Source organism: Xiphias gladius, chromosome 4 (genome assembly GCF_016859285.1).
Source record: "Xiphias gladius isolate SHS-SW01 ecotype Sanya breed wild chromosome 4, ASM1685928v1, whole genome shotgun sequence".
NCBI classification, from domain to species: Eukaryota; Metazoa; Chordata; class Actinopteri; order Istiophoriformes; family Xiphiidae; genus Xiphias; species Xiphias gladius.
Window position 1 is genome coordinate 4443423 of NC_053403.1, and position 244829 is coordinate 4688251.

General features: G+C 41.5%; 4 protein-coding genes across 6 annotated transcripts; 1 reads left to right on the forward strand and 3 right to left on the reverse strand.

Annotated features, from left to right (window-relative positions):
- The first annotated feature begins 5454 nt into the window (after positions 1 to 5454).
- unc93a (unc-93 homolog A) lies at positions 5455 to 23394 on the forward strand. The gene is made up of 9 exons (XM_040124677.1): positions 5455 to 5912; positions 12089 to 12220; positions 13716 to 13897; positions 14595 to 14824; positions 16558 to 16683; positions 17926 to 18137; positions 18505 to 18640; positions 18818 to 18949; positions 20416 to 23394. Exons 2-9 carry the CDS (start codon positions 12131 to 12133, stop codon positions 20703 to 20705), a joined length of 1398 nt encoding a protein of 465 aa, XP_039980611.1. The 5' UTR covers positions 5455 to 5912; positions 12089 to 12130; the 3' UTR covers positions 20706 to 23394.
- Positions 23395 to 31619: 8225 nt separating this feature from the next.
- ncoa1 (nuclear receptor coactivator 1) lies at positions 31620 to 86937 on the reverse strand. The gene is made up of 22 exons (XM_040124435.1): positions 86764 to 86937; positions 69348 to 69574; positions 55167 to 55273; positions 51285 to 51451; positions 50799 to 50905; positions 50475 to 50652; positions 47643 to 47822; positions 45833 to 45925; positions 44898 to 45038; positions 43428 to 43575; positions 41065 to 42049; positions 40589 to 40816; positions 39022 to 39376; positions 38315 to 38503; positions 37611 to 37725; positions 37317 to 37485; positions 36355 to 36669; positions 35755 to 35856; positions 34768 to 35200; positions 33750 to 33918; positions 33428 to 33617; positions 31620 to 32652 (listed from the first exon to the last, which is right to left on the reverse strand). The coding sequence occupies exons 3-22, from the start codon at positions 55253 to 55255 to the stop codon at positions 32473 to 32475; spliced, it is 4533 nt and encodes a 1510-aa protein (XP_039980369.1). The 5' UTR covers positions 55256 to 55273; positions 69348 to 69574; positions 86764 to 86937; the 3' UTR covers positions 31620 to 32472.
- Positions 86938 to 92169: 5232 nt separating this feature from the next.
- On the reverse strand, positions 92170 to 93405 carry ptrhd1 (peptidyl-tRNA hydrolase domain containing 1). The gene is made up of 2 exons (XM_040124611.1): positions 93146 to 93405; positions 92170 to 92482 (listed from the first exon to the last, which is right to left on the reverse strand). The coding sequence occupies exons 1-2, from the start codon at positions 93353 to 93355 to the stop codon at positions 92312 to 92314; spliced, it is 381 nt and encodes a 126-aa protein (XP_039980545.1). The 5' UTR covers positions 93356 to 93405; the 3' UTR covers positions 92170 to 92311.
- A 1637-nt stretch (positions 93406 to 95042) lies between these two features.
- Positions 95043 to 221385, reverse strand: fam184ab (family with sequence similarity 184 member Ab). Of its 3 annotated transcripts, XM_040126120.1 has the most exons (22): positions 220698 to 221385; positions 174336 to 174455; positions 172898 to 173056; positions 170210 to 170449; positions 169786 to 169869; positions 168912 to 169163; positions 162745 to 162880; positions 161408 to 161589; positions 156982 to 157167; positions 147319 to 147441; positions 145535 to 145696; positions 144824 to 144945; positions 136981 to 137131; positions 134283 to 134495; positions 126693 to 126846; positions 124774 to 124901; positions 118253 to 118437; positions 114282 to 114428; positions 106436 to 106553; positions 105215 to 105319; positions 102936 to 103192; positions 95043 to 96081 (listed from the first exon to the last, which is right to left on the reverse strand). In XM_040126120.1, exons 1-22 carry the CDS (start codon positions 220857 to 220859, stop codon positions 96000 to 96002), a joined length of 3468 nt encoding a protein of 1155 aa, XP_039982054.1. In that variant the 5' UTR covers positions 220860 to 221385; the 3' UTR covers positions 95043 to 95999. The 3 variants fall into 3 exon arrangements, with proteins under 3 accessions (XP_039982054.1, XP_039982056.1, XP_039982055.1); XM_040126122.1 differs by lacking the exon at positions 102936 to 103192 and having other exon boundaries at positions 96008 to 96081; XM_040126121.1 differs by lacking the exons at positions 95043 to 96081; positions 102936 to 103192 and adding an exon at positions 103857 to 103909.
- Between the last annotated feature and the right edge of the window lie 23444 nt (positions 221386 to 244829).

A 244829-nucleotide genomic window follows, 5' to 3' on the forward strand; every position in this document is an offset into this window, starting at 1 on the left:
AAACAGTCTACGGGCTGGTTACAACTCCCGGCGTCCAGTGATCCAGAACACGCACCGAGAGGGCCGGTGATTACCAGCACGACTAAGCAGGAGAGGGGGGGGGGGAAGAGCTCCACCCACTGAAGCAACACATTTCGTCAGAAAAATTCCTTGGGAAACATCAAAACACACGCACTGCGTGACTGGCAGGTGGAGCAGGGCACTGCAGAAAAACACCGCAGCGACGAGAGATCAGAAACTCAGAGGGAGGCATGTTTAAGGAAGCCCGGTATTTTTATAAAAAACAAATGGCCGATTGGTGGTTGGATTTGATTTTTGGAGCGTTTTAAGTAGCTTAACTACTTGGCCTGCCCTAGGGCTGCAAATAACAATTATTTTCACTATCAGTTAATGTGCTGTCTATTGCCTTGATTAATTATTTTGTTTATTGAGGGTAAAAAAAAAAAATTAAAAAATGCCTGTTTGAATTTCCCAAGGCGGCATTTTCAGATGTCTTGTTTTGTCTCCCCAACTCTCCCACATCCACAGATATTCCGTTTACTGTCATCTGCAACAAATAAAAGCATCAAACTGTCACATTTGAGAAGCTGGAATCAGCAAATCTTTGCTATTTTTGCTTTTTTTTAAAAAATGACTCAAAACAATGAATCAATTATCAGAATAGTTTTCTGATAGTCGATCAATCGTTGCAGCTCTGGCCCGTACAAAACCTTAAAGCAACTATAATCAGCATTTTAACGTTAATATGAATCACACGACGATGTGAAAAGGGGTCGCTTGTCGTGACGAACCCACGAATGATTTTCCTCCGACTCCGCAGTTCGTCTCGGCTCTTCCGAGACATTTTTGCGTCTTTCAGCTCATTGTTTTGGCTCGACGGCTGCGACTTAACTGTTTTATTCTCAAAACAGCTCTTCGTGGCCCGGATTCCACAAGACGTTGGAAAACTTTCCTTTTGAGATATTCTGGTCCATGTTGACATGACTGCATCACATCATTCACGCTGTCAATCTCCCACTCTGCCACATCCCAAAGTTGTTCTATTGGATTCAGACCTGGTGACTGGGGAGGCCACTGGAGTTCATGGAACTCCTCGTCATGTTCACGGAACCAGATTGAGACGACTTTTGCTTTGTGACCTGGTGCATTATCCTGCTGGAAGTGGCCATTAGAAGATGGTAAACTGAGGCCATAGAAGGAAGCACATGGTCAGCAGCAACATTGGACAGGCTGTGGCAATCAAACGATGACTTATTGGTATTAAGGGGCTCAAAGTGAAGAAAACTTTCCCCAAATTCACGCTGTTGTTGCCAAATTCTGTCCCTACCATCTGCCGATCCATCAGACCAGGCTACGTTTTTCCAGTTTTCAGTGGTCCAGTTTTTGGTGAGCCTGTGTCCACTGCAGCCTCAGACTTCTGTTCTTGGCCGCCAGAACTGGAACCCGACGCGGTCTCCCGCCGTCGCAGCCCATCCGCCCCAAGGTTGGACACGCCGTTCATTCCGAGATGCTTTTCTGCTCACGACAGCTCCAAAGAGAGGTCATCTGAGTTACTGCAGCTTGTTCTGTCAGCTCCAACCAGTCTGGCCATTCTCCTCTGACCTCCCTCGTCAACAAGTCGTTTCCATCCGCAGACCTGCTGCTCACTGGAGGTTTTTTGGTTCTTGGCACCAGTCTGAGTAAAAACTCTGGAGACTGTTGTGTGTGTGTTTGTGTGTGTGTGTGTGTGTGTGTGTGTGTGTGTGTGTGTGTGTGTGTGTGTGTGAGAATCCCAGGAGATCAGCAGTTTCAGAAACACTCAAACCGGCCCGTCTGGCACCAACAATCGTCCCACGGTCAGAGTCACTGAGATCACGTTATTCCTCTTCTTAATGTTTGATCCTGACCTGCTTCTGTATAATTTTATACACTGCACAGCTGCTAGCATGATTGGATAATTGCATGAGTAAGCAGGTGTACGGGTTATTATTATTATTATTATTACTATCATTATTGGTGGTGGTAGCAGAGGTCATAGTGGTCGTAGGAGTGTTTGTAGTGGCAATAAAGTCCTATCAGCATCACTACCGTATCTATTTATTTATTTTTCTCTCTCTCCCCGATACTTACCCATGGCCCCACCCCTGCCCCACGTACACACGTAAACCAACACCAAGTTATCACTCACAACACGAGACAAACCTGTATCCCAGGAAAAAAAAAAAAAAAAAAAGAGTCCCTCTGTTCTTCTGTAAGTGTCCTGTATTCATGGTTTTTGTTTCCCCCTGTCTCTCCCCGTCGGTGTCCAGTCTTTGGTGCTGGAATAAATAAATAATTGTGGAATCCACCTTTGAGTGGTAACGAACACAGCAATTTTTTACGCGGTGACGTTTCTGAATTTGAACATGTCAAAAGTCGCAGTATGATTTACATCTGAGTGCACCTGTTCCGTGTAATTTCCTTTTATTACAAAACAATTGGGCGCGTTAATTTCTGGTTCACAGACTGTTTGAAAAGCTGCCAACATTAGAACAACACGTTTCACTATTAACCGAGACACAGTCAATGATTAATGCCAACACACCTTTCTTTCTACTGTGTGTGTGTGTGATAGAGTCGTCCAGTGGCTTACACACATGCCTGTGCTTCTATCTTTGCGAGGACACTCATTGAAACAACGCTATTTCCCCAGCCCCCCCCAACCGTAACCTAAACCCGATTCAGACCCGAACCCCTAAAACCATGTCGTGACCCTTCAAACGGCCCTTTGACACTGAGAGGACCGGCCAAACTGTCCTCGCTCCCAAAGTCTAAAACTCAGACTGTTTTTTTTTTTTTCTCTCTCTCTCACACTCTCTCTCTCACAAACACACACAAACACACACACACACACACACACTCGCAAAGAGGTGTATTATTAAAGCGCCTTAAGCCGGTCTGCTCGTAGAGCTTTCATGCTCATATCTGAAACAGAGTAGACATACCTGTCTGTCTGCCACTCTAATACCTGTAATTCTTTCCCTCAGGGCCCGGCAGTGTGTGTGTGAGTGTGTCGGTCTGTCTGTATGTGTGTGTTTGTGTGTGTCTGTCTGTCTGTGTGTGTGTGTGTGTGTGTGTGTGTGTGTGTGTGTATGTCTGTCTGTGTGTGTGTGTGTGTGTGTCTGTCTATGTGTGTGTGTGTGTGTGTGTGTGTGTGTGTGTCTGTCTGTCTGTCTGTCTGTCTGTGTGTGTGTGTGTGTCTGTCTGTGTGTGTGTGTGTGTGTGTGTGTCTATGTGTCTGTCTGTCTGTCTATGTGTGTGTGTGTGTGTGTGTGTCTGTCTATGTGTCTGTCTGTCTGTCTATGTGTGTGTGCGTGTGTGTGTGTCTGTCTATGTGTCTGTCTGTCTGTCTATGTGTGTGTGTGTGTGTGTGTGTGTGTGTGTGTGTGTGTGTGTGTCTGTCTGTCCGAGAATAAACCAGCCGCAGGGGTTCAAGTCAGACCGACCAATCACGGTGTCACGGTGTTTACCTGCCGTCCGTCACCGGTTGTCGTTTTGGCGTAACGTCGCGTTAGTCATTTTGTTTTCTCAGTGACAAGTGTAAACATCACGACGAGACGCCTCCCAGTTCGGGTGTTTGCGGTACAGGGGGGGTCCAATGGAAGACACAAGTATCAAGTTGCATCGTGGGAAATGTAGGATCCAGTGACAAACAGCCGAGGATGCACGAGCAGCACCGGGGTAGAGAACGGGTCCCCACAAACGTCACGGCCCGCGCACACGTGGACGTTTTCAGCAGCTGCGGGAAACCGGTCGAGTTACCGTTCAGACGTGAACTTTCGGCTTCACACCCCAGCGAGAAAGAGGCAGATCGAGGCGAAGCCGATGAACGCAGAGATCGACGTTAAGCCGACGTCAGGCTGCGGGCAGGGAGAGGCGAAAACATCAGCCCACGGCACGGGTTGGAAAGAAAGAAAGAAAGAAAGAAAGAAAGAAAGAGAAGGAAAGAAAGAAAGAAAAAGAAAGAAAGAAAGAAAGAAAGAAAGAGAGAAGGAAAGAAAGAAAGAAAAAGAAAGAAAGAGAGAAGGAAAGAAAGAAAGAAAAAGAAAGAAAGAAAGAAAGAAAGAAGGAAAGAAAGGAAGAAAGAAAGAAAGAAAGAAAGAGAGAAGGAAAGAAAGAAAAAGAAAGAAAGAGAAAGAAAGAGAGAAGGAAAGAAAGAAAGAAAGAAAGAAAGAAAGAAGGAAAGAAAGAAAGAAAGAGAAAGAAAGAAAGAAAGAAGGAAAGAAAGAAAGAAAGAAAGAAAAAGAAAGAAAGAGAGAAGGAAAGAAAGAAAAAGAAAGAAAGAGAGAAGGAAAGAAAGAAAGAAAAGAAAGAGAGAAGGAAAGAAAGAAAGAAAAAGAAAGAAAGAAAGAAGGAAAGAAAGAAAGGAAGAAAGAAAGAGAGAAGGAAAGAAAGAAAAAGAAAGAAAGAGAGAAGGAAAGAAAGAAAGAAAAAGAAAGAAAGAAAGAAAGAAAAAAAGAAAGAAGGAAAGAAAGAAAGAGAGAAGGAAAGAAAGAAAGAAAGAAAGAAAGAGAAAGAAAGAAAGAAAGAAAGAAAGAAAGAAAGAAAAAGAAAGAAAGAGAGATTTGATTTTTAAAAAACATTTATTAAACCCACATCATCACCCAATGACCAGAAAGAAAAATATCAAAACAAAGAGAAGCAAAAAACAAACTGTCGCCAAAAAAACATTTTTTCTCAGAAATTAACAATCAGCAAGAAAGAGAGAAGGAAAGAAAGAAAGAAAGAAAGAAAGAAAGAAAGAAAGAGAAAGAAAGAAAGAAAGGAAGAGAAAGAAAGAAAGAAAGAAAGAAAGAAAGAAAGAAAGAAAGAAAGAAAGAAAGAAAGAGAAAGAAAGAAAGAAAGGAAAGAAAGAAAGAGAGAAAGAAAGAAAGAAAGGAAGAAAGAGAGAAAGAAAAGAAAGGAAGAAAGCTGCCCGCCCACTGTGCAAGTTAAGAGCACCGGAACTTTCATTCTGGTTGTTAACATCTGTAACATCAGCACGGGTGGAAGCCTCGCGTCCCGTGTTTACAAATTGCGGGCGTCCAACCCGCCAGATAACCGAGAGCAGGTGTGTGACCGCGGCTCAGGTTGGGTTCCGTGCACTGACCGTACACTGTAGCTCTGTGCCCATCAAGTCTGGGTTTCAGTCGTGTCGGACGGAGGACCTCGGCTGAGCCGCGTCGTCCTTGCCCGTTTGGTTTTTCAGGCACTTCGCTATTCCGGTGGGAAACGTCTGAGCTTTTGAAAAAGAAAAAAAAAGAAACAAAACCCCAGTTTCCCCGGTCGTTATAAACTTGGACGTTGACGGTGTTTGCACGTTGGACTCCCAAAAGTCCCACACGACGTGAATTCAGCATAATTCAGTTATTTGCACAAGATATCACATGTTAATCATTGCACTTGGTCATTGGGGGGGTGCTAAGTGGATTTTGTTACCTTTGGACAGAGTCAAAGTTTTGTTTTTTGTTTTTTTTCTTACAAAAAAACAACTTACTTCTGTTTGAGACCTATCCTTCCCGAACAAGGTAACGTGGGATAAACAAAAGAAGCAGCATCATCGACACCAGAGGAGACGTACGGTTTAACACTGACCACGTTCGTGCAGCAATACTCCAAATCTTTGACGCCTTCCACTTTCCCCTGTAGATGTTTAGTAGTGACAGGAGTCGTGGGCGGCCTCCGTTGGAACAATATTTACTCCCAAGCCTTCAAAGACCAAAAGAGAGACGCCGAATTTATTGTAAGCATGAAGCAGCTTAACCTCACCCGGTGACACCGGGGAAGTGGGGATTCCAGCAGTACCGGCGTGCGTTGTGCGGGGAGCTGATTTTACATAGAGGTCAACGCACCAGGGCTCTCAGAGTGTCGTGTACCAAGGACAATGTCTCCGGCCCAACGTTGGAGGAAACTTGGTAAAAAGATTTATGGAGAATATTTTCACTTGGTGTTACAGTGGAGCCCCCCCCGCCCCCCTCATTTAAAAAAGCATCTTTTATCTCAGGTGCTACAAATTACGCCAACTTTAAATCACAGTGAAACCATTTAAAAAAAAAAACAAAAAAAAAAACATGCTGCAGTGTTTTATAAATTCAAATAATTTTTTTTCTACCATTTCGGACATCCATTGAAAAAAGGCAAAAAAAAAAAGAAAAAAAAAAGAAATTTTGATGAAATGAGCAGTGAGGAGCTGCAGAGCACTGTGATGAAAAGCACATGTTATATATATATATATATATATATATATATATATATATATATATATATATATATATATATATATATATATGAAAAAATGTAGCTTGGCTGCTTGGCAGGCAGTTTTACAAGCTTTTGCTGGAGGAGGCTGGAAACCTGGAACCCACTCCCAGTAAGGAGGGGGGGCTGCTTCTTTTGGCAGGTAGGAGCAGCTTTGGGGGAGGCTGCTGAAACCAAACCAACCTCCCAGTAAGGCGAGGGGTGTGTGTGTGTGTGTGTTCTGTACACACACACACACACACACACACACAATTTGACTCTTGGTGGGGCATAGATATTACTCTTCGTGTAAGACAGGCATATCTAAATCCCCCGGTGTGTGTGTGTGTGTGTGTGTGGGGGTGGCAGAATATTTCTTGACGAGTATCGATGGGGAATTCTTGCAGGATGATGTCGGGAAAGCTGCGCAGTTTCAACACTTCAAGTAATTTAAAAAGAGCAACTGCAACGTTCAACTGTTCTGTCATCCAAAGATTTTCGGGGCTTTATGTGTTTTAGAGTCGTCAACTCAGCACATGTTATTCGCGTTAGTTTACTTTTGGCAGTGGTGGAGGAAGTTGTCACATCCTTTGCTTGGGTTAAAGTAGCAATAAAACACTGTAAAAAAAAAAAGAAAAATGCTCCATCACAAGCAGGAGTCCTGCAAACAAAGTTTACCTTTTTTATCTTTGAGTCAAAGTACGGAAGTATTAACTGCAAAATGTATATAGAGTATCAAAAGTAAAAGTGCTCGTGCTGATAACGTTGTAGTATTGGATTGTTATTACTCATGCATCTATGTTGGTAGAGGTGGACCTGATTTGAGGTGCTTTAAATGCTCCAGAGTAGTTTAATCTGTAACAATGCATCGTATTTTATAGACTCCTCCTGTACATGTATTATAAAATATAGTGACTACATGTTAAATACGTGTAGTGGAGTTAAAAAGTAGAGTATTTACCCCTAGAAAGTGGCGGAGTGGGAGTTTAACGTAGAGAATCTGCAGCGGTGATCTGCGGATACCGTAGATGACCCATAAACACCCTGCGCTGTAGCTTGAGAACAGTTGGCTCGGATATTTTAACCCACTTACGCTGACGTATGCTTCACATTAGGGCTGGCCATTTTTCCCAAAGCGTGCTGTTATTCTCATTTAGATTTTTTTTTTAAGCCTCTCAGGGAGCAGTTTGTCAGTCTGAAAAAAAAAACAAAACACTGAGACGGGAGGCCCTGGTGTGGATATGGGTAGAAGGTGGGCTCGTTTCATTGCATACTGCTTAAAACATGCGAATTTCCAGTGAAGTTCTGCACTCGACAGGTAAAACGAGCTGTGGGAAATCCGGGTCCGGGTTTTGTGGACTCTGCCTCCCTCTGCTGGTCGAATGAGTACGCCAATAAACGGCAGGCTGAGCAAAAGATCAATTTAGATCAGGCCCCCCCCCCCCGTATAACTAAGAGAGCTGCTGTGTTCTGCTGCAGCGGAAATTACTGCTCTAGTCATTTGTTTTCCATTGTGATATCATGCTCTTGCTTGCTTGAACAGATGTGTCACAGGTAACCCACATGATATTACAGAGTTCAAGTGAAACTAAACACAAAGAAGGTCCCGATTTAAGGAGTTTAGCCTGGAGGGGTTCGAAGCCTCGCTCCTGCTCTGAGAATGTTGAGAATATACATCTGCACAGCAACAGGATTACGTGTCAGTAGGGGGTTTAAGGAGGATTGGGGGGGGTCAACGAGGTCATCCTGGCACCGTGACTGAAAGCATGTGCATCCCGCGCTGGTCTACGGTTCCTGTGAACCGAGGAGAGACTGGCTCTCCTCAAGTCTTCATCTGTGTAGAAGGCGACTGAGGGGGCCCGCCGTCAACATTGCGTCAGCTGGTCTTTGAGCACCAACCCCATCGTCTGCACTAGGCGGGAACTGATTTTCTGAGTTTCCACGGACTCATTAATCCTTATTGGCCGTGCGAACAAATGTAATGCCCTCTGTTTACCCTCCGTTTCCCTGCGACGGGGCTCCCTGTTTTGCCCCGCATTCCCACAGACGGTCCGACACCGCTACGTCTGCAGGCACACGAGTTTGACTCCAGCAGAACGTATGAGGCAGATACCACTTTAAACTCCTCAGATCTAGGTTATGGCTGGATAATCCAGCTGTGTTCACAGTTCCTCCTTTGCCAAGTGCAAGCTGGGAAATTCACTTGAGGCGACGGCTTAACAGTTTGTGCGATGACGCTGTCATATTTATTACCTATGCCAAGGAGGTTATGTCATCACCCGTGTCTGTTTGTTTGTTGGTTGGTTGGTTCGTGCGTTTGTCAACATGATTATGCAAAAGGGCACTGACCCGATTTGCGCCGGACTTCGTGGAGGGATGGGGGCACGGGCCCAGGGAAGAACACGTCGCATTCTGGGGCAGATCCGGATCGTTTACTAGGAATTCGATTTTTTTTCCTCTGGAGTCTGGTGTACATTGTTTCACATTGGCCGTGGAAGAGGTCTGTGCCCTTCTGAGCGCATTTTTCGAGTCTTTAAATATTATCATGTACTGCACGTGAATATTTTCTGTCTAAATTGAGATGAAACTTCAAAAAAATTCACATTTTTTTTTAAAGGCTATTGGGACAAGTCAAATTCACAACACTGACAGAAGGGCTTAAATAAATTAATTTTTTAAAAGGAAAACCCTTTAAATGAATATGTGTTGCGTTACAGCCTCTTTAAGTTCAGAGCCTCAAACAAAAAAACGGACTCACGATCAATTAGTCTGCACCATGTCGCTCATATCGGAGGACGACCAGGAAAACAGCTGCGAATATACGGACAAATGGACACATGCAGTCATATCTGCATCTTATCAGCAGGGTGGAGATCTTCATGAGAAGTCTATAAAAAAAAAAAATATATATATCTGATGAAGCCACAGCCCAACTCTGGTATCGCACTGGCACTTCAATGTTCATTCACTTCAGTTTTTTTATATGTGAACAAGTGTAAAACCACATCAGGTCTCTTCTGGATTGAAGGGGAAGTCAAACGCTGCTCTTGCTTGCTTTGATTATAGTCCCGAGGACGGGTTCATTTTACATAATAAACAATCATTACATATTTCAATGTATAAACGGTTCCAAAGTCAAGATGCTGTCAGAGTAATCAACTTGCCGTGTGATAGCTATCATCATTTTATGACTACTGCAGGTTATGACTTTCAGTGACTGCCAAGCGTCGGAAAACTCACTGAAGTCCGACACCACTTTACTGCCATTTTAGCAGTCGTCAAAAGCATTTCTAATTCTTAAAACTCTAGCGCGCCCGTGCACGTACAGTGATTCTCTTCTCGTCACTGTCGCTTGTCCACTTTGACCAAGCTTGTCCTGGTGCCCGGAGCGTGTGCGCAGCTCTCACTCCCAGTCGCAGGAGACCGGACGCACTGAGTGATCTCCACTAACGGTGGACGGACGACCTCCTGATCTCCTCAGACTCTGGAAATCACACCATCTTGATTCTGATGGCCCTTTCTGCGTCTTTTGATCCGAAATCGTGGACAACGTCAGTCACGCAGTTGGCGTTCAGGGCAAGGGCCTGAGGGCCAACTTTTTCTAATACCACTGCCCTAGAAAAGTTTACACCTGAGCTGAGCGGCAACGCTGGAAGGAGTGAGGAGCCAGATGTCATGGAGAAGGGGGTAGATGCAATATCCTTTGAATATGGTTGACATGTAACGGGGGACATTTTCAGACAAAGTCTCACCTGGGATGTGTTTGTAGTTTTTCCCTCGTTGACTCGCAAAAAAATGCAAAATGAGAGCTAGAAAGAAGTTCAAACGAGTGCTGTTTTCAGAAAGTTACAGAAATGGTCGAACACAGACCCGCCTACGAAGGCGTGGGGGGGGGGGCAGTTCTGACGAAGCATACTGGCCCCTTTAGACCATCTCCACCATGTAGTCGTGGGGAGGTTTTAGCGCTCGCTCCTTAAGGGTTCAGCGCGCATGAAATGAACCAGTTCGTAGTTCGGAAATTGGCGCGAAGTTTGAATATGGCGGGAGGTGTAGACGCTTGTTAGATCTGACAAGAACTTCGTGTGACGCGTACCGACGCCCTGATTCTGAATGCTTCTACTTCGCCGAACAGTACGGTCACGTGGTTCTGTCACGGCACGGCTGGCAAACACTCGCTCTTCCATACCCAGCAGTAACTCCTCTATGTCGGTCTTGGTCGGGGGGGGGGCGCTATCTCCAGAGGCACGCGTGGCATAGTGACTAGCATCTACATTTTTCGTTGTCTTTCCCATCTCAAATATTCAGTCGCACAAAGTTGCACAAAATATGTCTGGATTTTCTCAAAGTTTTAAACAAAGCTCTCCCGTCCTGCTGCCGGTCCGGCCCGAACACAAAGTACCTGCTGTCCGTTTTGAGACGTATCATCTTCCGCTTCCTCATGGAAGTAAAGATCTCGCTATTTTTCCCCCAGTCAGTGCTGCGCTACCAACTGCTGAATCTCTTCTATGGTCTAGTTTTGAGCAGCACTGAGGTCAAAGCATGTAAAGCACAGTCCTTGTTACACTGGATTCGAAGACCATGTCCACCGGTCGATAGTTTATGTTGAACTATATGGCTTGTCTGCGCTGATATGGACGGTTTCACATAATTGGCAGATATGATTAGTGTCGTCATAACCCAATTTCCTAATCTCTCTTAACATTTCCTGATCTCTGATAGACGCTCATTGCTTCAAAGAGCTTTAAAGAAACATTAGATAGTACAGACAGGTTGACGCGTTAAACCCGGCCATGGAATTGGGAACATAGTAAAAACATTTATTCATATTTGCCTCGAATTTTCAGAAAGGAACTAAACTATCCACACCACACTACACTGCTTAGAATCAGACCAAGGTGGCGAATAGATCTTGTCACCAGCCTGATACATCAGCTCTGGAGCTAGTTTTTGTTTTGTTTTCTGCCTTTTCTAGTACAGCTGAGATAACAGAGAGAGTGGAACCGCATTGTCCCTGCGTTCGTGTCGTATTTTTCAAACAGCAACAAGCTATCGTGCTGTAAAGGTGACGAGCTCGTTGCCGTCGTAAAAGAGAGGGGACCAGAAATAAGACGCTATAAACCTTTGCTCTTTGCCACTGCTCCCGTCCGTGTGGTCAGGAACTTTATTGTATATACACGACAACTCTTGACGGAGAATAAAACCAGGCTGTACGGGAACTAGAAATGAGATGAGAAGAGGCACCGAGGAGGAAGAAGGAAGGAGATGGACTCAAAGAGAAAAAAGAAGCTATAGGGAAGATGTGGTTACGGTCCAAACATCCTCAGTGACTCAAAGAAGGGAGGTCATCAAGCCGACGTATATGACCAAAGTACAAAAAAATTTGACATGTGGGAGGCAACTGTTCAGAGTAACACCCTGCCAAATACTCTGCAAAAGCCTTGCAGCGTGCGTGCGTGTCCGTGTGTGTGCGTGTGTGTGTGTGTGTGTGTGTGTGTGTGTGTCCGTGTGTGTGTGTGTCCGTGTGCAGTTGGCTATGGCTGTGCACTGTGAGGACCACTTTGAGTCTACCGGAGCGTGGGGACATTTTTTTGGCCGTTTAGGTCAGGGTTAGGGCAACCCTAGGTTAGGCATAAGCCCCGGGTCGGGTGAGGAGTGTGCTACGCGCGCGCCTGCTTGTGTTTTTGTGTGTTTGGGGCGGGGGGCTGGACTTTGTTCTCGGCTGCTTCCAGTGCATGGGGTTATCAGTCATTTTCAGCGAAGACGGCCTCCTCGAACTTTACTCCGGAGCAGTTCAGCTGCTGTATGAAGTCACCTCACCTAAACACTCTCACAGATCCTTTTTTTTTCTCTCAAGGTAAATGGTCTGTGGGGGTCTTCTGACTTCTGAAAGGCAGCCATGATCAGCCGTAACTTCAAGAATGTGCTGGTGGTCTCGGTCGGGTTTCTGTCTCTGTTCACGGCTTACGGAGGCCTGCAGAGTTTACAGGTAGGAGAGCTGCGTTTATTATATGTCATTGTTCGTTAAATGTAAAATGTGTCGTTATCGTGGGCGATGTAAGCGACTTATTCACGGGTCAGTTGATGGAGGGAAAACTAATTAAGGGATTTTTGTGTGTGGTTTACAGAACTAATAAGGGTTTATGTTACTGAGTTGTGTTTCAGAAAAGTATTTTTCTGACTAAGAGCTTTTTATTGCACTCTTAAAATGACAAATAATAGGTTTTGAAATCATTTTAATGTTAGTTTCCCCTCTGTATAATTTCATTATATTAGTACTTTTGTTTTATCCTGCTGATGTTCTTATTTTTTACTTAAATTAAGCGGGGATTAGAATCATGGAGTTTTAAGGGATTTGTTGATGTGTTAATATATAAAGGGACAAAAATGTTTGGCTGTACTAGCCCTTAAAACGGGATGAAGCACACGGATGTCATTCTCTTCTACATTGCCTCAAGGATGTCTAAAATCATTTACAGCGTTAATGGGTTTTGTTTCCTTCATTGTTAAAACCTTTAAATGTACCTTTAAAATGAAAGATAATGGATTTGGGATGGTTTAAGGAGGCCATACCCTGAAAGGAGCAGGCGTTAGTATCATGGGGGTTTTAATTTCTTCATGGCCTGATTGGAGGGACAACGAATGCCTTTTGTGCGTGATTTCTAGGGTTACTGGACCAAACATTCAAAGTTGGTCAACGGACTGCATTTGGTTTATTTGTTTCATTTGTTTTATTTGCATTTAAAGTTTTATTTGTCCCATGGTTTGAACAACATGTGCACATGAGATGCAGAGTGGCAGCCACCCGAGGGGGGGGGGCTAAAAAGGTCAGTGTGCAATAAGGGATCATGATGAGAAAAAGAGGTAGAAATTTTAAATTTAGAATTTGAACACAGTGTATGTGGAATATATCATTTTTCAGCATTTAAAAATGTTCCATTCAGGGCAAACTACACGATGAAGTTTTGCCAGCATAAGCAGCAGCAGCCTCCTGCCTGTTTCCCGGTTGAGACGGATGCAAGCGACATTAGAACATGGTGAAAAGACGTCCGGGTTGTCAGTCTCGATACTGGTTATCAATATCGATATTGGTCATTCTGCCCATCCCCGGCATTACTTGGCATCCGCCTCGCCCCAGGAGCAGTACTGTTCAGAGTAGAAGTGCGTCTGTTCCATCGAAGGGAAATTCAGTCCCGTTTGGACACAGTGTTGAACATACATAATCCGAGTGCTACAGCACTGTTCCGAAGGACAAACTACTTTCCAGCTCAAACATTAGAAGTTCGAACGCTAAAGATGACCAAGTATGAAATTTTCAGCAATTCCACTCATTCTTCATACTTCCATATTTAGCTCTGTTCAATGAGAATGTCGGTGAACATAAACAGCCAAAAGCCCAATTAATCTATCGCAATCGATGTATACTGTTCAAATTAACCGACATCGTCCCCTGAAGGAGTCCTGTCTCTTCTCTCTGTGTGCAGAGCAGTCTGAACGCAGAGCAGGGGATGGGCGTGGCGTCTCTGAGCGTCATCTACGCCTCCATCATCGTCTCCTCCATGTTCCTGCCTCCCATCATGATCAAAAACCTGGGCTGTAAATGGACCATCGTAGCCAGCATGGCCTGCTACGTCTCCTACTCTGTCGGGAACCTCTACCCGGGATGGTAATTAGTCGGTAGACTGTTTTGTAGACTGTGCTTGACAAACGGACTCAAATGACTCGAGGTGTGGACCACAGCGGTTCAGTTCGTGAGGGCTTAATTTCCCGCAGCACTAGGGTCTGCTCACGGGCAAAAAAAAAATGTTTGTTTTTGTTTTTTTTGTTTTTTTAACTGTCAACGCAGAAAGCGCGAAAGTGAAATTTGTATCTGGACACAGGGGAAATAGAAGAACCCTCACTGGAGGGGTGGTTAGGGTTGAGTTTTAACTTCACCCACATGGTCAAACCAGAGGGGTACGCGGGGTTGTGGATTCGTGCATTTGGGCATGGTCGCGTCCCATGTTTCCACTTAACCTTATCTAACTGGGAAACTTAGCTTTGGTTTTATTCATCCAGGTTTGGAGACGTCTCCTTCTTCCGGTTTTCTCCCCTCGCTCCAGTACGATGGAGGCGACAGTGGCATTTAACAACGTCAACAGCATCATGTCTTTCAAGAAACGGTGCCCGGTACTGTGGATAATCCATCTATGAACCCCACTGTGCGCACCTCACTTTTCTAAAAACTCCCGATATTGGGTTCTGTGGATCGTCCAGACAGATGTTGCGGTCAAATTCCTTAAATCTTGGTGTAAGCAGACAAATTTTTTCGCTGACATGACTTCTGCGTTCACGTGCCGCTCCGGCCTTGCTCTCTCCCGCAGGTACACCCTCATCCCCACCTCAGTGATCCTTGGTTTGGGTGGCTCTCCTCTGTGGTCGGCTAAGTGCACCTACCTGACCATCTCCGGTAACATCCAGGCCGCCAAGGAGGGCAAAAAGGGCTCGGACGTCATCAACCAATACTTCGGCATCTTCTTCTTCGTCTTTCAGTCGTCGGCCGTGTGGGGAAACCTCATGTCGTCGCTCATCTTTGGACAGGACACCAACATAGGTAGGAAGACAACCGAGAGTGAGTTGTTCAGAGGATAGGTTAGTGGCAGCGGGGGCAAAGTGAGAGGCCCGCAAACTGTAAAAAGAAATAATGTAGAATTCAATTAGTTAACTGAAGAATATCAACCTCAGCCAACGGCTGCTGAACGAAAAGGTACAGCAAGAGTCGGATTTGCTCTCTGAGGCCATCTGAAGCTGGCGTTAGACTGGTCCGCAGCGCCGTGGCCTGTCTTCGTTTTGCTCTTAAATTGGTCGAACGCAAGTCAGGCGGTTTCACGAAAATAAAGACTGACTTATTTCAAGCCCTAGAACGTTAGGCGCCCTACCCCCCCTCCGTCAGTGACGCCTGCCGACCTGTGGCAATAACAAAAAAGAGGAACTCATAATTTGCGGTTTTCCAGCAGCGATGGCCGCAGGTACATGGAAATAGGCAGCGGTGAAGACGTCACAAGTTGCTTTCGCTTGTCTAGGAAAACTACCCCGAGCCTGACTGATGAGTCAGCAGAAATAGCCACGGAGACTTTATGCCACTGGACGCTTTCTGTACGGTTACACTCTTTGCTGCATTTTCCCTGTTGAAACTTCTCAAATTCCACCCCAATGCAAACATTTTCTGCTCGAGCTAATCCCGCGTAATTTACCAAGAAGTCATGGCAGATCGGTCCTCCTTAAGACGGTACAGCGGAGCAAAGCCACAGTCGGAGCTCAGATCCTGTGTGGTTTTCAATTGGTTTCTTTCAATTGGTTTTCACCGCCTTTCTGGATCCACGTCGGTCTTGAAGGTTTCCATCTCACATCCGGGCGTTTAGTTGATACCGCGACACAAAGCCAGCGGTGGGCGAAGTCTTGCTGAATAAAAGAATAAAAGAGGGTGTGTGCTGAGAGTGGAGGATGTTGCCAACTATGCATTATATTAATTTACTGGTGTTAATGCTCTCCAGCTTATCAGCTAAAATGATAGCAGGAACCTGTTGAGCTGCATTTCTTGGAAGGACAATATGACACGGATACTTATTCCATTCTTACCTTAACCAAGGAGGATCAGTAAACACCCGGAGCTGTTTGTTGGTTTATTTGTCAGCAGGATTACACAAACGTACTGAACCGATTTGCATCGAACTCGGTGGAGGGATGGGCCACGGGCCAGGGAAGGACCCATTAAGTTTTGGGACAGATCCAGATCATTTACTATGAATTCGAATTTTTCCCTCTGAAGTCTGGTTTATGTCCTTTGACACCGGCCTTGGTGGAGGTCGGCGCTCTACCGAGGCCGGTCTAGTTTTTTCGATTTGAAATTTGCCTCTTTTTACAAAATAAATAAACTTCCCTGCAACGTGTCTGACGACATGTGCGATAGATTACAACAGAACTGTCATTGAAACTGATTATTTATGTGAACATAAACAAACTGATAAGCAATAATTAGATTTCGATGAAGAAAGAGCAAATAACAGTAAAAATATTGTGCACTGCAACTCTATAAAAGTTGTATTGCTCTGCTAATTAACTTATTTTATTGATACTATTCTTCCTATACAAAAGAAATGTTTGAATTTTGTTCCAGACATAATTTGTGTGAGAAACTTTTGATTTCAAAGGGCAATAAATTCAATTTTTGGCCACATACGGTACGTAGAGACAAAAAGCATTGAACTCCTACTAATTTGGCAACAGCACCTTTCTCTCTTTATTACCTTGGTGAAGAGGTGCATTCAAGGAATTTCTTTTCGACAGCTGACATCCCAGATGAGCAGCTGCAGTCCTGTGGAGCGGCCGACTGTGGCCTCAACATCAGCGTCGACGCCGCCACCACCAGACCTGCGCAGAAACTGGTGTGGACGCTCGTCGGAAGCTACATTGGTAACGCCGGCATCTACGCTGCATCTACAATTAAGTCTGGAAGATAAAATGAGGGTGCTTTTCCGTGCTGAGTTTGTTTTAATTGTTCAGTTGCTTTTAATCCAGTAATTTAAACAAACAAACTATGCATTAAAAGGCCTGCAACTGCTAAAATGTACATCTGATGCGGATGCACACGCACTGTAACACAGTTAAGCCCAACATACGTACATGCACATTCACACACACAACAAAACAAACAAAAGTGAGTCACTGGCGAATTACACATAATTGTAATTTACAGCAAACTTACTTGGATAAACTTAAATTATTAACATAAATGAAAATAGAGCAAACGGGAGGAGTTTAAATTAGACTGTCTGTGACATTAGTCAGATTGGAAAAATAAAAACTCAAAACACGGCAGTTACTGTCGTCATCAAACTGTACTTTTAAAACATAGAACAGATTTTTTTTAAACCACAGCACGTGTTGGTTAAATAGCCAATACTCATGCTGGAAGTGGCTGGATATCGTTGCATTTTGGATTCGTCCGCAACCTTCCTCTGTTTCGAGGAGTACATGTTTTTGGGAAGGAGCCGTGTTTCCTTTTTTATTTTTTTTTATTTTGCTCTTTTAGATCACACAGAATTTGCCTCTTTCCAAGATTTTTTTTTTTTCTGCCTTTTTACCCCATTCAATAGTCTTGTAGCAGAGATACCGAAAGGAAAACACAGGGAGAGGATTTTCACCCATTTTCTATAATGTCCGAAGCGACTGCGCTCCCCCCGCACGGGAAACTCTCGCTTTTCTTTTTACTCACTAACATACTCGGCTGAGCGCAGAGACAGAGGATTTCGTTGTAAACACCCTCTTCGGCCTGGACAAACCATATTGCACCTCACGCATTTCTGCCCACTCAGTGTGAACGGTGCAGGTTGAACTAATAAGACTGATAATTTTATCAGTGTTATCAGTGTTATCAGTACAGCCTGCACCTCCACCAATCCGACCAGTGAAAAACTAAAGGGGGGGGAACAAAAAAACCCAAAAATGTAACAACTGTACTGCAGAAAAGCAAACAAAGTCAAACAGAGGTTAGAAAAATACATAATTATTCATTATAAATTTAAAAAAATCCCCGAGTTGTTCTTTAACACATCCTCGAAACCAGCTGCCCGTTCTCAGACCCTGGCTTTACCAGCACATTGTACTTTTGCGGCTTCCCACACAGTCAGTGTTGTCTGTGCTTGTGCGTGGCAGGCGTGGGCGTGCTGGCCATGCTCGTCGTCGCAGCGTTTCTGGACAACATTGACCGGGAGCAGACCAGCCAGTTTCGCGGGAACCGGGAGCCGTTCTGCCACACCTTCCTGGCTACGTTCAGGCTGCTGAAGGACTGGAGGCTGTTGACCCTCATCCCTCTCACCATGTACAGCGGCTTTGAACAGAGCTTCCTCGCCGGGGAGTACACCAAGGTGTGAGCAGATCTCCGGTGGGGTTTTACGTGAGGCAGCGACCATGCTGTTCTTGTTCCAAAATCTTTCTACGTGCCTCATGATCCTGAGAAATCCTCAGGATTGCTGTTGAAGATTGTCACCTTATAAAGCTTTTAACTGTTATAAAATTTAAAAAAAAATCCCTATTTACACATCCAGCAAACACAGAGCAACCTGAGCATTCATTTAGAGTTGTGTTTGTGTCCACCTGTTGAATAGAGGTCCAGTATTCATTCCCCTAACCCTGATATCTGGGTCTTTGGGTGCTGCACGATCCGCTTTTGTCAGATAGTAGATATGTAATTTATTTGCTCAAGAAGAAAAACTTTGCTGTGCTTCCTTGCAGAACTACGTAACGTGTGCTTTGGGGATCCACTACGTCGGCTTTGTGATGATGTGTTTCGGAGCCTCCAATTCCGTCTGCTCATTTATCTTCGGGAGACTCGCTCGGTACACCGGGAGAACCGCGCTCATCCTGCTGGGTAAAATCTCTCCCACGGTTACGCAGACACAGGCCACACTGTATGAGTGATGGCTTTTCTATAAAAATAAAAAAAAGAATGCTCACCGCTGTTTTAAAGTTTTCGTTTGGTTGTTTTTGATACAGTAACGAACGAACTGCTGGCAACCGCTCGATTGTTGTGTCTGTCCTTTTTCAGCTGCACTGGCCAACTTTTCCTGCATCATTGGTCTCTTGTTCTGGAGGCCTCATCCCGACAACCTGGCTGTCTTTTTTGTGTTTCCTGCTCTGTGGGGAATGGCAGACGCTATCTGGCAAACTCAGACCAATGGTAGGAAAAACTCCCCTCGGCCCTCTGATGCGCGGTATGGTTGCTCTGATACAGCACATCGCGTTTCGTTGTTCTCCTAGAGAAATGGTAAATCCTCGGGGCAGCTTGTCTTGCAGTCGTTTGTGTTCCTCTGTCGTGCTCATGATGACACACGAACCGTCTGCGTGTTTCATCGACAGCGGTGGAGGGATTGCCGGGTATCTTGACAGCTACTGGCCGGATTGCCGTGAAATTTAGCATGGATGTTATGGATGGTTTCCAGGGGATGAATTCGGTGAACCCCCGACCATTTGACAAGACAACATCTACTGCTAGCAGCTCTGTGACGCTCCACTTTCCAACTTTAGCATGCTAACGTGGTCGCAATGTGAAGGTTCCCAAGGTCGCTCCGTTAGTTTAGTGCGTTAGCGTGCCGGCATTTGCAAACCAAACAGCTACTGAGCCCGTCAGGGGATCAGCGAAGTTATTACAGTTCATCCTCTGAGGAACACGAACATATCTACCAAATTTCATGGCAAGCCATCCAATAGCCATCCAGACATTTCTAAACAGAAAAAAAAAAAAAAGATTCACCCTGTTGGTGGCGATAAAGAAATGGTCAGGGCATCACCAAAGTCAGTAGGATTCACTGTCTGGAAACCATGTATCAAATTTCACTAATCCATCCAGTAGATGTTGAGAAATTTCACTTGATAATCGCAAACTTTGACCAGCTGGTGGCACTAGATTAAAAGTCGAGGGATCACCAAACCTACTAGGATTCATTCTCTGGGGACCATGAATGTCTGTGGAAAATGTTCTGGTGACCTATCTGTAGCTGTTGAGATATGAAAATAATCTTAACTCGAGGCGAGGACCACTGAACCATCCAACTGCAAGATATAGTTGAAAGCTCTGGAAAAAGCTAGATATTAGACTTTGAGTTAAGATTAGTTTTCAGCAAACTGCTATTCGCGTAGAAGGTCAAGGGAGAACTTTCGTGCCCCTTACCTTTTGTCTAGTGCCACTTTCAAGTTAACTCCTGGATTTCCATTAAATTCATCACCAGTACTCATGTTCCCTTGGGGATTAATGTTATATATCGTCCACTCAGCTTTACTCCAGCACCACCATATCGTCAGATTTTTCCAAAGGTAGGTAAGAAATATCAAATCTTAAATCATAAGGTTGCCTTGAAATTTACCTAGCACATCCATGTCCCAGAGGATCAACCCTTTCATTTTGGACACACCTTAATCGTTAGTATTTTATTCATCATGTCCACACTACAGTACTAAACTTCAATCTCTTGAAGGCTTTGGACTTCGTTTTTGTATTTTTAAAGGTTTCTTGGACCCAACCGAACCAATGCTTTGTTAATTTCTTATAAATCATGACTATAAAATAATGCAATAGTCACATTGGCGGAGTTGTTGAACACCTGAACTTAATTTCTCTTGGTCCTTTGTCTCTTTTCTGTCTTGCAGCTCTTTATGGTATCCTCTTCCCCAAGGACAAAGAGGCAGCATTCGCCAACTACCGCATGTGGGAGTCTCTTGGTTTTGTTATCGCCTTCGCCTACAGCACCTTCTTGTGCCTGGAGTATAAACTGTACATCCTGCTGGCTGTTCTGCTGCTGACTGTTATCACCTACCCCATAGTGGAGTACCATGAACACAAGAACCCCACGCCCCCTGTTGACGAAGAGACCTACCTAAGTTGCAAAGAAACCATTCAACAAGTTGAGAACAACATCATTCACCAGACAAAAGTGTAGAGACTGAATTTCAAGTTGTTTTTTTTTTTTTAAATGTCTACCTTTTGTTTTCCCGTTTGTTTTTACATCCCCTACATCTAGCCACTGAGATGCTAAGCAGGTGACTGAGACTGATGCCAAATTGTTCAAATAACCACACTGAATAAACTCAAGAATTTGTGATGAAAATGGTGTAGAGCTTTTAGACAGTGAATCTGAAACCTGTCCACTTGCGTCTAACCGGTCAGCACTGCAAACGCTGACTTTTATCTTTTAGTGGTACTGCCCTACCCAAACCCTCTTGTCCCCTCGTGACACCGTACCACCAGCGGTAACCTCACATTGCCGGAACAATAACACTGCCTGCTCTGACTGGATGAGTCTGTGTCGCTTTCTTGGTTGAAATACTTTTGCACTGTACACACTCGTCGTTCATCTGCGAAGCTTGGACGCGAAGGGTTCGGATTGGGGAAGAACATGAGTGTGTCGAAGCTCCAGTGGGTAAAGGCTGTTCGAAAAGAGTATGTGCAGAAAAAAACCAAAACAAAAAAACAAAAAAACCCCCAAAAACAAAACATATACATATCTCTGAGTAAATGTTGAGCTATTTGTCATGACAAACAATCGTATCCACTCCGATTTGATTTTAGAATGATTAAGGGCTGATATATCTGAGATGTGACCAGAGGTTTTTTTTCCTACTATAGAGCAGTATCGTCTCACATTTTCATAAACGTTACTCTACTGTGAAAGATAAATGTAACTGAAATTATATACTGCGAATTTTGAGAGTGGAAAACCGCCAAGCCCAAAATAAAAGCGTTACTATTTTAAGACTTGCGCTCTGGTATTCCCATCCGCCCTACACACTACGGCATCCGTTGGCCATGATCGCTTGGGAGACTCTCGAGGGACCACCGAGACGTGCGTGGCCATGGTCAAAGGGGCGCACGGAGGCAGATAGCGGCCCTTCTTCCTGGCTAGGCTGCTTGAACTGTGAGGTTTGTCCTGCGAGAAGGTAGAAACTGAGGAGATCGCCCGGGAGCCTCAGGGCTCACTGGAGCCATTCACGTACCAGAGACAGCAGACCCAGTGTTTATTAGCCTGTTAGCTCGTTAGCCTGCGGATATTACTCCTGATTCCTGCCCCAGTTTGGTTAAGTTATACAACATTTAGTGCCTGTTAGAGTTAATAATTGTTTTGTCTCTAATTTGAATACTTTTATTGCCTCAAGGTTATTTGTGATTCCTGGTGCATAAGAGTTGGTAGAGTTTTTGTTTATTTACTGTAAAAAAACACCAGTAGCATCAACACAATTATCAAAGTAAGTTAAGCAAAAACACTTGATTTCGTAAGTTATCAGCTTTATGTAGCCTGCTGCTTAATATTCTGGGAGGATAATGAAGAATGAAGGATTTTACTTTACTCGATACCGACATATCATGTTAGCGTGCCCTGCACTCTTGTGGCCTGAAAGGTGCGCAACACTCAATACTGGAAAACTCGAAGTACACAGTGCAGTCAGAGGTCTGCGCCCGGCGTGTACCAAGGGAAAATAACACAAACCCTCTGGAGTCAACTTGTGATTTGAAAGTAATAATTAATCCATACTTTGAAATGTTCTCAAATGCATTTGAAAGGTTTTTCTAATTTTGTATATTACAGATCACAGAGGTGACCCTCAAAGGTGGGTGGTGGTCCGGGAAAAGATTTTGGTCACAAAAAATATCAGATAATGAAGAAAGTGCAGCTCCGACATAAATTACATTTTAGTGAGGAGATTGCAAATGTCACAGTCACTAGTCATTTCACGGTGAAGGTAACTGTTGTGATGATGTGACATTAGGGTGGGGGTAGGATTCACTCGCCTCTAGCTTGTAAAAATTACTGACGGAGTAACTATCTAAAAAAAAACAAAAAAAACTGGGAAAGTCGAGACTCATTTTGATGAAGAAGCTGGTCCAACTGAAGCCTCCGAGCTTGAACGAGAGGAAGAGCGAGTTCACAAAACGCGGAAAATAATGCAACAAAATTGGCAAGATGATTTTCAGGCGCGACTGCTCCTCTGAGAGGCAAAACCGCACGCTGAAAGCTGAACGTTACACCGCAAATGTCACCTCGAAAGCCTGAGTCAAATCCCAAGGGCAACATTGTCCCATAACGCTGATATGAAACGAGATGCCGATGATGAAGACGAGGTGATCGCGGCGATGATAAACGGTGATTATAGGAGCAACTGAGAGCAACCCAAGAATGAAGATGGCAACGAGGGGACAGTGAGAACGACGATGGCGCTGACTGTGATGACAGCGAGAACACTTGATGTGAAGGAAATGATGATAGCGCTGACCCAGAGCTACGAGATGAAGATGGTAGCGACGTCGACGACCAAAACGGCGACTACGATAATGCCGGAGAAGACGGTCACGATGGCAGTCGTGGCGGCGCTGCGCGTATCCCACAACACCCATCCACTCACTGGCAGGAGCTGTGAGCCCCTCAGGTCTCGGGAGAGGGCACGGCTGAGCCTGGTTACCAGGTATCCAGCCGCCGGAAACGTATGGAGGCTACTGTTGGACAAAAGTGGAACAAGGGAAGAGAGGGTTGGAGAGTAGAGGCTGGTGCAGTTTCTTTCAGTATCAAGTGGATTCCTGAAGGCGGGGAAACTCGTTGTTAATAACCTTAGTTTGAACGGGATTGATTTTTTTTTTTTTTTTAAAATAAAAATGGGACAAAACCACTGAAATTGTGTTTGTACGGCGTTTACCCCAACACCGATAATTACCCCCGGTCTCTGTCTCAGCCCAGCACCTGGTTTTTAATGCGTCGCCGTTTCCTGCCTTTTTGTCAGAAGCTCTGATGTGGCATTAGAGAATAAAATAACTGGATGTTTGGTTCAAGACAGTACACTGTACTTCTTTAGTTGATGTGTTTTAAATCATACCGAGAAAATTATAGCCATCTGTGGTTTTTTTGCACTGATGACTTTCTTTGTCAGACCAATAACAAATGATAGGGGTGGCTTTATTATTATTATTATTATTATTTTAAATCGAGTCATTATGCCTTTCTACATCGTAATCAAAACTGTGATTAAAACTTTTCAATGCACTAAATGTTTGGAGCGGTGACTCAGTTCTTGGACTAAACTGGCCGTAGAAAGGTCAAAATAAAACAAATTTTTTTTTGTTGTTGACATCATCTGAAAACTAGTTGACAAAAAAAAAAAAAAAAAAAATTTTGATGACAAAGAACATACAGGGACGACGTGCTGCATTTCAAATGGTGCTTTTATTGCAATGTGTTGCATTCCCACATTCATAGATGTTATAGATTTGTTAGTCAAAGCATCATTTCCTCAAGGTTGGCATCCTCACCTTGGAAAAAAAAGCAGAGGGATCAAATGCACGAGGTGTTTGTGTTTTGAGTGTAGTAGAGAAGTGTGTGTGTGTGTGTGTGTGTGTCCGTTTGTGTGTGTCTGTGTGTGTGTGTAAACTTGAGCAGCCACGAACATATGAATGAACAAACCTCCAAATTTAGACTTCCAGTAGATGCAAATAAAGAGAGTTTTTAATCGTCAAACAAAAAGAGTTTTGTTTGTCTATCAGCCTACAGGGCTCTCACTCCCTGCAGGGACTGGACCCGGCCTGAGACTGATTGTCTACAACATTCCAAAGAAAAGGTATATTTCTTTATATTCACGTTACACACCTGAACAGGGGGTTTGGGGGGTATTAAAAGAGACAGAGAGAGAGAGAGACAGAGAGAGAGAGAGAGAAAGAGAGAGAGAGAGAGAAAGAGAGAAAAGAGAAAATATAACATGCATAAAATTCTCCCAGATGAACATTGTCACTCATATTGTCTTGTAATAGCTGCTCCGATGCCTCATTAAAAACAAACTTTACATGAGTGTAATATACAAAACTGGACAAAAATGGGTAAAATGTATAATATATATTTATATATATATTTATTTATATTAATTTGTACAAGGGAGAAAGTGGAACCTTGGTCTTTTTTTTTTTTTTTTTCTCAAATTCTCCGGAGAAAGCATTACCACCCCCAAAACAACACCAAGTGGTGAGTTCATAATAAACCTTTTAAAATCTCTTAACCATATCCAACCTCAGTCCCAATAAGGCAGCACTTACAATACTTGACAACTGACACTGTGGTAACTTTCACATAGATTAGAGATTTGGACACCTGCATTAGGAATGAGTGGGGGGGGGGGGTACGATTTAAAGGACTAGGAGAGTCTTACCGGTGCACAAATACCATTTTGGACCAACGACAAGTGAGAATACTTAATATTTTTTAACTAAACCTTAGAGAAAAACGATCTAAACTGATCAAACTGTATCCTCCTTTACTTTGCGGAAAATACTTTTAAGCATCAAATAGTTTTTTTTTTGTTGTTTTTTAAATTTTTTTTTTTTTTTAAAACCTCCACCAGACATATGCCCGATCCTGCACCAGGCATTGGCCCGATCCTGGTACCAGCACACCGCTAAATATTCTACAGGCAGCACAAAAGTGTGACAAGACAAGCAAAACAGAGAAGACAAGCAACACAGTAAGTGTGTTGTCATTTATGTCAGTGCACAATTGTTGCTAGATAGCAGAGGTTAAGTCTCATACAACCAGACTTTTGACTTTTTACTAATAAAAAGCAAGTGTCCACCTTGGTTTAAGGAAAAACACGTTCAAAGCTGCAGGAGAGGAGAGCGATTGCTTCGGCGGCGGCGGCGGCAGCAGCAGAACGAAGCGTTGACGGTCGCTGAAACTGTGCTGTGAGCAGGAATGTTCTGAGATTCAAGCTAGAGGTTTTTTTTTTTTTTTAACAGTACGCCTGGTTTCAGCTGACAGCGCAGAGAGGAGGGCAGGGGATGTCACCTGAAGAAGATTGGCATAGTATTTATACTGAGGATCGGTTGGTGTAGACAGAGAAAGACACAGAGGAAAGAGACAGAGAGAGAAGTAGTAGATTACAAAGAAGGTAAAGTGTGTACAATTTTTAGTTGTCGTTTGGATAATGGGTATCCACTACAGTCAAGTTCTTCATGAAGAACCTGAGCCATTCTTTGATTTCAAATTAAGCTAGTAAAACTAACATTTTCTCGGTACATTCAGGGGACGTTACTTATTCTATCTCCAAATACTGATCCGATTGAGACAGTTTCTGATGGCCTTTTCACTCCAAGTAAATCCGATATAAAGTGCAATATTAGATTGTATTTGCAAATTCCTGGAATAATTTGATTAATTTTTCTATGTGTGTAAAAAAGTCATTTAAAATACAGTAAACTTTTTTTTTTTTTTTATAAAGGTGAAAAAAGGTTTAAAAAAAACCCCTGGTTAACAAGGTTATTACTGTTAAACAGCAAAGGAGCAATCTTTACTGCAGAAAATATATACACGAGGCACCTCAAGTTTGGTATAAAGTATTTAGTTAATGGGAAAAAAAGGTGGGTGTTTTTTTTTTCCTCCAAGAATGAGATTATAAACTAAGAAAGGTCATCAGATATCAACTAAATTCACTAAGAGGGAAACTCCCACTAAAAGGGCCTTTTGTGGTTTGTGTGAAGTGACTATAAATACCTTGCCTGTGGAGTTCATGATTTAGAGTTGCTCCAGTGTTAATTCTACATACCCAGGTCAAACGTGAAGAATGCTCGATTCGGTAAGGTGCATAGCTAACTGTTGCGATGTCTTCTTTCTTCCTGTAAACGAAGGACAAGCACTTGGGGCTCAAAATACCTCATTGGCAAAGTGGAGACGTGTCTAAACTGACCTAACTTTGGGACAGTTGCCGATGGGCCACTCTGAAGGACAGATGGTGTCTCTAAAGTAACGGGCGAGGAAAAGGACGAACATGCGAAACGACGTTGCTGCGCGAGGAGGAGGAGGGAAATCGAAATGAACAAAGGGCTGCTACATTATGTCTTGTCCAGTGATGATGAGGTTTGCATATGATATCCATCAAACATCTTGAAGCTTTGGTCATTTACTATTGACAAATGCAAAAAAAGGCTACATCAGTCAGAAAATTAGAAATTTAAGAAAAGAAAAGGAAAAAAAAAAAAAAAAAAAAGCCCACTCATATACACAGCAACCCAGGCAATGCTTCTCCATAAAACCAAGGCTCCACTCTCCCAGATCTGCTTAAACTTTTGACAACAGAGAAAATTAAATAATATGGCCTTTTTTAAATTAACCCGTACAAAAAGCCAGTCCACACTGCTTCTCTCTCAGTAAAATCACATTCAGCAGTCGCTAAACCATTCTCTGGCATAGTTATCTGAAACACCCACAGGTACTGTGCAGGGTCTAAAGAGTAAAAGAAGAAAAGAATCAAACCAGGACATCTTCGACTTTTCCATCTTAGAGAACACCAGATATACAGTATTAATCACTTACACACATACATACGCACTCACTGATAGTCATATACATACATACATCATCAGAAAAATAAAAAAGTAGAAAATCAAAACATAAAATAAAAACATGACGGAGGCGAGTAGTTATTTACCACAAACTCGGAGCACTACTTTTTTTTTTTTGTTGATTCTGAACAAATACATATTCACATTTCTCTGTTATATACATTATGTTAACATCATGAAACCAATGCTATAAAAGACCCTAACCTTTGTACCTGTTAATTGTAGTGAGAAGGGAGGGACTGTCGGTTCCATCGAATGGCTGTTGCATAAAAAAGATAACATATGCATTGGTTGTATTTGGCATGTTTTTGTTTTGTTTTTTCGTCGTCGTCGTTGTTGTTGCAGGATAAGCTGAGAGTTGCTGTCGAGTTTCTGCATTTTACAGGGTTTTAGAGTAAAAACCATTTCTATAGGAATGCCTATACCGCACAGAAAAGTGAAACAAAACAAAAAAAAAGGAAGGGGGGGGTTCAATGCTGTATGTGTGAAATCATCAGAGAAGATTAGATACTGACAGAAACCTGTAAACCTGTATAAATACATTCTTCCCACTTTGCGCAGCGTCTGAGCAGTTTTTCTATCGACCCAACAGTGGCACGGGGACCGTCGGACTCCTGTATTTACACTGTGAGAAAACGTGATCAAATTCACGGGAAATCCACAGATTTGCCACAAAACAGAGCAGCCGGGGAAACATGAACCAAGTCCGGCTACTAATCAATCACTTGTTCTCCGACCGAAGCGCCTCTCTCTGTCTTTATCGAGTGCAAAAAACGGACAAGCATCTAAGTGCAGGCCCACGAATGGGCCCCACATTTCTCTACAGGTTTTGCTTTGAAACAATCCAGGAATCAGTTTGTCCCAGTTCTCTTCCTTAACCCTGTTCTCGCTGTTGGGAGTCACCTTACTACTCCTGAAAGGGAGCCACGAGGGTTAAAATAACTCCATTGTGGAACAGCTTGCAACCATGGACTTGTGTGAAACATTAGAGGCCGAAAGTGGAATGGAAACCGTGTCTAAGACGTGGATGTAGGGGGGCTAACTTGTTTGCTTTTGCCACAGGTGTTTTTTTTTTTTTAAAACGGGAAATTACAAGCAGACTTACTACTGTGTTACTGCCCTCTAGTGTCTCAGATTGGAGGTAGAAGGAAGTTTTTAAACCAAGAAAGCACAACATTTTTACATAAATCTGAGGTGTTGTGGTGGAGGTCACAGGGAAGAAATGGGATGCAGCACAAAATGAATTGAAAATGAGACACTGATGGTAAAGTTGCCAACTATTTTGATAAGCGACTATTCGTTCGTTCCTTGAGTTTGCTCGTTGCAGCTTCTCCAATTTGAGGATTTGCCGCTTTTTCTCTGTTTTTTATCATAGTGAACTGAATATCTTTTGGTTCTGTGCTGCTGGTCAAAAAAAGGAGAGATGTGTGAAGACGTCACCTTGGGCTCTGGGAAACTACGATGGACAATTTTTTGCTGTTTTGAGACATTATACAGACTAACCGATGAATCAACTGAACAGAAAAATAATCCAGGCTCTTCACTGTCCCCTTCCTTTTCTTTTTCCCCAACCCAAGAAGTGCTTGACAGCCACAAGCAATACTGAACCAAAATCATGTGACACTGCCAAAAGGTAGCATTAAGCAGGTAAAGGTAAGGTAAAGCGGAAAATTTTACACGATTACACTGATGAGGTCTTTAGCCTTTAGCCAGCCAGTTGATCAAAACACAGCGACCAATCAAACAAGGTGCTCACAGTGTGAAAACACGGTCAAAAGGAAAGATCATGAGGTAATAAAAAGGTGCTCGTTAAAAGCCTACTGATGATTTATCCACATGCTTTTATAATAAATATACACAGAAAAATAGAAGAAATAAAACTCGTCTCATAAAGTCTTTGTAAATCATTTTTAAAGTATGTGTTTGAGTCCAAAAAGAAGTTTTTTTTTTTTTTTGTCTGCATTTAGGACTTGGATTATTAAGAAAGAATGAAGGCGTTGACTGTTCCTGGGCAACTGTTTGGGTACGAAGTGAATGGATCCGCACATAAACAACGTCTAAATCCACGCACAGGCCATTGCAGCTCTACACAAAGTGGTTCTCACATCATACAACACTGGAGGAGTTGGTGGGTGGAATGTTGACCTTGCATACTATCCCTCTATATCTGGGTAATGTTGCATATGGTGAAGTATCTCTGTAGAAACAGTACACAGGAAAGCCCTATTCCACTGAAGTAGCATCAGACTGCATGTTGTCGAACTAATGTGAGCGATGGATTGGGTAGTCGTGAAGCTCATTTTACCGGGGTCGAGGAAACGTCCTCGTATCCGAACGCGAGGCCTGCGCTGTGTGCGAAACCCCTCGGCACATGTTCCTCTCCATAGTTTTTTTTATGAAGGAAGATTAAAAAAAAATAAAATAAAAAAAAAAGAGAAAGCGTGAACCGAAAACAAAGACTCGCACAGGATTAGTTCAATCAGGGAATGTCTGATTTTGTGCTGGAGTACAGACGTGGCAGATTCGACTGGAGGGAAAAAAAAAATAAAAAAAAAAAGCTGAGGACCTCGATGGTCGTTACAAATCGCTGGATGTTCCCTGATAAAATGCGTCCTGTGTAAAAAGGGCTTAAGAGACTGATTAAAAAAAACAGACGTATTATAGCATCCTACACTTGAAACCTTTGGTTGTAGTGTGTCAGACTGAGCCCTAAACAAATTTTGATATATGCATTAAAACGTGCCTGATAATAAAAGATCATACGCGTATTTTCATATCAATTTAACCGTGTAAAGAATAGTTAGAGGCAACGTCTCGGCAGGGTTTTCCTTTTTCTAAATTCCTGGTAAAGTGTGTGCTGTAGCTAGCACATCTTCTGTGTGTGAAAAAAGTGGATTTTTTATATTACGTTTTTTTTTTTTTTTTTTAAGTTAACAGAGGTCTGTTATCGCTGAGAGAGACAGTGTCTGACTGAGCAACAGTAGTCAACAGAAAACTGTATGTGTGTGTGTGTGTTTGTGTGTGTGTGTGTGTGTGTGTAGCCAGTGGAGTGAAGTCTTCATCAGGGAACCAGAGGTGGAGGGAGAAGAGGGTTGAATTCAAAAAAAAAAAGAAAAAAAAAAGAAAAAAAAATCCTCGTTCGGAACAACACTGATAAAACAGGTTTGCAGGAGGTGAGGAGAAAATAAAAAGATGCATTTTTTGCGACTTGACCCCATCCTGTTTGGATTCAATTTCATGACAGCTTCAAAATGGATCATCCATCACATCTTTGTTAGGAACTTCTACTACTAAAGCCTCTACTTAAATGTCGTTATATAGCAACAATATCCAAAAGCGCATTGTTTGCCGTGACTACGGGCACAGTGTCGATGCGGCTCGGTACCGTTAGCATCCCCAGAGGTCACGTAATCACGGCAAAAAAAAAACGGTTTAAGGTATTATGATGCTTCTTTTATACAATTGTTACAAACACATGTACTGTCTGAAAGGTTTTCTTGAAAGTATTGTACATACATAGGAATTAAAAAAAAAAAAAAAAAAGAGGAGAAGGCAAGTAAAGATGGCTAACTAGCTCCCTGGTAACCAAAAGAGAAAGCAAAGCAATCAACCCCCCCCCCCGAGAAAGTGCGGCTGAATGGGACGCAGAAGGGAGCAGGATCTAGCTATATTTAAACTCAATCGCTTCAAATTTCTTTTCACATTTGCGAAGATGGAATAACTTCCTCCTCCACTGCAACATTTAGCGGTATTACAATATCCTGATTCCAAAATAATCTCAAAAAACGTGAGCTGACATTATTAGAATTTTTTTTTTTTTTTTTTTAAAAAGAAGGAAACTAAAAAAAAAAACCTGGATCGAATCACATTATACATAGTTTTGCTGTTCTGAGTTATCAATTAATTACACTTTTTTTTTTTTTTTTTTTTTTTCTTAAAAGGAAAGCGGTTACAAGAGAAGAGTGAGCTCATCCCCAAGTCTTTGTCCTTCTGTACTGTACAATACTACCCGCCTGCATGGTGCACATGGCAAACAACACTGATAGGCCGAGAGATAGCATGAAAGATACACAGAGAGAGAGAGAGAGAGAGAGAGAGAGAGAGAGAGAGAGAGAGAGAGAGAGAGAGAGAGAGAGAGAGAGAGAACCCAACAGGGCTCTGTATTCACAGCTGCGGAGGTGAGGGGTAAAATGTGACGGACAGACAGTTAAATAATCATAACAGTCTCTTTCTTATACTTTGAAAATAATAAAAATAAAACCTCCTCCCAGGGGAGAAAGACACGTAAGTTCCAAACTGAGCAGCATCCCGTCTGTCTCCCATCCATCCATCCATCCATCCATTCAATCCACCCACCCACCCATCCATCCATCCATCCTGGCTGTTGTCAAAGCTTGTTCTGATGATCATGAAGATGATGATGATGATGATGATGGTGAGAGCAGAAGATTTTTAAACAAAACAATTCAACCAAAAAAAAAACAAAATAATAATAATAAAATAAAATTAAAATAAAACAGAAGACGTAATAGAATAATATGTAGAAGAAGAAGCAGAGCTTGGGAAAAACTCAAACTTCCACCAGGCACTGTAGCTGATAGAGAGAGACAGTCACAGAACCAGCTGATACTGAGCTTCTATCCCACAATGCCACAGAGGTCTGAAACTTTAACATTCCCACATCGCTGAGAGACAGGTAGAGGAAAACAAAAAACAAACAAACAAACAAACAAACAAAAAAAAAAGCCAGAGGTGCTGCTGTGTGGGATACTCCCACACTTAAACGCTGGGGGCAGCTGTACGCTGCACCCCGTGCTCCCAAGATGCACTGCTGCTGCGACAGCCCGATTGAAACCGTCCGATCAGAAAAAGAACAAAAGGAGGCCGGCCCTGATTTGACAGTGACGACAACTTGGCAAATCTACAATGATGTCGCAGGTGTTTTCTTGGGTCAGGAAGCAGGAAGTAGGTCACCAAGGAATGAGCAGCAAGACAACACTGCCTTCAATAGGCTGAGGCAGACAGACAGGTTGTCAGACAGATTAGACAGGCAGGTTTAAATACACTGCTGCTCTTTCTGACTTGAGTCTCTTCTTAAAGTACTGGGCGGTAAAACAACCAGCCCCGAATCCCCCCGCACAGAAGTGGTTAGGCTGTGTAACTCCACCGACAGCCAGACCTCTCTGAACCTACTCTGTGGCCGTCCAAACGTCCATCCTTCCATCCATCCGTCCAAAAGGTGAGACAGAGACAGCAATGGGTCTGGTGCACTGACCTCCGAGGGGGAGGCGCAGAAGTGAGAAGTAGAGGGAGTAGGAGAGCTGAAGGGGTGGGAGGTGTCACTCGGTGAGCAGCTGCTGGAGGAGGCTCTTCTGCTGGGCCTGGTTGTTCTGGGAGCCCTGCGCTCCGGGGCCCTTCTGGGAGGCCGCGGCGCCGATGGAGCCCTGGTTCAGGTAGGAGTCGCTGCCAACCAGATTCACCGTGCACTGGACGTCCGCAAACACCTGGACCTGCTGCACCTACGGAAACATGAACGACCGTGACACCGAGACCAGATGGCACTGAAGGTTTTGTCTTCATTAGAGCCGGACAGACACGGATATTGATATCTGTGTTATAAAAATCTGCTGGGGATATAATCGTCTGATACTTCTTTTATTACACAACATAGGTTGTGCCTCGTCTGCGGAGGGATATTTTACACCTGAGAATGAACTTCTCCATACTCTCTGTTGAATAAACTAAAAAGAAAAACATTTTTCTAGTAATCTCCAAACTTATCTTCGACATCTCTGCGTTGCAGAATCCTTTTACTTTTGACTTATACACTGTTACGCCAAATTTGGTTGATAATACTGGCAGTGCCAATGCGTTACTGCGGCTCTACAAGTCTTCACGCTGCTTAACGTACAATTGGTCTTTTAAATGTAGTAGGATCTTTATTTGACACTGTAGGTTTTGGCAAAAAAGTACTCAAGAATTAAAAGAGTACCTGCAGTTAAGACCAAATTAGTAACAAAAAAAAAAAGAACGAAACTAAGAAAAACAAAACAACAAACAAAGCCGTTAAATACAGGCTGCCCCTGGCGTTCAAAGGAGATTGTGGCATATTGGGCAGCTCAAAAATTGTGTGTTTCGGGACATATTGTCCAAATTGTACCTGTAACGCAGAGTTGTATTAGTCTAAGACAGAAACAGAGAAGTCACTCAAACGATGTAAACGAACACTTAACGCCACATTGCTTCTGATCTTTACCCCCAGGAAACCAACAAGTCACTGTCAAAGTCACGAACCTGCTGGTCGCTGCACAATGAACTGACGTTGCTGAGGTTACTGTTGCTCATGCCAACCGGCTGCCCCATGGGAGGTAATGAGCCGACACCACCCGAGCCTCCGGCCATGGAGACGGTGATGCTCATGTTGTTGTAAACCCCCTGCTGGCCGAACGCCTGCCCTGCGCTCTGTCCCGACTGGCTGAACAGGCTGTGGCGGAGAGAAGCAAGCAGAGGAGGCGGCACGTCCTTTAGATTTGCAAACACAACGGCGCCCACGCGTAGTGAATTTTACCCGGGGTGGTGTCTCCATGAGCATTAACAACCGTGTGCACTTGCTAACCTGTTGCTGCCCATGCCCGTCTGTTGCCAGCTCTTCATGTCTGGTGACTGGTAGCCAGGAGGTGGGGCTTGCTGAAGCAGGGGACTCTGGGAGGTTGAGTTTTGAGGTGACAACAATGGGCTGGTCGGGCTCATCTCAGGAGGGAAGGGTGGTTCTTGCTGGACCATAGCTTTGGAAAAGAAGGAAAAGTTTATTAAAGACATGACGACAGCATTCTGTTGTATATGTGTATAGGTTCAGAACATTTTCTGATTGACCATTAAAAACACGCTCAACTGGGAATTTGTTTTTATTTTTAGTAAGATTTGGCTACAGGGATACTTTTTAAAAAACTGATATCTTTTTTGAGTCATGCAGTCACTGCTGTTACCTTCTATGTCAAGTGAGCATTGCTTTCGCTTTTATGTGACGTCTTTCCCCGCTCTCTCACTGAATACGTTTTTGTGAGCGGCAGTCTTCTACCTCCTAAGTGCCAACCCCGTATTCACACATACAGACTCAAGCACTGGGGGTACCCACGGGTCGTCGTTCGTTGTGAATGTAAGCTAGGAAAATACGCTTTCACAACCCACCACTACTAAAGGACTCAAAAAAAAAAAAAAGAAAAAAAAGAAAGAGGAACAGAGTTGTTTTCTACTCAACTCAGGCACACAGAAGTGCCTAAAACAGCTGAGTGTATTACATTACATGCTCAATGCTAAATACATCTGCAAGGTCCAGGTTTATGAGAGGCAAGAGAAAGTCACATTGAGTCTGTACGGGTGAACTGGAGGTCATGTTAACAACCTTGTTAAAACTTTTCTACGTAAGGGAATTTTTCCGAGTAAGTGCTACCAGCCTCTGGGCGTTTACAACCGAGACTTCGTTGCGATTTGGCTTTTACTAACTGGGCACAGGGAAACCTGCTATTGTGTATTTCTATCTACAACAGAGCAGCAAAAACCAAATTTTAGAAGAAATTAAGACATTGTTCCAGCCTTTTCTCAAACGACTGTGGAGCGTGTTTCCTTGAACTCACCAGACCCTCCAAACTGCTGAAACAGGCCCTGTTGCAAAGAGGAGTTCACGGTGCTGCTGAACTGGCCCTGCACGCCGCCCATCAGCGTCTGGCTATTCAGAGGAACTCTGCCAGACAGTTTGTTGTCCAGAGGGCCCCCAGACATGGGGTTGAAGTGACTCTGTGAGGTAGGGGGGTTTCCCGTCAATGGGTTGTACCCTGGCGGGAAGTTGAACTGCTGCTGTTGCTGCTGCTGTTGTTGTTGTTGAGGCGTTGTGGGGGGACCTTTCGGGACCCTGGCGGTTCCAATGGGCCCCACGGCTCCAGTCGGAGCGCCTGCCATGTTCTGTCTCATCAGCAGGACCTTCTGCTGGAAAAGCTGGCGCTGGCGGTGCTGGATGCTGTAGAGTTCCCTCTGACGCTGGGCCAGCATCTGGGCATTCAGCGGAGGCTGCTGAGAAAGACGATGTTGAAAAGGGAGCACGTTACAGAGAACTCTTTATTCCCGATGAAAATATATGATACACCATATTATCCTCAAGGTCACTTGTACAGGACATCTGCGAGTTTCAGAAGGACAAATTCAGACTTTTGAGGATTCTGCTACCTGAAGATCGACGTGAGACCAAAGAACAGGCGGATAATCTGGTTTAATACAATTGTGGTCGTCATGACATCTTTCCTTTCTTTCAAGCTGTACCTTCAAATCAATAAATTTGAGTGTAGTTCATTCATTGTTATGTATTTATTTAAAAAGGCACGAAGAAGACATTTACAAAAACTAAAAAAATGAAATGCTATGTAGAGCTGAGCGGAGAGGGCGGATAGTGATGATACGAGTGACCCTGCACGTAGTCAGTTAATCAATTGCTAATCAAAAAAATATTTATTAACACAGCGTTACGTAATATTTCAGCAAAGCCATTGTATTTACATAAATTATTTTGGTAGTTTTTCAGACTGGGTAGAGAAGAGAGGGTGACCGCATTTGCCATCACTGTGACTCACTTGTGAGGGCATCTGAGGTTGTTGAACCCCCTGACGAATGCCGATGTTCACGTGCTGGCCTCCCGCGGTAAACGGATTTATGCCTGCCAGCCTGTTCTGGAGCTGAGACAGAGCGACAGAGAAGGAGGGAAAAAAAAAAAAATTAAATAGGCAGAGGTCAGACAGGTGGTTGAAGGATGAGAAGGAAGAGATGATAACAGAGTGAATGGAAGGCAGGATTTAATGAGACAGAGGAATAAACTACATTACTGAAATAACAATATTTTATCGGAGGGATGGAGATGGAAGAGACAGCAAGAGGGATGAGTCAAAGTTGCTCCTTTTTTTCTTTTTGGATAACATATTGCAGCTGTGTTAGTAGCCGTCGAATCGTGTGTATAAATTACACCTGATAAGGTTTCTGAACATACTGTGTATCTCAGTGCAGAGTAGTGACTGTTCACATGAAACACAATGTGCCGCAGCAGAAGTAGTTTACCCTGAAACTGTGTTGTAAAAGCATCACGAGTAGAAACGTCTTCCACCTTAAACAGATGGCATTCTTAGCAAAACGAAACACACGATGAAAACAAGCCGCCGCCGCCGCCTCCGCGTCCTCACCTGCTGTGGGCCCTGCAGTCTCTGCTGCAGCTGCAGGCGCAGTTGGTTGGGTGGCAGCCTGAGCTGCGTGCCCATCCCCTGTGGTCGCGTCATGCCCGGCCTCAGGCCCATGCCCGCCCCACCAGGGAAAGCCCCTCGAGGGGCCCCAAACCCCAGACCCTGTGGACCCGCCGTGGCCAGCTCTGGAGGAAACTGAGTTTGGGGAGTTGCTGTAAATTGGGAAGAGTAGGAGGGGAGTTTAGGGTCCATGGAAACTGGGTTGGCAGTGGGTTGCTGGGTTGGGAAGTTCTGAGACAAAGGGTCAAAGCAGCCACCCTGGGAAGAGAGAAAAAAAAAATAGGACAAATAGATATGAATATTTCTTTAATATAAATGAAAACAGCTCATAGTCATGTCCCTTGAAAACAACAACGAAACAACTGTTTGCTACACTCAGAGTAGTGAATTTTTTTCCCCCCAGGTCATGATTTCAAATAAATTCGAGGAAGGGTGGACGATTCTCTGGTGTTCTGTTCAAGTCAAGAGTTTTTGATCCTACGCACCCGTCACTAAAGACAGCAACTTTCCTGAGGAATTTCCGGTCTTGAAAATTTGCATTTTGTTGATTCGTTTACATTTTCAAAAGACTGGGAGAGAGAGCGCCCTCTCCCTCTCTGGCATCACCACATCTGTTACAAATGAAGCATAAGAGCCAGGAAAAGCCCTTGATAACAGCCAATGTATACATTCTGAACAGGATTTATTCTGAAGCTACAGCCGAGTGAGAACAACTGCTGTCTGAACGGTAGAACTGGAGTAAAGTTGGGGAATTGATTAATTTTAGCAGCACTGTAAAAGTAATGATGATTCACTGATGTTAAGATGAGACGTGTAACTGCAGTTGTGCTCAGCACACTCTTTACACCTGTGCACATCCTCTGCCCAGCTCAATGGAGCAATAGGATCTTCATCACGGCACTCACCTGCACCAGCTTGTCAATGCCCAGGGCCTTGTCCAGCTCAGCTAGTTCACTCTCATCAGTCCCACTGAGGAAGGAGACGAGCTGCTCTAAAAGAGCTTTCTCGTCGTTTCGGCCTTCGGGTGTGGTCGGCGGGCCGAGCACTTCATCCAGCGTACAGGGCACACACTGCCTGCTCACACAGAGAAAAACACAGCCTCTTATAGCCAAAAAAAAAATTTTAGCGACATTTTACACAATAATTCTAGACCAGATATTTGGAGTTTAAATAAGCTTAGACTGGTTGTTCATATTTACTCTTGTGGTGATGCCAAGGGAGCTTGTAAAGGGGTTCCCAGACCATCGAAAGACAAGGTGTCTGACAGAGCCAGGGGCTGGAACTGGGAGTCTCCCACGTCCATCTTGGTTAGGCCTGAAAAAGAACATGATACGGTTCTGAAGAACACAGTATACTTTACTGGGCAAAAAATAACAACACTGAACCTTGACTGAAAAATGTGAGGAATAAATAAAAAATAAATGTATCTACAAATTCATGCACGCTATTTAGCACCATGCAATATTAAAACAGTAAAATAATATCAGCTTGAAATCCTCGTTTAAAGCCCCCGATTAAAAATGTCACTTTGCTGTAACGATGCAGCTTTGCACCGTCTTCTAAAGCTTTGTCACTTGTAACAGAATACTGTCCGAACACACCCAACAGTACGGTATCGTCAGATGCGTAAAAAGGTCGAGTCTTTCAACCTATAGAGGTCAACACGGCAATGCTCTTCTGCTACACAAGATTTAAGTGTCAAGTTGCTCTTCAAAAGACCTACAGCCATTTTCAGCCTGGATCCTTTTCAGTTCTGACTAACAGGGTTACCGCAGATGCCATGACATCATTTTCACGGACATTTCTAGTACATTTTTACCTGCAAATTGTATATTACTATCTATGCGAACACTACAATGCAATATTATAAAAACTCTTGACTTTATTATGTCGTGTTATGTACCAGTGCTTGAACTGAACGGGTTGACAACTTCTGCCTCTGGAAAGGGACTGCTGTCTTTGGTGGTCTGGAAGTGGTCTCCCTGTCCCTGGGCCTGGGACTGTGTCTGGCTTGGAGTGGGGGGACTGCAGAAATCAAACGATGACTGACTCTGGAGGCTACAACCAGAGGGTGGTCCGCCATCGCTGAGCCCTGGGAAACAAACACGAGCACATGGGAGATAAGGAAAACAAATTAAAAAAAAACAATGATACACAAACCTATGGAATATAATATTGAAACTCAAAAGAAGTGAATAAATTATTCTGGCTCCATGAGTGGTCTGTTGACACTGTAATGCCTCACAATAGCCACTAAGGGGCATGCAAACTAAAAATGTGTAGGTTAATAAATGAATGCTTAAGTCTGGATTGTACTACTATACTGAATACTGCTACTGCTAATGATAATGATGATAATAATAACAATAGTAATAATTACAATAAAAATAAAGAATTATTTAAAAATCCATAAAAAAAATACTTAAAACATACATACTATTTGTAATTCATTAATAATATTAAATCTAATTACAAATCTCAGTAGATTCAATTAAATATTGGCTCTGCACTTCAAAACGGCAGCGTCCACACAGCGAGTTTGTACTCATGCCAAAATATCTCCTTCTCTGCATGACGACCCCCCCCCCCCATTCTAAGCTGAAACTGTACCTCTGTTAGGAGTGCCGGGAGGCTCTCTCTTCACATTTACATTGCGGGGAGTGCTGGCCTCACCGGGCTGGAGCTGGGTGGGTGACTGCAGTTTGAGCTGGGGGGAAGGGGAGTGGAGCTGTGGTGATGGCGACTGCAACTGGGAAAGAGACTGGGGCTGGGACAGGGGGGACTGGAGCTGAGGCACGGGGGACTGGAGCTGAACTGGGGGCTGGGCCTGGGGGGCTGGAGAATGGAGTTGGGGGCCTCCTCCAGGGGTTGCCGAATCCTCACTGCCCTGTTTGGCCCCACTTGGGCCTCTCAGGCCAGGCAGCAGCTGGGTGAGAGGGTCCATGTCAACAGGGCCACCAGACATCTGAGGGTGGGAAAGAGAGAGTAAAGCAGAAACCAAAGAAAAGGGATGGAGATGAGGGATGGGTAAAAAGAGAGGATTGAAAAACGAGTAAAGAATTAAAAAATAATGGGTGGGAGACAAGGGGGGGCAGACGGTCAGTGAAGGAGAGATGGGGAGAGACAAAAGGTCAAAGGCCGGTGAGCTTCAAAGGCTGCAGCTGGTAGCTGAGCCTAGAGTGGAGACAAAGTCCAAGAAAATAAACATTCAACTTGATTTACAATAGCTGTCAGGCAAGTGCCATTTCAAGGAACAAAGTTCAATGGAGGAAAATTCCAAAGTTTAATTGTGAAATATTCTTTCTGACACTGTGCCTGTGTAAATTTGAAAGCAACGGCGGCGTGCATGCATGATTGATAACCCTCCATCAGAGGTGGACACGTTACGATTCCCTGGTCAAGGCGGTTGACTTGGGTTTCACGACTGTCGGACTGGACCAAGTTAAACAGTTACGTTTGGCACAGTCTAAGCCAGCTGCTGAGCCAACCGACTCAGGGTGGTGGAGGGCGTGTCCTGTCTATTGGCCTATCATAGCTGGTAGTTTATTGGCTATAGTGACATAAATGTACTTAAGTTCAGCTTCACACCAATTTTAATCCTATTTGTGTTTTCATTTTCACCCTGAAACGTTAATATTTGGACGTATATTTTTCGTTTTTACCTAATCCGTTGGGGTAAAGGTACCCCGAATAGGCATCCCCCCCAGTGAGGTTTTTAAACTCATCTCTCATCTCTTAACCTTTTTTGAATGTGTTGTTTTGGTAGTTTAAAGCTCCAGCGGCTAACTACAACGGATAATCCTTTGCAACAGTGACCAGTTTGGCACTAAACTGAATTAGAACTGGATCTCTGCAAACCTAGGTAAGCTACAAACAATCCTGCAATCAAGCACTGCATCTCTCTGTATTAAAATAAAATTTTTAGGACTGACTGAACGATAAAGGGACAAGTTTGTTATTGGTTGCAGCTGAACTCCTGCTGTTAAGGTCTAATGTTCCGAAGCGCTGCGCCCAGCAACACAACCCTGCCATCCACTCAAACTCCCAAGCATAGGCTGGCAGTGACAATGGTGTGACAGAGGACATGTCTAAGCACTCCACCATAATTGTTACAAGGTCCAATATTTGGACTAGTTCGGGTTACTGAACATCCCCGCAATATTAAGGACAACTATACCACGGAGTCTCTGCTGTCCTTGCGGCTGTCACGGCGGTTCTCTCCCACAGGACTCGATTTGGGGCTGATGCAAGCCGTGCTGCTGGAAACGCCTGCAGGCTTGGATGCACCTCCTACTGCAACAGTGGACGCAGTGCAGGGTGCTCCGTCCACGCTGGCTCTCTTCTCCACCTTTACCCTAACTGTCTGCAGGCTAAGGGCAGATGGAGGAGGCAGGTCCCCCAGATCCTTCGAAAACAGATGAATGATTAAGTTAGTATTTTTCAGGGCCCAATAACTCCAGGGGTTAAATAATATGGATTATACAGGGCAGATATAATGTAAATGCTGATATGTTAAATCTTTTAGGAATTCAGATCTTTTTTTTTAGGAATTTGATGATGGATCATTCTATTTTTCACACTGACATTAATCACGGCTAACAATCAATTCACAGAAATTTATTTTATATTCTATGGTATATATTTAATGGTCACCTTCTCGTCTGTATCCAGGAGAAAGCGGAGTAACTGGTGGTCCTGTGGCTCTCTGGAGCTGGACTTGGGAGTTGCTGTGTTAAGTGCCGGACTGGCGGGCGGCTCCTTCTTGATCTCAACTTCGTTTTTGTTTACTCCTTCCTCAGCGGTGGTGGAGGCATCGTTAGGACTACTGTCTTGGAGCAGCCGGTGGAGGATCTTATGTCGTTCTGTTAGAGTACTGTGGGAGGCAGGGCACTGAGGGGCAGGAGGGGGGTTAGGAAGATGAGGTGATGAGGTGCAGTGGATGCTGTTGTTGTTAGATTCAATCGCTGTCCCATTGCTATCCAGGAGCTGACTGAGTCTGGGAGTACCCAGCTGTGAGGCAGGAGGAAGGGGGGCTTTAACAGAGTCCTCTCCCCCTCCTTCTCCTCCTCCTCCCGGGGGTTTTGCCGATGGAGGCTGAGCAGAGGAGCCAGTGGGTGTACTGGCTTGTCTCTGAAGGACAGGAGAGGACAAGGAGAAGGACCCCGTTGACCCACCGCCGGCACCGCTACCACTATCACCACCGGACTGCTGCCGGTTGAGGCTGCCTCCACTGCTCAGCGCCCCGGCTGGGGAATGGAGGCCTGGTGTGGAGGGAGAGAAGGGGTTCCCTGGTACGCGAGGGCTCCCCCCTAAGCCAGGGCTGGCCCTTGGCATCCTGGGTGAAATAAAAGAGGTAGGGGTGGCTGTGAGTGGGCTGCTCAAAGGAGAGGGACTGTTGACCTGCTGGGGACACGTCCGACTGGGAGTCAGGTATCCTGCGGGTGTGGCTGGGTTATGTCCGTGGGAAGAGGCGTTGCTGTTGTTGGGGTGAAGGGCTGAGGTGGCGAGGCCTGAACCTTGGGTTGAGTTGCCGCAGGGAGGAAGAGTTGGGGAGCGGGAAGGAGTTTGGGCAAGGCTGCCAAGGGTCTGTGGAAGGCTGGGGTTAGTGTTTTCCTGAGAGCTAGCAGTGTTGTGTTCCCTAGGAGAAAGGGGGAAAATAAAAGACAACCGTAACTTGAGGAGAACGCGTGGCTGAATAGGAACGCACACCGTGAAACTCAAAAGGTGCAAATTTAATCCCATGTGTGATTACATGTCCGTTAGTATTCCGATTTTCGGTCTTATCCTGATTCTTACATATAAGCCAGAGAAACCTGGTTATTCGGCTCCCTGCATACAATTCAATTCATCCAGGCCCCAGATCGTATGTATGAACACAGGCATGGTTTGACTCTTCCAAGTCCCGAAAACTTGTCATTTCTGACTGAGTTAACGCAACAGTTGAGGTCAGTTTCCGGACTGGCTGGACTGTGCCGTGTAGAACTCTCAAATTTCTCCCTCTAACTAGTGGAAGCCTGCGGCAAAAATGAACATGTATCCTCTGCGTTAGCAGTGACGGGCTTTGACTTTCATCCCAGAAGGAAAATCAACATCAAATCAGCTATCATTGTATGTTCTGTTTGCCTTACAAACCTAAGCTGACAATGCACCTGCGAACATGGCAAGAGAATCATCAGAAACCCCGATGAGGAGCACACATGCTACAGTATCCCAGTTTCTATCAGAGTCCTCGATCTGGCATATCCAGGTTTTCCCAAAAACCACATCGTGGATTATCCAGGACATAATGTTGACGTGCACAAAAAAACATACCTGGACACGCCAAAAGCCTGATCGTAACAGGTATACTCATGTACTGCATGAAGACACAGTCATTGTGACCCTATAGCCTGCAACAATATTAGACAATGATAATCAATTCTACAGATTCGTATAAAGTGCAATTAAGTTAATTAACTTATACCTGAATGTCTGCCTTTGCATTGTGCCACTGGACATCTTCAAGACTTCTGACAGCCTCTCCTCACCATGCCCACGCTGACAATTCAAAAATGCGTAACATTGCGACCAATTGGCACATGATCAGGAAGCAGTACCGTGAGGCCAAACTGAGCTCTTGAATTTACTGCTTAAGCGAGATTTTATAGGCCCATTTCACAGAGGACATTTTCACACGTCACAGTGGGAAAAAGCACCGATAAATTAAATACTAAAATTAGTGTTGGGCGAATTCCATTTAGCTGCCTCAGTTTCAGGCTCCTGGTATTGTGCGTGCTGGCTCACTGTCACAATGTCATGGCTTACTGGGACCCTTGAATAGAACAGGGCCATTGTTAACACCTGTTCTTTTACTCCTATGACAAGTCAAATTGTCTGCGGTGAAAAAGGCGTCATTTGTTTGCTTTGTAGCTAAAAGGCGAGGATTTCGACAACTGCTACAAAACAAAGGACCTCAGTGTAATAATGGTGTTCACCGAAACCCGCACATTAGTGTGTGCACGTGTTGATCGTGGTACCTGTCAATAGTGTGAATGCCCATGATGAAGGGCTGTACGTCAGGGTTGGGGGGGCAGCAGAACTTGCAGCGGGTCTGTGCGCTGAGCGGGGTGCCGTCACTTAATGTAAAGTGGTACAGCGGGCTGATAGCGCTGCCATGGGTCATCACTGTTTGTAAATACACACAGACACACACCCAAACACAGAGGAAGAGGCATGCACAGTGTTTAGACTTTGCTCTCATCTCCTGTTTGTTTTCTGCCTTTTCCTTCCCCGGATGCATCCAGGCTCAAAGAGCTCTGACTCCCCCCTAAGGCCTAAATGATACTTTTGCAGTTGAGCCAGTAGCTGCACTATAAGTAATTAGGATAATTCAAAACTGGTTTGTCATCCCCATCCCATTACCTGCATGCATTCATTCATTGCCTGAGGTAATCACATTAGCAATGTCTCACATTCACTTTGTTTTGAAGAATGAAGGAAGGTTTGCAACGGAAACAGCTCTCTGGATGAGAAAGATCTCATTTGTCAGAAGTACTGAAAGACGATTCATTTGCTCCACCTGGGCTCGACCCTATTCCTTACATTTGGCTTGTGATTTACTGGCTCCATATCTGACAAGACAGTAAACATGCCAAGAAATCTTTTTTTCTTTTTTCTTTTTAGCTACAATTATCTTATTAGGCTTTGCAGTGACTTTTACCCAGAGAATTTCGATTCCAAGTAGGTGTCCATTGTTGTCAGGTATATATGAGATAGTTTGGCTGCAAGCTTTAAACTATTAGAGAGACCTAGATCACTTTCAAGATGTAGTGCAGAGACTGATATTACTGCCTCGGCGTTAGAAGTCGGAATATGACCAAATCAATCCACTCTTGACATCTGGACTGAAGTTCGAGTAGACAGAAAATTAATCTACAACTATTTTGTTAATTTATTAATTAATTCAAGTCATTTTTCAGGCAAAATTCTTAGCGTATTAAATGGTTCCAGCTTCTCAAATTCGAGAATTTTCTGAATTTCCTTGTCTTACATAATAGTAAACTAAATATCTTTGGGTTTGAGACTGTTGGCCAAACAAAAAAGCAATTTCAAGACATCAGTATGGGCTCTAATAAATTACAAAAGGCTTTTTTAACGATTTTCTAATGTTCTATAGACTAAATTATTATTTGATCAGTTTGAAAACATGAATGGCAGATTAATCAGTACAAATAATTGCTAGTTGTTTACTCTAATCGCTTACTCTTCTGCTCTCCTTTACAATCTTTTCAGTACATTCGGATATCTTAATCTGAATATGCAGTATCTAATCTTGCACAAAAACATGTGCTGCAAGAGTGAAAAGTTGCTGAGGTTTAGCATTAAATTCGATCTGTTATATTGGCATTGAGGTAGTGCTGAAACTCCGGTAACCATGGCAAAGCTGGCAGAGAGCATGCCACTGATTTCTGGGAGAGAAACTTTAACAATCAATTGTGGCTACTCACCCTCATGCAGCAGCTTCTTGGCGTGGGAGGGCTCTTTACCCTGCGGCTGAAAGAAAGCGTAGATGCACTTCCTGACCAGGTCCTCCCAGCCAGGCCGACCTGTCGCCCGCAAAGCGCTAGTTTCTATGGAGATGATCTTCCCTGGAGGTGAGCACCACACATATAGAAAAGATCAGGCTGCAGTTATTTCAACATCTGCAGTAGCCTGTACACACTCAGGGTTCACACTGTGACCCTCATGAAAATTTCTATATTTCTAATTGGAACATATCTCGAGATGCTCTTTAATCCTGCTTTTTAATTTTTTTTTTATTTTAGAGGCCATCGTCTGGTTTTCAGTCCAATTTATAAATACACGTCTACAGCAAGATACGCATTACTGTATTTTCTGTCGCCTTCCTCTAATGCGACCAATTCCCTAATATATCTCAACATGCCCATAGATACAATGAATCTCTCTGACTTTACCTTTCCTGACTTCACATCATGTATCATCATTCCTTGTAGGTGTACACATACACACATACACAAAGACATACATACAGGAACAATTTTCAGAAGATAGAGAGAAAGACATGCAGCTAAAAACAAGGGCAGCTGAGCTGAACGAAGAAAGGTAAACCTAAACATTTAACTTATATGTACACCGAAGATGAGAAATGAAGATGCCTATAATAACAAGCAATAACTAACAACAACAACAGACAATGTCTACGTACAAGTTAAGCTGCTTCTGTAAATTGTACAGAATACAATAGTGCAAGGGTGCACAGTGCAAATAGTGCTGGAATAAAAACTGAACAGGTAAATGTAATAAGTTATTTTATACACACCACACAGGTGGTTGCACATCTGTACACAATATATACAACGTGCACCGATTTATGATCCTGACTATCATATCATACCCGCGTTTGTGCGTCTCTGTTTGTTACCTGTGGGGTCCTGCTTCGTGATGAAAGACTCGCTGCTGACAGGCTGGGTGCGAGGCATCCGACAGGCGATACAGATCAGGCAGCTCTGCAGGTCTGCAGAAAGAAAGGACGCAAGTGGTGAGGATTATGTCTGTGTGTGTCTGGTACTGTTGGCCAAAGAAAAGAAGCCACGACAGAGACACGGCACTCGTGTCAGCAAATGTCAAAACTGCCAAGCCCATGGATGCACAGTGGTGAAATGAGATAAAAGATAAACATATAAGTGAATTATGCGTGTCACCACAGGATCATGTTTTGCCCTCCTATCTAATTTACACAAAATTCAGGATTTTTATTTTTTACAATAACCCTCTCAGACAGATACAAGCAGAAAAATACATGACAACCTGTCAAAACTCAAAATTCTGATCATCAATTTGGTTTCTCTGTATAAATGAGCCAATCAAAGCTTGGAAAAGTCTCTGGTGAGCTGTCAATCATATCTGTGATACAAACAACAGACGCCGGGACTTAAAATCAACATAAAAATAGACAGACGTAGGTCACAGTCAGCACAATTCTGTTGGCTGCGATTACAATTCTGCAATCCACAAGGACGGTTCTTATCAAAATGACTGGAGCTCGACAGCACAGCAGCAGGAACCACATCACACAACTTTTTATCAAGGTCCTTGCACCAGTGACTCCGAAAAAATGAAATGTCCTGCATGAATCTGGTCACCGTCCAATTAGACAGTGAAAACTTTGATATAGTGGAACGTTGTTTTAATACAGTTTAAAACCTTGATTCATGAGTACAAGTATTTATCTTTCAACAATTTATCACTTTTTTTTTTTTTTTTAAAGTGAGAAACCAACTATTTTCTTAAATTGGATTAATTCCTGAGACATCCCACATTTACTGTATACAGGATAAATAGAGAAAAAAAGTGTCATAAGAGTACCTGAAAATATGTTTTCCTTGTCTTTTCATCTATCTATCTGCTCAGAGATTTTACAAATGTAAACTATTTTGGTATAAACGTATTGTAAATTGGAAAAAAAAAAATTCTCTTCTGTATTAAAACGTTGAATTACGTTACGTTGGATTATTAAAACCTAAACTAAAATCAAATGATCATATTCGATGTGATACATATAGAAACCATGTACTAAAAAACAGACATCTAAACTCTCTGATCACTGGATAAGCAAGAGGTGGTTAAAGCAGTTGAAAGGATGATTTCAGCTTTTCTACATCTATACACCATGGTTTCTGTTCCTGGTTTTCAGTAGCTTTTGGTTTTTCACGGAGATTTAAGGAAAAAAAAAAAAAAAAAAAAGAAAAACCTCAAAAAAATGCTTATCACTGAAATAACAGTGCCAGGGGTCGTGAGTCTTGCAAGAGGATCCATGCACACTTTTTACAACTCACTGCTGGTGAGGAACTACTAAATTTCTGATGAGGCCTAAGAAACACAATGATGACTGTGTTAAATATCGCAGCAGAAGAATCACACCCAGCTCCGCTTGTCCTGTGATCTTCTGTGACAGGTTCTAATCTTGGAAATCGACACTAGCCACATCATTTTTTTTTTGGAATAACTTAGCCATCATAATAAAAGACACAATACTGGAGAGGAAATTACAAACTAGCTGAAGCGCTGACACACCAGTTTTTAAATAAACTTAATATGCAGTTTTCCAAACAAGAGCAAGAAGGAGCTAAAGGGAAAATACAAAATAAAATAAAAGGGAAAAAGACAGACATCTATTGACTCTGTGTAGGAAAAGTCTGCAGACTGTGTGAACTCATTGTGTTTGCATGTACCATCTCCCTCCTCCTGCATGGCCCGTGGCTGGGAAACAGTGAAACACTGCATGATCTCATACTGCTGCCGAGCCTCCAGATTTTCTGAGTCCGCCTCGTCCGGTGGCCTCTTCAGCATGCGACAGTTAAAGGTGTGGCTGTTCCTTCGGCCAGGTTCCTGTGGCCACGGCACGCCGTTAACTGGACAAACAGAAGGAAGGGGGGGGGCAAAACACAATTAACTTGTTCAGAAACTGTCCTAATTTCCACTATTTCACTGTAAAGCAGTCTCAGGTAAACTCTCTTTAACTCTTAACAAAAATAACATCCTGGCCTACTTAAAGGAGGATAGCTTCTCAATTTATCAAATCCGTCTCAAAACAATAATCTGCTGCCCCTATGAAAATTTAAACAGTTTTTGCTTGCTGTAGTCATTCCTCCTGTTCATACTGGCCCTAAAGTGATCCCTTCTTGAAGCAATTTCAATGTAAGTGATGAGGGACAGAAGCCACAGTTCTTGTTTCGTGCAAAAGTACATTTCAGACTTCGGCTTCGGCAAGTTGATATCTTCCAAAATTAAAAGTCTTTTTAGGATGAATTTCCCTTTGTATGTTTGCCGAGCCGTGTTTGTGGACAGTAACAAAAAGAGGGAATTTTTTACCGAAAAGACTAACGTGGGAAGAAGTCAAATACAGACTGCTGAGGCCTCACTTTATCTTCAGATAAACTTTTAAATACACTTTTGCACAATTGAGAGGACTGCGGATTTTGTCCCTCATCCTTTACAATGGAAGCAAATTAAGAAAAGGCTCTCTTTAGAGGCCAGTATGAACAGGAAGGCTGATTATAGAAAGCGAAACCTGTGCCAGTGGTCATTTGGTCACAGGACTATTGTTTTAAGACAGACTTGAAAAATTGCAAACCTATCCTTTAATAAGTAGCTACTACTGACTGCTTCAAATATCGCATCGGACTGGAGCTGCTGTTACCCACGAAAAGTCAGGAAAAACACATACTGTGTTCAAATAGGAGACCACCACGGGAAACGGAAAGGTAAAGTTGTTGAACAGGCTAATCTTTTGTCTTGTGTTCTGGTTTTGCAGCCTAAATTAATTGCGTTTAATTGGCATTTCTCTCTCCCTCGCTCACGATTTCAGCTAGGGATGGGAATTGAGAACCGGTTGCAAATTGTTTGAACCATCGGACTCGTATGCCTCTGACATGATCAGTTCCTTTTATCGAAGCCGGCATGTTTTTCTGAAAGTGGCAAAACAATGATGTCAAAGTCGTGCGTCTACGCTGCTGGAAAGTTGCAACAAGATGGAGTCATACCGGTCCAAAGCGTGGCTTCATTTCATGAAGAAACGCTAGTTGTAATGTCTGTAAAATGGTGATTTCAAGTGAGGGTGGAAACACCAGCAATATGCTGAAACAAGTTTCTATGCAACATGGGTTTAAATTCCAGGAATGCCTCTACTGCTCTACACACGAGTGCCACTGCTTCCCAACCAAGCAGTACGTCCATCACCAAGAGTACATACCCTATGTTACAATAACATTAGCGCCACCCAGGCAGGCTTAGCAGAGTTGTTCTTTGACCAAGAAAATAGAAAATGAAGACAGCGGTTAAACAGTGAAGCTTTCTGCACACCGGAGTCACATGGAAGGCCTCTTTCCTACTCTGTTTCCACACCGTGGTCACCCTCAGAGACAATAAAACACTTGCGCTCACGCTGAAAACCTGTGTAGGTCTACTTTTTTTCCCCACTAGAGAAAACTGATCAGGAGTCCATAAAGAATCGATGAGCAGAATCAATAATGGCATTGGCAGCAATTAAATCTTACCCATTCCCATCACTAATTTCAACCCGGCTTTAGTCTCCCACGCTGTATCTGATACAACCCCGCTATGGTGCTACAAACACCACTGCAGCAGAGGATAGCAGTGAAAAAATCAGAGGCAGCAGCTATCTGTATGAATTTCCATTCCCTCCTTCTATATTTCGTGCCCCTAAACTGAAACGCCTACAACACACAAAGATTTGCATGAGATCAAACATGCCATTTTCAGCATTGCCACTCTTCCTCCGTTTTACCTGCGAAAAATCTTGGTGAGGTTTTTTTTTTTATTTTAGTAAGTAAGAACAAACATAATTGCTAGTCCTTAGTTAGCACCTTAAAAAAAAATGATTACAATAAGATGCACTGAAGGTCCCTCCTCCAAGAACCATCAAGTTTCTCTATGAACGTATATTTTGGAGAAAGGAGAGCTGTGGTGACTGGTGCAGAATTGAAAGGGATTACAAGATCAACAGAAAAAGGTTCAGCCTTGTCGCCCACTGCACTCTTATCTTTTGTCCTTATGTGACCCACCTGAGGGCCCCCCTCCGTTTTCATTATAATCTCTTCTCAAGGTTGTAGCTAAAAACTAAAACATGATTATCAGAGTGAAGAAAGTCATAGTTTCATTGTTTCACTCTTCCCTCACTCAAACTCACCCACACATATGCCGCCTCTCTGCTCTCACTTTGCCGTTTCTTTCCTCTCCAAGCACATTTTTCAGCTTTGTGTAGAAAACTTAAAGATATGTTTATTCAAAATGTACATAGTTCATCCTCCTACCTTTCTTCAACATATTTCAATATTGCTTTAACTTACAGCATTTTCCATTAATAAACAAATGAGTTTCATTGCCTCCTTAATAGGTTTCATTGAAGGTGAAACTGTCAAATTTCAGGATACTGGAAATGTAATTACAAAATATCTTTTAACAAATAATAGCTATTGGCATCTACTGGCAGATTGCATAGACACTGTTTTCTCAGTTAAAACCCGCTGTCCTTGCTCACTCACCGAGGCTTTTGGGCAGCAGATTGCGTACAAATTCATTGTGGTCTCCCACATGGAGGATGCTGTAGACGCTTGAGGTCATCAGCTCCTCCTGGGTGTATCCAAGGTAACTCGTCACGTTCTCAGAAACAAAGACGATGCGGCCTTCCCGGTTGACGACGAAGAAAAACCCATCAAGGGCCTGAGTGAGCAGGAGAAGGAGCAAGGATAGAGGGAGGAGGAGTGAAAAGAAAAAGCAGATTGTGTGTGTTGAGCTGGAGCAAAAATCTCGGCAGTGGTGGTGGGGAAGATATGCCGTCTGTGTGAGACTGTACGTGTATTGTTCACCTCTAGCAGCATGGGCCCCAGCGCCTCTTTCTCCACCAGCCCCTGGCTACTGGAGGAGATGTCGCTCTTCTGTACCTCGTCATCTGGAGACAGAAGAGCTGCTTTCTCTGTCAGGGCGGGGAAAAAAAACAAAACAAAAACAGAATTTAGAAAGGTGGACACACGTACAAAAGAATTTAGCCATTTATAAAATGTCTGTACACACACACCTTTAAGTCGTCTGAAACTTTGAGACTCGAACCCCAAAGCCATCACTAAGTACACTACAAACATGGTTTATGTTTTCTGAATTTCAGTCCATCCCATACCCTAACATACCGTATATCCACTGAGAATCGACAATTAGTTATATATAGTTGCATAACTTCATAACAAAACTTCATAACTTCAAACTTCTTCATAGCACAGCTATTGGTTTTAACCCCTCACAGTTTAGCCTGGTGTGTGTGTGTGTGTGTGTGTGTGTGTGCGCGTGCGTTCCCTCACCCTGCTCACGCCGTTTGATCTGCTGGATTTGGTCCACGGTGCTCTTGAGGATGTGGCACTTGTCGGGCTTGACACTGAGACTAGCAATGTCGCCCATGTTGGATGACAGCAGCTCGGCCAGCTCCTCGATGTAGCGGCACTCCAGCTCCCGTCTCCGCTTCTCCAGACTTCAGAAACAGACACATATGAGATGAGTTTCAAACATGCAGTCGCTTGCAATTGGTCCTTTTTCCAAACATACACTAGGGAAGCGACTTGTAATGCATTTTCATCATCAAGCTCAGTTTTATTTGATCAATTAATCAATTAACCGTTTGGTCTATAAAACATTGGATAACGATGAAAAATGCCCGTTAAATTTTCCAAAGCCCAAGTTCATTTCTTCAAATTGTTTGAAATTGACTTAAACAATTATTTGATTATTAAAATAACTGCAGCTATTTAATCCTCTAAACCTCTAAACTCCTTGATCACAGAAAACACACCACCGTGTACCAATGTGGCACATTAAAAATGTAAGGGCTGTGGCACTAACACCTTAGAAATGAACCAAATAACAATTTATCATAGAATCTGCACTGCTTAACAAAGGAGAAGGAAGAATTAATAAAAGAAGGAACACCATAGAAAAAAGTGCAATGTAATTAATAGAAGAAAAAACAAGATAATACTTTTATAAATTCATCATAAAAATTTATTTGAGGACAAAAATCAACATATTTACATATATTTGATGAAATGTTTTCAAATAATCTGTTTGGGGACTTTTGGCCAGACACTAACATTTGGAATAACCCAACACTGAAAACTGTAATTGTCAGTGTGGGCAAAATACAGTGTTATTGCTCGAATAATTAAGTTACCAAACTCTTGGCTGTGAGCAGCGGGAGCAGAGGGGGAGAAAAGCGAGCAAAATGGGAAGCTGGTGAGAGACCAGGGGGATGTGCTCAGACAAGAATAACCTTAATAATTCACGCTGTACGGGAGATCCTGCTGAGAGAAAGACGGGGGGCCACGAGGGGAAACTGCCAAGAGGAAGACAGTGAAGTAGAAAGAGACAGAGGCAGGGGGCACAGAAAAAGAGAATATGTCTGTAAGAGGTGTGAAACGATTAGTCCACGAATCCATTCGTCCATCGAGAGAAAATTAATTAGCATCATTTTCATAGCACTTTTTTTGTTATCTAATGAATCATTTAAGTACATTTTTTTAAGGAAAATGCCAAAGTTTTACTGGCTCCAGCTTCAAAAACTGTGAATGTTTTCATGTTTTCTTAGTCTTCGGTGATAGTAAACTGAATACCTTTGGTGTTTTGGACTGTTAAACAAAAACATATGACAGAGCAAACGTTTTCAGTAAGCATTCTTTAAATTTGCTTTATCAAAGAACTGTGACCAGTGCAGTACCATATGTACTGAGTGGAACAAGAGTGACGGTTTCAAAAAGGGAGCATCTGAGACTTGGTTCTTTATCTAACAACGGGTGGTTTAAATGATTATTTTCAGAGTTGTGAAATGTACAGGTAACATCCCAATGTACTGTATTGGTGCGGTGGTTTTTCAGCCAGCCCTTCTCACTGCCTGTTGTTTGTTTTCATAGTATGTAAGAGTGAAAGTTATCATATCTTAGTAAGTTCAACACTGGTCCAAAATGACTTAAAATCAGGCTTTAACTCGAGCCTCTTTAGAGTCTTTGCGCAGCCTTGTGTTTATCCTTATTCTCCAGTTGCAATAATATACTTCCAGACCGACAAGTTACAGCAAGGTATGTGGTAAACATAAAAAAAGAAACGTGTGTATATGTGAGCCTGTGTGTGAGACGACAACAGCAAAAGTAGGTCAGTGCATTGGCCGGCCAGAACACACAGGCGTGGTGACCGAGGGAGGGAGGGGTGAGGAGGGGGAGGACGCTGCTGTGTGAATGCGCAGGTCAGTGGCTGCGTGTAGTTGCTCTAGAAATACTAGCTGAGCTGTTACATCAGCTTACATCAGCTATTGGGTCTTATAGACTCTCGCACACAGCACACTGAGTACATTCATTCTTTAACCACTACATGTCCTATCTTAAACCTTACCCTAACCTGAGGCTGCATCTAACTTTAACCCTATATCATGGTGTAAACCCCTGTGATAACCCTTTACAAAATCAGAGGATTTGCTGCATTTCCTTCCTCGCATTCAGTCATACCGTAGATATAAAAGGTCTCACACACAGACCGACACAGACCGACCATTCAAAAAGCCTCTCAGAGTTTCCACTCTGCTCAAAGTACAAGTGACTGATATGCCTCTGCGAGCCACAGGTCCCCGACAACAGAGTCTTGTCACTCACAGAGCAACGGGTCTCGTGCTCTGTAGAGGGGTTAAGTGGCCATTAATGAGGCCAGATGATTGTGAAGAGTAAGTTGGGATGGGGTTCAACAGCATTTTGTGGGATCTGAACACTTCCAAGTCCCTTATCGAATCTTTTGAAATTGTTAGTTTGGTGGTGAATGTAGACGTCTGTTGCCGTTTTCATTTCATGTCCTCCTCAAGTTATTGAAAAAATAACCCGAGTTCTTACTTTAACGTGTTGGACAGTGGATATTTTAGCCGTGAGTACCCTCCCGCAAATACTGCATTTTGCAGTTGTTCTGTTGACTTTGGAGCATTTAAGCCGGTCGTTCGCCACGTTCGTTGTTGACGACAGCGCGTCTGTATACGTCAGTCTTTTTCTTTCTTTGTGGAAGCCGGTGGCGTCAGAGAGAGAGAGGCAAAAAGGGACTACACAGGGAACGTGAACGAAGGATTCGATGAGGTGCTCACGGGCCACAGAGCCTAACAAATCCTGGATCCAAAATGGAACCAACCATCAGACCTCATCCCTAGTGACATGCACATTACGTAGATACATTACTATACCTTGATCCCCTGCGGTAACCAGCCTGGGGAAATATTCTATTGTTTACATTGTTTGACAGCGAGGTGATTTCAATTTCATCAGTCAGCACTCAAGGCCATCACGCTTTATCATCTGCTCCGTAAAGATGACAGATAGGGTATGTCTGATGATCTTTGTCATGTACAAGTCACATGTCTTTGAAGAGACATAATCAACTGAGCGGGACTCGAGCTGTTTTAATGTACAGTATTAATGGGGCTATTTTCTCAGATTTACAAAGTTGCTATAGAGTAAGAGTCCCTTTAGACTTTATACAACTGTTTTTACATTCTGAGTAGTTCTCCCCATGCCAGGCAAACTGAGCGTTTTTACATTTCCCTCGTAATTATTTACGCACATTATGTATTTAACTTTTTTCTTAATGCTAGAAGGAACAATGTAATATGTTTTTTTGGCAGCGGGGCACAAAATTACCATAACTGTTGAAAGCAGGATTTAACAACGCAACAATTACTTTGTCACAAGTTCATAGTCCTGGCTATCAAAACCCACTTTCACGCAAATTCTACATGTCCCACCATGGACAGATTATGAGATGATAGGCACCTGGCACAGACACGTAAAAGGCCCCCGTCCCTCCTACATAAGAGCAAGATCCAGAAATTCACAGAGTCGTCTATTTGGTTGCTTTGCATCTCTATGCAGTCAATTTGTGTCCTTTTGTGGTCATTTTCTGTCTCTTTGTTGTCAAGCGGTTTCCCTCTGTGGTTGCTTTGAATCTCTTTGTGGTGGTTTGACTGACTTCCCGACAAGAAATGTTCACAGTCACTTCAAACCGAGCCTCTGATCCAGGGGCCTCCTGACTCCTCAGGCCCCATATTACCCACTTATATAAAAGGTATGTCGCTCCCATTCACATGTCAAGAGTTTAATTTCTGCAGTATCTTTTTGCTTAGTAACATAGTGTCACTGACCAAACGAAAAACGTGGCGGGTTCTTTACCTTTGCCCTGACGTGTCGCATGGTGAGCCCTTCCTCTTGCGTGACTCTGCCGTGGCAGGGTCCAGGGGGCTTTCCCCTACTGCACTCATTTTCAGCTTCAAACTGACCTATGGAGAAGGTAAAGAGAAACATGGTAAAGAGAAAAGTCAGTAGCAAAAATAAGTGCAACCATTACGGTAAGCCGCTCAACCCCTCATTCTAAATCATCCTTTTTTTTTTTTTTTTTTTTTTTTTAAATGAACCAGAACGAGTAGTTCTCAAGTCTTGGTAGTTTAAAAAAAAAAAAAAAATCAAAAACACACTTGTGGCTGTTTGACCTGTCAAATCAAAATACCGGTCATAAGATCCTGGATCTTCTTTTTTTCCCCCAGGTTAATTCCTGTTATTCCAAGTTAAAATCAATAACATTCCTCAGAACCTTTAATGAAACAGCAGCGTTTGGTTTGCAGACCGAATCTTCAGTTACGTAACAGCTGTTACTGCCATACACTAATTATGTTTGCATTTTATTATGGCATAATGCCAGTGGTAAGGTTCACAAAATGCACAGCTCACATGAACAACAGCCTAGGGTCACAGTTCAGTATGTTTTCAGTACAGCAGAGCAAAAGCGGAGAAGCAAAAGATAATGATGTTTTTCTGTAGCGTTCAGAGTTGTCAACAGCGGCACATGCACTGGGATAAAACACGAACAAAATGAGAGGCACAAATATTTGCAGATGGTCCACACTTTCTCAAAAATAACCGCTGCATTGAACCAGCATCCACATAAATAAGTAAAGAGGAAAAAAATACAAATAGATATTAGATGAATAGGAAAAAAAAATAATAGGCAACTATTTTCATAATCGATTCAGTAATTTTTCAAGCAAAAATGCAAATCATTCACTTGTTCCAGCTTCTAAACTGTGAGAATCTTTTATTTGTCTCAGGTGATAGCAAATTGAATAAAACAAGACATTTGATGAAGTTAATTTGGGCTTTAGGAAACTGATGGTAAACACGATATTCTGACATTTAATAGACAAAACGATTAATGGATTAAATGAGAAAATAACTGTCAGATTGAATGACAAAAGTTGCTGTCAGTTGCAGCCCTAGAAAAATGTATCAGATGTTTTACGCTGTGAGGCGGGGTTAACTCACAACACACTTAATATAAGGGTGTTCAAAGAAATAAAAATTGTTGTTCATTGGGAAAACGACACCAAATGCAAACTTAACTTTCACTGCAGTGGCAAATTCAGTTTTCACTTATACTCTTTATATTCTCACATTCCACATACTTTTTTTTTATAGCTCACACTGGCAGAAAACGCCAGGGTACAAGTTAGTGTGTTACAGCACCTGAAGTAATCTAAAACAAAAATAATTACTGCTGGCGGTTCAGCCTGTGTAATATGTAGCCAATGAAGCTGATTTATGTATTTCAGTTCACTGAAGAAAAAGCAAACCTATCACATTGGACCAATTTTTAAAAAAAGAATACTGGTTTTAATTTATTTTTACAGTATATACATCACATTTAATGTTTGCTTTGTATTTGGTTGAGAAAATAGCTAAGAGGGATGCACAAATGTACAGTAAATGCCAGCGGGGCTACAACAAACCCTGCATCTGTGGCTGATTCAGTCTGTAGTGGTGTTATTTCAGGTGCATTACACTGAAAAGCCTCCCTCTTGTCATTGTCATGTATGTCTCTGACTCTCCTCTTCTCTCTCCCTTTATGGACTCGTGCCTGTTCTTTATCTGCAAAGTCTATAGCCCGCATTTCTCATTCACTCGCTCCTTCAGCTTCGGGGGGGGTAACCATGGCAACAGAAAATGCTGCAACATTTGACGAAGCACACCATGTATAGAGGACAGTTAACAGGGCTCCTGCACGATCCATCAAGCCTAATATTAAAGTTAAAACCCTTCTAATGGTATCAGAAATTGGATTTAAGAGCAAAGTCATACTCCCAATAAACGCACTGCAAAGCTGCAAAGAAAACAGCATATTTTTGGCCTAGCACAGCTCTTATGTTTTACGCAGGGTCTACCGAGTTAAACTCAAGACTCTTTAAGACCATTTTAAAAAGCGGTCAGATGATGGACTCTCTTACAGGCACCAAGACCTTTTTTACCACGTATGATGCAAAGTAATACCTGTCTCACAGTCAAACCTAACCAAAGGTCCACGTATAAATTTTACATAGCACCAGAGATCTAGAACTGAAACTGAAATCAATGCTTCTAGGGCCTTTTCAAGACCTGCAGGGACCCTGGCTAATTCAGGTTCCAAACATTAAAGACCAGTATTACAAGAAAACATTTGCATTTTGACAAAAACAAGGCGTCTGAAAGGAGACATTCGAGAGACATTAATAAGTCTGAAGGTCTTTCATTTTCTTTGGGGAACTGTACACATCCTGACTAGGAGGTAAAAATGCACACAGGACAAAAGACGGACTCACGTCTCTTTATCTGTAAAAACACATTCTTACTGCAGCATCTGCATAAAAAATCTATAAAGCATGGACGTGCACACAAACTGCAAACACGCACCATGAGCAAGCCGCAGAAAACAAGCCGCCATTGTCACAGCGTTGGGTGCTGCTGCAAGGCCACGCTGCTCACAGTACACTAATCTATCCTGACTGGCCTTGTTTACATTTCACCTCAAATCACCCCTGTCCTCCTCGGTCCTCTTTGTGTTGCTGACACGCAGCAGTTAAAAAAGATCCATCTCGCTGGACGCCCCTCCCCATATCCCTTACAGGAAGAACAGAGAGTGTACGTATGAGTGTTTTGCCTAGCATGCTCTATTTATTCCAAATGTTGCCTGTGAGTGACCCGAAGAACTGCATTTAATCTATTGGACCGCTTATAATCAATAGGCATCTGGCAGGGAAAGAGGCGTCACATTGGACTTAAAATACTACAGCTTCCCAAATCACGTGGGGGACTGGGCTTACCAAAATTTAGGCAACGACTTCTGGGCGGCCCGGCAAAAACCAACGACGCCACAGCTGAATGAACGTAAAGAGACGTGATGGCTGAACACTGAGAAATATCTATGCCAAGAGACATTTTCAAAACCCATTTACCATTTACCATTTACCATTCATAGATCTTTCAGTAAAATAAACTAGAATGAGTGAGCGGACTAGAGCTACCTTTGACATATGGGGTGAGATACAGACACCATTTTGCTTTCCCGAGTCAGTCTCGTCTCTATCAAGTTTAGGTTGTGATTAGGAATTCTGCTCCCAACATCCTAGACACTGGGTTCAAAAAGTTGTCAGATTATGGACTTTCTGACATGCACAATCTTTTTCATGAACGCAACTTGAAGTCATTTGCAACTATAAAGGGTTGGATCTGGTCTACCAAAATCGGACTTGTTCAGATTTTTACAGCTGAGTCATCTTCTAACCAAACAAAAAGAGTTGGACAAAATAACAAATCCCACTAGACTGGATAATTCTGGATAAATATACAGTCAGAGAAGGGGTTGGATAAAGTCATCTCCAGATTGTATCAGGTGTTTCTATGTGTGGACCCAAAATAATACGATGCGTATAAAAGAAAGATGGGGGACCGAACTGGATCAGGAAATGCCAATAGACACCTGCGAGGAAGTATACTCAGAGGGACACCTAGTTACATGCTCAAATACATGGGGAGAATTCAGATGGAAGACTGTAACCAGGTTTTTTTCAGAAGACCACTTATAGCAGCTAAGATAAACCCTTCGGCATCAAGCATCTGCTGGGAGGAACTGCGGAGCACGGGTGGGCAACTGTACGCGTACATTCTGGTCAGGCCCAAAACTGCCGAAATATCGTAAACATGAGTTCCAAGCTGTTAGGGAGACAATGCATATTGACGTCAAACAAGACTCTAGATCCTCCCTTTGGTGAACGACACCCGAAGGAACAGACGGAGGGAGTCAAAAGAATTTGCCCCAAGTTTTGTGTACAGCGTCAGTGAAATGCATTATGCCGAACTGGTTAGAGCCCGACACCCCTTACTTATGGATTTTGAAAAATTACGGGAAATATATAAAATGGGACAAATAATACTCTTGATGAGGCTTCAAAAACCCTCATTTATTAAGAGACAGAGCCCAGAAATGCCATTAATAATGCAATAAAATAAGCTTTCATCTTTATAACTTCTGCTAAGGTAAGGATTTGTCCGTGTTTTTTTTTTCTTTTTCCCCTTTTAATTTATTTATTTACTTTTGCTCAACCCCCATGCTATTAAACAGTTAACAAAACTGAAAGGAATACCTTGATAAAATGGTACGTAATGAGTACTTTTTAAAAATGGTTTGTAATGAGTACTTTGATAATATGTTCTTAAATGAGTACTGTGATAATATGGATTGTAATGAACACCCTGATAGTAGGGTTCGTAAAACGTACTTTGATAACGTGATCTGGAATGAGCACTGTGATAGTATGGACTTTACTAAGCAGCTTGACAACAGGACAAAATATTGCGAATGTACATATGTAAATAAAAAACAAGATCCATCTGACACGGTGAGAAATGAGACTACTGCACATTAGCACTCAGTGAAAATACAAATTAGCATCGTTTCTGAGAGATTGAGTTGAGTAGAAATATAAATAACGGCTAAAGCTGTAGGTATGTTGAAGTCCAATTTGTCAATTTAGAAGAGACGTTAATTAGGGGTGGGACTGTGCCTACTCACAAATGCATTTCCGTCAACCGCAGCCTGGACATGTGGCTGCAAAAGTAATTCCTAAATATAAAAATACTTCCCTTGAATAAGGCTTGTTATCATTTGTCAATAAAATACCGGAGTTTTGGTAGTGATGCCAAAACTGTATTTCTTTTGATGCATTACTTTGCAAATGCAAATAAACGTGTTTATGTGAAGTAGGGCTTCAACTTAGGAATATTTTCAAATACGGTAACATCATTCACAATTTCCCAAAGCCCAAGATGACATATTCAAATGTCTTGTTTTGTCCAACTGACAGAAGTTAAAAAAAACCTGACGTTATTCAGTTTAATATTATAGAGGACACAGACACCAGCAAACATGGAACCGATCATTTTGGTCATTTGCTCAAAAAAAAAAAAAAAAACAAACCCAAAAAAACAAACAAAAGAAAAACAAAAAACGACTTAAACGCTTATTTTTCTGTCAGTCGAGTAACTGATTAATCGATTAAGCGTTTCATCTTATGTGAAGTGACAGGCTCCATCTTTCCAGAATGACCTTTCCACCATAATGCTGTTCATCTATGATTGACAAGCCCAAATATTGTCTGTATATTTCTGGCAAGAAGTCAACACAGGTACAATTTATTGACAGCAACAGAAAATAAGATGCAGTAGTTACATTTCATGATACCAGAAAACATCGAATGCATCCACCGGATACTCTGTACTCTGTGACCCTATATTGATGATTTTGTTTATTTAAGTTCTGGCACACGAACATGATCTAACAGTACATTAGTTCTGTGAAAACATGCCTAACAATTATTTTTCCTACAGAGCGAGAAGCAATGAGGGAAACATGTTGTGTATGATTGATAAGCTCGTCAGCCGAGCACAACAAGCCATCAACATCCATCATCATATTTCTGGTCTTTCCTGTTTCCCTACCATCGTGATTATGTTTCAGGAGCAGCAGTTCTTCCCACCTGGTAAGTGTTTATGATTGAGGCTACCTTGTTATACTTGCCAGCCAGCTTTTCCTCCACATCACAACAATGTCATACTATAAAAGGTAATATCACAAACATACATGATAGGATGAACTTGATGAACTAAAACTGCAGTCTACTACATGGATACAGACAGGTCAGCCTTGATGCTCGCAGTGTAAACAGTCAGCAGGTTCCCTTTTAATCTAATGAATGCAACTACAAAGGCCAAACATGATTTAACTCTCCAGATTGTGTTGTTGCATTACTGTTCAAACATCTTTTGCTACCGTATCCATTGTCGAAATATGAACATTTAAAAAATATGAAAACCTATGAAAAAGTTATCAAAAAGGACAGAATTATTAAATGTAGGGCTGCAGCTGATTATTTTAATAACTGATCAATCTGCGATTATTTTTCTATCACAAAATAGTGAAAGATTCCTGTCAAAATTTCACGCAGTCCAAAGTAATCATTACAGTAGCTTGTTTTATCCGATGAACAGTCCAAAACCTAAAGATGTTCCGGTTACTGTCATATATGACAAAGCATCAAATCCTCACATTTAAGCAGCTAGAGTCAGCAAATTGCCTTTATTCTTGAAAAAGTATTAAAATTACTTATCGATTAACAAAATAGTTGCCGATTGATATTCTGTAAATAGACTATTCAACTAATTGCTGCAGCGCCAATTAAATGTCAACCGTCGGATTATTTTTTTTCCCCTCCATGTGTAAACGTATAAACCTCATTATTGAGGAAATCCTTCTGTTGTGTCCCGCTATGTCCATTGTGTAAAAATACTGATTCAGATTGATTGTATCTACAGTGATGCAACAGTTTGGCTGCCCTTTGTACAATTATATTTGGCTGTAACCTTTGCTTTCAATTGTTGTGTAACACTTTTTTCTATGAAATTATTTTTAGAAAAAACTTTCTATTCTATGTCAGAAAAAAAAAAAAAATCGATTTTCTCAACTATTTCTCTCCAAATGATCTGTTCGCCTATATTATTTATATTCACTTACGCTGCTGCCTATGTCTGCAAATTCCCTCCTGCTCCCCAGTGATCTCATTCAATCAATCTCTCGAAACCCGTCCGTAGTTGTAGGTGCAGCTCGTTGTACACCCTAAAATCCTGAAAAAACATAAAACGCCATTTGATTGACACAGCTAAGACTGCCATACTCAACTGTCGTTATTACCGTTTTAACTTTTGCTGCATTACGTCATGCTTGTTATCTTGAATTAGTCTCCATAACTGAGACCGGAAACTGTATTTATTGCCTGTAAAAGCAAGAAGTGCAGGCGTTTCGGTGAAAGCTGAAACTAACTGGTAAAGGTAAAGGTACCTCTTCATTTTCCAATATTTATGTAGTTTTCAAGATACACAGTACTGTTTAAATATATACAGTAAATCTACTTTACACACAGTTTCGTTGCCATGGGTTTAAGGGAATGAAGCATTGGATGAGTAACTAAATTACCGACCTTTGCTGTCTCTAGACTGCAACACGGAGCAGCTAAAAACAAGAACGAAGGGGTGACCCATCAGCGTTAAAAGGTAACGTGTTCACGCTTCCAGCTCCATTCCTTCACTCGTGGCATTCTGTGAATAATTTGCCGTACTGTATTTACTACTATCTTCCTGGAGTCTCTCAAGCAAGACTGTCACAAGAAGAGCCTTGTCGCTTGCTGTTCCTCTCCATCAACTTGCCGAGGTAGGTAAATGTTGATACTATCTCAACCATCTCAAAACTTCCTGAATGTGCAGCACATGAAATAAATGCTTATTCAAAACACATGTGTGGTTTCCATGTGATGGCTGCAGTAGGCTTTTACCGTAAAACATCATCATGCAATGCTGACAAATACAAAGGAGAGAGTTTACCGTTCAGGTAAACCTCAAACTTCCATTATCTAATAAAGATGCCTTTTCCATTATGTGCCTGACCTGTCAACACACAAAAGACAGCCGTCTGTACACAATACCATTAACTTGGGCCTGTTGCCAGTAATAAACAACTTGAATCTGACGATGAACTGAATTAGTTCAGCCGCAGTTTTTCTTTTTTAAGGCTCTGTTTATATTGGAGCAGTTCTCTCTGTGATGGTTAACAACTGTGCACCGGGGGATGTCAGCACCTGCTCCGCAATAACTGTTAAATGGATTTTTAAAAATATCAATATCCCGTTATTACACAATTTACAACACTTAAAGTGTGAACTTTCAAATATGCATGAACAATTACTCAGCAGCTCAGATACAAATAAACACGAATAGGTCTATCAAATGGGCTGGAGTCATAACAGCCAAATGTTGATAAAAAACAATGGCTGTGGCGTGTTTTTTTGTGTGTGACTTCTCTACAACTACTAGGACGACTACTTAAACTACCGCTCCTACTTTAATGGGCATCAAAATTTGGTGGGGGAGTTATTTTTTATTCTAAAAGCTACTTAACAACTCAAGAGCCTAAATTAGTGGTACAAATCTGAATCCACTGGCTAATATGGCCCTGCAATGAAAAAGATGCTAAGCCATTTTAACCCTCTCTTTTCCCTGCTCTTTGTCATCCACACACGCATATAAAATTAGGAACCTACAACTAGATTCATATAACTTCCTCTTTTCTCTTAGGCTGAAAAATCTTTACAGCACAGACATAGCGGAGCATGAATCTATGCTATTAACCAGGCAGTATGGAAAAACATTACGATTAATAAACAATCTCTGCTGTTAAATTGGCCTTGACTAATCCCTTTGCATGACCATTCAAAAGGTATTTTCATAACTCACAACAATATTTAACAGATGACAGCTTCCACAGTTTGATCTTATTATAACATCCGAACTGTTTTACATATGACTGAAACGAGCGTAATTAAAACTGGTACAGCTGCAGTGAGAACAGAACCTCAGTAACACTTTCACAAAACCAGCTTTGCAGTAAACGAAAAAGAAAGGGGAAAAAAAGAATGCACGGAAGAAAAACAACTGCCAGTCTAATCCACACACCTGTATACCAGGTCAGCCTCCTCCTGCACCTTCTGACCTTACCCCCCCTTCGCTATGTGACGTAGGGTAGAGGATCAAGTCTTCAGCCGCCAAAGAGGAAGAAGAAAAAGCAGCAGCAGCAGCAGGAGCAGCAGCAGGAGCAGCAGCAGCAGCAGCAGCAGCAACAACAGCGCAGCAGAAAAAAACCCTCTGAGAAATACAGTCCACTGCCTCCACAGGCTCTCCATTATAGCGTCTCAGTATCTTTAGCTTTGTCTTTTTTTCTCTCAAAGCTTTCTCCTCCTTTGGAAGCTATAATGATCACTTCACACACAAACACACACACACACACCATATATACAAATATATATATATATATATACACACACACACACACACACACACACACACACACACACACACACACACACACACACACAAACACACATCATATATATATATATACACACACATATTTATACACACACACACACACACACACACACACACACACACACACAGACATACACACACACACTCAACAGCGGCAACGTATGGCTTGCAGGGGGTCAGTGAGGAAGAGACCACCAGGTAGAGAGTGGGGAGCGAAGACTGTAGATTACCAGAAGAGAGGTAGAGGGAGGAGAGAGGATGGGAGAACAGAGAGCAAGACTGACACAAACACACATCCGTTATCCTTATTAATATTCCTAATGTATATACAACCTTTCACCAGATGTCATTTTATTACTTAGGCTCCTCTGAGAATCTACAGCAGTTGTTTGCTAGTAGCGTGCAGCCCTCTAACAAAAATACCTGGCCCCTTGACGGAAGTCTTCCCTTTAGTTCACCCAAAATTCTCTCTTGATTTTCCACAAACCTATCGTAGAAAACAATATACATACAAGTCCCTTGTGAATCCCAATAAAAATTATCTTGTAACATCTGATTCTGCCTCATCCTGAAGAGATGGAGGCTATTTGAACAGTTCATCATGCTGAAATGTAGCCTGATAAACTTATGAGACGAATAAGACAGATAAATAATATAACCTGGCCTATTTCACCGGGACAGATTTGTGTCAACATCGATACTTTCATAGTTTCATTCAACCATAGTGAGGCAGGACACTGTCTGTGTGTGGATAGCCAATCAATTACATCTCCAATTGAGTCATTTTTTTGCCCAGTGAGTAGTCGTTAGGGTCGCAGATACACTCGAAAAACCATTTTATACATTTTATTTGATAATCAAATAATCCTTTCAGTAATCTTTAAGCAGAAATGTCACACATTTGTAGGTTACACCTTCCTAAATTTTAATTTTTAAAGATTTTATGTCATACATGATAGTTAACTGAATATATTTGGGTTTAAAACTGTTGGTTGGAAAAAACAAAGACACTGTGACGGGGATTTTTGACATTTTTGATAATTTGTAGACAAAACGATTAATCGACTAATCAAGAAAATGCTGTGCAGCAGCCGTAGTTGAACCTAACTGCTGACCCCTGATCTACAGTATATCTTGTTGGACTTCTTCATCACCTACCAGAAAAGTGGCGATGAAGAGCTATGGGGTTCCTGGATAGTTCCTACAAGTTCAATTCTGAGGTTCCAATTTTGTTCCGGTGTATGTTGACACTTTAGAAATTGTTCAGTGATATGTCCAAACAAAACTCGACTTCCCCAGGGAATTTATCAACTTTCGTGTCTTTCTTAGCCTCAAATATTTTATCTCAAAATTCCATAATTTTCAAGGGGACCCTGGCGTGTTGAGCACTCATTGGATGAGTAAAATTTGTAAAGAGCAGAGGCTAAGAATTAACCATTGTTTTCCACATGAGCTCACCACACTGCTCCTGCACACAGTGTGACCACCCCCCTCTCTGCTTCACTCACTTGGTACAGCCCATGAGAAGCTGCTCAGTCACTGTTGCTAAGGCCCACCCTCTTGAATATAGGACATGACCAGAGAATGTATACTGCTCCTGTCAAACAGGGCTACAGCGCACCAACAGTTTCTTGGATTTTATTTCGTATGTGCTGTATGAAACTTATGGACAAGTGAAATTCCTAATTCAAATCGATAAACAAACCGGTGTTGCCATTAATCAGTTAATGAACTACTACAGACAGGCACCTACCTAACTGCGTCACTAAACTCAAAATTTCTCGATGTATAAAGCAAGCAAGCATCAAAATTGTCTTCACAATTATTTTTTTTTTTTTTTTAAATCAAACTACTGTCTGATTATTAATTACCCGTGTAGTCTCTTCAATTTAAAATAGGCAGCAGCGTGGTTTAACATTGAAGCAAATGTTACGACCTTCATTTTAAGCAGAACACAGTGATTTAATTTGCTTAATTTTAGAGACTGCTGCAACATTACTTTCCAGAACAAAATATTACCCTGTCTGCATGCATAATTTACCCAAACAAAATTAATCACATTGCATTTGAAGAGGGAGACTAGAGAGCTTTGGCTAGTTCCTCAAAAAAAGGAACAGAGTTAAAATGTAGTCTCAGTTATAAATAATTTAACTTTTATACCATTGTTTCTAATGGAAATCAGGATGGGGTTTTCTCCACTTGTACGTACTTTGCCAGAAAAAAACAAAACCAAAAACAACAACCACCTCACTACTGTATGTGTCTACTATATTTTCTTTAACCTATGAGTCACGTCAAAGACAAATTTCCATCGCCTCGTGACGGCCAACATAGTTTCTCTTAAGCAATATGTGCAGAGTTTCACTGCTTCGCCGCCACCTCGCAACAAAATGCTACGCCGCCGTGTGTACATTTATGCTGAAAGGTGCTCTTACCTAGTTAGCTGAACCAACTTATCTGCGGTTCCATAAAGATCAAAGAAAACAATTACAAAACCGATCCAACAAGTTAAATAACCAGTAGATCCAACAAGAAGTACTTTGGAAGCACTTGGAATGCACTTATTACCTGTGGAATGTCCCCTCCTTTGCTTCATTCATCTGACCCAGAGTTACAGACAGCCTATCACTCACATCAGCAGTATTTGAAAACCTATATCAATCACTTTGTTTGTTCTACATCCGTCTCACCTCAAACAGGTCTAAGATGTTGTTGGGAATTAATCCAGACAGAGCAGACTGACCTGAAAGTCTGCATGCCATGACAATGTCACTCCGAAAGCATTTTAAACATTTTCACTGGTCATGAAACCTGCAGTTATTTTCCTGCTTGAAACCCCTCACTATTTCCCAGAGTCCAAGGTGTAATCTTCAGATGTCTTGTTTTGCCCAACCAACCATCCAACTCTAAAAATATATGTAACTCACTATCATGGAGGACTACAAAAACCAGCAAATAATCACATCTAAGACACTGGAACCCACTTTTTTTTTGTTTTCTTTTGTTGTTTTGCTTAAAAAAAAAAATGAAAAAATTAGAAAAATGAAAGTAATCAATTAATAGACTAATCGATTCAGCTCTTTACATTATCTTCACTAAAATTGATGACCTATCTATAACAAGTTTAAAGCCTCTAAACAATAATTTTCATACTGTGACATTAATAGAAACCAACAGCGACATGGGAAATGCGGAAAACAATTCGGCACACCACTGGAAATGGTCAGGGGTAATGTATACATGAGTTGTGGTGAATGGGTTTAAACATTCAAAAACACCGTTGTGGTCCTTTAAGAGTCCCTGCCTCTCAACGGAATACCCTGTCAAGTCCCAGCCCATTGTTTCCCACCATCTGTGTAGACACAGATCCAGGATGTTTACAAAGTGGGAGAAATAACCTTGGACTGCACACAATTCCACAACCACTACAACAATTAGTCAGACTCCTTAGTGTATAGAATACATAGTGTAAAGCAGCCGGCGGCGGTGGTGAGGTACAGGCGGTGGGCCGCTAGTCCCTTTTCTCATCCGTGTGAAAGTGGGAGCAGAAACACTGAGACCTAGTATAAGATACAGAAGGAAAAATGGTACCAACAAATCATACAATGTGAATAACCCAAATGTAAAAATCTATACTACCGTCCATAGAAAAGGAAGTGTCTCCCATCTGTCTTCTACGCACACAAAAGACTGAGATTACAGTCTGACTCCTTAGAATAGTGGCAAAATATATTACTACATATATCACATATTTTTAACATCGGTATATCGGCCTTCCTTAGTGCCCGAGTGTGTCATTGATCACCCAATTATTTCCACTCGTATTCAACCTCAAACACGTTCGCTGCCAGACTGACCATTCCACGTGAATATTCATCATTTATTGAACTCCACTGGTCTCTCTGTAATTTGGAGGGCGAGTGTGGGTGAGCGTGTCCTCATTTCAACTTCTGAAACGCTATGGGGGGGGAGGGGGCCTAGTTAGACATGCTGGGATGTTCAGAGCCATGCAGCCGGACCCGGGCCCCGAGTCTCATAGCGCACAGTACAGGGGAATACTGCAGAAAGGCCGGTGAGAGAGAGAGGTATTATCTTTCTTGTCCTTCTCTTTAAACTATTATTTTATCCTGAACTAAGTGGTCTCTTTAAGATTAAATTGACAGGCTATTAAGTCTGTGTGGAGACAGTGAAAACTGGAGTCGGGATTCAGACAATCATGCACTCTAAATGAGAACACTTACTTCCAATTATTTTCACCCTGGGCCTTATTTTCATAGTCTTGTGTCAAAATTGCTGGTGTTCAAAGTCTTTTTTTTTTTTTTTTTTAACTGTAGATCTTCTAAACAATTCTCATTTGCTCTGCAAAGAAATACAATTTAACAGTTATACGGACGTTTCAATTATGACGGCACTTCTGACTTTTCCATAGAGTTGTTTACTCACGCCTCGTCTGTTTTAAAACCAGTTTTATTATCTTAATAACTCTTACAAGTTGCATTTTGAATTAGATCTTCATTTTGGATTAGATTTCTTTGCAAAGAATGAGGGCAAAAAAAGATAACAAAAAGGAAGGAAACTTAAATGATGTCTTTAATACAACAAAATGTGAAAAAAGTAAAGTGATCTGGATACTTTTCAGATAGCTATTATAAACATTGTAAAAAGACGCCCATGCACAGTGGTGGATGCGCTCAGTCTAAGGTTTGCTACTAGCAGACACTTCTGAAAACTACTTCTAAACGGTTAAGCAAAGTAACAGCTCCTATGTCCTGCTGTACTTCTCTGAATGTTGAACACTGACCTCTGTTCACCTCTACAACTGCCATCCTACAAACATGGCCTTAAGCCTTAGTTAGAAGCTCAATGTACACACTGAAACAATAAATAAAACATGCATTTTCCATCAATAATGTAAATTAAAAAAACATGACAGAATATTCTACGAATATTCACTAGGAATCAATGCTGAATAATAAACACTGTTACTTAGGTTTTACGAGACAACAAGCACAATGGGCCCTGAGCTGCAACGCTGCGTTCACCTGTGGCTTAAAATGAGACATACTGCAGCACTCAAACAGAGTACACAACGCTGATTAGCCATTCTGTACCTACTTGATCTAGGGCTCCAGTGGGTGAGTCATGTGGCGGCTGTGGTGGCCTTGTCCAGGGCTCAGAGCAAAGCTAAAGGGAGGGAGGGGAGACTGGGGATTGAGATCAGTGGTGGGCAAACAGCTTAGAGTCGAGATGATGGAGCGGTGGTGGTGGTGGGGTTATGGCTCCACGGCCACTCTGTCACACAGCACCATCCCAGGTGCAGGGAGAAGCCTGTTGGCCTCTGACTGCAAAAGAGAACAGAGAAAGGAGGTAAGAAATAAAACAGTCAGAATGGCATGCAGTAGATTTTTCATATGGTATAGTATTAATTATGGTCAGTCATCAATTATCACGAGATCTGCAAACCAGAAAACACCTCTTTTTGATTAAGTGAACACAAGCTCTATAATGTTGCACATTAAGTGATGCTGTGCTTTCAGCTGCCAAAGTTCCCCGTAAAAATGCCAGTCAAGTCGGTCCCTATTCACCGTATTTACTAGATCTGGACTAAAAACAATATGAAAGTTATATTATAAGGAGGAGGCCTCTGATCCCTCACTTGCTCACTATATGGCGATTTCTCACCCTTTTTTTTTTTAATCTACACCCTCTGTCCAAACAATAAAATCTTGATTTTTTTTCAAGCTTGGAGTTGAATCATGATTTTAGTAGATTTTTTTCCCCCTGTAAAACGCAGCAAGACTGAAACGTGATTGAAACTAGGACCGCAACTAATGACTATTTCAATTATTGAGTAATCTGCTGGTTATTTTCTTGACTGACTGATTTACTGTTCAGTCTTCAGGTTGTCAGAAAATTGTGACAAATGTCCATCATAGTTTCCAAGAGCTGAAGGTCATGTCTTTAAATATCTTGTTTTGTCAGACCAATGATTCAAAAAAAAAAAAGAAAAAAAGAAAACCAAAAGATATTCATTTTGCAAAGATAAAAAAAAAGAAAGGCAGGAAAATTTTCACACCAGGAGATGCTTTAAGTTTTTGTTGAAAAAAGGATTTCATGTGCAATACAGTTGAATAATAACAAAAGACCTGGTCCAACTGCAGGGCTGTCATTTTTATGCGGATTCAGAAAAATACAGGTAACCTCACACAGCTATACACTGTCAGTGTTAGATGCTTCAAATAAGAAGAGCACAGACATCCACTTTAACGATCAGCTTCAGCAAACACAGAGCAGAAAAGTTGACTCTACTGCTCCTGATGTTTGTGTTTTTTGACGAGATATCCGCCTGACATCTGCAGACAGTTGGCTAGTTCGACACCCGGCAGGTAGCGACAGACTGAACAACGTGGAATCTACAACGTCCTGTCGACGTACGCGGCTTCTTGTCTCATAATCATGACACCTCGTCAACAAACACAAAGCGAAAATGCACATTAGTGTCCACAGTCTTTTTTTTTTTCTTCAGTTTTTCCCTCCCACAGATGCAACCGTTGAATTCGCTGCGAGATAGCCAGAGACACCCGAGTCACAAAAGTCCTGTCAACTAAAGCAGGTGCACGTATAGCAGTGACAATCCACATCGCAGTTCATGGGACTGTCGTGACTTTATACAATGTAGCCTTAATACTAATGTAGCCAGCTATCATTTAGATTACTTTTTGACTAAAAGTAGCCTATTTATGCAAGTTGTTATAACTCAGTTTTAACGCTGTGTATATTCTACTGATTGTGCAAAAATTCAAATTTGAAGGCATCACATTCATTCGATATATCACACAGCCATCACTTTCATTATTAATTAATCTGTATTATTTTCTCGATTAAATAAATTAATTGATTTTTCTATAAATTGTGAGAAAATCTTGAAATTGACCTACGGTAATTTCCCAAAGCCCAAGATGATATATTCATCATTGACCAGCAGTCAAAAATCAAAAAAATCAATCGTGACAAAGAAAAGCATCAAATCATCACATTTCATTCGCTTTTAATATGAAAATGTTTGGAATAATTGCTTAAAAAATGACTAAGCCTTGTTTTCTGTTAATCCACTAATCCATTAATCGACTAATTCTAGAACTCCCTATGGGAAAAACAAGAGACGTAACAACTAAATACATGAATATGATGCATGACTCAGCACCCATGTCAAGTGTTGTTGCCAACGAGCTATGTCGTCTAGCAGGAGAGGTAAATGTGGCTCCAGCATTGTGCCAACAACCGAGGGTTTAGTCCAATCAAAAAAAAGCACTGCCAAGTGTTAGGTCATGACATGTACACGCAACTGCGCTGAAGACAAAGGGGCCTCATACTCCATCATGTTAACAGTCTGCCTCACTAGCAGGAAAATAACAACGCACTTTGAGAGGGCCTTAGCACAATAACAGTATTTTATAGCTTCCTGTAGTTCATATATTTATGACAATAAAATGTGAAATTGAAGACTTGCAAACATAAAAATGCTAACACTGTAACACATTGTTCCCTGGTCTCCTTACAAATCATCATCATTGTCATCAACCTCATGTTTGGAAGAGTCTGAGGTCTTGTCATTACTAGCTGGTTGTAAATATCCATCTGGATCTATGTCCCTGGCTGGTTGGGATCCTCCACAGTCCTCTCCATCAGTTTCCATCTGTTCAGCTGACACATAGTTGACCCCGTGCAACATGTAGATCAGTCACCCAGTCTCTGCTGAAAGTGGAACACATAAGAGCTATACACGAAAGTGATTTTCCTGGTGGTGAAGCAGACTGTACATATCAAAGCAGTGCTGAATCAATCCGCAGCCAAAATCATTGCTGCATCATGGCTCTACATAAAAAAGGGGAAGTGCGCTGATTTTCGACGCTAAAATCAGTTTCCTTGTCGTGTGGGAAACAACGCGTCACAAAGTGAAAAGTGTTTACCAAAGCATTTTCATAGAAAATGATTGTTGCCAGCCCCAAACACAGCAAATGATCATATATTCCTCCTAATCCAGTCCCTTTCTTAACGGGGCAGCCAGGGCACCTCGGTTTTTGCTGTTGCATCTGGTCATGAAATTGTCAAAAAAAACCCGCAGGTCAAAAGCTTTGTGAGTAGTGGCCTGTCTGATATATGGTCTCTGTCAGGTTTTTCAATAACTGGTTTCCTTGGATTTTATCAGACTAAATTTGCTATGTATAAATTACACCTTGTCACCAGAACAGTAGGCAGACTGAAAGATGACTTGATTCGCATTGAGCTCCTTCTTTTTTAACCCCTACACAACACACGAAGAAGAATCTGATGAATCGGAACCTGGTAAAAACTAGGGATAGAAATTGTTTAAAAAAAATAATAATAAATAAATAATAATAAGGGTAAGAAAAAGACAAAAACAGAGAAAAAGCAAAGAAGAGCACAATGGAGAGAGTGAGCGGGTTGAAAAGTAAAACCAGAGACCGAACTTTAAGTTACTTTGGTCCTCACTTCATCCCGGTTACTCACTGTACTAAATTAAAAATAACAGCTGAATCTTTTACACTCAGGGAGTGAGAACACTGAGATTCCAGGTGCTGGTGGCATGCAATGCTGACATTTCATCAGCCAGAGTGTCAAAATCAGTCAGTCATCCCTGCACAAATATCAAGCATATTTAACGCGGTCGGGACTCACTCCAGACGTGGACGTGTGCTCAAGAAAAGCAGTGCCAACTTTCTCACAGCTGGATGGTGACGAGACCCAGCAGACATGTGTATTCTGAATATACATATTGAAAGCTACTACCAGTACAGCCTCAAACGCCTGCCCTTCACCTCCACCTCATTTTCGGCCCTCTTGCAATCAAGCAACGTGTTTGAAAAGTAACACGTCCTTTTCTCTGAAGGCACAGACGTATTAAGGGGAATAGTTTGGATCAACATTAGTGCAAGCGTAGACATATGCACTTATGACTCTGAACGGAGAAACCACCTCGCTAAAGAAAATCTCCCTCTGTACATTAATTCAATCACACTATTTTATTAAAGAATATAAAGCATGCATTTCACACTGTACTTGATTTCATAAAGCTCTAGAGGAAGCGCCATCTGTCCTTCGCCTGCTTTGGTCCAAGTATAGTCTCGGCTTGAGCAGTCCAGTCAACACTGACTTGTTTTGGAACAGTGTGACAGTCTTTATACCTCATCTATCAGAGTAAGTACAAGGACAAGGTCCACGTCACAAATGGTGCAGATGTGGAAAGGTCAGCTGCCTTTTACTGTACCAGCACGCTATTGTTAAAAAAGTCAATTAAGGAGCCCAAAGTCAGAGGTCTTGGCTTTTTTAAATGATCAAATCAGAAGTGCACTTTATGCATGCAAATAACTGCATCACGTCATAGTACTCGGAATATAATTGGGACTCCTGACAATGAAACAATGACATTCACACCTACACAAAAAACGGATTGGATCACCTGTTGTTTGTTTATAGCATTAGACCGAGACTGGCCAATAAATACTACTAAAATTCAAGAAGGAGACCCCTTGTCTGAAACATTACCCACTGAATTTTATATCCTTGCCTCAGTTACCGATGGCAACTTAATTAGCAGTTTATTAGGTACACCTAGCTAAAACTAATACAGTCTAATACAAAAGTCCTACAATAAATCCTCCTTTCACTGTTCAGTTTTTATTGAAATTGTTTTGGAGAGGTGTTGACTCAACTGTACGATAATTTGGAGGATGTAATTGCAACCCCAAAAAAATTACCATAGAGTTGAATCAACACTGCTGAAACTGTTTCAATAAAACTTAACATTATAACCCCATTATTGCAGGACTGTTCTGTTTAACTGCATTAGTTTTAGCTAGGTGTACCTAATAAACTGCCAACTGAGTGTATATAAAAGAGCTGCAGAAGTAGTTTGGGAACCACAGCAGTGGAATACCATGGAGCCTTCCCTTTCAAAAAAAAAAAAAAAAAAATCTGAAATTTGGGCAGTATCTTAAATAAGAGTTGATCTGTTTTTATTAAGATTTTAACAGATTAGTACTAAATAATACTGTAGCGGCTGTTTGCATTAAAAAAAAAACAACTAAGACATTAGTCACTAAAATTATACAAATGTTAGAAAAGAACCGTAGACCTGTACTACAGATCAACCACAAAGTACAGAGATGTCTGTGACGTCCTTGGCTCAACCTGCATTGACTTTTTCCCTTAAAATAATACGGCAATCCTGTGTAAAAGCACCACTTGAGGAAGTGTGAGATCTTTTTCCCCAATCATCTTGCAAACTGTTTGTGTTAGCTGAGAACTGTAAATAATGCTACAATTCAGGTGATGTTTTCTAAACATGACAGCACTCGGTCATGTCATGGCTCACTAGCTGGCTAACTACGGCTGAAAAGTTCAATACTTACAGTTCTGTGCGTCACGTAATGACGGCAGTTTCCTTGTTACAGCTCATTCAGTGGATAGTGCCTTATCTTTGTTTGTGTAAACATGGCACTTGACACTGGATGTTCAGGAAACACGCTCAAACACTAAGTGTGCGAACACAAACAGTCACTGTCTGTTTGTTTTTAAAAAACAAACCCACAGTCATCCGTCAATGAGGGATGCAGTTAATTGACACCAATTTTACTTTTCTTAGCCTTAGCTGTTGAGATTGCCGTTATCTAACACATTTAAAAAAAGAGTAAAACTTTCCTGAGGGAGTGGTAGTAATAGGCATTACATTGAGTGTACTAACATTTGTTTTAGACTTTTTGCAAGTTTTTATTGTAGTGTTTTAGAAGGTTAATTAAGCTGTGTTGTTAAGATCCAAAATTAGTTAAAACATTTAAGTCAATTAATGGATGAGCTGAGCAGTCGACAGAAAACTAACTGGTAACTAATCATTTGGAAAATGCCAAACATTTGCAGTACCAGCTTCTCAGATGTGAGGATTTGATGGTCGTCTTTGTCAAACATGATAGTAAACTTAACACCATTGGGTTTTAGACCGTGTTTGTTGCAGCTCTAAATTTAATGTTGAAGTGAACATCTGAGGGATACTTCCCCGCTCAGCACTGGCGCTGGAACGGACAGAATGTATTGTAAGCACACAACAGTAGTTTGTTTCCAGTAAAATAATTAACAAAACAAAAGAATTTTACATCCTGTTTATCTTAATTCCACACATCATAATCCCTCACCCCTGCATGGCAAACCTCTTGACATACAACAGGAACATAGGTAGCTGACACTGTTGACTCCAGCCAAGTCTGTTTCACTGCCATCAACCAAAATAAATACAGCTGGACACGCTAAGAAACAGCCAATGGTGCAGATAAGAAGACATTCAACAACAAAAGGGAGTTTTCGGAGCTGGACAAATTTGGTCAATTACATGCCTAACCAGGTTCTTCACAGGTGTTTTTTTTTTTTTTTTTACATGTTTGCATTTGTAAATATTCACTGCTGCACTCTCTCATATAAAAAAAACAAAAAAACAAAACACCTGAATCCAGAAAAACATTAAAACTGAAACTTTGCAGTAACAAAAAAAAAAAGAAAAGAAAAAAAAAAAAAAGCTAATATCCAAGGCTGGAATGTAGGCTATATATAAAAATCAAATACATGTAAAGAAATACACGAAAATTGTGTTTTCTCCTTCTGGGTTAAAATGTCCAGATCATTAAAAAAAACAGACAAACAAAAACATTCAAAGGCTGCATCGTGTCATTAGGCAGCTTCTTACATAACGGATTCATTTGCAAGACGCTTAAAATCAAGGTTTGGTCAAAAAAATGGTAGGAGGAAGCAGAGAAATTACTCACCGTCTGTCTGTAAACTGGGGTTTTGCACTAAACAGACCACTGCAGCAGATGTAAATGTGGTATCTTTCCTTAACCTGATTCCACACAGTAAGGTGCTTTCTTGTGAGTAGACAGTAGCATGGTTGGGTTTTGAGTAGTAACTCACTGCAGTCATCGCTGGTGTTGTCACCAAACCTGTTTTTCCTTTACACATATTTACAAATCAGGTGCAGCCAAAAAGTTGTGGTACTGGCAGGCCGACCTGAGATGAAAACCACACCTCAGTGAGTTGTATTTCAGCCGAATTGAACAAGCAGGACAAAGTAAAAGGAAGGTGGGACAGTAAGAGAGGCTGGACGGACGTTTCTTGGGCTATTATCAGTGGGAAGATGAGATGCTTTAGACTACCGGTTAAATATGGGGCACGAAGTCAAATTACTTCAAGGAGCTACAAGTGAGATACAAACACAGACCTAACAATTATTACTGACCTATAATGTACCTCAGATCTCAGTATGACATAAAAGAGGATGTACTGCATAATTAAAACTAACAACAACTAACATGTATGAAACTACATGCATGAATTACATGGTAAGTATGCAACACAGCACCACTACCCCTTGCACAACTGCATATACTATTTGAACACTTTAGTTCAAATTTTCATTTTAATACACTCTCTTTGCTCTCTGGGTAAGATGCTTCATCTCTTATTCGGCGGGATTCCTTTTTAAACAGGAAAAGAGGATGACGGAACGATGAAGAGGTCGGTTAGACTTGAATGATCAGAGAAGGACTAAGACAAAGAGTCTACAGCCAGGCCAGTGTCACGGCAGTGCTATGAGCTCGTGATAACAATGCTAACATGCGGATATTCAGCAGGTACAATGTTTACCATGGTCACCATCTTAGTTTAGAGCGTTAGCATAATAACATTTGCCAATCAGTACTAACCATTTAAGCTGAGGATGCTGGGAATGTCATGATGTTTGCAGGTATTTTGTCATAAACTGTATCACTGGATACATTTATAGTTTGACCTAGTGATGGCGCTAGATGGCAGAAAGGTTAAGGGGTCACCAGAGTTATTACCATTCATCCGTGGGGAACATGAACGTCTTGTCTGTATATTTGCCACAGTCATAAGGATATATCGTCCGGGAACCGTGAATGTCTGTACCCTGTTCAGCGGAAATCCATCCAATAGTTGTTGAGATATTTCAGACGGAACCAAAGTGGATGACTGACCAACAGATAGAACAACAGTGCATGGCTACAAAGCATCTTTACTGTCCCTAACCTGACAACAAATCATATGATGTTTATTGGATAATCATGTCAACCAAGCAAATCAGCTTCCTCACAGTAAAAATCAATAACTGTTGCTAATAAACTCTTCCCGTAAAGCAGCTGCACAATATAAAATATTCAGTTTGCAACATGTTAACAGCATACAGTACTGACATCAGAAAGGGTCAACCATTAAATTTAAATAACCCCTCACATGCTAGTCTCCGCATCCACATGCTTTCTGACAACCGCGTTCTACTATTCCCAATCTCCTGCAGCTCTTTGTGCCTGTGAAGTGTTATCCTTGGTTTTTCTTTTAAGTTTCAACTCAGCTTAGGCAGTCCAAAGAAAACGGCTGGGAAAACCAGAGCCAGTGATACAACTGGCAATTCTGGAAACATTTCTTCAAAAAAAAAAACAAACAAACAAAAAAACCCAACAGAACTGTGTTGTCTGTTTTGTTTGCAATACCGTGAGTGAATAGAAAGCTACAAAAACCAAAGCAAACCACCACAATAATAGTATGAAAACACCTGTGGCATGTAAAATGGCCACAGCTTACAGCCAGCAGTTGAACCACAAAAAGAAGTTATTTGCGCCGCATTACCCTACACACAAAATGACCACTTCCTTTCCTCTTAATGCTCTGTTTCCCTCTGTAAGTTGCCACAGTCTAGACATCACCGATGCTTTAGGTATACCGCTTAGCAACCACGCTACTGTGCAATAAATCAGGTTGCTTTTCCTGCGACTCCCAAGCAAGGCAAGGCACTTACACCCACTATTCACTAGCACCGAAGTTTATCATGATGCTGATTAAAAGACAGCGTTTCAGTCCCCTTGGTACTGTTCTCACCGTAGCCTGCACTCACTTACATCTCCACAAGTTGACCTTGCATCATAAATCCCTTAGCCCAGAGCCAGTGGCGAGTCTGAAGTGGCCAGTATACGTGAAACATGAAAGTGAAAGACCATGCACGTTTGTGACTAAAAAGGCGCCTGGCACTGGGCTTGGCCGGCCACAATGGGAGCAGGGCTCTGGTCAGACCTTGTCAAAACCTCTCCCACAGTCATATGACACTGGTTATGGTCAAAGTAATAATGGTAATTAGTTGAGTTTTTAATGTGTGGGCTTGGTTGTATTTCCAGTTTACCTGCCGTATATATTATTATTTCCACCTTGGGTAGATGAATCAATTGTGATGCAAAGACTAATGAAGTTCATGCAATTTCCAAAGGAATCCCTGAATGCACAAGAGTCTACCCAAGACTTTGATGTTTGTTTGCACACTGTACAGCTTCAAATGCATTCCCACTGTCCCACTTATTACAAGTGTGTAAGGTAACGGCAAGCTCTTCGAAATACACTTCCCACTGAAATGGAAGCCACTTACAGCCATAGTAAACATACTGCCATTTGCACCCAATGCCACATGCGACAGCCTTTGAGATTCCTCAAACATTCAATCTCAAACCTGTGTATACAGGAGACCTAATGCCATTCAACTGCTTCATGGGTTTAGCAATAAAAGTGATACCATAAAAACAACAATATGGTTATTGTGATGCCAAGTTGCAGCATTTTTAGGTACAGAAATAACAAATACCCCCCCCAAAAAAAAGGAAATGCTGACTGCAACTTGTACGGCAACATGTCAGTGAAACTTTGTAAGTCTCTAGCTATCCACCCATTCAATATCCCGGCCCAATGAGACCTTTACGCTCCGATTCACAAAACGTGTTCACGCCACCTTTAGTTCATTACACACTGTTCGCTTCACATCTAAGGTGAGATACACACAACTGTTAAACTTCCTCTAATTCACTTGACAGCGTTGCCAGGCCAAAGGCACACACCCAGTCGCAACGGCAGAGAATAATGTACCTGCTAAAAAAGTTCTCTACACCTCTTTATCGCTTTCTCTATTCCCGGTATTATCATTCTGGTAAACACATTTTTCATTAAAAAGCACCAACTCAAATCCACACTGGAAAGTAAAAACTATTGTGTGAGGCTTCTTATTGTTGCCTGACCTCGAAAAATTGGGCTATCGGGCTTGACTGTTAACTCACTCACACCACCACCACAACTAATCTCCATGCTCTTTTTTTTCCTCGCTTGCTCTATCAATTTCTTCTGTACGCAGTCTTTCTGTTTCTCTCATTCTTTGCCTTTACCTTTCTCCTTCCCTCCATTTCCTCCCAACCCTCACAAATTCACACAGTCTGCTGCACAAGCCTTTTTTTTTTTTTTTTTTTTTTTTTTCCAGGCGAGAATGTAGGCCATCGCTCTAAAAGCAGGAAGGCAGCGTGGAGTCGAAGTAGCGCCGCTCTTCTCTTCTTTCCCGCATTCAGCTCGCTGACAGCAGCTGAAGACAGTATTCATGTACGTGTGTGTGTCTGTCACTGTCTCGCACTGAGTCAGAGCACCAGAGTTGAGGGACAAACCGCAGCGTACAACAGCCCATTGCCGCGCAGGCTACGGCGAGAGCCAATCTGTTTCAACTTTGCAGAAACGAGAGCTCTCGCACGTCCCTTTGCATAATATCAAAGATGATCCGAAAAAACAGTTTATCTACACGCTCTGATTTGTGATAACAATCATCTGCCAGGACTATGTAAACCAAGGCCCCCACACTGCATTCTAAAACTACACCAGAAATGTAGACATCACACCTTGATTAAAGGAAAACTGCATCCAAAAAGATGATTGTCCTTCATATCCCTTAAGTAAACAAACAAGAAACCACAAGATGGGGCTCGATGAAATTAACTCCAGATTATGGTATGCCTCACCTGCCAAAAAAGTAATACCATTCACTCACCACTACTTTCTAGCACAGAGAAGATACTGTATATATAAAAATCTAAAACATATACTGTATATAAAAGCAAGCATACAGCCAGTACTGAATCAGTTTAATGAAGATTCTGTGTTTTTTGGGGTTTTTTTTTTTGATGTGGTCAGCACATGGAAAGACTGTGTTTAAGGTCAGGCAATTACGTCAGGAAGAGTTAAATTTCAATGCTATTTTGTAGATCTAAATCGAGAAATTGAGTGGGCTGATATATTGGCCAATTTTATCGTATATATACACACATATAAATATATATAAACATACACACACACACACACACACACACATACACATACATACACATACATACATCCATACACATACATACATATATACATACACACGTACACATACGCACATATATACACACATACAAACACGTCTACACTCACGTACATATAAACATACATATACACATACATACATATTGATATATATACACATACATCCACATACGTATATACACATACATGTATCTATCTCTCTATATCTCTATCTATATTTATATCTATATATATATATATATCTATGTATATCTATATATATATATATATATATATCTATATCTATATATATCTATATATATATATATATATCTATATATATCTATATATATATATATATCTATATATATCTATATCTATATATATATATATATATATATATATATATATATACATATATATATATATACACACACACACACACACATTTGTTTGTTTGTGTTTGTTCCTGCCAATTGGTAAAACAGCAGATTTTTGGCTCAGTAGTGAAGGTTAGGGTGAGAGTTAGGGTATGGCAAGTACTAGTTATGGTTAGAGTTAAGGTAAGTCTCTAGGAAATCAATGCAAGTCGATGTAATGTCCCCAAAAGTGACCAGGGCCAACATCTGTGTGCCCGTGCGCGCGCGCGCGTGTGTGTGTGTTAATGCTTGCCGATGAGCGAAGCAAGAAATGACAGTACCAGAAATGCCTCAGGCCCATGCCACACTGGTTACCTCTCCTGTGTGAGCAAGTCGCAGGACCTCGTGCTTTGCATTTCGGCACCCATTTAAACAGGTGGGAGCAGCCACAAGGCCTGCGTGAGGTGTGTGTCTGAGGAGCGGCACGAGCCACGCTGCAGCGGCGCATCATCTAGAGTTTCAGCGACTCCCCCGTTTATTTTTGTTTTGTTTTTGTTTTTTAAACACATGACCCACGCGGTTCTCAGCTAAATTAGGCAGGGAAAAGATCTGTTGATAGTCATATTGACATCATAGCAGCAACATTACATCACTGACACTGTTCACTATAGTTTCAGTGTCTACGCTATATCTGTATATGTCACAGACAAAAAAAAATTATAAATATTTTTTAAACCATTTTAGAAATTGCATGTTATTAAAGGACAAAGTGACTACATGTCTACAATATAGTGATAGCAGAGTAAGCTATAATTATGTCAATAAGTGAAAGAATATTACATAACTGTTAGGTGAAGGGCAGCAGTTTTACAGTGCGCTCTCACTCTCCCTTTTTCTGTCTGTATGTGAAAAAAATTCATAATGAAATGAAATCAAACATTCTATTATTGATGGCCATTATCAAAGGAAAACGCAATGTGGAAAGATAGCACTGGCAGTAGCAGCGGCGCAGCAGCAATGCTGGCGGTGTGGACACACACACACACACACACACACACACACACACACACACACACACACACACACACACACACACACACACACACACACACACACACACACACACACACACACACACACACACACACGTGCGAGCCGCAGCAGTTCAGTAAGGTAGCCCTCATGCACAGGTGAGGTAAGTGGTGTGGCCGAAGCGTCAAACACAGGTTTGATTTAATTTGGAGAGAGAGTACTTACAAGTTTATTTTTCAACTGTAAAATGCCCCACTCTGTGCACATCTCGGTCACAGTAACCAAATTTCCTTATAAAGTGCTTAAGTAAAGAAAAAAAGTACAGCGGATATATATCGTCGTGAGATTTAAAAAAACAAAAACAAATATCAGTATCTGTACTGGCCTCAATAGCCAGTATCAGTCAGGATCTACTATTTAGATTCTTCAGTAAAATACTGAATTAGATATTTCAAGCCGCTACGTGTAGAATTTTCAAATTTCCAACTTTGGCGCCCCATGTGGTAGTAACCAAAAAGACACTATCGCAGACATTAATGTACGCCACGTGACTTGTGATTTCAGCAACACACGTCGCCCTGTACTGTGCATTTCACTTCTGTGATGGGCCTGCGTGAGAAGCTCTGCTAGTCCAACTCTACGACCGGTCCATTCAACGAAGCCCCACCTATCTTGTACACCTGACCTCACTTTGCCTTGCAGTTTCCTCCAGAGTCTTCTAGCAGGACTAAAGAGTTCACGTGGGCTCACCGACGTCATTAGGATACATCATCTGGGCACCATGAGTATTTGTACCAAATTTCCATGGCAATCCACCTAATAGTTATTTCAGTCTGCAACAACGTTGTGGACCGACCAAAATTGCCATCCCTGGCTAAAAAACCCACTGGAGAATTCACTTAAGAGTGCTGATTTCAAGTGAGCAGCTGACCTCTGTACCACTAATTTATGAATCTGAGGCATTAACTAGGCTACACTGGGACTCCACCACAGTCTACAAAGCCTGCAGTCCTGGGTGGTAACAGCCATTAACACAAAAGCTCTTAAATTAAGGGCTAAAAATTAAAGGTTGTGCTTATTTAAATTAAGTAGTAAAAATTTTGAACTTTCACCACTTAATTCACTGTTCCACCATTGCCAATGTGGTTGAGGCAGCATGTTGCATCCCAATGTTGACAGTGATCTTAATTTGGATTTTAAAAAGAAGGTGTCAGCCGCTTCAATTTGGCCTCAAGCTGAACACCAGGCTAAACAAATCTCTACAGGGACAACCGAGTAAAGACGTGGCAATCAAACAGCTCACAGGGCACTGGAATTAATCGTCCATCAAAAAGAGGCTGACAGTATGCACAAAAGAAGGGATCTATTAATATTTATGTGGAAAGAAGATGAAGACAAACATTACCAAAATACTCAAAAAGATTAAAAAAAAAAAGGTTTAAGTGACTAAAAACTAAAGCGCAGGATGCTGATTCTGAGACACTGATTCAGGATTTCTCAAGTTTTGATAATGAAATGGTATGACAAATATTAAACTTTGTGCCACTATCAAAAATAGACTTACAGCTGTATGACAGTACTACCAGGCGAACCCTGACAACCTCATACACTGAGACATTCAAGTGCTGTCGTCCCAAAAAAGTTGCAAACCAGTGTTGTAGGTGACCCCTCACCGATCCATCTGCTACCACAGACAACATTCATCAGTATTCAGTGTGTGCTGGACTCTCTTTTCCGACCCCAAGTAAAAGCATCAGAGTAGCATTTTCACAGGTTGGCTGCAGGTGTCCCGGGGGGTTCAAAACAAACAGCATGAACACCTACTACAGCTCCAGCAGAAGAATGCTGTGATAGTGGCAGGCAGGCTGCAGCTGTGCTGAGTGCTAAAATGGCTGCTCATTCTCCATACAGACACAGAGCTTAGCCGGGAGGAGGAGGGCTCCCACTCCCAACAATTTGCCTCAAATGTGGCTCATCCTTAGGTAGGCTTAACAGCTTGTGTGTAGTGCTAATGATGGAAATGCCGTTTTTCAATTGCTCGCAATAGAATGAATATTAAACACATAGGATTATACTCCGATGAGGGAAGTATAAAGTTTAAAATCGTCAAGCGGCAACTCTTTCCTCCCTCATCTGACTGGAGAGGTGAAGGTAACTACAGCGCTTTACAGGTAACCACGTAGTGACAAGATCTAGTTAAGGGTTCTTCATCTCTTCTCCAGATCTGAGTTGCATTTTCGGAGAAGAGCGTGCATCATTTACATGATATACTGCATGTGTTTGCATGTATTGTTTGATCTTACTTATACGCCACAAGGCAAAACTAATGAGATATTGTTTTTTATTGGAAGTCTGAAGAAGCGAAAACATGTAAACAACGACTAATTTCAGTTTTTTTATGACAGTGTTTTTGTTTAGTTGTTTACAGTCAGCTTTTACTCCACTCTGTGTAGCAGAGGCATAAACTTTGAACTGAACAACTGAGGCCCACACTAAACTCAATATCCTGGCTCTTATCTGGGAAACATCTTAGCCTTGAGAGGCCCAGCTACAATGCTTTAACTTACAACATTACAAAGTCTGCAACACCAATACTACACAAACAGAAAAACTTGTATCATCAAGCACAGTCAAGCAAAACAAAGTAATGAATTGCAAACTGCCTGGAGATAATTAATTTTTATAATTAAACAAGTTAAACACAGAATTAAATTAAAGAAGTTAACTATGTATTTAATGTGATAAAACGGGATTTCTGTTACTTGTAAGCAACTCCATAAAGCTTACTGTTGTGTTAATGTGGTGACTGCGGGTGACAAAATTACAGTCATAGAAACTGTGTCTAGGAATTACTAAACTTAAATGATTTGGAAAAGAAAAAAATATTGGTCTCGACTAAACACCGGTAATCACTGCTAACTAGTTCGAATGCGACAGATTTGGGATACTGGGGTACGTGAATAAAACTTACTTGACTTAATTTCACATAAGCTAAAACAGTCTCGAGTTGCCGTTGCCCCGCATTGACTTGCGCCACGCGTGAGAACACAGCCAATGGAAAAACTAAAAGGAGACTTTAACATGTTAAAAATGGTATCTGAAGTATCTTCCTCCTCTGTTCTACAGAAAACAGATTCATGTGTAAGACACACAAAACCCGATTTAACCTCATAGTCACGGATTTATGTTTACATTTCAGAGACAGAACTCATGTTCCCCATTTACCCAACTGCTCTGACGTCTCTAACACACAAAGTTCAAATCTCAAAGTGATCTGAAAACTCAGCCTTTATAACCAAACTATTGCAATACTAATCAAGATTTTTATTTTTGAATAATGTTCTTCTGGGCAACATATTGAGTAGGTCATAATTATTTTGTCGTTCGATTCTACTCACCCCAAACACTTTCCCTGTTTGGATGACAATCAGTAAATCCTCTCTGACGTGAGCATTTAGACTTGAGGACAATTATTTCACTCCTTCTCAAACGGAAAATCTCAATGTAACAATATTTGAGATGTTGTTCGATTTGGGCATAAAGCCTCTTTTGGAACGTGTCTTTAAAAAGCAGTCGACTGCACTGTGCGAGGAGTTGAAAGACGTGAAAGGCGATCAAATCATTAGATTTTAGTGTCAGTTAGCGCTGCGGTGTCTTAAAAATCAGTCCAAATCAGAGTTTAACACGCATGTGTCTGTTCATTAAAAATGCAAAATTTGTGCTGATTCCTACCGTGCACTTTTAAGAATGACAGATGTATCCTAGAGCTGAAACAATTAGTCAGTTAATCGATTAGTCAATCGACAGAAAAGTAGTCAATTAAATTATTTTTTCAAGCAAAAATAGTGAAAACGGGCAAAATATTCTGATTCCAGCTTCTCAAATTAGAAGTATTTCTTGCTTTTCTTTGTCAAATATCATTGTAAACTAAATATGTTTGGGTATCTGGACTTTTGGTCAAACAATATAAGGAATCGGAAGAAGTCACATTCGGCTCGGCGAAGTTTCGGTGGATGACGGTGATGCATTTTTTTGACAATGTTTTGACATTTCATAAGCTAAATGATGCATCGAAAAATTAAAAAAAAACAACAACCTGCTGATCAAGCGATGATGGAAATAATCACGGCCTGCAGCCCTAATTCATCCGCTCACTTGGCCGAAGCTGTTGACAGTCGTCATTTTGTACCAAATCCACTATATTTACACTTACAAGTACAAGTTTGTGGCAACTGAATTTCAAATTTTACACAAAGGGCTGAAAGCTTTTAAGGCAGCAGGCCCCAAGACACTGCAAGTACCATTAAGAGAAATTTAGGGTCAATTAAGGGGAATTTTTGTCCATTACATTGATTATCTGATGTTAACTGACTGCTAACAACATATCTAACTGTAACATTGTGTTCTTGATGTACTTTTGAGCATTTTTGTACACGGCTGCGTGAGTTGCACAAGGATCCGAGGCACTTTTGTCGTGTGCCATGAGGTCGAGATGTCCTTTCAGTTTTCGCGTTCGGCGCGCAAGTTGCAGACTGAACCGAGCGACCTGCAGCGACACCTGGAGGCCGAGCAGACACACCGTCTTACATAAGAACAGCCCGATCGCCTCCTTTTCGCAGGTGGCGGAGGAGCGAAATGTCCCACCGAGCAACCGCACGTTGTGCGTTCGGTTGGAGAAGGTGGTGTCGGTGAATTGTAGTAACGTTACGCGAGAAGGAAGGAAGGAAAGAAAAAAAAAAAAAAAAAAAAATCAACAATGAGTCAGGCATGTTTGGAGGCCCTCGGCACATCCTCCCTCCGCTGCAGCGGCCAGTTCAATCGCGGTTTATCAGGATGACATGCTGTCATGCACTTACGTGAGGTGCGGGAGGAGGAGGAGGAGGAGGAGGGGGGGTGTCTCTCGGTGGGCTTACCTGCTTTGTCGTCCGTTTAACTTGTTAAACACGATCCTGCCAACGGGGTCTGGCTGCAAGTTGTCACGCTGGATGATTAATTCCCATGCAAACGGCAGCTTGGACTGTGCGTAAAACAAGCCAGTTAGCTTGCTCAGCTAACCAGCTTAACTAACTGCTTGCTGGCGACAAGGATAGTCAGATGTCTGACTTTTTTTTTTTTTTTTTATCCACTGTTACTTTGGACTGATAATTTTGCGGTCAGCTGCGGCGATCATGTTATGAACGCGAGTAGGTTAGCTTGGAAACCGAGCAGAAGTTGTATGTTAGCTGGCTCGCTGGCAATTTAACGTCAGCTTATGTTGACAAACAAGCCTGCGTGGTTAAAATCACACACGACTTGAAGCTAGCTAACGCCAAGCTGCTAGCACGGTTAGCTTAGCTAGCTAACCACCTTGCTAATTCCGAACCTCGTTCCAGAAATCCCTTTTCGCTGCGTCCGACTTAAATCCCATCGGCGGTAGCAAACCGTAAGTAACTCCGAGGATCACTTGTGGGTGGTTTCCGTGTTTCAATGACGGCGCACTCGCGTTTGCAAACCCAAGTTATCGCTTTGGTCTCTGCTCTCCGCCATTTCCAATCTCTCAACACAAACAAACAGGGCTGCTCGTGCACGCGGAGCGTCGGGGCGCGTTCACCGGGAGGGCAGCGGGCAGAAGCCTCTGCTGTGTCGATACAGGAGACATGGCTGATAACGGACAGGTCATTAACGAGACGTCTGTGCCCATTGATGAGACGTTTGTGTGTGTGTGTGTGTGTGTGTGTGTGTGTGTGTGTGTGTGTGTAAATGGCGTAGGCTCTGTGTTGGTTGCACTCAGTGGCGAAGCACAAAAGTATGGGCCCCACACATACGCAACCCCAACAGGACCCCGCTTCTCCTTCTAATTCATCAGTTGTCAGGCCTGTAACAATAAATAACCGAATCAGCAAGTGAACACATGCGTGTCCGGGGGATATTGGCGTAATCGGCGTAGATGGATTACTCAACAGGCCCACGGCACGGGCCCAAGGTCCCGGAGGGGTCAGAGGGCCCCGAGCCAGAGCCCCCGTGAGAAGCGGGCGTTAGTAATACATGTTATAAAGTCAGTCAAACAACTACGAGCAGACGCAAAACGACCAGAGAGAGAGACAGAACGAGCACAGATACACGAAACGACTGTAAAAAGACACGAAACAAACACAAATACACGAAACAACAAATGACACGAAACAACCAGAGAGAGACACAAAACAAGCACAGAGACACAAAATGACCATGGAGACACAAAACAACCACAAAGAGAAACAAAACAACCACAAACCCTTAAAACAACTATAAAGAGACATAAAACGACTACGGGGCAACACAATTGCGTGGCCACATGGTATGTACAGATCGTTTGTGTCGTTTGCAGGTGTTTGGTGTCTCTCTCTTGGTGTTTGGCGTTGCTCCTTCGTCCTTGCGCGTCTCTTTCTGGTCGCTCCGTGTCTCGTCGTGACCGTTAACGTTGTCTGCAGCCTCAGCCTCACGGACACACACGTAGCGTGTGCCTGCAGCCTCTCCGGCTGTTTTGTGCCTCTCTCAGTCTGGACGTCCTGCGACTGCGTGTGATCCCGTGGCCAGCGGGTCCGGCGTCCCCCGGCCCGTCTACGGTGATCGGTGACGGAAGTGTCTGCAACACGGAGGGGGGGCGTCGGGGCGTCTGCACAACCTGAAACATCAGCACACTCCCGCCCCTCGTTTTCAACATACCGCGGATCTTCTTCGTACGCTGGGCACTAGATGGAAAACCAGTTTATTCTGCCCCTTGAACTGGGGGAGGATTACCGTGTGTCACTATTAAAAGACGAGCAAGTACGAATTCCCCGTAATTAAGTTCAATTTGCCCAATTAAGTTTCCGACAAGCACTGGGCCCAGCCCCGTGGCAAGCTGGAAGAAGCAGGATAACCCTTCGGAAAACCTGAGGGCACCATCCACACACGGGCAGCTTCGGCACTGACACTAAAAACCGGGACTGAGACCCGGTAACACTCTCAAGCGGACCGACTGCTCTTAGCCCAGGGAGGCAGGTCACGTAGGAACTCAGTCTAATGTATTAGACTCTTCTCTCATCTCTAATTTTGTTTCATGTAAAAATAAAATAAAATAAAATAAAATAATGATAATGATAATTAGTTGATCAAATGTATATCGGGTTTAGCCGCCGGCTGTTTCCGCCTCCACAAATGAAAAGGATGAGCTGCTCGGCTCCGTTTCCAACGCACATCCTAGTGGATTTTTTAATGAGCTGCAGAACCGGGTGCTGGTTCCTCGCGGGTCGACCCGCCCCCGCCCCCGAGCAACGCCTCTCACGTTACACAAGGTCATTTGATCCATTGCTCGTGGAAGAAAATATTGATCAGTGGTAAGGAAACAATGTTTTGGAGACTTTCATGGGGTTTTATTTTTTCCATCTGTCGGAGTGCGGAGATTGTGAGCAGCGCCTCTCCCCCGGGGTGCTCGCTGCTTCTGTGCCCCCTGTTGCCCCCGTAGACCCGAAACAGCTGTTTTTTGTTTTTCTAGCACATCTCCTCGGCTGCGCGTCTCCGCGCTGTTAAATATCCTCCATCTACTGCTCCGGGCCGCCTCCCGTGTGCGTTGCGCCCGGAATACTGTGATGGAATGACATGCGTACGGGACGGGACGGGACGGGACGGGGGGGTCCCTTTGGGAGACATTCTGGGACGTACCCGAGAGGTTCTCCAGTTGTGTCCCCCACAGTGATTGGTCCCTTACGTTCCTTTAGAGCCCGTGGTCTTAGTTACGAGTTCAAGGACATGGCTCGCGGGAGCTGTGGCCGTTGGAGCTGATATATTATTATTGTTTTGTTTTGTTTCTGTTTTATTGTTTTCTTTTTGGCTTTTTTCAGTATTTGTTGGCGAGCAGCTCCTTGTATCGCGCCCGAAAAGGGACGTAAAAATCTAAAAAAATAAAAAAAAATAAAAATCATAAATAAAAATAAGACGTCACACACGGTGTCCCATTTCAAAAAACCATTTCGGCGACTGCCCAGATTCACTACGGGCCCATCTCGTGCACAATATGCAAATCGGCTATGATTTATTTACTGCCCCCCCCCCCCCCATGTGCCCTCAGTTGACCTGGTCCCCGAACATTTTCATGGGGGGGGGGCGATGCCTGTCGGTCGAGGAGGCGGACTCCAAAAGTACGGATCATTGAGCCCTAACATCTCCTCAGTGAAGAAAATAACTTAAAAAAAACAACAACACTCAGGCCATAGAGGACAGTGGGAGAAGCGACGTCGGCCATTGAGACAAATGGCTTCCTACAAACCCAACAACCCGTGAAGCGGTGCAGCCTGGAAATGCAGCGGCGGTGCCAATACGTCCCGCTGCAGCCGGCCAGAAAACGCGCGCAGAGAAAAACGTGGTCCTCATTTGTTATTGATTTGGTTATTTATATGAAATAGGAAAGCTTGTGCAAACGGAGCAGCCGGGGAGCAACGGGGGCCTTTTTTTTCTTGAGAGTCTCCGCAGCCACTCTCAGAGATCGTGTCGCTTGTTTTGTTTTTTGTCTGTGGACGTTTGGTTTGCTCCTGAGTGGAAGTCTGAATCATCGGTCGACTGACAGGGGGATCAATCAGCGGCCATTTTTAATAATTGATTAACTGTTTTGAGTCATTTTTCAAGCAGAGAATGACAAACGCCCCCCCCCCCTCGCTCCAGCTCCTCGGTTGTTCGGCTTTACTTTATGTCTCACTGATACCGAAAATGACCGTTAGTTGCAGCCCCACGTCTGTACAGGACTGTCGGTTTTAACCCCCCCCCCGTGTCAACACCTAGGAAGACGCCGGACCGACACGTCGGCCGTTGAGTGAATCAAGTGTGTGCGTCCGACAGACGGGGCTTTCCCACGCGGCTGGAGTTAATACTACGTATCTTGGGCGAAGCTAAGTTGGTGGTGCACCACAAGGTCCGGGATCCCGGATTCTGTGCTGAGAAGAAAAAAAAAAAAAAAAAGGAAATTGGAGATTAAGACCAAGAGAAATAATCAGGATCAGATTGATCTAGACCCATGTACAGAGCCACGTGTAAGGAAAAGTGAGAGCCGCGGGTTAACCACCACAGACGTGCGTCCCGGTCACATTGTCCCACACTTCTTTTCTTTTTTTTTTGTCGGTTACACACCCGCAACGCCTCACACGTGGGCTCCCCTTCCCCGATGACACGTCCCGCCCGCTCCCCGACCGAATGACCGGTGACCTGCGGGGAAACAGGTTATCAGCAAGAACATATTCGCAACTCCCCGGCCACCGTACGGGATTAGAGGGCGCGAGTCAGATGCGTTTTAGTTGTACATTAGCGTACATTTGTCGCGCACAGTATAAGGCGTCACATTTAGGAAAGGACACACACACACACACACACACACACACACACACACACACGAAGCACATCCTCTCTACTGTCCCCCTAAACAATGAATCTTAGACCACGTTGCAATGAATTCTAAAGAGGCCTTTGTGTTTTAATTGTGTTTTTTATTTTATTTTATTTTATTTTTCAGGCAGAAGCGTAAAGAACTCCGCCGAGGTCGAGGCCGAGCGGTCAAAGAGGTCTGACGTGAAGTTGCAGCAGACTGCGTGACCTGCGTGGCCGGCGACCAGACCTGAGCCCGGGACCACTGTCGACAAACCACGGAGCCAATGTCTGCAATTTGGAACAACAGGAGACTTCAACCAAGACCACTTGAAGTTAACTGCATCTGACTCTGCTCAAACAAGCCGCGGAAGTAATTTCATAAACATGCAACTTGGTTCTTAGTTGCAACACGGGACTTTAGATTCCCGCACTAATGGCTCAGGTTTGGCCCCGCGAACTTCCGATTTCTGTGGGTCCTCGGTCTTCGTTTATCGCCCTGCCGCTGAAAATCCAGTGGAGACGAAACACAAAATAACTGGTCTAAAGCCTCGCGAGCTGGGTCTGGCGGTTCAGCGGTGACTGATGGAGCGCGCCGGGGGCGCCGTGCTAGCGGAGTCGAGCCACGTAACCCGAGAGCCACATGCGTGACCCGGGGGGACGAGCGTGCGTAACGCCCACGCGCACAGCATCTACTCGCGACCCAGTGCAGCGGCACGACAGGACGAGGAGGACCGGTTTCAGCCCCCCAGCGCAGATCTGGCGCCGTGACTTGGATTCAAACCCTTATGCACACGATTGGGTGGCGGTTACATGTTCGTACAAGTAACGTACTGAGTTGTATTAACACGCTGTGGCAACGATACACTGCGTAAAACCGCGACCACAGAACAGTGGGCATCTTTTCTGCTTTTGCAACGTTTGAACAAATTAATCGAGATTCACAAAAAAAGAAGAAGAGGAAGAAGCGTATTTCCCGCTTTTAATCTCGTAGATTACAGCTGCTTTGATGCATGGACAGACAGATGATGCGATTGCCCACGGCCCATCTCGTAGACGGAACTCCGAGGCCTCCCCCCTAAAGCGGACGCGGTCTCTTCCCAGGGCAGGTCACTTGAAGAGCTTGAACTTGCGCAGCAGCGGCTGGACAGCCTCTTTCGGGCACGGCTTCAGCGCCAGGCACGTGGGGATGTTCTCCGGCTGTTCGACCCAAAGCTTGTGGGACACACCGGCCTGAGTCAGCTTCTCCGACAGACCTGAGAGGGCGGCCTCGTCTGGAGCCTGGGGACAGAAGACACACACACACAGACACACACGATTCAGCCGAGATATTAAGGAATTTGCATGATATACAGGTACCATTACTTCAGATTTTATTCCAGGAACCCACATGAGAAAATACTTATATTATTTGTTATTTTAGTGCTGAGAAGCTACATCCTGTAGCAGGAGTTCAGTTTAGTCACCGGAAGTAGGAGGAATTTTTTTTCATAGGAAAAATAATTTGTCAGAACGAAACTCCATATGAAATGTTGTCTTTTTAAAAAATGACTAGCACAGCAGAACAAAGATGTCGCTGCTAGAACACCATTCACCACCGTTTTATAATCTGTAGATGTAATTTTTCAATTCGGCACTAATCTGAAACGCCCAACTAAACTTTTCTCAAGTGAGTTTTTTAAGAATGGCTTCACTCCTGATCCCTACCATCTAGCACCTGTTAGCCCATTAGCTACACACGCAAAGGTGAAGGAGGATAGCTGGCGCTAACCGGTTGAAAAGTTACACTATATAGTAAATAAGTGTTGCCGAATTATACAGGTAGCCAGGACACGGTGTCATTTCCTATTAATTGAAAGGTACAACCGTTGTGTGTCTGGTGACGACCTAGGAACTAAAATGACAGCTATTTGAATGAAGTCTGGCGTGGCGTGTCGCGCTTACCCCAAGCACCACTTTATGCATGGAGTCCAGCTCTGCCAGGTACTGCTGTGTGTCCGGGTCGGAGTAGTGCAGGTGGATGGCGGCGGTGGCGGCGTGACAAGCCTGCGTTATCACGGCCCCCAGGGGCCAGGACAGCTTGTGAACCAGATCCGACCTGACGACAACATACTGGACCAGCCGGCCCGGAGAGCCGGCTCCCGAGGCCGCCATTCTCTAGCCTGCACCGGAAGGGATTCTGGGTTTGTTTATTTTCCGGGTCAGCCGCTGTGTCGCTGATCACGTGGAGATACCCAGAGGCGACATCGCCATCTGGCGGTTGCTTTTAAAGGTTCACGGTAAAACCTAAGGTCAACCTGTCTGTGGAACCGGCAAAGGGACAAAATGTTCTTCAATCCCGAGCAAAACTAATGTCCCGTGAGTTTTGAGCACATGTTCTGTTAAAAAACGTTGAGCTTGAGAATGAGGGGAACCGCTCCGGTCTGTATATGTGACGTGGGTTCGACCGTTCCCACCTCAGAACCCACCTTCAGAACCCACCTCACGTCCCTGCTCCTGAGGTAGTCTGAGAGACGTGGGACGTTCACCCATGCAGATAAGCCCCATTAGGGGAGAAGTCAGCCTTTCACTTTTAAAAGTTTCTGAACGGATGGGTAAAGCACATCATGCCGCTGAGTGGAAATCGCTTCATTGCCTCTCTCTTCTTCCCTCCTCCTCCTCTTCCTCTTGTTCCCCCTCCTCCTCCTCATCGTTTGCTATACTTCACTTATGTTTTCTTTTCTCTTATTTTTGAAGTCTAGACACCTGTCGGTGGTGCTGCTGTCGCTCCCGATCAATTGCTGTCTTGTCTTTTTGAGATTTTCTTTTGAAAGCATTTTTCCTCTTTGTGTTTTCTCTGCAGAAACAATCACGTCTGCATTAAACTATATATTTTTATTTGAAATCCAAGCTTTTGTCAGTCAAGATTTGAGAGCGTTGGGGAGGAAGATATGTACAAGTTTTGAGCACGCGCACCGACGAAATAGTTGTGTGTTCATGACACGTAGGACCACATCTGAACATGCCTGGGATTTCGAACCTCTACTAAAAACAGTACAAATTCACTGGATTTGACCAGAAAAGTGAATTTCCAACCCCGTTGGCGCCTTGTAACAAATGTCAGGTTACTTCCCTGTGTATCACTAGCTTTTTTATTTGCCTAAAATGCTTGAATTTTCCCATAGAAGCCCATTAACAAGCATCGTCTCACAGTATCTGTTCTACTCTGAGAGAATAGAGAAAGACTGATTCAAAGTGGCTGCGCACTTAACATTTAAAAGCGGGGTCTGCATCAAATTTGCAGTTGAAACGGCAACCAACAATCATTTGCATTATCGATTAATTTTCAGGTTATTTTCTCAATTGATCGCTATGACTGTAAACGGACAGAAAGTGGTGAAAGGTGTCTGTAATTTCCCAGAGCCCAAGGCGATGTGTCTGAATTGCTTGTGTTGTTCTACACAACAGTCCGAAACCCCCAAATCTTTCGTTCACAATCAGATTTGACAAAGAAAAGCATCGAATCACCGCATTTGTGAAGCTTTAACCCGCAAATGTTTGGAGTTGTTGCTTGAAAAGTGACTAAAGCAATAATCAAAACAGTCGCCGATGAACTTTCTGTCAATCGACTCACCGGTGAATTGACTGATCACTGCAGCTCCAGTTAAAACCCAATTATTTAATCCTTAATGAACCTCCATAATCTTACAACTCTTAAAAAAAAAAAAAAATCCTGAATAATCTTTTTATTATCTCAAAAAATTTGAAATAAAATGAAATGTAATTCCCCAGTTCGTTCAAATAAATGACAAGCAAACACACGAGTAAATGTCACAATAATTATTTATTAAGCATACACATTATAATATAAATATAAAATATGCTATTTTTGTTTTTAAAATTGGTGAGACATCATTTTATCTGTGTGGAGACAGACAACCATACAAACAGGTTTTAATATTCTACCAAAATCTGCTGAAACTTCTAGGCAGCTGTAACAAACTTGCCGCGACGGTGCCGTCCTAAAATCAGAGCCTGTATTCATGGATGCGTACCGGAGAAGTGTAACTGATCCAGGATCAGGTCCAACCTAAATGTCACCATAAATGAGGAGGCAAACTGGTCTTAGATCAGCCCTCCTAGTCTAAGATGCCGTATGCAGTGGGCCCACGTACAGAGAGAGCACAATAACCTACCGTATATTTCTTTATATATATATATTTCTTGCTGTAGTCCAACGATGGCAATTAGCAGCATGATAATGCACCACTCATTTTTTTTTTTCTAGTTCCGAGAAACCGCAAAATAAGTCGAGAAGTAAAGAAATCAAATGAACATCAAACATACCGATGATCGTCGTCACTGCACTAAGAGAGGAGCTCGTCCACAGTGAAACGACCAGAGATAACCGGGCAGTCGAATCGGATCGGAGAGCGGTGACGCTTGGCAGTCAGGATCGGGCTCAATTCAGTTTCCCCTCAGCCAACGGCAGGAAGTGGATAATCATTACATTTTGACGAAAAGTGAAAATTAATGACATCAAGTTCTGTGCGTTTCATGGACAGATCAACGAGAATGAATTCTCAAACCATGAATTACAGTTTCAGTTGACTGAATCTAAAGTGAACTGATCCCCAAACCTACCAATGACAATAAAGAACAAATAGTTTGAACATTTTTTTTCTCTTTTTTTTTCCTGTGTTTTTTTTTTTTTTAATTTGTTTGGGTTTTTTTTTTTTTTGTTGTTGTTTTTTTTAGTTTTTTTTTTTAAGTTCGGTCGACATGCTGAATCCTTGTGTTTTGCAGGTTTTGTGGTCAATCAAAAGGAAAAGTATTGAGCGAACCACTCCTGGCGCTGGGCGTCCGGGGAGTCGATGGTGGAGTCCTTCGTTTCAGGAGGGCTTCGGGGCGGGAGCGCAAAGCCGCCGCGACGAAAAACAAAACAAACAAACAAAAAAAAACAAAAAAACACAAAAAAACAAAACAAACCAATAAAATCAAAGTGAGAGAGAGAGAGAGAGAGGAAAAAAAAAAGAAAAGTCAGGGAATAATCCACAGTTTCATCCATCAAACTTAGTTTGAAACATAAGTGCAATGTCTGGCAGTGATGAAAAGTAACTAGGTACATTTAATCAATTACTGCACTTAAGCACAATTTTGAGGCATTTGTCCTTTGGTAGAGTATTTTTATTTTTATGCTACTTCATATTTCCACTTCACTACATTTCACAGGCAAATGTTATACTTTTTACGCCCCTACATTTATTAGGCAGATGTCGTCACAAGTTACTTTACAGTGTAAGACTTTCACCCACAACGGGACGATCCGATTCTCAAAAAATACTATGCGTTGTTCCCAAGTCCTAAGACAAAAAGGTGAATACATTGGTGTGACCCTACGGTCCAACCTATTTTCAATGCCGACCCCCTTGTTTCAAGTACTTTTCTGAAACAAAGACGCTGCTTTCCAGGTCATTCTTTAAACAAACGGATTTAAAACAACAGGTTGAATGTGGTACTTTTCACTTGTTTTAGGTAAATAAGGTTTTAAGGACCTGGTTATATACAGAGACGTCTTAATGAGATAGGAGCTTCTATAATATGTGTAGTACAACAACATAAAAGGCCATTTTCCTGCATAACAAGTACTTTTACTTTTGATGCTTTCAGCGCATTCAGCTGACAACACTGTACTTTTACTCCAGTGACCTTTTGAATGCAGGACTTCTACTTGTAATGAAGTATTTTTCACATTGCGGTATTTCTACTTTTGCTTGGGTAAAGGATCCGAGTAGCTCTTCCACCAGTGGTGTCTGGTCATCTTTTATCCCTTCTGTGTGTTTGGTCCTTAAACTTTCATAGGCAGCAGAAAAGCACGTATTTTTTCCATCTCAGACACAGTCCCTTGTTCTCCGCCGCTACTGGCTGCAGCCCCACACCGGACCACATCTCCCTCCGTGCTGGCGGTGCCGTTTTCCCAGTTTATGGATTTGATTTAGGCCTTGCACAAAGAGCCGCAGTACAACTACCAACAGACACCAGTCCGAGGGTTTAAAGGTATCTGAATATGTAGACCACTCTTCCGTCCATAGGGGGGCAGCAAAGTCATTGTCGGGGTCCGGTGGTTTGTGGTATTTCCGTGAAACTCAACTGTCACACATTTGTGCCAACGCAGGCCCCAGTTGACACCGCACTTATAAACTTGCAAGAAATCTAACTATCAAGAAGCAACTGACACACAGAGACCCCAGGGGTTTCTGGGGCCCCTGGAGGTCTGGGGTCCTGGGGTTGGTCTTGCCTGGTAATCCAGCTTTGTGTACTACATACATGTGGTACTTAATGCACTATACACGGTGTACTTTACCGACTGCACATGAGCAGACGCGTCATTGAAACTTTTATTTTTAGAACGCATACTGACTTTTTTTGAATATTCTTAAATTTATTATTTACACCAAAAATAATCTGCTGAGAATTTAAAAAAAACCAAAAACCAAAAACAAAATCCAATCAGGGACCACTTACTAGCTTTTTTTGGAGCTTTCAACCACTTCTCATGATCTGCCAAAGCGTACAGAGTTTCACCTAAAGTTTCAAACTCCATCTGCAGAGTAAGACCTTGAGATGCGGTTAAAAGCCCCCCCCCCCCCAAAAAAAAAAGCGGTAAGTGGACCTATTAAGTCCTGTTTCCAATGAAAGGATGAGCTCAGCTTTGCATTTATACCGCACATGTGTTTGCTCAAGGAATTTTGTAGTTGTATTTTTGACTCATCTCGTGTGAGTGCAGCACGTATCATCTGACATTATAAGAGTCTGATGTGCTGTGTTTTTCGTATTAGCATGTAATGGGCTTTTATCTGTGTTTGAAGGATGAGTGTGTGTGTGAGTGTGTGTGTGTGAGATACGGTATCTGTATCTAACCTTACAGCCTACAGCTATTGAATGTTTTTTTTTTTTTTTTGTCAATAATCAGTGAAATGTGCGCCGCATGACGAGATGAATCTGTAGCTTTTTACTGACTCATATCCTCGGGGGGGAAACATGTTGTTTCCCAAAGTTTGAACTAATTAGGTTGAGCGAGTGCATCTATCAAAACAAACAACTGCTGCAGTCACTTCTGCTTTCTTAATGGGCTACTTCTTAAACAAACAGGCCAATAACCACCGGGGTAATATTTAAATTTTGGGGGGTAATTTGTTTTTGTTTTTTTGTTTGTTTTTTTTTAATTTTCTGTGCTTCAGGTAGTCAATTACTTCTCAAAAGGCCTTATATTTTACATTTGTTTATATTCTTCCAATCTATTTGTTCAGCCTGATAAATAGATCTTATTTACACTGACTATGGTCACAGTTCAGACTCAAAGCATCTGTTTTAAGTCTATAAAAACATAAACTGTAATATACACATCACTTTACATCCAACATTCCTATATGAAACAAACACCACTGTACACTTGCGGTTTTTATCTACTATTAAGTAACAACATTGCACTCTGCCTACATCGGTATTTGGCCTGTCAGCTGACTGACTGATCCGTGAAGACGTGGTTTAAATAAATTCACCCGATCTGGTTTGATTTTTAAATCTAACTATAGGTAGCTCACACGCAGACAGTTCAGGTTTGGATTACAAGCTGTCCACAAGAAGGAAATGCAGAAGGAAAGGGGGAATACACACACTGTTGTTCTTCTGGTCACCATATTGGTTAAGTGGTCAAATCCCAGACAACTTCCGTCATACTGTATCTAGGTGAACATCCACTCCGGTGCTTCATGCCAACACAGCATAGAAACACACCACACTGAAAGATTCTGGCAGATGTGCATTGTCCTGCGTAAATGAAGTAATTAAGTGGTAAAAAGTTTGCGGTGTTTCCAGCTGTTTCTTAGGCGCATTTATAAAGCTGCGGCCAAACTTGCTGCCATGTCTCTGTCTTTATTTCGGGTGAGGAGCCACATATTTATCTTCACTTTATTTCTGGTTTTTAGCCGAACGTGGCCGAAAGTAGTCACTGCTAGCTCCAGACTTATAGGATATTTTTGTTTTATCTTTAATGTATGTGATCAATTCACTACACGAAACTGACATCCCCATTTAATCTACACTGAGAATTTAGCTTTTTGGCCACAACAAGTTCTTCTTCTTCTATTCTTTTTTTTTTTTTTTTGATGGGTATCGCTTTATTTCAGTACCAGCCAATATGATTACTGGGTTTTGGTAACAGTACCGAAAACAAGCAGTAGACAAAATTACTCTATAAAAACTTCTCTATAATATAGTCTAAAATTTGCACACTTTTAATTTAAATAAAGGAATATCTGATAAAAGAAATGAGTAAACAAGCCTGACCGAGGATTAAACGCCAACTTTCGATACCTGACTGTGCGGCAGACAGATTTCAGTTCCTACTAAAAGTGACAACATGTCCACAGGTGATGAGATTGTTAGTAGCACGAATGCGGAAAAAACTCTTAGAGGTCCTACACATCCCGTATGTTGTGATCCGATTCACTGGAAAACAAGGCCTGTAAAACTAGTGTTTTCTTACCATAGTATCTACCTTGTCAGTAAAAAAGCCTTCATCTCAGTTTGCTCTACATTAGTGACCAAAATGAGTCCCCAGCTGTGCCTCTATTCAGCACCACGACAAGCTGTTTCAAACAATTCGTGCCACAAGCCTCTCTCATTGACTCACATTCCCATCAGGCCTAATTGCCCCAGTATCAACTAAAAGGAGGGCTGTCATTAACGATCTGGACGCCTGTAGTCACGCTGGCGTTCAGCGTTAGGCTGCACCCTCCCGCTTTGTCATCTGATGAAAGCTTTTTTTCAGGGTTTAAGAGATGAAGACTTTAAGAAACAATGTTTTAAAGAGGGTCAGATTTAAAAAAAAAACAAAACTGCTGATCGCTCAGCTGTTAGGGGGCTACCGTCGGGGCAGAGCGATCAGTCTAACTGGACATGTTTGTCAAGAACAAAGAGTGTGTGCGGAGAGGGGGGATGAATCATTTAACAGAGTCGGAAAACATTTCAAAGCGGGTCTGTAATATCTGACCTCATACTGTCATTGCTTGGCTCCGCTGTGTGTGAGTGTAGTGCTCCCGCCTTCCTGCCGATGGCAACGAGGTGCATTACTGTGTGTTTTTGTTTTTTTCTTTCAGAAAACCAGGGATCACCTTTAAGAACGTTAGAATTTGTGTGTGTGTGTGCGCGTGTGTGTGCATTTTGTAATAGCAAAAGTTGGGTCCCACGATGAAAGAGGTTTGTCCCAAGCTTTTGCAGAGCAGGCATCCCATCTCATTCTTTACGTAAACACCAGCAACACATGCAGCAGAATGGATTAAAACAAAAAAAATATCCAGAACATGCCCACACCCCGCCGTACACTCACACATGCTACAAACCTAAATGGCAGTGCTTAAAAACACACTTCTTGGCATGCAAATACACACACTGCATGTAGCTACGCATGTGAGAAGCATGTTAGATCATTTATCATCATATCGGCTCACACCACAGGGACCACATCACAGAAGCCTTTATTGGAGTTGAGTCATCAAAGCTGTTTTAGGAAATAAGACACCACCACACACAGAGAGAGGACTGTCCATGATAGCAAAAGACAATATCTACTTCATTACTATAACAGTTCCTTCGCTCTGTACAAAAATAATCCATCCCATTTGGAGGCGGGGAGGAGAAGTGCGGCGTGTGCAACATGCTGAAATTCAGATGGAAGATGAGGATCGACGCAGTGCAACGACAAAACAGCTGCAACAAGTATCAACAGCCACTCGTATAACTTCCTAAAACAGAAAAGCGGAACAGCGTGCACACTGTTAACACGTTCAGACTGACAGACACACAACTGTGGAAAGTACAAATTAAAAAAATTAAAAACATGCCCCTTTTGCATTCCAAAGCCATTCTTTGAAGCTTCTGTCGCGTGTGGAACTCTTGTGTTAATGTCCAAGGTTAAAATGTTCATTTCTAAATGTTTATCGCTTCCGTTTAAAGAGCCGCGGTGCCGCTGACGTCTCGGGGGGTACAGCAGGAAAACGCGGTCACGCCCTTCATAGCTCAGCTGAGGATAAGTCACTGTTGTATGCAGTGTAGACCTCAGGGCCAGTCAGGCGGCGAACATCGTCTACCAGGATTTTTTTTAACTGACCATTTGCTAAATCCCTCCCCCGAGCAGCAATCGTACAGTTTTGCAACCATAAGCAAACACAGCAGACCCGTCAAGCTTTGGATTTCTCTGCATGTTAGAGCTAATATAAGGGCGATAAGTAAGAGCCACACTTCATACTTCAAGAGTTTGGATGGTGCTTTCATTTTTTTTTTTTTTTAACCCAAAATAAAATCTAAAATACAAACGCTACAAAGTGTTAAATCAATTAAACAGTGCGTTTGTCTGCTCTAACGTAAGCTGCAGATGTTAGCATGTCTGGCTAACTTGTTTACTACCTAAAGTATAAAGGCAGCTTTACTTCCAAGGCCAGGGGGATTTTATACTATATCATTTTTTGGGGTTACATGTAATGTTAAAAAAAAAAAAAAAAAAGGCCCGTTAATGACCAGCCCACTATAAAGTCTTTCCTACTATGTGGGAGCCGGCCTCAGATGCTACTATATCAGAGTTTTGCTAACGTTAGCGGCTCTTTCCTGCTTCACTGCATTTAGGGTTGTTAACACTCCGGCAAGCCCAGCTCAATTAGTCACCCGAGGCAGCTTTACATTTGCCCAACACATCCGTTAGCCTTCCGTCCGACAAGCCTGTTCCTTGTCAAAAATTAAAGCGAAACATACTGTAGGAAAATTGAACAGTAAAGCATAAATCTCACCTCTGTCTTGCTTGTCAAAGTATGTAAGTTAATTAGAGCTCAGCTGCTAGAAAAAATTACAGTCTAATCTTACATTTTTCCTTATCATACTTGTAGTAGCAGGACTAACTAGCTCTACACGGTAATCACTAACTGGGGGGGGGGGTGTGTGCTAACTGTTTGCCTGGGACATTCAGCTTTAGCCTCAGTCTTTTAGCGCGGCATCATGCTGTATACGTGGCTATCAAGTGCGTTTTTAAGACCCCTTTACAAGGTTGCTGTTTTACAACGAAACATAAAAGAGTCAGTCAGAGGCAACATTTTCAACCAACTCAGGCAGAAAAACGTTTGGTTGATTAGCTAGCTAGCTACAGCTGACAAATTCTACTAGCAACAGTTGTCGTTTCAGCCGGCAAAACTGACGTTTTTCGGCTGGAAATGACACGCCCGTCAAAACTGGCTGAAATCCATCGCAAATTGATGATGACTGCGAGCTGTATAATATATAGCGCGTGAGAACGGAAAGCTTGACAGGTGTAACACCGGTTACCGGGAGTGGGGCTTAGCTAACGGTCAGTACCACCGCGTTAGAGCGTGTGAAGGCTTTTATTTTATGTTCCGCAGCTCGTGATGATAATGATTTCATGCTCCTCATGGCTTGTGAAAGGTCCAGACTTGGCAGAAAAGGATGAAAATGTAAAACATCAGTTATTGTTTCACTTAGAAGTTTCTTTACAAAGCCAGAAACAACATAGTTCTGCTGTTTTCATTATTTTAAAATACAGTGTAGCTTCTAAGTTCAAGGTTTGACTAGTAAAAGTGCTTTAACCTCTTTACTCCTCAGGATTTTCTAATTAAACAGAGGCCTGTGATTGGATGATTGATGCATGGATTGACCAGCTTGCTGCCCCTCGGGGCTGAAAAGGTCTCACCTCATGAATTTCTTGGGTTCGGTGGGAGGGGTCGGCGGGGGAAGAGGTTTGTTGGAGTTGAGCTCAAGGTGGTGGAGGGGGGAGTTGGGGATGGGCTCTAGACGGCTGGGCTGGGCTGGGGGCGGGGGTGGGGGCTGTGGGGGCTGCCCACTTCCTGTGCCCGCCACACCCACGCCCATACCTGCTGCCTCCAGAGCCCTGAGATTAGGAGAGCTGCTGAATCTGCTGGCTGCTGTTTTCTCATTCTTTTTCTTTTGCTACACAGAAAAAAAAAAGAAAAAGGAGGGGCACGGGGGTCAAAAAGGGAGCAAAAGGGAAGTTTAAAGCAAAATAATAATAAAAGATAAGAAGAAATGGAGGGAAGAAAGGGCAAATGGAGTACAGGGAGAGCTCTAGAGGTCGCAACAGTCCAGCCGGTGAGAGACAGGACAAGAGCAGTGGGCTAACTTGATCATATTTAAATGCTGATCGAAGCAGAGTGAATGGATCAGTCTGGAGACCGGCGTCACTCAGTCTCAGTCATAAAGCACCGGTCGCTCTGAGCAGAATGGAAATTTAGATGAGAGAAGAGATGTGTCAAAGCAGGAGACATCTCACACTAACAAATGGCTTGGAGAGCAAAGGAAAGCTGGAGAAAAAGTCAGGAAGAACAGTCGAACTGGGTGGAAGGATCACTCGCACACTGACACGCACATGATAAACAAAATTCTGTGAACACACATCACATAAACAGACATGTCGAAAAAGAAACACGTGTAACAGCGAGAACAGAAATACCGGAAGTTATAGAGCCCGAGAGATGGTGTCAGCAGTTATATTGAGCATGCAGTGGGAACCATTCCACTCTGACGTACTGTGAAGAATGAAGTATGTTATCCAGGTGCACTGGGAGTTTTTTAAGGCCCTGGATTTTTTTTTTTTTCCTCAATCAGCTTCTTCCTCTCTTATGACTGATGAGATCCTGCATGAAAACACTATTTTCTCACAAAGTTACAACAGTCTTGGTTATTTCACTTAAGAGATTTCTGTGTTTTTTGTGGGTTCCGGGTTTTCGTGCTCTTTTTTCACTGGTATGAAGTGGGCGGGGCTCAGCCGGAACGATGTGATGTCGCATACTTCTATGGACCAATCGCGATTTAGCAACATGTGACTCAAAATCTTTCGACTTTGGGTAGATTGTTTGGCCACTGTCAATCAAATCAGATCAAACCACACTCACACTGTCCTAATGAAGCAAATTAACTGTGTTAAACTATCAATAAATAATTAATAATATATAGTTTTTCAAATATGTAACTTTGTTGCTAGTTTAATCATAAATATTTCATTTCTACAGAAAAATGCCGATTTAAAACCAAGTTTTTAGGGGCTTTAAAGCTTGTCAAACTACACATTTCTGCAATTATGTTTTAAAATTTGACTGACTTACAAGAAAGCAGTACCCTTTAGTTCTGAGATATAGTTTTATATGGTCAGTGAATATGAAATCTTGGTTCCTACAATGTGTAAATCTTGCAAATTTGTATACTCTAGGTCATTTTCATCAAAGTTGAAGGCCATTTCCCTTCAGCAAACATACATAGTTAAAGTAAATGAGACCACAGTGTTGTTTTTGGCGGTGCACTGAATTTTAGTTAACTTTTTGAACTCTGACGTCTTGTTTTAATTGCTGTAAACAAATGAAACCCTGGTAGATACAACAGTTACCCTCCATCTCATACCAGTGATTCTGTTATTTAACAGTAGAAGAACACACACTACATTTCCTATTAATCATACTGTTTCCTGTCCTCTTCTTCTATGTCCTTGATGACCTTGGTTTTACAGAAAAGAATAAACCTGACTTTTTCCATCGCACTTTTACCATCTGCCGTTGCCATGACCTCTGAAAGTTTTAGCTTTATAGCAGTGCAACATCGTAATCCTGTCTTTTGCTGCAGAACACCTCGCTCTTGTGTTGTGGGTGCATAAAACAGAGCATTGGATTCCCTGCTCAGTTCAACCTTGGTAGAGGCTGACGATCTCCTCTCAAATGGTCTTATTTGTTCAACAGCAATTAAAGCAATATTTGAAAATTACAGTGGTCATGATTTATGGTGGTTACAATGCACCAGTATTCCTTTTTAAAAACCCCAGTGCTGATTTTCCCTCTGAGCGATCAGCACTGATTGATGTGAAATGAGATGGAGTGGATATCATCTTTGCTATGTAGTAAAATAAAACGACAGGCTTATCAGAGTGCCCCTGTGTGTGGTGTGTTACAGGATATCCGGGCCTACCTTGATAAGCGGGTTGATAACTCCTACGTTAGGACTGGCGTTGAACACTTTGTTGAAGTTGGTCTCTCTGTTGACGAGTTCCAGCTGGTAGAACTTCTTATCGTCCTGGAGGAGAAAATTATGTTAGCTGACAGCCTGGAAGGCTGTGAAAGACCCAAGTGACTGAAAAGTCTGAAAATCACACATTTAATGTTCTGTCTGCAGACTTCTTTTTTTTTTTTTTTTTAGGGGACACACACTTGACACTGCAGTTTCATGCTGCTGCTTCAAAACATTAATTTTAACCATTTTTAACAAACCTTTTGGTCTAAATTCTACTTCCCATCTGGATTCTGGACCTGCAAGTTACCTTTTAAGCACTCTACCGTCAACTTTTACCTCAAAACGACAACAGACTGTGGATCTCAGGCAAATGCTCGTGACTCAACTGCAACAGAACTACACCGTGACAAATGTAAGCTGATTTATAAAGTCACCTTAATAATGTAATTTGTGCAGTGGAACTGCAGTAACCTTGTGTTATTGTCAGCTGTGTCCCTGACAAACTCAATGAAAATCACAGCGTCAGTGAGGTAAAGCACATTGGGTCTCTAACTTTCAAAAGGCTGGCCATGTTGATGTGAAATGGAGAAATAGTATTTAAATAAAGCTTCAAATACGTTAGAATTACAAACTTTACAAAATGCTGTCGTCCTTTACCATCTTACTAATCCATTCACATTTTTGAAGATAGCTTGCAAAATCCCTGAAGGCAAACATTTGATAAACAAATTGGGCCGATTTCTAAGTTTATCCTTTAGACAAGTTAAAAGTCACGTAGACACATTCAAAAGTTGTTGGAAATGACTACATTGTAATCAACCTTGATCTCATTACGGGTGTTAACCTTGAGTGTTTCCCATCACGTCTCTCAGGTAGAGTGATTATTAAGCAAACACCTTTATCAAAAGTGGTGTGCCTCAGGGCTACATCTTGGATCCTGCCTCATTCTCATTAGCATCTTTTCTTCAGGTCAAATAATTTACAGAGTATAAGTTATTCAGTATCATTTATTCAGGTTTTTTGGGATACAAAACACAACCAATAACTTGTATCTGCTTAATTTAGAGAAAAACAAAATGATCTTGTGCCACCACATCTGGGATCTAGAAACATTCTTCTTTTCACACTTAATACTGTATGTAGTTTCTCTTGGTTATTACTTCATTGGCAGCTACCTACCACCAGTTTCTTGACCAGAGATTCTCTCTCAGAGACCATGTCTTTCAGCTCTGCGATGATCTGCAGATCTTCATGGCGACTCTCCCTGTTCCTGAACTTCTCCTCTGTTCCTTCCAGCCTGTATCATTGGACACAAAAAAATAAAAAAAAACATAAATATACTGCACAAAAGATCCAATGAACATCGTTAAGGCTTAGACAGCTTACATAAATACAACAGTCAAAGAAAGGAAAGGTAAGACATCACTCCAAACCTCTTTCTGAGTAGACAGACTGTATAAGTCAGTTGTTTACTTTGAAATGTGATCTAGCCAGGTTGTGTGTGCAGTTTAATCGGTATCAAATGTATGAATATGCAAACACAAATATCAGTTAAACACCAATAAAGGGCAGGAATTACAGCAAGGTAAAACTCATTAGGTCTTGCACTTTATAGCATGTGTAAACTAGATAGAAGCATTTATGAGTCATGAGAATTAAATGCCTACACTGCAAGGAGTAAAAAAGATGAGTAATTCTTAGCCTTCCCTTTTATTTCCTTTTTAGCTTGTGATCAATAAAAACAGTAATTGAACCCGGTACTTTCCCTTCCCTTCCCTGCCTTCTCCTCTTCTCATCACAAAAACTATTAAAAGGTTGTAATTTGAAATCAAAAAATGAGTTGCGCAGGTCCCCCGGAGGTTGTTTTATATCTCAAAAATGTTATAATGGATTTTTGTTATTTTCCAACTGGCTTTCAGAGAAACACCACTCATGTAAAACCTCTTTTCACATCTGGTGACATTTTCCCTAATGGAACACATGTTCAAGATCGCTGAGCAGAATGAAATATTCTTCAAGAGAAAAAACAACCAATCATAAATGGCACTGTTGGCTGGCAAATGACAAATTGTTTGAAACTGTAATAAAATTAAACAAAAAGCCTTCGAAAGCCTCCATTTGGCAACAGTAGGATATGGTTTGTAGAACTAATGCACACGGAAATGTTTTTCTCTGATTCGGAAATTTGTCTTTTAAATGTGACCATTAAACCAGATGCGATATAGGTCATCAGTTGCTCCTTACTTTATATCATATCATTGACTGAAATCGATGATTTTGAGAGACGATTTATTTTTAGGAATTGTTGTATTCACTCCTCTGTTTTACGATTTATGACGCTGAGATACACAAATACAAGTTTAAATTAAACGAGAACAAACAAAAATTTCATCAGAAGCTCAGTTTAAAAAATTAAACATAAAGCAATCAGTTAAAAGTGTTTTTTTTCCCCTCTCTGCCTGTAGAGGTCTGTAGCCTCTGTAGAAAGGCCTCCTCAGAAAACGACAGTGGTTCATTTCGATCAAACACGGTTTCTCTGCATGTTTAGCTATGAGCCTGTTTGTTGTTTCGCCAGTGCCTTATGTGACAGTGAGCTAAACAGCCTTTTGCTTCCCACACTACCACATTACAAGCCACTGAAGGGTACCTTTGTGACATTTATGCCACAGCGTGAATTCACACTTTCTCAAAGGCCGAGTACCGGAGCAGCTTGTCTCCCCGATAAACTGTGGTCTCTCAAAGGAATGTCCGCTGCTGTATGGGAGCAGCCACTGAAGCTCTTTTCGGTGACACTGATTCATCCACATATGCAGCAGGATCAGATATAAGGTCTGCCGCCGTGTTGGTCCTTCTGTGCACTTCTGATAGCCGATTTATCATGTTCCTCCTGTTTGTAAAACATTTTCTGTAGCTCAAGCATCAGAGTCTCTTTGGCTGCTCGGGCTGTGGTGGTGTTTGACAGAAGCTGACTGATACATACCAAAGAAAAGGGAACATTTTAGCCTAAATTGTGGCAGATACGCTACGGTGCATGTACAACAATTATTTAACTACTTAAAACAGAATTAACTGAATTGTTTCGGTTGCTTTGGCAGTTTCGGTGTTTGATGAGAAACAATTGTTTTACAGCAAAGAGAGGGGGGATTATGTTAGCTTTAATTGTGGGAGCTACGTTTTACTCTCAGTTGCCTGTTTATCACGTCCACCCAGCTATAACCAATGCAGTCGAATACAACAGCCCTGCAATTAATCCTACCTTCATGAAGGCTATAATGTTCAGTTTTTGTTGAAACCGTTTCAGGCAGGGTTTTAATTCGACCGTAATGTTATCTTGGAGGATGTAGTTTGGTGCTGTTGCACTGTGTTGTTACACTGACAGGTGTATATACAGTATATATATAAACATACTCATATATATGTGTGTGTGTGTGTGTGTGTATCTTCATACTGGCTGGTTGAACTGTGGCTGAATTTCCTCTGGGTAGGATGCGCGCTGAAGCCCAATGCTTAGTGTCCGACTATTTTCTGCCCGACTGCCACAGCATCAGCAAACCTTCAGTAAGCAGAAAGCCCCAGTGTCACACCGCTCTGGAGTGTCAGTGACACATGAAAGGCAAGGGAGCCCAGTTTCACCCCTGGCATTTAGCATATTTTTTGGTGTGGTCCGGATCACATGGACAGCCTTTTTTTTCCAGGGGTTGGACAAATGTACCTGCTGTAGCTCAGCTTGTACTGAAGCCATCAGACCCATTTTCTTCACCACCACCTGCAGGCATCCACATCTATCCACTGCATGGTTAAGCCGATAAGAGATACTGCACAGACACTGCTGCTCCAAATGTCACTAGTAAAGCTGCAACAAGGTGTAGATGTGGTTTTTCTGGAGGAAGTCTGTCTTTGGTGAAGGTGGTGTCCGTGATCAGATGAGGATTTTGAGTCTCATAGTTGGACTGGAATCTCATTCGGGTAAAGAACTGACAGCGACCGATGGTCAAGAGGAAGTGTTGGGTTAGTGCTTCTGTTATCTTCACAATCTTCTGGTGGCGTCATTTCATCTCACAGCTGCTGCTGCAGCAACTGGCGGCATTAGCAAAGTCACCGTAAGACATGTTATTTGTATTTATGACAAAAAATAACTCCCGCTTTTTGCAAGCAAAACTATCCCCTCAAAGAACGCTGACCCCAAGAGTGAAGGGACTCTCAGGGGTTGGTGTTGCTGCAGGCTATTGCTGTCCGCCTACTTTAATCTCATCCAGTTTAAAATGGAAGAACATGACAGGGTTGAATACAGCGAGTTGACTTCATAATATAATAGAAATTATTTACTGGTCCGGTCCGGAAAATCAGACTTTGAAGCTGATGTTGCACTAGGAGCGTTTCTGTTTAAAAAAACAAACAAACAAAATGCTGATTACGAAAACCTAACCATTACTTAACGTGACTACCAACGAAAATCATACCACTAACGATTATTTTCATTATCGATTAATCTGCTAGTTATTTTCTCAAGTAACTGATGAATTGTTTTGTCTATAAAATTTGAGAAAATAGTAAAAAATGCTCATCACAGTTTCCCAGAGCCCAAGGTGACGTCTTCACATGTCTTGTTTTGTCCAGATAACAGTCCAAAACCCTATGATAATTGTAGAAGACAAAGGAAACCAGCAAATATTTAAACTGAAGATGCTAAATTCAGAAATGTTTGGGAATTTTTAAAAAAATGACTCAAAATAATGTATTAATGATCAAAATAGTTTCTGCCCTAATATAGATACACTCTCCCCTGTCTCATAAGTGTGATAACGCACTCTTAGGTGTAAAAATAAAATAAACAACGAGCGATAAGGGATGGGGAACTGTACCCTTTTCCTTGTCATGTCATTAGTTTTAGAAAACTCATTGTGCATGATCACGCACAACCCATTAAGGGGATAATTATCAAAGAAAACGAAAGACAAAAAGAAGAAGACTAGAATAAAAAAGAAAGAACGTTGCAAAATCTCACATTAAGCGTCTTTGATACTGTACATACCGTAACAAAAACAGCCTGAACAAGACCGTCTGCATAAAGACTATAAAAGCAGCATAGTGTTATCTACACCTGCCAGAGACAGCTACATCTGTCTGAGGGCTGTGTGATTTGTGCGGTGGCGCCGTATTTTATCCTCATGAGATTCCCACAAACCAAAGGCAGAGGGATGTTCGGTTTCATAAATTTTCAACCCCCATGCCAGAAGTTTCTGCACTTCCTTTGTCATGACGAATTTAGGCTTGAGGGCTGTGCCATCTGCTCTGCTTGAGGAGAAATAGGTGTCCCTGTTTCAGGGTTCCTGCTTGGCGTCCAGAGAGTGTTTAAATCTTGCAGATGTTTCACTGGTGAGATTTAACTGAAATGTAGTGGGAGGGAAGAGCATTATTGCTATGGTTACCTGCAGCTTAATATAATTTATGCACTGATTTGACGACTGTTCTTTAGGTGTTGACTGTAATTACGTTTCAGGTGTCCAGACGTATTATTTTAACAGACTCTTACAAGCTGGACCATTGCTGATGTGACTACGGATGTGACTACAAATTGCAACTCTAGTTGTCATGACAACCGAAACCCAAAAAAGAAAAAAGAAAAAAAGAAAAAACAAACCGTAACCCTCAGACGAGCTTTGTCCCTCCCAGAGGACCAACCAATAAGGCCCAGACACAGGACAAAATATCTGAACTTTCCTGAAGCTTAAACGGTGAGGCATCCCCAGTGGCCGTCCAGGGAGAGGGATTTGGGTTGGGGACGGGACGAGGCTGTCACTCCCGAGGTGATTAATTAGGCGGAAAGAGACAGGTGGTTAAGCCCGAAATGCTTCTTTAGTGGGTACAGTGAAGAAACTGCCAGAAAATAAAAACTGCTTACCATAAAAGTACATTTATGCCAGAAAACTGATCAAAATAACACAGAAAGTAGACTGTTTGACTTCATGTTAATTCTGTAAACTTATTTCACTGTACTTTACTTTCTACTTTACTTTTGTCATTCGTATACTGGGTGCAGACGCTTTCATGCTTTTTTTCAAAGTTTAGACTCTTGGGTCAAGACAGAGCTGACTGACAAACCTGAATGAGAATGAGAAAGTACTTAGAAGAAGAATTGATGGATTTTTATACATTTATTTATTATTTAAAAAAATGTACTCTGTAATGGTTTCACTTGTACCACCAAGACATTTATAAAGGGGCTCTTAATCACTTCCTTACATGCACTCATTTTGAGGTTTAGGTGAGTGCCTGTCACACGCTCGCTCAGCTAGATTAAAATCATTCTATAAAAGTGTTACAGTAATTTGGAAATTAACTTTACTTTATCTCCACACGGATGGAAAACCCTAAAAGTGCTATGAATTATACTATAACGGCCACTAAGCTTACCGAACTGCAAGAGTTGGTGTGGACCATGAGATATGATTGAAAGTTTTAAAGAACTGAAAGCTAGGAAGTGGACTTTTTTTTCTCTACTTGTGCAAATAATCGAGAAAAGACCTTGGACACAGTGAGAAGAGGTCCTGCATCCTAAAACAGAAAATATGGGAACACTTTAGCAAAATGTCTCCTTTTGTAAATAGATTGTGTCCACTCTCCACTCATTGTGTTGTCCAATAAAAGGACAACACAATGAGTGGAGAGTGACCTTGTTTAATTATAGATCTTGTGTGATACTCTATGTAACATAATGTTTAAGCATGGAATTTTATTTGTAGATGAAATTATGTCCAATAATATGCTGTCTTTGAATGTAGGCCCTCTGCAGTCCAGCAGGTGGTGCTTTGCTCTCAGCGGCGTCGGACTGAAAGGAGGTCAGCTCTGAGGAGGACGCTAGCTTGCCGCATGGCTCCCGACTCTCACACACACATCACAGCATGTGCTGCACAGACTTTTTCATATGGCTTTTCTCATTTTATCCCACTGTTTTTATCTGTTGTATCTCTCTCTCTCTCTCTCTCGCTTGCGGCTTGGTTTGTCCATTTCCCTAATGCTTTTCCCTAATCGCCCACCGCTCAGCAGCAAAAAAAAAAAAAAAAATCACCTTTCAACTCACTTCTTTCTTTTTTCCTGCTGCATCCACCTTTTCCTCTGTATTTCTGTCCGTCTTCACCTGTACTCTCTGTCCCCACTCATCTCTTTCAGTGTCTCCTTCGGCCACCACCCAACTTGACCTCTCTTCATTGTCCTCAGAGTGTGTCATCAAAGACATTTGGCTTGTAGACTGATCTTACTGCACACTGTACATCTAGCGGGGCGTGACTTGCATTTGATGATGTCTCTGATATGAATGTTTTAAGGCTACAGGAGTCCAAGCACCCAACGTGACTGAACCTTGGGTTTCCAATGCTATGATCCTCCATCACTGTCCTTCTAATCTGTGTTTTACTGTAAAACAAATGTGACTTTTTGAAATCCTGATTTCATTCAGGGTGTCTGCCATTACCATTAAGTTGAATTTAATATTTTATGACACTCATATGTCCTGACATTTTTTGTTGGAATTAGTAGTAGTGGAGTTATGGTTCAGTCTGATCGTGGAGCCCACTGGTTTTTCAATTCTTAGTTGGGAACCACTGACAAGAGCCTATATAGGAAAATTTGAATAACAAATAAACCCTGGCATGTGTACACTATTCATGGACACAATTCTTATTTTAACATAAATTGGATTTAGGAAAAGGAGGCTTGAGTATCATGCCACAGTTAAGGCAGTGAAGCTAAAGAGGTACAATAACCAGTCCAATCAACAATGGAGCTGGCTCAAGCCATTATTCAACAATATCCATGGCTGTGCCAACACAGAGGTTATGTCCTCATTAAAGTGTCTGAGAGTTTTGGGGTTTTGATGACCTGAAGAGGAACTTACTTCTACACTTACCGGGTGGCACAGGAGGTATTTGGATTTATGAGCTCAGCATTTCTAAAGTTCTGGCTACAGCCCAGGCAATAGCCAGAATTGGACTTGGAGCAGCTTTTGGGAGTAAGGGATGTTTTTATTTGATGCCTGATGCTTAAAAAGCATTGTTTCCCGAGGGTTCAGTTTCAGTTTGCAGCCACGTTGATGCACATCAGGACTGCGTAGATGCAGAGGGGAACATAAATCTAGGGGATGAAACCTGGGATTGTAAACCTTCATCAAGTTGGAATCAGTTACTGACAGCTACTTGTCAGACAAGTCTGGACACTGGCATTTGTGTTTTCTTTTAATCTTGGATTTGATGGAGTACTATTTTAATTTTTTCTTTAAGTTTTGTGTTTTGCTTTGTTTTGAAAACTGAATACATTATATCCGGTAGAATGTGGCTGAGGTACAGTCTGAGGCTGCACGGGCCTCAGACTGCAGTAAATCTCTTGGCGCTGCCTTTCATGGTGATGCGGTTTCTTCATGCACCGTCGTGCTTGGTGCAGTTGTTTATGACGTATGACACAAACAATATGATTATCTGAGAAGAAAAGAATTCATCACAGCCCCCTCCTATTTATATTTCAATTCACCTGACGCATATGAAAATAAAAATAGTCTGGATGGATGTGCCTTCTCCTTTATGACTAACAACTGAAAGTGCGTTCAGAAATGCCCTAATTGTCTATGATGCAGTGATTGCGTAGGTCATTGTGGGGACGAACAGGAAAAAGCACACTGTTCCCATATTTGATCATGCACTGCATTAAAGTAGAGGATATGAACAAGTGTAGAAGATGTGGACAGAGAGTTAAATCTGTAAAGGAGAAAAGAGAGACCAGGAGTGTTCGGGCAGGTGTGATTGCCTTGCCTGTCGTTCTCCGCAGAGAAAATGTGTCTTGTTTTCTGCTTCCACTTGGCACCTGACAACACACGATTACATTATCAAGGACGAGTACGTTGACCCGTGCTCACTGCTCATCATGAGCTGAGAATCAGATCAATTTTATTCCGCTGTGCCATGGACCTTTTCCGGTGGCACAACCGTTTGAAGACACAACACAAGCGCACAGTGTATTAACAGTGGGTACATACAGTATCTGAAGGGCGGAGATCTTGTCTTTGAGCACTTCCTGGGCTTTGTTGAAGTCTGACAGCATGTTCTGCGTCTCTCTGCTGTGGACGGCGTTCAGCTCGGCAAGCTCCCTCTCGTGCCTCTTCGTCAACTCCTGTTCATGAACCCTGAGGAGAGAAGAAGAGACAGTTGAGTTTCTGAGAGAAAAGTACAAACCTGGGTTTAAGTTAGGCCAGCATTTTCATTACCAATTAATTATTTTTTATTTATTTTTTTAACATTTATTTATTATTTATTATTTTCTCGACAGACCGTTTTGAAAGTAACAGTTCCAGTTTCCCAGAGGACAAGGTGACTCTTCCAGAAGTTTACAATCACACAAGACCAAGGAAAGCAGAGACCAACACACAGCTTAGCCGCGTACGGCGTGTGCAATGTGTGTTAAAGAGCAGATAACCACAGCAACATTACTTCTACTTCATGCTACATTAGCAGTTTACTCTCACTGGTGAGACAGACCTAACCACAAGTTAACCTGGCTACAAACGAACGTTAAAAAATGGGTAATAATTTGAACACAGTTTCTCTTTTGTCCTGTGATAAGTGGCCATGGTATAAGAGCGATAATATACGGAGGTGCCATGATATAAAAAAAAAAAACAACATTAACATTTTGCGGTGTTGGAATAAGTAGTCATTCAATTCCTTTGCTTACTTAAAAGTAGCATTTCAACAATGTAAAAATACTCCATAGCAAATGAATCTTGCTTTAGATATTTATTTAAGAAAAAGGACAGAAGTATCATCAGTTACTAAGTATCAAAAGTTAAAGTACTAATTTCGCAGCAGAATGACCACTTTCACTTATGAATTATTATATATTTTATGACTGGATTATAATTACTGACGCATCCATGTGTAAGTAAAATTTTAATATGGCAGCTGGTCAAGGTGCACATAATTTTAACTATGTTAGAATATACAGTAAGATAGTTTACTGTATAGTAATGCATCGTATTTCACGTGCTTCTTTAAAAATTTTGCTGCATATTGTGGCTCAGGAGTAACTCACGTACAATTTATTAGTCTTTTAAATGGGTGACATTTCCACTTAAAGCCTTAATCAGGACCCGCAGACTCTCCTTCTCTGTCTGTCTCTCGCAGGAGAAGCGAATATAATGGATTGCCCCAAGGAGGAAGTGTTGGTGAGATTAGAAAAAGGGAGGCGGAATGAATTCCAAGAACGTAATTGCAGGACAACATACAATGAATGTAAATATGTCAGAAATGGCAGTTATATGTTTGAGCAGAATGCAGCAGAATAAAAGGAGACAATATGAAAATGCACCAAAACATAAATGTGATATGACTTGCGTGCAAAATGTGACATGCATGTATATTTGATGTATACAAAATATAAAACATATACACAGAATTGTGTAGATGGTGTAATAAACTATTGATATCATGAAATATATTCCATGTACTAATGCAGAAGGTTTTGCTTTGGGACGAAATGAGCTAAATGAAGAGGAAAATGATGGAAATTGGGGATAAAAGATGAAGGATGAGCATGAGAAAAAGGCTGATAAAAGGGATGAGAAGGAGGACGGAGGATGGAGGAGAAACATGGATGTCTGTCTGCCTCTCACTCTGACTGGGCCAACTCCCCCCGAGGGGCGCACATCTTATCTCTCTCTGCTTCCTCTTTATTTATTTATCAGCCTATTTTTATCCCTGTGACCAGGATTCAGACGGGGAGTTGCGTAACAGAAGGAGAAATGCTGCGCATGAGCCTGCCAGCAGAGAGAGAGAGAGAGAGAGAGGACGCCATATACATAAAGGCGAGCAGCACATGAATACATGTTAGAGAATAAAGCAGCATGGGAGCAACCATCAAACATGCACACATGCAGAAAAACCTTCAAACACACACGCGCGCGCACACATATCGATGGTTACAGATTGATTCTAATGAGTAGCTGGACCACATTAGCTATACAGCACTTTAAAAAATTCATAACATGCCACAGGGAATAACAGGATTATAGATTCCACTCTGCTTTTACCCTAAATAACCTTCACATTTTCTAATCAATGAGCTCCCGACACAGGCCGAAAGACAGAGGGAGAAGAAGACAGTATGTGTGTGAGACAGAGAGAGAGAGAGAGACTGATTTGCCTCGTTTGGGCTTTTCTTTCACTTTCTCTTTCATCTCGGTCTATTTTCATCAGGACTGGAGCAGAGCGGGATTGCAGAAACTATCGTCACCCTGATAAAATCAGTGAAATCAAGCTCAGCGACATGCACTTATGACAGGGGCCATCGGGGAGCAGAAAGGGTTGAGTGTGAGCTTTAGTACATTTGCCTTATGGGGGGGGGGGTTTGAAATGTCAGCGATAATGTGTTGTTAATGTTGTATTTAAAGGAATGGAAATATGCTTATTTGCTAACAAACGAGATATAATGTGTCCATTAGTGAGCTTTGAAGGTGTCGTCTGGCAGATTTTGTTACCTCTGGACAGAGCCAGGCTAGCTGTTTATCCCTATTTCCAGTCTTTGTGCTAAGCTAACAGTCCAATAGCTGTAGCCTTATATTCAACATACAGGTACGAGAGTGGCGTCAATCTTCTTATCTAACTCTCAGCAGGAAAGTGAATATGTGTATTTTTCAGAATCTCAAACTAAGCCTGTAATGTTGCTTCCAAGCACTGTCAATTCGTTTTGGGAAATACAATCATTTTCTTTCTTTTTTTAAAAATCAAAGTGAGTTGAAAAGATTAAACGATTCGCTATTAGTCCTTTTTTTCCCCCCCAAGAGTTATATGAGAAGATCAAAACAACTCACATATCATGTATGTTAAGAGTGGAGCTCGAGCCTGGAGAGGGTTAACTTAGATCACTGGACCATTTGTTCTCTCTGTGTTGATTCACCCCAAACAGCCAATGTACCGACTGTACAGACATAAGCTCTAAGCCAGCTAACAACTTACCAGGACCTAGGTCAAGAAGCAGATTCATTAAGCTGTAGGATAAGCGTACATTTTTTTGCTAAAGCTGACCCATTTTGTCTTTGCGTCATTCAAACCACCCTGGGGGTGAATTTGTGACTAAACGCGTTTCCCTTGACCGTGTAGGCAACCACGCCAACTTTAAAATTTGCCTGGTGTCCTGTCTGAGCATGGACGGATTATTTGAGCTTCACAAACAGCAAAGTTTGCCTTTTTCCCCCGTTTCCAGTCTTTATGCTAAGATGAGCTAATCTCCTCTCTACTTAACGCACAGTCATGAGAGACGAGTGTCCATCGTCTCATCTTACTCTAAGAAAGAAAGCAAAGTATTTCCCAAACATTTTTCTTCTGGGATAAATTCCTGGTTTCTCAAAATCAACTTTATCGCCAGGACCAGCCATCATACAGGCCAAAGTGACTGGTAACTGAACTGAGGGTCGTGATGAGCACCAAAGGTGGAGCCAAAACATAAAAACACCACCACAGCGTGAGTACTCGCTGCCCGAAATGGAGCCAAAAAGAATAAAAAACGAGGAACTAGAAGAACCAACCAAAGAGACTCACTGGTGTATGCTTATCCTGTTTCAGACAGAAACAAAACTTGACACACAGAAAAGAGTCAAATTCAGAGGAAAGATCTCGTATCAGACATAGATAAAAAGGATGATGTAGTTTGGCAACTTCTGCCCTTTGAAATGCTATGAAGTGAGTCAGAAGCCTCTTTTCTATTATACATGATGTAGAAGATGAATGCGCCGAACTGGTGGGCTTATTCACATCAATCAATGCTTTCAACTGCAACTTCAACAAATATAAAACCAAAGACGTGTATTACTATCTGTCTTGACACAGAATTTGTCCATCACAGAGACCACTTTACAGTATGAATGTAAAAATCAGCAAGATTTTCGATTTAGTATCGTATTGTTTTGTGCTGTGTGGCGATCCTTTCAGTTCAACTCTGAGCGCTGACTCGTACCTTATCTGCTGGTTGGCTTCGCTGCGGATCTTGAGCACCTCCTTGCCCTTGAGCTCCAGCTCTTTAGTCAGAGTGCTGATATTCTCGTTGAGTGTGTGGATCTGGTGGTCCAGCTGAGCGATGTGGTTCTTCCTCCGGGACACCTCCTCCTGCAGCTCAGTGATCCGGCCCAGCAACTCACGCTCCTGGGAAGAGGTTTGAAAAAACTCTGCAGTATTCATTTTTGCATTTTGACGAGCTGATGTCCCGTAGTGTTAGTTTGTCCATCGAACAACGTCATGGTTTAATAAAAATCTCTCCCTAACTTTGTGGGTCTTTTAGTTCTCTGGCCATTTAGAAGACCTTTAAACCTTTACCCATATTAATGATGTAAAACTACCATTGTTTTTCTGGCAAACATACTGTATACATTTTAAGCGAAATGCTATATTTATGTAAATGTGGGTGGACAAAATTCAATTCGATTCAGGACAATAGAGTTGAATTAACACTTTTCAGATAGAGTTTCAAAAAATTTGGATATGACAAGCGTCAAGCTTCAAGATTTTAATTATGCTTGGATCACACTGGGTGTAGCTAGATGTATAGTACATAAATAAGCTGCCAGTTTAGTGTAATTGTCTGACCTTGGCCATTGTCTCATTTTGTATTATGGAATATAACAAATTAACTTGACCTAAAATGTGGAAGTTTCAAAGGTGGAGTTATTGGGGAGTTTTGTAATGCGAGTCTATTCAAGAATCTGATGTTTCTTCAACGACACAAACTGGGCCCATAATTAACAGAAAGAAGTAATTAATATACAACAAGTGAGTCGTAGTCACACTGGTAAACTACCAATGAATGCTAATGAATGAACTCACAATAAATGGTAATATTCATTATCACCCGTTATACAACAGTGAACTGTCATCTCAAATACCCATGTGTACATTCTCGCTGTCACTCCGTGCCGTAAATGCACTGTATGGTACCTGTTGGTGAATTACAGTATGTGTTGTACTCAACTTTGTTACTTGAGCGCCACTTAAAATGTTTCAATAAAACATAACAAAACAAAACACATGCGCTATGGCATCTCTTAGACCTTTAGTTTGGAAAAGGATTGCCATTCTCCTGGCCAATGCAAAGCCACCTGCTTAAATTGTGCCCTCCGAAGCACCAGCTCATGTCAACCCTTTATTTTTTTAAAGATCGGATTAATTCACAAGTATGACAAAAATAGAATTTCTGTCATCAGGACTGTACAAGAATGCAGATCGTTCAAAAGCTTGTCTGAATCACTCATTCAGCTTCACGTAAACAATGATCATCTCTCCAAATTACTCATGGCCTCCTGCAGAGCGGCCTTTTTCTTCTCAGCTCCAAAGTGACACAAGATCTGTCTTATATAAGACGTGATTTGAAAGTGAGAAAAAGAACAAGTGATTTTCTCATCTGGGTGAGAGTGAACAAAGATTAGGTTCAATTAAACTCACACAAAGACATGACACAGCCTGCTGAGTTTTACAATGAGTCCATTATTGGAACGTCACTTAAATGAAGTGACTCACAGCTTCTAAAACTTAGCATAACATGAGGGGTTTTTGTCGACCAATTTTACACATGGAGGCGGGTTTACTCGTCAAAAGGAGTACTACTCAGCCTGGGAAAACATTTGTATGATCTTTTCTGTGGCCCTGGAAGGAGTTTCAAACTTAAGTGTGGAGTTTAAAAGAAGTGGGCGTTTATCAGGCAGGGAGGGTGTAACGAAATATGCTGCAGTCGCATTAAGGGAAATGCCGGATCGCACGTTTTGGGAGCTTGACTCATGCTAGGGGTTGGTACCCCATTTACACCTGTCATTAAAATGCGATCTCTATTGGATATGTTGTCTGAATAGGGAAAAACTCATGTTAATGCAGGTGTACGGGCATGCAGAATGCATCTCGGTAAGGTCTGCAATACACAGAGCATGAAAAGGAGCTTCAGTTAATGTTCACATCCAACATCCGAATGGGGAAAAACGTGATCTCAGTGACTTTGACCGTGGGACGATTGTTGGTGCCAGACGGGCCTGTTTGAGTGTTTCTGAAACTGCTGATCTCCTGGGATTTTCATACACACAACAGTGTCTAGAGTTTTTACTCAGACTGGTGCCAAAAACCAAAAAACATCCAGTGAGCAGCAGGTCTGTGGATGGAAACGACTTGTTGATGACAGAGGTCAGAGGAGAATGGCCAGACTGGTTGGAGCTGACAGAACAAGCTGCAGTAACTCAGATAACCACTCTTTACAACTGTGGTGAACAGAAAAGCATCTCAGAATGCACAACACCTCGAACCTTGAGGCTGATGGGCTACAACAGCAGAAGACCACGTCAGTTTCCACTCCTGTCAGCCAAACAAGAAGTGGGAGGCTGCAGTGGACACAGGCTCACCAAAAACTGGACCGCTGAAGACTGGAGAAACGTAGCCTGGTCTGATGAATCTGGATTTCTGCTGAGGCAGCAGATGGTAGGGTCAGAATCTGGCATCAACAGCATGAATCCATGGACCCAACCTGCCTTGTGTCAACAGTCCAGAATGGTGGTGGAGGTGTTATGTAACGGGAATAGTTTACTTGGAACACTTTGGACCCCTTAATACCAATAAGTCATCATTTGATTGCCACAGCCTGTCCGAGTGTTGTTGCTGACCATGTGCTTCGCTTTATGGCCACAGTTTCCCATCTTCTAATGGCTACTTCCAGCAGGATAATGCACCAAGTCACAAAGCAAAAGTCGTCTCAATCTGGTTTCATGAACATGACAATGAGTTCAATGTGGCCTCCCCAGTCACCAGGTCTGAATCCAATAGAACAACTTTGGGATGTGGCAGAGCGGGAGATTGACAGCGTGAATGTGCAGCTTGTTCGACTTTGTGTTTACAATTATTTTCGTCAGGCTATTGCCATTTGGACCTGTAAGCCATTACCATGCAAAACTCGCCAAGTTCAGTGCTAAAACAAAGGATGATGGGAGGCGGAGTGGGCCTCGTTTACCAAATTGATCGTTATGATTAGAGACTTGAATGAAGAGGGAAAGAAAGGCAAAGGCGTAATCTGGGGATTCACAGTAGAAGGTCACTGAACTCCAAGTTATTGTCCGCTAATGATTTCCCAGTCTGCAAAAATCTCATTCAACTTGCGACTATAACAATTTGTGCCAAGGGCTGTGTTCACATGTCCAGAAGCCATAATCATGTATAATAGCCTCGTATTCAAAAACCACCATCTCACTATCTGTCTCCATCTAATTGTCCCTCACCATCGTAATTTAATGTAATTGGCTGATTTTGCTGTCCATAAACCTGGCAGCACAATTAAGCACAACGGGGACATGGCAGATTAATCTTTAATGACTCATTTACTCATTTTACCCTCCATCTTGACAAACTTCTGGCTTCATTCTAGGAGGAGAGGAGGCACAAAAACAATTTAACAAGAAAGGGAGAAAAAGCTGCCAAAAAAAAGAATGAAAAGTTACCTAAATTGGTTCATTTCGGGGAATTCAGGACAATGTGAAAAGTATGTATTTTATTATTAGGGCCTTTTTCAACATCCAAACCCTGCTGGATGTTCACACTAAGATGAATGGTGTTGGCTGTGGGCTGGTTTGGGGCCCTGAGGTTTATTTCTTTTCTCAGCTTGTCGCTGTTGCTCTGCCATCACTTTTTATTGTCCCCGACTATTCCCTCTTTCACCATCTCTCTTTGTGATTTCACTTTCTCCTCCACTCCAAACAGCTTAGCTAAAATAAATAAATGGTGAAAATTCACACCATTGTTTTTGCTCTTCTGCCAGTCCCTCTCTGTTCTCATTTTTAAGTTTCTGAAAAATAAATAAGGTATTCAAATATTTATCAAGCAATGGCATTAACTGGGTAAATCTCTAGCCTGAATTAAGGTGTGATTTCCATTGATTTTATAAAGGGATGATGGATATTGGTGGGTCAGTGTCATCCATCCAGTTTGAATATACGAGTAATTGATCGATACTGCACTGCCTGTTTATAAACCTGCCATGAATGTGAGACATGATTTCAGTTAGGGTTATCATTAAAAAATATGATTTTTATCTTTGGTCTAAATGGAAAGGGCTAATGTTCCAGTTTCTAAATGACGGTTTCTTTATCATTATTTTCTTTCTTTATTGGTTTTTATTATGTATTTTCTTTCTCCTTTCATTGTTGGTGCTTTTTTCCTTCACTTCACTTTACTTGCTTGCTTTCTGGGCTACCATCAGACCTCCAAAACCCATGTAATCATTTGGGCTGCAACACATGTTTATCGTCAGTATTGATTAATCTATTTCTCAATCATTTTGCCTGCAAAAAATTGCAGAAAATTACTTAATCAGATATAGAACAATATAATGAAAAAAAGCAACAGAACAGACGTGGGATGTCAGCAGATATTGATGATGAGGTAACTCATCAGACAACTCTATTAGATCGATCACGTTAAGTATCTCCACGGAGACAGATAACAATGTGTACTCAGGCACACATACGCACACAGCCGAACAGAACCCTGTGCTTCATCAGTCCCCTCCTCCCTGTCTGTTAAGTAAGCAGAGGTATAAAAACATTGTTTAACACAGCGCGAAGACTGTCTGCTGCTGAGCTCTTCCACTCCGATGACTCAGCTCAGGAAGTTTCAGTTAATGTGCCATCCAGGCTCCGGCATAGTAAACAAACAATGAATGTAAACACAAACTCTCCATGTCTTTGTCTCTACAAATTCTACACGCAGCATTTTAACATTAAACCTTTTTTATACTATATTTTAAAAGTTTAACTTTATTATCCCAGACGGAAATTCACTTGGCGGGTTAAAGTTTGTGCCATGAAATCTGCTCGATTATTTCAAAGCACAAAGGGAGACAAACAGAACTCATAATAGCAGACGGTGAAAGGACAGAACTTCCAAATTGGGGCTACTAAATGGTGACCTATCCTGCCTGAGACACACAACGTAACTGCAATGTTCCCACACACAACCTTTTGTTGTGTGTCGAACCACCAGACCTCCTGATTTTCGTTGTGAAATGTGCCAAAAGCTTGAAATATCATACATATCATGTCTCATAAAGCATTTATATCATGTTTTGAGACACAAGGTTGCAACTAACAAACTGCTGCCTACTTTGAATGTTAACAGCGGGTCTGGAGGAAAACCCAGGGGTCCTCGATGGAGTGTCCGGAGCACTCACCAACACGGGGAATAATGTTATTTCACTATGATTTAGTCCCAGGTAGAGAGTATGTGAGGATTATTTGCATCTCATCACATACAGTGTAGACTGTTCAACACTAATGAAAGACTAATATCTTTTTATGTTGTTGACTAAAACAGAATCTGACTAAATAAGGACCTGTGACTCAGTGTGAATCTACTTGTGGGTCCAAAAGAAGCTTGTGGACTGCAGGACACTAAAGGAGACGACTGACGTCTGAGGCTAATTTTTGCTGCGTTTGCTACAGGCTTGCAGAATGACGGACAGGCAGTCCAGACCATAACGCTCGACTATTAGCCTTTGTTGACTCCCTGTCGCCTCGGCAACTAAAGATGAGAGGGACTGGTGGTGAAGTGTGTGTGTGTGTGTGTAGGGGGGCATTAAAGACAACCAGCTGTGAACCTCTGTGAGAACATCTGTGTCACAAGGTGATGAGAGAGGAACCCATGGTGTTTGGGGTAATTAGGACGATTTACAAGAGATGATAAGACGGTAGCCTGCCGGGTGATGTGTGTGTGTGAGTGTGTGTGTGTGCACGTGTGTGTGTGTGTGTGTGTGTGTTAGTGTGTGTGTGTGAGTTTGCGGAGGCATGCTGGCTAAATCATCTAAGATTGTCTCCATCCCAATCTAATTTCTGTTAGACAGCCAGTAAGACAAAAACAACACCAAACAAAGAAACAAAAACAAAATCTAAACATTAAAAATAGCTGTTGCTGTGTGACATGGGAAAAATGTTGGAGCAAAACACTTATCTGTTTTTTTTTTTTTTTTCTGAGTAATCCAACCATCGTTAGTCTATAAAGTGGTGAAAAATGTTCCCGGAGTGCAAGATGATACTTTTTATTGTGGGAAAAAAAAAGGGAAAACAGAATAGATGTTTAGTTCAGAATCCTAGAAAGAGAGGGAAAAAAGAAACTCTTCACATTTTGGAAGCTGGATTCAGTGAAGGTTTGGTATTTTTCTTTAAATTCCATTAATTTTCTTGACTTTAACGACTTATCCGTGTTAAAGAAAGGGATATTTTGTCGATGCTGCAGATTCAACACCGGACAGGAAAGTAATTCACCACAGCAGTTTTGTTTGCATGCAGTGGATAAGCGTCTATTTGTGTCGAGCCAAATGTAAGGATGGTGGAGAGTCTGTAAAAGTTATGAATTATACTCAATAAATAACAAGTTTAGGACACAGAGATGTGTAGGAGACAATTTGGGGTCAGAGCTTCAAATACACAAATGCTGGGAAAGCATATATTCATGAAGTCCTACCTGTATCCGGTTGTTCTCCAGCGTTTTCTCCAGCTCCACTTTGGCTGTAGCGGACTCCTGTTGGTGGGTTTGTCTCAGGTGCTCGATGGCCGATGCGTGGATGTGGTTCAGCTCTGATCGCAGAGAGGCTGATGGGAAAAATGCAATGGAAGCAAAGGGCAGAAAAAGTCATATTTCATTTGTACAGAGAATATTACACATGAGGAAACAAGGCTTGTCTGCAGGTTTCGGATTCAGTGGAAAGCTTCCTCCAGCCTTTAGGGAAAAAAAAATTGTTCATTAGCTGCAAAGGCACTTTTATTACAAAATAAATAAAAAGTCTTTTTAACTTTGCACGTAAAGAGAAGTCCCTCCGCTGCCTTTCCCCAAGTGACCTTTAATCCTCACTCCAGTGAGGACGTGACACCTTTTATTGCAAACAGTCTAATGGTTGAGAGAAGCGCAGAGAGGGAACATGCACTGTAATTAGCTTTCTACTTGAATGTAATGTAAGATTAAAAGAAATGTAGCTGTGGACGCTGAGACGATTTCTGACTGACCCCTGCAGTTCTCAGATTAGAAAAACACATAATGCACGTACACGCATGTAGCGTGTGTACACGAAAGTAAGAGAGGGAGTGGGATAAAAAGGTAATAAAAAGATGTCAGGATGTGGGAAGTGAAAGATAGATGGAAGCAGCCCTTCAGTGTCAGCACCAAGACGTGAAGGTTAATGGAAGACCATTTATCACAGCACCGTACCCGCGTGTTGGGTAAGACTGAGGTTTTCCAGCACCGTTCTAGAGGCTTTGGTCCGTCTTAAGCTTCAGAGCCCCGCTGATGTCCCTAAAAAACATGGACTGCACCTCTTCATATTTCCTCTGTCAAATATCTAGCGGTTACACTACAATCTGTGAGGTGAGGATGGTAGTTTATTTCTGTCTAAAGCCAGGCCAATCAAACAACATCCACTCGTCTTGTGTTCTGCGCTGTGCTGAAGTGGAAAGAATGTGAATGGTATCGATAAAACCCACATGTTAAATGACAGCAGTCACTTATAGAAAGAACTGCCCACTCCCATTATTTCTGAGGGACGCGACTTCCACTCCGGCCCTGACACGGTAAAAAATGTCCATGTCCATGTCCATGTCCATCCAAAAATGTTTTAACCACTTTGCTGTGTTGCAGTGAAGTGGTTGCCATTGTTTCCCCGTCATTCTGCACTAAATAACCCATAATGCCAAAGTGGAAACATGTTTTTTACCTCGCCGTTATGGATGACTACGGGCTTCTACAAAGTACTGAATTACGGCTTTGAATACATTTGAATGACAGGTTTCGGTTCTTAAACACATTTGCAAAGATTTCCAAAAACATGTTCCCTTCGACATCATGGGTTTTCTGATCATGGGTCATTCAAAAGGGGAGCTGAGCAGCATAACAGCAAGTTGAGGAGAACAGATTCTCACCTGAATTCAACTCTGTGGAAAAAGGGAAAATAGCACGTTATGCCAAATTGTAAAATTGTGAATATTTCTGGTCTTGCATCTGTTCTAAGTAGCTGTTGTTGCGCCGCCTTTTTTCCGCCTAAAAACACTACTGGACAAAGCATTATACCAACTGATAGTTTGCTGTAGTGACCATGACAAGGCATTACGCTGCCTCACGTTGTCAATGCTTTGTGATATTTGTACCTTATATTTTTACTTTAAGAACCCATTATCTGAGTACAGTCATATATTGCACTTTTTCTATATTAAAGGATAAAAAGGGTTTTGTTTTAGAGTATTTTCTTTCAGTGTGACTTCGGCTTCTCTGTAAAATCAGAGCGGACTGTGATCAAAAACCCCATATCGGTGCAAAACGTGCATAAAGGTCATGGAAGGGTGAATATTTCTTATGCACACACACACACACACACACACACCCTAAGACCTTACCCAGCATGGCTTTGCCCTCATCCTCCAGTTCAAAGCGGAGCGTTTGCAGCTCTTGTTCTGACTGCTGTTTGAGCGTCTCGATGCTCTGGCGGTGAGCCTCTCTGAGAGACTGCAGCTCTGCATGGTGATGATGGCGGAGACGCTCCTCCAGCTCCTGATGGAGGGATGACACGGGGAGGAAGAGGGATAGGCGGGAGGTAGGGGAACAGGGGGAGGGTGAGAGAGGACAACCGAACAGAACAAAGAGAGGGCAGGGGAAGGAGGGAAAAAAAAAGAGAGTGAGAGAGCGAGGGGATCGAGGAGAAAGTAAGGTAGAGAAAGAGAGGAGGCGGGAAAATTTGTTGATGAAGAAAATGAGCAGCATGGGAGAGGGAAATGGAGTGTGTGGGGGGGGGGCAAGGAGAAAAGGGATTTAAGAATGAAAATGGAGAAGTGAGGCAGAGAAAGAAAGAGAGAGATTCATTTTAGCCATATTTTAAATCCTGTGTAGGGCCACTCTCTCCTTGAATCCTCATATATATGAGGATTCAAGGAGAGAGTGGCCAATCATTAAACATGGACTAAAGTAGGACTGAAAAATCAGCCAAGAAACCATTAAAAATCATCATTATTTATTTATTTCTACTACACAGGTTCCGTGAAAAATAGAGATCACCTCCCTTGTCCAAACGGATTGTAAAACACAGACAAATCTCTCATAGTCTCATGAAAACTTTTCCTTCAGAGGTTTCCTGATCATTTCAATGGGTTCCTCCTCAGAACCACCAGGTTTTGAGTTAAAAAAAAAAAAAAAAAAGTCAGCTGCACAAAAAATGCATTGTATTAACTGTAATAACGACAAGTCTTCTCTATTTCTTCTGTACAGTTTTTGAGGAAAATAGAGCTGAGGTCACGTCCTATTTCAGAATGCATTGTAAAACATACACAATTCTCCTTCATTTTTGAAAGATTATTCAAACATTTCTTTAAATAGTTTATGGAAAACTGCAATGGATTTCTGTTCATACCGACCTTGAATGTAATTTTTTTTTTTTTTATTTTGAGAACACGATGACTTTTATAGTTTCATTCATATTTAATTAACTGGATTTTTTTTTTTTTATTATATATATATATAATTTTTTTTTATATTAATATTCAATATAGTTTCACTTATTAGTCTTAGAAACCTTTCATTCATGGTGGCTGTAGAAAAGTGAGAACATTGTGATGACTGTCATTGTGTTTTATTGCTCATTTCCAAAGAACAAACAGATTTTTTTTTTGTTATTCATTTTTTAATCAATAATCAAACAACATTATATTGAGTGAGCAAACAAATAAGATTTATCCCGACAGATTTTGGGGAATTTTCTCAACAAATGTGTTGGCGCAGTAGAACAAGAAGAGGAAGGATTAGGAAAAATACATGATAATCCGTTGTATTATGGGCAGGTGTCAATCAGATAATCTATTGTGCACTTCCCACGATCAAGTACTAAAAACTTCCTAAAAAGACGTCAGAGTCTGTCCGGGCTTCACCCAAGGTGAAACTAAAAGTTTTCTGTGATTACAGACGTCCATTAACAAATCTAATTGTCGAAGAAAAAAAGTCTAAACTAATTTTCCAGTAAAATAAAACATGTTTTTACACCATTTTGTTCATTGCATATGGTTTTTTTCTTAATTAAGTGATTAATTAAAATGTGTTTCATCCAGCTCTTGTTGACCTCAGCATCGGTTTCATGACAAGAATTTAACAAACAACTTAACCAGAACAACATATTAGAATATCAGTAAAGAAAACTGACACTTAGATACCTGGTAATAGCATCAGGCATTAGCAATGCTGACTGGAGGGCTGCCATAACACAGCTCTACGCACACACACACACACACACACACACACACACGGGCTCGCACAAGCACACACTGCGTACAGAACTGCTAACGTTTCAGTGCTGGCCGCCAAACGTTTGCTCTGGCAGCAAACGCGGTTGTTGATGTGTGAGGATCCAGACTCCGTGCCTGAGTGTTTGTGAGGGCAGCAGCGGGTTCGAGTTTGGAGGAAATGTGGTTTTACTTTGTGGCAAAACACATTCACCACTGCCGCTGCAGTTAACTTAATCAACAAGTCAGCCGACGTCGGTTGCGTCACGTGTTTATTAAGCTCATCGATCTGACAAACTTGGCTGTCAGCTGAGTTGCTGGCAGAGAAATCAGGACCAAAAAAGACATTTACTACCAATGTAATGGCAGTCCTCTAGACCTACTGTCTTATAAAACAGACGCTAATCATTTGATTACAGTGATTCAGTTTTCCTCTGGGATGAAATTTTGTTTTATTTAGAGAGAACTCATATGAATACATGAAGTTTTGTAGCTGTCATTGTTGGTGCAAGTGTAAATTGTTTACTTTAGTTACACTTTTGTTTCTCTCTGCATATCTACACTAAAGCCCTTTTTGTGACTGCCGACTGGAATTAGGTGCAGTTGGTTGAAAGACGCGTCTTTAATTGGCAGTAAAGTAATGTTATTTTCATATTCTGCGTTTAAAAGGTCTTGAACGCACTGCAGCGAGACAGGCACTGCAGTTCTCCCCAGCGTGCTATATTTTGAACAGAGATGCTGCAGAGATGTCTGAGGTGACAGTGGCACAGGTCCAAGGAAACCACTGAATCACCGAAAACAGTCTGATGCTTTACTTTCAAAATTGTGATATATTCCAAATTTATATACCGTGGTGATGTTTAGTGTCGTGTAAATTGACTGTTCCCACTACCTCAGGAAAGAGTCAAAAATAATGTACAGATAAGTTACTAATATGTCATTTCATTCAGTGTAGGATAGTAACAGGTAATACATGCCTTATCAAGATGATTTATTAAATGAAGAAATGTTTAATATCGTGGGGAAAAACACAGCTGCCATTTCCGTCAGCAGTCTTAGAACATTCGACAGATCTCGGATCTCGTTTTGTTTCACAAAGCCCTAAAAGCTCAGCGTCGTAGACAAGGAAATTGCAGTTCACACTGAGCTCCCTCAGTTCTGTCATTTCAAAAACGAGTTCACTCATTTTTCTTTGTTAGTAAAATATTGAGATGCCATTTTGCAAATTATAACTAGAGCCCATCAACAAGGAACATGTAAAATGATATTCATAGAGCGCTGACAGCAACATCTGTGGCATTTTAATTCTCCAATATGCAATGCCCTGGGGAAATGATTCATGGAACAAAAAGAGCCCTGAATATTCAAGTGAACCTTGCTCTGAGTTGGCGTACAGCAGTCTCAGACTCTCAGCGTTTGACACGGCAACCAATTAAAAAGCCCCAAATGCAAAACAAGTGTTGCAGCATATACACATTTATACATATGTATAGATAAACTCAGCAATATTGTGAAGAAATGAAAATATCACGATATCAGCATTGCCCAAGACCAACGTCGAGCAAATCATCAATGTCTTTATCGCTTCTCGCCTGGATTACTCTAACTCCTTATTTTCCTGTTTAAGCGAATCAGCAATTTCACAGCTTCGGTTGGTTCAGAAGGCAGCAGCCAGGCATTTGACAAGCACTCCACGGAAAGAACATATTACCCCCGGTCTGGCCCAGTTAAATTGGCTTCCTGTACGCTTCCGAATTCAGTTTAAGATCCTCCTGATCGCATTCAAAGCCCTCCATGGCATGGCACCCTCTTACATTTCTGAACTCATAACGCTAGCACTCTGCACCAAGATTACTCAGGTCGACCAGCTGCTCTTGAATGTCCCACGGTCCAGGCTCAAAACAAAGTGGGACTCTGCTTGTGCTGCTTTAGCTCCAACGTTATTGAAAGGCCGGTTCTCTGTGGCTTTACAATAGCAGCGTCGCACCGTTTTTGACCCGAGAGGTCTTTTCATTTTCACGGCTGAATCTCACTTTCTTTAATCACGGGGTCAGTAAAAACCATACCTCTGATTCCTTTAATTAAACAGAGCACATTAATTACTCCTAATCGCAGGGAATCCTATAATTACAATTTGACTATAATGTTGCTACATTCAGCTCCTCCTCCTCCTTCTCTCCCTTCTCTGCGCTGTTCGTGTGCGGAGGCCTGGTTGTTCAATTTTCATCCCATTACTTGACAGTCAATATTTGTTACTCGGCTGGTGGGTGAATCCAAATCCAATAAGTAAAAGGGTGTGATACTGATGAGCGAAGGAGAAACATACAGAGGCGTGAACTCAAACTACGGCCTTCGGGTTCTCTGGCAGGCCGATCCAGCTGCCTCGGCGCACGTCTTAATCCCAACAGTGAGGACAATTTATAGACCCGTGCTGGAGGGGCTCAAGGGTCTGGGAGGGATGTAGCGTAAAAGTGTGTCTGGCGTGTGTACAGCTGCGAGGCTGTCGAGCGAGGTAGCAACCAGGAGCAGAATCTTAGTGCCTAAACTAACCTGCAGCCAACAACGGGGACTTTAAAACGGGTGAAGCTTGGTCTCCCTCTCTGGTCTCAGTCATCGCTCAAGCCGCCGCTGCATTATGATGAAGTTCGGGTTATTCAAAGAGAGCATTACAGTAGCTGAGCCCGTTAAAGGAATACAGTATGCAACCTTTTCAGTATCTGCACTCTGGCAAGTTTCCAAATACGACAGAGGGAATTTTAGTCATATATTTAGCGCCGGCTTTAAAATTCAGATCAGGGCCCGGATTTATGAAACTGTTAAAGGTAAAAATTTTGGACTGAAGGGAAAGATAAAAGTAAAAATCCTTCACTTTTACTCCTTCTCACAAACTTAAGAATAAAAAACCTGAAAAAGCCTATAACTTTGGAGTGACTTCTTTTTTTTTTGGCTTCTATCAGGGGTGCAAACAAACAATAATAATAATAAATCTGACACTGATTTGATTTACAGTCACTGTCTAAGCATCTTGATTGTCTGTGTGGTAATAAATTCTCTCTATTTCTCTGAATTACATCCTCTATCAACAGAACAGTTTTTTTTTATAATTTCATCCCTGTTGATATATTATAAAATTATAAATATATTAGATTGTTGCTAATTCTTCATGTTCACTATTCCCAATATTTTAAAGATTTCACAGACATAAAATTTTTCCAAAAATTAAAATGACATATGCTCTTGCAGGGTAACATGCCACTGAACAAACTGTAAGGATTTTCTATTTTTTTTCATTTTCATAGATTCTTTTAAAAGAATGCACAATGTGACAGATGTATCAATGGATCAATCTATATTTCTGATTGGTTATTCCTTCTCTGAGCCTACATGCGATCATTCACGTGATCACTTGAGAGTGGCTCTTAAAAGTGGCTTTTACATTTTGCTGTAAGTAGGAGGAAGTCACTTGATAAATGTGTCTTAATGCTCACACTCGGCCGAGATCTTTTTTTACTGTCTAGTCGGTACTTTGGAGCTGTCTTAAGTGAAATTCCTAGATCCATATATGGGCCCAGATCATAAGAAGAAAGAAAAGGTAGCGAAGTTGGGGCTTGAAAGGAAGCGCCCAAGATTTTCAACAGTGTTGGTCTGTTGTAGACTTACTGTACTGACCCATTAATATTTAGCTTTTATTATCTCATAGAGCTGTGTTACATATTCAACAAAGCTAATAGCGTGCAGCCTTGCTAGCGACTGAGCCTGATGTGAAAATCAGGGAGGCTCTCGACAGACGCTACCACCTGCAAGACGAGGGGCCCTGCAGTCGACAAAGACCACCGAAGGCTTCAGTAGAGTAGTTGTTAGGTTTTCAGTAGCCTTGCTAGCTCTTTTCCGTCTACTGTACAGGTTCATCTGGGGACCATGAATATCTGTTCTAAATTCAATGGCAATCTATCTGATTGGGAAGATGTCGGAGTCTGGACCAAAGTGGTTGAACGACTGCACATTTTGTACATTGATTTGTTTTAACATCCACATTTTTCTCAAAAAGTAAAAAAAAAAAAATCTCGCTCTTAGTGTGCAGGCAAAAGAAGGTGAGCGAGAGTCTGAGAAATAAGATAAGGAGGACAAAAAATGATAAGCAAAGCGGTAGTCTGTCAATGTCTCCTTGCTCACTCACCGTTTCTATTTGCAGCTTTTTGCGGCAGCAACACCAGGAGCTAAATTAGGTTATGTGAATGTGTGTGTGTGTGTGTGTGTGTGTGTGTGTGAGTTTGGGTGTGGCAGGGATTTGTACCAACTTTATTACTGCCTGGATACGACTGTCTGTGAAGTGTGAACAGATAACGCCATTGAATCTGTATGTACCTCCCCCATCCAGCCGTACACACAAAGCACACATACACAAATCATCCCTCTAATGCCTCCACTCTGGATAATTGAGTTTTCTCTCCCTGCACTGCTGACAGACACATAAACACCCTGCCACCATAAAAGAGGCTTCGTAAAGCTCTTAACGCTTTATTTCCCTGCTGAAAAACTCAAACTGTGACAGAAGACAGAATACTCTGAGTCAGTGGCGAAAAAAGCCGGTCAGTTTAGTGGCTATGCGGAGCGAGTGTGCGCCAGCTACTGTGTGCGTGTGTGTGTGTGTGTGTTTGCATCAGAGAGGAAACGAGTGGAGGAGGAGAGGAGGATAAGAGGGAGGAGCATGTTTGCTACGGGAGTCGGGAGTTTACAGGGAAATAATGAAGACTGCCGATTTCATAAGAGCTGTGCGACGCAGAGGTGATGCTCTTTCTCCTCACACACACAGACACACTCTGAGTTGCCAAAAAAACATTATGAGGACCCGGTTTCCTGACCTCCATTCTGCCTAAAGCATTAATAGAAATACAGCGTCCATGTTGAAAAATGGATCCGGAATTGCGATGTATAGCCGATCCAAGGCGTCCTCGACTGTGAAATGCAAGGATTAGCCCTGAGGAACCTTTATCGTTGCACCTCGAGGAGTGTGTATGTTGTGTTTGTGCATGCATATTGTGACTTTATTAAGAGCAAACACAGAGCTGTCAGTATACCTACTTGATATAGAAGCCATCTGCTGTCAGTGAGAGTGAGTAATGATGGTGGCGACACACTGCCAGTCAAACCTCGACTCTGACAAGGCTCTATTGGATTAAAATGCCACGGATGGCTTCTCCGGAGGAGCCTCTCTAATTGGCAGAGGAGACGACGGAAATGCTAAAGCTCTTTGTCCATGTGCTCTTTCAAAATGTATACATTGTTTGCATGTAATTACAGAATAATCGTTGTTTCGTTTCCAAGAACGGGTATCTTAACAAGCTTAAGAACCAAACGGAGGAATCGGAGTGATGAAAATGCAACTGGAGGTTTTCCATTTGCTTAATTGCAATGATGTCACATGTCTTAAGCCATGATCCTATATGAAAATTCATTTCCAAATAATATATTAAGGTAAATATTCTACACTCAGGGAACTAAATCGGTTTTTCTGATAAATATAAGTTGTCTTGCATCAAATCACTGTCTATGATGCTGATTTAGCCTGAGAGTCTGAGCTACGCACCACAACGTCCCACCGATCTGACTCCTCAATCTTGTTCGCGGTATTTCTGTCAGGCTGTATCAACTATGTAGTGATTTCTGATCTCATTGTTACTGGATGCAGCCAGAAACAGCTCCACCCTCCCCAGCGCCTACCTTCAGGTCACGTTGCCTGGCGTGCTCCAGGTCCTGCATGGCACAGCAGTGGACCTCCTGCAGACGGTGCTGCCGCCTCTGGTGCTCCGTCTGCAGCTCGTCCAGCTGCATCCTCAGGTGCTCCCTCTCCTGGCTGAACTGGTGCTGCAGCTGCTGCAGTGACGACTGCGACTGGGACAGCTGCATCTCCAGACTCTGCTTCAACAAGGAGATCTAAGAGGAACGGACAGAATAACTGCTGTCGGACTCGGGGATACAAGCCACTGTGTCTACAACTTTGTATGCTAATAGTAGTGTAGTAGTAAAAGAGAAAGTAGGTAGGAAGAGTGCGAAGTATATGGAAGTGTAGCCTTTCGCTAGGGAGCAGCATCTTTGAAAGAGGGGGTGGCAATCAATTAGGCTTGAAATATTGACATATTAAGATGTTCGTAACTCTTGAAGCCTCCAGCAAAAGAGCTTTTCACTTTTTGCAAATAAAGTGTTTGCACTTCACTAGAGAAAATGAAAAAAAATGAACCCGGGCTAATGCTGTAGTGCAGTGGACACATTATTGGGAGGAAGCAGTATGATGCACCAAATGAGTCTGTCTAGACAACTTAAGATGATGATTATTTGGGATAGTGCAGAGATCAACAAGTACATCCCTGTATAACCTGCTTGGGCAATATTGTATTTAACCGTGGTCATGTCAGTAAAGCAATTTTAAATTATCAAAGTGATGAAGAATCTTAAGAGGAAACATTCCTTATTTGTGCAAAATACGATGTGATACCAAAAGGTCGACCATTTGTTGTGTAAAGATCCCACATGTCCCACAGAAAAAGGAACACTTGTTGGCGGGATGCAAAGTTACTCTTGCCCCGGGATGATAACCTTGTCTGCTTTACCAACAGTTGAAATCTCTTGGAGCAAAGTGACAGGAAGCAAAGTGGAAATGAATTCTTTAACTTTGATTGCTGGTGAGACCAGCTGGACCATTATTTAATAATTTAATAACCGGAAGTTACTAAGTATTGATAAATATTTCAGCTTCTGCAGCTGCTTGCAGACGTCATATATGGAATTAGAACACACAACAAATAGCCTCAATAGCTGTGTCCCAAATTTGGAAATTACATTATGACTAAGACATGACTCACACACTGTGTTATATGGTTGGATAGTTTTACACACCTATCAACCACAACATTAAACCCAGTTTTTAATGTTGTATCTGAATGGTATATTTTTATATATATATATATATATTTTTTTTAATATATATATATTATATATACACACATACATATACATACACATACATATATATACATATACACATATATGTATATATGCGTATATATACACACACACACACACACACATATTATATATATATATATATATATATATATATACACACACACATACATACGTACATATATACATATCTATATTTATACATATACATACATATATACATGAACATATATATAGCACTATACTACTATATAACGCTATAGTGTCTTTCAATATTAAGTGTGTTTGCAGGTGGCTGGTACCAGGATGCCTTAAACCTGCTTTAAAGTTTTTCTTGCCCTCTTAGAGGCATCGCAACAAGCTGTGAACCCAACACAAACAACCTTATTATCCAGAATGGAGCGATGCTATATTCGTATCCACCAAATAAATGACCAATATTCACTCTCCTTTCTGGTTTGGTCTAGTTTTAGTTCAGCTTAACTCTCTCTAATTACAATCATACTAATATTTTCAATGCTGATACACATATTAGTAGTTCGATTTTTTTGAAAACAACTGTGAGGCCTCTTGTGGGTGAGCAAAAGCAAAATACTATATTTAAAAAGTCATCATCCCATCATTTGATTTCCAAAGAGGGTCTTCTCTGTCAGTGTGTATCTATCAAAAGTTTGACCGCTGCTATGATTTGGCATTGGAGCAAATAAATGTGGTTCGGCTGATTGCGAGGCGTGAAGGAGACGCATTAATCACTGCACGGGAGTTGATGGACCGCAGGACAGAGTGGGCGTGACGACGACCGGCAGCTGATGCACACGGCGTGTAAAAATGAACATTAATAGAGCTATTGACTGTTTGTCCGTCTGTACGATGACCACGGGAGAGCTACATCAGGCTACGTTAATATTCCCGGGCGGTCGTTATCAGCAGAAGCCTGCTCCGGTGTGTTCACCACAGCATTGTATGATGAATGTGTGAGTGAGTTGGTGCACTAGGGTGAGGGAGAAATACCTCAGTCTTGCACAGACAGGTTGTCTTACAATGGCAACATAAGCTTTAGAAAGAGACACTTGCTCTTATTGCTTTTCTCACACTCGCTTCCCCTCCCTATTGATTTTTTGTTTTACTACTGGTATATTTATATATACGTTTTCAACTACAAGCTGTGGGCATCTGGTATTTTGTGTTCAGAGAAATCTCCTCCACTTAAGGTCCTCTACATTCACGACTGGTGATCATATCTCTGTCTGTTCTTTTTTTGTTTTTTTTGTTTTAATTTTATAGATTGTTTTTCGTGTTCCTTTCCAGTTTTTTACCGCTTTTTAACTTCCGAACACCAAAATACATAAATAACACTTTAATACCCAAGACAAGAACGAAAGAAAGGGAGGCTGGACAGCACCCATACATTCAACACATACACCTGTACAGTATATACGCCCATTGGCGATAGTTGTACCTGTTCCAGCAGGTCCTCCACTTTCCTCTGCCAGCTCTCCCTGGCGTTGCTCAGTTCCTGGTCCTTGCTTTGCGCCAGCTGAGCCAGTGCTGAGGCCTTGTCCTCCTCATGCTCCTCTCTCAGCTCCTCACGTAGCTTCTTACACTCCTGCCTACAACACAACAAGACACACGCATATGTGAGTTTGTGTTTCATGCACTTGCCCAATGCTGTCATCCAATGTCATTCACTACACCTGCATCAGTCCATACTGTAGATTGCAATCTTTGCAAAAAGTTGACCTTACACTTGAATTATCAGTAACAACAACCAATGTAGTAGCATAACGATGTATGAATGAAAAGCAGAGGGTAGCAACTAAAGAGGGGACTAGACCATATGGTCCCTAGTTATAATGGGCTAGAAAAATGATCCGAAGACGTAAGGTTTTTGCATTTATTATAAGCCCCGTAGACTAATAAATAAAATTTTTAAAATTTTACATCATTGACTCAACATAGCTGCCACTTAATTTGGTGACGTGAATGTTTGGAGCTATTTCTGACAATCTACACTATAGGCCAATCTGTTTTATGACATGCAGTCGATACTGCTCTGTCACTTATGGCTGCATTAATCAGTTTTTGCTCTTGTTAGCTGCTGCCACTTGAAACAAGGTTTATGAGAGAGTTGAGAATAAATCAAACAGAGAGGCTGTGAGCCAGAAAACCAAAACAATGAGCTGAAATATATTAAAATGCTTATTGAAGCTCTAAGAGAAATAATAAAACATCTAAACATCTAAGGTCATGGTATACTTTGGAAAAAAAGTAAATACAGTTTATATTTTTGCTCAGGCTCCTTTTGTGCTCTTTGCATAACATTTTGTAATCATGGCTCACAACCACACCGACAATATCTGGTAAAAGAAGAGACTCAAACAAACTTTGCTGCAAAGGTAGAGGTGCTTCAGAGAACTCAATATTAGCTTTATGGGAACAATAAATGGTCCTTTATTAGGGCCTAGCACTGCATCTATTGAGCCACCATCACTCTTTAACAATGCTGCTAACAGCTTTTTCCATGGCTGTGCGTGTGTGTGTGTGCGTGTGTGTGTGTGTGAGTGTGTGTGTGTGTGAGTGTGTGAGTGTGTGTGCGCGCGTGTGTGTGCGCGCGTGTGTGTGCGCGCATGCGTGTGTTGTCAATGTAATAGTTGTGTGGGAGTTGAAATGGCAGCTGTTAAATGAAGTATCCAGGCAAACACATTTTTTTGTCACTTTGAGAGCCATAAAGTGTGAGACTGAAGGTGCGCTCACACACACACACACACACACACACACACACACACACACACACACACACACACACACACACACACACACACACAGGAAAATGCGAAACACAAAGCAGTGCAGTTGCACACCAGCACACAGTCACGTTCATCATGCAGCTCACTTGACACGTGTCATCATTCATGTCTCTTTCAGTATAAAACACAGTCACAGACATCAATGCATGCATGCATGCATGTGCCCCCCCCCACACACACACAGACACAGACACACACACACACACACACACACACACACACACACACACACACACACACACACACACACACACACAAAGACCCTGGGCTTCAAAGCGCTCTGGTCGTCCTAATAAGCGTTGTTCCATAGCATCTGCTGGGCAGGAAGAGAGATGGGGGCAGATGGAGACAGGTGAGGGAGGGTAAGATGAGATGGAGAAGTGGAGAAATGAAAAGATGGATGTTTAAACAGTTAAGGAAGTGTGAAAGAAATATCTGGATAAAATGTGGGATAATTGGCTGGATTTCTGGTGCCTGTGCTATGAGCTACAGGGCAAACGTGCTCATTTAACGTGTGCATTTGTGCGTGTGATTATGCATATGGACTTGAGTATGGTGTATGTGTGTGCATCTTTCTAATTGTGTGTATGACAAAGTAAGAAGCCAATCATTGGCTTCCTCACCATCTGGCAACAATATGTGTCTCTAGTGTCTCTGAACTGTATAAAGTACACGTAAAAACTACATTTTATCTCCAGCTGTGATTTACAACACTCTTCACTACTTCACGTGTCCACAGATTCCCTGTTGTAATGCTTCTAGCGTTTAAAAATAACTGTTTTTATAAAGAGTATACTGTGTATTTTTCAGTTCTTCAGTGAAAATGATTGCTAATGAGCACGAGGTATGGTTAAAAACTGCAAAATGTTCAGCACATAGACCTTGTGCTAAGTCCTTGTCCTATTTGTTTTTTTGTCAAACTATTTCCAAAGTCAATACTGAACCTTCAAGCCCGACAGTTTTTGCTGATCATTGCGAATATAAGAGTTTTAACAGCAAAAAAGTTTAAGAAAAAAAGGCATCAGAAACATATTCAGACTATGGGCTTGAACTCGTATTGTTAGCCTCCTGTTTTTAACTCCATTTTCAGCGGTTACTGACAGCAGCCATGGTTGTATAATAGAAAAGAAAAAAAAAACTGGAAATGATGTGCTGAGCTTCAGCAATGGGGTGAAACTTCAAAAGAGGGATGTGAGTTATCCTGTATTTTCCTGCTGATCTGAGCTCACAGTTACATTGTCCCAATAAAAGCTTTTCAAAAACACCTAGATGGGATTCAAACTACTGTACAGGCTAATTGAGAGTATTTAAATATTACATGTGCTTCTGCTATTTACATCGTCAGGGTCAAATCACAGATGGAGGTGCACAGCTGAGTGTCACATATTCCCCAGAACAAAACATCACTCTACATACTCCGCTGTAAAAATTCAAACTTCCTGAAGACTCAGCTTGTGCCAGGCGGGGAAGCTACGGAGCTACGGTACAGTAGCTCTCCTACAAGACATGCATTTCGACATCCATTACAAAGAACTGTTCCCTATGTTATCTCCCACTGATGAAACCCGCACTGGCTAAAGCAACCCAATAAATACAAGTATGTGATGTTTAATTACATTGTTCTACACCTCATGAAGCACAGGGTTCACAGTGGTCTTTTTGTCAGACCTTTGTTGTTTGTAGCCAATTTTAGCAGTCAATTTGTACCAGTGAGCTTTGATGATCTTGGTTTCAGTTTGTTAGCATGCTACTAATGTACCGCCGAGGCTGTTGGGAATGTCATTAGCTCTGCAGGTCATTAACCAAATTGGGCAAACTGGGCCTGATGATGGAGCTAGATGAAAAAGTTAAGGAATCACCAAAGTGATTTCAGTTTATCCTGAGGGGAACACAGGTGTTTGTACTGAATTTCATTGCAATGCAACCAATAGTTGTTAACTTAAAACCACAAATGTCTACCTCATGGTGGCACTAGAGGGAAAGTCAGGGGATTGTCAACGTCGGGAGAATAATATCGTCTGGGAACCATAAATGAACAAACTTTCAAACCAATCCGTCTCTTAAGCGCGGAGATATTTCACTGGATAGGTGAATACTTTGACCTGCTAGTGGAAAAGTCAGGGAGTCACCAAAGTCAGCAGTCTTCCTCCTCAGGGGAACATAAATGTCTGTGCAGAATGTAGTGACAACTGGCTGCTGGAACAAAGTGGTGGAACAACTCACCGTCTTCTGTATGGCTAAAGATCTTCTGTATGGCTAAAGATCAACATATTTACCGATACATAGTCTGACTGGATCAGGAGACAAAAGATTCAAGCCCTCTGACATTCTATAAGATCTTCTGTATGACCGGGACAAAGTAGCGTAGCACTGTCTGGGCTTTAGTCTGCTGATCTGCTGAACCTCCTCTGTTCATTTGGTAATCCTGAGAGCTCTTTCCATGATCACGCTATCAAAGAGAGACCGTCTGTCTCCGCTCTGAAACGGGGATTAAAGCCTCCCCCCTTAATTCAGACGGCTCACTAACCACAGTGTACTCACCCCAACCACCAAATGAATGGATGTTCTCTGGAGACTAAGGAGTTGTGTGCTTAAAGACGAAGGAAGGTGAATGAAAGCTAATGAAGAGGAGACCGAAGAGAGGGTAAGAGTGACAAATAGACAAGACACAAACACTTTTTTGGGTTTTTTTTGGGTGTGTGGACCTCTACTTTTAAGATTCACTGTCATCATGAGTCTGAAGTTTATTAGGTATTTAACTGAACTAGCTACAGTCAGTTTGACAGCACAGCACACAGAAAACTAACACAGACATTCCCTAATCTGTCTGTGAAGCAGCTATTTTTACTCATTCATGTCCCGGCATCACTGCTATTGCCGCATGTAATACTGTTTCCTTTTGTGTTTTTGTTATGGGTGTGTCTTGAAGCCATATTTTAGTAGAAATACAGTATTAAGTATACAGCAGGGGAAATCAGTCAAATTCATACGATAAGTGAAACAGGTCCCTAGTAGGAGGAAGCCTGTGTTCACAAATACTTCGGTTAAAAAAAACCCTCCATACTTCTAGGGAGGTAAAAAAAAATTAAGAGAAATCTGTCTGCAGAGAGGCTGCTGACAGATTTAGGTTGTGATTAATCCGGAGATAAGAAAAGAAGGATGTTCGAGGCTCCTAAACAGCTTCCTGGTGGTTTAAAACCAGTTCTTTCTTAATTTGATGTAAGACCTGACACTTATCGACACTCGACCCTCTATTTTTGTTGTGCTTTTTAAAAATCTTTCCTTAATCTTGGAGAGGATCATAAGGCCCATTATATTGTCTATATAAAGCGTTTTTGTACAGTACAGACTTGGTCGGGGGTGATTCTTGTCCAAGATCATGGCAACGTGAAGGTTCATAGGTTTAGTCAGACTGGAAGACTGATCTGAGGTGCTGTAATTGTATCAAACACATGATCCGATATCTAACCTTTTGAATTACAGCTTAAACCAAATTGTATTTGCCCTTTTTTTTTCTGTGAGTTTCAACAGGTGAACAGGCGAATTTGAGCTCTGAACCCATATGTGGTGGGATTTCATTTGATGGTATTGGCGGTGAGATGCCATTAAAGCCTCCTAGTATCCAGAATCAGCTGCTACACTTAAATAGCAGGAGATTTACAGCATTTTCCTTGGCAAAACGATACATCTTACATATTTTCTTTAGGCCTACACGTGCAAAACAGTTGAGCAAAAATTAAAAACAAAACCTACAGCACTTACAAGGGCATCATCATCAGGGACATATATATTTAAAAAAAAAATGCAACTCCCCTACAGCTACGCAGGGACTGTCAGTAGGCTTCAACTAAGTACAGACATGATTACTTTAATGATCATTTTGAGCACAGACAGGACAAAAACTTAAAGTCTGCTCACTAATTCATCGGCACTGTTTGTGTTGACAAGACATCAGTCCGATATCTGGACATGTCCCGACAGTCCAGTAAGCCGCGGCGGTGCCACACAGCCTGTAATTCTTCAGGGTCACATTTTACCGGACTGTCGGGACTGAAGGCGGCTCATATAGCCAGCTATCATCAACATTACCTTTTGACTTAAAATAACCTTTTTGTCTACACTGTATTAACACATCATGCAGCACTAACTGAACCAAATACAACAAGTAACCACTGCCTACATAGAACATTTATTGCGGATGTACACGTTTACTGGGAAAAGGTGCAAATGCAAAGATCAATCTTGGGATCTTAAGAATTGATATTGGATCATTGAAATTAAAATTGCGATTAATCTGAAAATTAAATTTGTTTTATTTTTTTATCCAGCCGTAGAAGTCAGGCACAAAGATATCTGTGGGCCCAGAGCGTGAGGAAGGGCTGAAAAAAAAATTAACAATATCAAGTATGACATTTGCAAAGAGCTGGGGCATTAACAGATTAAACAACATTGCAGTTTGAGGGGAATGAGCAGGTGCTTGAGATGAGACTACAGCAGACACACTGAAATCACCAGATAGTAGGGGTGGAATAGGATGAGATCAAGCGGCTTATGAATAAATGTTTTGTTGAAGAAATGGGAAAAAAAAATCCAATAATGATGTATTGGCCTCTTTTTTTATATAATAAAATAAAATTTAAAAAAACAACATAAAATTGTCCTTTGATTTGGTCATTAAAGAACTGTGATCACAAAATGTACTGAATGGGATATTATACATTTGAAAAATAAACTTGTCAACTGAGTAATGGAGACTCTGTTTCCAAAGTTACCTCAGACATATCTTTGGCATTTCTGTACCGCAATTTCTGATGCAGGCCCAGGATCCCAAGGGGTCCGGGGGCCCCAAAAGACAGAGCCTTTGAATGGAGTGATTAAAAGTCAAAAGTATGGATGGGATTAATACTGAACATCTACACTACTTTAGGGTCAGATGTGGCTGTTATTTTTTAATATTTTTTTATTTTTTTAACCAGCATAATACAACTGCGTTGTGCATACTCGGACTACAGTAGACTACAGTAAGTCCACATTAAAATTAGTAAACCAGAGTAAGTTTGTTTGACAGCAAGTGTAGCACTGTTTAAAAAGTATTACCTGCATCACAGGTTTCCTTAGGTCGTTTTTTCTAGAATATTTAATATAGTGCCCTGTAATATGTTGTGTGTGTAACACTTGAGGAACGGAGTGTCAATGTCAATCTGCTGTGGCAGGAACAAGGACCAGAAGAAGCACCCTCTCTTCATCCCCAGTGTGCACGAAATACGGACACTTAGGTGAAGTTTTTTCAACCAACAGCAGCACTTTACAGTTATGGTTAAACTGGGAGATGTCACTGACCATGGGCCGTCCATGTTTTCAGATAAGTGTCTGGTTTCTACCGTCACCCCAAGAAAATGGTTATGACCAAAGTTTCGGTTGTGTTGCCAACAGCATTGAACAAAACATTTAATTCTCTTTTTAGAAACACTGTCCCCTTTTTCTCTGGATAATCCAAAAATAATCCAATAAAAAAAAAATCCTTCTGAAAAGTGTTTACAGTGTGTTTTGTTATTTATAAACAGTAACTGGGACACAGTTTCTGAAAAAAAAAAATTTTTTTTTTTTTTTTTCACTGCAATTTGGGTGAACCAACCCTTGAACTGGTACAATTTTTTTTTATTATGCATTAATTGTTAATATAATTAATACGCCCAATTGTGCACCTGTGATTGTAGACACTTTTCTGCATGGTTATTGCAAGGCATTCTGGTAAATGTAGGATATCACTATCTGAGTCTGAAGTACACTAAAAAGTCAATCAAACCATCTTATCACAAAATAAGTCCTGTACAATTATAAATAAATGAGATCTAACGGTACAATGTATCCACATATTAGGCATTGCCTTGAGTCACAGCATTTAAAGGACAAAATCCTATTCAAGTGGAAAATCTTTCTTTGGTTTTGACGATTAAGACGCTGTTTAATCCTGATATAAAGTCAAAGAGTTATTTGGTGCTGCCGACTTCACTGTGTGAAAGGTACATCACTTCACACCTCAAAACTGTCAATTTCATTCTTGGAAGTCTTTGAATAATAACATTTCGAAGGTCTGTGAACAGTACAGAGACTTTGAGCTGGCTGCTTTGACACTGGATTGAACTGAGAAGTTGCAGAGCCCTTCAAGGATAATGCTCTGTCACGGTCAATACTGTGCGCTGGATGACCTGTGTGTGAGTGAGTGTGTGTGTGTGTGTGTGTGTGTGTGTGTGTGTGTGTGTGTATTCTAGTAAGTGTGGTAAACGGAAATAGGGGAACAGAAAGACTTAAATTTCCCATCCACTCCTAATTTCACGCTGTGTCTTTGTTAAAAGACAAGACAAAGAGAATGGGTGATACTCACCAACCCTCACTCAAATACTCTCACAGACACACACACACACACACACACACACACACACAACCACGGAAAGACATGTACACGCACACACAAGCACACATACACCTACACACCTGAGTGTTTCGGTCCATTTCAGCTCCAGCTCCAAAGCCATCTTGTCCATCTTAAGTTTCTCTTCTTCTTTGGTGGTGATGAGTTTAGCTTCATGCTGACGCTTTTGGGTCTCCAACTCTCCCTGACAGACAGACAGACCTTGGTTTCAACGGAAAGTTTTAGTGTGCCATCATAGTCTAAATTTGGCTCAGAGGTTTTTCCGCCCTGACAAGAATCCAGCTCTGCAGGCGACTCGGAAAAGTTTGGGGATTTTCTGTAGCGTGAAAGACGTTCAAGTCCTTTTGGAGCGTCATTGCCATTAGCCAACTCAAATGCTGGCTGATGGCAATGTAAATCCAAAAACAACGGTTACACGGAAGCCCTGCCAAAAACTGTAAAATGAATGTTTTGGTTGTTGGCGTATCGGTCAAACTAAAAAAGCAAAGGGCAGACATCATCTTGGGCTCTGGGAACATGTGGTGGGCATTTTTTTTTCCTGACATTTTATAGACTGAATAAGTCATAAATGAACAGAGAAAGCGATCATGATTACTTTTTAATGTCAGATAATTCAGTGAAGCGATAATGACAATATGTTGAAAATCCCACTGATACAAGACACGGTTTGATTCAACCAAACGGGTTTGGGTTCAAGGTCAGGCATGTCGTTGTGAGGGTTAAGGTTAAACAAGCATACGTGTGTTTCTCTGTGTGTGTTTGTGTGTGCTGACCTGCAGTGCAGTCAGCAGGTTGCTGGTCTCTCTCAGCCGGGCCCTGGTAGCGTCCAGCTCCTCCAGCAGTTTGTCCTGTGCCTCCTTCAGTGTGGAGATCTGTCCCTCAGCTGCCCCCATGTCCTGCTCCCCCTGCTGCACCTGCTCCTGCAGCCGAGACACCTGCGGGGAGGTCAGACAGACAGACAGACACACAGAGTTGGGCAGAGAGAATAAACCATATCCACAACCTCTCCTCTATTACACTGCAGGCGGTATCTCAGTGTGGCAGCAACCCTGAATCTAAATCAGCATTTTATGCTCAGCGAGGTGGAATTTCCATCAAAAATGCATTAAATAACCATTTCTATATCTGATTCCTAAATGAGCTTTGTTCATGTACTTTTTGTTGACGTGGCAATATAGTTAGTTTTGCAACTCATTAGATATTCATTTACCTCTATGTTAAAATGACAGTACAACTCTGAAAATGTGTACATGGAGTGAAGAACAACAGCGACAACAAACTCATTGTTGCAGTGGGTTTATACACTGGGGAAAAAAAATGAAAACTCTGTATTCGCGACCAGGACAATCGATATCTGAATGAACCAGGGACTGTATCCCTTAAAAAAAACCTTTTTTTAATAAAGAATGAAGTCCCTTTTCCTTTCTTTTTGTTTTTCCCAACCATTCAATTCTATTGAATTCAATTCAATCCTATTCATTACTAATAACTAAATAAGCAGCCAATGAGTGCATTTGGCATTCTTTTAAATCACTTTTAAAAACATTTCTTATAACATTTGCTTACTAAAATTGGACTGAACTGTTCACGTACACTTACGGACAAATTCAAAACTAATATGAGACTTTGAGCTGAGGCTTTACAGGGATATTTTTGTAATCAATAGCATAATTAGAAACCTATAAGCCAATTAGGTCTTCTGCCACATCTGGGCTTTGAATAGCTATAACTCTTGGGCTCAGTTTGGATTTAGACACTTTATTTTCCTCAAACTTTAGGTACTTTTGTATATTTTAGTGTGTCCTTTAGGTAAGATGGGAGCTGCATACTTGGAAGTGACCCTGGCCCCATTTTTCAGCCGGTCATATGACTAGAATGTACTGTGTACTTCATCTTTCAAATGGTACACACTGCTCATTATTCAAGTCAGACATATTATTAAGGAGCTCAAGATTCAGACTCTGGTTTCTCTAATTTTTCCGGTCACTTTAACAACAAGAAGGTAAGAGTTGTGAATGATCAATCTCGCAATCTGTTTGCCGCCACTGTTCTTTCAGTTATATAACATGATCTTCCTCAGCAGATGATCAAAGGTCAAGGATAAACTTTGAAACTCAACTTTTAAGCCAACATAGAAAATATGTTACACAATAGATATATATCGATATATAGATATGCAAATATCTAAAAATCCATATCAGATTAAAAATCCATCTGTTGATGAGGATCATTTGATGAGATTGAAAGCTCCAGACCAGCTTCTAAATTGACCTTGGGGTGATCATTCTTCTTGTCAACCGTTCTTTCCAAGGTCAAGGGTAAAAAATTGCACAGCCAGGTCCCAGCAAATTTAATTCGACAGAGCAATGCTTCGATCTAACAGAGATCTTTGTCAGACGCTCAGACAGATATATTTCTGAATGTATAATTTATAAGGAAGCGACCAAAGACAGTTTATAACGGTTTGAAACATGCGACTGTTTGTAACTTTCAAGATATGTCAATGCTTTTACTGATTTGACGTGAATGCACAAATTAAAAGTTCCGGCTCTCCTACCTCCTCATTGGCTGCAGTGAGTTTGGAGGTCAGCTCCTCCCTCAGCTCGTCCAGCTGCTGCCTGAGGAGCGTCTTTTGCTCCTCCAGTGAGAGCCGCTCCCTCTCAAACTGCTGCTCCAGCTCCTGTGGGAACCGGGAACCCAAATCAATGTCAAAACAAGTGAGCAGTCACAGCCAAAGGGCATCAACGAGGAGCTTCGGTGCCTAGATCAGTAATTCACATACAAGCGAAAAAGTTCATGTCCCCAACCAGTAAAGCTTTGCATGAGTTATTGGAGGCCTAGGAACATTTCATTAGTGTTCACGGTGTTTCACATCTACAAAGATTCTCAGTCATCCAGGTAACAGAATATCTGAAAGAGACAAGTTTCATAATTCTGATAAAACACTGATGTGGCAAAAATGTCATCAAGGCCAAACAGCAAGTCGGTTTTCCTTTGACCTACTACACAACCCAGCAGAGGGGTGTAACATAATTCTTTCGTAAATTTTGTTCAACTCAAAGTCAGTACCAAGTCTTGCAAGCCGAAGGCAAACAACTCTAAGAGCCTAAAGCCATGCTGGCCGCTCTGTGAAGCCGTGAAGTCTCGAGAAAGAGACTGAAGACGGACATCAACTCTGACAGCAGTCTCGCACTTCTCCAAGCACAACTCAAATCCCTAATGCAGTATTTCCTCAGTCGTGGCGCAAATCCAGATTCTCTCTCCTCTCTTCACTGCATTCATCTGTACACATTTCTAAAAATACTTGAAACAATTTCATTGTCCTTGACAGGGAGGAGAAAAAGAGCTCTTGCAAGTTTATCATGTCTGCTTATGAATGGGGAATGATTTCTGTTATACTTTACAATGATTGCTGCTTTCCAAGGACAATTAGAGCTGAGGGAAATTGTTTTAATGTCAAATGAAATTTGCCACCATTATTCATTACACAGGAGGATGGAGCTTGTAATGCCTTAAAAAACTATTCAGTGTATTGACTACTGCGACACAGTTCCACAAAAATGAATGAGACTTCACAGAAATTGATCTGAATGGAAGAAAGAGTGAAAAATCACATTAATTCATGACATTTTGTATTTCACCCGCTGCTTAGGGGGTCAAAGAGTTAGAAAAGTTTCTTTGTCGGTGGAATTAGAATTGTTAGAACTGTTAGCTTTCCTTCGCTAAAACGAGTGATTACCGTCTGACACAAATATGCATATGTAAAGACGGTTTGAACAATCTCAAGACCATGCTAAAATGCCAGTCCGTGATTCTTTGCACCAACTTATACCAAAGAACTTAAAACTTTTCAAACACTCACACGTCAAGTCCGCTCCTGCTTTCCCACCCTACCTTCTCCCGGTGGTTGCTTGCATCAGGTTCAATGTCCTGATGCAACACTAAAAAAAAAAAGCCAAGAATGGGCCAGTATCTGCCGATTCGCCACAATAAATCTCCACGCTACAGCGAGATCTCTCAGATCCACGGTTAGCCTGGAGCCTCCTTCTCCCACAGGCCCCTGCAAAGACTTTACTCAAGACTACTGCTTGCTCATAAATCAAATGGTGAAATGAGTTTTGGGCATAAATCAGGACCTGAATAACAAATTATCTTCAAACAGTCTACTATTTCTACATGTTGCTTAGTCTCTTCTAGGAATAATTACCAACTCAGTGAATTGTTGTACTCGCTAAGTTAACTTTTTGCTACTTTAAGTGCAATCTCTACAGTCCCTAATCTATGGTAATTTAAAGTGATTAAAGCTTAATCACTTTGCAGTTGCGGTTGTGTCCACCTGGTTAGTTAAAGTGCAATATTCTCTCCTTTTAGCTGAGTTTTGGTCTCCATTAACTCCTGAGGGGGGGCACCTGGCCCTTTCTCTGCCAAATTCCTCACACTTACTTTCTGTGTCTGATGTTAGGTGTTTGGCAGGTAGTGTACGGTGGGTATATGAGAGGTGTTCTGGAAACAGCTGCCTGCTGCCACTGGAAACAACGCTAATGAGAGTGGTGAGAGTCAGCCAAAATAGTTGTGGGCCATAAAACCGAAACAATGAGCTGAAAGAGCCGAGAGGAGCTGTGGAGTTGAGGGATAATTCTCTGTGGGTTTATCACTATGGGCAACACCTTTCACTTTACACAGTCTTTTAAACCATTGATAAATATAAAAATATCGATTAGTTCAACTTTAAACACTGCGTTCCACATTTTCTACAATAAATAAAGTATTGTGAGTAAGTAAAGTATGAGAGAACTTTCTAAATCCAAGCAACGCACTCTTTATTTAATAGAGATAACCTTGTCAATTTTGTTTTGATCCGCTAATGACTGGGATGATGTTAGAGCTACCAAAAGTCTATCTAGTTGTCTTAACCGTAAATACTAAAAATTGTAAGTGGCTCTTCCAGATGTAAATGGTCGCGGAGGGCCCAAGAGTCCAGCTTTCATTTAAAAGCTTGACATGCTTGGCGTTCTCATTAAAAATGTACATATTATGTGTATTATCCTTTAAATTTTCATTCGACAAGGTAGGCTACTTTTAGCAAGATTTCTTGCCAGTGTTCACCCTGAAACATCAGAAAATGTGAATTTTGCAAGTTCTCAACAATGTTGAGTCCCTCCACTATCACAAGTGTACTTTTACGTAAAAATGTCTTTGCCATGCACCCCACCAGACACTCAAATCCCAACTATGAAATACAATGAATCAATTAATACATCATATTTTTCTCAATACGTGAAAAATGTTATTTGTGGAAATCTTTATCGTCAACGTGAGGTGACTTCCTTCAGTCTGATGATGTCAGGGACACGACAGAAGGAATCCTCTGGTCATTGTTGGTCAATCGCTCCAACATGACACATCAGGAGACCGAGGTACAGCCGACCTATTCATTTAAATTCCAAACCCCAGCCTTCTCACAGACAAGTGTCATTATCATTTAATGTGATGAACGAATAGAGTTGATGAAAGAAAAGACAATTAACTAGACGTGACGAAACTCGGATCGGACAAAAGAATCAGGTGAAGAAGAATAGAGGGACGAAGACTCATTCCGTCTCGATTGTCTAACTCGGGATTTTGCAGAAAAGATGTTAAAACAGATGACGCAAGCAGCAGTGAGTGAATGAGATGTGAATGAGTGCTACTACTCGCCCTCACCCGCCGCCCTCCAGCCACTCATTTCAATTGGGACATTTCTGCACCAACACTGACGGCATAATCATGAACAGGGGTGAACAATGGCCAATTATAGACCAGGAATTTTGCATATGGAACGCATATCTAATAACTATGGAAATGCGTATCTCTTTTCTCTTAATGTAGCTGTCAGCTCCGATCAGGTCTACTGTGGAATATCATTTAAAACAAGTCCTCATTATGCAACTATGATGCAAGAGAATCCTTGATCATTAGCTTTCACATGGCTGTGTGTGACTGTGGAGATTAGGCATCATCACAAGGCTATTTCAGGCTGATGGAACCGTACGCCTCAGCTGCAGTCAAATTAGTGGTAGGCTGTGGTTTGGAACAGCTAGACCTCAGGCTCATTAAACTGGTCCCAGGGCCCGGTTTGTAATCCCGGGGGGGCAATTTCAGTGTCTCATATCAGATACAAAGTCGTCATGATACTGGAATTTGGGGACTTTGTGCTATTTGAATATGGGGCAGAAGAATAAGCAGACAATTTCTGTCGAGCTGAGGTCGCATTGGTGCAGGTTATTTTGTTGGAGCTATTGTGGTGACTGTTACCAATATCCTATAGTAGACCTATATTAGCCTGTATTCATATATGTTATAGTAGGATCTCTTGTATTTTTGTTTGATAACACCCTGATACATGCTAGTATATATATATATATATATTCAACGTACATGTAAAGTTACTTTGTGGAGTTTGACCACTAGTCGTGCTATGGAGTGATGTTTGTGTGGGTCCCTATTTTTCTTTCAATTATGCATACTGTATGTATCCTCACGCACAACATGTGGTAAACAGCATACATATTCCTGCCGACATTCTCACGCTGTTCCACAGCGAGTTGGTGGCGGTTAACGTGCCAACAAAGCTCAGCAAGTCTCCCAAAAAAAGAAGGCAGGTAGGAGGGAGACAGACATGGATGTGAACAACAAAGGTTTCAAAATAAATTATGAGGAAATGCACTCACCAAGTTTGTTAGAACCTCAAAGATACACACAACGCGTTTTGGTGAATAACAGAGATCGTAAACATAACTGTTTAAAGGAAATTTCCACAGGGTATTTTTAAATGTAGTCAAATTTTTTGACTTATGGATTTTGTAGTGTTTCCAACAACTTAAGTTGCTTATGTGCTCACTCAATTCTATGTTTGCTACGTTATGTGTACATTTTGATGTTGTACGCTGCGATGTTGTTGGCTTGGACAACATAATATTGAGAGATCTTTTTAATATACTGTCCCACCTTGTTTACACATATAAAGACACTCAAAAACTCACAATGTAATGAAATCTAATACAACAGCAAAAACTACAGTCTGAAAATGACTAGAAACCTCTGACATAGTGTCAACAATTAAAAATGATGCTACATAATACAGTGTAGTAGGTTCTGCAAGGCTCGATTGGGAATTGAGGCAACACAGTGTTCAAGGGTTTCTGTTCTGGTCTAGGTCCTCTTTAGGATTTGTCTCTTTATGAAATCATCAAAGCCTTCTTGAATTTCTAGGTTTTCCAGTTCCTGTTCAAAAAAGAAGGTTGAAATGTTCCCGATCACAGGACTGATAATGGGATGAATCGGGTGTTTTTCTTTGAAGGACCTGCAAAAAATTCACATTGTGCTCATAAATTGATTTTGTTGAACTCGTTTTAGCTGAGGAGGAAGGATAAACGTCATTGTTTCCCAAACAGAAACTCACATGTTCTTCCCAAGAGCAAAACAAGGTAATGGAGTAAAAATATATACCATAGAATATGCAGTAGACAAGCAGCGTAAAAGCGCCATCTAAGAAGTTGATGTATACTGTATGTGAGCTTAAGCCCGGTTAGGGCCGACACACTGTGCTAAGTAAGTAGCAGTGAAATATTTATGCTGGAAGTTTTAGAGACACACACACGCTGACTGCCAGAGTCACGTCCCTTGGCCAATGCTCACATCCATCTCTTTCTCCATCACAACTTTTTCTCCTAATTTTGATTAATTTACTCACTTTAAACTCTCCAGTTGCAGTTTTATGTGCAGTAAATGTCATCAGCTTACAAGCGGGGCTATGAATTTAAATCTAAGGGTCCCGCACCCTTTTAAATGTCAATATGCCACATCTTTTCCAAGCCTTAATTTCCTGATTTTGGAAATAAATGCCAAGTAAAAACGTTTTAAATCCACAGAAAGGTTCAATTTCTCCAGAAATTTTTATACAACTTTTCAAATGTTTAAGATTTAAAAAAACCAACACATTCTTTTACTGTGTATTTCCACACTTTTCCTCTCATGATGGTGGTGTGCTAATTAGTATTGCACTGTCTCCTACACTATGGCACACTAAAGCTGCCGTGTGGGTTTGTGTGTAAACTGGAGTAGCAGTCTTAGGATCACACAAAAATAACACATTAGAGCGTCAACACACTCTTATCACCTGTGTGACGCACCAGGCAGGCTGCTCACCCGCCAGGCTGCTCACCCGCCACACATCAGCCGCCACACGTCTGAGGTTTGTTTTTAATTGAGAATTTATTTTTATTTGTCTTTTTTGGATCTCTTTTGTAACATTATATCACTGACAGAAACTCTTCCAGGTTACTCACCTTTCAACACGCTCAGGTTATGTGAAGTATCCTAGATGACATTTATAGGTGACAAATATCAATGTGCTCCTACGTCAGCAGGTTATATTTCCTCCTTTGAGTTTGCCAGCTTCTTAGTCTCTGTTATAGCCCCCTTTGAAGTATTTTAGTCTAGATACGACCTCTTTAGATACACATTTTTTTTGTAGATATCCGAGCTTGTGTCACCTTTCATGGTTACATATAATGTTATATATTTTTTATACTTCAGTATCAATGTGTGCTCTTTTATATAAACCGGTGCAGAGAGATCATAAATTACAAACCTTTTTTTCAGTATGTTAAAGGGGCTGCTTGTTCACTGAGTCATACCTTAGACCTGGAAGTCGCCTCTGGTTTTGCTCCTGCTGACACCGATAGAGGATGTGGGCATATGTGATAATGAACCCCCGAATAAATAAAGAAATACACAAATAGATAAATGTAAGTAAGTATGTTTTCTGTCTCCATCTTCAGACCTTATACACTGACGTGATCTTGTTTTTTTGTCACCTATCCTACCGCTAAGTTCTTCGACGAACTTAAACCGCTGCTACCAGCTTCAGCTTCACTGACTAATTTCTTTTCTGCAGTGAAGAGCGGGTCAATATTAACAGTAACAGCTTGACCCTTTTAGATACTATTGCCCTTTTTCCTAGTAAAGATTAAAAAAAGATTAATTTAAAGCCCTGCCATAGTTTTAATAAGCACGCTCGGGCAGTTGTGGAAACCAAGTACATTTGCCAAAGTACATAAATTCAGTGCTAAGGTCCTCATACTTGGATGTATTTCCATTTTATGCTACTTTTTACATCTACTCCTCCACATTAAGAAGGAAATATTGTACTTGTTACTCCCCTGCCTTTATTTTACACTAGTTGTGAGTTACTTTACAGATTAAGATTGCACATAAAATACAAGCGATCATAAAATACAACACATCGTTAAGGATTAAACCAGTGGTTCCCAAACGTTTTTTTGGCTTGTGATGCACCTGTTGTTACGTTTCTATGAGAAGTTCCACTAAAGAATGATTTCTCCTCTTAACTCTTCACATGGCTGACGTGGATGGATGAGTCATGAAAGTTTTTTTTTGTTTTTTTTGTTTTTTTGAATGGTCTCAAGACCCCTCAGATTTACCTTGTGACACTTTGGAGTTTGGGAACCACTGGACCTAACTGTACCTACCTAACTCAATATAAAGATGTTAAAACTATAAATAAACGCATATCAAACCAACATACTGTCTGTATGATAACAGACCCATCCAACTTCTAGTAGATTCCTCATTTCAAACATCGTTTAACCTCTTTTAAAGAAGCCTCCACTCATTGCTACATTCAAAGGCAAAATGGTACTGCCCAAAGCTGAAGGGAAAGTAAATGTTATCAATAATTAATTAAGGGAATATAACTATGACTTTGCCCTAATAATGCAATTGAAAATCTGCATAATAATCTTGTCTGTTCTTCATGAGAGAGGTACAAAAGCTGGATCTCCATTTTGCTGCGATACCAACTTTTACAGTCAAGGCTACAAACTGAAAATGTTGTCAGGAATATTTCTATAGGCAGAGAGGAAGTGTTTCAGAGGGAACAGTTATTAGGACGTCGCCTGTATTTCAATGCCAAATTAATTGAGAGCCAAAGTCAGTATTCAGTGTTTCCCTTCATAATTGCATTCAGGTCAAGAAAGAAAAAGCTTTTGGAACAATACTTCGACCGTTGTGAGATACTAGATTCACATTCAGAGTCTCGAGGCAAACAGAGTGAATAGCTGCTTTCCAGCTCTTGTGGCAGATGGTCCAATCAGTGAACAATGTAGAATTAGTTCAGAGGTTAGAGAGGTAGGCTTGAGACTGGTTACTTGTTGAAATCCTACACCCAGCTTACAGAGTGTGTCTGGGGAAGCAAATGAGTATGGCTGTCTCCTCTCTCAGCAACTTTATAGCAGCCTATAAACAGCAAACAGTAGAAAACTATGGTCATAATCTGTAAAATTTACATACGGGTAGAGTTTTCCTTCATACCCGTATTTTTAGTATGGACACCATTGTCAGTGTAAGGTTCAATATACCTGGATGCACACACAATGTAAATGTGATCACTGGTATGGTGTTGATCACACTAAAGCATATCCAGACGCCACAGGTTGTCTGTCATTTATAATCACCACTCGTTTATTAACAAATACAACATGAACAGACTGAAGAGCTGTGACAGGTCCAAATCCTTTGGCAGGCAGCAAATCCAGAACGCCGAGAGACTGAGATGGCTGACAGCTTGCATTTTGACTGAGTCATCTCCAAATATCACACTGTTATATTTTATATTAGTTAATATCAGGATTCATTCCAACAACCTGCAGATTTGCAGCAGGTGAATTGGAGATTCTGGGAAAGAGAAATTGTGAAAATTGTTGAAATTGAAATCAATACATCATCCAAGCCCCACTTTTCCTAAGAATGCACCTTTAAGTGGCGGAAAGTCAAGGCGTGGAGGTCGGGATGATGGATGGAGCCAACTTTCATACGGGAGAGCAGACTTTGCATCCTGTCACAGCAATTAGTGTTAGCTTTTGCTTAGAACCACAACCGTGATCTTTACCTAACCTTAACTGAGTCTTTTTGTTGGCTAAAATATCGCTGTGAAAATATACAGTTTTAGGCGTTGTTGGCACTGGACGTTAAAAAACAGTCAGTGAACGTAGTCCAGGGTTTTGTGGAATCAAACGTTCTTGTCTGCTGATGGTGATGCTCTATGCAGTGGTGAAAAGTACCAACGCGATAAAATACAACTTATCCAATATTACAATTTAGAGTATGTGCTATCAAAGTTCTGCTCAATATGGAATAGGGCTGTTACTTTTTTAATTACTTGTTAGTTCAAATTTGTTTGAACGTGACTTTTTGACAAAGCTACAGCCTTAAAATGGAATAAATATGGAAGTATCAAAAATACAATATACTGGCCCCTTTCTCAGTGTTTTAATTTTCATGTTTATCAGTGCATTCATGCAGTATGTTGTAGCTGCTTGAGGTGAAGCTGTAACTACTTTATACACAGTTGGTTGTAAGAAGTTGTTTGGTAAATCAATACCAAGGCATCGTATTTTGTTAGGTTATCAAATGGCTTCTAGCTGTAAGGTAACTAGTGACTCCAACAATCAGATATATGTAGTGGAGTGAAAAGCCAACGTTTCCAACTGCATTGTTACGGAGTACAAGTATAAAATTGGACAAAATGAAAATGTTCAAGAATGAATTTTACTAACTGTACTTTCACCTCCAGTGTCTGTAAAGAGAGTAATCCTTCCACCAAGCTGCAGAAAAACAAGTGTCCCAAGGATACCATCTTCATGGCTTGAGATGAGCCCCAAGTTTGATCATGCAGGATTAATTAAAACATACAGCTGTTTATTTTCCTTTCCTTTGCTTTGAGCAAAAAACGCTGATTACGCTACATGCAGCAATCTGAAAACGAATCCTGTGCATTTTTGTTCACTGTGCGGGGTGAAGTCACCATCTGATGCACCCTCTGTCAAATGTATTCTGATCTCGTTTCTATCCATGGATTCTTTTGATTTCACCGAAGCAGGAGTGACATATCTTTATGAATGCATGTGTGTCAGATGTTTCAGAGCACGGTAGGGTTCGTAATTCTTCATCATCAGCTGCAGCATCCGCAGCTGTGGTCAGGGAGCGCCTCCATCACATTGGAGATGACAACACTGATTTTTATGATAAACAATTTTCAGTAAAGGGCAAACATCAGCTCCTTGTATTAGTCTAACCTTGCGTGTGTGTGTGTGTGTGTGTGTGTGTGTGTGTGTGTGTGTGTGTGTGTGTGTGTGTGTGTGTGTGTGTGTGTACTCACAGCTAGCAGGTGGTTCTTGTCCTTCTCGGCGCTGTTGAGAGCGTTTTCCAGGGTCACTCTGTGCTTCTTGGCGACTTCCTCCAGAGCTCGAGCCTGGCTCTCCTTCATCTGGCTGGCCTCGTCTTCGTATCGAGCACGCACACTGTTCATGTCCTTCTCGTGGGACACCTTCTCCTCATACAGGGTCTGACGAAAGACAGAAAATAAATATGCATGAGCAAACGCGTTTAGAATACGCTCAAAGGTGAGTGTAATGATAGACGATACACACACACAGACACACACACACACACACACACACAGAGCTTCGGCTGACATTCACACCGTATGCTGTATTATTCAGCCATATTGCCAGTGTTTACTGAGAGACAGCCAAGGAATCAATACTGCACTCTGTCTGTCTGTATCTGCAATTTTGTCTCTCTATTCTCATCTTTCTCACCACTTGACACTCAAATTGTTTTTTTCCTACAGCGCTAAAACCCAGTAGCTGAAGACAGAAGACTCCATAGCTCACTCTATCTGGGATTATTGATAATGGGGTTATTGATTACGAAGCTATGAAGCATATAATCAGTCAGCAATATAACCCTACCGTCATTATGACTCTAAATGGAGTAGGTGTTTTTCAGTCGCTGTCTTCAGCAACAGGAGAGGCAGAGGCAGTTAAATTACATTTTGCTAATCCCCGGCCCCGGTTACTGACGCTACGCCTGTCAAGCTGATAACAGTGGCAGATTTAGCACTTGAAATTTTTAGATTTTTTTTAAAGAGTGGGTCTTTGATTTCACACAGGACGACGTCAACAGCCTGCATCTAAAATGACCAGGCGCTAGAAGGTGTTATCAGCTCTAGCTAGCTAACTCAGATTACTAATTAAGAAAAAGCCTTCTCCAACAGATTTTTTTAATGTTTCCAGTTGACTCCTTTTAAAACTAAAACCATACAAAGCGGTTATAAAAACAGGGCTAAATTTAGTTTTGTTCTAATATAATACTGCGTTGATGCTAACTATAGAACATATTGGACAAGCAACAAAGACTTTAAGACTTTTTCTTCATTGTTCATAATTTTCACACGATATGTTTCAGATATATTATTGGGCTCTGAGAAACTGGACTAACCAATGTGCTTAGCAAACGTAATGCTACCTCAGATAACAATTTTGGCCTGTGGTTGCAGAAGTGTAAACTTCCCTCAATCCACTTGAAAGTAGGACAGAGCCGCAAACGCTAGCCTGAGCCTTGGCATACTAGCTTCCTGTCAAAAGAATGTAATCACCTAATGATATGTTAACTCTTGACCTTGGAAATAATGCCACCTGTATGTTACTACTGTTGTTAGGAAGCCAGTTAGCCAGGTATGCTGACTTTTACAGCTTACGTACCAAATATGTCACTAGAGTCCCATGAACACAGAGATATCAAAGCTTGACAGGCCTGTAATGCTTACTTATGGTTGATAAACTGTGATTTAACTATCACTGTTTGTAAAATACATTACAAAGCATGCTACATAATGATTTGCTAGTTATTAGTTTTGGATAAGAGGAGTGGTAGTAGTAGTTAAGGGGTTATTTGATTGGATAGTGCAAACCAGCAAACGACATCCCTAATATTTTAAACTAGAGAGAAACAGACTTAAATGAGGACAAATACCATCTACACCAAGCAACAGTGCACTGAGTTTGTCTTTGGATTCCTGGTACAGTATGAGTCGAGGCTAAGGTCACAGAAATCAGTGATTTTTCTTGGGGAACTGAAAAAAAAAATCTAATCTGCAGCCCGTTTACTTTGGGTTTAATCAGGGGAGCATCTGTGTTAATTGCATTGCTTTAACAAAACTTTAATTAGCCAAATCTTGCCAGAAAAGCCACATGGGAGTAGTTATATCTATTACTTTCGCTGACATTGGGCACAGGAAAAGACTCCTCAAGTAAGCCATCAAATTCTCTTCCTGTTGAAGTGTAAACCAAGATTATATGACCACTACTGAGATGAGAATCAAAATCAATAGTAGACATATATGTATGTATGAATATATATATTTGCTGGTTTGATATTCACAAAAATGTCGAAGGACAAAATGGATAAAGATAACGAAGAATAAATTTACTAATTCTCTATTAAATCTCTGGCATATTAGGGTGAATACTGTTTACCCTCCGTAATCACCTGAGCTACATTCAAGCAGACGCTGCAAAAGGGCTCCAACAATCTTTACAGCAGCGTCCTGAAATGACACTGACGACATTAAAACTTAAAACTTAAATTTGTTAAAATCATTGAGACTGATTGACCAACACAGCTTCTAGCCATGTATTAACACAGCCACCCATCACTGGCAATACACTTAAAAAGATAACATATCTCACTTAGAACAGGCCCAATTTACATTTTCTTTAGCCTTTACCAGTCACATTAAAACTAGTGGTTGAGCTGGCAGATTATCAGACGCTGGCAACAACATGAAAAAAATTTTAATATGCCATCAGGGATGCAATCATATTGATATGCAATGATTGCTCCAATCCAAGGGCTTTTTCGGAAGTCCACCGAGAACCATCAAACTGGTCAAACTGAGCGAGATTGCTGTGCTGTCACATGGCCAAACAAACCTGGGGGGAAAACGTCTCCACAGTGTGACAGAACCGGGCTTGAAAACATACTGGGAGGTTAATTTCTCCCTTTGCGGAGAGAGGACTGGGCACAAGCGGCAAAGACCCACAGAAAAAAAAAGGAAATGAGGAAAAGACATTGGTAATAAGAGAGAAGGGAAAAGAAAACCAAGCCTCCCATTAATCTAATGACTTTTCCACAACTTTCTATAATTAAGTCAGATCTTAACATTATCTCAAGTGTTCTTTCTTTTTCAGTCTGCTAATATTTCTTATTTTCAAGCACATTTGAGCCAAAAATCACTACTAAGTGCAAAAAAGTTGGAAAAAAGATATTCTGCTACAGAAAACCAAGTTTGATATTATAAGAGTTTTTTTTTAAATATTTAACAAGTTTTGGTTAGAAATCCCCAATCGACGGTACTTTCGCCAACAGCCCGATTACTGTGAATAATCTGTTTAAAGCAGAAACCAGTCGAGCTCTGAGAGATGTTGCTGCTGCCGTAACAGAAAGGAGCCGTAAAGCTGTGGTGTGAGAAAGTGGTGCGAGATCTTCTATTATCCTCAGGAAGACATTCAAATTCACAGCAGCCTTGCTCCACGGGAGAACTCTCCCAGCTCCCAGAGAATTACACTGCACAAATGTCAGAGATAGATGAGAAAACACACATGAAGCAGCAACACTTGACATTTACCGTCGGCTGTGGTTTGTCTGCTGACTACACTGTTCCTTAAATCATCTGACCTTTAAGCTTCTTGGTTTTTAAAAAGAGGAGCAGCTTTTTTTTTTTGTTTTTTTTCAAACTTTGCAAATGCAGTGATCGACAGGTTTGACTCTTTCAACAGTTTGATGATTACAGCTCCATTTTTGCTCTTTTTTTGCCCACAAGTCATTTTAAACTTTGCTGCGTACATAGGATTTATTTTCTTCTTAATCTGGAGGAACTTTTTATGCAGAAGAATGAAAGTAACTTGAGGTTTAGAAAGGTAAAGAAAGAGAGAAAGATAGAAAAAGAGGGGGAGTCTTTATGTACACCATACAGCTATAATCTCATGCATATAGCTGCACATTTTATATTCTCTAAGAAGAACTCCCTTAAATATATCAATAATTCATGTCAAATACTCTTTTTACATCTATAAAGATTGGCTTTGGGAAAAAAACTCAAGTCATAGAAAATTCAGTGTTGAGGAACTAAAACAAATAAGAAAAAAAAAAAAAAACCAAATAGAATCACAGAAATAAATCAGCTGTCCTCTCAGTTTTGGGCAAGTAATGATGAGAATTGCTTCAGAGCCCAAACAAATGGCCTTTTACTTTTGGGCTTTTCTCTCCAAAAGGCTGAATTGTGGGGATTACTGAGGAGTATTGAGGGAAAAAATGATGACAGCAATGACTGATGACCTAGACGAAGTAATGCTGCATTCAGGTCACACAGGAAAGACAGAGAATTCAAACTTCCTACTTTTCCTCCTCATTTTTAATGTGATAATCTATCTTCTCCATCTCTGAAATTACGGGACAGGACCAATGTTAATACATCTTGTGGACTCTTGCATCCTAATTACTTGTCAGAGATCTCTTAGAGGCTTAAAATGCCATGTTTTTCAATGCAAAGACTTATACACCAAAATATGAGCACAGAATTTCTTACTAGTTCTTGCATTTTAAATATGGTAAACAGGTCTGGAGCAAAGTATACAAAAAAGTCACAGTCGCAGCATCTTGATGACTTATTGGGTATTCATAAGTCACAGTTACTCCAGCCTGACGTGCATAATAAACACACCACCGCCAAACACACATACCTTCTCCAGGGACTGGATCTGCTGTTTCTGTCTTTCATCCAGGGCCTGGCTCTGGCTCTGCAGGGCCTCTCTTTCCTCTTCCATCCTCAGCACCTTGTCCTTCAGCCGGCTCCGCTCGTTGTCTAGGTCCCTGATGGCTGCTTCCTGAGTCATCTGGGTGGCCTGCAGGCTGCTTATCTGACCTATGACAGGACAGAGTCGACAGGCGTGAGAAGGATGCAAAGAGTGAAGCCAAGTCGTCTGCAAGTTGTTGTTCTTGCAACCAACACGTGCCAAAAAAAACTTGTCAGCAAATTTCAATTTGTAACTTGGTCCTTTACAATGTGCTGTGTCATTGCCGTAAATTTGCTTAGCCTGATATTGTGTTAGACCATGTCTTGCTGGGGGAGGGTGGGGTGTTATTTTATCTTGTTATTCCCTAACCAATCAATAGCGAGTGACGTATCCATCATCCTGATACCGTTTTCCGTCAACATGGATGCTGCAGTAGAGGTTGATAGGAACAGGTAACTTAATTTTTCAGGACAATAAAAGACAGTTTAGTGGCCTCAAAGAATAATTCTGATGTGTCACATCTCGGCAATCAGCTTTGGTCAGTTAAATGTTATCATAACGGATAGAAAATGAAGGCTTCAACTACAAAATAACACCCAAACTGTAATACTGGACTGGAATTTTCCCTTGATATAGGCTACCACCAGCACTTCAACCAACCAAAGTAACCAAAAACAACCTCTGGTCCGTCTGAAGTTTAAATAAATGAGAGGCCATGGTCTGTACTAGGTGGTGAATACGACTGTCATAGATGCATTTACCAGCTGGATCTTATTTGTCTCTCTCACATGGAAGCAGCTCCGGCAGAAAGTGATAAATCATTCTCATTGGGCAGGGGCAGCTCACAGGAGCTAATGGGCCGAACATAATTCCGCACAAGTAGCTGCTATCGCACATTTCAGACAGTGGTGTTTATGCAATGTGGTTGCACAAAGTACTGACAGAGAGACATCAGAAGATATTAAATCAGATTCTAAAATGCAGTTTACCCAATGTCAGTGCACACAAACAAACACCTTAAACTGGGCATAACTGATGTGAGAGGGTTTCCTCTGCCTCTCAGGGTCTGGGAATAACATTAGCTTGGATATACAGCAATACGCCATTAAAGCGTTACAGACCATGATGTCTCAGACGCGATGATACGAGCTGTTAGTGGATATGTGCGATGTGTTTGCATGACAAATCCAGGATGTGTCTTGAGGGTAGCATGCATGCTCACTAGCATATCTTAACAAGCCCATATGAGAAGAGAAGAGAAGAGAAGGGATTGAGGGACTTACTGGCTTTGAGCAGTATTTCGGTTGCTTGCTGCTGAACTCGGTCTCTGGCTGCCTCTAGTTCACACTCAGCTTCCTTCTGACGGATCTCCACAATCTCTGAGTTCTGGGTCACCTCATCCAGCTGCTTCGTTAAGTCCTGGAGAGGAATCAAATCAGCACAGAACAGAGGAGACGAAAGAAAAGCCTGTTAACACATGGCAGCTGCATCTGACTCAAACAACTATGGACGAAGCAATACACTCATTTACTCGCTGTTTAATTGACTCTTGTACATGAACCCGATTGATGCTTCTCATTGTCAATCAACATATCGACAGCCGTGGTCCTTGCGAGCAAAATGAGCTATCACGCTTGGTTGTAACCCCCCCTTCAAGTGTTGTCATCGTGTGTTGTAAGCGATATTTTTGCATAAAAAAATGCACAAATGACAATGTGCAAACAATGTGACAAATATCACCTGAATCCGAAGCTCTCCTCAGCTTTATGGAGTTTATAAGGAGTTTCAGGTCATTGTTTAGCTGTGTGGACCACGACTTTACTACTTTGGTTCAGTCTCACTGCTTTCATGGCGTTGTGCTCAGCCACAGCAGGCAGCAGTTTCACATAAAAAAAAAAAACTCTCTAAAAAACAACTGTCCACTACCTGCCCAGCAGCTAACGGCAGACAGACACAGTTAGTGACCGGCTGGTGAACATAATGGAGCATTTAGCAGCTACAGAGCCAGACTATTCCCTCAACTGCTGGTGACCAAAAAGAGAGCTAAATGAAGAGTGGCTATTGGACTTGGATTTGCGATTTGGCCAGAAATACGACTTCAAATGAATGATAATTTTTCTCCTTAACTGCTGGATGTGTCAATGAGCAACTGTTTGCTTACAAGATTGCTATATCAATGAAAAAGGTACCTATTTCCGCTGCCCCTCAGTGTCCAAAAGAAGAGGGAAGAGGTTCAAAAGGGTTCATGAAATAGTTGCATGTTGCACAGTTGCAGTTACTGGTAATGATGCTTTTTGTAAACTGCCTGTTCACATTTTAGGTGTTTTACCCCTGACCCCTATGAATTAAAAAATAAGTTATTGACACGCTTTGAATGGAGTAAATCTTTGTTGTTGTACTTTATCAGTGAATCAGTATGTACCTGTTATTTATTGGTTTTAAGGCTGTTCTGAGTCCATAGTTGCTCTCACTTTCAACAAGAACCTCACAGATCGCCCTCCTTTGATCACTATTCTGTAACGACCTATCGTATTTGACACCTTCTCTAATAAATGCATTTTGATTGGTCATTCTTCAAATGAAAATGTGAAACATCCATATTTAAGGCAGTTACGAGACTCTGAGAGACAGATGAATGGAAGTAGAATAAAAGTGCTGCTCTTGGACTGGGACAGTAAGGGTGAAAGTTATAAAAAGAAGCGCAGAACTTGAGATGTGCAAATGAAAAGATACAGCTACTGGAAAGAAGGAAACATCCACATGGTCTTGATAAATTATTGCAAGATATTGATAAAAAAAAAAAAAAAGCTGGTACGTTTTAACTCCATAGGCTGTAGCTGTCAACAGTGAAGTCAACAGTTGCTGCGGCTTTTCATGTCTTAGACTAACATAGCTAGTTTGTCAAAGTTATAGTGTGAGGCATATTGGTAACCTACCACCAATAATGACGACCAAGTATGTAAATGCTGACGGCTGCTCAATTAATAAAAACTAGACTTCAGGGAGGGATTGGACGTGCACGCGCACACACACACACACACAGACACACACACACACACGCACACACACACACACACACACGTGAACAGACAGTAGAGTAGCTGTGTGATTTAGCTCTCTCAAAGAACTCCAGAGAGGCTATTTCACATCTTTCAATCCCATCAAACGGTCTGCCTCAAACTTAATTACTGCTGCTATGGCAAAGACAATGAAATCTCAGTATAATAACCACTGAGGAGTCACACAAAAATTAGACTTGATGCGTGTTTCTGTGTGCGTGTGTGTGTGTGTTTGTGTCTGTGTGAGTTTGTGTGAGTTTGTGTGTGTGTGTCTGCGCATGAGTATGCTGATTTCCCTGATGAGCCCTTGGAAGGTAGTTGCACATTGCGGCCGCTAGGTCCAGATAAGAGATCCATAAAGAGTGAGTGTGTGTGGTTTTGTCCGTCTTGTACATCTTTGTGAGGACCAATTTGGGTTTTAGACCTTGGAGGGAGTACGGATGTTTCGGAAAGTGGAGAGATTTTGTTTGGTCCTCACTTCTTCAAACGGCTGTTAAAGGGTACGTCTAGCGTTGTTCTAACTTGTTCTTACTGAAGATGTTACTCTTTTACACCAGGTCACAAATACGTACTTTCTTTTAAAAAAAAAAAAAAGGCTCACTCATTTCTTAAAACCCCTGGGTATTACACATTTTAGAAAACAGTGCTCACGGAGGAGTAAGTAGTGCATTAGCTGGGGACTATTTTCAGCTGCGGATTAATACACATTTTGAATATAAAATTATTTGATATAGATTACAGCAGGAGAGTGTGTGTGGTCTGACTTAACTACAGTGGCCCGTGTTCATGGTTGTAAAGCAACACGTCACCCAGCGCAACAGTGTTGCTCATCAATGTCTTTTTAATAGTTTATAGACAACGATGGAGCTCTATGGCACAGAGGAGTAAGATATATCAGGCTTTGGCTACACTCACAACACTTGTTAGTAGGATCAATTCACTGTTTGTTTTGGTCTTTGTTGACAATAAGAAAAGTACGACTTGGTTTTAAGATTAATGTTAAAAACATACGCTATACTTGTGGGGGTCCCCTTGTGGGGGTCCCCCACAAGTATAGCGTACATCTGTGTGTGTGTGTCTGAGGCTGGAGTAGAGGGGTAAAAATAGCTTAATTAACCGTATCTCTGTTGATTTATCTGGGCTAAAAGAGGAATCCCTTTGTTGCCGACATTTAGCCATTACCTCTGATTCACCCTTTAGCATATTTAAACACATTACGAAAAAAAAAATCACACACAAATAACATTCACATATTCACATTCACCCACACAGCCTCACTTCTGTCAATCATCCTTATTGGACCTGGCTGAATCCTGCATTTCCATTTAAATATAAAAGGCCCTGAAAACTGTGCTGTAGACAATTTATTGTTTTATCTCACTAAAAGCTTCCACCAACCAGTCCAGATAGGCTTTACCTGAAAGTGAAGTATTTAGTCCAAAGACAGTGACAGCAGCAATTTAACATCGCTTCAGTGAAGTATTTCACTTGGGGGATAATTTGTAATTTTTGGCATGCATATTCCTACGGAAGCTTGTGAACAGTCAGCCATTAATTACGTCTGTCTCTGTTACTCCGAGCCATCATTTGCCTGCATTTCTCTGGAGATTTGACTACTAAATCATAAGCTAAAGGGGCATGACAGAGAACACTGAAGCAGGAAGCTGTGGCATCCTGACGCCGACCCAAAGTGCTTTACAGCGGCAATAAGTTGATATTTGATGTTGCTATTTCTACCCTGGAAGTTTGGCGGGACAGTCGGTATGCCTCCCGAGACAAGGGGACATTTTGATTTTGTACAGCATTTGAGTTTTCCAGCGTGAAAAGAAATTTGGAATAATAAAAATATAATAATAATAAAAATATCACTCTACTTGAGCAACATGCTGCCATTGTGGAAACCAACTTATTACTAACTATAGGCAAGGGGAATAACAAGATATGAGATGTGTATTGTCATGATCAAACCAAACATTGAAGCATCTGCTGTGAGCTTCTTAAGGTTAAATTAAAATCTATTATCTCTCAACAATGAACTCACAGCAGTAGATCACGGATTAAGAGATATGTTCATGGACTGAGGCTGGTATTAAGAGATTATTGTAATATTACTTTGGCAACAATACAATATATCGGCTCTGAACTGCGTTAAAGACGAAAGCAGTCAAACAGCAGATTGTTTCTACCCTCTGATATCTCGTATCTCGTATCTCGTATCAAGTGAGAGAATCTAGAAGAGCTGTCAAGTGCAGTCGGTTTCAAGCTCCCTGCTCTGTTGCTCTGTTGATCTGGGTTACAGTTAATTGCTCCAATAACTAATGATATTTAACTCCAAGCACACCACAACCACTGCTGACCTTGATCGTATTCTGAGAGGGTGGGGGGGGACCCCTTCCTGTCTTCTGTGCAATCAGTGTTAATTTCACACAAACCACAGAGCATATCATAACAACAAAACAGACCTACTTAACCAATTCCCCTGGAGCACATGCCAACTTTATTTTCAAAGGTGGATTAATCATTTGAGTCTACTCCAAAGACATTACACAACTCAGAAAGTACAGTTTAAAAAAACAAAGCACTAGGGATAAAAAAAAAAAAAAAACGGAGCAATGCTATTTTTTGCCACCACACAAAATGCACACATTACCTCCAAAGTGAACATTTGGCATAAGGTATTTGATATTATGTCAAATACCTTAGTTACGTATCCGATCTATCGTTAAAAACTTTTGCAATCCCAACATATCTTAAATTGTTAATTTTTGTCTGTTGTCTAAAAGTGTCTGAAGTGTCAGAAAAGCAAAGAGACACCATCAGCGGCTGACAGAATCAAATCAGTCCCGCCTACCGAGTGTTCAGGCAGAGCGCAGGGCAAATTTTAGAGGTGGTGCGACTGCAATTGCGATTCCATGCAAGGCAAAGTTGCAGTTGCGTGGGAAGACGTGATTTGAGTTGAATTTTTAGAAGAGGTTATTTGTGAGCTCTGTGAGGAGGCTTCTAACCAGGCTGAGACGTGGACATTGAGGCGTAGGAAAACATCCAGATGGACTCTGTCAATGTGGCAATTTAGAAAATAGTGTGGCATGTCCTATTTTCCTGTGATGAATACAAGAGTGAAAGGCAACAGCTATTTAGGGAGTTAACAGATTTGGGACTTTCTTCTTTTTCTTTCGTGTCTTTATTTTTCTTCTGAAAAGAATTCCCAGCTTATTGGAAGAGCAGTTTTAAAGTATCTGCACTCTACTCGCCTTTTGTAAAAATATAGGATAGATGGGAAATTTCTGACTGTGGAGGGCAGCATCACGCCTTGCAGCATACACCCTGCCGGAAATTCATTAGAAGTCGTGAACCGACCGGGTACAGTGAGCGTTCAGAATTTTTTTCATCTGGAGAATCTGAGTCTCTGGTGAGTTCTGAGTTCAGTCGGAGGTTGAGCTTCCACGCACACACACACACACACACACACACACACACACACACACACACACACACACACACACACAGAGAAACGGTTAGTGGCTGTTTGAGGTGAATCGGTAAAGACTACGCAACTGGTCCAGTGGTGAAATTCACGTGAATCACGCACGGCAAAAAGTTGCTTCACTTTCTGTCTAGAGACACCTTTAGAAAAACACTGTAAAAACGATGCAATAAGATGGGAACTACATCGGTATAATGCAGGTGTCACATGTAAAATTTACAGTGTATGCTGATGTTTTTCCAAGATGGCCCTGAAGGTCTGGAATAAATCTTCCAATGCTATCTCGGCTTGGCTATTTGTGAGAGACACCATTGAATTTCCCACTTGAGAAACTAATCGTATGAGTGCAGCATGTATATCTGTAATAGATAAAAGGATAATAAAGCAGCGATTAATAAGGATTTTTTGCATCTTTTTACAAAATGAAATGTTTCCTGTTGAGCAAACCTAGAAAAAGCAAACAAACTACTTAACGTGTGCTTTTTCTATCTCTTAAACTCACAAACTCACGGAGTTTCAAGTCGTAGTTACAGACATTCGCTCAGGTTCGGTGACAGATGAATGTACTTTATGTGATTTAATCTTTTAAGAGTAGTATCAACACAGGAGTATCCACATAAAATTGATTTTTATTGCACTTTTTCTTTTTTTGTCCCACATAACCATTGTATTTTATATCTCCATTTTATCAGTTATAACAGAGGACACACTTTGTAGGCTGTCCATAAAAACTGCATCAGAATATGTTCAATCATAGTTAAGACTTTGTTCTATTAAATCACAAGATGTTCGGATACTCTTTCGCCATCCCTGTCCTGTCAAGTCTTTTATAGCTCTTTTACAGCAGGAGCATGTGACTCAAAAGAAGGTGATAAGTTTGAGTCAGCTGTTTGGGGTTCAGACTCACCTTGATGGTGCTCTCAGCAGTGGAGAGTGAGGCCTGGAGCTTGTGGGACTTTTCCCGGTTTTCCCGGGCTTCATCCGTTACCCTGGCCAGCTCGGCCCTCAGTTTACCGAGGGTTTTCTGAAGCGCCGCCTCCTGCGTCTGAAACTCCCGCCGCAGCTCGGCCTCGGTGCGTTTCCATGCCAACAGATTGTCGGCAGTCAGCTGCTGGGTTCTCTTCATGGCCTCCAGCTCGCGCTCATAAAAGGCCTGAGCCTGGGGACAGACAAAGGGGTCTGAAACTATCCGTCACTGTTGAAAACACATGAATCCAAACAGCTTAATCGAGGTTTAAAACATAAAGCAAAAAGCCTCAAGCACTCTGCTTGTTTTACGTTTTTTTCCCGTTTTTTTCTTCATGGAAATTTTGATTGCATTTTGAACAACTGGAAAAGCTTTCTCATCATAATGCGAACTCTTGGTCAAACAATCAATGCAAGTGAAAGTCGAAGCCAAAATGAGTTGGCTGACAGTGCTCATTATCATTGAGGACGGTTTCGGCTGAAAATAATAGCTTCTAAATGCGGTACTTAAATTATTTACCAGTGAACGTAATTTTCTGTCTTTTTTTAACCATTACCTATCCACGGATGTTTAGTAGAGCCTACTTTACTTTTAAAAAACCTTGGCGTGGGACCAGTTTTAGTAGTTCCAAATGAGATGTTGTGTGTATGCGGCTGTATAGAGTGGTATGTGAACATATGTATACCTTTTGAATCTGTGCCATGCCACAAAAAAGTATTAAAATGGATGTTTTGAACCTGAATTAATTCATTAGAGCCTGAAGTTCCACCGCAAAAGTACAACCAGCAGGTGTCCTCTACAGTGGCTGTAGTACCTTGCTGAGTTTGGCCTCATACTCCTCCACCAGTCTCTTCTTGTCTTGTTTGAGCTCCTCCACCCGCTCTGTCAAAGAATCCACCTGTAACAAATCCGTATGACATGGAAAGAACAGCTCAGCTCTGGTAGGGTTTCAAACAATCTCTACAGGCTTAGGGATTTGGTGAAGAGAGATACAGATAGTTCAAATGCATGTAGTGTTTCCGGACACCTGTGATATGATGGCAGGGACCTGATATAAAAAGTATGACCTGCTTTGCTCTAGAGTTGATGTAGCAGGTTAATTAACTGGCTTGTAAATAAACAGTTAATATCTCAGTAATCACTGCTGTCCCACTTTCTTGTGGTCTTCCTCGTAGTGATTTAGTTTGTTGCTTTGGCCTTCCGGAGCTGCTCTACTTTCGAAGTAGTTAGTGTGTTACCTCAGCCTTATGGAGCTGTCCCAGTTTCTCCTGGTCTTTACTGTAGTTCGCGTTCTGGCTCTGGTGGCTGCGAAGGAGCTCTTGGATCTCCTGTCTGTGCTGGGCCTTCAGCTCCTCCAGAGCAGCCCTCTTCTCCTGCTCAAACTGTGCCTGGGCCTGGCTGAACGTACGCAGCTTTTCCTCAAAGGACCGCCGCATCTCCTCCACCTCCCTCGACATGGATACCACACGCTGGGTGTGCTGCCAAAGAAGACAGGAATAAAGGACTGAGCTAACAGGAGGATTGATTTAGGGGTTTGTAGGCTTCTTGCACAGTGGGTGAACTTCAAAGCTCCAAGCAAGGTAGTGATGTATTGGCTTGGGGGAATTTGACTTTCTGGCTGCCAACCTGTCTGCTTTAAATTAGCAGTGAAAAACCAGCAAGAACACTAAATAGAAACCAACCATTTGAAGAGTAAGCTATAGGTCAATGTCCAAATATAACAAGAAAACCAGTTGTATTGATATGTCAGTATCAATCAGGCACCTACAGACACAAATATTCAATACTGATGACTGGGTGGGTGGTCTCATTTCTCAAATTCATTTGTAGGTGCAGTAAATAATAATCATCTCTAGGGACCAGATTTACACACAGACTTAAGCCTTTCATTTAATTTAACTGCACAGTCTTAAATTAGCATTTCATTTACTAAAGCAGTAGATAATTACAAATTCACTTGCACTAACTACAAGGTGAAATTTGTACTTGTCTGAAAACAAGCTCACGGGGTTCATTTGAATGGTGAATTTTGTACAACATCGAGCTCTCAAGCAGCTATGGAATCAAATAACGGGAGAACTTTCCTATACTGGAATTACTGATAAATGAAGTTTCAGACATACAAGCCGAGGTCAGGAGGAAGTTGAAAGCTACTGGTTTTTTCGAGATGCCGATACCAGAGCAGGTGGAGGGCGTGACTGACAGTTTTTTCTAGTATTTCAAAGTCAGTAGCATCATCAGGTATTGCACTCATATGACAGCACGATGTATGCTCTGTGAGTGTCACTCAAAATCATCAATCCACCTGCTTTTCCATCCCTTCCCTTGTACCTCAACACAGGGCTGCACATCCTCCACCCTCTGCATATAAATCCAAACAATAATGTCATCCATCTATCTTATCCGTCAACTACTGCATCAATTTGTAGCAGCGTTCACTGTCTTCCACCCACACGCGCAGGGAAAAGGTCATAACACTGGCTGACTGACTTGTATATTGTGCACACACAGTGTGTTGTCCTGAGTAATAATAGACACAGCGGAGGCAAATGACACCATGACGTGAAGAGTGGTAAAGCACTCCCCTGCCACTTAACACAGGAAAAACGGTAGGCTCAAGTCATGACCTATTTTTAAAGAGCCCCTATCAGTACAAGTTAAGGAGGAAGTTAATACACCATCCACACAATGGTCGTTAAACTTTGAACTAGATCATTTGAGGTGTCCCGTTACTCAATTTGAACGGACACGGATATTTTTATTAGGCATGCATAATAAACATAATATACATCAAAGACATGGTGAAGAAACTAATTTGCACTTCATGAGTCGTGGGTAGAATGGATAGCTGTTGGACTTCAAAAAAGTGTAAAAGCATCCAAGAGGCATTGACGACGCACTGAAATGCAATTGTTCAAACCCCCTCGGGAGCTGTTTGACAGGCATGGTCCCTTTGTGGCGGAATGACTCATCAGACTGGATTCAGTCAGCAAAATTCCTGTCTGTCCTAAAAAAACTCCTCGAGGAACTCCAGTACCCCTTCAGAGTGTACTTACTCACCTACCATGCCCCCCCCCCCCCACCCCATCTCTTGATGTTTCTAAAATAAATAGAATAAAAAATTGTCATTCTCTAGGCACTTACTTATGTTACTCTATGCATCCGCAAACCATGTGCAATGTGGAACTGAATGTTAAGGCACTTCTTCTTAAAGACGTTTTCTTTGATCTATTTTGGCTTGGATTTGTTCGTCGCGTTGGACAAAGCATCTGCCAGATGAATAACTGTAAATTTACTCTGAAAAGATGTAAGTGCAGCCGTTTCTTCAAGTCGCGCAGGTAATGTTGACTTCTCCCAACTGTAACTACGCCATATTGGCAGTTGTTCCCCCTGTTTCATTAACCTGAAGCAACAGGAAAAAGCAGCATCCGGGCTTTATACAGGAGACGCACCGAGCCGTTGTAACGTTTCTCTGATCAGTTTCACCACAGAACGATCTGCGTGATTGTGTTAGTTTATGGAGAGCTGTCAACTAGCTACACTGGCTGAAAAGTTATTGTTGTAACTTAACTATTAAAATGTATAAGTCATTCTTCTTCCCCTGTTAATCACAAGTTACCAAACAGCTTCAGGTGCATTTCCACCACCCTAGGGTGGGTAACACTAATTTGCATGTAGCCTGAGAGGACCAAGACAGATTGAAATCCCATTTATGATCTGGCCAACAGAGATGTATGTATGTGGCTAAGCGTAAACCAAAGTGTATTAAATCTCTCTGACAGAGAGCGACTCTCCAGCCGTCACAGCAGCATGGAGAAACAGACATTAGTACCAATTACCTGCAGCTGTAACTGCAGTGTCCTGCAGGGCACAGCTGCCTATTACCAAAGACACACACAGAGACAGCAAATCATTCCTCCCTCTACCTGAGCCTCGGTGCAAAGCTGCATGTCCTCCACCCTCTGACGGTAGCTTTCGAACTCAGCCAGCGCCTGTCTCTTCATCCTCTCATGGAGCTCCATGGACTCCTCCAGAGACTGGATCCGCCTCTTCAGGTCCATCTCATCGCTGATCTTACTCTTGTACTGCAACAAACGTGTAGGACTCGTTTAGGCACACTGTATCCTCCGAATTTGTTGTTTCAATAACAGAAAATGTTTAATCTGTACCTGTATCTACAGCAAAATGAACATACAATCATAGGATACATTTGTCAAATTGAAGGTGAAGTAATTTGTGAGAAAATGTTGTAAAATCCTTTGAGTCGCATCGTTAAGAAATCTCCCAAATTCCCCCGAACTTCATTGACATATTTAGATATTCTAGCAAACAAGCCAACAGAGAGGACAGGAAATGTAAAAGGAAAACTAAATAAAAGTATAAAAGTCTTCTGGCTGACAGTATATAACATTATAGATTTCAGCTTTAATTAAAATTGCACTTTTGAATAGACTGGCTGCGCATAGACTTTAGATTTTGCCGTGTTATGGCTCATTATGAAAAGCACATTAAAAGATTAAATAGATACATTAAATTCAGTTAAATTCACTACACTGCATTCAAATCACACCAGAAAAACCTTCCCCCAGGCAGATTTTGTGAAGAAATATAGCATGTAAATGTCAATGTTGGTTGCACTGCCGTAAGGGAAGCAAATAATTCTCATTAGGAGTGATGATATAGAGACCTAAATTATTAATATTCAGCTGTTTAAGTATTGATGAGTTTGTTTTGAATGTGAACTCGGCTCTCTGGCTCTCTGGCTCTCCAGTGGATCAGCTGCTATGAGATAGCGTGCCCCTACAGAGGAATAATGTATTTCGTATATGTCAGCTGTAGATGAATGTAAGCTATATACACTGATACTGTCTCCTCTTGACTGATTGACCCTTAACACGGTTGACAATTTCTATGAATCCTTTTCCCTGATAAATCCGGTCTTAAACCAACAGCCCAAAAGGAATCAAAGCCCACTCATACCAATGCCAAAATTTACAAAAGCTCCGCCGCACTACTTCATCAATTTAACAAGACAGAGTTATTTATAACTCATGAGTTGTCAGTCATTCCATCCATAATAATGTATTTGCTTATTCTTCCCAGGAAGCGGCAATTGATTACATTACATATTTAAATTAATAGTCATTTACACCCACAACACCCTTCACTTCAAATGTCTGCACGTTAGCTCCCTTCCATGTAAACCACATGAAGAAAGTAAACTTTTCTGACTTTTCTCATCAAAGTGGAAGGAATGCTTTCACTCAGAGAACACTGGCTTTGAATTTAGAAAAGTGAGACAGCATAGTCTAAGTGATAAAAAATAAATGCAAAGTAAGGATAACGGAGGGAAAGAGTATAAACCTGTAATATCTTCTCTCTGGTCTCTGAGAGGATCTGCTGCACCTCCTCTTCATGGGCTTCCTTCAGAGTGGCGATGGCCGCCTCGTGTTCGTCGTTTTTCGTGTTCAGCGCATAGATAACCTGCAACAGAGAGAGAGGAAACGCGATCCAACCAGCTGGAACTTACAGTATGAAGGGCCCATTCTGACATGCTTTGACTGCAGTGTTGAGTGTATTTTGTTCAAAAATTGAAGTGGATACTAGAAATAAAACAGGAAATATCATAGTGCGAGGGTAAAGTAAGGAAAACATTGGGGCAGAATAACACAACCGTACAATAAAAGGAAGGCTGATTTTGAGCTTTTTTTTGTTTGTTTGTTTTTTTAGAATGGAGCTACCAACTCTCAATACCTTTTAAAATGTATTATTTGTAAGGTAGAAAAGCTTCTCATACAGCATTTATAGTATCATAAACCCAAAGTTCTTCACGGAATATCATTATAAAAAATGTATTTATGTTGACTAGCTGGAATTTTAGGTATGAATATACAAAACTAATTTCTGAGCAGTTTAATTAATTAATTTGGGCGAAGAACTGACTGGCCAATGTAAATTTTAACGAGAGACCATCCTCTACCCAGTATGTAGGCCAAACACAACAACTCTTGTCACAGTTTACATTAATCATTTATTATATTATATATTTCCTCAACTCAGCTCACAGATCAAATGCAATGAAGATATGAAGCAGGCAGAGAAATGCAAATTATTGCTGCATTACTGCGTACAGTATATTTTGATGTAAACCCCTTCCAGTCCATGCCTTGATGTTTCAGCTCAGAAGCATCAGTGACGCCCAGTCACAAATTAGAAATCGGTTGATAGTGTGTATTCCTGGGGATAAAAATAACACAAGCAAACTATTGTGCATGAGATTGACCTTTAAATCCATCCCAAAAATACACGCAGCCATCCAGAGAGCCATAATCTGACAGCACAGTGATCCCCTGCTCACTGGCAGAGAGAACCAGAGAGAGAGAGAGAGGGGGAGAGGGAGAGGACAGAAATGGGTTTTACATTTCCACATGAAAAACCATGAGACATTCTTCCCCATGCTTCTCTCCCTGCGAGAGAAACAAAGCTATGTGTTGCCACTTTGAAAAAAAACAGTCAATAATTCAGCACATTGAACTGTGCCACGGTGCTAAAGAGCCTTTGTTTACTTTGGACCAAAGTCCGTTAACAGAATAAGAAAAGGGAGCGCAGGGAAAAGAGGAGAAAAGAAGGAGGGCAAAAGCTTTCTTCGAAACAATGACATCCACTTTCTATGCCTTGCCATGCCTTGCCGAGGGATGAAAGGATTTAGGTTGACTAGTGGTGGTATTTTTCAAATTCTTATTTGTTTATTCCCCACACACACTTTGTTTTTGCTGACAGCCAAAGAGCATTAGTCAATGAGAGAAACTAAGGCGCATTATAATCAGAAGGTATAGAACCATGGGAGTTACCCACTCATTTTATTTATTTATTTATTTTTGCTTAAGCAGGTATAATTTTACCATGTTAACCACCCTAATTTTGCATGTTAGAACGCTAATGCGCTAAACTAAACAGCAACTAAACAATTTGCTGGTTAGCAATAAACACAACGTACAGCTGGAGCTGTGCTACAAAGGGGTACACAAATGTTTGACACGAATGCCAAATTTCATGGCAATCCATCCAACAGCTTTTCAGATGTTAAACTCACAAATCACACATGTCAACCTCACGGGGGCGCTAGAGGATAGGTCAGGGGATCATGAAAGTCAGTAGGTTTCATCCTCTGGGGACCATGAGTGTCTGTAAAAAAATTTCATGGCAATCCATCCAATAGTTGCTAACATATTTCAGTCTGGAACAGTAATGGACAGACCAACAGACCATGGTTTCCCTCCATCAATTCCCAATATCCGAATTTTTTACTCCTCAAAATCAGTAACGGCAGTGTCAGCCGGGCTCTAGTTGTAAAATAAAGCTTTAAAGTCAAGACAGGTAAAGTTAATTTATATAGGCTGAAATCACAAGTTTATCCCAGAGGGCTTTACATTTGTACCTCTCATGGCAAGTCTCTTTCAATGCTTTTTCATGTTCGCAAATGTGGAATGAAATGTCCGAGAGACAAACCATGAGGAGCCAAGTAAAGCTGAGAAAATTCAGTTTGTTCCAAAATAAAACATCTTTTCCCTCACAAGTCTAAATTATTCAGCCAGCTCAGTCTCTCATCAGCTTAGGAAGTGAATGGAGCAGACATTAAGAGTTAGAGGAGCTAAAATCTCCATCACATCCCGAGAGTCATCAGCACACTTCTGCAGATGAAATGCCATAATCATAATGCTGTGGGGTCTGCTTAGACACATACACACACACACCAACAAAACAGAAAACATACTGTAAGTGTATGCACACAAGTACTGAAGTAAACACACACACACACACACACACACACCAGCAAAGACTGTCAAGTGTCTTCACCCGTGTCCAAACTCATCAGTGTAATTTGCCCGCTTGATGATCAGAGAGACGAGGCAGCGACAGCTGTGTGTAAATGTGTAAAAGTGTGTGCGTTTGTATGTGTGCGCCGGAGAGACAAAGGCTGCAAACATTGCCGTCACTCTCACCATGAGGGATCAACCAATATTGAATCTTGGAAGGCAGCAACATGTCAAAAGCTGATATTGCTTTAAAGGGGGCTGCAGATACCTGCCAATATTTTGGTTCAATATTCACAATATTTGAATATGACCTTATTCATATAAGGGATTTACTTATGTGAGCCATGGGTTTAATGCTATATAACAACATTTGGAAGGAAATTCTCAATATTGTAGGTATCATAACATAACATATAGACACACATACTCAGGGCTAGCTAAGGATCCATCCTGACTTTTGGGGCTTAGTGAGTACTACAGTACACAAGATTTAGGGGACTTTCTTACCCTTAACTGATCCTTTCAGGCAGTGCTTACTCCCAGATTGTGTTTGTACACAGAGACTCAAAGAAAGTCCTGTCTTACGGTGGAATTATGATTCTCCATTGAGGTACTGTCAACTGGCAGGTACATACAGAGTTTGACTTATTATTCTTCTATGTTCACCAGCTAGTTGTTAAGTTTGTCTGTCTGCCGTTTGATGCTGAGCAGGTAGTGTGCAGTGGGTTTATCAAGACTTTTCTGCGGGAAAAAAAGCTGCCTGCTGTTGCTAGAGACGACACCGTCGACAGGGAACCGAGACATTAAAGGTGGCGGCACTAAAACCAAAACAGTGAGCTCAAAAACGCTAAAATGCTCCTCAGAACTGAGGGGAACTTTAGCAGTGGGTGGGTTTGTCACTACAAGAAACCTCTTTCACATTATTATTTCCAGTCATTTCATCCATTGTTTAGTTCAGCTCTAAGAGCATTAGCTCGGGGGAAAGAGTTGCTTGCTAGCTATGAGCAGAACAGGAACACAAAGCTAACATGCAGATAAAAGAAAAGTGAATTTTTAATTTTTTTGCTTGTATGCTCAATGCTCTGGTAGCTGGTACTGTTTTTGGTGGTTATTTTTGTCTTCACAGTGTATATTGACCTTCCATATGTACATAAAGCAGTAAAGGTACCTATACTGTACATACTTGCAGTAGGAATTTTAATTATCCATTCATTGTTTACAGGCACTTAAAGTAACCTTAATACTGTAACCTGTTTTGTGTTATACTTCGTTATTCTTTTATACCATGGAATCTAAATTTAGTTCAATTCTACTGAGTCTAGACTTAAATCTCACTATTGCAAAAGTAAATGTCATTGCTAAGGTGATTTATTTTGACTTATCAAATACATTTTTGTGCCAGAATAAAATGTGAGCTCCCTTTTATGAAATGCAGTGCTGGTCTGCTGAGAGGCATATGTCAGTGTGTGTGCATGTTTATAAAGTGTGACTGTGTGAGAAAAAGAGAGAGGGAGAGTATGAGACAGAGGCAGAAAGAGCAAGAGAGTGAATGGGAGAGAAAGAATGAGAGAATGGGAGAGAGAGAGAGAGAACCTTGGCCTGGTAGCAGTGATCCTTTCTCATCTCCTCGGGTCGATTGGTCCATGTCCTTGGAGGAGTTTGCATAAATGACAGTGATACAGGCAAATCGATAAGGTGACAGAGAAATGCCACAAATTCCATCCATCAGCAGGGAGAAAGTCAGAGCTGAGAAGCTCACTATGACTATCAGCAGGCATGCTACAGCTGAATCCCTAGTAGCTGTTCAATGAAATAGGACTCTGCTGTCAAACACTGTAAAATCTGGGGGGAAAAAATGTCGCTTTCTTCACCTTTTTAACTTTCTTAGCCTTTCTAACCTCTGTTGTACTTTTTTGGCTTTGCTATTCCCTCTATTCAAAACAACTATATAACCTTAAGGATATTCCAGAAATGTAAACTTAGGTCTTTCTTTCCCCTCTTGCACTTTCTTAAACCTTTTCCACCCTTTTTGTTTGGATCCAGTGCTTAATAAGTAAGAATGTCAAATTGTGAATATACTGTATTGTACTCTTGACATTTACCTGTCAAAATAAACTTCAGAAAACACAAACACAAACCTATACACAAACTGTAACTATTTCAAAACGCAGCAAATCACTGTGTCCCATAAAGAAAAATGATAATTAATTTTTGAAAATACTAAAAATCCATGCTGCACTGGCGGGTTTGTTCACTTATTTTAAGAATATTAAACTTTAGGGACTAATCACCAGAACGATTAGGAATTGACACATCTTACAACATCTCCCCTTTATGTCTTATATAAACCTATTTTTGGCTACTATAATGATCAACACTATAGTCAAAACAAAACAAAAAAACCAAAAAGTTTCATCGAAACAAAAACAAAATCCCTGCACAAGATTACAACAATAGCAGTTTGAGGTAGTCGCCAAATGAGGTAAGTTATAACTTTTTAATTAGGTAATAAAAAACCAGATTCTGTGTTATGATCAAAGCAAAATATGCTGTTTCATCTTCCCGTCTCCAACACTCTCAAATCTCAAATTTTGTCACTCTAAATTGCTTAGGAGTGCTATTTTTAGACTTTTTGCTTTTTGCCACTGCCAGCGTCACCTAGATGGTCCCTCTTTTCCCTCAGGAGGAAAAAGGTGCCGAATATTTTTGCAAGATGCTGGTTTATAATTACATATTTTGCTGATTTGTCGCTGTGTTTCTAAAGCCAAGAGGAAAAGGAGATTTATAGTGTGGCTCTATATCTCTCTAAAAATGCATTTACAGTAACATGTAGGGTTGGATTTACTACAGATCTAGAGTATTAAGAGAGTAATCCAAAGCCACTATAGGACATAACATCAAAACATGAGGCATTTATGGGTATAATGAGATGATTATCAACTTCTGATATCCAGCAGCGCCTCGTGCATTGAGAGATTTAACTGTAATTGGAAGGGAAAGCAAACAGTATGCTTGGATTGTAAAATTCAGCTAATTCTTTATGTAAGTAATATAACCACCACCAGAGAAACAGTAAATGAAATGGTGTTTGTTAGACTCCAATGTGCTGCCAAAGTCTTTGAACTGGCAGGATGAGGGCTACCAAAAAAAAGTCCAGTAACACTGCTAAATGCAAAGGGATCACAAAAGTAACTGAACTAGTCCACAGACCATAGAAAACAAACATTAGGTCAGTTTGCACCCAAGTGTGAATACAAAAATGACAGTAGGTGCCATATTTTGTTCCTCTGGATGGGTGTCATTGGCTTTGTAAAAATCAAAGGGAGATATAAAAGGTGGAAAGATGATGGTTCACTAAAGGAACAAGGTTCAAAGGATCTAATGACTCTTAACAAACTCTGACTGGCAGCAATTTCCTTGACATGAACACACACACATCCTCACACACCCAGCTCATCTCTCAGCTCGAGTCTCTCCATCTGCTCATGAGACTTTGATGATAATGACAATGTCTAATGACGACCATTTCACAACCTTAACACCAGCTAGCGGTAAATTTCCCCCCCATGGCAGTAGAGCTTTGTCTTACGAGTGCAGTAGGTGTGGGCACATAAAGGAGAGTGGCGGAGAGTGATGATGAAGGGATTGAAGAAGTACTGTTGACTGCAGTGCAGTTAGAAAAACTGAATGGCTGCCATCTTATATATTAGAAATTATTTTTCTTTTTAAATTCATAGTTAAAGGAACAGTTTCACAAGCTACTGGTCCCGGCCAAGAAATAGTCCCGACATATAACACCTCATAAAACTGCAAAATTGTTTTCACGCTTCTGTTCTTGTATGAATTAAACAAACATGTTCATTAGTGAGCTTCAGAGGTCCTGGCTTGTGGGTTGTTGACATATATGAGAGTGGCAATGATCTTCTCATCTAACTTTCACAGAGTGAACGCAGCAAAGCAAATTTCCCAAAATGCCAAACTATTCCTTCAAGATCAATTTTGTTTTCCAAGAAAGAAGAGAGTGGAAGAAAAACCTTCATAAAAACGTCAAACAGTATGTCACATTATTTCAGCCACACATTCCTGCAGTAAGTCTGCAACATACAGTGGCATGCAGTATATTATAAAAGGTAGTCAAAAATTATTATGGACATGGAAGATTATGGAAAATGTTTTATCATTTAGAATCATCCTAACCACTTTTTGTGACCCCCTCCCATAATTTCTGCTCAATCACAGGTGATTCAAAAGTAAAGCCTTGCAAATATCAATGACTGTATTTTGGTGGTAAGGTATTGATTTTTGCACACTTGGGGATAAAATCGTTAATTGTATGGAAGACGGGCAATGAAGAGAAGCAGCATTTAATTGCTGCGACAACTATTGATGTGTCGTTTTTTTCGCAGAACCCTTTTAGAGCAGGGGCTGTTGCAGAGGGTAGTCAGTTTAGTGGAAAACTGGTTTATCAAGCAATTAACTTCATCATTACTGCTGCATGCCAAACTATTGTTCTGTTGATGGGAAACCGGCCTCGTTTTCTTCTTTTTCCTCATTTCTTTCTCCTCTATCCCAAGACATAACTCTTATTACATCCAGTGGAGCAAATACAGTCTACTTTAGTAATGTTGTCCTTCACTAAAGAAATCCCGACTTCATGAAAAACTCTTCTGCTTTCTTTCACATAATTATTTTTTGGTTGATTGAAAAAAAGTTAAATTCTGTTTACTTGAGTATATTAGTTTATTCTTGAATTTATTTACCTCGTACACTTACATTTTTTTTCTGAGCTCTCATATATCGTGGTCTTACTCAGCAAATAGAAAATTCACTGAATATATTGAATTGTTATGTTTGAAATGTTATAAAGATACATTGGTTATTACGTTACACAATTGGGTCATAGGGTGACACCTGAACCAGTTCTATTCACTGATGAAGACTGTGAGCTGCAGTTGAAAGCTCCTAAAAGCTTATATGATGACCTTGAGTTGAGATTAATTTGTCATACCGTATTGTTGTCCATTTGCAGATAATGCTTCATAGCTATATCTCCCCTCCGGACCATAAACAAAAACCAACTGACTTTTGTTAACCAAGATCCTATCGCCCAATCGGCATCATGTATCATGTATATGTGTCAACCCACATATTGTACATCCTGGTGGTATTTTCGACCTAATGTCTGATAACTATAATCAATCAATGATTGGAACCAATTTTTTGATTGGAACCATTGGAACCAGACTGTTAAGTTTCAAGGTACACTGCAATTCATTCCAAATGTACGGTGCAAAAAAAAAATCTAAAAGCAGTCTTTCCCAGGTATCTGTTAAACCTAGGGACCTGCAGCATCAGCCAGTCCTGAGAACAGGCGTAATGTGTTCAAACACTCCAGCCAATAAGTGATGTCAAATATGAGGGCAATTTTTGGAGAAGATCTTTATAAATAAATAAAAATGCTTTTCTCCTCTAATGGAAAGGGAAAGCCAACTCACTTTCTGAAACAGAATACAGGGACTAGTTCCATAGATTTCTCAAGTTAAAAATAAATAAATAAAAATATAGCATTTAGGGGCACAAGAGTGGATGTTGCCACATGTTTGTAAATCACATCAACATAATCTAACACTGAGAGAAAGATTGCTTCCACAGTCCTCCGTGTACAAAACACAGGGAAATAAGACATCTTTCTCTATAAAACCCGAGCCTTGCTCTTCATTTTTTTTTTTGTTAGTGCATCAACATGTGGTTTAAAGGTGAATTTATCATCAATCATGATGTCTAAATATTTATAATTTTGGAATAAATAACTGTACCATCTGAAGTGGAGATTTGGAGAGTAGTCACTGTCTTTGGCTCTAGAAAAGAGCATACATTTTGTTTTATTGGCAGTTAATAATACTTAAGAGTTAAATAGTTTAGGATCAATAACTGCATCTTTCAAAGCATTGAAAAAAAGCTGCAGGTTTTTAATAACCAATTTTAAAGAGTCAGCCCAGCAGTACAAAATAGTATCATCTGCATAAAGATGGATTATAACAGGTTTGCAAAGACATGATTTATTTATATAAATAGTGAACATGGCTGGTCCTAAGATGGAACCTAGTGGGATGCCTTTTGTTATTGATAAAGCCTCTGATTTAGTATTACCCACTTTTACACACTGTTGTCTGTCAGAGAGGTAATTGTTTAAAAATCTACAGGTATTAGGATCAATTCCAATTTTAGATTAGTCTTTGCAGGAGGAGGGAATGATCGACTGTATCAAAGGCTTAAGACAGATCGGCAAAAAGAGCAGCAGAGTGCTTCCTGTTGTCTACAGCTTTAACAATATCATTTAGAAGTAGGGAGGTAGAAGAGATGGTGCTATGATCTGTTCTGAAACCGGATTGATTTGAGTTGATGTTTAATTGATGGTTTTGAATACCACTTTGCTGAACAATGTGATGAGACATGAGTGCAAAAGCCTCCTGAGCTGCAGTGAGGTATATTATGAGGTAATTTAAATTATATTCTAGACTCATTATTTTTTAATCATTGTCTAATTGGAAATTAAATTTCTAATTTTGAATGTGAGACTGCGGTTAAAGCTAAAGCTATTTGCAGATTACACCCAATACTGGTATCAGTGACCTTTCAGAGTCCACCTCAACTCTGCAATGTGCTGCATTACCATTTCAACTTTCCCCCACCACCGTCTCAAAGTTTCATATTTCTAAACAGAGAAATGCAGAGAGGGGAAATGTGCCATCTCATTTCTACAGCCTCAACATTATGTGTTTACTGGGAGTGAGTTTAACGAAGCACAGAGAGAGATAGGAGGCCTAATTACTTTAATTATAATGTGTAGCTGTGATATTCTAAACTGTAAGGTGCACCTTAATCCGCCAGCTAATTATGGGACATTCTGTTGTGGTGTAAGTGGCGGTGCTGTTGAGAAGGGGCTGAGCAGTTTGGCCTTAATTAAATGCTGAATCTATGATCAGTGGATCAGCTCTTTTAGTATTATACCAAATAAACTGCATCAGCACCAGATTTTAAATGAAGGAATCTGTGAAAAAAAAAGCCGTGACTTGCTTGTTAGAATTCCCTTCTGTCAACTGACTAGGGCAGAAAACCAAATGAAGTGAAGCTCATTGCAGACTGCACATGTTTTCCGGTTTGTTTTTGGGAAAGATTTTAATGCAAATGCCTTACAATGCCACTCACCACGAGAAGATTTCTGAGACGATAACACTGGAGTCCCTCAGTTATATACAGACTCTGGTGTACTCCATGTTAATATTTACTTCAATATACCGTTTCTGAATAGAATATGAGATTTAGAAAAATGTGTATATTGTAAATGGACTTAGGCCATAAAATAAGAACCTCTACCAAAGTGAAACAGCAATGCCTCACACTTTCCAAGTAAAAGATGTAGTCACATAGTCCTTTTTTTCTTTTTTATACTTGGAAGTGAATATTTTCCAACACTGAGGCACAGGTCTGATAATTTTTCTAAAAACATGAGAAGAACAGATAAAAAGTGAGAAGTGGACAAAAATGCTTTACCCTATCAAAAAAATATTTGAAAGGGCATTTCACTTCAAAAAAAAGTTTCCAGCGTGACTGTCCACTTACAATCAGACACTGTGATATCAAAATTTGGCAAGAAAATGTTGCTCAATATAAAGTGAGAGATCTTGTTAAATTATTACTGAAAGGTTTAGCAGCTAAAAGTATTTTTAATCACACAGTTTACCCACCGCAGTGAAAACCAAAGACCTGTCACAGATCAAGCAGAATTTCACATTATTCAAACAGAGGGTCCCATTTAACTCATTTAAATTTTACTCTTAAATATATTTGTTTTGATGGGAAAAATTACCCACATATTTTTATTCCGGTTTATTTACTCACTGCCTTGTCTTCTCTCTGCTCTGTGTTTGGCAGGCACAAGACTAGCACCTCATCCATTCAACAGCAGACATTAAATGTTACAATTAAAAGACTAAATAGAAGTCATCAGTTTTCAAATTCCACTTGTAGTAGCTTAATTTGCAGTAATGCATGACTGAATGAGAACGTTTTAATTTAACTGTACCAGATTTAGTAAGACTTCTACATCTCGCTCAGAGCTCAAAGACAAATATGTTATTTACCACAAACAGGCTCGGAGCTAGTGAATTCTGCATGTAAACAGTGATCTGCACTGTTGTACTTTAAGCATATGCATGTAAGGAAGGAATATGCAAATAGCAGTAATTCCAGCTGAACACATTAACCACTCATGATAATTCTTTTTTCAGGTTCTTAAGCGGTGAATCTGCACCGGTTTATTAAAGGAGTCTTTCTCTATGCAGGAAATATCGCTAAACACAGGTGTCAAAACAAATGTGTAGAATAAATCTAAATCCACATCTTAAATTTGGTTTTGCCAGCGGAGTATTTTAAGTTTACCAGCTGTTGGCAAGACAGCCAAGATCCAATACTCTGGCTGGATATTGAACCAGTTCTACCGGCCAGTGCTGCCAATACACATGTAACCTACAGTAAGAGCATATGTCTGTGTGTACTCATGTGTGTTGTTATTGTATTACGTAATCTAAACAGTAGAAATGTGTCTAATTGAACAATAAGCACCATCTGGGGCCATTAGTAAACTGTAAGTTGTCAGTGCATTTTGTTGGTCATTCTCCTCTTTAACACACACACACAAACACACACACACACACACACACACACACACACACACACAGACACACACACACACACACACACACACACACACACACACACACACACACACACACACACACACACACACACACACACACACACAGGAGCATATCTTAACTATTTTATGGAGACAGAAATTCAGACAAAATGGATCCACCACATCTTCCTTATGTCGGTAATATTTTTTCAAAAAGGCACCAGTGATCGTACAATTTGCACATGCACACACACTGAGTGTTAAGGGACATGCCTTGGCTTCTTCCGTGTCTCTGACGGTTTGGATGGATAAATAAATGACAACATGGGGCTTTTATACATATTACATTAAGGCGGGTTTATCTGTGACAGATGCACACTCATGCCCGTGTCACAGAATTAATGGCGATAATGTCTTTGTGCACTAGACTGGTTGTCTCTGGTTGGCGCTATGTGATTTTTTAAAATATTTTTATAACTAGCTCAGCTTTCAAATTCAGCGCTCAGAAAATGCTGGAATGTGCACGTTTCGCAGCTATGGCATGTGTTCCTATGTCGATATTTTTGATGAAAAGTTCAAAGTTGAATGAGAAAGCCACGATACATGATGCCGAGATTTATGCAGAAATCAAGGCACAAAGTCAAAGCCACAAACACACTTCATCTCAGGCTGGTTCACTGCAGGCATTGTTGATAGTGTGCCTTGATTGCCTGGCTGTTAGGACTTTTGTTTTTCTATTAAAATATCCTTATAAAGGGGCATCCTGCTAAAGGTTCATCTAACGCAGCAAGAGATCCATGTCTTTTACTCACCATTTTTTTTCGATATGTTGGAAATGTTACTCTCGCATGAAAAAGAAAGAAAGGAATTTAATTAACTAGATGACATTTTTAGCATTTGATGTAACCAGGTCTGATTTTTAACCAAAATCCTAAAAAGTCCAATAAACTGGCCTTCTTAGGATGACTGGAGCGCTAACACATATTAGGTACACAGTCATCTATAGCGGGAATGATAAAGTAAGATGTCAAAGAGTCTTAGAGCCATGTGAACAACAAAATCGGCTTCTGGGCCTAGTTTTCTGAGAGGGTTAATCCTGCTCTCGTTCTCTCTCTTTCTCTCTTTCCAAGGATTTAGTTCACTACTGAATTTAGCTAGAAAACTATCAGCTGTACTTGTTTTCTGACGGGCTTCATTCAGCCTTTGTTGACACCATAGTATTTGAGAAAGCACTTAAAGAAAAGATGCATATTTACCAAATGCAGTTTCCCTAGGAATTATGTTCATAGTGGGCTTTTAACTCCGCACGTCACTATCCATGTCCGATGCCTACGTTTAGCACCAATGCGGGAAATAATGCGTCCTTTATATAATCAGGCGTAGAGTAAGGATGTGGCAGTCAGGATGATGGATGGGCGTGTAGGGACTTTCAGGCAGGTGGTTTTCTTTTGCTCGACGACGTTTCCCTAACATTGACCACACCTTCGCCGCAGTTTATTTGCCATATGCACACATACCATCATTTACAGACTTCCCACAAACGCAGCAATGACATGGATGTGGCTGTACTTTATGCAATAAAGTTAAAGCTGTGAGAGGATGTCAGATGCATAAAGGCACAAGTAGAATCTTTTCATTAGTATTTTACTATCTTTGTGAGAGTATAACAATAAATTCCCTCTTGACCTTAAAAAAACATGGGGGTTCTTTGCCAATAATCAGCCAATAATACATGAATGTGTTGTGAATGTGACATATTCACAATCTTGTCTTGTTGCCACCTTTATCTGCAGACCTCACACAACTTTGTGTTTTAACTACTGAGCTATAAAAAATGTTTTTGCCTCTTAAAATTGGTATCATCAGCATAACTGTCATCATGATAAAAAAAAAAAAGAAAAGCTGCTCTGCATCTGCAGCTGTTTTTCAAGTAGAAACAGCATCAAACAGATGCACCACTGAGCCGATGGCCTGCAGCCAAAAACACATTGATTTGAGCAACTTGATTATTTCTGGTTTTATTTCCACCCAGTTATCCTGTTATCTCATCTGCTGGCTCACTCCCATTTCATGCCTCCTCTGACCAATCAGACTGAATTGACCCAGAGTTCAATTACAACTTCAGAAGTGAGACGCTGCTTTCATTGTAGCAGAAACAGTTCATCATCAGTTAGTACTGGTTAATTAATTGTCAAGGACTATTAAAGTTGATCAAATTTGCTGATTTTTAAATAGCAAAAAAAAAAAAAAAAGACGGATGACCTGGAGGACCAAAACACCAGCCGACAACCATGAACGTGCAGTATACAGCTGCGTAGCAGGTAGCTGACAATCTTTATCAGGTCTGATTAATGTGTTGGAAAGAGGGACGAATGGAGACGCTTGCATCCTCCATGCAAGCGTTTGCTAACTGTTTTTTTACTGCCACTCCCATTTATCTTACATCAGTAAGTTCTTTCCTAGAGATTTCATAACCAGCCCTTTCTCTTCCCATGCTGCTGCTGCCCATGAGAGAGAAGCTGAATGGGATGGGTGGGAGCAGGGGATTAAATAAGTGGAGAGAGTTTATCATTTATCCCTCAATCCATCCACTCCTCTCTCACCACTGTCACCCACAGGCTCTAAGCAAAACACGCTGATCTGATTACATTTGTGAATGTGTGTGTGTGAGTTTCAGAGAGAAATGTGTGTATTTGAATTACAGGAAACACAACCCTGTGAAGAACGGAGCGAAGGCAGTGGAAGCTTAAATCCCTCACAAAGGCGGTGTGATCGACTGCTGAACTGTGGCTTTTTCGGAGCTGCAATGAGGTTTTGATAGACTGCAAAGGACAACATCGCTGGTAAAGGAAAAGCGCTGGTTGTTTTGCCACAAAATGTAGTGAATAGCTCTGTGGTGGTGGTGACATAGATGCATGGACATTAGGTCAGGCAGGCTGTCCTGCGGTCAGTAATCTCCCAGCGGACCTGTAGACTGTGGGACAAAAATAAACAGTGGCACACAGTGCTCGATAAAAAACACATTTTAGAACTGAACACAGCATACACGAAAAATTAAAACCACCTACAGGCATAATGGAAACAAAGTATGTTGTACTTAATAATAATAATACATTTAAGAAACAGTGTAGGATATGTATGTAGCTATTATTGTATTCATTAAAATATGTATTTGCAAATTAACCGTCCTAACCTTTTAGTGTTTTTAAATCTACAGAACTGCTGTGTGATTTTTTTTCTGTCACTTCTTTCATGTTCATTCTCAGTCGCTCTGCAACAAATAAAAAAAAACCCTTCATCCACTCCTCCCTGTGTGGTTTTATCATTTCAGAGAAAGAAGAGAGGAGGAAAGCTCCTGTGTGAGAATGGAAGAGAGGAAGAGGCAGAATTAATCTGTGTGTGACAAGCAGCAACACATTGTGCTGTGTGTGTGTGTGTGTGTGTGTGTGTGTGTGTGTGTGTGTGTGTGTGTGTGTGTGTGTGTGTGTGTGCGCTTTCACATGTTTCTATCACTACTTTGATCTCAGAAAATGTCAGCACAGGAAGGGAGAGCTACATAAACACAAACAAAGAAAGTGAAGAACAGGTTTTTCAGTTTGAGGTCCTCTGTCCCTGTTGAACATACAGAAGTGTGTGTGTGTGTGTGTGTGTGTGTGTGTGTGTGTGTATCTGTGTGGGTGAACAGCCTGGCAAATGCACAGGACTCTGAGAAGATAAGACGGTAGAAGATGAGAGAGTCTGGAGCACTTTTGCCTGATTTATGGCCTATGAGCCACTGCTGCACCCTCTTCAGCATCATATCAAAGATTGAAAGCACTGTATACTTCGCACTGAAAGTAGACAGTGACGTCCAACATGGTTACTGCCCCACCTTCATGTTTTGTTGATCAGGCTAAAGCTGGCTGAGCACCTTGACTGGATTTTTCCGTCAGAATCCGAGCTGCCAAGAAGCAGATGGTCTTATGGGTCTCTGTGCGATTGCACGTTCTTGCCAAGATGCCATGTAGCACCACATATTCAGCCTGAAGATCAACAGCAGATTAATCCCAGGATTCTGGGCTTTCCTGCCCAGATTCTCTCCATGTTTACGAATCTAGTAAATAAAATATTGCAAAATTGTAAAGCCCTTATGTAGTACAAAATAAATGTCTGATTACAATTACGGGGAAAAGAAACATTTAGCCAGTTCTCAGACAGAACACGCTTCTTTCTTTGCCTCTTGCTGAAAACACGCTGTCATGTTATTAAAATTTCCATAATCCTCTACCTGCACAAATCAGTGTAGATTATTTCCTTTATAGCTGCTGTAAAGACATTTAAATTCTGTACATTTGTTCTAAGCAATAATCACTACATTTTCTCACAAATTACTGTTTTGCCGCTCTCTGACTGATACAATAACATCAATTTAAAGCAAAGCCATGAATGCTTTTACATCTGGCAGCTGGAAGTCAGACCAATCCGCAAACTACGGGGCTCTCTTTAGATGAAGACAACAAGGAGCGGAGCAGTTTTTTTATAACGTGAATTGAGTGCTGTGTTTGGTTTGTGGCGATGGTTCGCAAAAGGCTAATCCTGATGCCTGCAAAGTAAATTTGGTCTACATCTTCCGATGATGTCTCTAAGCCAAGCAAATGCCAATTTAACCTTACCAGACCACAGTGAACACAGGGATATATGTGAGCTGGCGTAGATCGGCTGCAGGGATAGAGATATTTTAGGTTTCCAGTTGTTGAGGAATAATAAGAGAGCAGCCAACAGGGGCACAAATTGACTGACAAAAAAAGAAAACAGTAACAAGCAATTAGCACGAAAGAGACAAAGAGAAATGAGCCTCACCTTTACCAGTAAGCCACTCAATCTGTCTTTCAAGCCATCTATCCATCACCACAGTAAAGAACTGTTCACACTGAGCTGTAGGTTCTGATACGTTGACAGCACAAGGGGTATACTGACAGCATGCTGCGTTATGCATGTACAGTTGTTGTTGTGCTGTCACGGCTTTAAACGTGTTGTCATGATGAAACTCCCACCTCAGCATCGGCATTCAACATGAGGCGTGGCTGCGCCGCCAAATGGCAGTTTGCACAATCAAAGAAGATATGTTTGTCAACGTGACGTCTATAGATTGACGAATTAAAGTTTTTTCTAAGGCGGGGACAATTAACGACGGATGATGGCCATGGAGAACAGTTTAGACATTGTGATGTAAATGATGATTCACTGGGACATAACATACATTATGCAAATGTTTGTGTGTTAACGGGCATGTTTTGGGCTTTTTATTCATTTATTCAATTCACAGCAGAATTAATTGTCCACACTTTTAAAGTCGCTACGCGTTACAGCTGTCGGTTTTTGTTTGAAAAGTAGAACTTTCTTTCGTACGTGGGAAAAAATGCAAAATTTACAGTCAGTAAACGCAGCATCATCAGAGTAGCTGACCCTTTATAAACTTCAGGATCAAATGAAAAGAGACAGGGTGATCATTCATATGGGGACAAGGATGCACTTTCTGAAAAGCTCTCCTTTAAGGGATTCATGCTGCATTTGTTTGCACACACTACAAATGACATAGGTAGTTGTGTGAAGAATGAAAAAAGAAAAGCTTGAGAGAGAAGTTCAAATCCTGCTTTCTTTTTCTCACAACCGCAGAGTGAAGCCGGCATACTTGTCGGATTGACGGTGTCAGAAAGTTACAGAAATTGACAGACACAGACCCCCCAAATCCAACATCAGAGGTTTCAAACAGTTCGATGATCCGATAAACTCTTCCTTTGAAGCATACAGAAGCCTTAACACTGTCCTTCTACTTCTTGACCTCTAGTCCTTGACAGCCGAATGAAAACAAAAGCAACAACTTCTAACTCATACAAACTTTTTGAGAATTGCTGTGAGAAAATTTCTCCTCTCTCTCTGCCATTATTGGATATAATTACTTAATGCTGCTGAAAAAAAACCTATTTTCATGTCATACCGATTGCCTACATGTAAGATTCTATCTATTTCAAAAGGGATCCAACATGTCTGGTGTTCAGTGAAATCATCAACAGGAGGCCCTATGGGTCCAAAATCCTGGCTCTGTAGTACGCTATTAGCTTTTAAAATGAAAAAAAACAAAAACTACAGGTAATACTTGAACACTCTCTGAATTTTGAACATCCTAGAAATCTTGGAACGTGGAGTCAGCAAACTGCCCTCAGCATGATTGCGTTCAAAGGATACTAAAAGGACAAGAGAGTAAAAACTGTTGCAATAGAGATTTCACAGGCTTCTGTTCTTCACTGGTATGATAAAATAGTTCTTTTTAAACACTACTTTTAAATAGTTTTTGCTAAGAATCTCATCAAGTGCAGCTTTAAGCATATTACAGGAAGTATTAGAGCCAAACCACAAATTGAAAAAGGGCAACGGCATTATTATCTTGATTGAAAATGTGCCAAGCCTCTAAATATGCAGCACTCCTTTTTTTGTCTCTGCGCTCAGCAAGGCATTTGTTTTACATGGGACACCAAGGGGCCTGCTCATTGCTCACAAACTGGCAGAAATATGGCTTTTATGCCTCTGGGATTTTTAAAGTGCCCTCTGAAGAGTAAAGGACAAATGGAGGAAAATACCTTAAGAAAATACATTAAAAGCACAAATTACTCATTGGCAATGTGGTTGAGTATTTTTCATATGATTGTCACAAATGTGCTGAATTGGCTGCTTCAAACTGAAGATAATCCCAAAGACTGAGCTCACAGGAGTTGCACTGGGTTAGCTACAGAATACAAAAATGATTATGAACAGGTTGCAAAGGCAAGATCAATATAATACTTTTCTAGAAAAATATATTTTGATGGTTAAAATTAGTGTAACAGCAATGCAAGCAAAAGCATGCCGACCGATACTGGCACTGTAGGTCCTCATAGATCACACTGACATTTCATCATTGAGGCCATGGCTTTGGTTAATGGATCTACCTTAAACAGAGTTAAAGGTGAAACTTGGTGGGCAGAGATAACAAAAAGTATTCAGTATATACTGTACAAGCGTAGTGATTAATTAGAGGCCATTTAAGCCTTTTATATGATTTAAGACCTTTTACAGTGACACATTGTCAAGCTGAGTGGAGTTCACAGCTGGTCTGCTGTTTGGCAGTAGATTTAGTTTGTAGATGCCAAGTTTTACAACTGAAATATTGATTCTAAGCAGGCAGGTGAGTGGTGTTCGAGATGAGGTCCCGGCTAAAAATACTTTCTGACCTGGGAATCCTTATGGTTCGGTTAGCACAGAGGTTTACACAGAGTGCAACTTTGACATCCTGGTTTTCGGTGTGGCCAGCGTTTGTCAGTCTGTCATGAGTAGTGACTTTGTTGATCCCCTAAATAAAGGTAAAGGTTTTCAGTTATACTATGAAAATATCTACTTGATGGATTGGCACAGAATCGTGGACAGATGTTCCTGGTTCCCTGACAATGTAACTTCCTGACTTTGGTGATCTCCTGACTTTTTCCCTTGTGCAAACATGACCTTTATATTTTTGATTGAAAAATCTTATCATCAATTGGATGGATTGGCATGAAATTTGGTGGATACATACACGTTCCCCTCTGGATGAGTCTGTAGTCCCTTTGGTGATCCCTTAACTTTTCATCTCACAACATCGTCGGGTTAAAATTTTAATGTACCTCAGTTAATGACCAGATACCTCCAAAAATAATGACGTCCCCTAATGCTGCTGCTGTACTTTGCGGTTACTGCTAAATAGCAAAGGCTAACAAGTTAGGCTAAACATCTCATGGTGTGCATAATTTAAAACCTGTAACACACATCAGGTACAGAATTGTTCAGACAAAAGAAGTAGTCAAGTTACAGGAAGTGCCAATCCGGGAAACCAGTGTGATAAAATTGTTGCTTTTCTGGAGCGTCGATGCTGGAAAATAGCATTAAATAACAAAATGTGTGTGAGTGCACACATGCTGACTTAAGGATGCATGAAGGATTTCAGTGAGTCGTGTCTGATTGATGACTTTAGGAACTCAACCCTCAGCATGAAAGCCAGAACTTGAAACTCTTACACTAATCTGAAACCTTAAAATTTACAGCCTTTGAATGGTTCTTTCTCAAATTGAGGACCACTCTGTTTCTTTGGTATTTCAACACACACACACACACACGCACACACACACACACGCACACACACACACTCACACTATAGAGCCTCATTACCCTGAAGTGTTTCAGATAACGCCAACTGAGAATAACTCAAAAGTAACCCCCCCCCGCACAACCCTTCCCGCGTTCTCTCCCACTCCACCATCATCCCTCATTCCTTCCCACCATTCTTCCTGCCTCAGCAGATATCACAACAGAGCAGGGAGAAGATGATTTTCTTGCTTTTTGAAGAGAAAATGTGACGCTCTCGGGAGGTCCATGGTGCAGCCAGCAGCGTATAGCAACGGGATGGAGGAGAAGGAGGAGGGAAAAGGAGAGAGAGAGCCTGTGGAGACTTGGGCTGACACATCTCGCTTTCTTCCTAGCTCGGTTTCTCATTCTTTTACGGTATCTGATTCCCCTCACACAGGCCTACCCACGCACACACCCATACAGTTAGCCTGTAATCTCTTTGGTCTGCTAGTCGGCTTTTAATGTTTTCCCCACAGTCCTCCCAGCATGCTGCAGTTGGCCGTGTGCTGCTTCAGTGAGGATTGGAAGAATTAGAATTAGACTGCATCAGTCTGTTCATTTTGTTCTATCTCAGCTGCAGGTAAAGTTCGTGCATATGAATTGAGCCTTGTTGCAAATACAAAATTCTTCAGCAAACAATATGGATTTTAAAGCCGTTACAAAAAATACTGAAACTGACTTAAAGCTGCAGTCATTGATTGCTTTTCTTTTCTTGGCCACTTGGGGTGCAGTAGAATCCGATGTAAACACACTAACGATCATTGACATATTATAAACAAACAAAATTGTTTGAGAACACAAACAGTTGCCTACTTAAACATTCAACATACACAGAGCAACACTGGCATTCATGTTGCACACCACCTGATCATTGCAAGTCCAATATTCACTCTTCGTGTAGCTGTGTTTTGTCTACACCAACTCCTGCGAAAAATATTTGTCCGTTTAGCTACTGAATGCTCTACTATGTTCACCAGCTAATCGCTAACATTGTATGTCTTGTGTTCGGCGCTGAGCAGGTACTGAACATTGGGTTTATTAAACCTTTTTTTTTCCGGAAAACGTCCAAAATCAGGGTTGAAAGCAGAGTTTGTGGGCCACAAAAACCAAAACAATGTGCTGAAAGATGCTAAAATGCTCCATAGATCTGAGAGTTTTTGATAATTCTCTGTGGATCTGTCCTTTCACATTACACAGTCATTTCCATCCATTGTTAATATTAAAATATTGACTAGTGCAGCTTTGAACATTTAAATATACATCAAAATTATCTAGTCGTGGGCTGACAACACTGGATAAACCAAATCCCATATTAAACATAGACCATTTAGCACTCACAAATATTGCCAAACACATATGTTGTTTTAGGCCTTATATGGATTATAAAAGGAAGATGTGGGAAGAAAAACCAGAAAGAGATAAATGGATTGTGAAGTTTTCCAAAGCCTTTCAGTCTTTCAAAGTAATTTTAAGGTCGACAAATTCTGTTCTGATCAAGCAGTTTTCTAGCAGATACTTTCATCTCACTTCAGCTCTGATAAAGGTATTCTACGCTACATGCCCGCTACCAAAAGGCAGTCAGACAAAATTAGTGACTAGCTGCTGAAGAAAGTTGAACAACTAGCAGTCAAAGAGCCAGACATTTTTCTCAGAAGTTTATGGAGACCAAACGAGGACAAGGAGAGTGCAAGACTCCAAATGAATGCTAATGTTGCACTGTGTCTGCTGAAAGTCTTAAAAGGAAATACTGTTTGCTACCACTGCAGCCATAAGAAGTTCATACAGTAAGGTAATAAAATGTCAGGAATGTGCATTTCCCAGCTTATTTTGGAGTTCTTTTGCCCAAATGTGCAAAAAAAAAAAAAAATCAATTATCTCTTCTTTAAAAAAACGATTCAGGCCAAAGTGACAGGCTATCAGCCCCATACATCAACAACGCCAACATCTGTCTAACCTTATTTTGCTCTTATAGTCTCTTCCTTGAACCTCAGGGACGTATAATTAGCCTGTCCAAGTGAAGGAATAAAGAAATACAGCTTGAAGCAACTTTTTTCCTTTTTGTATTCTTATTCTCTAGTAGTGAAAGAAATCACTGAGAGATTGCTCAGACCACACAGTTTGCTGTAGCGTATAAAAATCCCAGTTTAATAAGCTGCACAGAACAGCAAATTATCACTGCTGCGGCCGTCATTTATTTATCCACTGAGAGCCAGACAGCGAGATGTACATGTGTGCTGCTGGACTGGTTTTCGTGCTAATTTCATTTCAGAGGCAGAGCGTGGCTGAGAACATTTGACTCTGATCAGTTGGGACTGAGGACAACGCAACACGGCACACGCACACAAGACATACAAAGTTGTATATCTGTATGTCCGTGCGACTGTGTGTGTTCAACAGTTACAGCTAATGATGTTTACTCTGATGTCCGTCTTTGAAGCAGATGAAGCAAGACAGAATCGGGGAGAAAAAATGAATATACACTGAAACTCCTGATTTAGTATAGTATACATGTTCTATTAAGGCTAGGGCAATTATTCTATGAGGGCAATTATTCCTACTATGCATTAATCTGTTGATTTCTTTTGTGTTAATCGATGATTGTTTTGTCAATATATATCCCATCTTCCCAGAGCCCACAGTACCTGTTTTGTCCAAGCAACAGTTTAAAAAAAATGCATTCAATTTTTAACAATATAAAACTGGAGAAGCTGCAAATCCTCAGATTTAAGTGGCTCATACCAGCAAATATTTGGCATTTTTTCTTATGAAATGACTTAAACAGTTAATCAGTCATCAAAACTGATTCAATTCATTTTAGCGCTAATGCAAACGTGTTTGAGTGCACATGTTTATTGTAATAAAGGAACATGTCAGTCATTGCAACTGTGTGTCTCACTGATGTGTTTGTAACAGCTTTGGACAACAACAGAGGTCTATAGCAAAGAGAAATACGTTAAATGAGGGTTTGGCTACAGCAGAGACAATACTTCGGTTATTTCTGGTCTTTTCATAAGTTTTGTTGACTACATGAAAACACACAATATTACCAGCCTTGTCCGTTATTTTTTTCAGTCAAAACACAAAATGATGATTCTACTTTGCTATACTCCCAGCTGCAGACTGCAGAGGCCAAACAGTGGATGCCAAACACTATATAATGTCCTTTTACACAGTATTCCAGAGACAACAGATGCATAACTAAGCTGCATGAGAATGAACACCACAACGATGTATTGCTCATTTAGTGTTTTTAGCAATACTCCATTTGTGTTTAAGCAGGAGAAAAGAGAAACGGAACTATGTAATCACAGCCTTGAGGATGTAATCACAGTACAAATACTGTCTATACACAGCAAAGACGCCACTACGTCTCAGGCCACTGTGACTACCGAATCATCTTGCACCTAATCTTAAGAGTTTGTCCCAGCTCCTCTAAGGGCTGGCAGATAAAAATGCCTTGGCTCCTGGAAACAGAGGACAGGTGCCACAGCCAGGCCCAGATAAAACTGATGAGAAGGCATTATCTTTCTTCCACTGAGCAGAGCGAAGTCTTCTTTCTCCTCTTTCCTCTGAGGCACACGGTTGGTTGGACAAGGACAGTCGCAGCATTACGCTAACAATGTTTGATCTAAAAGGGAAATCAACTCACAGAGAAAACTCTTTTCAGACTGAAGGTTTGGCACGTAAATAATTATGTGTGGGTATTGAAAAAAAGCGCATAACCTTGGCTCTTTGCGATTAAATGCAATACAAAATTGATTAAATCTAAATCAGCCAGTTGTCTTGGTGAGTGTAAATATTAATGAAAGATGCCGAGATAGTTACAGTAATAAGAAACTTCCCCTACTTTGTTGACACCACAATTCCATTAAGCCACTGAATGTGTGGCCTTTGGCAATTACACAAAAGACTTGCAATTGCTTTCTGATGCTGTGTTATTATTGTCTCAATGCTGTATCTTTGGCCATGTTTCAGCTGAACATAATAATTAGTCACATAACTCTGTAATGTATAGATGGGCGCTGCATCCTCAGAACCAAAAATCCGAACATCACAAGTACAGCACTGCAATTAGAGGATTCATTCACGCAGACGTCGTGGACAGATGCCATTTTTCATCTTGCAAACTGGCAACAGCATTTCAACCGACAAAAGCATTTTAAATCTCAGTGGGACTAATGTGTTTAAAACAGTTAATTAAACAGAAGTTCCATGGACAAATAAGAGATAAAATAACATAAAATAAACATTTCATGAAACAAAAAAAGCGATCGGATACCAAGTAACACCAGGGCCAGGATCATAAAACAGCCAACGTAATATTATATCGGGCAGAGAAATGAGTCATGAATAGCTGAATGCATCTCTAACTTAGGATAACTTGAATATTTGACTTAGCACCGAATAATATAAAAACATGAGGCATTTCTTTTTACTATTCTCTGTTAGTAATTTAATTACATGAATGTAATATAGACAGTGTTTAACAGTATATAACAAATAATTATTGTACAAAATCTCCGAATTAACCAGCCAATTGCCACGGAGAAGCGTGCATTACGAAGAGTGGTAATGTGCCGAAAACGTGATCCAACTTGAAGTGGATCCATTGTTTTCAATCTTGATCCTACTGACACTACTTTCAGTACTCAAAACAAGACTTAGTACTGACAGCATCAATACTTTTGGGATCTTTCCTCCCACCCCTACTGTGAATCACCGTCTTATAAAATGAAGGTACACTTGATAAACTTGATTTTGATTTGTTTTTACTCCAATGGAACCTCAAGATGACATCTAGGGATTATAGATGTTGACTGTCTATGATGAATTACTATCAGTTATGTTCTTGGTGCAACATTTCCACAACTCTAACTACTGAAAGGCTAAAAAACTCAAAGATAAAAGTGTTTCTTGTGTGTGAGATAGGGGAAGAGTTGAAAATGAGTGCACTGTGGTCAGCAATGTCCTTCATCTGTCACCATTAAGAGAAAAGAGGCAGGAGAGAGTATGTGTGTGTTTCAGGATTGATGTTAGATGAGAGCAGACAGACAGACCTAACCAACTGCCCCAGAGAGCAGATTCTCCTGAAAAAAACCCATGTGGGAGTGTGTGGAAATAGATCATCTTCTAACCGGTCTGCACGCTTTCTGAATTTCTTTACATGTGTTATTTGAGCCATGGCAGGAAGGAAAAGATGCACGTGGGCGCATTATATCCACCAGGGCAAGATGCAATGTTTGCAAAACTTTGATTATGAGCAACAGTGGCAGAATCGCAAATATGCTTGTGCGTTTGTTGCCAATGCAGGCCATTAAAATACCGGATTGCAGTGTTTTTGATCAGTTGAGGGCTGGTGCCACATCCCCTCCAGCTAGTACTAGTGCATCTGTAATGTAATGTTAACACTGGAGCTGGACAGGCAACCTTAGCAGAAGATTTTGTTTATTTAAATAGGAAAACTTGGATGAAAAATTAATGATGCGCAAAAGACATTGTAAATATTCTTCCATTTCATCATTACAAAATGTCAGACTCAGGCTGCAACTAGTAGTTAAAGAGCACCAGAGATTTGTTGTTGTGATAATCTTAAAAAAAAAAAAAAAGAAAAACTGAGTGAAAATATTTTTTCCAACTTGTGTGGTCATAACTGCATCACTAAGCAGAATCGACAACGAAATCAAACCTGATCATATCTTTGAAAGGTAAAATTTGGATCATGATTTGTCATTAATTCCTCAGATAGGATAGTCAAATGATTTTCTCAGAGTAAAACAAGAAATTATCATGGTTTAATCCAGAGCACACCATTGCTTAATGACCCCTGTAAAGCATAAAATACCCAGAGCATTTTTAGATTTTATCAGTGTTTATTTTGTGAGTTAGTCGAACTACAAAACAAAACTGTTGGCGTTTTTTTGGTAAACGTGCTGAAATTGGTGTCTGTATGCTCAGCCAAAGATGGTTTGCTAAGGAAGGAAACATTGTTTTATATCGTTTAACATCAACAAACTTTGTGAGTCCGTCTGGTGGTAATTCTGTGGTGTCAGCTGAGTGCTCGTATCATTTTCCAGGCAGTTCAGTTATAAGAGACGAGCAGGAAGTAAAAATAAATAAATGAATACATAAATCCAGCAGCAACTTGCAACTTGGTTGTGTGTTGTGGCAGCCTGAGAGGTGTTGCGGGTGTTTTTGGGTTTTTCAGAAAGCAGAGTCTGCAACATTTTACTTTCTCCTAACACTCCTGGCTGAAGTTTCCACAGGTGCCTGTTGAAGGTTGAAATATATTTAGAATCGAGTGGGCAGACTGTAATTACACACTGCATAGACAGGTGAGGGTGGAGGATGGGGGGGGGGGGGGGTTTAAACTCTCTCACACATCCAAGCACAAACACACATACGTCTGATTGGCAAGGCTTAATGCAAAGGTTGCCGTGGTAACTAGACACAGCTGCCTCTATAAAAAGGAAGGAGGTTGAAAAAGGTGATGGAGAGAGAGGGGGGGGGGATCGGGCACAAATGAACAAATGACAGAAAAAAAGACAAAGAGAGATAAGTGGCTGAACATATCTCTGATTCAAACCCTGCAATTTTGCCTCAGCTGGTGACACGTACTAAAAGCAGTGAAGGAGTTATGGAAGTGAGGTGGGCAGGCTGGCAGTCAGGTGCTATCTGACTAGCTGCCGGAACACAATTCGCTGTAGACAGATGATGACTCAAGCGATGGGAGTGATTACTACCAATTTAATGTCCCACTGATTAAAAATAATTGTACAGCAAACTTCTGGCCGTCTTGGCTGGACAGCTGTCACCGAGAGACGAGACTTCAGGTAAAAAAAACCCCGAACATAATCATATTCATCTGTCTTTTCTGCTGTCTTTAAAACAGCAATGATGCAGGGAGCTGATGAAGCTGTCATACTGCTTAAACACCAGAAACACGATGCATTAACTCAAGCTCTAAGTCTTTATATGCATAAATAAATACACCCAATTTGCATTAGAGTTATGTTCACCTGCTTATGCAGAGTTTTGTGTTAAACCTCAGTCAATGCGACACCCCCACTGTGATCCATTAATCGACACGGACACATCAACAGACCCCTGATTATCGCCATTCAACTAAAGCAGCCTTTCTGCTTTTATGCGCTGCAATTATGCTGTATGGTGCAACAGCCTATAGACTGTGGTACTTCTGAGTAGGTCGGAACTAGGGTTAGACCTTGGTTGAGAAATATAAAGCAGAATCTCATGGTTGGTTGAGGAACACTCAGAACTACTGTACAATAGTGGACAAAAAGAACAGTATGGCCAAGTTGAGATCGGGTTGAAGGTCAGTTCTTATAATACATTCACCTGTAATCTTCATCCACAGTGTACACATTTACAGTAAGTACCTAATAGTCTGGTCTGCTAAGTGATTCTAGCATCTTTCAAATTACCTTGATGGAAGTTTATGTATGTAGAAAAATGCGACAAATCCCACTGAAAACTGGGTGAAAAGTCTGTGGTTTGCTATCTGCTATTTCTCTGTCATCGTACCCAGGCAGGATTCATTAAAGGTACTTTTAGACAGTAAGCGGTCGCTTCTGCCGCAGCCTCCATTCAGCCTCCATTCAGCCTCCGTTTCAATGTAAACATGACAGCAGCTGAGCTGCCGTGATCAGCAGCGACTACATAAACATGCACGTTATTATCTCTCTCCTTGCCGGCGCTGTCTGAGTACAGACGAGTCCAGGTTGAATGTGGAAGTAGACGAGTAATGTCAACTATAATCCCACGTACTGTATATCAGTGTATCCCTGCATGTATAGGATTTCAGTTTTTAAGCACTTCTGCCAAGAAATCTGTCCTCACAATCCTGGAAAACCTATCATATGTTGATAATATAGTCATTAAAATAAAGGTTACAATCTAAAAAGTTTGATCATCCTGTCTGGGCCAGTAAACAATGTGTGTATGATATTGTTTCACCACAACTGGCTCTACGTGGCTACAAACTAAGATAATAAATAAAAATGGAGGAGGACACTGGCGAGCAAGGCAGTGCTAATTGGATAATCACGAAGCAGAGTGTGGAAGTATTTTGGGTCGTTTGCCTTAGTTGGCAAAATTACCAACGAAGATAAGTCTGTTTACCAACTTTGTCGCGCTGCCTTACTCTACAACAACAACTAATCTAAGGACTCACCGGCTAGTTTGCCACCAAAGTGAGGCAGCGGAGGCACCAGAAACCAGTGGAGTAACGTCAGCTGTACAACCTCGTCAGACTGCCTACCCTTCACCACACTCGTCCTCAGGACCGGGCTTCGAATTAGTTGTAACGAATTACGTGCCTTTTTGAATTTATTTGAACTTGACATTTTGAAAAAGTGACAGCCCTTATATCTAATAATACTACAGCTACCTTGTGGCTTTCACCATTTTTGGTGGGTAAGACGTATTGGATGTATTGTTGTTAAATGCTAACAAAGTAATGTTGGCTTTATCTTAGTTAAAATGACTTGTTCAAATTTCACCAACCAGTAGAAAACAATTAATTATAGATTAATTACAGATGCTAGCAGAACAGAAGCTAGTAAGGAAAGCTAGCAGGACTCTGATCAGGCTCTCTATTCTCACTTCTTCATTTTCCACCAATGGTTTACATAGGTACCCCAATGGTGAATTATTGCACTTATGAAATTTTACATACGTTTACTCAGCATGCCAGACATGTATGATCAGTGCTAAACTTCACAACAACGCGCTAGCCAAAACACTGATAATGTAAACAGAAAGAATAACAGACACAGAACTACGGGTTTAATGTTAATCAGTGTCAACAATGCAAAGTATGTGTGAAAGCACATCATCCCACATATGTTGACAGGTGGATGATAGATGCATGTTTCATTGCGCTATTCTGCCTCTTTGTTGCTGCTGTTCAGAATCAGGTCAGATGAGTCACAAGCAGCACAGGCCCAAAGCTACAATCTCTTGCTCTCAAATCCTACTCTCAGCCTGATGTGATAATGTGATCTCATTCAGCTTGCTCTCCTGTTGACGGCTAATGTCTCACAGTTTGTGAGTGTGTTTGTCTACTGCATTGTCATTTGTTTGAGTTAGGGTTTGACTGATGCAGGTTTTTGAAGCTTGTCATCACTGTGGGATCAAAGCTGTTGATACCCAGTGTTTAGTATGACTAGCTTGGACCATTTTCCTGCCAAAAAATTAAGAAAATCTTCTGAAAAAGCATTTACATCAGAGGTGGTTGTGAACACTAACTGTCTGGTCACATTAATTAAATAAAGAATTTTGGTTCTATTGCAGATAGACTTAGGTGAGTCTTGTCATTTTTATTAGTCTTATCTAGTGTTGTTTATCTTTCCACATTTTCTACTGCCTGATATTTGAACGGGGGGATGAAATTTTTAAATAGTCACAACACTCATGGTTATTATGCTTGAAAAAAGAATAACATGCTGATTCTTCTGCTGCCTTCCATATACTCTAGATATCAACTGCATAAGGCTGAAATTATTAGTCAATGAACTGATTGACAGAAAATGAATCTGGAACTTTTTTGATAATCGAATAATCCGCTGAGTCCTTTTTCAAGCAAAGATACCAAACAGTCTCTGGTTCCAGCTTTTCAGTTGTGAAGATTTGCTGCTTTTCTTTGTCACATCTGTACGATTGTAAAAATAAATATCTTTGGACTCTGGACTGTTGGTGAGACAAAACCAGATTTGAAGACATCACCCTCGAAGCTCTAGGAAACTAGAGTCAATTGATAATGAAAATAATTTTTTATTGGACCCGTACAGTGTAGGTTCTCAAAGCACTGAAACTTCTGAAAAACTGTTCATTGATTCTTTATAATTGTGTACATTGTGTTTAGTGAGCAAAAGTCTCAGTGGCAGAGATCTCTAAACTTCAGGAAATAAAACTAAAACTGCCTGTATGTACATTGTAAGATAATGCCAGAGGTTACGTTGATTGAGTTTTGTTTTTTGTAAAATGGATGAACCAACACTTCACAAAAAATCCAGCCTGAAACACTTGAGATAATCAGAGTGGCAATTCAGTTTGATAGGATGAGAGATTTCAGTATAAGCTTTTCAGACATCAAGAGAAAACATTAGCTTTTGGTGTCAGTTGTTCAGAATCAGAAGCTGTCATTTTTTTATGTTAAATGACAATGTGTTTTAAGGTTAACTGTCAATATTTTAAAAATTCTTTCTTGGGCATGGCAACTAACTGTACAACTGGTATGGTTTCCCTAGTATTCGTTACGGAAAGATCAATGTTAATAAAATGTCTGTAATTGGACGGAAACTCTGGACTTCCACATGAAGGTTGGACCTGACTGAAACAACTTTACCGTCCACCTCGCTACATGAAGGGCACACGTCTTCCTGCATTTTCCCTGAACATTAGCATTAGATATATAATGTGAAGAGCAGTCCATTATGAATGTAATTTCTAGGAATATTGGCCTTTGTTCTCAATGCCAATTTCTCCACCCACAATAGTATACTAAAATACAATGATCTAATTTCATTCTGAGCTCGATTCCTCAAACTCTCCAGATCTTCACCCTCTACCATGTAATATTAAATTTTAGATGTACAGCAGAATTGTCTGTTGCTGCCAAGACATCCAGTGACACTCACCATTAATGCCTTTTTTCTTGTTTTTCTAGCTTTCTTTTTTTGTCTGTGTGTTACTGTGTGTGTACGTGTGTGTGTGTGTGTGTGTGTGTATGTGTGTGTGTGTGCGTGTGTGTGCATGTGTCCAGGTGGTGGCCGGCTTGTCCAGTCGACCATCTCTCTCCAGCTGTCTCCCTCACTGCAAGGGCTAACCCTGACTGACACCAACCCTGCCCAGAGGCTAAACACAACAAAGCAGTTTAAAATATACCCAATCCAGCACACACGTACACAGACACACACGAGTACAATGGCACACACAACGACAGACATACAATGCTCGGTTACGGCAACAACAGCTTGATCTAATCCGACCTCAGCCTCAGATGCCTGGTTTTAGGTTTGTATGTGTGTGTGTGGTGAGTGTCCACAGCTGTTGAATGATGAGGCGTGCTCCATAACCTGCTTGCCAGTCAGCCTCCTGTGAAATAGAGGATGACTGTCCCCTGAAACCATACGCATACACACACACACACACACACACACACACACAAACACACACAACCGTCTGGACTGTGCTCCTTACTCATGCCTCAGTGTATCTTGTCTGTATCCTGTCTTAATCTTCCTCTCCCTGTCCCTCTCTGGTATTTGTAATGTTTCCCTCTTGTCCTAAAAGTTGCCAGTTGTGTCTGCAGGGTGTGTTGTCTCAGCAGAACACCGCGGTAGAACATTTAACACTGTACTTCAAGTCTATTCCTCAGACACAATCTTACCTTGCAGACAGGCACCTATAGCGCATACTGTATGCAAGTCCAATACGAGCTCTTTACTACAAGTCAAGTCAAGATTTGAATAATCATGTTCACTGTGCTGCTAATCGATGTTTTTTTATGATGCCTCTTTTCTTGTGTGTTTGTGGATGTTTCAGTGTCCTATGATAATCTCAAAAGAAAAAAAAATCTGGAGGCAAGTACTGTGTCTTTGGAGAGTTTTGGAATTATTTCTGCTATGGAAAAAAGTATACACTGAATACAATATTGACTATTGACAACTTCATTACGGATGCAAAAACTTGCATTGGTATAATCCTTTTTGGAATATGGATATGGATCTCTGTAAATGCTTGAAGTCATTCATCTACTTCATAACGTCCAGTGTACATAACAGGATTTTATTTGTTAAATGCAGCCGAACAAACATGCTGCAAATTGAGACCAAAATCTTGAATTCTCATGACTTACCAATACCATATAAAACTGGAAGTAATTACCAAAGCGAGAAAATATGTCTGAAAATGATCACGTTAACAGTTTCCATATCGTGCAAGCAAGATACTCATCACAATACTGTGTGTAAGCTGTTTCAGATAGATTTAAAACTTGGATTCATAAGTTACTGTAAATCATACTCTCCCTTGTGATGGAAGACCTCTGTTTTGTGGCACTTTATAGTCCATTGCTAATAAGAAAAAAACACCTCAAGGCTTGTTAAAAAAATCCGCTTGTTCTGGCCCATTTATGGCCAATTTGAAAAGTTACCTGTCTTAATTTGATACGCTTGCGTCCAGGTAAGACCATGTACATTTGTCATTTTGCCTTTACACCATGGTAGCGACCCCTTTAGTATCCCTGAGTCTGATAGGCCATTTTGGGCAATGTTGCAAACTGATTGTTGCATTATTATAATGAAGCATCTAAAATTCTCATTGATTAATTTGCTGCATTGGCTGGTGGTTATTTATCCACTATTACTAAATCAATTTTCTACAATTTTCCTACAGTATCATCATATAGTGTTAATAACACAGAAAAAATATTGTGTTTGTTCGTTTGTTTTTCAGTTTATTTAACTCTGTCATGTGTCATGTTGGCCCTCATGTCAGATGGTTAAGTGACTTACTGAAAATTACACAAAAGTCTTTCGTTTCAATCAGTGTACTTTAGTAAATTTACAGAAATATGATTCATAAACACATACATAGAGAAGAGAGTACATCACAACCATAGACTATAGATATAAAAAAAATCCCAGAATGTACTGGTTCTCTAGCTGATCTCTCCTATACGATGTCTGATATACGGCCTTCTGCTTGTCCTTTGGCAGCACCAGGTCAGCCACTGGAGCGTGGAAATCATTTAACGTGTGATCACTTTCTGTTGAGTCATGCTGTAGATCACAGTTACTGGGCTAGAGGTCATTCTCTACAATTTAAGGTTCTACCGTCTTATATGTCTTCATTTAAATACCTTAATCATAAATCATACCTTTGGTACCATGCAATAATTCTAATCTGACTCCGGCTGCAGTCTGATGGAGGTGTTTGGTTTTGGCGATCATCACAGGAAAGACTGTTACGAGCCTGCGTCGCACAAGGTGTGGTGTATGAATGGGACGATCATTATGAAGAAAGCGTTAAGAATAGCACAGCACTGGATCCCTTCGGGAAATGCAAAGCTTGCTCTCTCTCTCCCTGTCTTTTTCCTCTCTGTTTTGCTCACGCTCAGTCACCGCACACATCAGCAGAGGCATCGGAGTCTATAGCATTCGTAACCTGCAGCCTCTCTGTTTCGCATGTGCGTGTGCGTCTGTGTGATCTCATCATTTGTTGTATTTTAGGCACAATGGGAATAGGTGAACCCTATTTTAACAGTGCAGGAAGACGTCAAAACTGAGATCACATGTGTGCTCGTAATCACTCCATCAAGTCAAAGAAACACACACACAGAAAGAAAAACAACAAAACACACTAATTGCTTGGCAGCCGCATTAAGACCGGGATGCTGTGTGTGTGTATGTCTGTTTAACAGGGTGAAAAAAAAAAACACAAAGGCAGGATGTCATAGCTCACCTAGAGAGCTGTCATATAAACAAGTAAACAGATAAAAAAGCAAGGAATCATGGTGTTGCTAACACGAGCCAGTCGAAGATTCTGCTGTGGTGTGGAAATAAGTTGAGAATCCACGGCTGACTGTCCAAATATCGTGTTGACCCGAAAGCCAGTAGTATTAACCCCAAGAGGGCTCACACAGTGTCACAGGCTGTACTCAGACTGGCAAGCCAGATCTGAATTTTAGCAAATCCAGTTAGATTCACACTGGTTTTAAAAAGTTTGGGCAGGAAAAAAAAGGGGAAAAAAAAAAAAAATCCTCCAATGCACTGTTAATGTTTTGAAATTCTACTGTGAAGTGTGTCAAGATTTTGAGATGCTTACGTCTTATAACAGATGTCTGTGGGGGGAAATTTATTTTTTTTTGCATCCTATGGTTTCATGTGACCTGCAGTTCTGATTAGCAACTCTGCTAAAACCATTTTTCCTGGGCGTTTGGGATCAAGATGATTTCCATTATCTATTGTTCTGTCAATTATTCTCTTTATTACTCAATTAACGGTTTTGTCTTTAAAATATCACAAAGCGATGAAAATCGCCTATTAGAATTTCCTAAATCCCGTGATAACATCTTTAATTTGCTTGTTTTTTCCCACAAAACAGTTTGAAACCCAAATACATTTGATTCACTATCACATAAGACAAAGAAAAGAACCAAAAATTGACAATTGAGACGCTAGAACTAAGTAATGTTTGGCACAGGATGCATGAAAAATGACCTAAATTACTAACTGACTATCATTAATTTAGCAAAACGTTGTTAATCAGGTAACATTTTCCTAAAAAAAAAAAAAAAAATTATATATATATATAATTTATACTACACACTAGTTCTGACTTTACAAGTTTGACTTAATTTACATAATTTATATTTCAATTTGTTTTTGTTTTTTATTTTGGAGTCACAAATCACAAATTATAATTTTTCACCTGAAAGCCACTGCATGAAAACATGTATTCTTTGCTGGGTGAAGATCAAAATCTATTCTCTACCTGAAGAAACAACATAATTGCAACTATATTGCTATTGGTGTTTATTTATATTTTTTACCGCTTACTCTTCTTATACTCTTCTCTGCCGAATCTTGGCACCACTGGAAAACCAATGTATGTAATCATTTTTTAAATCAACCTTTCTAAGTATGCACTGATCAACTGACTTTTGCATAGAACAAGAGCCATTCCACTGTGATGCATACTTATTAAATTTAATTTTCAGTTTGCAGCTGCCATGAGCATACTCTATAATAACCACTCCCAGCTACAATTTCAGCATGGAAAGAGAAATTAACTAGTTATACTCAGCTACAGTTGCATGGTGCAGATAGTTTGGTTTTGGATTGAACATTTTTGAACATTCATCACTCTTGAATTTGAGAGCTGTGTGAAGGTACTGTATTTATCTTTTATTTCTCATGATTATTTTCTGAATACAGACAGACCTTTAATTTCTAAAATACAAAGTTTATACGTTATCTTTCAAACTGAGCACAATTTCAGAAGTTATCAGTAGCATTATATAAGCTATTTAACTATACTGGCCACGGATTCCTTTAAAGTTGGGACAAATAAATCCTATTATTTTGGAGGTGTCAGGTACATGGATGAAATAATGACAGTAAACTAGACTGGACAAAGTGCTTAAGGCCATACCACCCTGAGCATGCCCAATTTCATCTGATCTCGTGAAGAAGAACACACAAAGTATTATGTATGTATTATGTAGATAAGATATATAAAATCTTCTATCAAGAATATTTTAAATTCCAAACAGTTGTGTTCGGCTCATGGTATCTTTTCATTCCAGCTAGCAGCACTACTCTCCAGTCAAAGTATGGGCAGCCTGAACCTTTGATTTTTAGTAAAGTTTCCTTGGGATGTTATAAAATGTTAATTAATCTACGTCTCTGCATAAATGCAATGGGAAAATGCTTTCAATGTCCAAACTGCGGGGACAGCTTAAGAAAACAAAATGTTGTTGTAGTTCTTCTGCCATTCAATTACATGGATGGCACAGCTGGCTGCAGCTGCATCACTGATTGGGGTGTAAAAGTGTATGTTTGTTGCTTTGGGAGCAGTGAAGCAGCTGAATTTTCTACCCTGTGTGATTCAGGTTTTGGTTTGTCAGCTGCTCTGGGTGGAGAAGTACCCATATGAACAACAGAATTTAATTTGGACGAATAGTGTGAATCTACAGCTCCCTGGTTACTGATGCTGGGATGCTTTCCTCTGTTACAGCCCTACTTTTTGATTGGGCTGATTAGACAGGTGGATACAAACATGAAATTCTTGCCTGGGGCTGCTCAATTATAAATAAAAGGGCTACAACCTCTGAGTTGGATCTACCTTTTTTAAAAGACTAAGAATTGGGAAAGCATATTCCTTTTGTGAGCCACCATGGTAGCTCTATTTGCCTTACAACTGTTAAAAATGATGATTTGTATTTATGTTTAAAACTTTACAGTACACCTAGCCAGACTGGACTGTCTCAAAAACTGTAACCTAAACTATAAAGTGAAAAAAAAAACACATGAAAAGGAACAAAAATGAATTAAAGGAAAATTTAACTCACTGTAAGGCACAAAGAAGGAAAGAGAAGCAAGATTGGCATTTGTGGAGAATGAGCCGTATTGATTGGATATAAATCACAACTCAGAGAACTGATTGGTTTAAAAGGAGGACTGCTGAGTCATGGGGTTGTCATGCAGTCAGCCACTCAGGGTAAAGACAGGTCAGAAGGCTGTGTGGATAAATAGATATTTGGGGTCTGCAATACCCACTGAGTTACAACAACCCTTTTGATGATTTGGGCAATTTTATTTTCTCACAGACTTGAGTTCTATCAGTGTTTCCTCCCCTTCTACTATCATCCCTCTACTGGAGTCAGTTTGAGGTCAGGGATTTCCCATATACGTTATGATTTAAAAGTAAAAGAAAAGCCTGAAATGTTGATTTTGTTAAATTGACATGAACGGTGAATGTTTTTTTTTAAATCTTAAAATATACTTTCCACTAACCCCTGGTTTCTACAGACACATAGCTTGACTGATGAATTGCAAAAACTATTCTATCTCCATGGCAACAGGAGATAAAGTGGAGATGGTATGCTTCCTCTGTTCCGGTTTTTACCTCTCACTTGTTCACTTCCAAAGTCTAAACAAATTTAAAAAAAATTCTCAGCCCCACATTATATATTTAATTTACACTATACTTCCCTTACAATCATTATATACAATAAGTGTCAAGTTATTGTCCTATTATTTCCTTTGTCCTCTCACTGTTCGCTGTTATAAGGCGCAAATGTCCCCTTAAGGCTCAGTTTAATCTTATCTTAATAGAAAGACAGACCAAGGGCTGGGTGAAGTCAAAGCGAGCCCTGCTGTTGTTTGGATGTCCTTTAGCTAGAGGGAAGGACAAACAGATAAACAGAGACATGGAGAGAGGACGTGAAGGAGAGAGGAGTAAAAAGGCCTGCCAATTTTAGAGAGAGCCAAGATGGACACAGTCTTCAGGAAAATGAAAAAAGCAGAAAAACAGAGGGAAAGGGCAAATAAAAACTGAAAGAAGGAAAGAAAGAAATGCAAATTATTCATCATCAACCCATTTAATAAATATATAATCAGAATTATTGTTTTATATTGATATAATAATAAATTATCACATGGGGTTCTTTAAATTATTGTAATAAAAGTGTCACAATATGCAGACGATTCCTTTCTCTACATGTTTCAACAAACTTTTTCCTTGCTCCGTGATTATGGGGTCGCACTCTTGGTTTATCAGTGACAGGTATCATTTTATGGCTGGTTATCATACAAACTAGAAACGTACTCTCATATCCAAACCAAAAAAAGAGCAGGTGCCGTGCCGAAAATGAACAAACAATAAAAAACAAACAAACAGCTCACACACTGCAGGGAACAAATTATTTATCGCACCAAATAAACGGTTTTTGGTGGAAATTGAAGCCCTGTAGTGTGCGTGCTGTTTGGTCGTTTTTTATTATATGGCTGGTTATTGGTTAAACAAAACAGATAAAACTTTATTCATAAGTAACCTCTTCTAGCAGCATCTAATAATATACATCAAAGACATAAAGTACAGGTCACAACATCACATGTACAGTGATGACTGCTGTTTCCAAAATGTAATGTCTTTTTTTGGTCACTCACATTTTGGGTTGGATCTAATTATCCTTGTGTTGATTTCAGTGCTGGCTGTCCTCAGGTTTCTTTCATATCGTGTCTTGTTTTTTTTATACATCTGAACCATTCAGTTCAGATATGTTTTCTCACAGGTCTGTTTTGGACAAAAATTTTGGCACTCTACTGCATAGTTAACTAGCAATTAACTGAATTTAAACATTATACATCTTGTATATTATTGAAATACATATTAATTCAATCAGAGATTGACCTTATGAAATTTAAAAATTGAACTGAAAATGTTATGTGGCCATAAAATTTCACAAATTCAGAAACCATTTAATAAACAGCAGTAGTCTGATGCAAATTTAGCCATATTACACAACATAATACAGCTACCACTGCTTTATTCATTATTGGAAGGTACTACAACTCAGCAAAACAATGAGTACTAACTAAAAATGGCTATTTTTATCTCAAAAAGGGCTAATATATAATAATGTATATCCAATATATCAAACTGTTTTTATAACCTAAATAATAGGCCCTGAACTCATTACAGTACCTCAGAATATAATAGATTTGAGAAGCCGACTGTTAAGAAACATCTGTTAACAGTTGGAAGTAGTGAATGAATTCAGTAAATCCTGCTGAATCAAATGTAATGACAGTGTTACACTTCTGTCAGCAGATGCCTAATGTGGATGAAGCGGTCTGTAGCTACAGCTCCTCATCTGAGTCTAAAAAACTCATCTGAATGATACTCTGGATAATGGAAAAAGAGGGTTTACTGCGAGTGTTAGGTCTTTGTATCTCCCATCAGGAAAGAAAAATAGAACCTAGTGAGTAAAGATGGGTCCCTGGCGGCCATGTAGACTCACACTGCTGCCAAGAAAAGAAGAGAAAGTCAAAGCAGACTATAGCCTCTAAAATCCTGATGCTTACTCGCTACTGACAGTATCTGCCAAAAAGCTGCCTTTTCTAGTTAAATGTGTGGGCTGGTGTCAAGATGGGAGGTCGAGACTTTGTAGTGGCTTTCAGTCAAAATTGTTTTTTGAAGGCTGATTCCGATATTTACCTATTTAAAATATTGATAGTTATTGTTTGCATATACAGTATTAATAAATCAATATGGGACATGGGATTTTTTATGCTAAAACACCACATGCTTTAAGACCATACCTTCTTATATATTTGTCTGTGGACTACGTAATGGGTTAAAGCACATCCAGGCAGGTTCCTTGGCTGAAATAAACAGGAACAGAGGATAGCAGATGATAGTTTGATGTAAAATGAAATGGGTGAGTAGAGGAGAAAGCTGGCCCACACTTGTCATTAATGATGGATTGTATATGGATTTTTCAGCCAACCAAATGCACCCACATGCAAATCTATGCACTTTCTTTTTCCACATTAAGGCTGTTATGTATACAGGAGCATACCTCTGATCCTCTTTTATTTTCTGTATTTTATGCATTTCAGAATGTGGGAGCTTTTAGTTTTGACACTGCTTTGCATTGTGTGTTGTATGATGAAGTACTTAAATAACAGCTATGAAGCAGCTAATTTAAAATCTGTAGGACTGAGAGTTTGGCAATTCAGTAAATTAAAGGAAGCTTTGCAGATATGTCCCAGCAAATTGAGAGTAAATAAAGAAAAATGTATCACAAGGTTATAAAACAAGAGTTGAAAATGACTCTAGATTAGTTGAGTAAAGTTTTTGATATGTTTCAGAGATCGAAGAGAGAGAGAGGCAGAATTGTTGCTGCTAAACATATTGTACAGTACTAACATTATTTTAGCCAAAAAGTTTTGAAATTATAATTTCCTGAAAAAACAGCACACATGCAGAATGCAGAAATGGTTCAACAATCTACTGTTTCTATTGCAATGACGTGGTTATGTTGTACATCTACAAACACAATCAGCTCTGTGCAGCTGCTGTTGCCCACACGCTGCTTTCTTTCAATACAGACATCATAAGGACTGTTACAAACCCTCACAGTTAAACAATCCTGTGCGGACTGAGGCTTGTTACAGGCGATTTGTGGCAAAGCAATGATGGGTTGCATACTGCTGGGCTGGCCCATTACTGGCCCGCGGTCCTGAAGGAAACATCTCTGGCCTGTTCTTTGTTTCTTGATAAATTTTTGCTTTAGCTTTGAACAAGCTAAAACCACCGCCGAGCTAAGAAAGATTCCTCCTTCTCTGCCGGGCAACTATGAACACAGATAGCAGGGATATGACAAAGAATTGAGAAAGAGGAGAGAGGAGCAGAAAGGTGTAGAACACCTGAAGGTTCCCTCTGGAGGAAAAACTGATGACAAGATCCGCTTCTTCCCCTCTCTCTCTTTGTCTGATCCTATGTAAACCTGCTCTTTCACTCCTCTTTCAAATGACCAGAGGGGCTTTTTAAGGGATCTGTTTTCAGAAATCAGCACTGACATTTTAATTGAATTTAGTTAATACACTGAGCTCAAAGAGGCACATAAAAGGACAAGGTTGTTGAGTTATAAACCAGCAATACAATTTCACATGGATTTGAGGGAAGAGATGGAAAGCCAGTATTAATAGGATTGGATTATAACCACTAGTGTTCCACATATTGTGAAACAATAAATGTAATTTCAAGCCCAAAAAATTCCCAAACCTTACATTAACATTAGTCATTCCATGAATTAATGAGGCAGGTTTCATTGCTGCTTTTAGAGTCTGTTGAGTACAATCAAACCACCACACCACACTGGAAAGAGCTCATCTCATTACAATAATAATAAAGACACACTGGCTGTGTTAAAAAAAAAACCCTTCACAGTATTGGAACAGCTCTCATGATGCTTCCCGCAAAAACAAAAGGACATTTGTCTCTTGTATCGGCCGTATATTACAGCCAATCATGCAATGGCGTTGCGCTATGTCTCGCCTGTTGCTGCGACATGACTGGCTGCTGCAAAAGCAAATGAAAACGGGCCGGCGAAAGAGTAGTAGCAGTCTGGCTTCTGGTTGTCCTAAGGCAGGGGAAACATTCAAGGTCAAACATTAAGAATGACTCATCAAATCAGCCTCCATACACACCTCTCAAATCTATGAGCCACTCTGTATGAGTGTGTGTCCAAGCATGCATGTGTGCACGTGTGTCAACAGGCATGTCGGCAGTGCTTTATTTGTACTGGATAGTGCCCAAGGCCAAAATGCCCCCCTCTCTCTCACTGCTCATCTTTCTCCCTGTCCCTCTGTATGTGTGTTTCGGCTTAAGTGTGAGTGTGTGTGGGCGTATCTTAATGAAATCTGACAGAGAATTGTGACAATCAGTGAAGAAGCCTCATGCAGAGGTTAATAAGCCATACTCGGCACAGCAGCATTAAGCCGCCATGCGCGCGCACGCACGCACACTCACCAATCTCCTGTGTGTTTTCATTCACCTAAAATTATATTTAGAGATTACAAACTCTAAATTCAAGGCCAGGTTTCTTCATCACGCTGTGAAGGACAATCTTTCCAGTTTGTCACCTAAACGGTGACATCGCTCGTCCTCGCACTTCCTGTTTTCTGTGATAAATAACAATTTATAACGAGATGTTACTCAGCTTGTATTGTAATCTCTCCTGACCTGCATTATTTACACCTCTCACACACAGAGAGCAGTTACACTTAGCTTTTTTTCAGTGAAATAAGTGGCGGTGCATTAAATGCTGGGTCTAAAAAGACAACCAACATTCTCCGTAGAAAAACAAAGCCAGTCATTTTCTTTACACTAGAAGTAACATCTCAATAGTAAATTCAGTTTCATCTAATCTGTGTTTTGGGAGTAGGTTTTCGTTCAATTAGGTAAAGGTAAATGAAAAGTCTTAAATATTGGCACAAAATGAAACTGCAGCACAAACTGCAGCTTTGGTTTTGAATGCGCAGTATCGGACTTTAAAATCCCCATCAGCTCTGTACTCAATTCCCAAGTCTGGAGTCATGTTGCTCTAACCATCTGCTTGCTAACCCTGCCCAGGCTACACAGATCACTGCACTACCACCCCTGGATTATGGTATCAGCGTACACACACCGAACACACACACACACACACACACACACACACACACACACACACACACACACACACACACACACACACACACACACACACACACACACACACACACGTCACATGCATCGTGGCTTCCATGCTGCTGCCAAGTGATGACAGTGTATTTGTGAGTAAGTGTTTTTGTTTCAGCAGTATTTTCAACTGGTGCAGTCACTTGATGCAAGAGACTTGTACAGACACGCTCTTCCACGTTATCCTATAAAAAATTACAATTATCTGTCAATGTTTTTCAATTACTTCATTCATAAAGGATCGCTTCTTTCCAGCGGTCCTGAACAGACGCTCGGACACAGTGTGAAAATTGGGGATATTTGGAGATAGTGTAAAATTAGAAAACTGCTGATAGCAGGTGGTGTGAATTCTCATCTCTTCTGGGGTCTTTGGTAAGAAGCACAAAGCAGAGAGGAGCCACACTTGACAGTTGTGGGATGATGGATGCATGAAGAAAACCACGAATAACAAATGACTCCATCCACAAAATGAACAATGACGACTGAATATCACCTAATACATAATTAGAGAATGACATCAAATCCTCTTATCATTTCGGTCTGGACCATGTTTTGAGTCTACGTGTTATGCCTGGCAATACAGTGGCCTCAACGCAATGATGCATACTTGCAACAAGGAAATAATACTGAATAATTTTTCCAGTTTAGTTAATATCTGTAATTTTCAGTTAAAAAAGCCAATATCAGTGTGATGTGCTACATCTGTACACCCACATATTGGTATAGCTAATTCTGCATTTTCAGCTGTTCAATAGCATAAAGAATTGACAGATCCTAGATTTTGCAAAGTTTCAGAAATGATGAAACTGCTGGCAGGAAGATATCAGCAGAGAGTTTTTGAGGTCATGGTTAAAAAGTAGTTTTTCAAAACGATGCTGTGGTGCTGCAGTACTACAGGATATGGCTCGCAAACAGTACGCACACACATGCGCACACACACACACACACACACACACACACACACACACACACACACTCACTCTACAGTATTTCACTATCTCTGTCTCTTTCAATCCCTTCGTCCAGAAATACACGGAGAGCTCAGAGGTCTATTTCTGACTCACTTCAACACTAAAGTCAGTCAGGCATTGCTGATGAAACACACAAATAAATACACACACACACACACACACACACACACACACACACACACACACACACACACACACACACACACACCCACCCTAGGGTAGGTAATATATTTGTTTTAAAGTATTCTCCTGATGATGCATAATGACATGCTGCCCTCTCTGTATCCCAGTGCTCTGACAACAACCAGAAACTTCAGTCCTGACTCACTGTGGACAGCCTACAAAATCAGGCTTATTCCTTTATGAAAAATCCTCGGCCCACTTCTTACAGTACATGCCACTGCCCTGAATTATAATTTATATAAAACTTGTTGCCATAGCAGCAAAAACCCCTACATTGCCTTCTTTTTGACAGAGGCATTACAATAAAAGCAAAGCCATAAGAGAGTATAACTTATGAAATACAGCTTTCCAAAAAAAAAAAAAATCCTGACACTGAAATCCGTGCTGAGCCTGAACTACACAAAGGGCCGGAAAGCAGCTTTGTGGGATTAAAAATTACTGCAAGAAGTCTTAAATAACAGTGGCAGCAAACACGTCCTGCATCACAAATCATGAAATTCAATCCCACAGGAGAATCGCAATCAATGACTGATTTACTGACTATGCATGAGAGCGTATAGAGCTGACGTTTGCGTCAAAGCTAGGCCATAGGTGACCTGAACCGACGACGCTGCTGCTGCTGCACATCGCTCTTTTGTACTGATGCATAACTAACGAGCAGGCTGGTGAGTCAGATAATCATCAGAAATCAGAAAATTCAAAACAGGAGCTGAACCGAAATATGACAAGGAAAGGAAGAAGAAACTCATGCTGAGAAAAAATTTTAAAAAAGAAAGAAGATTTTGATAAACCACGCTATGCAAACCGGCAAGTGTAAAACACAAAAAGACACTCAGGATTTAAGTAGGCCAATCAAAAGACGAGATGAAATATTCATTATGCCTCAATCAGTCTTGCGTCACCCTCAGACACAGCGTTCGGCCTGGGAAGTGTCAGAGAGCTTTCAAGGTTGCTATTTATTCCTGAACGCAGCTCTGACTCAACGGAGATCAGCGGTCATTGTGAGCAGATGGCCTGAATGCTATCGGCCTATTCCCCTGCTTTGTTGTGGCCTAACACAACAAGGCACAGGAGATGCGAGGCTTAGATGTGTCGCCTGTGGGACTGTGTGGGAATCATGTGAATTGACATATGAAAAAACAATTCACTACTGTTTTGGTTATCAAATACTAGCTGAAAATAGTGTTTATCTCAGCTTTCACCTGGTTATATTCTGATGCCAACATCAATCAAATAACTGTATTAAATATTCAGCGAAACTATGTTCAATACTGTTGTGTTATTTTAAAAGAAGCCAATAAACTGAGCACTTTTCATAAGTTTATTTGGCCAGATTTCCCCTCCTCGGTTGCTTTTTTATGTACATTTGATGTTAAACGCAGCCAAATGTATAACACACTTAGGGGATGAAAACAAATCTGATTATGACTAATCAAAATGTACACAAAATTAAATTCTTGCATCACAAACATGTTCAAAAGCCTGTGCAGTGTCAACTCTTTCCGTCCTGTTGCTGAGCAGTGATCTGTGATGTACTCGTCTCATTGCCCAGCCCCTTCGCATTCACTTTGAGTTTTAAATATCACTATGCACAAGTAATCCTTGGCAGAGGTTTACAAAAGGCATTAGTGTCCTTTTCCTGGCCTATCCTTCAAAGCTGGTGAGTCGGCTTATCTTAAATGTTTTGTGCATTATTTTTCCCAATAAGCATGTTTTTTGGTCACTTTGTGGATGTTGTATGGCATTGTTCTGTGCCCCTTTGGTATTTTTTGCAGGTCAGAATATGTCTACACATCAAAGTTCAAACGTGAATTAAACAAAATATACGATTTATATCTTATCCTGTATCAAATACTGTTAAAACAAAAGTTATATGTAAAGTAGACATCTTTAAATTGGTCACTTTTCAATCACATTCAACCCAGTTCTAGCCTTGACATCAACAGGTTGACATCTTTTGGTGTGCAAAATCACCAAATCAGTGCTTATTGGGTTTCTGTATATTCTGGAATCGGCAAAACTCTGGCACAACTATGTGCTTACTTATTTCTGTATAACAAGTTTTTACTACAATTGCATATTGCCAATCTGCCACTGTGAAACCTCTGAATTTGCACATAAGACTTTCGAGCATAGTGTTTACAAAATTGCTTGTGAAAAGCGCTCATTTTGCAGGTTTTATTTGAAACAACAATACAGTATTAAACTTTTTACACTTAGTATTTTATAATAATTTCCTTGGTGATGGTATCTGAATAGTACCGACGAGTGAAAGATTGGATTTTTTTTTTTTAGATTACAGATGGGTAATATTGGGAGGGGCTCAGGGTGTGTGGGACATGACTGTATATTAAATCTGTTGGGTGAAATTATCTACATTATGTCTGCTGGTAAAATAAAACTAAAATTGAATAATAAGTAAAAAAAACCACTTCTACACAGAAAATAAGTCAATATATTGTGTGTACCTTCTGTGCCAGTTGCTGTTATATAGATATACTACCTGTTTTGATATGGGGAATTAACTAACAAGGTGAAAGACTTTGTTTTTTTCATTTCAATGTGACTTTAAAGAGCCCACACTGCACTGAGGCTTGTCACACACCTAGCCCAAGAGTGCTAAATTATTATTTCTTTTTCAGCCTCCACTTCCTCAGCAAAAAGAGGTATACTGAGAGCACAAATCATCAGAGTCAGAAGCGAAATCCTTGGAGGACTTAAGGTGCCAAACCCCTTCAGTAGCAAGGAGGAGGCATCTCCAAGAAGCCACCTGGAAACATGTGAGGCGCCGCTAGACCTCCGGCTTGATGATAATGACATACTGGAGCCACAAACATGCTTTGACCCTCGGTGGATGTTGTGGAGAGGTTGCCACTCGAGGTTAGAAGTTGGAACCCCGTCATTTTGCCAAGTGAGAGATGAAAGCACTGATCCTCAGGGCAAAAAAAAAAAAAAACATTTGAAATGCCGTTGAAATCCCACAGGTAATGTTGGTGCAGAAACACAACATCCTACAGTCAGCTGAGCCAAAGCAAATAAAATGTTTAACTGAACGGGTCCCTGTTACTGAGCTCCTACATTTAATATATACTATATTAACGGTACAACTGTGTTTCTAGAACTAAAGATTACATGCTGTATAAATGAATATTTAAGTGAAACGGGCATCAACAGACACACAAAAATTGAAATTCAACACACATTCAACACATGCTCTGGTACAATAACAAGGGAATCGCAAGGCATGGAATAAAATATTCTAAATAAGCCAATAAGGAGAGAGGATTGTATGACTGTAACAGGGTATTCGAATGCCCAGTCTTCCAGTAGGCTGATGTCTAATTTTCAATCTGTGTCTCATTTTCAAGTCATGGAGAGGGAATCAAAGTTTGGAGGAAGTGCTTTATTCTGCTGCAAAATTATTTATAAAGGCCCTAGAACATTAAAACAAAACGCCTGCAAAGTCTGTGTTGCTATAGGCTGACAAATGACTGATCTGATCAATGTTGCGGCTAATGACCCCGTTACTGATGGACGCAGCGTCCGAGCAGCCCGGTTCGCCTTCAGGCAGCTGACAGCTCCCGAGCGTGCCGTTCTTTCTGGTAGGGACGGAGATTTTTCGGCCAAACTCCGTTGAACTATTTCACAGTTTTAGGCTTCTTTGGTTTTCAACCTCAATATACGCGTGTGTCACGGGTCTTAACGCATGTTGAGAAAAACGAGCAGCTGCTTCATAATTCGGTGTCTGGTTCAAACGCCAAGCAGCAATTCAATTAAAATCCAACTTTAATAATTATTTCAAGTGTTATTCCTACTTTTCCCTTCGGCTGTAGTGAGCAGCCAAGTGAATAAATAAATAATTTCATCAGAGAAAGTGGTGTTTTGAGAGTACTACAAGATTCTAAAGATTTAGGGAAAAGATCAAAATTCTGATATCACTGTTAGAAACGCTGACCAACATAAAATGAATGACTAAATTGGCTAAATTCCTAACGGAGTTTGGTGCCCGGTTCTCGCACAGGGACGCTGGGGTAGAGGGTCTAACCCAAGGGGTCGAAACCGCTGCTCGGAGACAGTGGAGAACAGGCCCGATGCAAACTCCGCTTACCTTTGTTAGCTGTGCTATTTTCTTGCTCATCTTCAGGTGCAGGTCTTGGGTATATTCCATGGCGATGCCGGGCTGAAAGGGCAGGCTGGATGCCGAGGAAGAACTAAATTTCCCCTGACCGGCAGGGCAGTAATACTGCTGCCAACCCGACCCAGTCGCCATCTTCACGATGATGCCTCGGATGCTTGAGAGAGATACGGGCTGTAAATATAAAGTGGACGGTGCTAGTGAGGCAGCCAGCGAGCGGTGGAAGAGGACTGGGACAGTGTCGGGTTTTTTGTTTTTTTCCGGGACACAAGAAGAAATTATCAAAAATATGAAGCCTTTTTAGCCCGCAGACTGTTAAAAACTGATTTCATTTTTGCTTGTGTCCGTTTAATAGTACACGAAAGGGGGACAATTGGTAATTTTAAGCCCCACAAACGTCGGCTACCAGCATCCTGTCCGCTCAGAATGTGGCCGTTTTCGGTGGTCCGAGGCGCGGGTCCTGTTCGCCGTCACCCGGCGCCGAGCTTGTGGAGCTTGTTTTCGGGCGGCTGGCCGGTCCCCCGGCCGGTCACCTTGATACCGAAATTTCTCAGCGGGAGCCGCGGGGAGCGATTCCTCCTCGGCGCATTCCGGCTTCGCTGGCCGCGAGCGTGTGAGAGACCGGGCGTACGTGTGCGTGTGCGAGGCGGAGCGTGCGAGTGTGTCGGGCAGGCTCGGCGGCTGGTCGCTGCTCCTCTGTTGCCATGGCTCACCCTCAACAGTTCGTGCTGCGTTCGCGTCGGATGGGAGCGGCGCGGCGTTCAGGTGCTGTCGGAAAAACAAAAACAAAAAAAACGGACATTTGCACGGGCGAGCGCACGCGGCAGCGCGCCGAACGTGACGGTGAGAGCGCGGTGTGACGTTCGACGGGTGATGGAGCTGAACTCGCGCACGTAGCGGCCGGGGGTGCACGCGTAAGAGGACCAGCCTGACGTCACGTTTCTTCAAAATAAAAGACTCCCGAGGACCGGGACAAAAGCGGTTGACGCGAACCTATGACAATCAGTAGGGCCAAGGCAATTAGCTGGGCTCAATTAGCAGGGCTTGCACCCGGTAATTGGCATCCATTAGTCAGTTCTCAGTCAGCTGTAGTCTCATCACACTGACCATCCATCAAATGTCTTTTGGCTCATTAAAAAAAAAAAAAAAAATTAGCGAAATAAAACAAGTACAAATAAAATACATACAATAAAAATAATCCAACGCAAAGGATAACCTGTCAGATGGAGCTTCAATGATTAGTCGGTTAATCGATTCGTCAATGATAAATGAAGCGCAACTATTTCAATAATCGATTGACCATTTCAGTTGTTTCTCAACCAAAAACGCCTGAGAGTGTTTGCAACTTCTTAAATCTAAGGATTTGCTGCTTTTTTTGGTCATAAGTCATAAGTAGGCATAAATATCTGGGGTTTTTTGGGGTTTTTTTTACTGTTGGTTGGACAAAAGAAGCAACGTGAAGACGTCACTTTGGGCTCTGCGAAACTGTGATGAGCCTTTTTCGACGTTTTTTGATATTTGTAGACTAAATGATCAGTAAGGCAGAGATGCATTTTCTATTGTCCCCTCCTTTCTCGGGGGTGTCAGGGGGGAGACAAAGCAGCTCACACAGGCAGATCACGCTGCTCTCACATCGCAGCGGAAGGCCTGGGTGGGGAGATTTTGAAAATGAAACAGAAACAGAGTAAACATCTCATCCTAATGAGATGTTTTTTTCCCCCAATATCACCGGTAAAATATTGAAAATTCAATTCTCAGGCTCAGCACACCGGCACTCTGTCAGGTGTGTATGTGTCGCTGTTTATCATGATTAGAAAAATCAATACTAGTTATGGCCTTGCCAATTGTATTTTGTCTATGGATTGTTCTTACATAACTACATTTACTGTAAGTTGACTTCATTTGTAATGATGATACCTTTAGCTTATAATCAGCTTTAGCTTCACAATTAGGATATTAATCATTATATATATATGCATGGAGTTGTACACATACAGTAGTTGTGGATATACATATAACATGACATGTCTATGCCATGTTGTTTGGGTAAAATGCACCATGTACCTTTTATACAATGACAAATACCACATAATGAGAACGACTGGACACATAATGTTGTGCCATGGTACACTCTTTTGTTCGTGCCTTGACCGGAGGGCCAAGGCGGCATGGTGCTTTTTCGAATGAGTCAGTTTATGAGACGAATGAGTCAACTTAGACATGCTCTCACATTTGAGTCTGTGTCAAAATATTGCAGTAGATATTTTTGATAGGCATCCACTGTACTGTCATCAGCCGTCAGGCTCCTTTCATGTCATACGGGAAAGATGAGGTTTCCAAGCCGATGCTGTTCTCCTCAGCCTGCATGGCACTGCACGTCTTAAGAAAGATTCAAAACCTGGCCAACCATCTGGTTTGCCAGTTAATGTTAACTCTCGCCGTGCTACCTCCCGTTTAGCCAAACAGAGATCGTGAAACATGAAAAACAAAATGTTGTAAAGCTGAAACAGAGCTGGTTTTCCACAAAATCCTAAGTATTTTTTTTTTTTAAATTAAAAAAGAAAAAGAAGAAGAAATAGAAACATTAACATACGATTGTGAAAATAAACTTTCAAAATGGAGGAAATCTATAGCAGATTTCCTATTTTCTCTTCTCTGACGTGAAGAGTAATTCCCAGGAGGGAGGTCATGGGACGTACACGGTTCTTCCACGGCACATAAATGCACCAAGATGAATTTCAGTGACGTCACCTCATCTATCAAGGCTCAACTGAAGTGAAATAAAAAATTTAAAGTGACTGGAATGGCAGCTGCGGGCAGAGCCTCACACAGGGATGATGCTTATACTTTGTCTTATGGTTTCTATTTGTGGTTTAACATGATTTTTCCCACACTGTGGGGTGTTCCCTGCACGTGTGACCGTGTACGTATACAAAGATGTCTTGTAATTTAACCCGCACAGTTTTCCAGATGCTGCAGGTCCATGCATCTGTGCATCACTGTGCTGGTATTCGGTCACAGCGTAGAATCAGTTTGCACTAAGGCCCATAAACAGACGACCAGTGCAGCAATCAGTTTTACAATAATTGTGTCATCATCGAACCTAATACATCGGCAGTGGATCTGTGATTAAAAGAACAAAATCATTAAACATCCCCTTATCCAGTGACATTAGTGTGTGACTGTAGGCTATATAATTTAATCTCCACTCATTGAAATAAGACCACATGTGCGGTATTATAATCCAGATATCATTTTCATTTCTCATCAGATCCAAATGTGCTGGTATACTGTAGACTTCATCGTGGTTAGTTAAAATAAGCACAGCTCAAATAAACTGCGAGCTCCACAGTTACGGGCTTAATTGTCCGTTTGCTAAAACCCTTCCCCCGCACGGTGACGGTCTAATCACGGCTTAGTAACCGGGCACAGGGGCGGTGTATTTTTCTTTTTTTAGTCGTCTTTCCAAAACCCAAAACACAGGAGCAAAAGTGCAAGAAATGAATTAAAGAATGTGTTTATCTGCTCCCACGCAAACACACATATGTTGTCCACACACACACACACACACACACACACACACACACACACAAACACACTTTATAATCACCCTTGTTCACTGAAGCCTGAAGCCAATATGAGTGCATTAATTTCTGTGTTGTCTTCGTCTTGCTGTGGGTCAATAACTCTTTCAAACCTTTGAGCACGATGAAAACTTACTGGCGGTGCAACACTTAGTCATGAACACAAATGCATGCACAGGTCTAATGTATGTAGCTATCGGAGAAAGCAATGGTAAGTATTCATAAAGTGCATTTAGTATCAGGTTGGACAAGAAAGAGGCTCAGGGTCCATCAATAAAGGGATTTAGCTCCCAGGTGCTGAAATGATTCATTACAGCATACAAGGTTATCGCACCGGCTCAGTCGTTGGTCTATGTGCAGATACCCACAACAGGGGCGGGGGGGGGGGCATCAATAAGCTCTGACAAATCCCCTGCATCTGCAATCGTTTAGCAGCAGAACCTACAAAAGCCTAAATTTACAAACAGAATCAAACATTCAGGGACAGAGTGAAGCACTAAGCTGGTGCCTGACTGGACGTTATTAGGTCAGCATAATAAGGGATTAGCTATAGTGCTAGAAAGTATCGTCTCGGAGACAGTGACAATACTGGTTCTGTATGTTCCCTGATTTCTTTTCTTTTTTTCGAAGCAACGTTACTGTGGGGACAGCGGCGTGTCGGTCCACACTGAATATTGAATACTCTCGGTTGGATTGCTCTGGAATTTGTTATGACATTTACTGTACGTTCCCCGGCGGGAAGAATCCGAATCATTTCGGTGATCCCCTGACTTTTTCATCTAGCACCACAAGCGCACACGTCAAAGACTTCTGCCTGTGATCGTGCTGATGTGCTAAGATGTGTGGAAAGAGCAGTACCGCCTAACATTTTTTAGTGTTGGTGAAGAAATGGTTTGACGCCTTTTGGGAAACATTTTTATTCACTTTCTTGCCGAGAGCTAGATGAGGAGATCGATAGCGCTCTCGTGTCCGTGTGTGTCGAGCTCGGAGTTGAAGCCGGGGGAAGATTTATGCCGCACACCGTAATTGTGTGAGTGTTGTTGATCTTCCTTTGGTCAGAAGAGAGACGGAACACTTTGGCTTTGTTCTGGCACCGAACGACCAAATGTGAGCCTGGTTCCGGCTTAAAATGGCTGCCACGCGCGGTTAGATGTTTTTTTTGCAGACCGCTTGGGCCAGCTGTCGGCCGGTGTCAGCCCCTGGGAACAGCCGAGAGTACTCGGGCCAGATTTGATGCGTCATTAAATGAAGGATGCCGAATTCAGGCCACCGTTGGGCCGCAGCATTTTGACTACTCGTGTAATGACCAGTGGAAATCGATATCAGTAAAGTAAACTAAAGTATTAGCTCCATTATTGCACATGACACATATTTCCTTAGCCAATGGCGCTCACGCCCATGGTTGATAGGGTATTAAACTCCATGACCCTCTGTTGTTGTCAGTATTTGTCACTACACTGAGGCTATTGTGGGGAGAAGGAGCGTTATTTAGTGAGCCCAGACGCTCCGAAGGCCACTTTCCTTTGGCACCGTGTGTGTGTGTGTTTGTGATTGAGGTGGACTGCCAGGGGACGTTTATTCCTCTCTCCCCATCTCGGTAAATCAATAAAACTAAAACGCTCTGAGAGGGAACAGTATCTCTCTCTCTTTCTTTGGTTTTCAACAAATTCGGTCGTCTCGCAGTGACAGGAACAAAATAACATCAGCCTTACGTCCTTTAATTGATTAAATCCCGTCTTGGGACACACAATCATATCAATGTATCTGACCATTTACATCAAGATGGCAGAGCCCTGGACTACCTCAGTATGGGAAACACCACAGTATAGCAAAACGGTGTATGTACGGTTCCTGAGAGATAAGTAACGAACAAACTATGGTTTGATTTCACACACGAAATACAACATAGAGCATCTCAGATATTCTACTGTTTGCGTGTCCGGTCGGTCGCTGCTTGACAGAGACCTTGAGAACAAGGTGTCCTTCATTGAATTACTTTTGTCTAGCCTTTTTAAATAGGCAGGACTCGGACAGAAGAGCAGAACACTGAATGTACTGCTGGTTCCCAATGAATTTGATTTAATAGAGCAATATTTTGAATCAGGACCTTCATCAGGCATCACCTACCTCATAGAAAAAAAAACAGTGAGCAGAAATTTGTAGATTTACTATTTGTTCTGCAGTAGTTTCTATGATAGCTCTTTCCTTCTTTGATGATTTATGTGATTTTTGAATTGTATCTCACTGAATTTCTGTCGTGAAGTAGATTCAACGTGTTCTTGCATACTTCTATTTCTTTTAATAGATCTTTTGTATTTTTGTATTTGTTCAGAGCACTGGCGCACTCTATCCCAGTAGGGCTGTCACACAGCACTGCTCTGATTGGTGCAGTTTGGCGGTGGACCGGATCTTTTGTCTGACCTCTGCCTTCAGTTCGCTTTTCGATCAAGCGCCTAAAAATTTTTTCTTTATACTCTGTTTTTCTCTAAATTTTTAAAACAGAAAAAGAGATCAATTTGTGTTCTATAATAAAATAAAACAAACAAGAAAAAAAAGGTACCATCGAATTTCCTTGAACACGACCTCCTCAACACTAACAAGGTCACAACCAGAACATAAAAAGCCTTGAGAGGATCAGCGAAGGTGGAAAATCTGTAATTACCCCTGAAAGAGTAAATTTTGCATCAGTGGTACAATATTTTACGTATGACGTTACAAAATTTGAAAAAAACACGCGTATAAAAATGTCTCCCCTTTGTAGCAGCTTGGGGTGTTGTACGTCCCCACTGGATGTGGAGTGTTATATTTATGTGACTGCTGCAAATGAATATATCATCAGCTAAACTAATTTACAAATGTGAGCCAAGTAAAGGACCTCTTAGGCACGGAGTGGCCCCTGTTCATCTCATTAGCAAGCAAAAAATTGCCTGTTACTGTAGCATCATGGGGTTATAATTACAGTAGATGTGAAACAGCAACCTTTTTATTCGGAAATATTAGACCTCATAATGTATTTGTCGGCCGATGTAACACTCACTAATTGATACTACTTCACGTCGTGTGGGCCAAAGGAGGGGAGGACGCAAACGCCACGGATTTTCTTTTTCATTCCGAATAGAGGATTTATCACCTGGAATAATTTAGACGCAAACACACGGACGCGCAGAGCGCAGAGGCGCGGTCGCGTGGCATGAAAGGGGACGTCAACCAAACCCCTGCAGCAGCTGCGCTAATCAGTGAGAACAGCTCCAGCAGGGTCTGGCTGGAGTGAAATGGGATGGAAAGGGAGGAGGTTTCAGGGAACATTAGCAGCAGTGTTGTAGTCAAAGGGAAGAGTGCGCGGTTCACCGTCGGTGCCTTAATGAGACACAGAAAAGGGGGCAAAACAGTGAAGTATCTGAAAGAGGAAGGGAAAGACCGTTTTTATTTATAACTCTGACGTTTTGAGTTTGCGAACACTGGTGTATTTTGTCTCCCTCTCTCATGCCCTACATTGTGGCCACGGTAAACTGCCTTTACCTGACATTATCGGCCTGACTGGTGCAGAAACTTAAACTGTTGGCACATTGGACAGTTTGACTTTTGATCATCTTAGATCATGGAGCTGTGTGTGTGTGTGTGTGTGTGTGTGTGTGTGTGTGTGTGTGTGTGATGAGAGACAAATGCAGAAAGCTCGTGCTGAATTTACACTTACAGTGGCAGCTGAGAGAACTGATATACAGACGTTGATTTCAGCTCTACCCAGCAGTTATGTTTGGAATTGCTGACATGGTTGTGGATGTTGAGATTTATCATCTTTGTGTTGACAGGTTGTGTTATGAAACAGGATCCATTTATACCCGGACGTGGAAAAGACAACCCACTGATAGCACTGGGAAATGCTCTGGTTTTTTCAGCTCATGTTACCTAGCTAGCTTAATTTTAACTGTAGCCTTTTCACACAAGATTTTTTAATAAGGCAGCTGACACCAGAGTATACGGTATAAAACGGACTGACACCGGGAACGTTGCACGCAAGTTTTTTTGGAACACTTTGCTTCCCAGATTCCCCCCGCGAGTTTTGCTGTTGTATACGGACGTCACATCGGCGCGTTGCGCAGTCAAATCAAATGTTTCTTTGTGGATTTGTTGGAGAGTTTGGAGGGAGCCATTGCTGCAGCACCTCACGACGCAACAGGTCAGGCGAGGATTACGGTCGGACATTTTACTGTTGGTTGGGTCTGGGCGATTTAGATAATATCTCCTACCCTGGTTTATGAAATTCAACGTCGCAAAATCAATTTCTACAACGGACAGCGGAAATTCTGAAGTTGTGAAAACGTTAAACCGACTGAGTTAATGTGAGAGGGTAAAATCTCTGACAGTCACGTTTGCTTTCATTTATATTTTCTCAGTTTGAAGAATCAATTCTTCCTTTGACGTGACTGATTGGGTGGCTCAGTTAGTTAGGACAAAGACAACATTCAAGGCTGCTCTAGTGACTTTCTTAAATTGTTAGCGTACAGACTAACATCACGGTTATGAAAAGAAACAACTATGACTTATGTAAATGTGTTTAAGACCCACATCAAATTCCCATCGTGTGTTTTTTTTTCTTCGAAAAGATGGGTCTCTGGAGAGCTTTAACCCTTAAACAGTGCATGCTGGGAAGTCGGCAGACATGTTCAAACTTAATCTAACGAGTTAAGTGAACTCAGATCAGTACAGAGAAGAACTCGTGTTTGACTTTCGGAAATTCCTTGAACTTGTGCATTTAAGCGAGAAACCATCAGTTGATTCCTATAAATTCCTGTAGGATGATTTACAGTTTATTTGACTTGTTTATCTATAAAATCACAAGATGGGAATGGCACATAAGTGTTTTCCCTTAGTTCGGCTGATTCAACCTCTTCTGAGGACTGTGTGGGTATGTGAAGGCCCTCATTCCCCCGTTAGCCTTGTGGCACACGTTTGGGCGAGATGAATTACACCTTTATCATACTCAGCAGTACACGGAGGTCTGATCAGCCCGAATAACTGAGGACACCCGTGGCGGTGCGCACGGGGCCTTTAGACACACAACCAATCAATGTGTTTCATCACGCTGGTGCGAAAGAAAAGGAAAAAAGGTTTATGTAAGTACCGCGATGAGCAGCCCTGTAATACAACCAGAGATATTAAAGAGATAGCTACTACTCCTCAGTATAAGCAGTGTAGGAAAATCGCTACCAGCAGACGCATGTACACCATTTTGTGAACCGCTACTTCGGACCTTGCCCCGGCCAGTGGCCTCATAATTTTGGCTGAGGGTCAGTTCTGAATTCGTCTCTGTGTGCGACACGAGCATGTATATTTTAAGAGCGATCACTGATTGTGATGATTAGTAAATAGGGCATATCCTCATTCAACTTGCTCTTAATGAATAATGAAGAGGGACGTGCTGGCTCAGCTTTCGCTGACTGGATCTGGGTTCTGGAGACCAGCTTTTTAAATCGCAAACATGGCAGAGCGAAGCGAGGCTAATGAAGATGTATTGCGTGCGCGCACGAGGGGTACCGCGTTTTTTATTCCTGACCCACATTAAGGGTGACGACGGCAAAAAAAAAAAAAAAAAAAACCACAGGAAGTGTGCTGAGAAAAATTTAAATGGGGAGAACTGTGGGAGTAGGGATCGTGTCTGGTGCAACCAAACGATGGACCGCTCTCTATTGTTCGCTACACACACTTGTTTTTCATCCGTCTGCGTTTCTATTTTTAGAAGGATATAAAATGGAGGCAGACATTCCGCTTCACTTCTTCTAGCATAATAATTGGAATATTTTATAGGTTTGGGCTCTCCTCTTGCTGAGGGAATACAGACTACCACAATCCAATTAGGAGAGCCCGGCGGCTCACCCAAAAAGTAATAAAGTTGACAATATAACAACCGCGACAATCTAATCTCTCTTTTCTCTCTGAAATATACAGTGAGCAGTGTTAACACTGGAGGGCAAGCGATCAAATTGACACACAATTGCGTAACTCCGCAGAAGGTTATCGCGTGAGCAGGTTTTGCAGGGGGAAACGGCATAAGATCCATTCAAATCATATCACACAGTCAGATCGGAGCTGCAGCTCCAGTAAAAAAAACCAAAACAAACTAGTTCACACAGTGTACCGACACACCTGTGACACATGAGTTCTATTCCTACACAGCTGTGTGTGAAAACAGATCAGCCACGCGCTGATTCTGGCTGGACGGTGTGACGGTGTGGGACTTTTCTTATCCACCGCCTGTTAATGAGGGGTTAGGTTCATATTTTTTCCCATCAGATCTGTGGCCAACTACATCTTTTGCGTTGTGGGACGCTGATGTGAGACGCCTCCAAAGCGAGTTTATTGGTGTGGCTCTCGGTAGAGATTTTTAGCGTGTCGTGTTGGTGCTCGTGCAGTTTCCGAGACAAAGATAACAGCGGTAGAAACGCAGACCCGGGACGGATGTTGGGCCAACACTTTCGTTCAAGTTTCGCCATAAGAATATTCAGATTTAAAGAGATTGACTGTATAGAAATGCATTGCGTATATATTCACAGCTTCAGTTCCAAAAAACAAACAGACTAATATGTAAAGTCACCAAAGTGGATTTCGTTACGTCGCACTGCCGTCACCAGCTTTGGCAGTAACGTAAGTGCTGAAAGGACACAAACTTGGGCAGCATGAGGAATAACAAGATGAGTTCTCAGAACGTCCAATTTTTCTAGCCGTTGAGTGTAATCTATTCCGGCGCTCAACGCGTGTCAGAAAATCTATGAAAACAGCCATGGCATTCTTCACCGACCCAGCGGGGAACCTGGGAGGCCGCGTAGTTTGTGTCCATGGGGCCCTGGCGTCTGTCGTGAATGACGGATGATAATTGGGACCACGTAAGAGCCAGAGCTGCTCGAAGACAGTCGCTCTTCTGCTCCCACCATGTGTGTGGTGTAGGTGCACAGAAGTGCAGCGAGCTACAGTAAACACACTTTCTATAAGGGTAAAGAAAGCAGATGGCCTTTGAGTGTTTTTTTTTTTTTTTTTTCTTTTTACTGAAGGCAACTGACAAACTGTGAAAACAGCATCGGATAAAACATAATTTAATTTTAATGACACTGGCTACAAGTCAGTAAAACACACCATAAAGAACAGTTGGACCAAAGTTATTTTAAAAATAAACGAGTCAAGTGACAAGGAATCTAAATGGAGGCAGCGTCCAAAAAAATCACACCCCATTTACCATATAGTGCATTTACTTTCTGCCATTTAGTGCGTCCGAATTCTGGGCACAAACTTCGTGATCCATTTAGTGCCCCCATTAATTCCCACAGTAGAAGCCACAGAGCCCGCACTGCGATGCATCAGCTTTTCATAGATGCTAAAAAACGATGGATAAGTGAACAAGGGAGGCGTCTCAGACGCAGTCCAAGGGTTCAGGCTAGCTGCCTTGACCCTCGCGCCAGGAAGGAGACACAGACACATAAGGAGTTTCTGCAAGGATTAAAAAACAAAAAACAAAAAACAATCACAAAACAGCAATAATAAAGAGAGAGTACCTCCAACAAGGGCATCACATTGTTTGCAGCATAACTACATGCAGCCGAGGTGGGGGAGAACCGTTCGGGTAAGCCTCCAATATTTTGCGAATTCCTGACGCTGACACTATCTCCCGCCCGGTGGAAAGAACTAGCCGTTGGCAGGATGGCTGCAAAACGCGCCACCTCCGGCAGTTACACCGATCTCGGTAATTTAACAGGAGCTGTGTGCCGTTTGTTCGTATCGGGTTTCACTCGGTGACTGCTAAAAAAGTACGCAACACGGCAAAAGTAACTCGTTTGGCTCGTTTCTCCGGTGCGGCGATGAGGCCAGCACAAGGGCCAGCCGCCGGGGAATAACGGGCGAATGGCGGCGGCAGCAGTACAGTGCGAACCTGAACCCAAAACAAACTTGGATCGGTGTAATCAGTTGCCTTCTCTGCTTTGCTTCAAGCTCATGTTAGAACCAGTTAGTGTTGAGAGCTTTCAACAGTAACTTGTGTTAAACAATTTTATCGCACAATCATATCTCTGATGGTCGAGTTTAAAATTGCCGGATAATGTGTCAAAAATGATAAATAAAAAAAAAATAAAAATCATTTTTCACTAAGGGGAGAAGATCTTTTTTTCCTCCTACCTGTTTTACTCTTCACCTTTTGTTCCCTCTCTCTCCGGTGGCGTCCCGGGAGGAGCCTCGCTCACGGTTCCCTCGATGACAGAAAACGCCAAACGGGCATGCATACGTATGGGCCCGTTGAGGGACCCGGCAGGTGTGTGTGTGTGTGTGTGTGTGTGTGTGTGTGTGTGTGTGTGTGTGTGTGTGTGTGTGTGTGTGTGTGTGTGCGCGTAAACACATTCGGCGGCACCGTGTCACTGTAGTCATCCCTCTGCTCCCCTGCCAGCTTTATGGAGAAGGCTGGAGAGTAAATCCACATCTAGTCTCTCGCTTACTCTGCATCCTCACTGTTAGCGAAGTGCGGAAGACTGTACCGTTCATCCATTATTCACAGCTTAGAAGTGTCGCCCGCAGTGATTTAACATGCAACTAAAGAGCAGCAAATCTCAACTTCCCCCTGTTTTTTAAAAGTAACCTTTTTTTTTTCTCCTCTGTGTAAAACTTGCAGGTTCCATCTTCCTATAAAGGCTTTTTAAAACTATTTCGAGCTGAGACTTTTGGGTTCTTTTCCTTTTTTTCTATACTTTGTTGCTTAGTTGCAATGGTTTAGTGTTCTTACATTAACTTTCCATCCCAGGATTTACCACGAAAAGGCCCCTCGGCTCAGAACTGAGGACGAAAGCAGCAACAGCCGGTGCAGTACGACTTTCTACAACTTAGATCTTCATTTTGATCGTCCAACGCCAAAAAAAAATGAATGTTGTCAGTTGTTGTTCACGGTCGGGACAGATGGGGAACAGGTGCGTGTTAAGCTTACTTAATACAGAATTATTATTTTTCCTCGACATGTTAGAGCCAAATGGCGCATTTTCTTTCATAGCTGTAACGTCGTCTGTGCCGGCTTGCGCCCATACGGATGGCGGGAAACAACAATCTTTGAAGGGCTGCTGATATAAAAACAGGAAACAGGAAAGAAACGGGAGACAAATGTACTGCCAGACCTAACGTCCTCCAAATCGAGGGACCACTGAGACAAAGGCTTTGGGTTGAGCCGAGTGCGTGAGACCAGCTAGCCCCTGAGAAATAAGTAACATCACTTGAACACTGCTTTTAGCTGGAACAGTCTAACTCTGCGAACCTCATCAATTCGACCCTGAAGAAGATAAGGATTTGACATGTCTGAGACAAGAGGCCATAAAAATGACAGAGTAGAAAAAGTTTGGATGATCTGGACCTCTGTGGACGTCTGAATAACTTGTTGGAAGAGTGATAACGCAAAAAGCCCATTTTTTAACAAAACCAACAAAACAAATCAATCTGCTCAGTTGAGACGTTCTGTCAAATATGGCTGCAGGAAAAATCTTTGGGGAGAAAACTGTGCTGGTCCTCAGAACACCAACCGGAAGAAAAGCACAGTGATGCTAACATCAGCGTAACACCTCCGGACTTGAAGAGCCAGGTACACGGGCCGAGAGGACTCAAGAACCCGCGGAATAAGAGAAGCTCCCAGCGCGCACGGGAGATGTTTTGCACCGAGGGAGAGCAGGAGACTTTGTGAAATACAGCTGAAGATGTTCTGGGGCGCCGGCCTGTGCGGGCTCAAGCTGAGCAGCAGGGTGCTGTGCCTAATGGACAGGGACCTAATGACCGCCGCGGAGCTGCCGCGGCCCGAACGTGGAGTCGCCGCAGGGGAGGTTTTCTGGAGTTCGAGATGTCAGCGCAGGCTGGAACGGAGGTGACTCAGACCGGAGAGCAAGAGATCCTGTTTACTACACTCTGCTCTTTGGGGTTTCAAGTTGAATTTAAAGCTCAAACACTGGCCTGGTGCTATTCCTGGCCCCTAAAACGCACTGTTGCGCTGTATGATTGCTAGGTAGGTTTGGAAGTCACTGGGTTTCAGCTGCTCTGTGTTTGTCGCCAGAAGGCCTGTTTTCATATTTAATTTTCCTATTTAATCCGACCGTTAGCAGAGGAAACAGCAGCGATACCATCATTAGGAAGAAAAACTTGCCGTTTTCGCCCGGACTAAACGTAGCGATGTCGCGGTTCGTACGGAGGCGACGGGACAGACCGGGCAGGAACCGTTCTGGGATTTTAACGGAGGAGGTGGTGACAGCTGGGGGTCACGGCAGGCACAGGAACAGGTGACTGGAACCAAACAGGAAGGCGGGAGCAAAGCCCAGAACACGAATGACAGGACAATCTGGGGAACGACCAGGGAAAGAGGGATAGTAGATGCTAGAAATTAGGCCTATTCCCCAAAATGCTGAACTACTTCTTTAACAAACCTTTACTTATACAGGGTAGTCTGGCTCTTTGACTACAGGCTCCATTGCAGCATTAAATGGTAGGATAATACGCCCTCTTTTTACCATCTAAACAACATGATTTGCCGCTACCAGTAGCGTTCAGGCAAATTACGCAGTGTCTTTCTTCCTTACCTTTAACACATTAGCGGTTTATGTAATCCGTCATGTGTTTGCACACAGACTGAGTCATCCCGTCATGCTGGGGGGGGGGGTTTGGCTGGAAGTACGTGGATTAGATGCTGTGGGTACTTTGACAACAACGATCAGAGCTCCACGTCCATGCCCCAGCTTTTTTTTTTCCTCATGACCTTCGTGGGCAAATGTTTTCTGACGCCAGCGGGGAAGCTCGCAAGCGGACCGCGGGTTAAGATTATCTTGTCGAAATGCTGGGCCTTGCGGCGCACGGTCTGGGAACCAGTAAGAGCTTAATGAAAAGCCGAATTTCTCAATAAGAGCTAAAAACTCTTCTTTTATTTTTTCTTCCTCTGTGTGTGTGTGTGTGTGTGTAGTGTTGCTCTCAGCCTTTGGCAGATGCATTTTCAATCAGTAGCACTATTATGAAGCGACGGTTTGGACGTGGGCTGGTGATGTAAGTGGTGTGCTATTATTGTCTAGGACATGACTGTGCGCTCACTGTGTGTGTGTGTGTGTGTGTGTGTGTGTGTGCGCGAGCACTCAATCCAGAAAGACAAATTATTACATCAAAGGAAGGTAATCTGAATATTCATAGGAAATCGCAATCAAATAATGACATTATTAGCTCAGAGAGCTTCAGAGAGCTTGTTTCTTTTTCAAAAGATGAATGAAAACCTTTTTGATTTATACACCTACAGCTGTTACAGTAGTTTTGAGCTCTACATCTACTCAATTATGCTTATTAAAACATCTCTACGTCGAAACTTTGGAGGAGAAAAACGATCCCTGCGTTCAGGTGTCATCAGAATTCACACTGCCGTTTATTATCGGCGCGCACAAAACAAAACAAAAAAAGAAAACAACAGCGGTAGTTTTGCTTCGACAACAATATTTCATCATAGCGGCACAATTGTAGCAGAGTTAAACATCAGCTGAATTCAAGCGATTGTAAGACTGAAATGTATTGTTGCTCACCATGACTCTAGATACAAATAATACACTGGCAGTTACGTTCAGCCACGCAGCTGCTACGTAAAGAAAAAAAAATACACAGTACGTGCATTTTAATTTACTGTTGCACCTACTTTCATGGACATCTACATGATCATCATCAGGCTTTATAATCTGCGCTTCACTCCGAGTGCTGATCTACACGGGAGAGAATAGTAACCGTTATGTAATGAGTGAGATCTGAAATGGATCATAATCTGGAAAGACCACCGAGTCCACATGGTGTTTTAGAAAACACACACACACACACGCACACTAGGCTTAACTCACAGTATTTAAAAGAGCGTGACTGATGTTTTTTGTTTTTTTTTTAAATTTAAGCTGTGAAAAGCAGAAGATACAGAATAAAGAATCTGAAACCGCTTAACTGCAAATGTGGATTTTTTTTTTAAGCTAAAAAACGCTTCACGGTGCAAATGTCATACGAGGGTGAACAATGCAAGCTGCTCCCCTGCCCCCGGCTGAGTTGTTGGGGATGATTCTTCTTACTGAGGATTTTGATGGGTCAGTTTTTGGACATCTGTCCGGGGTCCACTTCCAGGCTGCCAATCTTGCCTCGCTCCTGTTGCTGCCTATAGGTGGGTGACGGCCTGATTGTGGTGTGGGCAACTGTGCGGCCATTTCTTCGGTTACAGGTGTTTTCGCCGCGGCGTCCTCCTGCTCTTGCTTACGTATTCCATCCTCACTCCTCCGAGTGCTGTCGATCGCTGCGCTTGGCGACCGAGCGGTGGATTCGCCGTTTCCTTCTCTGCCCTCATGCGACTTTAATATCGGCGTTCACCAGCCATCGTGCAGGTGTTTCTGGATGGTTCATCCCATTTGTCTCAAATGAATTTGATGCATCTGCTGCTGGGTGTTTTTTTGTTGCTTTGTGTTCATGTGCCTTAAGAGACTCTGTTCTCTTGTTGACATCTGATCACTAACTGACCTTTTCTCGACTTTCTTTCTTTGTCTTTTTTATGTCTCTATATCCTTCTTTGACTGTTTTTCCCCTCTGTCCTTTTTTGTGTTTCTCTATCCCTCTGTTTAGTTTTTCTTTGCCTCTTTTGTCTTTCCTTCTCTTTCATTTTTATCTTTCTTTCTTTCGTTCTTCTTATTTTCTGTCTTTTTCTTTTCGTCATTGCTCCTCTCTTTCTTTTTCTGTCTGTCTTTCTTTCTCCTCCAGCATATTGCAAAAGAAAAGGTTTGCATAGATGGTTTCTAAATTAAAAAAACCTGAGGAAATTAGATTTTTCTTTCAGCCGAGTTCGAACGAGGCTCTGAAAACTGAACGGATGAGACAATGTGAGTTTAAAACAATCGCAAAGCATTTTCTATGGTAATATATCATAGAAAATACAATCATGGTCCAATACTTTATCTGTCTGTGAGAGGATTAAATTCAGACACAGCTGCAGCCTGCATATTGCCCATATACTGCACAACAAAATGCTGTTTGCAGAAACATCCATCAAATTGTTTACAAGAAAGTTTTAACAACTTTTTCAATAAGAGCATTAAACGAGGAAGTAAAACGCCTAAATACGGGAAATACCCTGAAGTCTATCTTGTCTCCGTTGTTCAATAAAAGATGAGCACAAGAGAGTGAAAGTTCCTCCTTCAGGGTTATTGTGGCTCAGCAGATTTACACACACACCAACACACACACACACACTTGAATCGGGGAATTTTGAGAAATGCAGATGCAGGGGTTGCATCCTTTTACTGTTCTGTAATCCGCTGCTGCTGAATGGAAGTCGTTTACTATTTAAAGCTCCGCTCTATTCTCCCCCGTTTAGACAGAGTCTAATCTGAGTCCTCTGCTGTTCCGCAGGTAGACGGAGGGAGGGGATGGGGAAAAAGAAGGTGAAACAGAATCACAGAGGGAGGGGGGCGGGGAGAGGTTGGAAGGGGAGGGAGGAAAATGGAAGTGTGGAGGTAAAAGAGGAAGGAAAACGAACGATGGAAGCATGATACTAAAGGAACAGTTGGACATTCTGAGGAATACGGGGAAAAACTAAAATGACTTAAAGACTTTCCCGTCTTGGACATTTTAGCTAAAAGCAGCTCTCAGGTTCAGGCCGTACTCTCTCAGAGCTGGGTCGTACGATGTGAACCCGGAAGTGTTTCCGAACGGCCGCACTTGAAGACGGAGTGAAAAGCCGGATGTCACAGAGCAACAGTGGAAATTACGTCTGTGTGCAGCTAAACTGAAACATAAGTACGACCGGATTACGTTTCTCTTAACGTAATGAGGAGGTGGGAGTGGGTTTACGTATTTGGGAGGGTGCAGATGTGTTGATACTGAAGGCATCAGCAAAATGTTCCCAGACAGTCTATTTGTTTTCCACTGAAGTATCTGATCCTGCAGCACAATCTCCATTTGTAGTGACCACGCCATTATCAAACTCTTTTATGGTTATGTGCAGACACTCCCAGCACTCGGTCAAGGTCGAGGAAAGATCGTGGTCTGGTTTAACACAGAACCAAGTTCACTGGCCTCAGACACATTGTGTTTATTTACATTTGACCAAAACCACGATCCCTTCCCCCGAACCGGAACCAAAGCGCTTTTGTTGCCCAAACCTGAGAACGGATGCGACTCTGGACGTGACCCCGGGCCTCTGGCGTGTCTGCCATCCGCCCCAGCCTCCTCCTCGTGAATCCGCTGCCGTCAACAACAAATGTATCCAGCCGGCGATTTTTATTTCCCACAAAAACACATTTCCTGTCGCGGTTGAGTCGTATGGACACGTCACTGCTAGGAGACGGGGTCGCGTAGAGAGCGGTAGAGACGCGATAAATTCAGATACGGTGATAACGGCCACATTTTCCCCGCGAGCGCTGCTCATGGAGTGTAGTGCGCCTTGAAGCTCACTAAATGTGAGTTAGTGTTATTCTGTACACAAACAGAAAGGTTAAGGGGGAGGTATGCATGGCCTGGCTGTTAGCCGCTTCCCCCCTGCCGCTCAGTCCTTATGCTAAGCTAAGCTAAGCTAAGCTAAGCTAACCAAGCCGTGGCTCAAATAAGTCTCTCCCTGAAACGCCAAAACCATTTTCTTTGACGGGAACAGGAAGCGACGGCACCGTGTTTATTTGATTTTTACCCAGAAGTCCGAACCAATAGAGAAAAAATGAGCTCATAACGAACCCAAGCGCAAACCTTTCAAATCCTGTATCTAACATGACACAAACAAACAAAAAAGATTCAAGATTCAATTTCAGTACTGGCAACAATAAAAGAGGTGTGTGGATTCTTGACTGGAAAGAGGATTTTGGTTTGTTGCTGCTTTATAAGCAGCAGTTTCAACAACCTCCCTCCGAGTCGCAGTAGAACTGAAGTAGCGAGCGTTTGCGTTGCCTGAAGCCCGTCCCATGCTGCGGGGACGTGCCTGAGCTCTGCAGACGACGGCTGATTCAGTCCCGCTGGACTCACGCCGGACTCCCAGCACCATTCACTTGGTGCCACGAGGCTGTAGGTTCAGTCACCGCAATTTCCATTGGCTCTGCGAGGGGACGGACGTCAGTGCCCAACAACGCCGAAATTTTCAAATCTGCAACCTTTATGGTTGACACATCAACCATAAAGGTTGACGAGAGGGAAAAATGAGACGGCGAGCTAGTCCCCCCCCCCCGATGCTTCACTACCGCTGCGCTGACTCATAGTTTTGTCACATTAGCAGCTATTGACTCTGATGTCTGGATTAATGACATGTTTCCCCCCAAAACATTATTCCATCAATTAAACAAGTCGGAGACGATGAATTAACTTGCCACAAGACATCACTTACATACAAAACCGCCGCTAGGACTCCGAGTGAATGAGAGTCAACGGGCCCAGACTACTCGTTGTCTTTTTTGGCTGGTGATACATTTTGTCACAACTAGAGGATTTTTTTTATACAAAGAACGATTATTAATGCGCATGATGCGGCAGAAAAACGTTATTTTTAAAACCAAAGTACGTTCCTTACGCCTGAGGTCCACAACAGCCAAGTCCGCCAGTCAGTCAGTCGACATTTATATTCAGAAAGTTCCTCTCTGTGTGTGTCTTTTGTTACACCGCGACGCGGTATTAAAAGGGGAAATGCTTCAGCATTATCCCAGTATTCATCATCGCATTGTAGCTGGTGTCAGATCTGGTCTGTGCGTCTCAAATCTCAAATCCGGCCCCTGAGCGGGTTTCCCGGCCAAACGTGGCGCAAAAACTTGAACTTTGAGTTTTTTCGAACAAACACGGATCGACGCGTGTTTCCATCCGCTGCCCTCATGCGAGTATGAGGAGCTGGTTCGTCGCGACAAACAGCCGGACACCAGTTCTCCGGCCGGGCGCCATTAACACCGCTGCAGACTGTGCCGCAAGATGACGTCATTAAAAGTGTGCCCGTCAAACCTCATACCGTCAAAAACCTTTCGTGTAGTAGTTGAAATTAAAACTAAACCCCCTGTTCGGACTCCAGGGACCATAATCTGGAAAACCCGCAGAGTCCGCTGTCGCATTTTGCCTTTTCTGTCGATACACCGAGTTGCCCACCTCAGCCTGGCGTTTCCGCTCCGATCCTTTCATTCGTTGGTAGAAAATGAGCATAAAAACCGGTGGTTGGGGACCCTCCTTGTCTCACCTGACCTTACGTTACACACCGAACAACGACGCCCTAGAGCAAACCAGATCAAACACCCGGCCCAGCGCCCACTGAACACATCCAGACCACCACAGCGAGGTCTTCGCAACTGGCTCGCGAACCCTTCAGCAGCACCCCGGCAACATCTGAGCAGGGTCCACGCAAGCTTTGCTCTGGCAGAGGGAAAGCGTTTACTCCTCCTTCAAAATCCAGAACCTGTTCACGCGCAAGTACGCGTTTACTTCAAACGTTTCGTGAGAACGTCACAAAATCTCGCCCTCGTATCCACGAAGCGGAACTCCGATTCGAGGTGGGCACAGAGCACCCTTCCCCCTCCGGCGGCGTCAACCTCTGCGCGCACGGCACGTCCTTCTGCGGCCAAAGCTCGAGCACCAACGAGTGCACACGTGCTTTGAGCCGAGGGGGGAAGATGTTGGCCTTTTTCCCCACGATTGTCAGAATTCAAAACTTCGTCTCTCTTAGAAACCTCAGCAATCAGGTCTGGTAATGTCTCCCCCGCCACCCGGGCAGAGGGACGGCGCTGCTAATCGAGCGGCCTCAACATTTCTCTCTTTTCTTTTTCTTTTTTTTTTTAAGAACAACCATAAATTTCAGACACATCTACTGTTTATAAGTATCTTTGATCCGTAAATTGCACCAGACGTCAAAACCTACGCGGTTTCCTCTGCCTCCCGCTCGACTCATAGTCTCACGCCGTCTTACTTCTTTTACCCTCTGAAGACAAACCACCTTTGTGCCACAAGCAATGGGACGCCAGGCTGGGCTTTTAGACACCATCAGGCCGAAGTGGTTATGTTGCCAGGGGGGGGGGGGCTTTTGTACATGCAGGAAGAGTTAAAATGAATAAATAAATAAATAAAAATAAATGAAATAACCTTCTAGAGCTTCGGGAGAGGCTGGTGGAGGCTGTTTGGGAGCTTAAAGAACCGGAAAATCGAAAAATTGGACAAAAAAAAAAAAAGAGAAAAAGAAAAGAAAAAATACCCCCCCCCAAAAAAAACTCCTGGAATATTAAAAACTGAAAATGTGTAATAAGCCTTAGGATCTTAGGGGGAAATAAAAAGGTCACGGTGGTCAGCATCAGACTCTGCTGAGCACAGACAACCCGACAAAGTCTGGTCCTCTGCTGCCCTCTGGTGGTGCCCAGGACCCAGGACCGGGACTACACAGCGCAGGCGACCCCGGATCACGACCAGTGGACTCTCCAAACGCCCAGATTCGGGTTTACCGGGAGCCTTTCGGCGTCGAATTTGCCAGAACATCCGTGTGATGCCTCGCGCTCAACGGATTCGACCGGAGACACATCTGTTTACATCAACTTTGTCCTCCTCTGACTCGGGGGGCCGTGGTGTCCCTGCGACCCGTTGGGCCACGCGAACCGGGTGTTACAACACCGGCTATTGTGGAAAGCAACGCCCGAGGCGACCGGGTAGGACTAGACCCGGATCCGCAGCGACTGTCTCGTCCGAGGGGCAACTTGCAACCGCACAGATGTGCCGCAGCTTTTCCAAGTTTTTCTTTGTTGGAGTTTAAACAATGGCAGCAGTTTTTAACGCTTAGTGTTTGTGGAGACTCGTATAGTTGATGTCGACTGGATCACGTCGTGGTCATTTTTCTGAATTTTTCTATTTAAATGTCATCGTTTTTCGGTGTTGTCCTTCACGTGACTTCGTAGAATTGAGCGTCGGTTTCGCGCCGTCTGCCCGTCGACGCTGAATTAAAAGCATTTCTCCGCGTGTGCTTTTCAGCCCCGCCGCGGTGTGGACGCGTCGCTCGAGCCGTCAAACACCTGCCCCGGTCGGTCCAGAGCCCCGTGCCCTCGTTCCGGTCGTGGGGGGGGGGTATTTGCTGTGATCGGTCCCCGGATGATCTCAGCCGATGGACGAAGATGAACAAGTGGTCCCAGATGATCTTTTCTCGTTTCAGATGTCCCACTCGTGTCCCACTCGTGTCCCACAGCAGTGGTTCAGGCAGACAAGAAAAATGCTCGCAACCTTTCAGTGCTGAGACAAGACACGCGGAATTGGTTTAAGGACAAAAACAAAATCAAAAACAAAAATAGATGTGTCAGGACACAGAGTGGGTCTTTATTATTTTTCCCCGTAAAAGGCAGATAGTCGGAGAGAGAGAGAGAAAACGACAGAGACGCTGGCGGCTTCTCGTTGCTTTTCTCGCTTTAAATGTAATAGAATGATTCAAAGTGAAGCAACGAGTGTGTGGAGACAACGTTTGAGCAGGGCCACAGTTTGACCAGTTGTGTGTTTTACCGGGAAGAAAAGTGCGACATTTAAACCCGGAACAACACAGTGCACGACCTCATTTAGCGCGAAGCGGCCGCAACCCGTTGTCTTCTACTAGGGGGGGACCGGACCCAACGGGGATGGGTTTCCGCTTTCCCCGGCTTCCTGAACCGAGCACCGAGCAGCAGCAGCGCCGGAGCGAGCCGCGGAGCTCCTCGGGCCCCGAACCGGATCAAGTACGAACAAAGTCTAAGTCTATAGTGATAAAAACCGAGTGTGTTTTATATGCGGAGGCCCCGCAGACAAGTCCGCTTTTTAAACTTGTGTCATCTGTCGGCCACTGCTTGACCGTGACCCCCCCCCCCTTCCTTCCTATGACTGTGGAAGAAACTGCATCATTTCCAGAGTTGTGTTTTTGTCTTTTTTTTTTTTGAAGAGAAAGTGAGCCGCTCACCTGCGTCTACACCGGAAAAACGAAAACGCTCTCAGGTAGAGGGCAGATGCGGAATCGTAGCCGTGTTTCAGTCCGCGGGCCCAGGGACAGCACAACGGAGAGACAAACCACTGCAACCCCTTTGATTCACCCAGAGAGTCAAGACCAGCACAGTCAATTGAGGGCAACCTTTAGGCCTGGTCGCGCACGTTAAAACGGACGTGGAGCATCTCCGTTCTTCCATACCCGGCTGTGCACCTGCACACGTGCCCCAGCACGTTTTCCAGGTAAGGTTGAGGTTGTTTTCAGAAAAAACGACCAAGAAAACCCCCAAAAGATCTTCATGGTAAAAACTCTGAACTGTTCAAAGTACAGGTTGGAGTGGGTATTGGTAAATAAAGCACAACACCAATCCGATACCAACACTTATTAAAAGAGTTTTTTATTCACAATAGAAGTGTAACAAATATAGTTTATTAAAAAGTCTGCTGCTCATTAATATCATTTTAATCCATAAGCTCAGAAGATTTTTTTTATATAAATGTAGAACGGCTCATTTGCCAGAATGGAATATTTACATTTTTTCAATAATAATATTAACACAATAAAACAAATTTTTCCCACAAAATTAAAATATTGCATATAAATGCAAAGTAAACTATGTGCAATGGAATGATTATCAGCAATATTTTGTACAGACACGTTTCTGAGGTTGGTTTCACACGTTTAAACCCTTTTAAAGGGAAATGCCAAACATTTTAGGAACCGAGATTGTTTCGAGTCCGCGGACAGGTCAGCCCGTGCACCGCCTCGAGAAGAAGAGCGGGCGTCAGTGTGATACAGGTCAGAAGTTTCTTCAGGGAATAGCGGCGCAGTTTCCACAAAACGCAGCGGAATGGGGGGAAATTCCTAAAATGGGTGGCATTTCCCTTTAATATTCACTAATAGAAAGGCATCGGAAAGCAACAGATCGTCAACACAATATTAAGAAAAAAAAAAAAAAAAATCACCAGAGACAGTTTCAACCTTTTCAGGAAACACAAATCGGAACAAAAATAACGAGCAGATGCCTGAAGTCACACTGGGTGACGCTAAAGCAGACTTCACACTGACGGCTCACAGGAACGGCCCGACACGCTACGCATTTCCTCCCTGTTCGGGCAGTGAAACGACCAGATCAGTGTCACATAAGTGAAAAAAAATCGAAAACAAAACGACAAAAATAAGAAAAGAAAAAAAAAAAAAAAAAAAGTTGTATACTTTAAAAATCCAGGGGGGCACCTACAGAGGTAAATCCAACCACACGTAGAGCCTAAAAATTCGGACTTCCTACTGGGGTACATGCAGCGGAGCAGCCCTTTAAGTCTAAACTAGCAGTCAAAAAGCCGGCTGACACCTCTAAGCCTCCCCGGCTTCCAAAATACAGGCTTCCCACAAAGTTACTTTAACCGACCTCCGATCCTCAGAGGTACTGAATCAAATTTCGGGCTGCAGAACTGCTCTAACAAATCTCAACACGGGCGGAGGAGGGGGGGGCGTAAAACCACACCCTCCACCCGGAAACCATCTTCATTCAAATATCCATTAACAAATTTTTGGAAAAAACGATCACAACCATACTTACTGCAACAA

Excerpts from the sequence above, each read along its gene's own strand:
- unc93a (XM_040124677.1), top strand. The coding sequence starts at position 12,131 with ATGATCAGCCGTAACTTCAAGAATGTGCTGGTGGTCTCGGTCGGGTTT. Across the intron at positions 12,221-13,715 it reads GAGGCCTGCAGAGTTTACAG|AGCAGTCTGAACGCAGAGCA; the intron begins GTAGGAGAGCTG and ends CTCTGTGTGCAG. Across the intron at positions 18,950-20,415 it reads CTGGCAAACTCAGACCAATG|CTCTTTATGGTATCCTCTTC; the intron begins GTAGGAAAAACT and ends TCTGTCTTGCAG.
- ncoa1 (XM_040124435.1), bottom strand. The coding sequence starts at position 55,255 with ATGAGTGCAGTAGGGGAAAGCCCCCTGGACCCTGCCACGGCAGAGTCA. Across the intron at positions 33,618-33,749 it reads ACGGGCATGGGCAGCAACAG|CCTGTTCAGCCAGTCGGGAC; the intron begins GTTAGCAAGTGC and ends TCTCCGCCACAG. Across the intron at positions 32,653-33,427 it reads CATTGTGCAGCGACCAGCAG|GTGCAGCAGGTCCAGGTGTT; the intron begins GTTCGTGACTTT and ends ATGTTTCCGTAG.
- ptrhd1 (XM_040124611.1), bottom strand. The coding sequence starts at position 93,355 with ATGGCGGCCTCGGGAGCCGGCTCTCCGGGCCGGCTGGTCCAGTATGTT. Across the intron at positions 92,483-93,145 it reads TGCATAAAGTGGTGCTTGGG|GCTCCAGACGAGGCCGCCCT; the intron begins GTAAGCGCGACA and ends TTCTGTCCCCAG.
- fam184ab (XM_040126120.1), bottom strand. The coding sequence starts at position 220,859 with ATGGCGACTGGGTCGGGTTGGCAGCAGTATTACTGCCCTGCCGGTCAG. Across the intron at positions 173,057-174,335 it reads CCAGAGAGAAGATATTACAG|TACAAGAGTAAGATCAGCGA; the intron begins GTTTATACTCTT and ends CGTTTGTTGCAG. Across the intron at positions 124,902-126,692 it reads TGAGGGCAAAGCCATGCTGG|CCTCTCTGCGATCAGAGCTG; the intron begins GTAAGGTCTTAG and ends TTTTCCCATCAG.